Source organism: Erythrolamprus reginae, chromosome 5 (genome assembly GCF_031021105.1).
Source record: "Erythrolamprus reginae isolate rEryReg1 chromosome 5, rEryReg1.hap1, whole genome shotgun sequence".
NCBI lineage: Eukaryota > Metazoa > Chordata > Lepidosauria > Squamata > Dipsadidae > Erythrolamprus > Erythrolamprus reginae.
The window spans coordinates 64,279,298-64,505,661 of NC_091954.1; the positions used below are offsets into that span (position 1 = coordinate 64,279,298).

Genomic DNA, 226,364 nt, shown 5'->3' on the forward strand with positions numbered 1-226,364 from the left:
TCCTGTAATATGTTCTTACTTGGTCTCTTCTACGCATAATTCTGCATTTGTGTGGGTCCAAAACATCATCATCTGAATCAATGGAAGATAAGGGAGATTGACTGCCTGGGCTGTGTGCCAAGCCACCCTCTGCCGAGTCACTCCCACCTTCTTCTTCATCTGAGGAAACTAAACTCTGAACTGATTCTGTCGGCAATAACACAGGCCTGTGACATGTTGAAGTTTCCCCTGCATCCACCTCTACATTCCCTGGGGCAGGAGCTGGGCCAGAGCCAACCTCAACACTTAGTCTTAAAAGTTGAACAGAGAGAGAAGGGATGGAAAGTTCACATATTTAATATGAAAAGGTAATACTTTAGAAGAACTTCAATTGGGTCGCTGGTCACTCCAGCATTGCTTACTATTTATATGTTAAGGCAAAGTTGTGGTAAAAACCAGAATGAAGCATAAAAATAAATGAAATCCACAAACATATATCTAGAATTTCAATTGTAGAATTGTTTTAGAGCCATACTAAACCTCCCCTGTTGCTATTAAAGCTGTACGTAGAATTTCAAAATACAGTACTTTCTTCTAGGAAAACAAACGCACTCTAGGTTTACAAAATTTGGACTGCAATGATCAGATAGCTACCAAATGTCAGGAAAAATTCTGTCCACTGCCATTTAATGATCATCTAGGTATTTGTAGCACAGATCTGGTAGCCCTATCCAGTCAAGGGCTGCTGCTCATATAGGGTGGAATGCAGTGAGGACAGCAAAAATGGAGCTTACATATAGTAGATAATGTATATTTTTGAGTAGTTGTGTATAATATGTATGTACACGTATGGCATATATACATGTAGAATTAAATAGTATATTTTGGATGTTCAGCAATAGTAAATATCTTGTATCTCTTTGAGGTGAGGAGATGCCAGGCACCCTAACCCAACCCTTGATGTGAACATGACCATCAAGCCACACCTACAAAATAAGCCACACCCACAGTGTGGTAGTAAAAAATGTTGTGGCCCTTCACTGGCCATATCTAATGTTATACTTGATTACAAGATTCTGATGCAACCATTTCTAATTTTAAAAATGTATTTTAAAAAATAAAAGCAGCAAGAAATAACAGCTTCCAGCCATCTTTGTGATGATTGCAACTTTATCGAGGCAAACAGTTCCCATTCGACTGAAATATCTGTGATCATATGCCATCAACCAACAAGGGCATTTCACCAAGGCCATTGACTGCCAAGATCAGTCAGTTTGGCAAACATAACTACAGAAAGCATCATAATTGACTTGGGATAAAAATCCAGGTCATTATGCTTAAAACCATTTTATTTCAATGAAACTAGCTAAAAAAAATAGAAAAATAGATCTAATCTCTGAAGTAGAAAAGCTTATCTATTACTTTTTTTAGAAGCAACCCTATTTTTAATTATGTTTAGATCCTGGGTACCTGCAACATGGGTACCCAGCAATGGGGGTTTCTACCAGTTTGCCCTGGTTCTGGCAAACCGGTAGTGGCAGCGGGAGACTCCGCCCACCTGCCCGGACACCGTCACAGACAATATGCACATGCACAGAAGCGCCATGCTCTCACATTCACAGTTCTGAACCGGTAGCGAAGGTAAGTGAAACCTGTGCCTGGTACCCAGAAGCAGAAAATAATCACCATCATGATCTAAGATTGTTCAAATATCTTATCCAGACCTCCACGTTTACACGGCTTATTGAATTTTGGCAAGATTATAGTTTATGTAGCATAAGGATATCAGCGTACGTATCCGCTCAAAAATCTTGCTTTTTTCTTATGCCAAAAGCTACTTAAACAGGGTTTGCACTTCCCATAGCTAGTTGCTATTGAACACTTCAACAATGCCATGCTTGGGATAATTACTGAAAAGACTCTGTTCACTATAAATATATTGTTCAATTACTATACTAAATTTCCCCTCACCTCAGAAAAAGTGAACAGAAACACACCTTTCTTCTCATGACACATGATTGACTGCTTGAGAATTTGGGGTTGACTTTTTTTAATTGGCAAAATTCCCCAAGAAAAGGAGGGAGACCCTCCTGAATTCTCAGCAGCAAGTTGGAAGAAAGGAACAAAAAAATAAGAATTTTCTTTTTATTGTGTCTTTTTCCTTTCATACACCTAATGTCAAAATAACCCCAGCATGCTGACCAGACAGATGCTTCTTTGTTATATACCAGTTATGTTTGCAAGTTGTTAAAATAAATGTGATTGCTGATTGGATCAGGCGCAACCAATAAGAAGCCCGCAGGTGCAACCAATAGGAAGCCGAGGCGCGACCAATAAGAAGCCCACAGGCGCAACCAATAGGAAGCCTCAGCGCAAAGCCTGAAACATTGTCACCAATCCCCGGTGCTGGTAATAAAGTATAAAAGGTACGGCTTCGCCCGCTTTTCCTCTAAGACACTACCCACCTGCGAGCAGGTCACTTTTAATGTTCCTGATTACTAAATAAAGAGCTGTTAATCCTTTCCTCGACCTCCAGCCTCTGATTTAACAACACCCTGTCCTAAATCAAAATTAATTTCCTCACCAAAGAAGCAAGCTCTTTTTTATTTTCTATATTTTCAAATTATATTGCGGTCTGTTTCCTTATGACATGTGTATGTATGTGATGAATGTTGCATCTTACCCTATTTCTGCTACACATGGGCAAGAAGCAGCTCCAAAATGATGTCCTCAGTTTTAATTTTGTTTTCAGTTTGCCCACATATAGGAAAACTCTGTTAAAATAAATCGCTTTTAAAATTTTCCCTTTTGTACCTCTTTTTGGAGAAGTTCCTTCTTTACCTTTGTCTCACAGAAAATATGAATGTTTAGCACTACGCATTGTAAGTATTCCTTGGTTGCATGGTATACTATTAGCTTCAAATACTTTAACAGTTTATATTGAGCCATTGGCTCAGCATATCTTCCATGTGGGCAGCAGGTTTTACTACTGGATTTCCATAATACAGTGGTACCTCTACTTATGAACTTAATTTGTTCTACAACCAGGTTCTTAAGTAGAAAAGTTTGTAAGATGAAGACATTTTCCCCATAGGAATCAATGTAAAAGCAAATAATGCTTGCGATTGGGGAAACCACAGGGAGGGTGGAGGCCCTGTTTCCTCCCAGGAGATTCCTAGAGAGGCCCCACAGAGGCTTCCCCCTGCCTTTTCCAGCCCTGTTTCCTCCTAGGAGATTCCTAGAGAGGCCCCACAGAGGCTTATCCCTGCCTTTTCTGGCCCTGTTTCCTCCCATGAGATTCCCAGAAAGGCCCCACGGAGGCTTCTCCCCACCTTTTCCGGTTACAGAGGCTCGGGTTTGTAAGTGGAAAATTGTTCTTGAGAAGAGGCAAAAAAATCTTAAACACCCGGTTCTTATCTAGAAAAGTTCATAAGTAGAGGTGTTTGTAGGTAGAGGTACCACTGTATAAGGTCTTGGCAGAACTGACACTTAGGAGACTAATAAAGGGAATCAAAAGACAAGAATGTTCACACTAATAAACTTTCCCATTGTTTCTGATAAGACTCATTGATGCCAAAGTATTTAAACTTATATCTCAGTTACTTATGACAAAAGCGATAAGCAGATATGCAGCCCAGTGTTAATTTGGGATTAATTATAGTTCATTCAATGTGGCATGCTTTTTAGAATTCCTCTCAATATTTCAACAGGGCCTACTCTAACCGGAATTAACATGACATTTAGATTTAATTGGATTTGTATGCCGCCCCTCTCTGAGGATTCGGGGTGGTTCACAGCATATACAGAAAACAGTAATAAACAATCCAATTAATAATACATTAAAAAAACAATCCTTAAAATTCTGATTTTAAAAAACCTATCATTTACAATTCATTCGACAATCATACTAAAAAACATTCATTGGTCAGGAGGGAAGATCTAAAAACCCCAGGCCTGGTGGCAAAGATGAGTTTTTAAACTCTTTCGGAAGTCGAGGAGGGTGGGGGCAGTGCGAATCTCTGGGAGGGAGCTGATTCCAGAGGGCTGGGGCCCCCACAGAGAAGGCTCTTTCCTGGGGGAACTAAATATAGACCAGCATCAATGTTGAATCAAAATTTAAGACTAAATCAACATTTCTAAGATAAAGCTTTTGTGAGAATGGTCAAAATTCAAGAAAAACAACAGTCCTGTTGGATCACACTATCTATCCTGCCGTCTTTATTAGAGAAGTTTATCAGAAGACTCACCAGCAGGATTAAGAGGAATTAGTGTCTACCAACCCAGCAGCTTGAATTCAAATCATATCATTCTGAATTGGAAAATGCCCAGGAAAACTGGGCATTAAAACTACTTAATTATCAAGCATAAAGCTACTTAAACAAGTGGTCATTTCCATAACGTGTCAGGCAGTTCCAAAATTTAATTATGCACTGAGCAAAGAAGTATTTCCCTGAAATGTGTATATTTTTTTTGATAGAAATACATCAAAATGTCCTATTTAAGATGTTTAAAGGAAAAAAAATAAAACCAACCTCCCGGTTCCAGAGCTTTAAAAAAGCTAGAAGTATGAGATCAGGCCCCCAGTTAAAATCTGTAAGTCATACCTCCCAAACAAGCCCACAGTCAGCACTGTGGAATCCAGGCTGGGCAGAGATCAAAAAGTGGTAGGAGGTGGAAGGAATTAGAATGTCCAGGAAGAGGAGTGGACATAGCTGGTTGTCCAGCTGGATCCTATTAATTCAGTGCTATAGCACAGACATTGTACTGCTGTAGATAGGTGTTTTTTCTAGTTTTAATCACAGGGGGAAATCTACTACCTAGCATTAGAAACGATACTCAGCTGAGTAGGCCAAGCTCCTCATTCACAATAAGGCAGATTCCAAAGCTGCAGGTGAAACCTGGCTCAAATACAGTAACTGTGAGAAGGACTTTGGAGTCCTAGTGGAAGATTACTTGAATATGAGCCAGCAATGTGCGGCAGCAGCCCAAAAAGCTAATTCAATCCTTGGTTGTATAAACAGATGCAGAGAATCAAAATCAAATGAAGTGACCCTAAATTACATGGACACTAAATTATAAACTAACCCAAGCAACAATTTATAGAGAGAACCTCTATAAAATGTTTTATAGATGGCACCTCTCCCCAGCCCGCCTAACAAAAATGTTCCCTTCCATAGTACCAACATTCTGGAAATGTAAGCGAGATGTAGCATCCTATTACCACCTATAGTGGACATGCCTTTCTAGTTAAAAATTCAAAAATATATGGAGCAAATTATCCGAAAGCCGATTTCCTTTAAACCAGAACTCTTTCTTTTAGGCATAATTAGACACCAAATAGATAAAGAAGATAGATATTTAATAATAAATATATTAATAGCTGCAAGAATAGCTTTTGCTCAAAATTGGAAATTAGACTAAACCCGTACTACGTTACATTTTATTAGCAAGACTATGGAGAGTGCTGAATTGACAACAGGAACTGCAAGACAAAGAAGAAACACAATTTTTAGAAGCAACAATGGATGGAAACTAATCAGGGAGAAAAGCAACCTGGAAACTTCCTAACAGTGAGAGCAGTTAACCCGTGGAACTGCTTGCCATCAGAAGTTGTGGGTGCTCTATTAATGGATGTTTCTAAGAAGAGACTGGACAGTCACTTGTCTGAAATGTTATAACAATAGGGTCTCCTACTTGAGCAGGAGTTTGGACTAGAATACCTTCCAGCCAGGGGTGGGCAGCAAGCAGGACGGGGTTGAACGCAATTCCACTGGCGGAAATGAAGCTGTGTGCCCAGCTCCAGCTGACTATCCCCCCTCCCAACCTCCTCCTCCTCCTCGGAAACCAGCAGGGAGACCAACACCGGCAGGAGTTGCAGGGGACCCATTTCCTCCCCCCTCTTTTCTCAACAGCTGATTGGCACCCATTGACCTAGCTACCCGCCTGAGGCAGGGGGTGACCCATGAAGGAAAGCGTGGGAAACACGAAGCAAATTGTCACCCTAGGGCAGAGGTCTTCAAGCTTGGCAATTTTAAGACTTGTGGACTTCAACTCCCAGAATTCTCCAGCCAGCTATGCTTACTGGAGAATTCTGGGAGTTGAAGTCCACAAATCTTAAAATTGCCAAGTTTGAGGACCCCTGCCCTAGACAGTGACACTAGTGAGGTTGTAAGTCAAGGATTTAACAGTTCACTTGAAGGATGATGATCGTTCAAGCCACTCCTACCCAGTCACATGACCACCAAGCCACATCCACAAAATAAACCACACCCACAGTGTGGCAGTAAAAATTTGGCTGCCCATTCCTGCTTCCAGCTCTATTCTGATTGATTGACAAGCATTTAGGTCTATATCCGGGCCGTCTCCATACACAATCAATATCACTTCCTTAAGTTTGCTTTAAGAATTTGTGAACTTCATTTGAATACAGTGTCTCTCTGAGTAGTAGCCTGGCAGTCTTCTCTTCCCCACTTTGAGTGACATCTGAGAGACTCAGGAAGCGAGATGTTAACTAGCACTGCAGTGGCCAGTTGGCCCTAACCAGGTTTCAGCGTAGCTGTTTTCCAGGAGCATAGAAGATGAAAATTTAAAGCAGCATGTGTCTGTGCAAGTACTTCTTTGCTGCCTCTGTCTCTGCATTCAACCAGTCTAATTAATTCAGAGAGGCAGCTGCTCTATCTGGCCCGCCCAGCAGACAGCCCTGCTTGCTTAGACTTTGCTAATATAAAAGTCTAAGCCATGTCACTGGTAGCCCCGTTATTTTGTCTGAACCCAGAGAAGCCATTGCTATGTTAGGAGACAGGCCAAGATTACTTGCTGGATAAATCCAACCATCCATGACTCATCCTAATCTGGAAAAGGGGGTTAATTTGTTATTAGTCCTCTTGTCCAGTCTCTGGTGCAGAGTCAATAGGCTAGAACAGCTGCAAAAGTGACCCAATAGGGATTTTTAAAAAGATTAAGAAAAGATCACTATAATGATGATAATCAGCGTGACTGGCCCAAATACAATCGGTATATTTTTTATAGTTTATATAGTTTATAGTTTTTAACTATTAGATTTGTACTGATTTCTTATTGTTGTTGTGAGCCGAGTCTTCAGAGAGGGACAGCATACAAATCTAATAAATATTATTATTGTTGTTGTTGTTGTTGTTATTATTATTTTATTATTATATTATTATTATTATTATTATTATTATTATTATTATTATTATTATTATTATTATTATTATTTGTGGTTGGCTCTGGCCCAGCTCCTGCCCCAGGGAATGGGCAGGTGGATGCAGGGGAAACTTTAATATGTCACAGGCCTGTGTTATTGCCGACAGAATCAGTTCAGAGTTTAGTTTCCTCGGACGAAGAAGAAGGTGGGAGTGACTCGGCAGAGGAGGGCTTGGCACACAGCCCAGGCAGTCAATCTCCCTTATCTTCCTTTGATTTGGATGATGACGTTTTGGACTCATGCAAGTGCAGAATTATGCGTAGAAGAGACCAAGTAAGAACATATTACAGGAAATAAGGGAGGCCACCTGTGTTTGGGTGGGGCTCCAGTAATTAGGGCTACTGTTATAAATAGCAGCATGTGGGTTTGGCCAGTGTGGAAGAATATCTGATCGGAGTTCATCAGGAATCTTGTGTTTTTGGACTTTGTTGCTTTTTCACGCCTTTGAAACCAAAGCAGAGCAACGTGTGTGTGTGTGTGTCTCACTTCGTTGGAAGAAGAAGGGGTGTGAAGTTTCTTCACAGCTGCTAGCTAAGTACTTAATGACTGCTTAAGGGAAATTGTACAGACAACCCGGTTGTTTTGGGACGAGTGCTCTTTGCAATACAAAAAGAGTGCTTACTTATTTTGAATTTTGTGATAAAGAACATTGTTTTGAATTTTCAAACGTGTGTATGTCTAAAATTTGTACCCTTGAATTTTTGGGAGGCTCCTATCAGACAGCCTGGCAGAACAATTATTATTATTAATCATTCATGTGAGACTGATCAATTTGGTTAGAGGTATAATACAAACACCCCCTCTTTCTATATCATTTTCCTTAAGCTTGGTGCTTTCCAATGTAAACTGCCCATGGCCATATTCCTGGGAATTCTGAAATAGTTTTCATCTGGACGGCAGATTTTGGGGAAGGTTATATTCTGGGAAAGGTTATGTTCTGCTCTATGTGTTATATTCTGCTTTATGAATACATAATTCTGTTTGATGAAGTGGAGAGTGAAACCTGGAAGGTCATAGACTCTTAAAGCCTTTTTCAAATACTGACCTTAATGCACCGAGGACTCAACTGGAGAATGAGGCGTGCATGCTAACATTCCCCTCCAAATGTCCAGTTGAAGGCCTGCTAGGAAACTGAGCTTATTGCAGCTTGAATGTGACTATAGCTTTCTATATTAATTGGGATCTTGTTTTATTAGAGTACTGCACTTCACAGAGAGGGAATTAGGCCAGTCTTGAATGCCCCTTGAAATATCCAGCTAAATGTGAAAATGTTAGGCAGAATGAGGGCAAGACTGCCTGCTCTCTCTCCACTTCAAAAATGTATACAGTAGTCCCTCACCTATCGCTGGTGTTACGTTCCAGACCTGGCCGCGATAGGTGAAATCCGCGATGGGGAATTTATCGACTGATAATACTTATTTAAGTATTTATATTGTAATTGTTTGGTAAGTTTTCATTGTTTTAAGTGTTTATAAACCCTTCCCACACAGTATTTATTTTAGATACAGTATTTAAATACAGTATTTACAATTTTAGATATATATATATATTTTTTAAACCTGCCGATCGAGTTCGGCGGGCTGTTTAAATCTGCCGATCGACTTCCTCAGAAACCCGCAATGAAGTGAAGCCGCAGTAGGTGAAGCGCGGTATAGCGAGGGACTACTGTATATGTTCCACTTAGCTACTTGGTCAGTAGGAGATCACCTAAGAGAAAGAAAGTAGCATTCTTCATAGCACATGAAAAAGCCTTTAGAGGTTTTAGGCAACATCCATCAGAACTACAACTCTTGGAAAACCAGCGACCAGTTAGGTCCCACAGAGTTGGCCTTCTCTGGGTCCTGTCGACTAAACAATGTCATTTGGCAGGACCCAGGGGAAGAGCCTTCTCTGTGGCGGCCCCAATCCTATGGAACCAACTCCCCCCAGATATCAGAGTTGCCCCCACCCTCCTTGCCTTTCGTAAGTTCTTAAAAACTGACCTCTGTCGTCAGGCATGGGGGAATTGAAATATTCCCTTCCCCTAAGCTTATAAAATTTATGTATGGTGTGACTGTATGTATGACTGTTTTCTTAAATTGGGGTTTTTAGATTTTTTAAAATATTAGATTTGTTTACGTTGTCGTTTTACTGTTGTTAGCCACCCCGAGTCTGCAGAGAGGGGCGGCATACAAATCAAATGAATGAATGAATGGATGGATGGATGGATGAATGAATGAATAAATAAATAAATAAAAACAAATTTTATCATAAAGTGATAAGCCTATCAGATCTAAAGTAAACCACTGATTGAAGTCATATTTATTATTTCTCCATAGTAAGTGGAGCTAGCCTCCAAGGATGGGAAGACACCACTCTTAGCCAATCAGGACTGAGTCTGAAAACAGTATAAATAGCACTGTCATACCCAGTGATGGGCTACCAAAATTTTTACTACCACACTGCGGGCTTATGTATTTGGTTTCAACATCTTTCAGTGCAAATTGGGTGCTCTGGGGTGGAGCTCCAAATTTTGCTACCGATACTGCGTTCCTGACCGTTCCCGTAGGAGCCCATCACTGGTCGTACCTTAGTTCCCCCTCTTTTAACTCAGTACTGAGCCAAGGATGTATGCCTTTCCATCTGGAAGACTTCTATCACCTTTTACTAGCATCTCAATTGATAATTTGTCTCCCTTTGGGGAGGTCCTGAATCCCATAGTGGTGGAAACAAAAGGACAAAGGTAAAGTCCTTCCCTCGAGCAGTAAGAAATCCACCTTCCAAGCTGCCTTCTACTCTAGGAAAGCTTCCAAGGGGTTTGTCCAATCCCAGGGGAGGTTCCATTATCAGGGACAGTATGGTCCATGTCAGAGGACCATAGCTGACAGCCTTTTAGAGGCAACCAGTCCAGATGGCTCTTTCAAGGTGCCGTTGGTTGCCTCTTCCACTGGAACAAGTAAATCGTTGGCTGGTCCTCCCATAGTGGGGTCACCTTGCATTATTGGCCAGCTGATGAGAGGAAATCACCAACGATGCATGGGTTTGCGAGACCCTGTTATTTGGGCTCTCAGTCAAATTCATCTCCACCCCCCTGAGGTTCTTTCTTCATTGCTCCTTGTCATCAAATTCCAAAAAAAGGGGTCCTTATGAATGAGGCCATCCAGCACCTGCTGGACATTTGAGCCATCCAACAGGTGCTTGAGAACTTCTACTCTGGGGCAGGGCTTCTACTCCATTTTATTTGTACTGCCCAAATCCTCGGGTGGGTGGAGGGCTAATTAGTGAGACGGCTATAAATAGCAGCCTGTGGGTTTGGCCATTGTGGAAGATTATCTGATCCTTGTGTTTCGTGACTGCTTTACCGACTTTGACCTTTTGTGTGCTGATTTTTCCCAGCTTTGAAACTAAACCAGAGCAAAGTGTGTTTCACTTTGTGAAAGAAGAAGGACTGTGAATTGCCTCACAGCTGCAAGCTAAGTACCACAGAACTGATAAGGGACTTGTACAAATTACCAGTTTGTTTGGAGACGAGTGCTCTTTGCTATACCAAAAGAGGGCTTAGTTTATGTGAATTTTCATTATAAAGAACATTGTTTTGAATTTTCAAACGTGTGTGTGTGTGTGTGTCTGAAATTTGTACCTGTGAATTTTTGGGAGGAGTCTACCAGAGAGGCCAACAGAACAATGCACATCCTGCAATCAATTCTGGCAAGTGTTTGCAAGGGAGACCTGCTTACCTCCATTGATCTCTCGGAGGCTTGCTTTCATATTCCCATTTGGCCCATACTTGTGGTTTTGTTATGCAGGGGTGCATTATGAATACCGGGCACTTCCTCTCACCCTGTCCTTAGTGCACTCAACCACAAATGTATTTATTATTTATTATTTATTTATTTGTTTATTTATTTGTTTATTTATTCATTCATTCATTCATTCATTCATTCATTCATTTGTCCAATACACAATACATATGGAAGAGAATAGACATGAAGTAATATATATAAAGATAATATGTAAAAATAGAGAAGATATATGAAAGGAAGAAAATATATATGATATATGAGATAAAGGAAAGACAATTGGACAGGGGACGGAAGGCACACTAGTGCACTTATATATGCCCCTTACTGACCTCTTAGGAACCTGGAGAGGTCAATCGTGGATAGTCTAAGGGAGAAATGTTGGGGGTTAGGGGTTGACACTATTGAGTCCGGTAATGAGTTCCACGCTTCGACAACCGATTGTTAAAGTCATATTTTTTACAGTCAAGTTTGGAGCGGTTAATATTAAGTTTGAATCTGTTGCGTGCTCTTGTGTTGTTGCGGTTGAAGTTGAAGTAGTCATTGACTGGTAGGACGTTGCAGCATATGATCTTGTGGGCAATACTTAAATCGTGTTTTAGGCGCTGTAGTTCTAAGCTTTCTAGACCCAGGATTGTTAGTCTATTTTCGTAGGGTATTCTGTTTCGAGTGGAGGAGTGAAGGGCTCTTCTGGTGAAATATCTTTGGACGTTTTCAAGGGTGTTGATGTCCGAGATGTGGTGTGGGTTCCAGACAGATGAGCTGTATTCAAGGATGGGTCTGGCAAAAGTTTTGTAGGCTCTTGTGAGTAGTGTGAGATTGCCGGAGCAGAAGCTACATAGGATCAGGTTAACAACTCTAGAAGCCTTTTTGGCGATATTGTTGCAGTGGGCTTGTATAAGTTCCATTAGTTTAGTAATATACATTCTGGAAAACTGCAGCATATTTTATATCCCTCTTATAAAAGAATTTAGGTATGACCTTGAAGAAGGTATCAAAGAATTATTAAGATTGAATCTGTGAAAAGATGACAGACTGCAGGAAGCATGAGAAAGAAACTCAAAATAACTTTGCCTTGATTTTATTTAATATAAGATGACACAGAAGGAAACCTTGGCAGCTGTCAAGAGTTTGTTATATACTCTCAAAATAAATTAGCATTTCAAAAAAAAAAAATTCAGTGTATGTTTCTTGACCTGGCCTATCTCAAAGGACTGATATCAATCATAGAAGCCTAAGTTTCTAAAGCAACAATCATACCAATGGAATTCCACATTCAATCATAAAAGCCAAGTTACCTTTCTTGGTTACACATGTTCTGGAATTATCTCTTGGTTTTATTACACAGGCAGAACTCAGTGGAGAAAGAAGTCACATAGGCCTCAAGTGTCCTTCCTTCCTTCCTTCCTTCCTTCCTTCCTTCCTTCCTTCCTTCCTTCCTTCCTTCCCTTCCTTCCTTCCCTTCCTTCCTTCCTTCCTTCCTATTTTTGATGCCTTGGCTGTAGCCAACAAATTATCTGAAGGACCTTTGGTAGAAAGATAATGAAGCATTCCAATTTTCACAACATGTACCACTGGATAAATAGCATAACATGGAAACGGCTTTTGGGAAGTTGGGTGTGTGGGGAGAGATAAAAGCTGAATGCCATTTATTTAGGAATCTCAGCATGTGTTCATTTACCACTGTTGAGCTATGCAATATCAATGGTGACACCTTGCTTTGGGATTTGAAAGAAGAAAAAGTAGGTTTAAATGTATAAAATAAGTACATTCATATAACACTATAACTCAGGGTTCTCTCTAACTAATACATTACGCATATACTGTTTATGCAGCCTTTTTTTTAACTTCTTGGAAGACTACTTGGGGTATTTTTAAGTAATCAAAGAGAGCACATACCTACTGTATGTTACCATTAGGCAGTGAAGGGCTACCAACATTTTTACTACCACACTGTGGGCGTGGCTTATGCAGGACACTCTGCATTTTCTTTCAACATCTTTCAGTGCAAATTGGGCACTCTGGGATGAAGCTCCATTTTCACTACCCCCGTGTGTTCCCCACCCTCCATCCAGGCAGCCTTTAGGGGACAGAAACCTCATGCTGGTCAAGTTGAGTATTTTATTGTCAGATTTCATCAGCATACTGGGAGGATGTCTAAGAGCCCAATCATGGGAGGTGAGATAGCTTTCCATTACCGCATTAGATGTGTTGGACGTCACAGAGACTACTTCCTGGCCCGCCGAAACGGGGAGGAAGGAGTTTCCATGATGTCAAAGCCCCGCCCCCAGAATCCCATTGTGGGATTCCCTACCTACTTCCCCACCTACAAATAGTGTTGTAGTGCGCACAAATAGTGCGGCATCCTTTTCTGTAAAAATAAAAGGAAGCAAAAGGAGGTGGGGAATTCCCCACCTCCTTGTTTATTTTTACAGAAAAGGATGCCACAACGGCTTGCTGCTGCTCGGGTTCGGGTTCAGGTTCAGCAAACTCACCCCAACTTCATGGCAAAGTTTGGGTGAGTTCGCCGAACCCAAACTTCGTTGGGTTCGCCCAACACTATGTGTAAGCGCATGTCCCCTCGCTGGGTATCTATAAAGGCCTCCATTTCTATTGGATATATCTATAACTTACATCACAGCATCCCTGTTTTTAAGAATATTCTCCACTTGCACCTGTCTACTGTACAACCCTACCTTGGAACCATTTTTTGCTGCCAAAACCCCACGTCATGTTGCCCCACAGCCCATCAGTGAATCAGATTGAAGTTTTCCTCAACTTTAATAATTGGCGCTGAAGTAGCACATTCCCTTTTTCCTGACACTGTCTGAGGACAGCCTTAATGTGTATAAAGTTATTAAGCTTTGTCATTCATTTCCCTAGAGGAAAGTCAGGTGACTAAGACTGGGAACAGAGTCAATAGAGACAGGATAGGGATCAGCAGCGGAGGCAGCAAATTTAATGCTGGTAATGGTTCTGTCTTTTTGTTGCTGAATCAAGGATGAGTAGATCAGTTTGGGAAGGGAGGAAAAACCCTCTCAGACGGGCTCAGATGTTTCACCTTGCATTCCAATGTTTATCAAAAGGATTTAAAAAAAATAACTTTATGGAATTACTGTGGGTGAGTTTGGTGCCTATATAATTTGTGAAATAAATAAACAATCCCCCATTGCTCTTGGTAAATGTAAGCCAAAAACAGCTTGTCATTAGTACTGGAGGAAAAGACAAATTGCAGAAAGTTGGCTACAGAGCTGATGACTTCAGGTAATTTGTAGTCACACACTACTGGAGAAAGCAGCATATTCTCTCATCAGTTTCCTCCCTAAAAAAAAAAATGCTTTCCAAACTTGAAGTGACTTTATATCTAACCTCTATGTTAATTATGAAATGTTCACTGATTATTAAACCCTCCCCCACCCCCAAGTTTTCTTCATCAAATCCAGGGTCAATCAAGAGAGAGGGATCCAGGGGTGGAAGGACGATCCAAAAATAAAATGTATCAGTAAACAGAAATCACAATTTGATACTGATTGATAATGCTGTCAACGTATATTTAAAGTAGTCCAAAATCAATATATTCTGGAGTTCTTCCTCGACTCACAAATGAAGCTGGCATCTCAAAGACCCACTGTGGTGTATTCTAATCATAGTTTTAGTTCATAATTGCAACATGGAGTCTGATATAACAACAAAAAAACCCTCCTCTACTTTCTAACATCCAATCCAGGGCTAATCAGTTGCTTGCCAAGGTCATGGTGCAAATGAAGGAGAAGGGGAATAACAATAACAATTTTGTTAAACAAGAGAACCTGCACGCAAAAGGTCCTTATGGGTTTTAGACTAGTTTAAGCAGGAAACCAAAGATTGTGTCCACGCCAGACAGATGCTTACTACAAGTTCCAGGAAGTGTTACTAAGTAATCTGGCTAAGCTCTCACAAACATAATTTGTGTAGGCAGTTGCTAAGACAATCATGGAGTGCAGCACCGAGAATCAAATGAATTATTTTGCAAATTCAGATGTCCTGACCCTAAGAAGTGCCTCCCAGACGCCAAAAAGATAGTATACAGCCAGCTCTCAGACATTACAGGTGTTACTCCTGAACGATGTTTTCATTGCTAAAGAAAGAAAATTATTGGGGCAGATGACAGAAATCCTTCAAATCCTGAAATATTATTTGCCCTATAAAAGGCAGTCGTGCAAACACAGCACTTAACAAACTGAAACTTTCCAGAGCAGGTAGCCTCCATAACTTGATGAATAATGTTGGCCAAAGTTGGAGGATGTAAAAAGGCTGGGTAAGTGGATCAAACACATTAGGGAATTTGCCTTTCTCTCTTTTTCTCTTAGATTGGATTCATCCCTGGTCAGACCACACCTGGAGTACTGTGTTCAGTTCTGGTCACCACACTTCAAAAAAGACATTGAAACTCTGGAGAAGGTGCAGAAAAGAGCAACCAAAATGATCAGGGGTCTAGAAACCAAGACTTACGAAGAGAGACTGCGGGAACTGGGCATGGGTAGCCTAGAGAAAAGGAGGGCCAGAGCGGACCTGATAGCAGTCTACAGGTGTACGAGGGGTTGCCACAGAGAGGAGGGGATCACTTTATTCTCCAGGGCACCGGAGGGCTGGACGAGAAACAATGGCTGGAAGCTGACCAAGGAGAAATTCAACCTGGAAATAAGGAAGAACTTCCTGATGGTCAGAACAATCAACCAGTGGAACAACCTACCAGCGGACGTTGTGAACCCCAATACTCTGGACATTTTTAAGAGGAAATTGGACTGCCATTTGGCTGGGATGCTATAGGGTTCCTGCTTAGGCAGGGGGTTGGACTTGATGACCTTCATGGTCCCTTCCAACTCTAATAATAAATAGATAGATAGATAGATAGATAGATAGATAGATAGATAGATAGATAGACAGACAGACAGACAGACAGACAGACAGACAGACAGACAGACAAATAAATAAATAAATAAATAGTGGTTGGTTTGAACCATGGCAGGGTTCATATTTAAGAACTGATGATTAAGTCACAAACTTAATAAATTATTATAGTCATGTTTACACTTAGATGCTAACTTAAAATCAGATTATTGTTTAGTACAATACCTTCACTGAGCTCAAGCAGAATGTACAAGACATGGCTAAAAGTATGGCACTCCTCTATTTCTCACTCCAAATGTTTCCAGTTTGCTGTCGTGTAAATTGAAATTGACATAACTAAATGGCACCCACCAGACTTCATTTCATCATTCACAGAATAGACATTTTGCTAGATGTATGACTTCATACATATATTATGGTAAAGAATAAAACTGAGTCTGTGGAGAAGGGTGGCCTATAAATCAAAGTAACAAACAAACAAACAAACATTTGTTCTGATTATTGCAAAAGTTATCTGATTTTAAAAACTGCATATTTAACTGTAAAAATAAAGTTCTGCTGTCTTAAAGACTTGAATTGGAGGTTTTAAAAAATACATTCTCTACCTAAGAATGCCTCTACTTAAGAACTTTTCTGGATAAGAACCGGGTGTTCAAGATTTTTTTGCCTCTTCTTAAGAACCATTTTCTACTTATGAACCCGAGCCCGAAAAAAATTTCCAGGAAACTTGAGAGCGACACAAAGGCCTGGCCAGTTTCCTGCCATTTCCCCTTTAATCCCAGCCATCTCGGGCTTTTCTGGGCTGTCAGAGGTGCCTTTTGGTAGCGCTTAAGGAGGCTTTGGCAGTCCAGAGCGAATGAAGCATTTTCCTTTCTCTGGGCTCTTGGAGAGGGAATAAACCTCTTGCCGCGCCCAGAGAAAAGAAATACTCCCTTCACAGCCCAGAGCAAACGGAGAGTTTTCCTTTCTCTGGGCACCGCCTCAGAGTCCCTCTTTTTTTTTTAAGCCTTAAAGTTTTGGATTTTTTTAATTCCCCTCACCTCACTTTCTTCCTTTGGCAGCGACTGTCCTCCTCCTCCTCCTCTTCTTCCTCCTCCTCCCACCCAAATTCCAAGCTTTTATTTCTTTCCTAATGGGTTTGCACGCATTATTTGCTTTTACATTGATTCCTATGTGAAAAATTGCTTCTTCTTAAGAACCTTTCTACTTAAGAACCTGGTCACAGAACGAATTAAATTCTTAAGTAGAGGTACTACTGTACTGGGGAAATAAGATTGTAGGTGAAAAAACATCCAGAAAGGAGTAAAGTGTTGTTTTTTTTAAAGTTGCTGCAATTAAAACTACATGGACATGTCTGGGACATGTCTTTTTGTCCAAATGAAATTTTATCTTTGTGTACAAAACTGACAAGATATGATATGAAAAATTAAAAATGATAAGAAAGAATATCTGCCTCACTGTTAACTGCTTGGATTGCTATCAGTTTGTTGGACTGATGCCTTAAGTCGCAAGACTTTGCTGTTTTGCAAAAGCAAGCCTACAGTTGTGTTGCCAGCCCCTAGAAACTGCCTCAGGCCTTCTCCTGCCTCAGTGGATATTTAACATTCTGCTCAACCTCAAAGTGGTTGAAATATTAACCGTGTGCACAGGCCAGATGCAACTGCCTGGGGGTACCCAGAAGAGAACTTTTTGAAAAAACGACTGAACAAATCATTGCCCCATTCTTGCTGTTATCTTGCACCTCCCTATACGCCCCAGTCCAAATGTTCCAAATAACTTGTGCTTGTCAGGCAAAGCCTACTGTTTTATCAGATATAAATCCCTTCGTGTACACTACTAGTCTCCAACAGGATAGCACCTAAATTCTGCAGTGAAATACAGTAGTCCCTCACCTATCGCTGGTGTTACGTTCCAGACCCGGCCGCGATAGGTGAAATCCGCAATGGGGAATTTATCGACTGATAGTACTTATTTAAGTATTTATATTGTAATTGTTTGGTAAGTTTTCATTGTTTAAAGTGTTTATAAACCCTTCCCACACAGTATTTATTTTAGATACAGTATTTAAATACAGTATTTACAATTTTAGATTTTTTTTTTTTGAAAAACCTGCCGATTGAGTTCGGCGGGCTGTTTAAATCTGCCGATCGACTTCCTCAGAAACCCGCGATGAAGTGAAGCCGCAGTAGGTGAAGCGCGGTATAGCGAGGGACTACTGTACAGCTAGATCATAAAATGTGGCCGAACACTGAAATGGTTCGACATTCATTTGGTTTATTTTAAGAGTTAAAAAAAAGAAACAATGCAAGTATTTAGAGTTTTAGGAAAAAAACAAATGTGAAAGAAACAGCAAGCAAAAAGTTCCAATGTTTGCTATAGAGACACGTTCTATAGTCCCCATAAGCAAAAAATAAAAAATAAAATTGTAGACATCTGGAGTGTTGACTTCTCCTTGTTCAAAACTTCAGGTTTTCTACCTGACCATTTCTTTCATACTCAGGATTCAACAATTAGGGTTTTGAACTGTTGGTCTGTTAACCATAAAAAGCAGGGAAGGGAAGGATAAGAGGAAAGAAGAGGAAGTAGAAAGGACAGGGAGAGAGGGAGGGAGGAAGGAGGAAAAAGGGAGAGAGGGAGAAAGAAGGGAGAGGGGAGAGGGAGATAGGGACGGGAGTAGTATGAAACAGAAGGAAAACAGATGGGAAATAAAGTACAAAGGATGCAAATTTAGGATATTTGTTTATGGCATTTTGGACAGAAATGTGTAATTATGTATGTATTGATATGATGGTATATGCATGGATGTTGGTAATGACCTATAAAGCCCTACATGGCATCGGACCGGAATACCTCCGGGACCGTCTTCTGCCGCACGAATCCCAGCGGCTGATAAGGTCCCATAGAGTTGGCCTTCTCTGGGTCCTGTCGACTAAACAATGTTGTCTGGCGGGCCCCAGGGGAAGAGCCTTCTCTGTGGTGGCCCTGGCCCTCTGGAATCAACTCCCCCCAGAGATTAGAACTGCCCCCACCCTCATCTTTCATAAATTGCTTAAGATCCACCTATATCGCCAGGCATGGGAGAATTGAGACATCTCCCCCAGGCTTATATAGTTTTATATATGGTATGCTTGTGTTGCATGGTTTTTAAATGTTGGCTTTTTAATGTGTTTTCTTTTAAACATTAGATTTGTCACATTGTACATTGTTTTATTATTGTTGTGAGCCGCCCCGAGTCTGCGGAGAGGGGCGGCATACAAATTTAATAAATAATAATAATAATAATAACAACAACAACAACGAAAACAAACCTAGGCTACCAAACTGCTAGGAATTCACCAAAAATTTCACAACTGCTGTATATGGAAGACCTGAAGTTGTGCGGAAAATCAGAAACTGAGATACAGTCACTAACCAACACTGTGCGAATCTTCAGCAATAATAATAATAATAATAATAATAATAATAATTATTATTATTATTATTATTATTATTTATTGGATTTCTATGCCGCCCCTCTCCGCATACCATTTACCAGTGGCAAAGAACTGGTGGGATCATAAGCCCGAAAAAGTGGTCGAAAATGAGCAAGCAAAACTACTGTGGGACTTCCGACTTCAGACTGAACGAATTCTGAAGCATAACACACCAGACATTGTGATCGTGGAGAAAAAGAAAGTATGGATCATTGACATCGCAATCCCAGGAGACAGCAGAATTGAGGAGAAGCCGCTAGAGAAATTAGTGAAATACGAAGATCTAAAAATCGAGCTGCAACGACTCTGGCATAAGCCAGTGAAAGTGGTCCCAGTGGTACTTGGCACGCTGGGCGCAGTACCAAAGGATCTCAGCGGACATTTGAAAACCATCGGAATTGACAAAATCTCCATCTGTCAATTGCAAAAGGCCGCTTTACTGGGATCGGCAAAGATAATTCGCCGCTACATCACGCAGTCCTAGGTGCTTGGGAAGCGCCCGACTGGTGATGAAATACGAAATCCAGCATAGTGATCTCGTTTGCTGTGTTGTACTGACATAATAATAATAATAATAATAATAATAATAATAATAATAATAATAATAATAATAATAATAATAATTATTATTATTATTATTATTATTATTATTATTATTATTATTATTATTATTATGTAAAGATGGTGGGAAAATTAAAAAAATCTTTTAAAAAGTAAGTTTTCTTTACAGAGGTGGAAGGGTCAGGAAGAAAAAGAAGGGCAAAGTCCGCTGTTGGGAAAGGGCCAAAGCCTGACCTCCTGGCCATTAACAAAGAAGAAAATAGCAGCAGAAGAAAATCTGAGAGAATGACAGTGTGGATGGAATTTACGGACGAACCAGGATTACAGGAATTAAGCCACTGTTTTATATTAGTAATAATACTACCGAAATAGCAGTACTAATCATATACAGAGGATAGTATAATATAGCATAGAAATACAACTACGGTAATGGTATAGAACAGTGATGCCGAACCCATGGCATGGGTGCCATCAGTGGCATATGGAGCCATATCTGCTGGCACGTGAGCCATTGCCCTAGCTCAGCCCCAATGCGCATGTGTGTGCCGACCAGCTGGTGTTTGGCGCGCACAGAGGCTATGGGAGGGCATTTTTGGCTTTCAGAGAGCCTCCGGGGGAGGGTGTTTTTTAAAAATTATTATTATTATTATTATTATTATTATTATTTTATTTATTATTATTATTATTGTTGTTATTATTATTATTATTACTATTACTATTATTATTTATTAGATTTGTATGCCGCCCCTCTCCGCAGACATGGGGCCGCTCACAACAATAATAAAACAATGTACAAATAACAAATCTAATATTTTAAAAATATCTAAAAACCCATTATTTAAAAGAACATACAACACAAGCATACCATACATAAAACTATATAGGCCTGGGGGAGATGTCTCAATTCCACCATGCCTGACGGCAGAGGTGGTTTTAAGGAGTTTGCGAAAGGCAAGGAGGGTGGGGGCAATCCTAATCTCCGGGGGGGAGCTGGTTCCAGAGGGTCGAGGCTGCCACAGAGAAGGCTCTTCTCCTGGGTCCCGCCAGACAACATTGTTTAGTCGACGGGACCCAGAGAAGGCCAACTCTGTGGGACCTAACCGGTCGCTGGGATTCGTGTGGCAGAAGGCGGTCTCTGAGATATTCTGGTCCCTCCCCCTAGCTCCAGGGAAGCTTTTGGAGCTGAGGATGGCAAAACACGGGCCTACTGGGCCTATCAGAAGTTGGGGAACAGGCTATTTCTGGCCTCCAGAGGGTCTCTGCAGGGGGAGAAGTTGTTTTTGCCCTCCCCAGGCATTGAATTATCGTGCATGCATGATAGTGTGGGAAAAAAGGTTCACCATCACTGGTATAGAGCAGGGCTCTCCAACCTTGGGCACTTTAAGACTTGTGGACTTCAATTCCCAGAATTCCTCAGCCAGCTGCTGGCTGAAGAATTCTGGGAATTGAAGTCCACAAGTCTTAAAGTGCCCAAAGTTGGAGACCCCTGGTATAGAGCATGGAACATTAGTAGTAGAGCATAACATAGAAGCACAGAATAGTATTAACAGAAATATAGTGTAGCATATGATTTATAAAGGCACACACACACCACACTTTTGTATTTTGGATACTTTTTTCCAGAAAAAAACTGCTTCCCAAGCCTTATAAGGAGATATAAAAATCCTATTGTCTAGGGCTTGAGTCAAATTGGCTAGTTTTTTTTAAAAAAACATGGCAGGACCAGAAAAGTTTTATAACAAACTTTAAATGATTAATGAATGAATGTACTATTATAGTACATGTGTGATTCTGCTTTGTGAATAACTATTCATTCTTGTGTAAGTGATGTCCTGACTGAGACAAGTATTGTTGAAATCTGGGTTAATGTGCTTCAAGAGCCTGAAGCTGAGTCAGCTAACAACTAATCCTCAGTTTAAAATGTTACCAGGTTTGAAAGCATTCCCCTGTGTGAATAAACTGTAGGTAACAAATGCAGGAATGTAGCTTAGTTTGACTGGTTAATAAAGAAGTGACAGTGATGCCCCAAAACACCAGGGATGTGTTAAAACATTAATGGGTAGTCAGGGAGAAAATATAAAGATTACAATGATGGAGAAAAAGTGGCCAAAATGGATTATACAGTAAATGGGGAAAAAATAAGTGTCATAATAAACAAGAAAAATAAAGTTTCTTCTCAGGTAGAGTCATTCCTCACCAAAATGGCACTGCTATTTAGAAACTTTTGATGGTATTGAGACGTTTTTAAATTCTAGAAAACAATCAAGTTTGAATTTTGCTAAAATACCGGTAGTTTTAGGGAAAGCATAAGAAAAATTATTTAATCACAGAATTTATTCTCTGAACTATGGATCAATAGCAGAAAATGGCCTCATGATCCATCTAGTCTACCCTTGTACTATTTGCTGTATTTTATCTTAGGATGGATCTATGTTTATCCCAGGCATGTTTAAAATCAGTTACTGTGGATTTACTAACCACGCCTGCTGGAAGTTTGTTCCAAGCTTCTACTACTCTTTCAGTAAAATAACATTTTCTCACGTTGCTTCTGATCTTTCCCCCAACTAACCTCAGATTGAGCTCCCTTGTTCTTGTGTTCACTTTCCTATTAAAACACTTCTCTCCTGAACCTTATTTAATCCTTTCCCTTCTGTCCTCCAGACTATACAGATTAAGTTCATGAAGTCTTTCCTGATAAGTTTTATGCTTGAGACCTTCCACCATTTTTGTAGCCTGTCTTTGGACCCGTTCAATTTTATCAATATCTTTTTGTAGGTGAGGTCTCCAGAACTGAACACAGTATCACAATCTCCCTCTTCCTACTTGGGATCTGTTACCTTAGAAATCTTATGCTGATACTCTTTTAATGGGTGAGTCAGTAAAATAATTTATGTTAATGGGAAACATAATCAGTAATGTTATAACAATGTGTTTTCTTCAGCATCATGAAGCATTAGCTGCAAAAACAACTGGTTACAAGTTGAAAATAGGGGTAGACAGTCATGAAAATGGTCACTAGTTACATGTTTCCCAAATTTTGTGAAGAAATTGAAACAAATTGAATACTTTTCCCTCCTTCCCTACTTTGGTTAGCTTATGAGAAACTATGATACCATTGAAGAACATGATACATATTACTGTACAGTAGTCCCTCACCTATCGCTGGTGTTATGTTCCAGACCTGGCCGCCATAGGTGAAATCCGCGATGGGGAATTTATCGACTGATAGTACTTATTTAAGTATTTATATTGTAATTGTTTGGTAAGTTTTCATTGTTTTAAGTGTTTATAAACCCTTCCCACACAGTATTTATTTTAGATACAGTATTTAAATACAGTATTTACAATTTTAGATTTGAAAAACCTGCCGATCGAGTTCGGCGGGCTGTTTAAATCTGCCGATCGACTTCCTCAAAAACCCGCGATGAAGTGAAGCCGCAGTAGGTGAAGCGCGGTATAGCGAGGGACTACTGTACTTCCTTTAGTCTTCAGCAACCAGTATTTTCAGGCTGCAAAGTTATTTTTCTTGGTAGTTGCTGTTGCATATTTAAATAAGACAATGTCTATAGATCAAATTAATAATGGTAAAAATTTTGGACTGGAAAAATGAAGGAGACAAATATGGGCACATTTCCCAATATTACTGCAGCAAACAAGAATGAGGTCAGTAATTGCTGAACAGAGGGAAAATAAAAGGATATTTTTCAGTCTACCCTTGAAAACTGTGACTAGCTGAGAAACCACTTTATTGAAACACCAAACCAATTTCAGCTTAGTCTCACAGAATGGGAAGAATTAAGTATATGACAGAAGAGCTGCAATATGAAATTAAACCTCATGGAAGGTGTTTCTTGAATTTTGGATGTAAGCAAAGAATGAATACACTCTTCAATTGCAGGAAAAGGAAGTCTGGTAAGAAACATTTTTAACATATTACCAGTGTGAATTGGGATTTTCTGCACTCAGAAGCAAAAATTGGAAAAATAGGATGTAAACATTGCTGAGAAATTAGAGTGCTTGTGAAACAGCTGTGAAAATCTCATCAAGCCAAAATACCCCGCTAAGTTACAAAAGAAAAGTTAAATACTAGAAAGCTTGTTTGTTCAATTGTTTCAATATACAGTAATTCAAAATTGGAAATATAACAGTAACAAATATTCAAGCAGTTGAAGGCTGAAAATGATTTATTTGCTGTTCTGCCGGGCTCTATGGTATGAGTCTCCCGAAAATTCAAGGGTACAAATTTCAGACACACACACACACTTGAAAATTCAAAAACAATATTCTTTATCACAAGAATTCAAAAGAAACAAAGCACCCTTTTTGTATTGCAAAGAGCACTTGTCCCAAAACAACCTGGTAGTCTGTACAATCCCCTTAATCAGTCCTTAAGTACTTAGCTAGCACCTGTGAAGGAACATCACAGCCCTCCTTCTTCCACAAAGTGAAACACACGCACTTTGCTCTGCTTTGTCGTGAAAAATCAACAAACAAAGTTCGTAAACAACAAGGCACGGTCCTGAAGAACAACGATCAGATAATCTTCCACAATGGCCAAGCCAGCACTCTGCTATTTATATCAGCAGCTCTAATTACTGGAGCCCCACCCAAACACAGGTGGCCTCTCTTATCTCCTGTAATATTTCTTCAATTGGTCGCTTCGATGCATAATTCTGCGCATGCGTGGGTCTAACACTTCCTCATCCAAATCGACCAAAGATAATGGAGATTGGCTTCCTGGGCTGTGTGCCAAGCCCCCCTCTTCCAGTCACCCCCACCCTCTTCTTCGTCCAAGGAAACTGCACTACCTGACTCTGTCGGCAATAAAACAGGCCTATGACATGTTGATGATTCCCCTGCATCCACCTCCACATTCCTTGGGGCAGGAGCTAGGCCAGAGCCAACCACAATATTTGCAATATTTTATTGAAGTTTTAATTGCAATCAAGGTGTAATCTGAAAACAAACATTTTACCTAAACTTAACTTAACCTTATACATGCCATGTTATTTAATAATCCAACTCATCACTATAAGTGTATTCTTGGGGTATTTATTTATTTATTTTATTTATTTATTTATTAGATTTGTATGCCGCCCCTCTCCGTAGAGTCGGGGCGGCTCACAACAATAACAAGAACAATGCAAGAACAAATCTAATAATTTAAAAAATGCTAAAACCCCATTATTAAAAGCAAACATACACACAAACATACCATGTATAAACTGTATAGGCCTGGGGGAGATGTCTCAGTTCCCCCATGCCTGATGGCAGAGATGGGTCTTAAGAGCTTTATGAAAGGCAAGGAGGGTGGGGGCAGTTCTAATCTCTGGGGGGAGCTGGTTCCAAAGGGTCGGGACCACCACAGAGAAGGCTCTTCTCCTGGGTCCCGCCGAACGACATTGTTTAGTCGACGGGACCCGGAGAAGGCTAACTCTGTGGGACCTAACCAGTTGCTGGGATTTGTGCGGCAGAAGGTGGTATTCTGGTCCGATGCCATGAAGGGCTTTATAGGTCATAACCAACACTTTGAATTGTGACCGGAAACTGATCGGCAACCAATGCAGACTGCGGAGTGTTGGTGTAACATGGGCATACCTTGGGAAGCCCATGATTGCTCTCGCAGCTGCATTCTGCATGATCTGAAGTTTCCGAACACTTTTCAAAGGTAGCCCCATGTAGAGAGCATTACAGTAGTCAAACCTCGAGGTGATGAGGGCATGAGTGACTGTGAGCAGTGAGTCCTGGTCCAGATAGGGCCGCAACTGGTGCACCAGGCGAACTTGGGCAAACGCCCCCCTCGCCACAGCTGAAAGATGTTTCTCTAATGTGAGCTATGGATCGAGGAGGACGCCCAAGTTGCGGACCCTCTCTGATGGGGTGATTCCCCCCCCCAGGGTTATGGACGGACAGATGGAATTGTCCCTGGGAGGCAGGACCCACAGCCACTCCGTCTTATCCGGGTTGAGTTTGAGTCTGTTGACACCCATCCAGACCCCAACAGCCTCCAGGCACCGGCACATCACTTCCACTGCTTCATTGACTGGACATGGTAACAATAATAGTGTAAAATAGAACAAATATACCATAGATAAGGCTTGAGTTTAGGCAGCCATCAGCAAAAATATTTCTTTTAAAGGTTGAAAATCACTGATTTAAAGTATGAGTATTCTTAGTTTCTCAGAACTTTCTTAATTAGTTATAAGAACATACATACGTATGTGTGTGCACATCTGTTGATATGGTAGTAATGCAACGAAAGCGCCCAAAGTTATTGCAGAAAGAACAATCCCCCAGGGCTCTACCCAAATTCATTTCATCCCTGAAATGCACAGCACTATGAATTACAGAATCAAAATTTGCCACACACTATTTATTCTCTTTAAAAGTTTTGTGGAAAAACATTTAATTTCTAGAAATTGGATATATTGATAGTATAAACACTCCAGTGGTCTAGAAGATATGCCTCACTGGGTGGACAAGCTGTATTACTCCATTGCAGCAAGAATTCCCATTGAAAAGAGCAAGATAATAAAGTGACTTTTTGGAACAAGCCACAGGGCCTGTGCCATGAAGCACAATAAATCAAGAGCTCAATAGAACTTAGTCAGTGCTCCAAAGAATGGCTCAATATCATATAGGTCCTAGGTCATATACATGATCCAATGGAGTGGTGAAACTATGAACGATCAATTTCCGGTCACAATTCAAAGTGTTGGTTATGACTTATAAAGCCCTTCATGGCATCGGACCAGAATATCTCCGGGACCGCCTTCTGCCGCACGAATCCCAGCAACCAATTAGGTCCCACAGAGTTGGCCTTCTCCGGGTCCCGTCGACTAAACAATGTCGTTTGGCGGGTCCCAGGGGAAGAGCCTTCTCTGTGGCGGCCCCGACCCTCTGGAACCAGCTCCCCCCTGAGATTAGAACTCCGCCCACCCTCCTTGCCTTTCGTAAACTCCTTAAAACCCACCTGTGCCGTCAGGCATGGGGGAACTGAGATAGCTTCCCCAGGCCTATATTGTTTATGTATGGTATGTTGTGTGCATGTTTTTTTTTAAATTATGGGTTTTTAGTTTTAATTATTAGATTTGTATTGTACATTGTTTTTCTATTACTGTTGTGAGCCGCCCCGAGTCTATGGAGAGGGGCAGCATACAAATTTAATAAATGAATGAATGAATGAATGAAACATAACTGACCCCCCACCTCCCAAAATCCCAACTGCTGTATGTATTTTCTCACAAGTTTTCACTGTTGAAAGACTTGAATATCCAGGCTGAGAGCAGAACACCCAAACCAAATTAATGGCACTTAACGCAATCTAACTATCAAATTATATTTGTTCAAGATAGTATTTAAGTGGGAGTTATGCTTTCTCTAGAACACAGAGATAGGATGCGACCAAAAATCATTGAGCACTTCTACCCTCTACGAAGTCTCCCCATTTGAGTTACAGCTTTTTTGACAACATAGCAAAGTGCTATGTCAATATGATACATAGGATCGTGTGACCATTTTAACTAATCTAATCTAATCATCTTCAATAGCTAAGGAAAGTTGATATTGGAAATTAGAAAATAACTCTTACTTCCAGAATTTGGAAAGCATATGAGTTTTGGTTGGAACACATCTAGAGGTTACTAGGCGGAAGATAGCTGCTGTAGTAAGTCCTGCACCTGTGTTAATTATTTCCACATCATATTATAAAAATTAGCATACATCCACATTTACTCAAATGTTTTTCCTGGAGTAGCCTGTACAGTGCAGAACAGCAACAGATAAATTGCAACAGAGATTGTGGATAAGGAGTTAATTATTAGATTTGTATTGTACATTGTTTTTCTATTACTGTTGTGAGCCGCCCCGAGTCTACGGAGAGGGGCGGCATACAAATTAAATAAATAAATAAATAAATAAATAAATAAATAAATAAATAAATGAAACATAACTGACCCTGGTATATTTAAATAAATGAATGAATGAATGAATGAATGAATGAATGAATGAATGAAACATAACTCGCCCTGGTATATTGAAGGAGCGTCACAGTTCCTTAATAGTGCTATCCTAGTCTCCCTTAATTTTAAAAATTCAGCAAAAATATGTGATACATATATATACAGTATATATCCTACATTATCTGTTTACAACCTGCAGATAACAGTTGGAAAACGAAAATTAAGTATGAGTGAAAAATAAAATCTAATTTATCAGCTCTGCAATCAATAAATACACACCAAACACAATATGCAAACAGGTTTAATGTTCTTTGAATACACAGAAGGGACACAAAAGCTTTGTGATTCACAAAAATATTACAAAAAAGTAGTTCATACCAGCACTGTGATAATGTAAGAATATATATTACAAACTAATATAAAATATTTTAAAAACTGCTAGTTTAGGTGTTCATTGCTTTTTTTTTTTTGGTAGAAAAAGGGTATACTAAAATATTGAAATATTACTGCAGGAGAAATAAATTGTTTTCAGTCAGTTTCTGCAGTAACTCTAATATATTTGTAGAGAAATTCACACACACACAAATATGTGCTTCCCCCACACACGCACACACACAGATGAACTACAAAAAGGTTCATCCCAGCTGAGGTTTTTCAAAACAGCCTCAGCAGTCAGACCAAGCATCTGAATAAGTCTAAGGATTAATTTCTCCAAAAGTATATTTCAATTTGTTTAAAGCGTCCTAGAACTACAGTACAGCCATCTGAAATATAAAACTAACACCCCACAAGAGCTCCTCTCCCTTCAAAAAGAAAAAAAAGTTAGCAAGCCCTCTGGTGAATAGAGAACTCTAGTCCCTACCGAGATAAAACCATTCAAAAAGGAAAGATACTTCTTTTCCTTTGAAGTGTGGTACTACCTCAATTCAAACTTTTAACTCTCATGTGCTGTTTTCAGCTGCAGTAGAATTCAGAACTGCCACTATTCAATACCAACTTTATGTCCTTAAATTAGATTAAACTGTGCGTGTATTTGCATACATACACATATACACCATCGGTCTTTGCTACCGTGAAATACAGCTCCAGAAAAGCTACGTCATGGGCGTCATTGTTCATAAAGTACTGTTAATTTTTCGAACTTTTTCTTACATTTTAAAATTATTTAAATAGGTTTTTCTTTCTCTAAAATGTGAGGGCTTTTTCAACCTTGAAAGTAAAACTGGTAAGAAAGTTAGTTCAGCTTAACCTGGAATTAAAAGGTTCCAGAAAGAAATTTGCATACTCCTGCAACTTTTTATCAACCGGGGCCCACAAGTCATTTGAATTAATCGCGGTGCCCATATTATAATATATACTCTGAACACGGATCATAGAAGCACCTTTTTCTGTTCACTAAAGATATATATCGTAAGAGTCTAACAGAAGAAATCTGTAATTGTTCCTTGAAAAGGAAAATAAGGACTAGGGAGGATGCCACAACAATTAGCAGGCAACAAAGTCTTAAAACAATTTCTGAAAAGAAAATATAGTGGATGAGTTTAAACATGTGATTCCCTCGTCTTGTCTGGAACTCACCACCAGTATAATGTAACTTTCTAAATGAGGAGGATTTCTTTCAAAATATTTGCAACGTAGGAAACGGATTGGTTAAAAATAAGAAACATGTTTTGGGAAAAACAATAGAAAGCTTAAAAGCTCTTACGATGATTATAGGTAATTTGAAAAAGGAAAAAGAAATATTTATGAAACATAATACATAATACAGTGATACCTCGTCTTACAAACGCCTCATCATACAAACTTTTCGAGATACAAACCCAGGGTTTAAGATTTTTTTGCCTCTTCTTACAAACTATTTTCACCTTACAAACCCACCACCGCCGCTGGGATGCCCCGCCTCTGGACTTCCATTGCCAGTGAAGCACCCGTTTTTGCACTGCTGGGATTCCCTTGAGGCTCCCCTCCATGGGAAACCCCACCTCCGGATTTCCATGTTTTTGTGATGCTGCAGGGGAATCCCAGCAGGGGAATCCAGCAGTGCAAAAATGGGTGCTTCGCTGGCAACGCAAGTCCGGAGGTGGGATTTCCCAGCAAGGGGAGCCTCAGTGAAATCGCAGCATCAGAAAAACACAGAGGTCCGGAGATGGGGTTTCCCATGGAGGGGAGCCTAAGGGAAATCCCAGCAGTGCAAAAACGGGCGCTTGGGCTAGCAAAAGGGGTGAATTTTGGGCTTGCACGCATTAATCGTATTTTCATTGATTCCTATGGGAAACATTGTTTCGTCTTACAAACTTTTCACCTTAAGAACCAATTAAGTTTGTAAGACAAGGTATCACTGTATTAAGAAATAGGTCAGTCTGGGATCCTTATAAATTTACATTAGACAGTACTGATTTTGACATTCAAGATGTCTAGCAGAAAAGGACATTCAGGTTAAGTGGAAAATGAAATGCCACAGGGCTACCGAAGATGAAAGTTTTCTTTTCCTAAAAACTGCAACGATGGTACTTGTGGGAAAAAGTATTATTTTTGTCTCAAGCCATTACAATGTTTATGTAAAGAGAATAGTTCCCTGATCCCTTTCTTCCCTTGTGTTTAGATATCATATGAAAAAAGCGTTCATACAAAGCATGTTGTGATTCTGTCCCTACTACTGGAAGAAGAGAATGAAATAGAATGATAGTGCAATCCTTTTTCAACCTGCCATAGATTTTGCTTTCACTTCTAATTCTGCACTGATCATCAGACTGAAAGGCAAAATATCCTGCAGAGACTTCAAGGGTTTGTAATCTTACTTTTGCCCAACCACCATCTGACAAAAGGGAAACATAAAGTTCAAGATGTACACACTTATATAAAGAGATATTGTGAAGACTACAGACGTAGGATTTAATGTAATGGCCATGCAAATGTTTTATTTCTTTTGTCTTCTTCGGGGTGAGCCCAGCTTCTCTTTTTTAATAGCCCATTCTGCAATGAACAATGACTTTCTTCCCTTTTGCTCTTCTACAGTATTTCAAGTAGCGTATCCTCGATTTTAAATGTGTTTAAAATGTTATTTGTGATAGGACTGTATACCGGTATTTAAATGATCTGTTTTTAAATACAATCCAACTGTTTATATACTGCTCAAAAAAAATAAAGGGAACACTTGAACAACAGAATATAACTCCAAGTAAATTAAACTTCTGTGAAATCAAACTGTCCACTTAGGAAGCAACACTGATTGACAATCGATTTCATTTTGTTGTTAGCACATTCACATTTGTAGAGAACAAAGTATTCAATGAGAATATTTCATTCATTCAAATCTAGGATGTGTTATTTGAGTGTTCCCTTTATTTTTTGAGCAGTGTATTTTGAACCTTTTACTTTTTTGCATTACACTAGAAATCTTTAGTGCTTTTGTGGGATTCAGCTTCTGAGCAAAACAGGTGATAGGCCTGAACTTGCAACATGTGCAGTAACTTCAGAGCTCTATTGGACTCATAGCTTGTATGATAACTAACTTATACAGGATTTTTTTCATAGATAGTTAAATACCCTGGAATGGTCTGGTGGCTCGGTTAGCATTATCCTGGCATATGACTAGTGCAACAGCTGCACTAAAAGTTAATAATTGTTGTGGCAAGCCAGAAAGAGTGTTTACTGCTCCAGGTGCTGAAAGGATTAAGTAGCAGGTGCAAACCAACTGAAGAGCAGCCAAAGCTTCAATTTCCGGTAAAACACTTCAGGAACTAGCAAGCAAAGAACAAGAGTACAAAGCAAACTCTCCTTACCTTATGTTGAGAAAAAAAATAAAAAGCCAGCATAACTAGCCAGAGTGGGAGTATCTGCCCATGAAGAGATGGAGGAGAGACCAAACCCTGTTCTATTATGTCCCTTAGGGACATAGCACAGTCATAAATTGTTATTGATTAAACAAAAATACACAAAAGGACAATACCTTTGATTTGCCAAGCCAGTAACCTGTGGTTGCATTCAAGTAGATTAAAAAAAACCAACACTCTTTCTGGAAATCCAACGAGACAAGTCATTTAAACATATATTTTGGATCAGTTCTGCCCTCCAGAATGAATACTCATGCAGGACATAACACTGAAAACACTAGGATCTTGCAGTAAATCCTATGAGAGACACTATTTAACTCTAACTTGTACATCCTTCATGAGAAATTCACAACTGTTTTTAAATTCCAGTTTAGCTTTTCACAGTATACTGATTCTGCATCCTTTTTTTCAACTGTAAAGACAACAAACTGAGGGTTAACTAGAGAGAGAGAAATCAATGAGACAGTTGTGACTAACACTTCCCCGTTACAGTAATGAATATATTTCCAAATAAAGTATATACATAAACTAATTTAGTTGGAGGAAAGAATTCCCGAGAGCCGATGACAGAATGACAACAATCAAAACAATTATTTATCATCTGAACTATGTCTCAGTATTAGGTCCTGAGAAGTGAGGGGGATACTGTTGCTACCTATGAGATTCTCAAAGGCATCTGTGAAAAAACAACATTTGGAACATTTCTCTAGGTCAGCTGGTTCTTTAACCTATTTGGACCGGGAGTCACTGCTCACAGTCACTCATGCCCTCATCACCTCGAGGCTTGACTACTGTAACGCTCTCTACATGGGGCTACCTTTGAAAAGTGTTCGGAAACTTCAGATCGTGCAGAATGCAGCTGCGAGAGCAATCATGGGATTTCTCAAAAATGCCCATGTAACACCAACACTCCGCAGTCTGCATTGGTTGCCGATCAGTTTCCGGTCACAATTCAAAGTGTTGGTCATTACCTATAAAGCCCTTCATGGCACCGGACCAGGGTATCTACGAGACCGCCTTCTGCCGCATGAATCCCACCGACCGATTAGGTCCCACAGAGTGGGCCTTCTCCAGGTCCCGTCAACAAAACAATGTCGCTTGGCGGGGCCCAGGGGAAAAGCCTTCTCTGTGGCGGCCCCGACCCTCTAGAATCAACTCCCCCCAGAGATTAGAATTGCCCCCACCCTCCTTGCCTTTCGTAAGCTCCTTAAAACCCACCTCTGTCGTCAGGCATGGGGGAATTGAGACATTGTTTTCCCCTAAGCCTTTATAATTTATGCATGGTATGTTTGTTATATGGATGTTTAGTTTTATAATAAGGGTATTTTAGTTGTTTTTAGTATTGGATTTGCATGATGTTTTTTATTACTGTTGTTAGCCGCCCCGAGTCTACGGAGAGGGGCGGCATACAAATCCAATTAATAATAATAATAATAATAATAATAATAATAATAATAATAATAATTAAAATGGGTGCGCGCGCACACACACACACACACACACAATATTTATATGTAATAAATTAGATCTTGTAGGAAAGTTTCTCTCTAGCTTAGTCATTTCTCTAGCACAGTGTTTCCCAACCTTGGCAACTTGAAGATATCTGGATTTCAACTCCCAGAATTCCCCAGCCAGCATTTGCTGGCTGTGGAATTTTGGGAGTTGAAGTCCGACTATCTTCAAGTTGCCAAGGTTGGGAAACACTGCTCTAGCAAACCTGTTTTCTACCAGCAGGGATCACTTTTCTTTCCATATAAAAGCATTTCAATGGTGTTAGATCCAATTACAGCTTGAAGCATAAAAATTAAGGAATAGACTTCCCACTTCAGTTCCTTCAGAAACTAATTTGTGGGAAAAACTACGCAGCATTTCTGCCGCTCGGGCGATTTTTTTCTCCCCATGCCTAACTCCTCCCTGAAAGGATAGGGAATTGCTTCCAAATGCCAGAGCAAAGCATATCAACGAAACATTTCAACAAAATACCCATTTCACAGAAATAAAACTAGCCACATTCAGACAACAGACATAGGCAAAACCAAACCTACACAAAACAGGATTGCTGTCTAAACTCTACAAATTCTTTAAAAAAAAAAATAGGCCAATGAAGTGTACATCTAACAAAACAGCCAACAAAGCAACCACAACAAAAAAAATCAACCAAAGCTAATTCCATCAACCTTACACAGCCAAAATAACAATAATCACAAAATCCCCAGGACTATCCTTTTTGAGCATGGAAGTTATATGTATTTCCTGGGGTATAAAGAAATGGATGGGTCTCTCAGATAAATGAATTTTCTGGATTTTGCAGGGTGGTTGTTTTTTTAAAAAAACCCATTGTATTTACAGACCACATAATAGTTTTAATCAATATTTTGTCATAAAATGGTGGGAAACTATGCAAGCAATTTTCATCATTTTTAGTGCCAACGTTTGCAGTACAGCTGGATGAAGATCTGAGGGCTATCAAAACAAGATTTGGGCACCACACTTGGTCCAGGGGCTACAACTTGCTTAATCAGAGAGCAAATTATGGAGCAAATATTCCTACAAATAAACAAACAACCTTGTTCTCTAACGTTTGTTAAGAACAATATGGAATATCACCCGACTGATAGAAGAAATGGAGGGGAAATAAGAAATTGATTAGTCACAATCACTCTGCTGTCCCAGAAAATTGACTCTAGTTTGTTCAACAAATAATGGTCAATGATCTTGGCTACACAGTATATGTGAACATCACCCATGTGCATTTCCTACACCAGAGAATCTTATAGTTAGCTCTGGACATCTTTGCAAACTTCTATTATTAATTTAACATTGTTAATTTTATTTAAATATCTACTCAAAACAAATTATGAACTGGGCTCTCGAAAAGACTCACTTATGTTACAGATTCCAAAACCTTCTTGCTTTATGATCTCTAACATCAGAACAGGTTAGTACAGCACAGTATCCAAAGAGTCTACTGACAATTTCACAATACAGTAGTACCTCTAGATACGAGCTGCTCCACATGCGAGTATTCCAAGTTACGAGCCACGAGGGGAGCGAAATTTCTTTTCGACACCGAGCTCAAATTTGGGATACGAGCCAAGCGTCCACTAGGTGGCGCAAGAATCCTTGCTTCTGGATATCTCGGAGGGGAAAAAACAAAGTCTAAAGCCATTTGTTCCAGGTACGAGTTACGAGCTCCGTTCTGGAGCTCGACATACGAGCTCGACATACGGAGCTCGACATACGTTCTGGAGCTCGACATACGGAGCTCGACATACGTTCTGGAGCTCGACATACGAGCTCCGTTCTGGAACAAATTAAACTCGTATCTAGAGGTACTACTGTACATATTTAATGCATGTTTAATGTAAATTTTTCTCTCTTTTCCCAAAACGTTATCATGTAAAAAAGTTTTTCCTTTTTTTTTTTGTCCAATGTGATTCTAACCTAGCCTTTGAGTTGCAGATGAAGACCACTGAAAACTGTAGATTGTAAAATAGCAACCCCCAATCTTTGCAGCTTGCCAGTCGGGCTTGGGGAGACCCAGTGTGCGCAGACAGGTTTTGCGCAAGTGGCGGGCCGGCACGCAGCTTGACTTGTATGAGCAGCGGGCTGGTGTACATCTGGGGGAGTGCCCGCCATTCCGCTATTCACACAACTTATTGCGCATACACACACACACTCTGGCCAGCCACTCACATAGCACAATTCAGAGCAGGCCATGGCCCAGTGGTGGGTTGCAACCCGGGGATTGGGGATCCCTGTTGTAAAAAAAACCACTTATTTCAACATAGTTCAAAAACAATTTAGATTTCTATGTGAATTACAATTTCGGGAGAGGACGGATTCAATCAATACTCATCAGAGCAAAATTCAAGGCTTTCTATTACATTAATGAAAAGTGAGAACATAGTTTTAACAAAACGTAAATGTCTTAAAAGACATTTGTTGCTTTGTTCCAAAGCTGATATAATAGGCTCTTGGGCACCTCTAGGACCTGAAACAAAGAGAGTTGGTGGAAATTTTTCAGAAAGAGTGCAGCATCAGGAATTTTCATCAAAACAGAAGTGCTAACAGTGCTAATACAAATAAGACAAGCCATTAACTCATTTTATAGCTCAGTGAGTACAATGAGAAAAGCATATAAAATTAATCACTCATATTTCTTGCTTGGTCATCAGTAAAAGAAACGAGTGATTATTTAATATGCTTTATAATCCAATAATTTAGGGTTATCTTATCAATTAAAGTGTCTGAAAAGGGTTGGGGGGCTTATTGTCTCCAAACATTTTCAAAATAATATATAAAAATTTATAATTTAACATACATTTATTTAGAAATAAGTCCAACTGAATTACAGCTAGGTTTTTTTTCTAATTCTGTTAATATTCACAGGCTCAATTTGGAAGTTGTTGCTGATATTATCATTAAACTGTTTTTGGATGTCATCTTACTCATGAATTATCCATTCTTTATAGAAAAGCAAATGAAAAGCTCGTTTTATTTCAAGGCTCAAAATTTGGGTTCTAAAATGCAGCTACATTCAACTAATCTGAGCTAAAAAACCAAACCTACCCACCAACTTCACTGCAGCTGAACCACAGGAAGCCAAGATAATAAGAGTAATTTTTACTCATTTACTCTCAATACATTGGCGGATCCTACTTTCTTTTTGGAATTGTAACTTGCATTAATAAAGAAATAATTCTGCAAAGGAGAAGCCTGGCTAACAAAAGAAGTTTGGCATTATGGAGAAAATGTGCTTACAGGTGGGAAACGTGTACAGTAAATGCAGGTGAGGAATATAAACCCTGAACTAAGGAGGCAGCAGGCAGTTTTAGAGCCAGTTAAAATAGTGGAAGATGTGTTACAGCTGCTACTCATAATGGAATACTTCTTCCTCTGTCTAACTCTTGAACTCATCCATATGCAGAAACTCAGGGTTCAGCCATGATGAAAAAAAGAGAAAACCAGACAAGATCATTTCTGGCTGGACTGTTGTTGAGTAACCTCTCTTCTGCTGTAGTTATGCAGCAACATTGTCTGGACCAACTTTTCCTCTACTCAATGCTCCCATTAGTCCTTTGGCAATAAACAGTAAGCCACTGCTTGAGGGCGTCAGCTGTCTTTAATGGAGTAGGTTGTCAAATACAGCATCAGGTAAGATGGAGACTTTTAGTTTCTTTTCCGGCCAACTATATTCCTTTGGAAGCTTGAACTAAAAAAGAAAGAAATCAGTTAGTGTTTATATAAATTGCTAGCATTCAGGGTGAATACAATTACAATTTGAAGGCCTGGGAAGAAAAATTTGTAGGCAGTATTTATATGAACTGTGCGGAAATGGACAGATTATCTAAAGAATTAGAGGGAAAGGAAGATTCAGATTATTATAAAATATGGGCAAAATTTTACGACTGGTTAAAGGAAATAACAGCGAAGAATTAAATAAAAATTCAAGCAAAGCAACACGTCAAATAAAAGAATTAAAGAACCAATATTATGTGAAAGAAGCAAAATTCTCTGATCGAACACTCAAAAAAAAAAGGTGGGGAAACTTTCATTTCCCAAATGTTGTATGTATATGTTTTGTGTATGTCTTTTTTTTTCTGTTATATTTGGGGGGGGGAAATTTTTTTACAAAAAAAAAAAGAAAAAAAAGAAATTGCTAGCATTCAGGGTGAATACAATTACAATTTGAAGGCCTGGGAAGAAAAACAAAATTTGTAGACAGTATTTTTTAATTTCTCTGTAGAATTATATAAAAAAGTGATCTCTTCTGAAGTGATGCATAAAATAGTTATATGAAAGAAACTAGTGTCTATTGATGGCAACAGGCAGTAAATGAAGAAATAGATCATTAAGTGAAAAAGATGCTTCTTTCAATACAAAAAAAAATCTCAGTTTTTAGAAGACCATGAAAAGAACAAAATTAAGAATGGAAGAAAAAGAAGCTACTGATAATAACAGATGTGAATATTCAGAAACCAAAATTGCATAAGTAATATTTCATGTGAAAACATATATCTTTTTCAAATTTTCAAGACATTTTATATCATTATATAATATAGGAACAAGTGAAAACGTATTAGATTAACAAGCAAATAAGGATTTTTAAATCAGGGTTTATACAATCAATATCAACTTTATTTGATTAGTCAATCGACCATATCAAAGCGAGGAAATAAAACTGACTGGTTAAAATACAATAAAATTGGCTAAAATAGAGGGAATTTGAATAAATAATAGGTTAAAATGCAGTATAATATGCTAAAATTGAGTAGTAAAACATGAGAATATAACTCGTGCAAAGGATTATATTAAACATATCTAAGATACTGATATAAAATATTCTTGAGTTGATCTCCTTTGCATGCCACCCCAATATGTTCTATAAAACGTATTCTCATCTGAACAGCTCTGACTATAAATTTAGCGGTTCTAGAAACTACATATATATTTGTACCCTGAAGAAAATATGATAATTGTTTATTACAGTCCCAGTGTATGATTTTGTCAAGGGTTTATCCAGTATATGATCTATGATTTTTCACTTTGTTGTTTGTATGTACATTAACAGCTTATACACTGGAGACAAATTCCTTGTGTCCAATCACACTTGGCCAATAAAGAATTTACAACAAGATTTCACGATCCAGCAACTTTTTAACAGACATTATGCAGCTTTGGAAGATAAGGAACTCTTAGGAACTCAACAGTGAAAAGGCAGCGAGATGGCAAAGAAAACATTTGTTCAAGGAGACCATAGAAAAATATTCTCCCCCTTCAGTTCCAATATAGTAAGTGTATAGTACAAGACAGCTATGATGTATGTATGTGCTGTTTGGTTTTTAATTATGATAGGGTTTTTATTTATTTTTTCTTAATATTAGATTTGTGCCTATATATATTGTTTTATCGTTTGTTGTGAGCCGCCCCAAGTCTTCAGAGAGGGGCGGCATACAAATCTAATACATTATTATTAACATAGAAACATAGAAACATAGAAGTCTGACGGCAGAAAAAGACCTCATGGTCCATCTAGTCTGCCCTTATACTATTTTCTGTATTTTATCTTAGGATGGATATATGTTTATCCCAGGCATGTTTAAATTCAGTTACTGTGGATTTATCTACCACGTCTGCTGGAAGTTTGTTCCAAGGATCTACTACTCTTTCAGTAAAATAATATTTATTATTATTATTATTATTATTATTATTATTATTATTATTATTATGTCTTTACATTTATTCACTGTGTTTATAAAAAAATTGAGAGGGCTGTTGTATGATAATTGATAGTTCATAGAAAGATTGTTAATGTAGCGTCAAAAATTAAAAGAATTGTTATATGGAGAAAATACGGTAAATTAAAGCTCAATTAATCTAAAAGCATGTACAACAAAAACTATAAAAATGAAGCGCTTTTATCTGAGCAAAATACTGGATCTTTTAGGGGAAACAAGACGTCTCAATTTTAACACTTTAAAGTTTTTTAGAAACATAGAAACATAGAAGACAGACGGCAGAAAAAGACCTCAGAATCCATCTAGTCTGCCCTTATACTATTTTTTGTATTTTATCTTAGGATGGATCTATGTTTATCCCAGGCATGTTTAAATTCAGTGACTGTGGATTTACCAACCGTGTCTGCTGGAAGTTTGTTCCAAGGATGGAACACAGAATGTTCTTAATTTTTAATCATAGTGTATAAATATTGCTGCAATGAAACCTGTATTGAAGTAATGCATTTAAAGATTTCTAAATTACCATAAAAGTGGAAAAATGTCTCAGGGAAAGGAGAACACATGGCTAAAAAAACACATGGAGAAATCTCAGTTTAGTATAAAAGCAATTCCTCCCTACTGAAGGAACATCTTAATTCTTCATGTTCATTGAGCAAAGAATTCCTAACATTGATGCTGATCTATTCAATAACTTACATAAGTTACAAATAGAAGGAAAGAGATGCAGGTAATCCTCAACCACAATTGAGCCCCAAATTTCTGTTGTTAAGTGAGACATGCGAGTTTTGCCCCATTTTATGACCTTTCTTGCCATAGTTGTTCAGTGAATCACTGCAGCTGTTAAGTTAGTAACATGGTTAGGTGAATCTGACTTCCCCATTGAATTTGCGGCAAAAAAATTATCTCAGGACCCTGCTGTCATAAATATAGGTGGATTGCCAAGCATCTTAATTTTGATCACATGATCATGGGGATGTTGCAACAGTCATAAGCCACTTTTTTCAGTGCCATTTGTAACTTTGAACAGTCCATAAATGAACTGCTGCAAGTCAAAGAGTAATTGTGTAAATAATATCTCTTTGGGTATTAAGATTAAGTAAACCTACTTCTTCTGGAGAACTCAGGTCATCTAGGTCTTCCAGCATTCTTTCCACAAACTCTTCTGTAAGCAAAATCTGCAAAAGTGAGAAGCATAACTTTTATTATTTTATGCACCAAGTGACACTTAATTGCCTAACAACAAACTCTTCTGGTGCAGACTGCAGAGCACTGTTCCATGTTGCTCGTCCTGCAATTCACAAAGGCTTGGGAAATCAGTTCACTTCCTCCAGTGATTATTTGCTTCCTTCCTCCTGTATTATCTGCGATTATTATGGAATCCATCTATATCATATCAATATTTCCTGTGCCAAATAAAACGTCAATTCAAAAAGGGCAAGGCTCTAAGAATTGTAAAGAACCATGTTATATGAGAAGGCAGGCAATGCAATGGATTGTGTACCCATTTTTTAACACATAAATCCTAGCCAAATAATTGAACAGGTAGTAAGAGGAAGAGGGAAAGGGGGGGGGGAGAGTGAGAGGGGGAGGGAGGGAGAGAGAGGGGGAGAGATTGATTAAATAAATGCACATAGATGCAGAGGTACAGTAATACCAAACCTCATGTTTCTTGCTCACATTATTGCATTATTGCACTATGGCAACTTGAAGATGTCTGAATTTCAAATCTCAGAAATCTCCAGCTACCACATCTTTTATTGAAATATATACGAAGCAATAGCTAAATATACTTGTCTCAAAACTTTTTAGTTTCTGCACTGCTCTTGTAGTGGTGACACCACATTGCAAATAGACATTACATACATTTGATCATTTATTTATTTTATTTATTTATTTATTGGATTTGTATGCCACCCCTCTCCGCAGACTCGGGGCGGCTAACAACGATAAAAACAGCATGTAGCAATCCAATTAATAAAAGAACTAAAAACCCTTATAATAAAACCAAACATACCCACAAACATACCATGCATAACTTGTAATGGCCTAGGGGGAAGGAATATCTTAACTCCCGCATGCCTGGCGGCATAAATGAGTCTTGAGTAGTTTACGAAAGACAGGGAGGATGGGGGCAGTTCTAATCTCCGGGGGGAGTTGGTTCCAGAGGGCCGGGACCGCCCAGAGAAGGCTCTTCCCCTGGGGCCCGCCAAAAGACATTGTTTAGTCGACAGGACGCGGAGAAGGCCAACTCTGTGGGACCTTATTGGCCGCTGGGATTTGTGTGGCAGAAGACGATCCCGGAGGTAATCTGGTCCAATGCCATGTAGAGCTTTAAAGGTCATGACCAACACTTTGAATTGTGACCGGAAACTGATCGGCAGCAAATTAAAGGTGACATTTATAGCAAATCATATCACAAGTTGCTATTTCACATTTTCCAGGTTTTCTTTTTCAAACTCATCAGCATGTGGGGAGAATATTTATGGCCATTTAGCTACAGAATACCATGGGAAGAAAGCCAATTTATTTTTCCAATGTATAAAAAAAAAATCTCTGAAGTACAGTAATTATGAAAAAGAGGCCAAACTAAGTTTTCAAAACCTATCTATAACCATGACAGAATATCAAATAGCATTTGCTATGAAACTTTTGAAATGTAAAAACACAACTCAGGTAAATTGTGCAAATAGAGCCTACCACAATTACTCAACTGATGCCTCATGCATGGACGTAGTTCGGCCTTTATACGAAGATCTTGCAACACTCTCTAGCTTTTGCAAAGATGAAAAAAGTCCCCTAAAAAGTGTTCACATGGGGGTGCTTTCCTTGAGAAGTGGTAGGGAAAGCAAGTAGGATGCTTGGCTGCATAGCTACAGGTATAACAAGCAGGAAGAGGGAGATTATGATCCCGCTATATACAGTATAGTGCTGGTGAGACCACATTTGGAATACTGTGTTCAGTTCTGGAGATCTCACCTACAAAAAGATATTGACAAAATTGAACGGGTCCAAAGACGGGCTACAAGAATAGTGGAAGGTCTTAAGCATAAGATGTATCAGGAAAGACTTAATGAACTCAATTTGTATAGTCTGGAGCAGTGTTTCCCAACCTTTTTTGAGCCGCGGCACATTATTCATATTTTCAAAATCCTGGGGAACATTGAACGGGGGGTGGGGGGGGGGCGGCTAAAGAAAAGTTTGGACAAAAAAAAATCTCTCCCTCCCTTTCACTCTATTTCTCCCTCCCTCATTCTCTTCCTTCCCTTCTTTCTCTCTCTCCATCCCTCTTTCTTTCTTTCTTCCTCTTTTTTGCTCTCTCCCTCCTTCCCTCCCTCTCTGTCTTTCTCTCTCCCTTGCTCTCTCTCTGTCTCTCTTGCTATCTCTTTCTTGCTTTTTTCTCTCTTTCTTGCTCTCTCTCTCTCTTTCACTGCCTCTTGCTATATGTCTCTTTCTTTCTCTTTGCCTCTCTTGCTATCTCTCTTTCTTTCTCTCTCTGTCTCTCTTGCTATGTCTCTCGTCCCTGGCTGCTCGCTGCTGCCTTCGCCGAAAGCGCTTTTGTCCCGGGCTCTCAGCCAGGGGGCTGCAGGAGAGGCGGCGAAGGCGATCTCTCTCGTTCTCCGGAGGCTGGAGAAAGTGATTTTCAATGTCGGGGGCGCGGGCCGGCGTGCGCTCTCCCCATCCGCCTGCTGGCTTACTTTGAATGGGGCAGCGGCGAGCAGCCATGGGCGCGAGGGGCCTAGAGGCGCAGGGGGCGGCCACGGCTTCGCCCTTGGAAAAGGGTGTGCGGGGGGGTGTTTTGGGGTGCGCTGGCGCAGGCGTGCGCGGCCCGGCACCCTCCTGCTCCCACCGCCCTCCCTCCGGGCCCCAAAGGATATTGGTTGCCAGCCCCGCCAGGGAAGCTCCAGCTGGGCGGGGCGCTGCTGGTGCCTCCACCCTGGAGCTCTTGCCACCGCCATCCCCCAGCTACTACTTGGTGCCGTTGCTGATGGCGCCCTCCTCCTCTTGCTGCCGGTGCGAAGAATGAAGCTCTCCTTTTTTCCCGCCTTCCTTCTTTGGGGTAGGAGAGCGCCAGCAATAGCGGCATCGGAAAGTAGCCGCACCGGCAGTGCCCCGCCCAGCTGGAGCTGCCCTAGGAGTTTGGCGGCACACCTGACCATGTCTCGCGGCACACTAGTGTGCCGCGGCACACTGGTTGGGAAACGCTGGTCTGGAGGACAGAAGGAAAAGGGGGAACATGATCGAAACATTTAAATATGTCAAAGGGTTAAATAAGGTTCAGGAGGGAAGTGTTTTTAATAGGAAAGTGAACACAAGAACAAGGGGACACAATCTGAAGATAGTTGGGGGAAAGATCAAAAGCAACATGAGAAAATATTATTTTACTGAAAGAGTAGTAGATCCTTGGAACAAACGTCCAGCAGACGTGGTAGATAAATCCACAGTAACTGAATTTAAACATGCCTGGGATAAACATATATCCATCCTAAGATAAAATACAAAAAATAGTATAAGGGCAGACTAGATGGACCATGAGGTCTTTTTCTGCCGTCAGACTTCTATGTTTCTATGTTTCTATGTTGATTATCTCAGTTACCTGGGCTTAGGTATCTCTAGAACAGTGTTTTATGTATAACTCCATTCAAACAACATATTGAATATGGAAACACAAGACGGAACGATGTTTAGTATCCTTCTTTTCCCAACCTTTCTATGTTGAGGGAAAAAAGTTTCAAAACTGCATATTGGGCTTAATCCTATGGAGAAGCTTCTGTGTTATAAGGCTGTTTCAGAGATGTTTCTAGGTTTCCCAGAGCTAAATGCTCACATAAATTCCTTTCAGATTTTTCCCACCAAGGAGGGAAAAGACACAGAGACACCAGGATTTATGTTGCCAGTCAAATAGGCAAGAGAAGAACCTGTAAATCAAGGATTCTGAAAGTCTGGTTAAAAGCATGACCAATTGTATATTGAGAATGGGCTTCAGGGATGCCTGAAGCAGGGCATGAATTGCTATTTGTCCCCTTGCAACTGGAATCTGGAGAAATACTACCACTGTACTAAGAGGTTCAATTTAACTATGAGGGTTAATACTAATTGATAATTCTACCTTCCATAAATTTTTCAAAGCCAAGTAGATCTGGTTTGTAGTAGTTTTCCCTCGATTTTCGCGGGTTCGAACTTCGCAAATAGCCTATACCAAGGTTTCTCAAAAATTATATTAATTAAAAAAATACTTTGTGGTTTTTTTTCTATACCACGGTTTTTCCTGCCCCGATGACTTCATATGTCATCGCCAAACTAATAATTTTTGCAAATAAATAACAAAAAAATAATTATTGTTAATAAATAATTATGTTTATAAATATCAGGATCAGTAAGTGTCTTATTCAATGGTGAGTACCAGTAATAATGGTGAGTAAATGGTTGTTAAGGGAATGGGAAATGGTAATTTAGGGGTTTAAAATCTTAAGGGATGGCTTGTGATACTGTCCATAGCCAAAAATGGTGTATTTACTTCCGCATCTCTACTTCGCGGAAATTCGACTTTCGCGGGTGGTCTTGGAACGCATCCCCCGTGAAAATCGAGGGAACACTGTATACTTTTAAAATGTTTTTTCAATCTGCTGTCAAAAAGTTCACTTCTCTTTGTATTTTGATCTGTAACTTTTTCTTTTTTTCCTAAATGTAATAGTCCTAATATATTCTCCTTTATCAGGAAAACGTTACAATATTATGTCATTTTAGTTGTAATCTGTATTTTTCTCAACTCTCCAATGAGGTTGAAACCCAGCCCTGTGAGCATTGCTTGTATACTTTCCTAAGATATCCAATATACTTGGTATATGCCACACTCACACTATGATTTATCTCTTTCCATTGTGAAGATTATTTCTGTTTGCTGTTTTTTGTTCTTAATTGCTAATCCATAAGAAAATTTGACAGTTTATTTCCCAACTGCTTAATCATTCACTTTGCTGTTTTCGGTGATGGTTCTATCAAAAATGTTCTTTGTCTACAACATTTACTGAATATGTGCCCGTTATAAAACAACAGCAATTATTAGTCATGTGCCCTCTAACACAATAGTTCATAATAATAAAGGCGATACAAAGTGATATAACACCCACTATTAAACCTGTTGTGGTTAGTTCTGGCCCAACTCCTGCCCCAAGGACTGTGGATGTGGGGGAGACATCCACATGCCACAGGCCTGTTTTGCCTCCGGTGGAATCTGATGATGAAGGCTCCTCTGACCAAAAAGACATGAGTGACAGGGAGGAGAGTGTGGCAGACAGTTCAGAAGGAGATCAATTATCTAGCTCCTCCTTGGATTCAGAACAAGAGTTAATGATAAAGCCACGCATGTGGAAAGCGATGCATAGGCAACAACAACTGAGAGATTATTATCAAAGAAAATGAGGCCACCTGTGGTTGGGTGGGGCTGTGGTAATTAGTGAGGCTGCTATAAATAGCAGCCTGTGGTTTTGGCCATTGTGGAGGATTGTCTGATTGTTGTGTTTCGTGACTGCTTTACTGACTTTGACCTTTTGTGTGCTGATTTCCCCCCGCTTTGAAACTAAAGCAGAGCAAAGTGTGTTTCACTTTGTGAAAGAAGAAGGACTGTGAATTGCCTCACAGCTGCAAGCTAAGTATCACAGAACTGATAAGGGACTTGTACCAATTACCAGTTTGTTTGGAGACGAGTGCTCTTTGCTATACAAAAAGAGCGCTTAGTTTATTTGAATTTTCATTATAAAGAACATTGTTTTGAATTTTCAAACGTGTGTGTGTGTCTGAAATTTGTACCTGTGAATTTTCGGGAGGAGTCTACCAGAGAGCCCGACAGAACAAAACCTAAAATCAATCCATAATAATGTAATATAACATATTAATCTAGCTTACTAAGAAAATCTGATAAACAGACAAAACAATTAGATAATTAGACTTTATAAAGTAGAAGATTAGGAACATCCAGTTCCAAACATAGTTCCCTCTAAGCTGAGCAGTGAGCAATCGCTCACTTAAAAATCATAATCAACTCAGAGTTTTCCAAACCTGCCCAGAAGCCGAGAGGGAAAGAGTGAGAGGGAAGGAGAGAGAGAGGAAGAGAGGAAGAGAGATAAACAGATAGAAAAAAGAGAGGAAGGAAAAGAGAAAGAAAAAGAATGGGAGTAAGGAAGAGAGAAAGAAAATCAAAATCTAGTTTGAAACTAGCTCAACTATTTAAGTGGCATTTTGATATTGATAGAGTTGCCCGATTATGAGCTCACTGTTATAGACACACAGTACAGTACTGTATTTTATTTTGAAATTCTCTGAGGCAAAACAGGGTGGGTTTTTTATTTGTTTGTTTGTTTGTTTGTTTATTTATTTAATATTTCTGTGGCGCCCAGTCCCAAAGGGACTGCTGCTCAGACACTATACTTTTCCGCCCACCCCTCCAAAAAATTAGAGGGAACACTGGTTCCAAAAGCCCTCTGGAAGAGTAGAGTTTTCTGGCTTCAGAACACTTCTTTGTTTAAAAATGGGAGACAATCAGCAGTCTTTCCTGTGAGAACTTCCTTGATCTGGTTGACTCAAGCTGGAGCAGGCAATCCCATAGACCAGGGGTCCCCAAACTTGGCAACTTTAAGACTTGTGGACTTCAACTCCCAGAATTTTCCAGCCAGCTATGCTGGCTGGAGAATTCTGGGAGTTGAAGTCCACAAGTCTTAAAGTTGCCAAGTTTGAAGACCTCTGCCATAGACTGTATTTGATTTGAATTTGGAATCTCACAGGTAGCCGTGCAGGTCTTGCAACAAAGATGTAAAATGATCAAACAGACAAGTCCCTGAAAGCTTGTGTGGGGCTACATTTTGAATCACCTGCAGTTGCCAAGGGGTGTTTAGAGGCAGCTCTATGAGGAACAAACTGCAGAAGCTCAAGTGTTAAGTCACTGTAACCAGATCCCCCTTGTGCAGGAAAGGTCACAATTGGTGCATTGGCTGAAGGTGGATAAAATACTTATTTCACCCAGGGTGGCAATATGACTGGAGAGTTTTTAGCATATTGGGAGTAAAATACTTTGAATTTCCAGATGCTCTTTTCCAGTAGCTTCTTACAGATGCTAAACAGCAGAATATACATTATGGAAATATCAATCTCTGCTTATGTTTATAGCTTGTTAACAGTCCTCCCTGAAACCCAAATACTATTTTAAAAATTATGTGTTTCATATTGCTTGATCCAAATTTTGCTGTCAATCATTATATAAGAAGCAAGACTTGCCTTTTGATATCTATGATGTGCATTTATAGAATTTGTTATTGCTTTTAAAATCCAATGTTGGTCTTCCTGAGATAATGGGGCAAATTTTCTGAACCAGTTCACTATAACTGCAAAACATGAGAAATCAAGCTATCAAAAGCCTTTTAGCGTTTGAAGATGCACACGTACATTTTGAGATAATTTGCTTTACAATGCAGAACTATTACTTATAATTGAAATACAGTGATACCTTGTCTTACAAACTTAATTGGTTCCGGGATGAGGTTCTTAAGGTGAAAAGTTTGTAAGATGAAACAATGTTTCCCATAGGAATCAATGGAAAAGCGATTAATGCGTGTAAGCCCAAAATTCACCCCTTTTGCCAGCCGAAGTGCCCGTTTTTCTGCTGCTGGGATTCCCCTGAGGTTCCCCTCCATAGGAAACCCCACCTCTGGACTTCCGTGTTTTTGTGATGCTGCAGGGAAATCCCAGCAGGGGAATCCCAGCAGCGCAAAAACGAGCACTTCACTGGCAACGGAAGTCCGGAGGTGGGGTTTCCCAGTGAAGGGAGCATCAGTGAAATTGCAGCATCGCAAAAACACCAAAGTCCTTGAAACCCCACTTCCAGACTTCTGTATTTTTGCGATGCTGCGATTTCACTGAGGCTCCCCTCGCTGGGAAACCCCACCTCCGGACTTCCGTTGCCAGCGAAGTGCCCGTTTTTGCACAGCTGGGATTCCCCTGCAGCATCACAAAAACACGGAAGTCCAGAGGTGGTGTTTCCCATAGAGGGGAGCCTCAGGGGAATCCCAGCAGCGCAAAAACAGGTGCTTCGCTGGCAACGGGAGTCCGGAGGTGGTGCATCCCAGCGGCGGCGGTGGGTTTGTAAGGTGAAAATAGTTTGTAAGAAGAGGCAAAAAAATCTTAAACCCCAGGTTTGTATTTCGAAAAGTTTATATGACGAGGCGTTTGTAAGACGAGGTATCACTATACTTTCATTGATTGCCTATAAATATAGGCAGATCCTATATACAAATTCATACATATGGCTTATGCATCTTGCAATGCCTGATCCAGGATATTCCAGGAATAAGAAACTTTTGGTGGACCTCTTGCCCTTCTCCTAGATTATATCCAATTGCAGTCATATTGACTAAAATGGGGCAGAGGGGAAAAAGGGAGAGGATGGAAAATAAAATAGGTATTTTAATGTAACAACTTCGAATTGGAAAAGTCTGAGTTACGACATACATATATCAGTACTCCAGAAGCAACAGTTGCCAGTAAGCAACAGGATCCTTTCATCTAGATTTATGAATCAAGAGACATATGATTCAATTTTGGGTTGGTAGATTCAGGAAATCGCATCAGCAAGTTAACCAAGTCTGCCAAATGAATGAAGCACTTCATGGGAGTCAAGCATCCAAAATATTTTATAAAAGCAGATGACTGAGTTTAAGTTGTCACCCTGCATAATTCCTGCAGCAAAATGTATCATGTACAGCTACTGAGTATTACATGCCTTTGTGGAGTGTCTATTAATGTCTTTGGGGCTGAAAGGGACAACTCATAGAGTATGAGAACAAGAATTCACTCTGAGCATGTTTGGGTGAGGCAGGGAACTCATGGCTCATAAGACAGACAAATTCCTTGTGTGTGCAATCACACTTGGCTAATAAAGAATTCTATACAGAGTTGGATACTCATACCATAGAGTTGTGCATTTCTTTGGAAAAACTCTCTGTTCTTTGCAGACAGAAGTGATGGACTTTACAAACATTCAAAACGTTAACCATACCAGATCTGATTTTTTTTTTAAAAAACAGAGAAAAACACATCTTTGTATTGAATTCATATCTAGCTTTCAGCAAAAATATTAGGTGCTTGTTTTTAAACTCTTACAGAAATGCAAGTAAATCTATTCAACGAGTGTAGAAAGACTATCTGCTGTCCTTACAAAGGGTACTGCAACCAGAAATAGGGTCTTCCAACAGATGAATGGGATAAATTGTCAGTGATTTAAGAGGTTTCTTGGCCAACAGAAAATTAAACGTTGGTCACTTGATAATTTGGGAGCAGATTTTTGTTTTAAAAAAAGTCTTTTCAAAAAATTTATTAACTATGGGGTGGTAAAAATAATAGAAAAAACAGAAAACTCCATTAATGTACAGATTAGCCCTCATTTTACAACAGAGCAAGAGATGCCATGCGGATCAGGGAGATTGCATGGAGTGCAGTGTGGTTTGGGGAAAATGTGCAGGGTTGCATGACTGGTGGGAGCAAGAACATTCATTTGAGAGGTGTTGTGGTTAGCTCTGGGCCAGCTCCTGCCCCAAGGAATGTGCAGGTGGATGTCGGGGAAACATCCACATGTTGCAGGCCTGTTTTGCTCCTGATGGAATCTGCCGACGAAGCCTCCTCTGACCAAGGAAGTGTCAGTGACAGGGAAGAAGGGAGTTTGGCAGGAGGAGATCAATCATCTGTATCATCCCTGGATTCTGAACAAGAATTAATGACACATCCACGCATGCGTAGAGTGATGCATAGGAGACAACAACGGAAGGATTATTACAAGAGAAAATGAGGTCACCTGTGGCTGGGTGGGGCTGCTGTAATTAGTGCTACAGATAAAAGGGCAGCCTGGTGTTTTAGCCTCATGGCAGGTTATCTGATTCATTGTTTCATCAAGATCGTGGGTTTTGTGCTGTTCAAGATTGTGTGTGGACTCTCTGGACTTTAGAATTGGACTCAATTTCCCAGTTATTGGGTGAGCAATTGGATTGCATTTAACCTGTGCCTTGTGTATACCAGAAAATCCCTTTGACATTTAAAAAGGGAGCTGTTTCTGTTTTTCTGTTTATAAAAACTTTTGGGTTTTCCTTTTATCGTGTGGTGTGTGTCTTCCTGGACTAATTACCCTGTAATTACGGGCGGTTGAAACACGCCGGCAGAACAAGAGGAAAGGATTAAAAGAGAGTAAGCAGGGACACGATAGGGAATACACATTGAAAAGAAGAGTGCACCAACGGGGAGACTTGTGACCATCCCTGCCAGTTTCCTTCCTGACTTTCTGGGGAAGCTGGCAAGGAAAGTTGTCAATGGCAATCAAGCACCAAGGCTGCAATCACATGGCCATGGGATGCTGCTACAGCTAGGAACCCAGAGAACTACTCATAACCACCATTTGTTCAGCATCATCTCCACACTGAACAGTTCCTGAACAAATGGATATATAGTGTTCCCTCGATTTTCGCGGGTTTGAACTTCACGAAAAGTCTATATCACGGTTTTTCAAAAATATTAATTAAAAAATACTTTGCGGTTTCCCCCCCTATACCTTGGTTTTTCCTGCCCGATGACGTCATATGTCATCACCAAACTTTCGTCCACCTTTAATAAATATTTTTTAAAATAAACTTTAATAAATAAACATGGTGAGTAATGATCTAAATCAGAGGTCCCCAACCGCCGGTCCGCGGACCGGGACCGGGCTGTTGGGGTTTTCCAGCCGGTCCGCGGCGCCGCTGCCTATCTGCTGGATACGGGCGATGAGTGGGACAGAGCGGCGCGGAACGCGCCGCTCTGTCCCACTCATCGCCCATATCCAGCAGATAGGCTTTGAGTTTTTGGCTGGGGGGGGGACTTAGGAAGGTCCTACTTCTCCCCCCCCAGCCAAAAACTCAAAGCCTATCTGCTGGATACGGGCGATGAGTGGGACAGAGCGGCGCGGCTTCGGCACCGCTCGTCCCACTCATCGCCCGTATCCAGCAGATAGGCTTTGAGTTTTTGGCTGGGGGGGGGACTTAGGAAGGTCCTACTTCTCCCCCCCCCAGCCAAAAAACTCAAAGCCTATCTGCTGGATACGGGCGATGAGTGGGACAGAGCGGCGCGGCTTCGCCACCGCTCGTCCCACTCATCGCCCGTATCCAGCAGATAGGCTTTGAGTTTTTGGCTGGGGGGGGACTTAGGAAGGTCCTACTTCTCCCCCCCCCCCAGCCAAAACTCAAAGCCTATCTGCTGGATACGGGCGATGAGTGGGACAGAGCGGCGCGGCTTCGGCACCGCTCGTCCCACTCATCGCCCGTATCCAGCAGATAGGCTTTGAGTTTTTGGCTGGGGGGGGACTTAGGAAGGTCCTACTTCTCCCCCCCCAGCCAAAACTCAAAGCCTATCTGCTGGATACGGGCGATGAGTGGGACAGAGCGGCGCGGCTTCGGCACCGCTCGTCCCACTCATCGCCCGTATCCAGCAGATAGGCTTTGAGTTTTTGGCTGGGGGGGGGACTTAGGAAGGTCCTACTTCTCCCCCCCCCAGCCAAAAACTCAAAGCCTATCTGAGAAAGAGATAGCAAGAGAGGGAGAGAGGGGGGAGAGAGAGAGAAAGAAAGGGAGAGGGAGAAAGAGAGATGGAGAGAGGGGGGGAGAGAGAAAGAGAGGGAGAGGGAGAAAGAGAGAGGGAGAGAGGGGGGAGAAAGAGAGAGAGGGAGAGAGAAAGAGAGAGGGGGGAGAGATAGCAAGAGAGGGAGAGAGGGAAAGAGGGGGGAGAGAGGGGGGAGAGAAAGAGAGAGGGAGAGAGAGAGAGGAGATAAAGGAAGAGGAGAGATAGAAAGGAAGAGAAAGAGGGATAGAAAGAGAGTGAGAGATGCTCAGTGAGCCTTTCTTTGAAGTTGCCTTTCTTTCTTTCTTTCTTTCTTTCTTTCTCTCTTTCTTTTGCTCTCTTGCTCTCTTGCTCTTTCATTCTTTTCTCTCTCTCTTTCTTTCTTTCTTTCTTTCTCTTGCTTTCTCTCCTTCCTTCCCCCTTCCATTTCTTTCATTCCCCCTCTCTATTTTTATTTCTCTTTCATTCTCTTTCTTTCTTTCTTGCTTTCTTTCTTGCTCTTTTTCTTTCTCTCTTTTACCTTCCCTTCCTCTATTTCTTCTTTTCTTTCTCCTTCCTACCTTCTTCCCTCCCTTCCTCCCTTCAGTCCTTCCTCTCTTACTCTCCCCTTTCATAAGTTTCCTTGCTTCCTTCCTCTGTTCCTGTCCCTTCCCCCTTTCTTTCTTTCTTTCTTTCTTTCTTTCCTTCCTTTCCTCCCTCCATTTCTTGCTTTCCTTTTCCTTCCTCCCTTCTTTCCTCCCTCATTCCCTTCTTTCACTCCTTCCTATCTTACTCTCCCCTTTCACCCCTCCCCAAAGAAGGTAAATTTCATACATAATTGGTATGTCGCAAAATAAATTATTTTTAAATGGCGGGGAGGGGGGCCCCAGACACTTAGGCTGTATGGGGCCCCAAAGTTCCTGATGGCGGCCCTGGCTCCACCCCTCCATAACCCCACCCCCATATGACCAAAGCCCCCCCCCCCCCCCCCACCGGGCCATGGAAAACTGGTCTAGCTTAAAGCCGGTCCCTGGTGCAAAAAAGGTTGGGGACCTCTGATCTAAATGGTTGCTAAGGGAATGGGAAATTGCAATTTAGGGTTTAAAGTGTTAAGGGAAGGCTTGTGATATTGTTCATAGCCAAAAATAGTGTACAGTGGTACCTCAAGATACAAACCCCTCATCTTACGAACAACTCAAGATACGAACCCGGGGTTCAGAAAACATTTGCCTCTTCTTACGAACTTTTTTCATCTTACGAACGCCAAACCCGAACTTCCGGGTTCGGCGTTCGGGAGGCTGCTGGGAAGCCCCCCGGCTGTTTTAAAAGGTGACAGCCAGGCTGCGGGGCTTCCCAGCAGCCTCCGAACGCCAAACCCGGAAGTTCGGGTTTGGCGTTCGTAACACAAAAAAAGTTTGTAAGAAGAGGCAAATTTTTTCTGAACCGTTCGGAGGCTGCTGGGAAGCCGCGCGGCTGTTTTAAAAGGTGACAGCCGGGCTGGGGGGCTTCCCAGCAGCCTCCGAACGCCGAACGCAGAAGTTCAGGTTTGGCGTTCCGCTTCGGGAGGCTGCTGGGGAAGCCCCCCAGCCTGGCTGCCACCTTTTAAAACAGCCGCACGGCTTTCCAGCAGCCTCCCGAAGCGGAACGCCAAACCCGAACTTCCGCGTTCGGCGTTCGGAGGCTGCTGGGAAGCCCCCCAGCCCGGCTGTCACCTTTTAAAACAGCCGCGCGGCTTTCCAGCAGCCTCCCGAAGCGGAACGCCAAACCCGAACTTCCGCGTTCGGCGTTCGGAGGCTGCTGGGAAGCCCCCAGCCCGGCTGTCACCTTTTAAAACAGCCGCGCGGCTTCCCAGCAGCCTCCGAATGGTTCAGAAAAAATTTGTCTCTTCTTACGAACTTTTTTCGTGTTACGAACGCCAAACCTGAACTTCCGGGTTTGGCATTCGGAGTCTGCTGGGAAGCCCCCAGGCTGTTTTAAAAGGTGACAGCCGGGCGGCAGCGTTTTTTTTGCGGGGGGTTTTTTTGGTTGCACGGATTGACTTTACATTGTTTCCTATGGGAAACAATGTTACGTCTTATGAACCTTTCGTCTTACGAACCTCCCCCTGGAACCAATTAGGTTCGTAAGACGAGGTATGACTGTATTTACTTCCGGAAATTCAACTTTCGCGGACGGTCTCGGAACACATCCCCCGCGAAAATCGAGGGAACACTGTAGATCCAAGACTACCTGTATTCAAAAAACAATAGGATAGCTGTCAAAAGTCACTAAGAACAATCTCTAAGTTTTTAATAAAAGAAATATTGCTAGATTTGATATTGCAGAAATTTGGGCCTTTCCCTATCTGTTCAGCAATAGGCCGGACTAGCAGCAATATCTATTTCTGATCGTATCACTTGTCACTATCAGCTTCCAGTTAAAATACTTTTAAATTTATCATAAATATATCTCCCGTTTTGAACAATAAAAATCTGCACTAAAAGCTATGAGTGAAAGAACAGTCTTTGCTTTTAGATAGCATCCTAATCTAACACAGGAATTTATTGGAAACAAATTATGTTAACAGACACAGTAACAATCAAAGTGCTGACGTATCTGGAAAAAATTCCATGATTTTTTCCCCCATGCGTTTTTGAATGAAAAATATCATGAGGAAACCAATGGGGAAGCAGAGAATCTACCAATGTCACTCTTTGTCTGTTTGGTCAGGAAACACATCTCTTTCCTGCTGTCACTGAATAAACATTCCATTATTAATATCTGAGCAAAGCTTTGGTTCTCAACAATGGTGTATTTCAAAACAAAAGGATACATTAGTATAAATGTTTTAGAAGAAGATGTTTCTTTTTAAATGGCCAAGAAACCTGGAAAACTCTATTACTTTTTACTAATCTTTAAAGTACTTTTCCTCCTGAAGATATGGGGTTTTAATTGATCATAAGGATAGTTTCCTGACTAAGTAGGCAAAGTGATTATTTTTATCATATATTTTTAATTCAAAAACCTTTGACAAGTATTATTTTGCTTTGTATTTATTTCAACAACAAATACATTAAAATATTATTTTGCCTCTTTTGTTTAGGAAGGCCTTCAAAATTAAACACAGGCCCAAACTCTATAATCAGCCTAAATACTTCAATGAATACAAAGGTAGAATTAGCAACACTATTAGAGGACATAATGTAACGCAGCTATGTCACAAAATTGCCCTATACATTTCCTGATGTGTGATATGATACAAATTACCAGCAATTTGTTTTGTATATATGATATATATTTTGTGCTTATGAAAAAGATAATTCAAATATAAAATTGGAAATGATAAGTCTAGTATAAGGGCAGACTAGATGAATCATGAGGTCTTTTTCTGCCGTCAGTCTTCTATGTTTCTATGTAAGTCAGAAAACAATGGAGGACCTTTCAACTTGCCATTATAATCTGAATGAAAGACTGTTGAATAAAAATAATAAAAGCATTTTTAACTAATTTTAAAAGGTGAGTCCAATATATGCTACATGAGTTAAAAGTTGGCATACAAATTCTATTTTGCAATATAGTAAATGCAGCAGTCAAGTAACCATTATAGGTAGCGGTTGCTTAGCAACTACAATTGGGATTGGCAACTCAGTCATTAAATGATGTGGTCACTAAATAGAAAATCACTGATTACAATTACCTTATGAATTCATTTCAGCTTTTCTTGTTGCCCCCACCCATCCCTTCACCCTTTGGAATGCTCACTCTAGCGTTGGGATAATCAACAAGAAGGGAATTATTAATTAATTAATTAATTAATCAGATTTGTATGCCGCCCCTCTCCGCAGACTCGGGGCGGCTCACAGCAATAATGGTACAATGTAAACAAATCTAATATTTAAGTTTAAGTTAATTTAAAACCCCAATTAAAAACCAATCATACATACTAGCATACCATGCATAAATTTTATAAGCTTAGGGGGAGGGAAAGTATCAATTCCCCCATGCCTGACGACAGAGGTGGGTTTTAAGGAGCTTATGAAAGGCTAGGAGGGTGGGGGCAACTCTGATATCTGGGGGAAGTTGGTTGCAAAGGGTCGGGGCCGCCACAGAGAAGGCTCTTCCCCTGGGTCCCACCAAACGACATTGTTTAGTTGACGGGACCCGGAGAAGGCCAACTCTGTGGGAGCTAACTGGTTGCTGGGATTCGTGCGGCAGAAGGCGGTCCCGGAGATATTTTGGTCCGGTGCCATGAAGGGCTTTATAGGTCATAACCAACACTTTGAATTGTGACCGGAAACTGATCGGCAACCAATGCAGACTGCGGAGTGTTGGTGTGACATGGGCGTATTTAGGAAAGCCCATGATAGCTCTCGCAGCTGCATTCTGCACGATGTAAGTGAATTAATGTTTGCATTTACATTCATTTGAAAGAAAAGGATCAAAAGAGAGTAAGCAGGAACAGGAAGAGAAATACACATTGAAAAGAATACACTAATGCCTATATTTGCCTACTGTGCCTTTGTCTTCAAGCCCAGGCTGATTAGGAGAGCAACAAAAGTGAAAGTGATTAAAATCTTGTCAGTCCAAGGCAGCAGCAGCCAGCTAGCTAATTAACATGTTAATAGTTAACTTGAGAAAAGCAGTTTAGAAAAATATTGCTTGTTTAAGTAATCTCTCCACTCTATGGGGGGGGGGGGAACAATATCCCACCTTCATTATTTTTTACAAGTAAGTCAAGATGGTGAACATATCTCACAAATCTTTCCTCCTATTTTGCCCATAACAATAACCCTCTGAAGTGGGTTAGGCTGTAAGTGAGTGACTGGCCTAAAATCACCCAGTTGGCTTCCATAGCTAAGGTGGGACTAAAACTCATGGTTCCCTTGAAGGTCAAACATTAGCACCTTGGTAACAAAGTTATTTTTTTCAGCATAGTGGTAAATTTGAACAGTCGTTACATGACTATAATGAACAATCAATAAGTGAGGTCTACCTGTAATTATTGTTTGTCATATTGGGAAAATAATAAGGGGCAAAGGATAGTGAATAGTGAAACCTGGGCAGTATTAAGCCAGAGGAGAATCTAATGAAATGTGCAGAAATTATTGTTTATTTGTATATACTGTAAAGATGTAAGTGAATTATCAATAGCTGATTTCTTCTCAAGCACATATTAGTATAACTATACTGCTAAAAAAAAAAAAGGGAAAACTCAAATAACACATCCTAGATCTGAATGAATGAAATATTCTCGTTGAATACTTTGTTCTGTACAAAGTTGAATGTGCACAACAGCATGTGAAATTGATTGTCAATCAATGTTGCTTCCTAAGTGGACAGTTTGATTTCACAGACGTTTGATTTACTTGGAGTTATATTGTATTGTTTAAATGTTCCCTCGATTGTTTTGAGCAGTGTATATATGTTCTTTTTATGCATCTTATTTATTTATTTGTTTGTTTGTTTGTTTGTTTGTTTATTTATTTATTAGATTTGTATGCCGCCCCTCTCCGAAGACTCGGGGCAGCTAACAACAATAAAAAAGACAATGTAACAAATCTAATGTTAAAAAATAATCTAAAAAACCCAATTTAAGAGACCAATCATACAAACAAGCATACCATGTATAAATTCTATAAGCCTAGGGGGAAGGGAAAAAATTTCAGTTCCCCCATGTCTGACGACAGAGGTGGGTTTTAAGGAGCTTGCGAAAGGCAAGGAGGGTGGGGGCAACACTGATATCTGGGGGGAGCTGGTTCCTGAGGGTCGGGGCCGCCACAGAGAAGGTTCTTCTCCTGGGTCCCGCCAAATGACATTGTTTAGTCGACGGGACCCGGAGAAGGCCAACTCTGTGGGACCTAACCGGTCGCTGGGATTCGTGCGGCAGAAGGCGGTCCCGGAGATATTCTGGTCCGATGCCATGAAGGGCTTTATAGGTCATAACCAACACTTTGAATTGTGACCGGAAATTGATCGGCAATCAATGCAGATACTTTTAATACTTTTACAGAATACTGTATGTCTTTTTTACTGTCAGCAATTTCATTTGTTTCATTCATACATACAGTATATTGCCAAAAATAGACTTTAATACATGAATATCAATGCTAAAACTGCTAGTTTTCAAAAGTGCCACAGCTTCTGCTGCTTTCCATACAAAAATTTCAATCTAGATATTGCAGAGAACTGCATTGTCAGAACATACAGGAATGAGGACTGAAGATATTTATGTCATGCAATGGGCTACAAAAACTTAAGCTATCCACTGGTGAAGTATGTAAACCTATTTCTTAATTGCGAGTTTCCCTTCCTACTACTTTCCATGAATCACAAGAATCTACTGTGTGAAGTAGAGATTATTCTCCTTTGCACAACAAATCTTAATCATTAAGTTAATTGGGTAAAAAAAGCCAAGATGTTTATTTAGTGAACAAGAAAAATAAAAATGTAAAATTGTTATTTCTTAATTTAAAAATATAGGCTGTTTAGAATTATTAAAAGTAAAAAGACATTCTAGAATCAAGCCTTCTTCTTTTTAAAGCTTCTAACTTTATGGCACCTAGAAGAAAATAGGATGCTTTGCTTGACACTCAGGAAGTGATGTATATAAAGTCACAAATTCTGGGAAAGTCATTAACTCTGAAATGTTTACCTCCAGATCTCCTTACTGGAACAAGCCTAGTGCAAAATATGTTAAATCATTTCTAAACCTGAGTAAGCGGAGAGTAAAGGAGTATATAATGGAACTAGGAATGGAATGTATTTGTTCCCATTTTTCCATTTCTGTAAATGGTTTAAGTTACTTAAGAGATTTGAGGAGGTGACACAAAATCCCAATGTATCTCATTCATCATTATGAAGGACTAGTATTACCAGCAGAAACATAAAATTACAGGGCTGGAAGGTGACATTTAGACCTTCAAAAGTCCAACCCTACTCAGTGCAGAAATCCAAATTAAAGAGATGGTTTTCTAGTTTCTGTTTTAACATAACTGAATAAAGAGAAACTTACCACCCTGTGGATAACTGACATCACCAATTAATTGTTGTTACTATTATAATTTTTTTGAAAAAATCAAAATAGCTTCCTGTAAACCGAAATGATTATTCTAGATCAGTGATGGCAAACCTTTTTTTCCTCAAGTGCCAAAAGAGCATGCACATGTGCTATCGCGCACGCAGGAGTGCCCACATCCATAATTCAATGCTTGGGGAGGGCAAAAACAGCTCCCCCACGGAGGCCCTCTGGAGGCCGGAAATTTTTCCCAACTTCTGTTTCCCAACTTCTGGTGAACCCAGGAGGCTCATGTTTCGTCCTCCGCAGGCTCCAAAGGCTTTCCAAGAGGTGGGGGAGGTTAAAAATGCCTTCCCCCATCCCCGCCGGAGGCTCTCTGGAAACCAAAAAACTCTCCCAGAACCTCTGTGGGAGCCAAAAATCAGCTTGCTGGCACACACATGCACGTTGGAGCTGAGCTAGGGCAGCGGCTCGTGTGCCAGCAATTAAGGCTCCGCATGCCACCTGTGGTATCTGAGGCATCGGTTCGCCATCACTGTTCTAGATCCTACATTCTGAATGAAGGTGTGCAAATCTTGACTTTCTATCTGAATCTCTCCTCAATTGTCTTTTCTCAAGACTAACTATACTCATCTCTTAAAATCTATACTTCTTATCCTCTAATTATTTTTGCTGCCTTTTTTCTGAACTTGTTCCAATTTCTCTGAAATTTTCTTAAACTGTGATACTGTATAATGGACGCCATACGCAAAGTTGAAAAACTCCCCCCAGAGATTAGAACGGCCCCCACCCTCCTTGTCTTTCGCAAATTACTCAAGACCCACCTTTGTCGCCAGGCATGGGGGAGTTAGGATATTCCTTCCCCTAGGCCATTACAAGTTATGTATGGTATGTTTGTGTGTATGTTTGGTTTTTATAATAAGGGTTTTTAGTTGTTTTATTAAATTGGATTGTTACATGTTGTTTTTTATCATTGTTGTTAGCCGTTCCGAGTCTGCGGAGAGGGGCGGCATACAAATCCAATAATAATAATAATAATAATTTCTAATTCAGAATTAGAACACACAGGCTTTTTTGCAGTCGTCACACACACACAAACACACACACACACACACCTGCACATCAGTATTCTAATATAATTTTCACTTTTACCATTACTAAATCAAGTACTGTCATTTGATAATGTTTCCCAATGAAGGATCTGTATGGTTTACACTTTTTAATTGATTATAGTTGCGTTCCTGCCTCTTGAATCAGCTTGTTACCTGGCTAATATTCTCTGTTCTGGTAAACCCACTATTGTTCTGTTTTCTGAAGACAGAAGCCATCTTATTTGCACTTCTGGGCTTTTTTTCTTTTGAACAACACATACTAAGTTTTGTAATTAGAATTGTCAATGCCCCTTTATGGGGTTTCACTATTGATAAATAGAATTTCTCAAGGAATTTGTAAAATTCAGGCCTACTTTGTAACAGCCCATTTACCACTACTCAGCTGTGTATCAAATAACAGTTTGCTTAGAAACAGGACAAGGCCTATTTCTTCCAGGTAAACAAGACATGGTTAGTTATGAAAACTCTTTATTCCACTTCAGGATTACTTTCTTAACTTGATGACTTCTTTATTGGATCCATTTTGTTTTATGCGTGAGGAGGGAGTGTGTATCTGTGTCAGTATTGTTTCCTGAAACTCCCTGGACAAGTCCCTACAGTTCTCTTGACAAGATTATATTCTGCCGGGCTCTATGGCAAGAGTTTCCCGAAAATTCAAGGGTATAAATTTCAGACACACACACTTGAAAGTTCAAAAACAATGTTCTTTATCACAAAAATTCAAAAGAAACAAAGCACCCTTTTTGTATTGCAAAGAGCACTCGTCCCAAAACAACCTGGTAGTCTGTACAATCCCCTTAATCACTCCTTAAGTACTTAGCTAGCAGCTGTGAAGGAACATCACAGCCCTCCTTCTTCCACAAAGTGAAACACACACACTTTGCTCTGCTTTGGTTTCAAAGTCGTGAAAAATCAACAGAGTCCGGAAACAGCAAGGCGCAGTCCTGAAGAACAACGATCAGATAATCTTCCACAATGGCCAAACCAACACGCTGCTATTTATATCAGCAGCTCTAATTACTGGAGCCCCACCCAAATGCAAGTGGCCTTTCATTATCTCCTGTAATATTGCTTCAATTGGTCTCTTCTACGCATAATTCTGTGTGTGCATGGGTCTAACACTTCTTCATCCGAATTGACCGAAGATAATGGAGATTGGATTCCTGGGCTGTGTGCCAAGCCCCCCTCTTCCAAGTCATCCCCACCTTCCTCTTTGTCTAAGGAAACTGCACTACCTGACTCTGTCGGCAACAAAACAGGCCCATGACATGTTGATGTTTCCCCTGTATCCACCTCCACATTCCCTGGGGCAGGAGCTGGGCCAGAGTCAACCACAACACATTATAGAAGTGGTTTGCTGTTGCCTTCTTCCTAGGGTTTACAGAAAGTGTCTGGTCCAAAGTCCCCAAGATGGCTTTGTGTCTAAAGTGAGACTAGAGCTTATATTCTCCCAGTTGCTATCCTGGTAACTTAACTACTACACCAAACTGACTCTGGTTTGAAGTAGCTTAAAACTGCATGTCAGAAAAAAAAGTCAAATAGGCTTCTCTCCAAGTAACCTATTTTTTTAATGGGACATATTTTCAGCTTGCTTTTTTTTTTACTGAGGCAAAGATTCTTGGAATTGATTAGTAAAGCTTACTCAACCTGTTTTCCACTTCATTTAGGCATTTATCTAAATAATTTGTGTATTGCTTCATATTTAACCAATCTAAGCCATAAAACTTATCATATTATTTTTGCAAAAGTACAATTAAATGCTCAGGTACTATTAGGAAGACTTCAGAGTATACTTTCACAAAAATTCAGACCTTGAAATTACCCAGAAGTAGAGTGTATGGAGCATATATATTTGGTTTGTGGACTGTATTTGAAAGACACCATTATTTCCCTCTTATTGGTTTTTCAATGTGCAATTTAAACAATGAATATGTACATTTTCTTTCATACAATAATGCAGTGTTTTTCAACCAGTGTGCTGTGGCACACTAGTGTGCCGTGAGACATGGTCAGGTGTGCCGTGGGGAAATTAAACATGGGTCCTCAAACTATGGCCCTTGTGTTGGATACGGCCCGTGGAGGCCATTTATCCAGCCTGCCGCCAGCCGCCTCCATCCAAACATAAACATTCCCCTCACAATCCCTCCAGGTATCAGCGACAGGAAGAGTGGAGGCACAGGGAACGCTCACTGACCAATCACCTTCTAGGATTCATCCCGACCACTAGCGATGAACCAATAGCAGACTGCCTCTCATCCACACCCAGGAAGATCCCCACTTGGACTTCTGTGCACTTGTCATTGTTTGGCTGCTGCGAGTAGTTGAAGCTGCTACTCCTCCCCATGGTCCCGATTTCTAATCCTGGTCAGAACTGAAGGTAAATGTTGCCACCACTAGATGAAGCCTCAACCTCAGCTGGTCATGTCTATCCTGATGGTGTATATAGATATTTGACCTTTTTCTTTTTATAAGAGGCCCCTGCAGAGGGTGATATATAATCATCACAATGTTATCTATATTGTATATGCCTCCTGAAGGGTCATCTTCTTAAAGAGCTCAAATCTCTATATACACCATCAAAATAGACAGAACCAAGCCCCCTGCACCCAGATGATCATGGGATTTGAACCCACAACCTCAGGGAGAATGCTAGTATTTATCAGAATCCTGTGTTAGAGTGTCATTTTGTATCATTTTGGTTGGTGGTGTGCCCAGGATTTTCTAAATGTAAAAAATGTGCCGCATCTCAAAAAAGGTTGAAAAGCATTGCAAAAACTGTAGCCATTTTTTTCCTGTCATAATTAGACATAGGAAGAAACTATTTGATGAAAAAACTTATTTTTCATATATCAAAATGTATGCTGTTTTCATTGTTATTCTGTAAAATCACATTCATTACTGCTTTCATATATTGCCATACATTTACTATAGCAAAATTTGAAAATTGTCTTCCACAATGTTATTTGATACATTTCATAACCAAGCATGAGTTATTTAATGCTTTATTGTTAATTTTATAGGATTGGAAAATCCTGCCAATTTACCTTATTCTTTAAAAGATTCCAAAGCAAGGAACTTGATTACAATTTATGTTATCCACTAATATTAAATATCCCAATTTGTAGGGTTATTAAATATTATACTTTTGAATCACTTATCACTCACTATATTGCAAAATATTATCATAGTTCGGTTATAATGTATCATATTGCACTCCTACTTTTAGTTACAAGCTAGTTTATCATTTATTATCTCAGGTTTATATATTCATAAAAGACACTTCAGCCCACAAACTCAGCAATTAATCTTCCATTAGACTAATTAGCTTTCAAAAATGCAAAGGCAAATCATAACACAAAGGTAGGTGACAATAATATAATTATCTTGTTTCACATTATATTTAAGTATATTATAGTACAGGAATCTATACTTTTTAAATTCTAATTCCTTCATCTAACTGCCTACCGTATTTTTCAGAGTAAAACACGCACCCTTTTCCTCCCTAAAAAAGGCTGATAATTTGGGTGCGTCTTATACTCTGAATATAGCTGTTTTTTCGGTGCTAACTAGCTGCTAACAATCTTCCCAGCTCTTACCGTGCAGGTTCTTTCATTGTTACTCTTTATAAATAATGTTTTTCAAGCCTTAAGTCTTTGTAGGTTTTTTTCATTGGTCTAACTTGTTCCAAATGTTTCTTTCCAACCCTAACCAGGTGCTAATGATATTCCCAGCTCTTACCAGCTTGCAAGCTCTTTCATTGTTACTCTCTGTGAATAATGTTTCCCAAGCCCTAAATTTTTGCAGGTTTTTTTCAATGCTCTACTTGTTCCAAATGTTTCTTTCTAAGTGCTAATGATTTTCCCAGCTCTTACTGGCTTGCAAGCTCTTTCATTGTTATTCTCTCTGAATAATGTTTTTTTAAAGCCCTAACCAGGGAATAAAATAATGTGCTGAAGCTGACCAGACTAAGGATGCTAGCCAGATTAATATCTGGTAAGCAGATATTTTTCCCTATTTTCCTCCCCCAAAACTAAGGTGCGTCTTATACGGTATATCTGCTCAGAGTAGTGCAAACAATAGCATTTTTTCCGTTGATAGATTAAACAGCTTCTGATTAGACTAAACCTCTTGGAGACTTCAGTCAGCATAACTCATAACATCTTGACTAGAAACTCAAAAAGTTATAGTTCAATAGGTTGAAGAAGACATACAAATTATTTTATCAAGGTATCCCTATTCTTGAGAAGAACAGACTCCTCAATTATAAATCTGAAGTAACCTACACAACAGCATCTTTTTGAGATGTGAAAATTATTTAAATGATTGCCTCCTTATAAAAGAACCAATTACTCAATAGATATCACCAAACTCAACTTCTTTAAGGAGGATGACCGTCAGAAGGGAACTTGACTTGTTTAAAACTTGATTTGAAAATATTCATGGTAAAACAGAGTATAAATCTGAACAATTAAATACTTGCTCTTTACCCGACTTTTATTTATTAAAATTAATGAATGTAAGTCAGTTATGAATGACTCATCGATGCAGGATATGTATTGAATGCAAAAAGACCCTAATTCAATCTCAAGTAGCAATTAATGAGACAAACCTCTGCTTGAAACCCAAGTTACTATTACCAAGTCAGGAGAGATTATGCTGAGCTAAACAAATGAATTGTCTAACCTCCTGTAAGACAGTTTATATGAGCTATAGGAATAACAAACATTACAGATTTGAAATTGGGTGGCTTGCCTTGTCAGGCAATTGCTTTAATCCCTAAGACAGGGGTCTGCAACTTTGGCAATTTTAGAACCTGTGGATTTCAACTCAGAACAACTCTGGGAGTTGAAGTCCAAAAGTCTTAAAGTTGCCACGGTGGCAGATCCTTACTCTAAGCCACAAATTCTCCTCCCTATACCAGATTCTGTCGAATCACCTGGTATGTTCAAATATGGAAGGGAGCATACTGCTTCCTTTAGCCTTTCAACCCCACTCTAGGGACCATGCAGGCAGTAGCTTTCATGACAAGCTATTTAGACTTTATTTTTTACTGATAAGACGTAGCGCTAAATAGCTTGAAACAGATCTATACTCGTCTCTCTTTATCAGTAAAATGTAAAGTTTATATATATCATTTTTATATATCACTTTATACACACACACACATACAGAATTTCCTTTGTGGAGAGCATAGAATTGACTGTATTTCAAACCCTTGATTCATGCTAAAAGTTACCAAACAGTTTGGTGGATTTAGGAAGAACACTGGGGCAATGAATTGCTGAATTTTGCTCCAACCTAATTTAAGCTGCTTTGTATCACAAAGAATGAGTGGTATAACGAGTCTGCGGAGAAGGGCGGCATACAAATCCAATAAATAAATAAAATAAATAAATAAATAAGTATGGATTGTAACTTTCTTGAGTGAGACATGTGTTGGGTTCTTCCCCAATTATGATAATACAGATACAGTTTTCTTCAGTTCTAACTAAAGACCAGCATTGTCAAGAGGTGTACAATACCTATAAAGGTGGCTTTTCAAGAAAAGAGAACCCAGAGCCAACAATTTCAGATTATCCATTAACTATTATGAAAAATAGTCCCTAGTGCTACAGGTATTTGTACACCCTAAATGGCAATTCCTTATGCTAATTCCAATAAAGGTACAGAAAACATAACCGGAACACGGACCTACTGTAAATGTGTACTTGAAAATTCAGTTTCACAGAAAACAAACCGAAGACACTCTAGTCAAAAATATAAACAGGTCATATCTATGGTCAACGTTAACATATAAAATACTTATAGAAGGTTTGACTGTGACATCTAGAGGAGCTAAGAGTAAGGGCTTAAAGTAAAAAAAGTAAATTTAACTTTGGAAACCATATTAGATCAGAAATAGCTGCGCAATAAGGTTTCTTTATTTATTTTTTTAAAAAATATCATAGGTAGGAATTATATATTTAAACGCAGCTTTTGGAAGTTTAGCTAGAAAAGCTTAGGAATATATGAGCCTTGTGAGCCACACACACCATAATTTAATTACTTCAAATAATTTCTCACAAGACTGTTTGCTGAGTCTGCGACTTTATCTTGTGTTTTAGTTCTATTTCCTGTCTTGATTAGTTACCCTGGGAAATGCAAAAAGTCATAACAGAAGGAATTTACAAAAGATGAAGCAACACATTCAGTGCAACGGATTCCCAGAGTTAATCAAATATAAAACAAAGGATAGAAAGTGATACTAGTAGTTTAGTTTTCTAGAAAACTGTTTAAAAATTCTGCCTTTGTTTCTTCTAAGGGAAGAAAGAAGAATTCTCCATATCCTTAAAAGCAGGCCTCTTTGTGCTATCTTAAAGATGTTTTGCAAGGCTACTTGTCTTGACCTTATTTCTGAGTTTTTAATAGATTCAAATATTGTAGCCTTGCCTTTTCAATTGCTGCATACTGTTTGAAAACAACAGTGATTATAAAGGCAACTGCATTGCAGTGGTGGGAAAAAGAATTAGAGGATGCAGTTTGTAAAATGTTCTGGGATTTGAGAAGAGAAAATTGCTGTTTACATAAAGAGTATTAAAAACTGCCATTTCTTTTTGGCTTATAATTCCACATTCTAAACACTTTAAAAATGGTAAAGACTGCAAAAGCATTCTTGGCCTAAAGATAATACAGCAAAACCAAAAAAAAAAAAGATTATTAAAGACTTAAAGCTTTTGAAACAAAATGGGAGAAATTGGTTCTTATTCAGAAATACAAAATATAAAAATAAAATACCTGTAACCAGGGTCCATGTGCTGCATATGGATGCTCCTCTGTAGCAAAGGCCCCTTCGACTCCTGAAGATACAAAAGTGATTGCTGTATCTCCTGTAATACTTTTGTATGTAAAGTGCCGACCATGTAATAATCTGCCTCTGAAACAATAAACAACAAAAAAATAACTTTTCAAATCAATACAGTCTTCCCTGCGTGGCAACTCTGTCATGCCATGTACTCCTCAATACATGTAGTGATACCTCGTCTTACGCACTTAATTGGTTCCGGGACAAGGTTTGTAAGGTGAAAAGTTTGTAAGATGAAACAATGTTTCCCATAGGAATCAATGGAAAAGCGATTAATGCGTGCAAGCCCAAAACTCACCCCTTTTGCCAGCCGAAGCACCCGTTTTTGCGCTGCTAGGATTCCCCTGAGGCTCTCCTCCATGGAAAACCCCACCTCTGGACTTCCGTTGCCAGCAAAGCGCCCGTTTTTGTGCTGCTGGGATTCTCCTGCAGCATCGCAAAAACATGGAAGTCCGGAGGTGGTGTTTCCCATGGAGGGGAGCCTCAGGGGAATCCCAGCAGCGCAAAAACGGGCGCTTCGCTGGCAACAGAAGTCCGGAGGCAGGGCATCCCAGTGGCAGTGGCTTGGGTTTGTAAGATGAAAATAGTTTGGAAGAAGAGGCAAAAAAATCTTAAACCCCGGGTTTGTATCTCAAAAAGTTTGTATGACGAGGGGTTTGTAAGATGAGGTATCACTGTAATATTTTAAGCCCATAATTTTAAAATTCAAGATTAAAAAAAATGAAATAAGAGACAAGGAAAACAAACGACTATAATTTGACTATAGTAATTAAGGCTCTAGTGGATTGGGTAAAAAAAAGAAAATTCATCTAAGTTCCAATATACACAAACTACAAACTCAAATACTTGTATCATAGAACAAACCACTTTCACAGTACAATGACTGATGAAATGAAAGAGATGCAGTTAAATTCTATATTTCACCCACATTTCTCTCTTCCAGACACATTCCATCTAAATGTAATATATGCCTTTTCATAAACGAAAACAAATATATTTGAATAGCAAATTAAGACAATATATGTGTGCTGGAAGATTTCCTAAGGTTACCAGGAAAATTCTTTATTTTAGAATTCAAGTAAAAATATATAATAATCTAACTATGCAGCAAAATTGTATTGTGGCAAGATTATACAGCATAATATAATATGCTAGAATTAATCAGTTCAGACACTTGAGACTTGACATGTAAGAGTTAACCAAAACCTTGAAATGCAGATAGTCCTCACGTTATGATGGCAATAAGGAGCAGACTGTTGTTGCTAAGCAGTGCGGTCTAAAGTCAGATGCAGTTGCAGCCAGTTACCAATGACAATCCAGACAGTCCCGCTTGCTGTCTTAACTCCAAAATACACACTAGGAGGCCCCATGCAGGCCACACACAAGTTGGAGGAAGGGGGGGGGGGGACTGAGGAGCAAGTGCAGGGAGAGCACAGGAAGGAGGGTGTGGGTTGCAGAAAACAAAGCATCTTGTCCTTTCAAAGACTTTATACAGCCATTTCAAGATCTTCCCCTGTTGTCTGAATATGTGTGCTTTCAGGGAAGATACAGTATCTGTACCGGGATTACTATTGTAGTAAAGCAATAGCTCTCTTGAAAGATCTTGCCAAAGCTTTGAGATGAAGCACTTTCACATTTTGAACAACGGCATATTGCTATTTCATGCAGTGCCCTCTGAATGGCACTCCTGAACCCCAACAGGCATATAATATTACAGGGTTAAAAACTTTGTAATATTCAATTTATCTTGTAAAATCTGGTTGAAGAGATATAATAATAATAATAATAATAATAATAATAATAATAATAATAATAATAATAATAATAATAATAGATGCTGCAAAAAAGATCGCACAGACTGACTACAAGCATAGACATGATGCTGTGGCACAGATGATCCACTGGAACTTGTGCCGGAACTACCATTTACCAGTGGCAAAGAATTGATGGGATCATAAGCCCGAAAAAGTGGTCGAAAATGACCAAGCAAAACTACTGTGGGACTTCCGACTTCAGACTGACCGAATTCTGAAGCATAACACACCAGACATTGTGATCGTGGAGAAAAAGAAAGTAAGGATCATCGACATTGCAATCCCAGGAGACAGCAGAATTGAGGAGAAGCAGCTAGAGAAATTAGTGAAATACGAAGATCTAAAAATCGAGCTGCAATGACTCTGGCATAAGCCCGTGAAAGTGATCCCAGTGGTACTTGGCACGCTGGGTGCAGTACCAAAAGATCTCAGCAGACATTTGAAAACCATTGGAATTGACAAAATCTCCATCTGTCAACTGCAAAAGGCCGCTTTACTGGGATCGGCAAACATAATTCGCCGCTACATCACGCAGTCCTAGGTGGTTGGGAAGCGCCCGACTGGTGATGAAATATGAAATCCAGCATAGTGATCTCGTTTGCTGTGTTGTACTGACATAACAACAACAACAACAACAACAACAACAATAATAATAATAATTTATTAGATTTGTATGCCGTCCCTCTCCGAAGACTCATGCAATGTAGGGACAACAGAATGGTCCTTACAGCCCCTTGTACAAAAACTAACATTCTACTCACCTTAAACAAAGTGGAATTAATGCTCCCGATTCCTGGTTGAATTTTAGGTGCACACTCTCAAGCTGTCTTGTGCGAATCAGTTCATGAGGAATGATTGCTGCTGAGCTGTCACTTTCTAAACTGTCCTTACGACTCCTAAATCAAAGAAGGCATAAGATTTTATCCCAGGTTTTAAATGTATTTCTGGTCAACTCAAGGTGGAAAAGACATCTAATATTCCTGCCCCCTATTTTCACCACTACTACCATCCTGTGAGGTACATTGGGTAGAGAGAGAGAGAGAGAGAGAGTGATTCCACCCAAACTACACCCAATGTCGTTTGGCGGGACCCAGGGGAAGAGCCTTCTCTGTGGCGGCCCTGGCCCTCTGGAACCAACTCCCCCCAGAGATTAGAATTGCCCCCGACCTCCTCGCCTTTCGTAAGCTTCTTAAAACCCCCTTAGGCATTTACAATTTATGCATGGTATGTTTTGTATGTATGTTTGGTTTTATAATAAGGATTTTTAATTGTTTTACTATTGGATTGTCACGTGTTGTTTTATCGCTGTTGTTAGCCGCCCCGAATCCACGGAGAGGGGCGGCATACAAATCAAATCAAATCGAATCAAATAAAAAAATAAAAAAATAAATAAAGTCACAAACCCCCCCCCCCCCCCTTCATGTCTAAGGGAGGCCTAGAATTCACATTCTGCTACTTTCTAGTCCAGAGCCTAATACCAAACTGGCATTGTAAATCCTTAAGCAGAGAATTACTGCAGCAATATTTAGGTTTTAAAACACATTAAATATATTTTACAAAATATATGATATATGTGGCCTCTACATCAAATCTGTGTGTAACATCTGTGTGTAGATGCAGAGACGATATGCATCTCTAAATCTCTGTTGTAGAGTCCCCTTCGTAGAGGTTTTGCCAACTAGTTTTGTTTTATATAATAATTTTATTATCAATTATTATATGTGATTTCAGTTCCGCCATGGGTGGATTGGATCCTTGTACTACCTGACTGGGGAAAACAGCAAGAGAATATTTAGAGCTTGGTCTGGATCTGGGATATATTTAATACTTCACAGGCAACTTGCACTTTTGATATCTCTGAAACTTGTGCTAAGAATATCTCCGGGACCGCCTTCTGCCGCACGAATCCCAGCGACCAATTAGGTCCCACAGAGTTGGCCTTTTCCGGGTCACGTCGACTAAACAATGTTGTTTGGCGGGTCCCAGGGGAAGAGCCTTCTCTGTGGCGGCCCCGACCCTCTGGAACCAGCTCCCCCCTGAGATTAGAACTGCCCCCACCCTACTGGCCTTTCGTAAACTCCTTAAAACCCACCTCTGCCGTCAGGCATGGGGGAACTGAGATAACTTCCCCAGGCCTATATTGTTTATGTATGGTATGTTGTGTGCATGTTTTTTAAATTATGGGTTTTTAGTTTTAATTATTAGATTTGTATTGTACATTGTTTTTTCTATTACTGTTGTGAGCCGCCCCAAGTCTACGGAGAGGGGCGGCATACAAATTTAATAAATAAATAAAAAAACAAGTAAATGTTAAAAAACCTCTGTCTAATCCATTCTAACCAATAGAAGTAACAATTTATTTAAGTCAGACTTAGTTGGGAATTCTATATATTATTAGTAAAAAGGAGTCAGGACTTGAATTTTCCTAATGGTTAATATTATCCTATATAAAACAGAATAGAATAACAGAGATGGAGGCTACATTGAAGATTCTCTTGTCCAGGGGTAGGCAAAGTTGGCTCTTCTATGACATGTGGACTTCAACTCCCAGAATTCATGAGCTAGCTTGATTGGCTCAGGAATTCTGGGAGTTGAAGTCCACAAGTCGTAGAAGAGCCAATTCTGCCTACCCCTGTTCTAGTTCCAATGATTAATTGTTCTAACTATCAGGAAATTTCTCCTTAGTTCTAGGCTGCTTCTCTCCTTGATTAATTTCCACCCACTGCTTCTTGTCCTGCCCTCAGGTGCTTTGGAGAATAGCTTAACTCTTCTTTGTGGCAGCCCCGAGATATTGGAACATCTCATGTCACACCTAATCCTTCTTTTCATCAAACTAGACATACCCAATTCCAGCAACTGTTTTTTATACTGTATATTTTAGTCTCCAGTCCCTAGCAATCTGAATATGGTCAAGTGGTTTTATTTTTTTGATCATGGTAAATTATCTTGCTGAAAGCTGGTCTCTGCCGGACCAACAAATTCCACATTTAGAACAAATGTTGCCTAGAAATTAGGTTATGAACAAAAGCTTAGTATGTCTGAATCTATAAAATAATTTCAGGAGCCAGTATTAAATCACTGTTTTGTCACATATTTCATCAAGACATATTGCTATACTTATTTATATCCCAGTATTCTGAATTTTTGCTGAACAAACTATTGGCTTAAGTGGGGATGTTTATATTAGCAAACAAAGTAATCCTTCATTTATTAAAAATAAATGAATCTGGTATTAGACTTTTTGTTTCCAATTTAGTGTTTTGCTTGCACTTTACTCTGAATGTTATTCTGCCTAATTTCTTCACTTGATCACATTCTATTGAATTTTACCTCTTGATCAGATAACGGCCCTGATCCCTAAAATCCGTCTTTCATTAAAACCTGTTAAATGCAGTGGCTGACATCGGGAGATTTCTCTTTATAGGGGTTTTTTCCATTTTCCATTTTCTTTGTATCTGAAAAGAAGGCCTTCTCTTTGCCTTGCCAGCTCTTAAGAATGAAGGGTATTGGCAGGGCCACCCACATATAAGATTTTCAATAACCTACTCTAAGCTGAATAAAGAATCAAGTATTCATGCTTTCAGCTTGAATGAAAACCATGCATGGTCCTGGGGAAGAAGACAACCTAGATGAGTAGGTGATGGAATTTCTAACACTTTAGGGAAAATCAGGGGAAAGAAGTTATTACTACAGCTTTTTCCCTCTGCAAATGTAACTTTGAAAGCAGGAGCTTAATACAGGTTTTATATCTGGTGTTTTCAATTTTATTTCTACTTATTTGTGTTATTTTCCTTTTCGTGGTCATCATCTTACCTTCATATACTCTTAACACACATAAAATACTCTTCACCAGATCTATTTAACATATTTTTTCAGGTTGTCATTAACTAATACATTTTAAAAGCCGCCACATAAAATTCTCCACTTTACCAACACAAATAATTCATGGATTCTCATTTTATATCCAGAAAGAAATGAATAAAACCTGACAAGAGCCATGACTTCTGTATGAGGAACGAGAGGGTGCATTTAAATGAGAGCAATATGCCGGAAATGCTCCAACATGAGGCTGCACATCTAACATTTTATGGAACTGGAAGGGAATCTGAGATTAAAACTCATTCTGACTGACTGAAGGATTGTGGGAGGTGTAAATGTGAGCAGTAGTCAGATTAATTCTTTAGATGATTAAATTCTTTTGTAATCAATGTTTGAAGTCTCTTCATTTTAAATGAGTGTAATGCAGCTGTTACCAAGGTGACTTTTGCTGACTTTCAACTATTTCTTCCTTCAGTTTCTTTCTTACTAAGAGCCTGAATTGGTTTCTACATCTTGTGAATTAAGATGAACAACATCGGTGTTAGCCGCACTGCTGTTAGCTGCCGCTGAATTAAACTTCAGATTTGGATTTAGGTAGGAAACACAAAGTTAATAAACTGCTGGAAAAAAACATCTCTACTGTTCCTAAGAAAACCACAGAGGTCACAGTCACGTTAACAAATTTGCAACCATCTGTGGCCCTCCTGCAATATTAGAGACAGGTAATATACACGATGTCGTTTGAAGGCAGTCAATTGTATTGGCAGTTCTGTGTTAGCAAAAACTTCAGAAGAAAAGGATTTAGGGGTAGTGATTTCTGACAGTTTCAAAATGGGTGAGCAGTGCAGTCAGGCGGTAGGGAAAGCAAGTAGGATGCTTGGCTGCATAGCTAGAGGTATAACAAGCAGGAAGAGGGAGATTGTGATCCAGCTATATAGAGCGCTGGTGAGACCACATTTGGAATACTGTGTTCAGTTCTGGAGACCTCACCTACAAAAGATATTGACAAAATTGAACTGGTCCAAAGACGGGCTCCAAGAATGGTGGAAGGTCTTAAGCATAAAACGTATCAGGAAAGACTTAATGAACTCAATCTGTATAGTCTGGAGGACAGAAGGAAAAGGGGGGATATGATCAAAACATTTAAATATGTTAGAGGGTTAAATAAGGTTCAGGAGGGAAGTGTTTTTAATAGGAAAGTGAACACAAGAACAAGGGGACACAATCTGAAGTTAGTTGGGGGAAAGATCAAAAGCAACATGAGAAAATATTATTTTACTGAAAGAGTAGTAGATCCTTGGAACAAACTTCCAGCAGACGTGGTTGGTAACTGAATTTAAACATGCCTGGGATAAACATATATCATTTGTAAGATAAAATACAGGAAATAATATAAGGGCAGACTAGATGGACCATGAGGTCTTTTTCTGCCGTCAGACTTCTATGTTTCTATGTAATATAAAAACTCCAGGGGAAAATAACCCAACTGCTTTGCTACACAGTTTAACTCTCCTATACTTGTGAGATTCTGAGAATCTGAGAGACCAAAGTTTCAATAATTGCTTATAGTCCAAGTAAAGGAGAACCTAAGATTTTCCATGACAGGCATTGATGAACAGATTAAAGCTTGCTAATAAAATAATAAACTGGGGTAGTTATCTTTAAATACTGACTTTTTAAATGAGATCTATTGTCTGGGGTATATGATGCAGAGTCAGAGAAGTGGATGTGCATTTCAATACTTCTTTATACACTTTAACTAAGCAATCTGGACAAAAATAATATAATTTGTTTATTTTTTTAACAGAAGATCAATAACTAAAGTCAGAGATATGAAATTAAATAAGAGATAGGAAATGCTAAAGTTATACTACAGAGTACCCTACATTCTAAAATAGCATTACAGTGATCTCTCGAGTTTCGCGATCTCGATCTTCGCGAAACGCTATATCGCGATTTTTAAAAAAATATTAATTAAAAAAAAAACCACTTCCGGGTTTGGCTTCGGGAGTCAGCTGGGAAGCGGCGCGGCTGTCTTAAAAGGTCGCAGCCGGCCTGGGGGGCTTCCCAGCACCCCCACGAACCCCCAACCCGGGTTCGGGGGGGTGCTGGGAAGCCCCCCAGGCCGGCTGCGACCTTTTAAAACAGCCGCGCCGCTTCCCAGCTGAGTCCTGAAGCCAAACGCCAAAGGCGAACTTCCGCATTTGGCTTCAGGACTCAGCTGGGAAGCGGCGTGGCTGTTTTAAAAGGTCGCAGCCAGCCTGGGGGGCTTCCCAGCACCCCCCGAACCCCCAACCCGGGTTTGGGGGGGTGCTGGGAAGCCCCCCAGGCCGGCTGCGACCTTTTAAAACAGCCGCGCCGCTTCCCAGCTGAGTCCTGAAGCCAAACGCCAAAGGCGAACTTCTGCATTTGGCTTCAGGACTCAGCTGGGAAGCGGCGCGGCTGTTTTAAAAGGTCGCAGCCGGCCTGGGGGGCTTCCCAGCACCCCCCCGAACCCCCAACCTGGGTCTTCCCGGCCGCCCACGCAAAGGGGAAACCCCGGCTCCTCGCTGATGCCTGCCACTCGCCCGCCCGCCAGCAAGAGGGGGAAGACCCAGGGAAGGTTCCTTCGGCCGCCCAGCAGCTGATCTGCTCGGTAGCGCAGCAGCAGCGAGGAGCTGAATCGGGGTTTCCCCTTTGCGTGGGCGGCGGGGAACGCAAACTCCACCATCTACGCATGCGCGGCCATAGAAAAAAGGGCGCGCATGCGCAGATGGTGTTTTTACTTCCGCAACCCTACATCGCGAAAAATCGATTATCGCGAGGGGTCTTGGAACTGAACCCTCGCGATAATAGAGGGATCACTGTATACCCTATATATGCGAACCTATGGCATGAGTGCCACAGGTGCCATGCGGAGCCATATCGGAGGGCACGCAAGACTTTGCCATGTTTCAGCTCCAGAGCGCAGCGAAATGTCCCTGAAGCCCTGGAGGCAAAACAATCCCCCAAGAGACAAACCAGAAGTTCAGAAAAACCCACTTCCGGTTTGCTGTTGTGCTGTTTTTTGCACTCCAGAGGGTTCAGGGAAGCTTCCTGAAGCCCCAGAGTGAAAAAATGGGGCACAATGGGCAAACCAGAAATGTGTTTTCCCGAACTTCCGAGTTGCCCGTTTGGGCATTTTTTTCCCACCTACCAAGGCTTCAGAAAGGCCTGTGCCCATGTGTCTGCGCATGTGTGGGGGGGGGGAGGAAGAAGGGGCGGGGGCATTTGCACCCATGTTAGCACACTCACACACCCCCGTTTTGGCACGGGGACCAAAAAAGGTTTGCCGTCACTGCTTTATATCATATCATGAAAAGTTTTTTAAAAAAATTTTCTCCACTCGAAAAATATACATACAATAACATATACCTTCAATGTAATTTAAGAAACACATATCCATCGCCAATTAAAATACTCAATGTACATTAGTACTTAATTTCATATCCATTACTTTCGGTATATATCATTTATCTCATGCTACCTCCTTTTCTAATTTTGTCATATGGATTACACAGATTCTAGTTGAATTTAACACTATTGCTTACTTCCTCTATTAGCTGTTTTTCCTTCTCCAAGAAAAAAAACCTGAGCCATTGTGCTTCAATCTTTTCCTTATTTCCTTACTCATCATCATTATTATTTTTAATCCCTATTTTCTATGATTAGATGCCTTTTAAAACAAACAAGAAAAACAAGCAGAAAAAAATATCAAATCATATTAAATATTTTATGCATTATATCTAACTAACATCCTTTATCATACAGGGGAAAACGAAAATTATCTGAATTCCGAAAGCTTAATTACAATATCTTCTTTCATTCCTTAACCATTAAACTATATCTTCCCCTTTGTGTTACAAGTATATCATTTTAAATTTAATTCAACAAATCAAGTTCATGTCAAACTATTAGTTATATTTTCCAATTTTTAAATTTAATTATATCAATTTAACATCATCAAATATATCCACAAATAATAATCATTTAATGAATACATTTCAATACATATAGTCTGTCCATGTTAAAAGAATCTCATCCCTTTTATCTTTATTCTTCTCTATATTCCCTTCCCCCTACTCCTCCTCTTAATCAGCTAATCACATAGCAATCAACCATTTTTTCCAAATTCCCAGCCTTTTAGTATCATTCAAAATCTCAAATTCCCAAAGACTAACTCATTTCATCCAAGTTGTAACTCAAAATGAAAATATTGATTAATAAGGCAATATATTCATAAATATATTCCATTATAAAGAAAAGAAAAAAATAAACCATTATTCAAATAGTCCAGATGACAATCAAAAATTTTCTTTAAATTTCCATCTTTTAAATCTCAACTTCCCTTTCTTTTTCTTTCTTGTAACAATGCACTCCCATCTTCTTTTCCTCTTTCCTTTTTTTTTTGATATATAATTGCTCAAATATCCCATCAAATTTCCTTAATCCCTTTCCTCTGCTAACTTGCCTAGCCCAATACATGTAACGTCATCTTATTCTTTCCCCCCACTGTAAATCCCAGTGTAATAATCATAAAATTCAGTATAATCATAAAGCTCAAAGTAATCATTAGTCTGTCCATCTTCAAAGTCCTCTTCCCATGTAACTTTATCATTTTCCAACTCTTCTTCCACCTGCTCCTCCTCTTGTTTCGAGTCCTCTTTATTGTCTTGTTTTTTGTTCCTAGCAATTATATTTTCAAGATACTTGCTGCACCCAAGAGTTTTCTCAACATTGTTTCCAATTTTTTCTTCATGCTCCAAAAGAGATCTCTGTAAATCTGCAAAATAATTCTTAAAGAACGCTGTAAGATCCTCATGTTCTAATGCCATATTGCCAAAGCCACCGTTCGTCAGTTTATAATCTAAAGTAATTCTTTCCTTTCAACTTTTTCCCCTTTCAACTTTCAATTAAATAGAAGTTCATTCCAAGTTCACAGCTGGAACAGATAAGATGTCAATTTTATTTTATTATTTCAAAGTCCAAGGCCAGCAGCTGTATAAGCATCCACAAAAATCTTCCACTGTAATAATTCCTCCAACCAGAAGGTGGCACTCCTCACTAGTTCCACAATTCTATTTTCTCTTAATTAATATGTTGATGTTTAATTAATCAATGTTATTAGATCAAAAAATTCACTTCAAAGTTAATTCAAAGATCAAATATAAAAGTTATTAAATGTTGGGCTTTTACATCCTTCTTTAGTATTTTTCCACTGTAACATTCATTGCTTTGCCTTTATTTTTTTCCAATTCTTTTTGTTCCCATTTGAAATCAGCAAAATAAAATCCAAAACTTCAATTTGGCTAAGTAACTCATCAGTACAATATTTAGTCTTTTATGTCTCCAGCCCTTTTCTTTGTTCCTCTTTCCAGGTGTCTTCTGACCGTCAACAACAAATTGGTCTTTCCATTCGCAGCCGCCGTGGCTTGGATGGCTTTTGCGAGCCAATTTCAACTGCCATTGGTTGAGGGTCCTAAGTCAGTTCTCTGGGGGCTTGCCTACCTCTGACAGATTTCCAATAACATACCTCTTCTTCACCGCCCCTCCAAGGCATTCTGGATTCCCCTGCGGAGCATAGATAACTCCGTGTCGCCGCGGGGCTTGGCCACCCCCCCCCCCCCCCCGGCACGCTTTTTACTATATAATGTTCCAGCCAGCTTTTCTTCCAAGGAGAACAATCTAATTTTCCAAATTTCTGGTTGGCCTGTCGGGCTGTTTTCGCTCTCCCCAGGCTTCAGGTAGTTTCTAAATTTAAGTTTCTAAATTAAAAGCAGTATAAACTATTGCAAGTTCATATTTAAATAAAATATACTTGAAGTATAGTACCAACATTATATTATAATTATAATATATTATAAACATTATACTATATACAAAAATAGCCTTCCCTCCCATTATTATCGTAAGAAAAATGAGAAAAAACTCATTGTTTCTCAGTTCAAGATTCATCGATAAGACTAAACTTACGGTGCTCTGTCACTGTTCAATCCATTCTGCCTCTGAGTATTAATTGGTGGCAAAATCGGCTTGCTGTTAATTTCTAGTCCCCTTCGTAGAGTTTCTCGAATTTGTTCTGTGTCTGAAAATTCAGAAGATTTAAAATAGAGTTAAACGTAGATGAGGTGATGTTTCAAAGAATAATTGGAATACTAAAACAAAGACCATATACTTTCTTTTTTATCTGTATATTAAAAGCCATTGTTTCTTGCAGCAAACTGGCAACTATTATTTGTTTCCATTTAATATAAACAACACTGAAAAAACTTAAGCTTTGAATAATATTTCAAATTATGATTTTTGGAAAACGTTAGCCACAATGCACTGAATGAAACATTATAGAACAGTGATGGCAAACCTTTTTCCCCCTGAGTGCCGAAAGAGTGTGTGTGCACGCTATCGTGCCCACACCCATAATTCAATGCCTGGGAAGTGTGAAAACAGCTTCCCCTGCCCATGGAGGCCCTCTGGAGGCTCGAAATGGCCTGTTTCCCAACTTCTGGTGGGCCCAGTGGGCTCGTGTTTTTCCCTCCCCAGGCTCCAAAGGCTTCCCTGGAGCCAGGGGATGATAAAAACGCCCTTCCCCATCCCCCCGGAGGCTCTTTAGAAGCCAAAAACACTCTCACAGAATCTCTGTGCGAGCCAAAATTCAGCTGGCCAGCACACACATCCACATTGGACCTGAACTAGGGCAATGGCTCGCATGCCAGCAGATATGGCTCTGCGTGCCACCCGTGCCATAGGTTCGCCATCACTGTTATAGAATATAATAGCAACGTTGGTCCTCCAGCTTCACTCTTTTTCCTATCAATAGGAAAACGTTATTTAAAGTTAACACAAAGTCACAGACATTTGTACACAACTTTTTCAATGCTAAAACCTATGTTTGTAAAATATAGCACCCTTTAACTAGTTTCTAAATAGTTTAGAACCAGAATTGTCTTTCTGCAAATAAAAGACCTCTCCCATTAAAGAATGAAATTTCAGGAGATGCTGCAATGGAAGGAAAGGGAAGGAAAATTATGCAAATTTGCCCTGCATCAGTTACCTCAATTTTTGACTGATAGTGTGCACTCTCCTGAACATGATCTTACTTCATTTGTTATCAGCTAATACTTACAGGCATAGGCACACTGAATAGAAAATCCAGAGTTGACAAGGTGGCTTTGTGATCCTCGAATACAGCTCATCTGTTTGGAACCCATATCGCATCTCAGACATTAACACCCTTGAAAATGTTCAAAGATACTTCACAAGAAGAGCCCTTCATTCCTCCACTCGAAACAAAATACCCTACGAAACTAGACTTACAATCCTGGGTCTTGAAAGCTTAGAACTACGACGCCTTAAACATGATCTAAGTATTGCCCACATGATCATATGTTGCAATGTCCTGCCTGTCAAAGACTACTTCAGCTTCAACCACAACAACACAAGAGCACACAACAAATTCAAACTTGACTGTAAAAAATATGACTTTAGTAATCGGGTTGTTGAAGCGTGGAACTCATTACCAGACTCCTTAGTATCCTCCCCTAACCCCCAACATTTTACCCTTAGACTACCCACGGTTGACTTCTCCAGATTGCTAAGAGGTCAGTAAGGGGCATACATAAGCACACTAGAGTGCCTTCCATCCCCTGTCCTAGTCTCTCCTATATCTCGTATTTCTTCTCTACTATATCTTCTATAACCTTCATTGTGTATTATTGTGTATTGGACAAAATAAATAAATAAATAAATAAACAAAGATAGATAGATAGATAGATAGATAGATAGATAGATAGATAGATAGATAGATAGATAGATAGATAGATAGATAGATATAGCACCCTTTAACTAGTTTCTAAATAGTTTAGAACCAGAATTGTCTTTCTGCAAATAAAAGACCTCTCCCATTAAAGAATGAAATTTCAGGAGATGCTGCAATGGAAGGAAAGGGAAGGAAAATTATGCAAATTTGCCCTGCATCAGTTACCTCATTTTTTGACTGATAGTGTGCACTCTCCTGAACATGATCTTACTTCATTTGTTATCAGCGAATACTTACAGGCTTCCTAATGTTTAGTTCTATGACATTCTATCTGCATAGGCACACTGAATAGAAAATCCAGAGTTGACAAGGCGGCTTTGTGATCCCTGTCCTGCCTCATAAATTGCTAAAGAAAACTAGTTGCTATTCCTCTTCTCAGATGCTTGGCCCTCCTCTCAGCAAAAGGGTTCAAAATACAATTGGCCTGGAAAAAGTTTGTTTCCTTCACCTGGAGGGAAGCAACTGACTGTCAGCAAAAAGCTCCATTTTAGCTGCATAATAGTGTTCTGTCTGGGTTCCCCCAGACCTCAACACCAACTGGAAAAAACAGCCAGACACTCTGGTAAAAGCCAAAAGTAGTTTATAACTGGAAAAAATAAGCACAGAGGAAAACCTGTTCTTCCCAACAGACAGGATATAATACGGTACAGCAGGGTCCTGATGTCCAGACAATACAGCAAGCTTCTTGCTGGCACACCCCCCCAAGGTTTCAATAGTCAAAGGCACAAACCAGGATTCCAAGACGCCAAAGTTCACAGTCAGGTCCCACGACTCTCAAAGATAAAACTCCACAAGCCAGGAAGGGTGGGTCTGCCTTTTAGCCTTTCCCAAGAGCACCACACCCAAACCCAGCTGCTGCCACTTTAATGCTGAAAGTATTTAGCCAATTGACTCCGTCTCTGAGTAGCTCTTCGTTGTCGCAGATCAATTATGGCTTGTGCACTTTCCTCTAAGGAATCCAGGCTGCTTGCTGGGGAGAGCTCCCCCTGGTGGGACTCTGGCTGTCCTCCCTCTTCTTCAGCCTGGGATTCCTCCTCGTCTGTCTGCACCTCCTGTTCCTCAGCCTCTCCCTCTGAGCTGGAAACCGACAGAAGGTCAGCCGTTCCCGGAGGGGCCTCAGACGGAACCACAACAAATAGCAATAGCATTTAGACTTATATACCACTTCACAGTGCTTTACAGTCCTCTCTACGTGGTTTACAGAGAGTAAGCATATAAGTACTCAGTAAGAATCAGGAGAACAAATCATTATAGATAGAAACATATAAACATAGAAGACTGACGGCAGAAAAAGACCTCAAGGTCCATCTAGTCTGCCCTTATACTATTTCCTGTATTTTATCTTACAATGGATATATGTTTATCCCAGGCATGGTTAAATTCAGTTACTGTGGATTTACCAACCACGTCTGCTGGAAGTTTGTTCCAAGGATCTACTACTCTTTCAGTAAAATAATATTTTCTCATGTTGCTTTTGATTTCCCCCCCCAACTAAATTGTGTCCCCTTGTTCTTGTGTTCACTTTCCTATTAAAAACACTTCCCTCCTGAACCTTATTTAACCCTTGAACATATTTAAATGTTTCGATCATATCCCCCCTTTTCCTTCTGTCCTCCAGACTATACAGATTGAGTTCATTAAGTCTTTCCTGATACGTTTTATGCTTAAGACCTTCCACCATTCTTGTAGCCCGTCTTTGGACCCGTTCAATTTTGTCAATATCTTTTTGTAGGTGAGGTCTCCAGAACTGAACACAGTATTCCAAATGTGGTCTCACCAGCGCTCTATATAAGGGGATCACAATCTCCCTCTTCCTGCTTGTGATACCTCTAGCTATGCAGCCAAGCATCCTACTTGCTTTTCCTACCGCCCGACCACACTGCTCACCCATTTTGAGACTGTCAGAAATCACTACCCCTAAATCCTTCTCTTCTGAAGTTTTTGAAGTTTCTTCAGAGTAAATTGGGAGACAGATAATTTCAAACGGGGTACGGAAACTGATGTATATGCTCAGTGAAAATGATATATATTTCCATGAGAGAGAGAGAGAAGGGGAGGAGACTTGTCTGTGAACACATTTGCACAACCTTGCATCTGAAAAAAGACTTTATTTTCACAGTACTTACAAAGTTTCTTGAAGACCTAACTTGAAATGGAAATGGTTGCCTAGCTATAATTTACATATGCATGAAGGTCTGGGTATATTTGGAAAGTGCCTGCCTTCTATTTTCACCTAGCTTGGGAAATAAATACACTGCTCAAATAAATAAATAAATAAAGGGAACACTTAAACAACACAATATAACTCCAAGTAAATCAAACCTCTTTGAAATCAAACTGTCCACTTAAGAAGCAACATTGATTGACAATCAATTTCACATGCTGTTGTGCACATTATTCAACTTTGTACAGAACAAAGTATTCAATGAGAATGTTTCATTCATTCGGATCAGGGATGTGTTATTTGAGTGTTCCCTTTATTTTTTTTGAGCAGTATATTTTAACTTTTAGAAATTGACATCAAAAATTTGCTAGAATTCTTGGTATAGTAGCCCTGTTACTATGTAAGATGCCTAGGAACACACACACACACACACACACACACACACACACACATACCCTCACACTCAACACGCACACAAACACACTTCTGTGAGGTTGGTTGGGCCAAGAGAGACTGAGTACCCAAAGTCACCCAGCAGGCTTTCATGGTCGAGGTCAGACTTGAACTCACAGACCCTTGCTTTTTAGCCTGATGCCTTAACGATTGGACCAAATAAACCTTAAGGCTGGTGTGATCAAAGTTTAGCTTACCTTTTCCAGACAACCGTCGAGGATGTGTACCAATGCAGATACTTCTGCTGTCTTCATCGTCCTCTGGTGGCCGGCTAAGGTCATCCCAGGCACATTTTGCACTCACACCACTTAGATTTGAGCCATCTGTTTCAATCCCTTTATCAACTCGGTCCTGCTTAAAAGGATCCCAAACAAGCACGCATTTGAGAACATAGTTCTGTCACCACAGGATCTATTACATATTAATGCCCAGTGTATCAGAAATTAAGAGCTGCAGTACTCACTTTTCACTGCTCTAAAGACACAAAAACTTCAGGTCGTGCAGAATGCGGCCGCGAGAGCCATCGTGGGGCTTCCTAGATTCGCCCACGTTTCTGCAACACTCCGCGGCCTACACTGGCTGCCGATCGGTTTCCGGTCACAATTCAAAGTGTTGGTAATGACCTTTAAAGCCCTACATGGCATTGGGCCAGAATACATCCGGAACCGCCTTCTACCGCACGAATCCCAGCGGCTGATAAGGTCCCACAGAGTTGGCCTTCTCCGGGTCCCGTCGACCAAACAATATCGTTTGGCGGGCCCCAGGGGAAGAGCCTTCTCTGTGGCGGCCCCGGCCCTCTGGAATCAACTCCCCCCAGAGATTAGAACGGCCTCCACGCTCCTTGTCTTTCGCAAACTACTCAAGACCCACCTTTGTCGCCAGGCATGGGGGAGTTAAGATATTTCTTCCCCTAGGCCATTACAAGTTATGCATGGTATGTTTGTGTGTATGTTTGGTTTTTATAATTAGGGTTTTTAGTTGTTTTATTAAATTGGATTGTTATATGTTGTTTTTACCATTGTTGTTAGCCGCCCCGAGTCTGCGGAGAGGGGCGGCATACAAATCCAATAAATAAATAAATAAAAGTCAGCCAGAAATCAATGCCAATGAATACAATGGGCTTAAAACTCAGAACATACTGTAGCTCCGCCCAGTGTAATGTCATTTACGCTGCTTCATGGGACTTTTTTGCGAACCCTATCTGGAGGCATTGAACTTCTGTATTTGTGCATAACGAAGCCTGTGCTCGATCACCAATCGATGGCAGAATGTCTGAGTTGCCAGTAATTTGGTGTCTTGAGCCATAGCATATATTCAAAACTACAATTCATGAAAGCGTAGCATTGCATCAAAAATAAGATTTAATGAATTCCAATCATTAATTCTCCCAGCACGCTCCACTTCCAAAATCAACACCAGAAAGAGATATTTCTGCATCTCATTGACACAACCAATTCAATAGGTCAAGAAAACAACTGTGTCTCCAGTTCTAACATTCACCACCAGATGATGCTGTTAAACTAAATCTTGGCTTTTAAAATAAGAAGGAATAAACTGCAGCAGTCTGATATGAAAACAGAAGTAAAAAACGGATTCAATTTTCCTTTTCACGTGAAAACGAAAGACATGCACAACCTGATCTCCTTGAGAATATCACTGAAGAAACTGTCAGAAACTACATATCCATCAACTATGGTTATGACATTTGGCAATACCGAAGGAAGACTTCACTCTGAGTTTCTGACAGTTTCACATCTAATATTCCAATAATATCAATAATTGCAAAGATCAGTTTCAGCATGCTACTCTATTTCCAATTCAAGAGTGAAGAGTTACATATAGTTTTTTCAAGGCTTTTGAAATCCTTATAGGTCATAAACCATATTGGTTTCTACAAAACAAGGCAATGAACAGATGCATTTCCATTCATATCTCAAGCCCTCAACTTCCCCCAAGCAGACACGGTACCAGAATCTGCACATGGCCCTTTTTGTTGTTTTCGAGGGAGGGAGGAAGGAAGAGGGGAAGGAAAGAAGGCAGGCAGGAGGGAAAGAAGGAAGGAAGGAAATTAGGAAGGGAGGGAGGGGGGAGGGAGGGGGGAGGGGGGAGGGAGGGAGGGAGGGGGGGAGGGGGGAGGGAGGGAGGGAGGGAGGGAGGGAGGAAGGAAGGAAGGAAGGAAGGAAGGAAGGAAGGAAGGAAGGAAGGAAGGAAGGAAGGAAGGAAGGAAGGAAGGAAATTATGTCTGCAAATTAATTCAATAGCAACAGTAAAGCTAATCTGAACTGAACCACTTATTGATCATGGTTCCAAGGACTGGGAGCAAGAAGACTCACAAGTCAAAAATTGACAGCAAAGTAACAAAATAATTGACTTTTTTTTTTGGAGAACATTCAAATACACGGAGAGAATTGCTTTGGGTTACAAATGCAATTGTGTCCACTCATCATGAAATATCAATAAACTAAATAATTAAAATGCATACTTGCAGATGTGGATCTATTTCGAATATTGTTTCCCCACGTCGCATATCTGTGATTAACCATGGACCTCCTGCTCTATAGGTATACAAAAAAAAAGAACAATAGTTAGCCGCAACTACCCCCAGAATTTTAGGGTGTTTTGTGCATCTTTATTTACTATATCTTAAATTACAAAACGGCTTCTCCAATTCTCTTTGCAGGCTACCAAATTTGTACGAATGTACATATATTATTTAGGTTATCACAATCCTAAGGAAATATGATATCTAAAATATCTTCACAGATATTTATTTTCCCCAAAATAACCAATAGAAGACAGTGTTTTGTAGCTCAGGGTTGAATTTTGGGGTCCATGGTACTCTCTGAGTTTGATTATTTTCTTGTACACATTTAATTAGCGAACTAGGTAAGCTCATCAGTGCAAGAAGGGAGTGTGGATTGATTTCATTTTTTATATTAGGGGCTTCTTCTGCCTTGCGGTATTGGTGAGAATGATATTAGTGATTCCTTGATGAGGCTGCTGCTTACTGAAAGCTTGTTTGTTTGACCTGGTAATTTCCTGATTGAAGTATTTATTTTGTTGATTGTTGGTGAGGAGGTGTTTTGGTCTCCACCCCTTTTGGTTTTTTTATTGTCTCTTTTGAATGGTAAATATATATTATTTCTCTCTATGTGTCTGGTGGTGGCCGATTTGCTTTCATGCCATGCTTCCAGGAATTCTCTAGTACAGTGATACCTTGTCTTACGAACTTAATTGGTTCTAGGAGGAGGTTCGTAAGGTGAAAAGTTAGTAAGACGAAACAATGTTTTCCATAGGAAACAATGGAAAACTGATTAATGTGTGCAAGCCCCCTCCCCCCCAAAATCGCAAAAACGGTGCTTCGCTGGGTGCTGCCGCCCGGCTGTCACCTTCTGAAACAGCTGGGTGCTTCTCGGCGTTCTCCTGAACGCCGAACCCGGAAGTTCAGCAAAAGTTCGGGTTCGGCATTCAGGTTTGGGAGACCGCTGAGAAGCGCCGCCGCCCGGCTGTCACCTTTGCAGAAGAGCCGTGGAGCTGTCGGCCGGTTGGGAGGCTCAAACGGAGGTGGGGAATCCCAATAGATAATTACAGGGGTGGAGCTTTGACGTCACCAAGACGTCCTTCCTGGAGTCCACGTTTCAGCCGGCCAGGAAGGACGTCTCCGTGACGTCAAAGCTCCGCCCCTGGAATTCCCTATTGGGATTCCCCACCTCCGTTTGAGCCTCCCGACTGGCCGACAGCTCCACGGCTCTTCTGCGGAAACAGCCGGGCGGCGGGGCTTCTCAGCGGTCTCCCGAACCCAAACCTTTGCTGAACGTCCGGATTTGGCATTCGGGAGAACGCCGAGAAGCCCCCCGGCTGTTTCAGAAGGTGACAGACAGGCGGCAGCACTTCTCAGCGGCCTCCCGAACCCGAACCTTTGCCGAACTTCTGGGTTTGGCGTTTGCAGCGGCGGGTTCATAAGGCAAAAAGTTCGTAAGAAGAGGCAAAGAAATTCCGAACCCCAGGTTCGTATTTCGAAAAGTTCGTATGACGAGGGGTTCGTATGACGAGGTATTAGTGTATTTTTGGACTTGGCTTTGCCTAGGATGGTCAGTGCTCCAGCTGAAACTATCTGTCCATGTGTTGTGAAATAAAGGAATTTTCATCCTATCTTCTGACTGCTAGTCGGTGTTCATGGTCTTCTACCTGTTTGTCCTACATAGTAGCTGTTATAGTCCTTACGTTGTATAATACAGTGGAACCCCGACATAAGAGCTGCTCTACTTAAGAGCAACTCGAGATAAGAGCTGGGAGGGGAGAGATATTTTTGTTCTACTTACAAGCCCAAATTCGAGATACAAGCGCCAAGGAGCTGTCTCCTGAAGCCAAACGCTAACTTCCGCGTTCGGCTTCAGGAGACAGCTGCGAAGCGGCGCGCGTGTTTTAAAAGGTTGTAGCCGGCCTGGGGGGCTCGGGGGGGGGGGTGCTTGCAGCTTTCTTTCTTGCTCTTTTTCTTTCTCTCTTTTACCTTCCCTTCCTCTATTTCTTCTTTTCTTTCTCCTTCCCACCTTCTTCCCTCCCTCCCTCCTTTCACTCATTCCTCTCTTACTCTCCCCTTTCATAAGTTTCCTTGCTTCCTTCCTCTGTTCCTGTCCCTTCCCCCTTTCTTTCTTGCTTTCTTTCTTGCTTTCTTTCTTGCTCTTTTTCTTTCTCTCTTTTACCTTCCCTTCCTCTATTTCTTCTTTTCTTTCTCCTTCCCACCTTCTTCCCTCCCTCCCTCCCTTCACTCATTCCTCTCTTACTCTCCCCTTTCATAAGTTTCCTTGCTTCCTTCCTCTGTTCCTGTCCCTTCCCTCTTTCCTTCCTTCCTTCCCACCCTCCGTCCATTCATTCACCCATTCCTCTCTTGATCGCTTAAAGCTGGTCCCTGGTGCAAAAAGGGTTGGGGACCTCTGTCCTACAGGATTGGGTGGCAGAGAAGTTGAACATATGTAAATTTAAAAGTTTAAGAAAGTTTACAAGTTAAGTGAAAGAAACTTCATTATTCATTTATATGTACATGTACATTTCTTCATTAAAAACATGTCTTTCTGCATAATTTAGACTAACTTTGTGAGTTTTTTGAGGGCTGGAACCAATTAAAATTATTTACATTAATTCCTATGGGGAAAAGTCGTTCGAGATAAGAGCTGCTCGACTTAAGAGCCCAGGTCCGGAACAAATTAAACTCGTATATCGAGGTACCACTGTATAGATCAGTGTTTCCCAACCTTGGCCACTTGAAGATATCTGGACTTCAACTCCCAGAATTCCCCAGCCAGCGAATGCTGGCTGGGGAATTCTGGGAGTTGAAGTCCAAATATCTTCAAGTGGCCAAGGTTGGGAAACACTGATATAGATGACTCCTGCTTTTACTTCTCGGCCTGCTGGGACTTTTGGTTTACTTATGATGCTTTGGAGGGCTTTAGTTGGTTTGTGTACTATAGTGATGCCATAACTAACCAAATAAATTGCAGTTTCAAGTTGTACTGTGAAATTAGAAGGGAGGGGGAACCGCAACTATTTAAGTATACAGGGGTTTTAAAAAAAATATTTCAAGTGTAGCATTTGAAAGTGACTGAACTTATCTTAATCAGACATTATCTTTTAATTGCTTATATGACTTCCAAATCAGGTGGAAATGCTCTACTTACACAGGAACAGTCCGAAGCAATTCTAATATACCCTGCCCGTTCCACTGCTGTGCTGCATGAAGCTCTTCTGTACATACGCCAACAATCTAGAACAATAAAATAAAAATAATAACAAGATCTTTTTATACATAACAAGAACATATATTGGAGAAATTAACATGATGCAGCACAAATTTAAACGATGGGGGGGAATAAGGTGGGGGAGTCCTGTCTACTGTAGGAAGGGATCTAAAATCTGAGCAAAACTCTAGTGAATACGTTTTGGCTAAGATCAATTGTAGCCTTTTTGTAATCATAGGTTCTTAGGCACTGAGCATTGGGATAGAATATTGCTGAAGGGTGATGTTTTAGCCTAATTGGGTGCTGAATAAAACCTTATTCTTCCTCTATAGAAAGGGAGCAAGAGTCCAGACTGAGTAAGAAAGCTGCAGAATCCATGAGCACGTGGAAAATAATTAACTTGATATACAGCATGAAGATAACGTATAGCTAATTTCCATATAAGGAAATATATGCCTTACTCTCATTCCTTTGCTAATCACCAGTAAACACACAATCCAGGAAAAGGCAATGAATGGAGCTTCCATTAATTATCTATAGGGAAGCCACGAGGAGGTTGCCTTATACAGCGCATGACTGAATGGTAGTTGGGGGATGGCTTAATGTATGTGGCGTTCGCGGATTGGTTATTCTGTACCACATGTCAGGAAAAGTAAAATACAATCGAGGTCGTCTCATTGAGAAAATTTTCTCCGTTGCTTCATTTTGATGTGGCGATTATGGCATCCTGTGCCTTCCTAGAGGTCGGCCCACTGGGGAAGGACAGTTTCCCTTCATAGCCTTTCAGAACCACTAGCGCTTACTAGACTCCCCGTGAGTATTTGGAGCATTTCCCTCCCGTCAGAAAGCTCAGAGAGGCTCCAGAGGGGAGGGAAAGAGAAACATTCACCCCACCCCTAGAAGGCTGGCATTGGCTAACATTTTCATTATTTCTCCAGCATGCCAAAGGAAATCCAGTGTTTCCATGATCACGTTCCCTGATGGGATGGGGGGAAAGGCCTGAACTTCTCAGGTGTGGTGGGAGGCCTGGGCCATCTCCCTGCCATACTATACCCAGGGTTCCTTGGTGGTCTGCTTAATAACCACGATGGAAGAGCTGGGGGTTGCAGTTGCTGAGTAGTCACTTGGCATCTCGTTTAACAACTGCTTTGCTCAACTAGCCAACTTATTTATATTTATTTATTTATTTATTTATTTTATTGGATTTGTATGCCGCCCCTCTCCGGAGACTCAGGGCGACTAACAGCAATAATAAGACAGCGTACAATAATAATCCAATACTAAAAACGATTAAAAACCCATTAATATAAAAACCAAACATACATACAGACATACCATGCATAAAATTGTAAAGGCCTAGGGGGAAAGAGTATCTCAATTCCCCCATGCCTGGCAGCAGAGGTGGGTTTTAAGTAGCTTACGAAAGACAAGGAGGGTGGGGGCAATTCTAATTTCTTGGGGGAGTTGGTTCCAGAGGGCCGGGGCCGCCACAGAGAAGACTCTTCCCCTGGGTCCCACCAAGCGGCATTGTTTAGTTGACGGGACCCGGAGAAGACCCACTCTGTGGGACTTAACTGGTCGCTGGGCCCAGTTCCTGGCCCTATTGTCATTTATTTATTGTATTGTTTATTTATTGTATCATTTATATATTTATTTATTGTAGTGTAAAGGATCTTTAGATGTACAAAAGAAAGAAATTGAAGTCTAATGAAAATGAACTAAAGGGAGCTAAAAGACTACCACAATTGTCACGGGAAGTATTTAGTACTTAGGCTTGAATAAAATTACTTAACATGTTTTTTAATAGGAAACAATGTATGGTGTTTTTTTAATAGCTAAAAATATGAAATGACAGATAATTGTTTATATAAAAAGATAAAATACACTGCTCAAAAAAATAAAGGGAACACTTAAACAACACAATATACAGTGATCCCCCGCTCGTTGCGAGGGTTCCGTTCCAGGACCCCCCGCAACGAGCGGGTTTTCGCGAAGTAGCGCTGCGGAAGTAAAAACACCATCTGCGCATGTGCAGATGGTGTTTTTAACTTCCGCAGCGCTAGCGAGGAGCCGAAGATTGGGGGCGGCGCGGCTGTTTTAAAACGTCGCCGCCGACATGGGGGGCTCGCTAGCACCCCCCCGAACCCCCAACCCGGGTTTGGGGGGGTGCTAGCAAGCCCCCCATGTCGGCGGCGACGTTTTAAAACACCCGCGCGGCTTTCCAATGAGTCCCGAAGACAAACGCGGAAGTTTGACGTTTGTCTTCGGGACTCATTGGAAAGCTCCGATCGTTTTAAAGCAGGCGCGCCGTTCTTCGCTGACTCCTAAAGCGGGGAAGTTCACCAGGAGTCAGCGGAGAACGGCGCAACTGTTTTAAAACGATCGGAGCTTTCCAATGAGTCCCGAAGACAAACGTCAAACTTCCGCGTTTGTCTTCGGGACTCATTGGAAAGCCGCGCGGAGCCCCCCATGTCGGCGGGGACGTTTTAAAACACCCGCGCGGCTTTCCAATGAGTCCCGAAGACAAACGCGGAAGTTTGACGTTTGTCTTCAGGACTCATTGGAAAGCTCCGATCGTTTTAAAACAGTTGCGCCGTTCTCCGCTGACTCCTGGCGAACTTCCCGGGCGAAGGGCGAAGGGCGGGCGAGCGGGTGCTGGGGGGGGGCTTCGCCCTCCCGCCAGCAAGAGGGGGAAGACCCAGGGAAGCCTCCCAGCAGCTGATCTGCCGGGCGCCATCTACGAATGCGTGCCCATAGAAAAAAGGGCACGCATGCGCAGATGGTGTTTTGACTTCCGGGTTCAAAAATCGCAAATTACCCTGTTCGCAATTGTCGGGGACGCAATAACCGGGGGATCACTGTAACTCCAAATTAATCAAACTTTTGTGAAATCGAACTGTCCACTTAGGAAGCAACACTGATTGACAGTCAATTTCACATGCTGTTGTGCACATTCAACTTTGCATAGAACAAATTATTCAATTAGAATATTTCATTCATTCAGGTCTAGGATGTGTTATTTGAATGTTCCCTTTATTTCTTCCAGCAGTATATAATTTCTTATAGACAATTCTAAGAACACTGACCGCTAGAGAATACATACCTGGAGAAATGATATAAGTCCAAATGGTGTCTGAACTGGCTGCATTTGTGGATCTTCAGTCAGGAGCATATGTTGGATTCTAGACTCACTGTTGTCCAATGGACTATGCCATGATACATGGTCACCACTACAGAATGTATTTTCTGTTGAGGAAAATGAAGGCAAATTTCCTAAAAACCTGGAATAATCAATAAATGGCCAAAACAAGCATGACATCACCACGAAACACTACCCATTTATTTTCTATTGTTCTTATGTATTATTATGATTATGATTATTAATTAGATTTGTATGCCGCCCTTCTCCGAAAACTTGAGGCGGCTCACAGAATAAATATAGAAACAAAGCGTACAAAACAAATCTAATACATTAAAAAACTACAGCTAAAAACCCTATACAGTGGTACCTCTACTTATGAACTTAATTCGTTCCGTGACCAGGTTCGTAAGTAGAAAAGTTCGTAAGTAGAAGCAATTTTTCCCATAGAAATCAATGGAAAAGCGAGTGGACAAAGTGAAGGCTAATGGAGTAGAGATGGACTGCGAGGAGAAGCGAGGACTGGAGGTCCTATCGAAGGCTAACACCACCCCAAATCGCTCCCAACATCACCCCTCCAGATGCTTCCTTTGCCATCTGCTCGATCATGGACCAGACTCTGGACCAGACAGTCTACCAGATGGGACTGGATTCTCCCATTTTCCTTCATGAAAAAAGGGTGTATCAGGTAAGACCAACACTCCTTCTCCATAGAATTGACAGGAGAATCCAGGATGGGACATACCAAAGCTTCGCTGTCCTACAGGTGGGAACTGCTCTGGTCTGGAATTCCTGCATCCTCATACACTCTCCATAGGACATGTCTGCCAAAAGCCATCTCAGTTGATGCACAAGTGTCCAGTCTATAGTGCCGGATGAACAGTGAAGGAGATATCCACATCACCACTGACAAATTTCCTCCATAGAAGCCTGTGTTGCTCAGTCCGCCACCGTGACCGCACTCCTGGTGGAATGTGCAACCATAGAACCCCCCTGTTTGGATGAAAATCATGGTCCTTTCTCACCGATAAAGCCGCCAAGTCTGATATCTGTCTGGCTGAAGTGATGGCCACCAGGAAGGCCACCTTATACATAAGCAGACATAGGCAAGTCTCTCTTAAGGGCTCAAATGGTGCCAAAATAAGGGCCTGCAACACTTTGGGCGAATCTCAGGTGGGGTAGCGGTGCATCACTAGGGGCTTCAAATTGGAGGCACCCCGGAGGGAGGCTCGCATACTGGAGTGGTGAGCGATGGAGTTTAGGTCTACAAACCTCAAAACTGAGGCCAGGGCTGCTACCTGCCATTGTAAAGTGTTAGGTGACAGTCCTTTCTCCAGACCTTCCTGCAAAAATTCCAGTACATCTGCCACCAATAACAAGGTGGGGTCTAGATGGCCCTTAGCACATCAGCCGCAAAACATTTTCTAGGTTGCATTGTAAATGCGAGTGGCAGAAGGCTGTCTTGCTTTTTGGATCGTCCAAATGACCGTACTGGAGAACCTCTCACATTTCAGTAATCCCCGCTCAACCGCCAGATGGTCAGCTGGAGACACTGAGGCTTTGGATGAATGATGGGACACTGGCTGAGGAAGACTCTCCGGGGGAATCCTCCAGGGTCTGGAGATCAAAAGGCTGACCAGATTGGCAAACCACAGTCTTCTGGGCCAGTGGGAAGTTACCAACAAGTTCTCTGTCCTCTCTTGACAGCACCTTCCTAGAATCAGGAGGAAGGGGGGGAAGGCATGCAATAGATCCTTGGGTGATGGGCAGTGTAGTGCATCGACCCCTTCTGCCCCCCCAGTGCTGGAAACCTCATAAAGAATAGGGGAAGGTGAGCGCTCAATGGAGAGGTGAAAAGATCCAAAATCGGATGGCCGAACCATTCTGATAGCTCCACAAACAGACTGGGATGAAGGCACCACTCTGAATGGTTGACAGTAGCCCTGCTCAGCCAGTCTATCCAGACACTGGAAACACCGGCAATGTGCTCTGCTTCCTACATGAGGGACTTCGACCGAGCGCTTTTAAAAGTCTTCCAAACTGCTCCCTTCTCTCATTGCTTGAAGAACCAGGAATTTTTATCCAAAAATAAATTCACCTCAGCAGCTCTTGGAGTTTGAAAAACAGCATCCAAAAGAGCTGAGACCGAGTTGAAAACTGGGGACCGTTATCAGGGAGGCATGTCCTCAGATTTTCCACTCATAGAGCTATGAGACTATAGCAACCCTTCCTGGATTCTCCTGTCAACTCTATGGAGAATGTCCATAAGTCACATGTCCATCTGGACACCAATGATTAGAAGGCAAAAGTTACCACTCTTTTTTTTTAAACAAGTCTTCTATGAAGTGACTATTCTCTTTAAAATTCATTTTAGTCACAAGACAATTGTGTGTCCAATCACACTTGGCCAATAAAATTATATTCTATTCTACCGTGTTTCCCCGAAAATAAGACACTGTCTTATATTAATTTTTGCTCCAAAAGTTTTGCTACGTCTTATTTTCGGGGGTGGGTGGGTGCCTTATATTTCTCAAGTAAGACAAATTCACAGGCAGAAAAGCTGACACCCCCAAAGAAAGTGTACCGTACGGTATACTGATTACGGTACGGTACCTGTCAGTATGGCACCCACACACACAAACGACGGCACTTATATGGTACAACAGTATACTCCCGCTATTGCAGCTTCCGGCCACCAGAGGAACTACAGTCTACACATTGTAGTGAAGACTGTAATGGCGGTGAGACAGCAGCAGACTCTGTCTGCTGTAGTGGATGGTACAAAGCGATGGAAGGGGCCAGCAGGGGATGCCACATTGTTACGGTACCGCTATGAACAGCTTTGAATGGTACCGTATGTTTTTCCACCGTACCGTATGTAAACTTGACTACGCCTTATTTTCGGGGAGTGCCTAATATTAGCAAATTCTGCAAAACCTCTGACATGCCTTACTTTCAGGGTACGTCTTATTTTCGGGGAAACGGGGTATTTTAGCAAGCTGGTACAGAAGGATCTCTGATCGTCCTACTCATTCATCTGAATTGGATTCCATGATGTTTATACATAAAATGTTGATCCTGCCAACCCATGCCAGGAACCCTAAGTTCCAGGAAAATGTAGTGAAAAATTATTTTTATTTTGCAAAATTATGTGTCATTTTTCATTAAAAAAGAGTCAATGTGGCTTACAAAGTTACAACAAAAACAGTAAGGCGCCAGGCTAGAAACCGGAACACTAGGAGTTCAAACTCTGCCTTAGCCATGAAAACCATGAGTGACCTTGAGCCAGTCGCTCTCTGTCAGACCAACTCCCCTCACAGAGTTGTTGCAAAAATAGGAGAAGGAAGAAGTATTAGACACATTTGCTGCCTTGAGTTATTTATAAAAATAATAAAGGCAGCAGATAATAAACAAACAAATCAAACAATCAATCAATGCAACCTTGATAAATAAATTGTCCAGACCCTGGCAAAAACATCCCAATATAGGAATCCAAATATTTTGTTAAAAAATTTACACCTACTTTGTTTCTAGAAACTAATCAGAATAAAAATGCTTAACATATAGCAGTAAAGGTAAAATCCATATATTATAATCATTCATAGTTGGCTGTTAGCTTACAGTTGTATCTTAATGGCGGTATAAAAAGCTCAGATTTTAATACATCATTGCTTTCTGTTAAATTTTATCTGTTTGCACAAAAGGATGAATACAAACAAGTTTTAATACCATATGTTAAACATGCCTGGGATAAACATATATCCATCCTAAGATAAAATACAGAAAATAGTATAAGGGCAGACTAGATGGACCATGAGGTCTTTTTCTGCCGTCAGACTTCTATGTTTCTATGCATTTCCAACAATCTCCCTCTATTATCCTAATTGATCTACAGGGCATCTTTGGAACCATAGAGAATCTGATCATGGAAAAATCTGTTAATCCCATGGCTATAGGAAAATATAATTCTACAGACCAACAACTATGAGGGTTAAAGCATTTATTTGAGCTAGGCTATGGTCGCTGGAAGTAGCATAACTTTTAGTCTCCAAATCCACTTAGGAAATATCTTGCAGGAAGATCAAGAAAAAAATATTTTCATTGGAAACCATCACAACCTTAGAGGGAAACTTGGGTTTTTTGACCACCATGAAGCTACAGCAATTTGGCCAGAGGATTAGGTGATTAGTGTAACCTAAGCAAGAAATATTTCACATTTCAACAGACATGTATGGAAAATCAATTGATACATTTAGATTTCAAAAGCATGTAAAGACCTATAAAGAAAAGAGACATGGAGCTGCTCAACAATATTCAAAACCATTTTAAGAGTCTTTAGGATTCCAATTTTCAATGTCTTCCAATTCATAAGACTTCAATTATTATTTTATTACTTGGATTTGTATGCCGCCCCTCTCCGAAGACTCGGGGCGGCTCACAGCATGTAAAACAAATCATAGTAATCAGACAGATTTAAGATATTTAAATATTTTTTTAAAAAAACCAGATACTAACAGACACACACACAGACACACCATGCATAAGTTAAACGTGCCCGGGGGAGATGTTTCAGTTCCCCCATGCCTGACGGCAGAGGTGGGTTTTAAGGAGTTTACGGAAGGCAGGAAGAGTAGGGGCAGTTCTAATCTCCGGGGGGAGTTGGTTCCAGAGGGCCGGTGCCGCCACAGAGAAGGCTCTTCCCCTGGGGCCCGCCAACCGACATTGTTTAGTTGACGGGACCCGGAGTAGGCCCACTCTGTGGGACCTAATCGGTCGCTGGGATTCGTGCGGCAGGAGGCGGTCTCGGAGATATTCTGGTCCAATGCCATGAAGGGCTTTAAAGGTCATAACCAACACTTTGAATTGTGACCGGAAACTGATCGGCAGCCAATGCAGACTGCGGAGTGATGGTGAAACATGGGCATACCTAGGTAAGCCCATGACTGCTCTCGCAGCTGCATTTTGCACGATCTGAAGTTTCCGAACACTTTTCAAAGGTAGCCCCATGTAGAGAGCATTACAGTAGTCGAACCTCGAGGTGATGAGGGCATGAGTGACTGTGAGTAGTGAGTCCCGGTCCAAATAGGGCCGCAACTGGTGCACCAGGCGAACCTGGGCAAACGCCCCCCTCGCCACAGCTGAGAGATGTTGTTCTAATGTGAGCTGTGGATCGAGGAGGACGCCCAAGTTGCGGACCCTCTCTGAGGGGGTCAATAACTCCCCCCCCAGGGTAATGGACGGACAGATGGGATTGTCCTTGGGAGGCAAAACCCACAGCCACTCCGTCTTATCCGGGTTGAGCTTGAGTCTGTTGACACCCATCCAGGCCCCAACAGCGTCCAGGCACCGGCACATCACTTCCACCGCTTCGTTGACTGGGCATGGGGTGGAGATGTAAAGCTGGGTATCATCCGCATATTGATGATACCTCAATACTAAATACTTTAATTATATAAACCTCAAAACACTATTTTCCATAATGAAAGGAGTTACAAAGCAACTTATTCCCGAAGCTTGTGTTTTTGTCACAGTATTTTCTTGATTCTGTATTTTATTAGATTACTTCCTTCAGGAAATCCCAACCATTTCCAACTGGTTTTCAAATGCTAATTCAATATCTCTGCTGGAAGTCCAGCTTTTTGTATCTATTTGGATGAAGACTATTTAAGAAATGACTTTCTTCTACAGATGTAACATTCATACACTGCTCAATTAAATTGCAGCAACCAACTATATGAAAAATTATATGGATTCAATTTAAAAGCCTCAAAGTCTCCAATATCAAACTGGGTGGATAAAAATTGATTTAAAAAACAAACAAAAAGATCAGATTTTTAAAAAAAATTAATTGTTTTTTTATTTAAATCAAATGTATTTTAATAAAATGCTTTTGGAGTAAAAATCTACCTATAGTTTTCTATTTAACATACAATAATAATTTAGTTTATTCATAATGAAATGGAGCTTAGGTATGTAGCATAAGGCTGTGTATTCTGCAATATTCTCATTTTTTGTTCACTCATTCAATGAATCCAAGCTCTGCAAGGTAAATAGGAAACCTTCATTTTGTTTTATAATAATAATAATAATAATAATAATAATAATAATAATAATCAACAGACGATCCAAAGTGCACACTCTGTAAAGAAACAGATGAAACAATCGATCACATACTCAGCTGCTGCAAAAAGATTGCACAGACTGACTACAAGCATAGACACGATGCTGTGGCACAGATGATCCACTTGAACTTGTGCCAGAACTACCATTTACCAGTGGCAAAGAACTGGTGAGATCATAAGCCCGAAAAAGTGGTCGAAAATGAGCAAGCAAAACTACTGGGGGACTTCCGACTTCAGACTGACCGAATTCTGAAGCATAACACACCAGACATCCTGATTGTGGAGAAAAAGAAAGTATGGATCATCGACATCGCAATCCCAGGGGACAGCAGAATTGAGGAGAAGCCGCTAGAGAAATTAGTGAAATACGAAGATCTAAAAATCGAGCTGCAAGGTCTCTGCATAAGCCAGTGAAAGTGGTCCCAGTGGTACTTGGCACACTGGGTGCAGTGCCAAAGGATCTCAGCGGACATTTGAAAACCATCAGAATTGACAAAATCTCCATCTGTCAATTGCAAAAGGCCGCTTTACTGGGATCGGCAAACATAATTTGCCGCTACATCACGCAGTCCTAGGTGCTTGGGAAGCGCCTGACTGGTAATGAAATCGTTTGCTGTGTTGTATTGACATAATAATAATAATAATAATAATAATAATAATAATAATAATAATAATGATTCTATTCAAGGCACAATTCAAGGTATATCATTGCTAAACCATTATATGAAAAATATGGATGGATGCTATGATTTTTACTTTAAATCAATAAGTGGATAAGAACTAAGAATCTTTATCATTAGCTCTGTTAAAAGATAAAAGGGAAATATCATTTTTATAAAAGGTAAAAGGTACTGTACATATCATTTTTCTGTTGCCACCCACATAACAATTACGACATCTATTAACACCTTGATTTGGACCACCAGCATTTTTAATTTCTGAGATACCTAAATAAATTGAGGTTTATTGAAATTCAATGAGTATCACTAAATGTTATGAGACAACCACAATTAGGTCTTTATAAATATTTATTATTAATGAATCTCTTTGATATGCAAATTTCAAAGCCAGAGTATTATAAGGTATTGTAGATTCCGATTTGTTAAAATATTGGAAACTGATAGATGAAGGAAAAATTAAAATCCGACAATAAGGAGGAGCTTTTGCAAAAATAAAACTGGAATTATAGTGACAATTTCAATTGTCAGTTTAATGGCGAAGGTTTATAATCTTAGAGCATAACTTAGAAACATAGAAACAGAAGACTGACGGCAGAAAAAGACCTCATGATCCATCTAGTCTGCCCTTATACTATTTTTTGTATTTTATCTTACAATGGATATACAGTATGTTTATCCCAGGCATGGTTAAATTCAGTTACTGTGGTTTTACCAATCACGTCTGCTGGAGGTTTGTTCCAAGGATCTACTACTCTTTCAGTAAAATAATATTTTCTCATGTTGCTTTTGATCTTTCCCCCCAACTAACTTCAGATTGTGTCCCCTTGTTCTTATGTTCACTTTCCTATTAAAAACACTTCCCCCCTGAACCTTATTTAACCCTTTGACATATTTAAATGTTTCGATCATGTCCCCCCTTTTTCTTCTGTCCTCCAGACTATACAGATTGAGTTCATTAAGTCTTTCCTGATACGTTTTATACTTAAGACCCTCCACCATTCTTGTAGCCCGTCTTTGGACCCATTCAATTTTGTCAATATCTTTTTGTAGGTGAGGTTTCCAGAACTGAACACAGTATTCCAAATGTGGTCTCACCAGCGCTCTATATAGCGGGATCATAATCTCCCTCTTCCTGCTTGTTATACCTCTAGCTATGCAGCCAAGCATCCTACTTGCTTTTCCTACCGCCCGACCACCCTGCTCACCCATTTTGAGACTGTCAGAAATCACTACCCCTAAATCCTTCTCTTCTGAAGTTTTTGCTAACACAGAACTGCCAATACAATACTCAGATTGAGGATTCCTTTTCCCCAAGTGCATTATTTTACATTTGGAAACATTAAACTGCAGTTTACATTGCTTTGATTCTTGATTCTTAGCTGTCACTGGATCCACATTTTATAGCTGAGGTGAGGTGTGCTATAATTATAGTGATGCCAGAAATAATCTGCAGACTGAAAAACTGGATTCTGAATTAGTCACATTATTCTGTGGTGACATAAGCTTTTACGTTGGAAGTTTAAAGTCCTTATGACTTCCAATAAATGCTTACAAAAATCTCTTACCTATTAGAATGTTACCTATCTTTTACCGCGTTATATGAGAAAATGTTTACTAAAAGAAGCAAAACCCAAAATATGACATTCTAGAACATGGGTTTCAAACTTGCTGCGTCGTGTTGTATCCCGTGACATTTTTTCCCATTCATGGAGCTAGGTTGCTTTATTTTCTTTGTAATATATTTGTTATTCAGTTATTCAACTATACAATATTTTTGCAGCAGCAGTTTAAATGCTATTGTATTAAAGTCTACTTCCAACAAAGATGCCACAGAATCAAGTAATAATTGAAGCCATTTGAATGTGCTTCCAAAGAATTGCACCAATGGTGGCATTCTACTGGTTCGCACTGGTTTGGGTGAACGGAGGCTCTGTTCCCCCGCACAAACATCATCATGGACACTGCGCATATGTAGAAGCGCTACACGTGAGCAAAGCTGGTAACAAAGCAAACCGGTAGCGAAGGTAAGGGAGTAGCACTACTGAACTGCACTCCCAATACTTAAATGATCAAGAAGCAATGGGTGGAAACTAATCAAGGAGAGAAGCAACTTCGAACTAAGGAGAAATTTCCTGACAGTTAGAACTGGAAACAGCTTTACTCCAGAAGTTGTGAATGCTCCAACACTGGGAAGTTTTTAAGAAGATGTTGGATTACCATTTGTCCAAAGTGGTATAGGGTTTCCTGTCTAAGGAAAAGGTTAGACTAGAAGACCTCCAAGACCCCATTCAACTCTGTTCTTCTATTCCAATGATGGCAAATCTATGGTACAGGTGGCACGCAGAGCCATATCTGCTGGCACGTGAGCCTTTGCCAATCTCAGCTCCAACATACATGTGTGTGCCAGCCAGCTGATTTTTGGCTCGCAGAGAGGCTCTGGGAGGGCATTTTTGGCTTCCAGAGAGCCTCCAGGGGGATGGGGGAAGGTGTTTTTAACACACACACACCAGGCTCCAGGGAAGACTTTGGAGCCTGGGGAAGGCGAAACACGAGCCTGCTGGGTTCACCAGAAGTTGGGAAACACACCATTTTGGCCTCCAGAAAGCCTCCGGGGATGGGGGAAGCTGTTTTCGCCCTCCCCAGGCAAGGACTTATGGGTGTGGGCACTCGCTAATTCGTGATAGCGCACGCACACACTCTTTTGGCACCGGAGAGAAAAAAGGTTTGCCATCACTGTTCTATTCTAGTCTAAGATTACAATTCACTTGAATGCAAATTTTAAAGATTCACTCAATAACCCCTAAAAGGTAAATCTGAAGCATGAACCTCTTGTTCAGAAGTCAAAACAGTCATTATCCAATGAAATATTACTCAACATCTACTTGATACACAGGAAGAAAACACTGCTGAGGCTTGAGAGCACTGAATCAAGAAGACTACAGCCTTGTTTTTACTACACAATCTAAGAACAGTTAAAGCTTTTGAAGCAAAAGCCAATTTAAATAGTACAAAACATCCAGGTTTTTTTAATGTGAATGCCATAAAAAGCTCAGTAAAAGATAGTAATTGCCCATTAGATGACTATAGAGACTACAAAGTAATAGATACCCAAAGGGGATATAAAGGAAAAATACAAAATAAAAATAAATAAAAATATTTATCTGAATAAAGCAACGGTGATATGATAAGAATAAATGAGATTGCTTAGCAAACCAGGCTTCAGTAAAAGATATTTTCAGATGAAATATAACTAATTTCTAACCAATAATTAAGAAGAGGGGTGGGAACTGGTTTGTTTATTGGCTGTTGGGATTGAAGTTGGTATTATAGGAATCTCAAACTGTCAAAGCGGAGAAAAACAATTTGTAAACAAAAATTAGACAGCAGAGACGTTCTAAATTGAAAAACTACTACAGGTACAAAACTACTTAAAACTACTACAAAACTCAAAAAAACAGAGCAAAAAACCCAGGATTTTAATTGGCCTGTAAATTATTGATTGATTGATTGATTGATTGATTGATATTTATATGCCACGCAACTCCAGCAGGACTCTGGTTGGCTCACAGAGTAATAATCTGGATACCACTATTCAACTGAACACCAATACAGTGATCCCTCGATTTGCGCGTTCTCGATTAGCGCGAAATGCTGCAACGCGGTTTTTCAAAAAATATTAATTAAAAAATAATTAATAATAAAATAATCAAAATAATAATCAGTCTTCTATGTTTCTATGTTTCTTTAATTTAAAAGCTTGCGAGGATCATTTCCCGCACGCACGCGCACCATCCACCACCTACCCTCTCCTCACACGCACACACAGCACGTTTGTTTCGGACGTCCAACCTCCTCCACAATTCCCGTCTCGGGGTTGCACCTTCGGGGGCATCGGAGGCTGCCAACTGAGCACGACTTGCCAGAAGTTTCGTGACTAGAGCGCGTTTTGATAGGAAAAGACGGACGGGGTGGGAAAGGGCGGGAACGAGGACGGGCGACGGCGATTGTCTCATCTTCCCGAGCGAGAAGAAGAAGAAGAAGCGGTGCCAGTCCCGCCTTCCTGTTGAAGGGATAGGGCTGTCCGGAATTCCCTCCCTGTCACAGGAGAAAGCTTCAGTTTCCCCTTTGCCTTTACCCCATCTTCGGCTCCTCGCTGCTTCCATGCTGCGGAGCCGATCAGCTGTTGGGCGGCTGAAGGAACCTTCCCTTGGTCTTCCCCGCCGCCCACACGCAAACTCCACCATCTGCGCATGTGCGGCCATGAAAAAAAATGGCGCGCATGCGTAGATGGTGTTTTTACTTCCGCATCCAGTATAACGCGGAAATCGGTTAGCGCGGGAGGTCTTGGAACGTAACCCCCGCGCTAACCGAGGGATCACTGTATTCAAAATCCTATTCCTAGAACATGAACAGTTTCCAGAATTCTTCTTAGAATGTTACACCAACACTCCGCAGTCTGCATTGGTTGCCAATCAATTTCCGCTCACAATTCAAAGTGTTGGTTATGACCTATAAAGCCCTTCATGGCATCGGACCAGAATATCTCCGAGACCGCCTTCTGCTGCACGAATCCCAGCGACCGATTAGGTCCCACAGAGTCGGCCTTCTCCGGGTCCCGTCAACTAAACAATGTCGGTTGGCGGGCCCCATGGGGAAGAGCCTTCTCTGTGGCGGCCCCGACTCTCTGGAACCAGCTCCCCCCAGAGATTAGAACTGCCCCTATCCTCCTTGCCTTTCGTAAACTCCTCAAAACCCACCTTTGTCGTCAGGCATGGGGGAATTGAGATATCTCCCCCGGGCCTATATAATTTATGTATGGTATGTTTGTAAGTACAGTGGTACCTCGAGATACGAGTTTAATTCGTTCCGGACCTGGGCTCTTAAGTCGAGCAGCTCTTATCTCGAACGACTTTTCCCCATAGGAATTAATGTAAATAATTTTAATTGGTTCCAGCCCTCAAAAAACTCACAAAGTTAGTCTAAATTATGCAGAAAGACATGTTTTTAATGAAGAAATGTACATGTACATATAAATGAATAATGAAGTTTCTTTCACTTAACTTGTAAACTTTCTTAAACTTTTAAATTTACATATGTTCAACTTCTCTGCCACCCAATCCTGTAGGACAGAGGTCCCCAACCCTTTTTGCACCAGGGACCGGCTTTAAGCGATCAAGAGAGGAATGGGTGAATGAATGGACGGAGGGTGGGAAGGAAGGAAGGAAAGAGGGAAGGGACAGGAACAGAGGAAGGAAGCAAGGAAACTTATGAAAGGGGAGAGTAAGAGAGGAATGAGTGAAGGGAGGGAGGGAAGAAGGTGGGAAGGAGAAAGAAAAGAAGAAATAGAGGAAGGGAAGGTAAAAGAGAGAAAGAAAAAGAGCAAGAAAGAAAGAAAGAAAGAAAGAAAGAAAGAAAGAAAGAAAGAAAGAAAGAAAGGGGGAAGGGACAGGAACAGAGGAAGGAAGCAAGGAAACTTATGAAAGGGGAGAGTAAGAGAGGAATGAGTGAAGGGAGGGAGGGAGGGAAGAAGGTGGGAAGGAGAAAGAAAAGAAGAAATAGAGGAAGGGAAGGTAAAAGAGAGGAAAAAAAAGAGCAAGAAAGAAAGCTGCAAGCACCCCCCCGAGCCCCCCAGGCCGGCTGCAACCTTTTAAAACACGCGCGCCGCTTCGCAGCTGTCTCCTGAAGCCGAACGCGGAAGTTAGCGTTTGGCTTCAGGAGACAGCTCCTTGGCGCTTGTATCTCGAATTTGGGCTTGTAAGTAGAACAAAAATATCTCTCCCCTCCCAGCTCTTATCTCGAGTTGCTCTTAAGTAGAGCAGCTCTTATGTCGGGGTTCCACTGTATGTCTGCTTAAAAATGGGGTTTTCTTAACTACTTTAAATTTTAAATTTTAAATTATTAGATTTGTTATGAATTGTTTTATTATGTTGTGAGCCACCCCGAGTCTACGGAAAGGGGCGGCATACAAATCAAATCAAATCAAATCAAATCAAATCAAATCATCAAATAAATAAATAAATAAATAAAATAGTGTAAGTGATAGCCTCTTATTTGTTTTATCAAAATTACAAATATGAGTTTCATCATTCAGACAAATTACGCAAAATTCAAATTACTAAAATATCAATGAAAAAGGAGTCAGAGATAATTATTAGGGGAAAACCCCACTAGTGTTTAAAGTAAACAGTTAATTTATACCTGATTGGAAGACATATCTGGCTAAGCCTTGCATTAACTCTGCTGGCCAAGTGGGTGGTGCCGATTCCCCAGTTTCACGCTTAAGTCGAAATGTCAGCTCAAATCCAAAACCACTTGGCCCATCTGGTCCAGTAAACCTGAAGGAAATTAACCAGAAAGGTTTCATAAGAAAGATTCAGGAATATACGCTTCGAATTCCACTGCTCATGTATTTTACTTATTTCCTCTGTATCAATACAAATTCACAGTAGTTTACCAAAAAATCAAAAACAACATTGATAGTTAAAATATGCACAAAAGTCATAAATAAATTAAAAACTATTAATAACCAATGAAAGTTAGAACAATGCAAAACTAAATTATAACGATGGCAAAAATGAAACAAAAGATTAATTAAACATTATCTGTCAGTTTGGAATGGCTCCCAAAGTTCAATGGCATCCCATCAAGAAAACTACAGATTATAAAAGTGGATGAGTTTAGAGTAATTTATGCAGAACATTTTACTTTTTATCTACTGATAATTGATAATTCATTAGTTTCCATGCTGTTGGAAAATGGCTATTCATCCCATCAAAAAAACCCTTAGTTTTCCAAACTATCAATAGTTATTACAGCAGACAAAATTGCAATGACTACAAAATGTCTTCAGCAAAACAGCTTCTGTATTCTACAAAGATACCAAGTTCAAATAATTCCCTCAACACTGTCAGACTTTTTACTAAATCTGCACTTCTATTATACTAGTTTTTCTCATCATTCCTATCACCCTTTTCCTCCCATTTAGGACTGTATGACTGTAACTTGTTGCTTGTATCCTAAGATTTTTATTAATATTGATTGTTTCTTCATTGATTATTTGACCCCTATGACAATCATTAAGTGTTGTACCACAAGATTCTTGACAACTGTATCTTTTTCTTTTATGTACGCTGAGAGCATATGCACCAAGACAAATTCCTTGTGTGTCCGATCACACTTGGCCAATAAAAAAATTATGCAGTGTTCCCTGGATTTTCGCGGGTTCGAACTTCGGGAAAAATCTATACCACGGTTTTTCAAAAATATTAATTAAAAAATACTTCGTGAGTTTTTTCCCTATACCACAGTTTTTCCCACCCGATGATGTCATATGTCATCGCCAAACTTTCGTCTGATTTTAATAAATAATAAACTTTAATAAATAAACATGGTGAGTAATAATTTAAATGGTTGCTAAGGGAATGGAAAATTGCAATTTAGGGGTTTAAAGTGTTAAGGGAAGGTTTGTGATACTGTTCATAGCCAAAAATATTGTATTTACTTCCGCATCTCTACTTCGCATCCCCCGCAAAAAGCAAGAGAACACTGTATTCTATTCTATTCATTTTGTATCAAGATTTTAAATCATGAAATTGTTTAACGATGCATGTAGCTCTATCTGTTTATTCCAGATGAAGATCAAATTAGCAAAAAGATTAACTGATTCTTTGGATTTAGAAGGAAAGAAGGGCTATGGATTTGTAGCCCTTCTGGATCTTCTACAAGGCAGGCAAGAGATAGGTCTTATGAATTTTTAAACAATAGTAGTTAATCTTTATTATTGTACAATGACTACAAATGCCATTCATGTTCCTCTACCTTAAATTCAGGTTTCCTGGGTCATACATTTCTGAAAATTCGACAAATTCATGGCATCTGCCACTATAGCCAAATGGAATATTGCAAATAAGAGAACATTCTTTTTCTCAAGAATTGCATTGACGAGGAAAGGATTGTTAGAGGTTGAGTTGCAGTGTTCATCCCTATTATGCAGAAGTATAGTTGCAGTAGCCTGTACTGACTTAAATACAAATATTAGTGATGGGCGAACCCAACGGTGTTGGGGTTCGGCAAGTTGGGACGAACTTTACGCAAAATTCGGCCAAACCCGAACCGGGAATCCCTCCCACTAAGAGATTCTGGGGACGGAGCTTTGACGTCACCGGCAGGTTACTAAGGACACCAAGGTGATCACTTCCTGGATTCCATGGAATTCAGGAAATGATCACCTTGGCGTCCTTAGCAACCTGCCGGTGACGTCAAAGCTCCAAATGTCAAACACGACCCCGAACTTTGAAAAAAATTCGGGTTTCTTTTCGGCATACCGAACACTGCAAAATTCAGTACGGACCCGAATTGTGCGGGTTCAGTTCGCCCATCACTAACAAATATAGATTAAAAACAGACTTGGGGACAAAATTTGTTAATTCAGGGACTGCCTGTAGAAAGAAAACACAACTGTCTAACTATGCCAAAGTGGCTATTTTGGTGGGGGAGGGGGTTGATGATTAATTCAGTACTAGTAAACAGAAGAAGTCACACATAGCTGTCAAACCTCCCAGAAACAATTAAGGCTATGATAAAAGCAGAAGTGGATTTCCTAATTATCAATCCTCCAGCACTGCTGTGTTCACAGGATCTTGAGATAGCAAAAGATGCAAAAAAGTGTGGAATTCAAAGGAAGGAAATCAGGAAGAAACAAAGGGCCAATGTGTAATACTGAAAAAAAAAGATATATGAGAATCTGTCTATCTTTACTGTTTTTAATAATTTTAATCATTTCATCCTTAGCAACCTGCCAGTGACGTCAAAGCTCCGAACGCCGAACACGACCCTGAACTTTGCCCGAAGTTTGAAAAAATTTTGGGTTCGTGTTCGGCATACACTGAACACCGCAAAATTTGGTACGGATCCGAATTGTGCGGGTTCGGTTCGCCCATCACTAACAAATATAGATTAAAAACAGACTTGGGAACAAAATTTGTTAATTCAGGGACTGCCTGTAAAAAGAAAACACAACTGACTTTAACTCGGTGTGTTATATTGGGAAATTGTTTTACACAAGAAAGGAGATTATTTTCCAAAGGAGCAGATGCAGATATGCTACAGGCTGATTTTGCCCTGAGCTAAATTTAGTCACATTCCTCTTATTAAAAACAGTCCTTTAAAGTTCAACTACTGTGCTATAAATATAAACCAAGTATCTCTCCATGCTTTTAGAACAAACAACAAAAAGTGTTTTCAGTAATATCAGTGCATTTTAGATTTAGATCCAGGAATTGTGTATGAGTTTAAGTAGTTTGTGTCAGCTTCTTTGTAGGTGGGCTGTTTCTCAAATTAGCTACCTCAAACAATTGACTTTTAAAGCCAAGCATACTCCATCAGACTTAAGCAAAACAACAAAAACCGAAGGTGGTCATGGCTTCCAGGGCGGTCTACCACCAACAAAGAACAGGAGATGTGCTGAAATGCCTTGGTGGGGTGCCTAAAAGATTCAGATTTTCTAAGATATGTGGCCAAAGGTTTAAGATATACAAAACTACCCCAAAACAAATGGGTATGAATTGAAAACATTTACATTTCACTTTCTTCCTCCTTGAAACAGAAGTGCAGCAACTACGCATAGAGAAAATGAAATAAAAAGTTATGGATAATATATTCTGAATTGCAAAACAAAGAGTAAAATAGGCACAGCCAGCTAAAATGATTGTGTTACACTCTATGTTTAAAGTGTCAAGCCTGCTCCTGATACCAATTTTTATATTTTTAACAAGACCAATTATATAATGATAGATAGATAGGTAGATAGATAGATAGATAGATGGATGGATGGATGGATGGATGGATGGATGGATGGATGGATGGATGGATGGATAGATATTCAGACAGACAGACAGACAATAGATAGGTGATAGATGGAATATATGTATATGAATATACTAACTGAATATTAAAAAAATTAAAAGCAGAAACCATGTTGACAAATTGATCATAATGTTATTTTTCTTAAATACTTCTGAATACATTACTAGGAATTATTGCTCTTACCAAAGGTTAAATAACCATCAGCTTTAAAACATAGTATCACAGATTTGTTACAGGTATTCCTTGACTTACAACAGTTTGTTTAGTGACTGTTCAAAAGATACACAGCAAAAAGGTGATAAAATTTACTACAACTCATTTAACGACAGCATCATTTTGCTACTGAAGTTCCAATCCCAATTGTGATTGTAAGCTGAGTACTACCGTATTTTTCAGAATATAAGAAGCTCCAAAGTATAAGATGCACCTAGCTTTTGGGGAGGAAAACAAGGGGGGGGATCTGCCTCTACCTCCCAGCAAATTGCCTCCTTGCAGCAAACAGTCTATTTCAGTTTCAGCACAGCCTGATTAGCACAATCAGCTGATTGTTGGTTGGACAGGCTTCTCCACAATCAGCTGTTTCAGGTTGCGGGGATTGCCATAGCAGTCTTCGGAGAGGGGCGGCATACAAATCTAATAAATAATAATAATAATAATAATAATAATAATAATAATAATAATAATAATAATAATTATTATTATTATTATTATTATTATTATTATTATTATTATTATTATTATTATTATGTCAGTACAACACAGCAAACGAGATCACTATGCTGGATTTCGTATTTCATCACCAGTCGGGCCCTTCCCAAGCACCTAGGACTGCGTAATGTAGTGGCGAATTATGTTTGCCGATCCCAGTAAAGCGGCCTTTTGCAATTGACAGATGGAGATTTTGTCAATTCCAATGGTTTTCAAATGTCCGCTGAGATCCTTTGGTACTGCGCCCAGCGTGCCAAGTACCAGTGGGACCACTTTCACTGGCTTATACCAGAGTCGTTGCAGCTCGATTTTTAGATCTTCGTATTTCACTAATTTCTCTAGCTGCTTCTCCTCAATTCTGCTGTCTCCTGGGATTGCGATGTCGATGATCCATACTTTCTTTTTCTCCACGATCACAATGTCTGGTGTGTTATGCTTCAGAATTCAGTCAGTCTGAAGTCGGAAGTCCCCCAGTAGTTTTGCTTGCTCATTTTTGACCACTTTTTCGGGCTTATGATCCCACCAGTTCTTTGCCACTGGTAAACGGTAGTTCCGGCAAAAGTTCCAGTGGATCATCTGTGCCACAGCATCATGTCTATGCTTGTAGTCAGTCTGTGCGATCTTTTTGCAGCAGCTGAGTATGTGATCGATTGTTTCATCTGTTTCTTTACAGAGTCTGCACTTTGGATTGTCTGTTGATTTTTCAATTCTGGCTTTGACAGCATTTGTTCTAATGGCCTGTTCTTGTGCCACCAGTATTAGTCCTTCTGCCTCTTTTTTGAGTGTTCCACTTGTAAGCCATGACCAGGTCTTTTCCTTATCCACTTTGCCTTCAATTTTCTCCAAGAACTGGCCGTGCAATGCTTTGTTCCGCCAACCGTCCATATGGCATTGAGTTACAGTTTTTCTATACTGGTCCTTAGTTTGCTTCACCTTGAGAAGGTTCCTATTGTTGACCTCCAACAATGCTGACTCTTTGCTCCCCTTCACATAGTCAGCTAGTGCATGCTTCTCTTCTTCCACTGTCTGCTTCACTTGCAAAAGTCCTCTGCTGCCTATTTTCCTTGATAAATATAGCCTGTCAACGTCACTGCGGGGGTGTAGTGTATGATGGATCGTCATTAATTTTCTGGTTTTCCTGTCCAGGTTGTCCAGCTCTGCTTGAGTCCAGTTCACTATGCCAGCTATGTATCTATTATTATTATTATTATTATTATTATTATTATTATTATTTCCACCTTCCCACGCCCCATTTTTTGCCTTCGCATCCAGTTTTCAGCCTCCCCATGCTCTATTTTCAGCCTCTCCATGCTCCATTTTCAGTCTCTGTGTGCTCCATTTTCTGCCTGTTCTGGGTGCTGGGGATCAGAATGGGTGGGAATTGGGGTGCACGGAGGCCAAAAATGGGTGGCGCGAAGGTGGCAATAGGCAATGGCAATTTCTGCAGCCTGAAATAGCTGATGGTCGGGAGGACAATCAGCGGCTTGTGTTAATCAGGCTATGCTGAAGCTAAAACTGAAACAGGCTGTTTGCTGTTAGGAGGCAAATTGCTGTGAGGCAGAGGCCAAAGGGTGGGACATCAGAAACAATCACATGCACACAGCTGCATGTATAAAGTATAATTCCAGCAAGATAGCTCTGTCTGGGATGCATCACTTGCAACAAAAACAGAGCCAAATCTGTAATACCTTAGATTAACTACTTTATGGCTATTGGTGTCGGAGAGATACATCACACTTAATGTAATGTGTCACTGTATTGCAACAATGATTTATGGTTTAAGATTACCCATGAAGCAAATCACTGTGCCCATGACACAAATCACTGTTAAAATAAATTATGATTTAATAAATCATGCCAAACGTAATTTTATGTAGTATCATCTACATGTTAGTATGTTTTTCATGACCCAACAGTAATAGTGACAGTATATATAAAGCCCTTCATGGCATCGGACCAGAATATCTCCGGGACTGCTTTCTGCCGCATGAATCCAAGTGACCAGTTAGGTCCCACAGAGTTGGCCTTCTCTAGGTCCCGTCGACTAAACAATGCCATCTGGTGGGACCCAGGGGAAGAGCCTTCTCTGTGGCGGCCCCGACCCTCTGGAACCAGCTCCCCCCGGAGATTAGGATTGCCCCCACCCTCCTTGCCTTTCGTAAACTCCTTAAAACCCACCTCTGCCATCAGGCATGGGGGAATTGAAACATCTCCCCCAGGCCTATATAGTTTATGCATGGTATGTTTATGTGTATGTCTTGCTTTTTAAATAAGGGTTTTTTAGATATTTTTAAATATTAGATTTGTTGTACATTGTTTTTTTATTATTGCTGTGAGCTGCCCTGAGTCTACAGAGAGGGGCAGCATACAAATCTAATTAATAATAATAATAATAATAATACAGATTTGTATTTTATACAATAAAATACAGATAACATAAATGCAGCATTTCCATTTAAACATTACGAATTATAAATAAATGCTGCCTTGCTATCAATACTTTTTTCTGATCTAACACTTAAATGAAATATTACTACTGCTTTATAAAACCCTAGAAAGAACGGACATGATTATTGCAACCAATCTTGATCACCTTACTACAAAAATGATGTTGAGACTTCAGAAAAAAATCAGAAAAGAACAACTAAGATGATCAAAGGCTTGGACACTTAAACATATGAAGAAAGGCTGCAGGATTTGGGTTAGGCTAGTCCAGTGTTTTTTAAATTGTGGGGTGTGCCCCTCTGAGGGGTGTGTGGAGTGATGCCGGGAGGGGGGCACTGGGATCACCTGTGGGTACCGCCATCATTTTTTATTTTTCATTTTTACTGAAGAGCAGGGGCCGGCTATTGAAGCATCTCATTGAACTCGATTCAGCCAATCTGCCTCCAGGGAAACTCGCACTTTCCTACGAATAGACGGATACACAAGCAGTTGGAACCTGTTGAAACAGCCCCCAGACTCAAAGTTGCAGGGAGGGGGGAGAAGAAACATGTGCTTGTGTGTGTGTGTGTATGTGTGTGTGTTGGAGGGGAAGCATGCAAGGCAGGGGTTTCGTTGCCTCGTCCTCTACTTCCCAAGCTCCAAGAAGAAAATAAACAGCCTCACTCACTCATGCCCAGATGCACAGAGAAAGAGAGAGGAGGAGGGAGGGAGGGATGAATAAATGAAGGGGGGGGGGGGTCTTAACCAAATAAAAGAAAAAGTCACTAGGAAGAAGAGGCGATCCCAGTGGTGGTGAAACAAAAGACACAGATTCAGGAGGGCGTTTAGCTAGTAATTTAATTTAATTTAATTTAATTTAATTTAATTTAATTTAATTTAATTTAATTTAATTTAATTTAATTTAATTTAATTTAATTTAATTTAATTTAATTTAATTTAATTTAATTTAATTTAATTTAATTTAATTTAATTTAATTTAATTTAATTTAATTTAATTTAATTTAATTTAATTTAATTTAATTTAATTTAATTTAATTTAATTTAATTTAATTTAATTTAATTTAATTTAATTTAATTTAATTTAATTTAATTTAATTTAATTTTTTATTTATTTATTTAGTTAGTTAGTTAGTTAGTCCAAAACACAATGAGGGTTTTAGTGGGTTTATATCTATATACAGATAGTAAAATACATGATGAAGGTTATAGAGGAGATACTCATAGTAAAATATATCTAAGAAATAATAGAAAAGAAGATATACCCTGTTTCCCCGATAGTAAGACACCCCCGATTGTAAGACGTATTGGGGGTTTCAGGGGGGTCGGCTAATATAAGCCATACCCCGAAAGTAAGACATATGTCTTACTTTCGGGGAAACACGGGGGTATTGCCGCCTCCCTCTCATCTAGCTGCGCGCCGCCTCCTGCCCACGTCCGCACCGTCCCCCTCTCCATACGTCGCCGCGTCTGCCACCTCCCTCTGATCTTAATGAGCGCCGCCTCCTGCGCAGTTCTGCGCCGCCCCCCTCTCCATATGTCACCGCGCCGTCCCCCTCTCCATACGTCACCGCGCCATCCCCTGCACTTGTCACTGCCGCCTCCTGCTTAAAATACGGTAATGCACACAGTATTAATCATACATCAGTAAAACATACACACTGGCATACTGGGGTATCATCTGCTGTTTTGTGGTGAATACAATACTGTTCAGATTGTTAATAAATGTTAATTTTATGGTTAAAACAAAAAATTTGACAATTTTTTTTCAAATATAAGACATACCCCGAAAGTAAGACATAGTGGGGCTTTTGGGGATAAAAAGAAAGTAAGACACTGTCTTACTTTCGGGGAAACACGGTAGTAATAGAACATATCAATGAAAGAATAGAAGAAGAGATATAGGAATAGAAGAAAGGTATAGGAGAGGTAGGAGAGCAATAGGACAGGGGACGGAAGGCACTCTAGTGCACTTGTACTCACCCCTTACTGACCTCTTAGGAATCTGGATAGGTCAACCGTAGATAATCTAAGGGTAAAGTGTTGGGGGTTTGGGGATGACACTATGGAGTCCAGTAATGTGTTCCATGCTTCGACAACTCAGTTACTGAAGTCATATTTTTTACAGTCAAGTTTGGAGCAGTTAATATTAAGTTTAAATCTGTTATGTGCTCTTGTGTTGTTGTGGTTGAAGCTGAAGTAGTCGCCGAGAGGCAGGACGTTGCAGCATATGATCTTGTGGGCAATACTTAGATCTTGTTTAAGGCGTCTTAGTTCTAAACTAAGTTGCAGGGAGGGGGGAGAAGAAAGATGTGTGTGTGTGTGTGTGTGTGTGTGTGTGTGTGTGTGTTGGAGGGGAAGCAAGCAAGGCAGGGGTTTCCTTGCCTGGTCCTCTACTTCCCAAACTCCAAGAAGAAAATAAACAGCCTCACTCACTCATGCCCAGATGCACAGAGAAAGAGAGAGGAGGAGGGAGAGAGGGATGAATAAATGAAGGGGGGGGGGGTGTTCTTAACCGAATAAAAGAAAAAGTCACTAGGAAGAAGAGGCGATCCCAGTGGTGGTGAAACAAAAGACACAGATTCGGGAGGGCGTTTAGCTAATAAGCCTCTGGTTGCAACCCCTGGAACGAACAAGGCAACCAAGAAGGAAGGTGTGAATATTGCAGGGTTGGGGGGAAAAATGCAGCAGCTGGAACAAAAGGTAATTCTCAGTTTCTCGCCTATAAGCTGCTTTTTAAAAAAATTCTCTTATCTCTTCTTTTTGCTGGCACAACACCAGTGTTGAAATTATTTTTTAATTATTATTATTTCTTCAGGGGAAACACAGCTGATCAGCTCCTCAGCTGTGTTTCGGGATGAATCTTGCTATTTACAGTCCTGGCAGAGGGGGGGGGGCGTGAAATGTTGACTTCCTGGGGGGACGTAACAGAAAATATTTGAGAAGCACTGGGCTACTCTAAAGAAAAGAAGAATTAGGAGTGACAAGATAGCAGTATTCCACTACCTCAGGGGCTGCCACTAAGAAGAGGAAGTCAAATTATTCTCCAAAGCACTGGAAGGCAGAACAAGAAACAATGGTTGGGAAATAACCAAAGAGAGAAGCAACAGTGGGGACAATTAACCAATGGAACAGCCTTCCTCCAGAAATTGTGGATGCTCCATCACTGGGGGTTTAGGACATTTAGCCTCTATCATTCTGTAAGTCTCCTGAATGAGAAGGGGGGTCAGACTAGATGGCCACCGAGTTCCCTTCCATATCTATCATTCTGTAAGTCTCCTGAATGAGAAGGTAGGCCAGGTCAGGGGCCAAGAGCTAGGGGCCTTTGGGCGAGGGAGAGAAGGCAGCGGCCAATCAGCTGCTGCGGAGGAAAGACCTTCATCCAACTGGCAGAGGCAAAAAGTCCCATCCCCATTACTGGATGTTTTTAAGAAGAGTCTCTAGACTCTAGAGCAGTGATTGATTGATTGATTGATTGATTGATTGATTGATTGATTGATTAAATTTGTATGCCGCCCCTCTCCATAGACTCGGGGCGGCTCACAACAGTGATAGAAACAATGTACAATACAAATCTAACAATACGAAGTTAAAAACCCATAATTTAAAAAAACATGCACACAACACACCATACATAAATTATATAGGCCTGGGGAAGATATTTCAATTCCCCCATGCCTGACGGCAGAGGTGGGTTTTGAGAAGTTTACGAAAGGCAAGGAGGGTGGGGGCAATTCTGATCCCTGGGGGGAGTTGGTTTCAGAGGCCCGGGGCCGCCACAGAGAAGGCTCTTCCCCTGGGTCCCGCCAAATGACATTGTTTAGTCGACGGGATCCGGAGAAGGCCAACTCTGTGGGACCTAACCGGTCGCTGGGATTCGTGCGGCAGAAGGCGGTCCCGGAGATATTCTGGTCCGATGCCATGAAGGGCTTTATAGGTCATAACCAACACTTTGAATTGTGACCGGAAACTGATCGGCAACCAATGCAGACTGTGGACTGTTGGTGTAACATGGGCATATTTGGGAAAGCCTATGATTGCTCTCGCAGCTGCATTCTGCACGATCTGAAGTTTCCGAACACTTTTCATAGTGATGGCGAAGCTATAGCATGCGTGGCACAGGTGGCATGTGGAGCCATATCTGAGGTCATGCTAGGCATTACCAAATGTCAACTCCAGCACGCCAGCTGATTTTCAGCCTTCTTTTTGGCCATTTTTCACCATCCCCAGGGTTCAGGAAAGCCTCCTGAACCCTGGGGATGGCAAAAAATGGCCAACCGGAAATTTGGAAACTAACTTCCGCATGGCCGGTAGGGCTGTTTTCCAGTGTCCCCAGGCTTCAGGAGTCCAGAGGCTTCAATGAGGCCTGTGTACAAGCATGGGGGGTTGTGTGCATGCGTGAGGGGATGGTGAAAAATGGCCAAAATAAGGCTGGAGTGCTGGAGTTGTGCACACTCACAGAGAAGGGCATGAGTGTGGGCACGTGTGTGCGCTAGCTTATGCACACACATCCTTTTGGCACATGAGCCAAAAAAGGTTTGCCATCACTGTTCTAGAGTCTAGACCATCACTTATCTGAAATAATATAGGTTCTCCTGTTTGAGCAGGGGGCTGGACTGGATGACCTCCAAGATTCCTTCCAGCTCATTCATTTTAATTCTAATTCTAACTCTAACTTATAAACAAGAAAACATACAATCGACAATTACAATTAAACTTCATGTTGAATCCTAATTTCACACTAAAATTTCCTTCTAAAATATTTCATAACAATAATTTATTTATTTATTTATTTATCAGATTTGTATGCCGCCCCTCTCCGTATACTCGGGGCGGCTAACAACAATAATAAGACAATATAAACAAATCTAATATTTAAGTTAATTTAAAAACTCTAATTTAAGAAACCAATCATACAGACATACCATGCATAAATTTTATAAGCCTAGGGGGAAGGGAAAATATCAATTCCCCCATGCCTGACGACAGAGGTGGGTTTTAAGGAGCTTACGAAAGGCAAGGAGGGTGGGAGCAACTCTGATATCTGGGGGGAGTTGGTTCCAGAGAGTCGGGGCCGCCACAAAGAAGGCTCTTCCCCTGGGTCTCGCCAAATGACATTGTTTAGTCGACGGGACCCGGAGAAGGCCAACTCTGTGAGACCTAACTGGTCGCTGGGATTCGTGCAGCAGAAGGTGAACCTGGAGATATTCTGGTCCGATGCCATAGGTCACAACCAACCAAATAAATTACAGCAATTGTTAATACCGTAAAAATGATACTTTAAGCCCCAAACAGAACCCCTTTGAATTATATTGCACAGAACTATTTTTTTAAACCTGTGTTTGCACTCTATGCTAGTGCTTTCCAACCTTCTGATTTCATGGATTTTTGAGGAGTATTCTATTTATTATGTTTACAAATACTGCTTCCTGTACAACTGCATCTCAACTCAAAGCATCTTATAGTTCAATTATTAAACCAATACATACAGAATAAATATATATTCATTAAAAGTGTGATAAAAAGGAAAATAAATAAATAAATCAGAAACCATTCATCTAACATCCATGCAGGGAAAGTCTGGACAAAGAGATTTATCTCCAACAACCACTGGAAAGTTATAATAACAGGAAAGATGTGTAAATCAGCTTATGCCCAAGTCATTTTACATGTGAAAGTTACTTTGGGGTGGTTCATATACAAAGCAGGACATGAATGTTAGGGATGTTTTATTCACATATCTTTGATATATACAGTGATACCTCGTCTTACAAACCCCTCGTCATACAAACTTTTTGAGATACAATTGTGGTAGTCTTTTAGCTCCCTTTAGTTCATTTTAATTAGACTTCAATTTCTTTCTTTTGTACATCTAAAGGTCCTTTACATCAGTGTTTCCCAACCTTGGCAACTTGAAGATATTTGGACTTCAACTCCCAGAATTCCCCAGCCAGCAAATGCTGGCTGGGGAATTCTGGGAGTTGAAGTCCAGATATCTTCACGTTGCCAAGGTTGGGAAACACTGCTTTACACTACAATACATAAATATATAAACGATACAATACAATAAATAAACAATACAGTAGTTGGGTTTTTCCCCCCCAAATACAAACTAAAAGAATATTGTTCTGCATTACTCAGATTCTTGCAGCCCCAAAAAGCTTGTTATGAATTTCATTTTCTGCCATGGTCAAAACATCTGAAACTGTTAAAGAATTCATTTCTGCCAAAATATGGAAGTCAAAACATTTCAGATTTTCGTCTACTAAACTGGGGCCAATCCAAAAGGGATCAACAGAATTTCTTGGATGCAATATTTGAAATGGAAACAGGAACACATTACATTTCATAAACTCCCCAACAATACGGAGGATGGGAATTCATTCCAATAAAAATATTGCCCCAGAAAAGTCATGCCCATGTATTACTGAAAAATAGCACTCAGCTGTTTTTGGCCAACACACAAGGAGGTATCTGGATAGAACATCCTTATCTGCAATGAAGATGCTAAGCTAACTAAGCCACCCATGTTTGACAGTTTTCAGCCAAAACAAGGTAAGGTGTGAAAAATCAAGAGATCTATGGTCTTCTGCTGTGCTGCAAAGTAAACCATATCAGCCAAATGGCCATCTAGGTTCTTCTTGCATATACCTAGTGAAAGACAACTTGCCACTCCAGCTGTTTGGAGCCACCATGGAACTGTTCTTTTTTTCAGTACAGACCTTTCTATACCATAATTGGAATTTCCCTTGTTGTCATTTTAATCCAGTACTTTTTAATCCGCTGTAGAATGAGATATTACAGATACTGGACTTCTAAAGGACACCCTTTTAGGTATTTGAAGAGTGGTATCATGATTTCCTTCAATCTACCTTTCTCGGGGCTAAACTATCATACTCCAACAAGGCAGGCACGAATTTAGCTTACGTTTCCTAGAAATTTAGTGTTAGTAAAATAGTCCATATTATAATTTAGCGGCGGACATTACAATAATTGTCATTCTGTGAGCCAATAAGGCCAATTCCTCAATTGTGCTACAAATTATTTTAACATGGTACCTCCGACTCTCAATCTCCCCAGCAATACTACAAGTGCTGAAAAATTAAGCTGTGCCAGCAGTTATATCCTCTCTATAGTAAATATTTTCAGCTATGAAATTACCAGGTGCCACATAATTTTCTTTCTCACAGGTACACTCATAAAACTTTGCTGTTCTTGTTCATAACTTCTATTTTTTTTTAAGTAGAAACAGGAAAAAATGTAAAAACTAAAGGTCTACTGAGATTCTGGAAATAATTATTGCTTAACTGAATGCACAAAAATATTTATTTACTTGCATGTATGTTTCTTCTACTGAATTTCCAACAACTTTAGAAAACAACAGATACAAAGAAATTAAAGACTTACTCGTGCACTCTGTTGTCACCATACAAGTCACTTAGTCCAAAGCTTACATAATGCCAGTGCTCAGGAACATTTTGACTTGGACTTCCCAAATTCCTGTACATACTAACATAGTCCAAAGGATCCGGTCCACCTAACCTATTTTAAAAAGAGAAAAAGAAAAATTAGATTGTTTTAATCCAGATTTGGGAAATAGTTTCAAGTAAATGGATTTACCTCTACTCCACATTATTATGCCACTTCCTTTTAAAAACAGTTTATGCTTCTTTTTGAAGCTAAGTCAGAACTTTGCCTGACGTCATCATAACCACGTAGCTGTTGTCATAGATCTTAAAAGTTCTATATTGCTTGGCTTTCATATTTTTTTCTGTTTCAATACTGAACAAATTACAGGACTGCAGAGATGTTAGTGTATTGCAAATGACAAATGAACATAATTAAAATGAATATTTTTATCTGAGAGCATCATAATTTTTCATTAAAATTGTTAATAAAATATGTCAAATTTTGAGTCCCATGGGATTGGATGATATAGTAGTCTAATAAATTAAATTAATTTTTTCTCCATAATACTATACCATAAACACCCTACATTGATTCAAAAATATGTGTCTTTGTGGAATATTTATATACAGATGATTCAGGCATTAGCTAGATCACATATTATATCAGCTATAATGTATTTATAGTTTGCTGATAAGTCGTAATTAGTTGGTTGCATGCTAAGCCTAAGGAAAATAAAATTCAAATTAGAGCACAATTTAGAACACAGTGTAAGTGCAAAACAAGTTAATTGTTAAATTCAGTAAGACCTTTTTAAATTCAGAAACACCTGCTATTCTTATCTTTCTGCTATTAAGGTAAAATGATTTATTAAGATCATATCTTATTCATAAAACTAGCCAAGGAACTAGTTTTAATCATTGCAAACCAAAAAGAAAAAGACCCAAAATTTTAATCATTGCAAGCTAATAAGAAAAAAACTCAAATAGCATATTTTGTTTTTGTGAAACATATAATAGTAACCACCACCTTTATCAGAATTAGTGATGCATGTCATTTGTTACTCCAGATTGTTCAATAATTTTTCTTTTTCAAAATTAGAAAATAAAGTGTTAGTATTCTGTACAAAACAGTTGGGTTTGTAATATATAAACAAGCTAACAATGAATGTGTATTTGTATTGAAATTCTATAGCTTTAAGAGGTTGTATCGCAAATTGCCATAAGAGGGAGCTAGAAATCATGATTCCTCTCTGTTCTTTCTCCTGATTCACTGTGACTGATGTAGTAAGCTCTGTGACAGTTTGATCAATTTGTAAGCTGTAATGAATGTCTGATATGTAAGACAAAGACAGGCTTGTAATATTATTATTGTGTTGAGAGATATGGACTGTTTAATTTGCCTGTGCTATTTCTAAAGTAAACATCTGTCTTGTATGACTGAATAATTACTCATATCTGCTGGAATCCCACGTTTTCCTCTGTGCATGTCCTTAATAACCCAATCATTCTGCACACTCCTTAACAGATCTCAGTTCATTTCATAGATGAATGGCATAAAATTCCAAAAGATGGATATTTTATATTAAAAAAACTGCAAGAACAATTTCCATACTAGAGTTAATATAGCCTAGTTTTCAACAAGATGTCAGAAGAGAAATACAATAAACAATGAGATAATCACAGGACAAGCTCAGCGCCTAACCAATTTCCATTTTTGTATGGAAAAAAAACCTAAGAGCAAAGTTGATACAAACAGTTTACAGAAAGCCCTAGCATTTTTTCAGAAAAGATAAGGCTAAGGCTGAATATCAGAGGCTACTTAAACATTTTAAAAATTGCAATTGGATGGCAGAGGTTTTTTTTAAAAAAGACAGATAATGTCTCTCTCTTGGAAAAGGCTGCATTTCATAGATATGATCCTGCAATTTTCTTTCTTTCTTTTTTGATAAAGCAAAAGTAATTTACAATCAGACTCTAGTGTGCTCAGTTTCTGAATGCTAGCTTCTCCTAGCTGAGGCTGGTAGAAGTGAAACATTTTTCAGTCATGCCTAAATAAAGTTTTGAACAGTTGGACCACCAGATGTCAGTCTTACTATTTCTGCAGGTTTAGGATGGTGCTCTTCCCAAGCTACAGGTACCACTACCAACAGAGTAGCTAATTTAGGTACCGTAATTTTACATAAGCCAAAGGAAAGCAAAATATTTTTCTCGAGAAAAGAACAGAGTAATTTTAAATAGGCTTATGCCTGAGAAAAAGCTATTTCCCAACTCTTACCATAAAAAAGTTGCTTGCATTATATACCGTAGTTTCCATATCATTTTGTAGGAATCAAAATACATCACTTTGTGCCAATTTGCACAAAACTAGTCATACTACTGCATTCAATTCTATTATCAATATGAATATATATTCTTATTTACACAGAAATATAAGTTTAATTCATATTTTCTTTATTCCAACTCGGTTTCTTCCTTTTCTTCCCTTCCTTCTCAGACCAGCAGTATCCAGAGATCATTGCCTACTGCAGAACCAGCAAACCTTATTATTGCTCATACCTATATCAGGCAATGAAATTCTCCAAAATGAGGTTATGCATACTAGTATTTTAAGAATATTTTTTAGAGTGGACAAATAAGATCTTAACCATATACTGTTAATCTTAGCATTCTGGTAAGGCGTGAAAACATTGCTTTTTAAACAGACTTTTGAACTGACAAGGGCTAGGTAAATATTTTTAAGTGAAATGATGCAGGTTCAAAACGTTTTTCATTTATGGATGGGTTATGTTGTTATTGTTGACTGACTGGTAAAATATGTTGATTGGTTTGTACAATATCAAAAGTTGCATAAAGATAAATCTATATTTAAATGGAACTTAGACTAAATAATTTTCAGTTTTTGTTTATAGTAATTAAGAGTACATTACAAGAAACTAAATATTTGCTTAGAATGTTTTATAGAATCTTTTATACAATGTAAACTAATTTCAGATCTTGGAGGAAATAGGAAATAAAGAAAATTATCAAAATTACCTAATTCTGGATTCGGTTCCCATAATTTTTAATAATAATAATAATAATGTACTGCAATTATGTAGTGTTCAATTAGTTCATCTAATTACTAAATGAAACAAACAAAATGTTAAAAAGTTTTGTATGCAGTTACTTAAGAAGCACAACTAAATTACATTAAAATAACCAAAACATCTTTACAATCCCCAAGGCATGTCACAACCTTTGAGCACCCCTATGGTTTGGAAATTGAAAGTTGAAAACTTTGACACACCCTAAACCTAGCCAGACATGCTGTCCTAAGATCTTGTTGATGCCTATTTGAAAACTAATAGTTTTTCAAATATAATACACCTAGCTACTCAAATACTCTCCCTAAAGCATCCTTCGAGTGAAACAAAGTGTAAAATTAGAGGTTGAGGTTGATTCCAGACTCAAATTAAATAAGTACGGTATATAATTCACAGAGTTATCAATGTTAATCAGACAAAGGAACAAGAGGCAGCTACAATTGGGACAATCGCAGCACTTTGGCTCTGGAAATCAACAGACATAGAGGATTAAGCTGATACTACAGTACTAACTACTACTGTAATATAAAAATCGTAAATCTCCTTCAGTGATCAAGACAATTGTAAAAGGCAGATTACCTGGTCCTTTCTCTGATATGATCAAACCCAGACAGCCTTCTACTTATGATGGTAATTGAACCCGCAATTTTGGTCTTAAGCAAGGGTAAAATTCAAAAATGTTCCCTACTGGTTCTGTAGGTGTGGTGTAGTGGGCATGGTGTTGCTTGATGGGTGTAGCAGGGGAACGATACTGCAAAATCCCCATTCACTCCTGGGGGAAGGATATCGCAAAATCTCCATTCCCACTCTACTCTGGGGCCAACCAGAGGTGGTATTTGCTGACTCTCTGAACTACTCAAAATTTATGCTACTGGTTCTCCAGAACCTGTTGAATTTCATCCCTGTTCTTAAATCCTGAGAATTTCTAGGCTCATTCATCATGTGACTGTGCCCTATTTTGCAACCCTTTTTTTGTGACAGTCATTAAGCAAACAAATGTGGTGATCGTAAAGCAAACATTGTGGGCATATTGTTCTCAATGGGGATTTTTTTTTAAATCAGCAACTGGAGGTAAACACTGTACCAGTTTCTGGGGGGGGGGGGGAGGAGAGAGAAGGACAACATACACTGCAATCACATAACCAGGGCTGTAAATGTAGGCTAGTTGCTGAGCGCCCAAAATACAGTCATATGCCTACAGGGGAAAAGGGACATCAGAACTTTGAATTGGGATCTTAAGTAACTTTTTCAGGATCCACTGTGATTTGAACAGTCACAAAGCAACCAATCATAAGTAAAGGGTTACCTGTACAGAAATATTAATATTGTTATTTCCATGGTCCCAAACCCTTCATGAACTTGATATTTAATAGCCGCAATATTTGAATTCAAAACATTTACAAGTTCAAGCAAGCTCATCTAACTTTCTCAACTTCAGTTCCCCCCCCCGCCAACTATTTATTGATATCACTATTTCAATCCAGAAATGTGATTACAATAGTTCAATTCCTTTCTTCATCTATTTCTTCCACGACAGTTTTCTTAGGTGCAGAACACTGGTCATGTCTGTGAAGCACAACTAACCATAATTTGGCCTAAACCATCTATAGATGATTTAGGTGATTGGTACCAGACAATTTATGAAATCAATGACTGCCTTGGTTATATTGGGAATTGGTGAGCCAGGCAGCATTCCTACAGCTTTGCAATTGCAGGCAGTCTGCCACTTTGAGAGCACTTTTTTGGGAGAGGCAGTAACATTTTGAATATATATACATATACACATATATGTATATGCATATGGAGAATCCAGCGTATGATACCATGGTCTTTCGAGACTGAAAGATGCCAATGCATGCATATACATTTGTATATGTATATAGGTTATGTATATAGTGTGTGTGTGTGTGTGTGTGTGTGTGTGTGTGTATACTGCTCAAAAAATTAAAGGGAACACTCAAATAGCACATCCTAGATCTGAATGAATGAAATATTATCATTGAATATTTTGTTCTGTACAAAGTTGAATGTGCACAACAGCATGTGAAATTGATTGTCAATCAGTGTTGCTTCCTAAGTGGACCGTTTGATGTTTGATTTCATAGAAGTTTGGTTTACTTTGAGTTATATTGTGTTGTTTAAGTGTTCCCTTTATTTTTTTGAGCAGTGTATGTGTGTGTGTGTGTGTGTGTGTGTGTGTGTGTGTATGAAAGAGAGAGAGAGAGAGACGGTATGACTGAGAATGAAACCACTGCCAATGAAAGGAGATGCTTCATGTATGGACACAACTGCTGCATAACTACATCAGCAAAACAAATAATCCAATCTGAAAACATAGTTTTACGACATGAGAATTTATCCATTTGGGAAAGTGTACTCAATGCTGAAATGGAAGTAGTATGGAAGATAGTTAAAGACAAGTAAAAGAATCCATCCACTTACTCACTGTAGCAATAATATGCAAAAGCCAACTTATATTAATTAATTTTTAGGTTTCTCTTGGAATATAAAGGCCAGTGTCAAAGAACATGCATTCATTTATGAAAATTGCAGAACCTTATCAATATTGCCCTTACTGAAAATAAAGGGCTTCAGGTTTCCAATAGTTTGATATTTATTCAAAGTATGGCAAAAGTTAAGAACAATTCTTCTTTCAATCCATTTTGCATGCACGGGTGTAACAAAATTTAAACTGGTTATAAGCTCAAGCTGTTTCTCTGAACACTCCCCTGTTCTTCACCCACACAGACACGAATCAGGACATCAACCCATAAAATAATTACAATTTATAAACTGGTAAAATCACCATTCCAAATTCGGAGCCATTTTTAAAATCTGGGTTTCAACCACCCAGAATTTAGATTGGAGCACAAGGCCAGAATCCAGTGTCATTTTCAGCGTTCTGGACTGCAACTCCCAAAACTGTTGGCACGGCGTTTTGCCCATGATGCTCTCCTGAGGGATGCTCCAACCACTGTTCCTCGTCTCTCCCCCTCCCCTATAACAACCCTCTTTGATCCAAGTCTCCTGCTTGAGCAGGGGGTTGGACTAGATGACCTACAAGGTCCCTTGCAAGTGTGTGTAAGTAAGTAAGTAAGTTAGTTGGCATCCTTCAGTCTGGAAAGACCATAGTATGGACTCCCCAGAGCATAAAGCTTGGGTAGGTTAGTATGGAGGATAGACTGTAAGTAAGTAAGTAAGTAAGTAAGTAAGTAAGTAAGTAAGTAAGTAAGTAAGTAAGTAAGTAATAATACCACAAGCTGTCCCAAAAGTTAAAGTCCCTTTTACCACTCTTAGCCACTCCCAACTTTCCGACAGATCCTCCTTCACAACACATACACACGCGCGCACGCACACACATTGATCACCTTTCCAACCTCGGCGGAGCGCGTTCAGGGAGCCAGACCCGGTTCCTCGCCCTTTGTCGCCCACCGGTCCCCTCGCCCAGGCTCCAGCTCGTTCAGGAGCCGCCCCCCCCCCCCACTTCCGAGGCCTCTTTCCCCCAAAATGCCGCGATCGCTCCCCCCGAAGCCACCCACGGAGCGAGCCTTTCGGATCGGAACCGCAGGCTCCCTTCTCCTCCTCCCGCCCCCACTCACCAGTATTTGAGAATCGCCGTGACCTGCAGCGGGTTGGGCTGCTCCGGGTAGAGTCGCCGGCACTCGCCGTAGATCCCGTGGAGCCCCGGGGGGAAAAGCGAGGGAAACGGTCCCGTTCCGGGGCCGCCGGGAGCCTCCATGCGGGAACCCGTAAAGGACTGATGGAAAGCAACGTAGCTCGGAGCGGGTGGCGGGGGTGGGCGGCAATCCTGACCCCCGCAGGGAAACCAAGGGTCGCTCCGAAACTCCTCTCGCGACCCCAGCAGGGCCCAGCAGCAGCAGGGGGAAAGTACCCCCACCCTCCACTCACCCCGACTCCAGTCTTGATAGGCCACTGCCTTCGCCAATCACACCGGAGGGAAAGACAAGGCTGACATAATCCCACCTTCGCCTCCACCCGGTGTCCCACCCCCTTCTCCGCCGGCGCTTTTCTGACCTCTGGCGTCGCTTAGCTTGCATTGCTGACGCTTTCTTGCCCGGAGTGGGCAGAGGGAACGGTGTCGCGCGGCAAGCGAGCCGTCATTGAATTGCAAGTTTGCCCTGGGTCTATGGACCTTCTCGGTCCCGCAGGTCACGGACGGTTGTCCCAAAGGTGGGTTTTTTTTCCTAGAGGCAACTGGACTTTCTGTGAGGTGGGAGGGGAAGTCTTTAAGGAAAAAAAACACCCTTGGGATATAGCTTGCCATGTGCATATAGAATAGAATTCTTTATTGGCCAAGTGTGATTGGACACACAAGGAATTTGTCTTGGTACATATGCTCTCAGTGTACATAAAAGAAAATATAATATAATATTATCTATAATATATAACAAACATTTGTCAAGAATTATGTGGTACAACACTTAATGATTGTCATAGGGGTCAAATAAGCAACAAAGAAACAATATTAATAAAAATATAGGATATAAGCAACAAGTTACAGTCATACAGTCCTAAGTGGGAGGGAAAGGGTGATATGAATGAAAAAAAACTAGTAGAAATAGAAGTGCAGACTTAGTAAAAAGTTTGAGTGTGTTGATGGAATTATTTGTTTAGTAGTGATGGCATTGGGGAGGGGGATGTTCTTGTGTCTAGTTGTCTTGGTGTGCAGTGCTCACCCTGCTTCATCAAATCCCAGTTTAATAAGATTGTAATGTATCCATCCAGCCTTAGGGGAATATAGTAGATATGAAAATATAGTAGATATGGAAGTACAAGCCATGTGGAAGGCAAAACCCTCTAGTATTTTTATACCTAAATAAGGGTTTTAGCCCTGCCTTTTTTGGCAAGTTACAATTAAGACCTCATGAAACTGGGGGCTGAGTTATTATATCCAACCTCAGCAAGGTTTTCTGACGAAATTATTCACCAATCCAAATTTCAGCAAATAACATCTTATTGTATGTACCAAGTCAAATAAAAATAGAGCCAATTTGGTTTAGTGGTTAAGGCACCAAGCTAAAAAGTGAGAGACCGTAAGTTCTAATTCCACCTATGTCATAAAAATTAGCTTGGTGATCTTGGGCCAGTCATTCTATCTCAGCCCAACTCCTCTTATAGGTTTCTTGTGGGGAAAATAGGAGGTGGAAGGTATGTTAGATATGAGTTATTTGTAAAAATAATAAAAGTGGAATACAAATAAAAGAATCTAGTCTATATATATTGATAAAGTGTATAAAGTGTATGCATTTCTATTAATGTTATGAATGAATGTGGCAACTAAGAGGGGTTTTAGATGTTACATATGTTCACATCACTGGAGTGGACCATAAACGTTTCATACAACATATAATTCAGAGGTGGATTGCTCCTGGTTTGGACCGGTTTTTAGAACCGGTAGTGTTAGCAGTGGGATGCTACGTCCACCTGGGATGCTTTCTGCACATGCGCAGAAGATTTGCGCAAGTGCAAACTGGTAGCAAAATCATTTAGAACCCACCACTGGTATAATTCTTTCTGTGGACTGAAGAAAAATTGAATGTAGTACAGTGGTACCTCGAGATACGAGTTTAATTCGTTCCGGACCTGGGCTCTTAAGTCGAGCAGCTCTTATCTCGAACGACTTTTCCCCATAGGAATTAATGTAAATAATTTTAATTGGTTCCAGCCCTCAAAAAACTCACAAAGTTTTATAAATTATAAATTATGCAGAAAGACATGTTTTTAATGAAGAAATGTACATGTACATATAAATGAATAATGAAGTTTCTTTCACTTAACTTGTAAACTTTCTTAAACTTTTAAATTTACATATGTTCAACTTCTCTGCCACCCAATCCTGTAGGACAGAGGTCCCCAACCCTTTTTGCACCAGGGACCGGCTTTAAGCGATCAAGAGAGGAATGGGTGAATGAATGGACGGAGGGTGGGAAGGAAGGAAGGAAAGAGGGAAGGGACAGGAACAGAGGAAGGAAGCAAGGAAACTTATGAAAGGGGAGAGTAAGAGAGGAATGAGTGAAGGGAGGGAGGGAGGGAAGAAGGTGGGAAGGAGAAAGAGAAGAAGAAATAGAGGAAGGGAAAGTAAAAGAGAGAAAGAAAAAGAGCAAGAAAGAAAGAAAGAAAGGGGGAAGGGACAGGAACAGAGGAAGGAAGCAAGGAAACTTATGAAAGGGGAGAGTAAGAGAGGAATGAGTGAAGGGAGGGAGGGAGGGAAGAAGGTGGGAAGGAGAAAGAAAAGAAGAAATAGAGGAAGGGAAAGTAAAAGAGAGAAAGAAAAAGAGCAAGAAAGAAAGAAAGAAAGAAAGAAAGAAAGAAAGAAAGAAAGAAAGAAAGGGGGAAGGGACAGGAACAGAGGAAGGAAGCAAGGAAACTTATGAAAGGGGAGAGTAAGAGAGGAATGAGTGAAGGGAGGGAGGGAGGGAAGAAGGTGGGAAGGAGAAAGAAAAGAAGAAATAGAGGAAGGGAAGGTAAAAGAGAGAAAGAAAAAGAGCAAGAAAGAAAGCTGCAAGCACCCCCTCGAGCCCCCCAGGCCGGCTGCAACCTTTTAAAACACGCGCGCCGCTTCGCAGCTGTCTCCTGAAGCCGAACGCAGAAGTTAGCGTTTGGCTTCAGGAGACAGCTCCTTGGCGCTTGTATCTCGAATTTGGGCTTGTAAGTAGAACAAAAATATCTCTCCCCTCCCAGCTCTTATCTCGAATTGCTCTTAAGTAGAGCAGCTCTTATGTCGGGGTTCCACTGTATATCCAAAAGATATTAGTAGGTACATCTTCTGAATTTCTCTCCTGATAAGACCTATTTTTTTCTCTCCCCCTCAATGTATTACAGTGGCACCTTTACCTAAGAATGCCTCTACTTACGAACTTTTCTAGATAAGAACCGGGTTTTCAAGATTTTTTTGCCTCTGTAGGAATCTCCTGGGAGGAAACAGGGCCGGAAAAGGCGAGAAGCCTCTGTCTGGCCTCTCTAGGAATCTCCTGAGAGGAAACGGCTGGAAAAGGCGGGGAGAAGCCTCCATGTGGCCTCTCTAGGAATCTCCTGGGAGGAAACAGGGCTTCCACCCTCCCTGTGGTTTCCCCAATTGCATGCATTATTTGCTTTTACATTGATTCCTATGGGAAAAATTGCTTCTTCTTACAATCTTTTCTACTTAAGAACCTGGTCACGGACCGAATTAAGTTCATAAGTAGAGTTATCGCTGTACTTACATAATAAAAGAGGAAAAGCATCAGGAATCCCCCCCAAATAAAATATAATTATATTTGCTGTGGAATTTATATTAACTGGACTACTAGACACTTTAAAACATGCAACGTAGGTTAGGCTTATCATTGCTGGTCTCCAAATCTTTCATATTGTCACTAGATGGCTAAAGTTTTCTCTATTTCTTTATGACTAAATATTGCAACCCTAACAAATTGTATAGAGTATATCTGCACCAGCACATAAGCATTCAATATGTGTGTGAAAGAGGGTTTTTTTAAACCAGGGTGTATGCTGATATCAAAAATCTTTCTTCATTGATTATAAATACCTTTTATTCCTCTCCAGAACAACAATAGTTTTGCAGATCAGTACTCCACACCACGGTAACTTACTAGATCAAAGAAATAGAGTCATTCATTAATTCATTCACCCACTTATGAGGGGGAAGGGGGGAGCCTCTTTTCTGGCGTAAGCTCCAGATGCAATGGTTATTTCCATAGAAACTCGCTTTCCCGACAAGCTTTGCCTTTGTTCTGAGCATGCGCTTTGCCCCCTGAGCTGTCGCTTGCTTGGCAGCAGCCGAGGTGGGTGTTGCCGGCGGCGCATAAGCGCTCGCCATGGAGTCCTACGATGTGATCGCGAATCAGCCGGTGGTGATTGATAACGTGAGTCCGGACATCATTGTGTCTCTGCAATGGGAGAAGGTGGGAGGTGGGGGAGGGAGGGGTGCAATTGGCACGATGGGTTTTTTTGCTCCTCATAGCAACCAGCCAACGGATCTTTTAGCCGGTTGCTTTCCTGCTCCGTCCTCCTCGCCCGCCCGCCCCCACCCGCGCAGTCTCCGGCCGGTCCTCCGTCCCTCGCCATATCTTTCCTCCTCCTCGATGACTCAGGCCCACATTCCCGTTGGTCGATGCCTTTGCCATTCAATGGTAAGAACGGCGCAGCCCGCAGAACAACGGAGCAAGGTAAATTCACGCCCTGTGGAGCTCCTGGCCCTCTGATTGGTCGCCCTCTTCTAGCGTCATCGGTTTGCGTTTCGCGAGCGAGATCGCCCCGCCCTTTTCGGAGTTCGCGCGCGATTATAGGCGCGTTGGCTCCGCTATTCTTTCTTTTCTTACTTTTAAGGGGCGCCGTTTTGTTCTCGCCCCTAAGTTTGTCAAAGAGAATTGCCTGGGTTGGGTATACCGTTGAGCCCTCGGGAAATTGACCTCGCTCTCCTCCATTTTCCCTGAGGGTATTTTTTGCTACAGCGCTGCTCTTTCTGTAAAACGGAGTGCAGTGAAGTAACGTTTTTTTAAAAAAAATTCAGTCCAGGCTTTTTGTTTTTTATTTATTTTTTTTGTTTTGTCAAGTACGTATTGGTGGTATACAAAGATATAATACTATTTATATACATGATACTAGTAAAGGAAACATTAGAACAGGGGACGGAAGGCACTTATGCACGCCCTTTACTGACCTCTTAGGAATCGGGAAAGGTCAACAGTGGATAGTCTAGGCAGGGGTAGGCAAAGTTTACTTCTATGGCATGTGGACTTCAACTCCCAGAATTCCTGAGCTGACATGATTAGCTCAGGAATTCCGGAAGTTCAAGTCCATAAGTACTAAAGTTTTGGGGGTTGGGTGATGATACTACAGAGTCTGGTAGTGAGTTCCGTGCATCAACTACTTGGTTAGGTTCCTCTGTGACTGAACACAACAATAGCATGTTAAGAATCAGCCTGTCAGTTAATATGATAGTTAAATGTTGCATTTTTTCCCGAGCTTATGCAAAAGCCTGAGAAATGAATGGTCAATAAAGGAGAATATTAGTTGCTGGGCTAGGCTAGCACTGAGGATGTTACCTAGTTTGGGTAATGTAGGGTCACCTGTTGGAGCAGCGGGTTGGACTAGATGACCTGCAAGGTCCCTTCCAACTCTAATAGTAAAATAAATAAAATAAAATAAAAAATATCTGCAAGAAAACAACCAAGCTCAGAGCACCAAGGACCCCACAAATGAGGAGCCAGTTCAGTAAATACCAGCAGACAAGTGCTGCACTTGTGCAGGATCCAAAGAGGACCCAATATTTTTTTAACTGACACTGATGCATTATACTGTATCCTTGAAGATAGGATTTAGTTATTGGTAATTAGTATTCATCACAGTAAATCTTCAATTAAACTTCCATGTTAGATTAGATTAGATTAGATTTATTGGATTTATATGCCACCTCTCTCCGTAAACTCGGGGCAGCTCACAATAGTAAAAACAGTACATAGTAACAAATCCAATGCCCACCAATCCAATTACAATTTTAAGTTAAGAAATTCATAAAACAATCCCAATATATATAAAAAACAGGCACACAGTCAATCAATCAAATGTTATGTTCAATAATTTCTGGTACAATTCAAAAGAGTGATTTGTACCTATAAATCTCCATATGGTTAACAACCAAGTCATAGGAAAAGCTGCTGCCTCCTAGAAAAACATTTCGGTAGTTTTATTATATAATATGATTCAGGGATTCTGCTGCATGCTAGGGGGAACAGGGCTTTTTCTGTGATGAGATGGATTCCTTCCCTGTAAAAGTTTCTATCTTTCCTTATTTTGTTCTGCACCTAACACCAGTGTTCTGAATTGCCATTTTGTTAGCATCACAACCCCTCTATTGCAGGATACTTCAACAGTTTTAACACTAGGCAAAAACAGATGGGCCTTTTCTAGAGCCTGTTTTGATTGAAGTTGCATTGGCCCCACTTGAGGAAAGATTGCATGGGATCCCTTATTCACAGAGCCTTTGGCTTTGAAGTTCTAGGAAGGGAGAAACTCACCTATGTTCTCAAACAATGTGCTTTCCATAGTGCCCTAAAATGAGCTTTGATTGCACCAATCATTTCCAAATATGAGGGCCAGGCACATACATTTTATGTTTATTATTTTTAAGGAACACTAAACCTACACTTACACATAAGGAAACCAATTTTCTTTACCAAGTTCACACAATTGCACAGACATTGCTTACTGTCCCATTATTTTCCCCTTTTCTAACAATTAATTGTTGTGTTAAAGCATCGTTTTACTGTATTTTTAATTGTAAAAGCTGGTCAGAGACCTTAGAGATATTTGATTTTGTTGTGCCCAGGTGTTAGAACTGTACTTTAAAGACCTGTTTGCACAACAGGGTAAATAGCTTATTTATTATTATTCAAAATTTGCGGTAAATGAACATCATAGGCAATTTTTAAAAATCGAATCTTAGAAGGCAATTGCAATTTTTTAAATTATTGTTTAGAAAGGTACATGAACATGTGCATAAATTGACCAGGATTCAGATTTGACTCACCTGAGATTTTATTACTTTCAAAACTATGTTCACATAGAATGCTTATCCACAGTCAAAATAACCCAACACAATTTCAACCTTGAAAGTTATTTTTATACATTCCTAAAGACATATACAGAGGCAAATGGTTCAGTGTTCTGTAAGTTATTAGGGTGATGTGATTCAGTGCTGTTTACTGGATCTTTCCTGTTTTTTTGTACTTCTCAAGCAAAAGCCTCTTCTGTCTTACTATCTAGTTCTAAAAGCTTTTGTCCCACACAAAGAAATTCTTCTTGGGTGGTCTGAGGCTGCATAAGTGTGATAATGGGATATGCTCCATCTAGTGGTCACATAAAATCACTAACAGATCATACAGTTTTCATAATGGAATTTATTGGGTGAAGTTTTCATTGAAGGTTCTAAACAAGAAGGCTGGTGCTAAATTTGAATTGTTATTTTTTTTCATGTTTTGGTAGGCTTAGTTTTGGAGTCAAGATGCTCATGAATAACTATTTCACATAATGGTCTTTGTTTTTTATTCCAACAGGGTTCTGGCATGATTAAAGCTGGCTTTGCAGGTGATCAAATACCTAAGTACTGTTTTCCAAACTAGTAAGTATCCTTATAACTTTAACTGGTGTTCCATAATTACTTACTATGAACATTTTAGTATGGAGCAGACTGAAACTTTTAACATATGCTGGCTCATAACTTAATTTATGTAGTTGAACACACACAATGTTTTATGCATAGCTTCATTTAGGTCAGGGTTGATAAACTCACGACCTGCGGGCCAGATGCATCACACACTGGCCCCACCCCTACCTGGTTTAGCAAAGTCTCAATATGTCACATAATGCCTCTGTGAAAACATGAGTTTAACACTCCTGATTTAGGCTGTTAAAGGTCCTATAAGGATGAAGAATTCCTTAATACTGAGGGTTTGGGGGATTCAGATAATAGCTTCTGGTGGATTTGGAATTTTAAGGATATTTACAGTTTGCTGCTTGCAGCAAATTAGAATCCTTTAACTTATAAGAATCAAAACAAATTAGTTTCTTCATTAATCCTATGGTGGATTTTGAAGATATTTGACATTCTGTGGCATGAATCAGTGACTCTGATTTAAGCATTAATGTGGTGTATGCATTCTTCTTGTTCAATAATCATGGTTAAAATAAATCATCCTATTTACTCCGAGTCCATGGAGAGGGGCAGCATACAAGTCCAATCAATCAATCAATCAATCAAGTAATCAATCAATAAATAAATAAATATTAAACTCAACCACTCAGTTCAGGTTGCAGCACCTTAAGCGAACAAACAATTTTAGAATGGCCTTTACTGAGTGAATTTTTGAACTCATAAATCTATTTTTTCCTTTTGTGGTACTTATTTCAGTGTTGGCAGACCAAAGCATGTCCGAGTTATGGCTGGAGCTTTGGAAGGTGACATATTCATTGGCCCCAAAGCAGAGGTAAAATCACTATATTGATTTGACTGAATTTTTATTCTTTTTTTCAGGTCACCAGAAATTGAGAAACGGCCTATATTTTTTATCTAAACAGAGTCTGATATTTATCGTTCCTATAGTCCTTCTGATAAACAGATTGGGTTCTAGTCATGTGCTTAGGATTATATTAGAAGTATTCCTGAATGAATTCAAATAGATTATAGTAATAAAAAACTCAAATCTATACATAGTGAAACATATGTCATCCACACAGTTGCTGTTACGAATAAAGATTTGATGTATGATGAACACATTTATTCTGCTATATTACAAGTGTGATTTCCATTGTAAATTTAGTGGTTACTATATTTGAGCATCTTTTCTCAGCAATGTATGTTTATATGTCTGCTCTGTCTGATTGGGTGTCTTGACTCTTTAATTTTCTTAAGGAACATAGAGGCCTTCTTTCTATACGGTACCCAATGGAACATGGTATAGTGAAGGACTGGAATGATATGGAACGCATTTGGCAGTACGTGTATTCAAAAGATCAACTCCAGACATTTTCTGAAGAAGTGAGCTACCTTTCTTTCTCTAAACTCCAGAGTACCAAACAAGAGAAACACCTGTATCTGCTTTCAATCTCAATACCAACTCAATTAGCATTTTTGATTCTGTTCAATTCACTTCAAAAGAGATAGCAATTTTATTGGTTGAATCCACAGGGTAAGAACAAAACTGGAAAGATCAGAGACAGCTGTTTTAAGCCAACCAGGTACATTCCAATCTCATGGCTAGGAAAAATACAGCCAAGAGTTTATAAATTTAAGAGCGCAGGATAAAAAGTTTACAATTTAAATCTTGATCCTGGAACATACATTTTATAGCATGTTGATCTTCTTCCATATCTAGAAAATTATGTAGGAGTATAAATTTCAAAGAGTGAAGTTTCTGTTGTTAGCTTGTTCCTGAATATAGGAATGAGTTTCAGGAAGAACGGGGATTTATAGTCATGTCTGACCTGAAGTCTTATACCCATGGTGCCAAGCAGTTATGTGATTTGCTCCATTTTGACTTAATATGAAAATAGGTATTATGTAGGAATATGTAATAATTTGTTTTGGCTTAGCCTGAATTAGGTTATTGGCTAGATTTATACAGAGAATAAGCAGTAGTTTATTATGTCATGTTGCTCTCATTGCTCCACCAGCCCGGCTTTCCAAAAGGAAGAAAAAAAACAATCTGGCGACAAACCCCCAAAAGAGCATGCAGGACTACAAGGGCTCTCTTATTGTGGAAACAGTCACAGAGACAAGGAGCAAGAGAGAGAGAGTACACAGACATACACAGACACAGAAAAAGAAGGTGGGGAGAGAAAGAAAGAGAAAGAGACAGAGAAATGAGAGGGAGAGGAAAAAAAGACAGAGAAGAGAAAGATAAGAGAGAGGGAGGGAGGGAGAGAGACAAAGAGGGAGACATCTATTTCTGATAGAAAACACAGAGCCACAAAAACCTAGGTGGGAGTGAGTGACATCGAGTAGGCCACGCCCAACCAGGTTTTGTGGCTCCGACTATTTGTTTTCTGTGGGAAACAGGCCCATGTGGCTCTTTGAGTGTTTTAAGGTTGCCGATCCCCGGGTTAAGCCAAATTTCTTTGTTTCATTAGATTATTCCTAAAATAGAAGGGATATAAAATTTCCAATGTTTTGTCCAAATCTTCAGTTCTTTTTTGTAGCAGTTCATAACTATTCTCATATGGTTTCTTATGTAAGTATTGCTCTGGGCAAAACAAGATGCAATTACATTGAAATGCTTAATCTATAGAGATGTATGTATCTAGATCTGCATGGAAGGGCAACTTATAGTTTTGGAAATATTACTGAGCTACAGCTTTTAGCCTTCCTCACAAGTAATATTGACTGTAAACAGATACTACAAATTCCCCATCCATGATGAGTAGCTATTTATTATATGTAAGGCTACCATATCTGACAGGTGGCAGCAAAGAGTTACAAAAAATGCTAACTAAGTGCTGCCATCTAGTGGTCATCTTAAGTTTTGCAGTTCAAATATGATAGTCCTAGCTAGTGTAAGGATTACCTCACAATTCCCTTTTGGTGGGATTAACTTTCCAAATTTATAGGAAGAGACTTAAACTTAAAGCTTTGTGCTAGAAAACTGGGAAAGTCTCCATTGGCCATGGAATAATGGCTGAGTCCCTTATGTTCCTAATCACTAGCATCCTGTACTCTTGACGGAAGCACCACTGAATCCTCGTAAGAACCGTGAACGAGCAGCTGAGGTTTTCTTTGAGACTTTCAATGTGCCAGCTCTATTCATCTCTATGCAAGCTGTGCTTAGTCTGTAAGTATCTTACCTATAGCATTTTTAAAGCTCAACCTGGAAGAGAAACTAATTTTTGCAATGTATATGGAATGACCAAGGCGATTTTCTACATGCACACACATGTAGATCTTTGTTCATTGAGACTTATTTCTAACTAAATGTCCACCTTGATTTTTAAAAACGATTTTCCTCAAAGATTTCTTGACAATTAAATTAAGAGATTTATACAAATACAGAAGCAGCAGTAAAAATCCTGTTAGTATGGTATATGTGAAGAGTGGGTTTTTATTGCTTTTTCCTAATAATTCTGGAGAATTGACCCGATGCCAAAGTTTTTCATAGTGAATTTACAATTTTAATTTTCCTCTCTTTTAATTTGGTGATAATTGATGTATCATTATTGACAGTTATTATCACCAATTTTCTTTCATAAAGATTGCTGTTTAGTTAAATAGAATTATGCTGGGGGAATTGCTATCTTGGAAGTATTACAGATTATCCATCAAATACTGTTGATTTTTTTCCTTTCTGTAGTTATGCAACAGGACGAACTACAGGTGTGGTGTTGGACTCTGGGGATGGGGTCACCCATGCAGTACCTATTTATGAAGGTTTTGCAATGCCCCACTCCATTATGCGAATTGACATAGCTGGCCGTGATGTCTCTCGTTTTCTTCGCCTTTATCTCCGAAAGGAAGGCTATGACTTCCATACAACATCTGAATTTGAGATCGTCAAAACCATAAAAGAGGTGCATGGATGCCCTTTGTTTTTGATTCTGGGGTCTCTTCTGTTTTAAGGTACTGAGCAGAGGAGGGTGGATTGAGCAGTTACAGCTGATACATGTCATAGCATTTGCTTATTTCTATCCAGATTACAAGAAAAGATGGGGAAACAAGCCAGTTCTGTGGGGCAGAACTGCTCTCTTTTAGCTCTTGAGGGCCATCTTCCTTTAGTTCTATTTTAATTTCAATCCAATCAGTACATTCAGGGAAGTGATATGATTGTAGTCTTAATCCTTCTGTAATTGTGCACATTCATATAGTGGACACAAGATTGTAGTTTTTAAAATTATCCCACTTATCAGAAACCTTTGATGCTTAGAAAGCTATCACATCTAAAAAACAAAATATTCTTACCTTGGCTTCTTGCATGTATATCTTTTTTTTTGTTAAAAAAGATAAAACAGGGAAAGCTTTCACACATTTTTGTAAATACCACTTTCTAAAAAGGTTGTTTTCCATCACATGTTCCTTTCAAATTGCTAGCTGATGTCTGAGCCCAGATAACAATTTTAAAAACACGCAACATAGTAAATATACTAATCTTTAGGATCAAATTGCATTGTAATTTACATCAAATCAAGGAATTTATTTGCCATTGGTAGATCGATAGATTTATGGCTAATATGCAAGCTTTCACTGACTATTTAAAAACTGGGTCAGGGTTAGGGCTAGGGTTAGGTCAGGAATGTAGAATTTGATTACTAAACAAATAATAGGAACATCTTAGCAAGAAAACCAGAGTTGAACAAAGCTGTTAGCCAAGTCTTTTTCTCTAGTCATTTGAATAACTCACTTCTGACAATAGACCTAGTTTATATTGCAGGATTACTGCAATAATGTACATTCAGACTATGCCATTCTGATATATCATATCATTATATTTTAATGTTATATTCTGAGTGGCTTGTGTACCTTATTGTAATCATAAGATGTTCCAACTTCTTCAACTTGATGTCTGCCAGTTCTCGGTGACTATCTCCAGGTTTAGAAAAGTAGCTTAATAATAATAATAATAATAATAATTATTATTATTATTATTATTATTTATTAGATTTGTATGCCGCCCCTCTCTGAAGATTCAGGGCAGCTTAATTAATGAATAGTGGTTTGTGTCTTTACATAATCATTAAAGCATCCGCTAATATTTAAAGCTGGGCTACCATCTATTATGTGATCAGTTGGTAGGAGGTGATATAGTATTTTACTACAGAATTTCTCTGAGCCTAGTAAGGAAAATAAACTGTAAAAGCTGTTCTTTTTATGTCCTTCATATCATTGCTGAATGAGTCTATTTATATTGAAAATTCCATCTTATAGATTCATCTGTCTACTGGAGATCTTTGCTCCTTTGGAGTTTCCTTCATTTTTAATCATCAAATGGTTAAGAATTTTATTTATTTATTTATTTATTTTATTTTTATGCCACCCTTCTCCTAAGACTCAGGGTGGCTTACAATATGTTAGCAATAGCACTTTTTAACAGAGCCAGCATATTACCCTCACAATCCAGGTCCTCATTTGACCCACTTCGGAAGGATGGAAGGCTGAGTCAACCTTGAGCCAGTGATGAAATTTGAACCGCTGACCTACAGATCTACAGTCAGCTTCAGTGGCCTGCAATACAGCACTCTACCTGCTGCGCCACCCTGGCTCATGATATTGATATTGTTTTGATGGTGAGGCTCCTTCCATGTTAGAAGTGGGAATAAAAAAAATACCCAAAGGCAAAAAACTAATCAATGACAGTACATGTGGAGCATTTGAGTAAACATTGTTTTACCATGGGGTGCTTTTGGGAATATTGATGATTATTATCTTTGCTTGTCATTCTTCCACAGCGGGCTTGCTATTTGTCAATAAACCCTCAGAAGGATGAAACTTTAGAAACTGAAAAAGCTCAATATTACCTTCCTGATGGAAGCACCATTGAGGTTTGTTAAAACTTTGCATAAATTAAATATTTCTTAAAGAAATCATGGGAAAAGGCTCTGAAGTGATACAGTACCTTCAGGCTTTTAGTAGAATGTAAGTGATCTTGATGTAAGTTCATCCATCTTTTAATCATCTCTTTTTTTATTTTGAGTTGCCATTCCCACCTTTTCTCCTTTTTATCTCAGTGGATTTTATTTTGATTGATTGACTGATTGACTGATTGATTGATTGGATTTGTATGCCGCCCCTCTCTGGAGACTCGGATTGATACTACTGATAACTTTTGGTGTCAGTCATCTGACACAATCTTGGTAAGATTGTATTCTTTACAGTAAGAGCTTTTGTAGTTTAGTTTACTCAAATTTGTGTAGAATAAAATGTGAAATCTCTCAGTTTTCAAGTGTTTTGAATTTCAGTTCTCATCAGACCTAGTCAATATGTCAGTAAAAAAAGTTGACATGTTGTTGAAGTTGTACAAAACATTTGGACAGCATCAGACTGCCTACCTTTTACTGTAGAATCTTAAAATAGAGTACAGTAATTTATAAGCATATCAGTTTATCACCACAATACTGAAGAGGAGGAGGAAGTCCTTGTCTCTTCACTTCAAATTCTGTTTAAGGATCTTTTTAGATTAGACTAGTGCGTGGGAAGAAAGTCTTTGTATGAGCATAATAATATTTTTGTGCTTTTCAATCTAAGAAATAAGACTTCTTATATACGAACCAGAATCTTGACATTCTTGGTCTATTTGCAGATTGGTCCTGCCCGATTCAGGGCTCCTGAATTACTGTTCCGTCCAGATCTGATTGGAGAAGAATGTGAGGGATTGCATGAAGTTCTGGTTTTTGCAATTCAGAAATCTGATATGGACTTAAGGCGAACTCTCTTTTCCAACATCGTGCTCTCTGGAGGCTCTACACTCTTCAAAGGTTCCTTCTGATGCTTATTTGACTTTATAAATGTGGTGTTTGAACTTAACTTTAAACTTGTCCTCTCATCTTCTTTCAAGCTATTGAAAATAATATTAGCTCCTTGGGAGTAAATATTGGCAGCACTTCCTATAATTCTTTTCCAGGAAGTAGACAAACATTGTTTCCAGAAAAATCTTCTTCCAGCCCTCTTGGAAGAACTGGAAGTCAGCAGGCTAGATTCACATATCGTTTCTGGGGAAACAGCCATACCATTTCCTAATATGCCTCTTTTTTAATATTAACGAAATAGAGTTTTTGTGTGCTTAAATGATTTTTCCTATTTTATTATTTATCTTATCTGTGTAGTTCAGCGATCCCCAACCTTTCTGGCTCCATGGACCAGCAATAGCAATAGCGGAGGTGGCAGCAGCGGGGGTGAGAGGTTGTTTCGCATGTGCAACCTAGTTCCTACCCATGTGCAAATGAAGCTTCTAATGCTTGCACAGCCTGGTTGGGAAAGAGACCCAGATTGGTCCATGGCCCAGGAGTTGGGAACCCCTGGAGTAGTTTATGTATTAATACAGTATATTCCACGTGTTACTTTATTATAGAGGAGGAAGATGATGTCAATGTTGTTTCAGAGATTGTTCGGTTGATTCTAGATTTATTTTCAGGAAACCTCAATTACTTTATAATACTCTAGGTTGTTAACTCAAATTATTGCTTATATTTAATAGGTTTTGGTGATAGGCTTCTAAGTGAAGTAAAGAAACTGGCCCCTAAAGATGTCAAAATCAGGGTATGTAGAGCTTGTTTGGAGGTTGTAGCATGGGAGCACAACTAATGTTTATACTTCAGTACACTCCTATCTGGGATAGTTAATCTTTTCCACCAATTGCACAGCTTTGGGAGGGATGCACATGGAACTGTGAAGGAGGAAGGGGATACAAGCCAGATCAGCAGATTCAACCCTACCTGCTGCACCACTCCGGCTCTTATAGGGGTACTACTGTATATACAATGGGAGTTATAACTTCCATTGCCCTTCTTGGAGTTGTTTAGAGTGGTAAATTAATTTAGAAAGACATAAATTATCTTACTATTACTATGGTTGTATAATGCAGCTACCTGTGGTTAACCAATCTACGGTTTATGAATTTTCTAGATTTAGATGACCACCTTAATCATAAATTGACATCAGGGACTATGCTAATAAACATAGTAGGTTAAAATGTGATAAAGGTGGTTTAAGGTTTATTGTGTCAGGGAAGCACAACTCTAGACATCAAAGAGTCATTTGAAAAGATTGTCAACCATAATAATAAGTATCTTTCAAATTGGTTGGTTGGGACTATTAGAAAAAAATCTAATAGCCTATAATAGAAGAGCTTTGCAAGTTTGGTATATGGAGAATAAATGTCTTCCCCTAAATCTTCCTCATTTTTTTATTTTAATCCCTAGATATCTGCTCCTCAAGAGAGATTATATTCTACATGGATTGGGTATGTACAAAATCTCCTACAGCAGAAATTGTAATTTTACATGCCTTTACAGTACATGAATCTACACATTTTATTAAAATAGAAAGTGACTCATTTAAAGCTAAGAAGAATCTGAACTTGAATCTTGTACTGTATATGGTATACAACAAATTACTATGGTTAAATAATTGCTCTTTGGGGGAAGTTTAAAGCAAACTTTTTAATGTGTAATGATTAAGGTACTAGAAGATCCAGTTTCCAATCCTTGCTAAGTTGGTAGGTAGATAGGAAGAAAGAAAAAAGATGAAATATAGATATAGATAGATGGATTTAGATAATCAAATGCTGATTATTTTGTTTGCCATACTTTTGAAAATAAATCTAATTCCTAATAGTCATGCATCCTGTGCTTGTCCCTCTACAGAGGCTCCATCCTGGCTTCACTTGACACATTTAAGAAAATGTGGGTTTCCAAGAAAGAATATGAGGAAGACAGTTCCTGGGCAATCCACCGAAAAACCTTCTAACCCTGATAAGTTCAGGGATCTATTTAGATATTTGTTCTTATTCTTAACTCTCTTTTCTGAATCTCCAAGGAGTTATCTGTGTATGCATGAATGGATAGATGGGTGCCAGCATGCCCTGGACTTTCACAGAACCAAAGGGGAAAGTTGGGTTTTGACTTGATTTCCAACTGGTTGTGTGGGTTGAGACTTAATCCACTGGAAAAATCCATCCCCCCCCCTTTTTCCCTAGGTGACTCACAAACCTCTAAGGGGGGAAGGAAGGAAACCCTATTATGAAGAATTTTTGGGAAATATAAAAATTAATAATAAGATAGAAATAGAAAATGTCGACTAACATTGGATCAAATTCAGATCAGATAGGCTGACCAGGTGGAAATTCAGCACAGAAAATGATAGTTATTTCCAGTGTTCAGCAGATACTTTTTAGATACTTTAATTCAGACCTTTCCTTCCACCCCGCTTTTCCCCCCGACATATGCAGAAAAGAGAATAAGCACATTCTTAACTATTACAATTCCATTTACTGCTTTGTACATTCTTAGGCTGGTGTGTGTGAATCAGAATCACGATATGATAGTTGGAACAGTTAATTTTAGGAAGTAGTTTATAATGCATGAGATAGGTCAGAAAGAGCCTTCCTTTGTTCTTTTCTACACAGTTGGTTTTGGCAGCCTGTAATAAAACAGCTGTCATTTAACTAATGGAAGATGATTCCATAATATGTTTGATGGCCCATTCTATTCTTCCTCTGTCTGCCCTCTCTCTTTTTCTAAACATATAGGTTCTAAATGTTAATATTGATTCTTCCGGAAATGCAAAGACATTGTGCCTATGTCACAATTTCTGCTTAAAGGGTCTTCAGCCAAGCTTGGCGGGGAGCCATGCAATTGTTTTCCAGACTTGTTTTATTTATTGAAAAGTTTTGGTGGTTGCTGAACTATTATTGCTAAAATTAGTTCCACCATTTTCTGTGTCCTATTATATTGTATTTGCTCATAGTTTAATACTAGCACTAATGTTTTAACAAAATATTTGTTAAATATTATGGGGTCTGTATTATTTTTGGATTTGTTGCTTCAGTGAATGCACCACATGGGGAAAAATGAACTGTATTAGAATGTTTGAGTTTAATCGTAATCTCTAGAAAGTTGGCATTCTAAAATAATGTCAGCTCCTGATTTTACATGCTACAGAAATTGAAATCTGCTTTGAACTCATTTTTGTTTTTATTTTTTAATATATATTTTGATGCTTACATATTTTTTTTACTTTGCTGCTGAAAACCAAATATTTTTGCATTTTTGTCCATTTAAGTATTTGAAGATTAGGCATCAAGAAAAGAAGCCTTACATCTACCAATAGCCAAATATTGGAAGAGAAAACCTAGTCAAAAGTAAATATTAAGTAACTTGTACTATCCCAGAGAAGAAGAGTGTTTCCTATTAGTATATTATAAATGTAGTCCTGTTACGTTTTTGGTTGAAAGCCTGTTTTCCTTTTTAGGTAGTTAGCATCCTGAGAAAAATTACACAGGAATTAAGTAGGCAAAGTGGATATTTAGTGGCATTCTGCCTCTCTTTTAGTGATTATAAGAGGAAGATCCATACTGCCTGAATGGATGGAGGAAAATATATTCTCTTGCCAGCAGGCTGATCAGAAATGCATATAATACATATAGTCTTGTGCATTATTCAGCCATCCTTTAGTGTTAAAAATAGGGTAAGATCTAAGGATACAGTTCTCCCTGGGTACGTTCTGCTTAGTCCCCTTTTGGTGTAAACAGGTATATTTTCAGAAGAGTCTTTAATTATAATTGACTTATAAGGGAGGAAAACAAACATATCTGAACTCAGCAATTTTCCAAGTGTACATAAATAGTTGTGTAGTACAGGAATATGTAGAATCCTTTGTAGCCATTTCTTCTGTTTCAAAGAAAGGATTTTGTGGATAGAGCGATAATGTTCCTTTAATGAATAATATTCAAATTTCACCATTATGTCGTTATCTTCATTAATTAAAATCTATACAGTGAGAAGAATGCGTCTGAAAGAAACTGCCCATTTAATAATCCTCTAAAACTAAGAATAGCATAAGGCATTTTGTAGTTTCTCAGTTTATTGAGAATAATAGTTAAAATACTAAAAAATAAAATGACCGTACACTACATTTTGCAAGGTTCTTCTAAAATGCTGCTACAAATGATCTATGTGTTTCTTTATTTCCTGATATTATTTATGGTTTTCTTACCTTGGATGTATCCTAAGCATCTCAGGTGACATTGCTAGGAGATCATATCATCATTACAAAATAAGTCTCCCAATTCAGTCATTGTTTTAATTAAACTTTCCTGAACAAGTCATTTAGTTTGCTATTGGAACTGAATGGAACTTTCTGCTATGCTTGATTCAAATGTTCATTGCATGCTTAAGCAAGATCTTGAGAAGTTGCTCCGCTTTGATTTTATCTATTTGCTTTCAGAGCAGAGGCTGAAGCAAGTTTATTATTGTGTTGATCAAGGCTTGAGTTGTAGCTCTGTTTTTCTACACAAGTATACTTTTTCCTGTTGGCTCTAAATGTGTTCAGATATGATAGAAGTACTGAGATTAGACAACGTTTAGAAAACTAAAGAATTAAATGCAGGTTTAGAGGCAGTAGACTAGTTATAAAAATATTGAGTATTGTATTAGCTTTTCTTTTGACAAGATTTATGTACAGGGTAACCTGGTATTTCTCATGGAAGACCACAGGACTGGTTTTTCAGTACAGGAAAGGGAACTTAGTATTTCTCACCTTGCACTATGGTAATGTCACATTTTATTCTAGTTGTATAGCATTTGAAATGTGTGTCCAGTGCAGGCTATTAACTTTGGAGGCCTTGAGTCTTGTGTGAATTACTTGAAAAAAACAAAAACATAACATTTTAGTGTTAATGAAATTTGTACTGTAATTGCAGTAATGAAGGGGCAGTTGGAAATAATAAGGGCTACAGCTTGTACTGGTACAAAGGATAGCAAACCATTACTGTAATTTATTTTAGTTCATGTTTACGGCTGTATGTATGTGGAAGTAGCATTCCTATGTATAAACACTCCTTAATTACCCCCTTTCTTTTAATTCATGGCAATTTGTTTTGACATCAGAAGCAGTAAAATTGTATACTAAACAGACAAACCCACCACTGGTTTTATCAGTCTGCTGCTATACTTCACACAGATGTGCAAATCACTGTGGGGTATTGCCTATTGTACGTAAATAAAATTATTAACACGCATTGTAGTTATTTGCTTGATAAACTGTTTGATTCAATTAATATGAGTGATTTTATTTTCGTTTAAGTCTTAGACATAAAGCCTGCTTGGTTAACTTGGGAAATCACTTTCTCTCAACGCTATGAAGGAAGCAGTGGCAACCACTTCTGGGGGGGGGGGGGGGACTATTGCCAAGAAAATTGCAGAGAATTGGGCACAATTAAACAGAAGAAAAAAATATTGTTTGAGGAGTTGGTGTCCTCTTTGGAAGTAATTCTGTTTGGCCAGCACAGGTATCAGCAGCCCACAGCTCTGGAGCCACATGTGGCTCTTTCAGCCTTCTGCTGTAGTTCCCAACGCTGCTGCTGTTCCTGCCTCTATGATCTGCTCGCTTGTCTCGCAGCACCATGTGCAACACATGCATCACAATGGGGGAGCCAGGGTTCCCTCCTCTCCTAGAGCCCATTATAATTGGAAGCCAGAATGAGATTCTGCCCTACTTGCCCCTGGCAATAGGGACTGAGTCATTGGCTTGCTCTAGTCTCCTGGGTGTCAGTTGCTTTTCCTGCAGAAACTCCAGGCTGCCTGTATTGTGATGCTCTGCCTCTCCGCAGTTCAGTTGATCTTTGGCTCTCCGCTGACCAGGTACTCATTGCTGTGCTGCTCCTAGGCTGGTCTGCCTGCAGATGTAAGATTCTCACCACCCAGCACCAGTTCAGGGGTGCCCCCCGCCAAGGTATGGCAAATCCATGTGGGGTTTGACAGCGACACGGGGGAGGCCAGTGTCTCGGGGCAGAAAGATGGTCATACGTCTCCAGCACCAACAAAGGCCGGAAGTAGCCACCTGATACTTCCTGCTGTAGTCTGTTGCGAGGAGGAGAGAGAGAAGGGGAAAGGGAGAGAGAAAGAGAAAGGGAAAAAGAGGGAGAAGGGGGAAAGGAGAGGAGAGGTGAGAAAAGGGGGAAAAGGAAAAAGAAGAAAGAGACAGTAGGAGAGAGAAGGGGGGAAAGACAGGAGTGAAAAGGAGAGGAAATAAGGCGAAAGGAGAGAGACAGACAGACAGAAGAGAGATGGTGGGAGACAGAGAGAGTAGGCCGGATGTGGCAAGAGGTGGCTGGGATAGGAGGGATGAGGCAGGGCAAATTAACTGGTTCTCTGTCCTAATGACCGTCTGGGTAGGCTGGGGGTTATGTGACTGGGCAGGAATGGGTGATGTTGAGTTGGCCACGGTCACGCAGTCGAACCAGTTGGCTCCTGGTATTTTCTATGTGAAATGGGTCCAAATGGCTCTCTAAGTGTTTAAGGTTGCAGACTCCTAGTAGTTTGTGTGGCGTTCCTTAAGACAGCTAGGATTCTTACATACTAGACAAGCTTTCTTCAGTTTAAAACATTCCAGTGAGTTGGAGGAACACTTCCAGGTTATGCAGCTAGGCTGGCCTAATACAACTGTTATTACTGATATTTTAATGATATATTTGGGTTAGCGGCTTGACCCTAACAAGAGAGCGCTCACATTCCTAGTGTTAGTTTTCTGGCAAGTGTAAGAGTTAAATTGCAAAAAGGCTGTTGCTGCTTAACGCCAGGTCTGCTATAAATAAAGCTCACTCATGTAGGATCTACTCTTGGAGGAGGAGGCAGACCTGGCATGTGTGACTGAGACCTGGCTGGGCCCAGAGGGAAGAGTTCCTCTCTCGGAAATGTGCCCAGCCGGGTTTCAGGTGTGGCACCAGCTGTGACCCCAGGGAAGGGAGGGAGGAGTGGCAATTATAGCCAGAAAGACCATCAAACTGCATAGGCTCGCTGCTGCTGAGATTGCGGGTTGTGAGTTCCTTCTTATGAGGTTGGACCTAGGGGTATAGGTGGACTTGTTGCTCATGTACCTGCCTCCCAGCTGTGTGTCAACAGCCCTACCTGCGCTACTCGAGGAGGTAGCCGGGCTAGTGGTAGTCCCCCAGACTTATTGTCATGGGGGATTTTAATCTGCCGTTGCTCAGTGAATCATCTGGGTTGGCGCAGGAGTTCATGGCAACCATGGACCTGACCCAAGTAGTTCAGGGCCCAACCCATGAAAGGGGGCACACTCTCGACATGACATTCTTCTCAGGGCAGTTGAGTAGTGATCTGATATTAAGGGGCTTAGAGACGTTGCCTTTGTCATAGTCAGATCATTTTCTATTGCGGCTTGATTTTAAGGCTCCAATCCTTCCCCGCAGGGAGGTGGAACCAATTAGGAGGTTCCGCCCCAGATGCCTGATGGATCCAGGTTTTCAAAGGGTGTTTGGGGTTCTGCCGAATTCACTTGTACACAGTTCAGCAGTCTCTTGCTGCAGCCTGGAATACAGCTGTGACGGAGGCAGTGTTTCAGTTCCCCCATGCCTGGCAATGTAGGTGGGTCTTGAGTAATTTGCGAAAGGCAAGGAGGGTGGGGGTCGTTCTGATCTCGGGGGAGTTGATTCCAGAGGGGCGGGGCCGCCACAGAGAAGGCTCTTCCCCTGGGGCCCGCCAAACGACATTGTTTGGTCGACGGGACCCGGAGAAGGCCAACTCTGTGGGACCTTATCGGCTGCTGGGATTTGTGCGGTAGAAGGCAATTCCGGAGATATTCTGGTCCACTGCCATGTAGGGCCTTAAAGGTCATTACCAACACTTTGAATTGTGACCAGAAACTGATCGGCAGCCAGTGCAGGCCACAGAGTGTTGTAGAAACGTGGGCGAATCTGGGAAGCCCGATAGCTCTCGCGGCCACGTTCTGCACAATCTGGTTCATATTAGAAACATAGAAACATAGAAGACTGACGGCAGAAAAAGACCTCATGGTCCATCTAGTCTGCCCTTATACTATTTTTTGTATTTTATCTTACAATGGATATATGTTTATCCCAGGCATGTTTAAATTCAGTTACTGTGGATTTACCAACCACGTCTACTGGAAGTTTGTTCCAAGGATCATCTACTCTTTCAGTAAAATAATATTTTCTCATGTTGCCTTTGATCATTCCCCCAACTAACTTCAGATTGTGTCCCCTTGTTCTTGTGTTCACTTTCCTATTAAAAACACTTCCCTCCTGAACCTTATTTAACCCTTTAACATATTTAAATGTTTCGATCATGTCCCCCCTTTTCCTTCTGTCCTCCAGACTATACAGATTGAGTTCATGAAGTCTTTCCTGATACGTTTTATGCTTAAGACCTTCCACCATTCTTGTAGCCCGTCTTTGGACCTGTTCAATTTTGTCAATATCTTTTTGTAGGTGAGGACAATATATTGTCCTAACTCCAACACTAATATTTGTATATCCTTACAATATTTGTATATTAATATGATATGGTGAAGCCTAAGATGGGAAGAAAATATTTTCTTGGAAAAGTATCTCAACATTAACTACCACATAGCCAACAAATGAAACCATCATTGTCTCTCATGCACATGCATGCACACATACACCAAACAGATTTTTAAAAGGACGTTTAATGAAATTGAAATCTATGTAATTGATATACAAACCGAGAGCAATAAATTACACTGAAGCCATCCGACAATACAAAAGCTGTAAACATTTCATCATCCTGGTCTTTGAAGGCAAAATGGCAGTTGCAGCAGCTAAGACTACTATCTAAACCAGTGTTTCCCAACCTTGGCGACTTGAAGATATTTGGACTTCAACTCCCAGAATTCCCCAGCCAGCGAATGCTGGCTGGGGAATTCTGGGAATTGAAGTCCAAATATCTTCAAGTTGCCAAGGTTGGGAAACACTGGTCTAAACAAAGTGATACTTGGCACGCGCAAAGGGGGATATGATTTGGTCCTGACCGGAAATGTAGCCTAAAACATTTGGGGAAATCAAAGACATTTATGATACGTAGACAATTTTAGGCCATTTCATGTAATTAGTATTTCTGCATAAAAACGATTTCATGGCCAGTTCTGCTCAGCTAATGGCAGCTTTTTTAGCACAGGGGAGTCTCAGAAAAGCAGAATTGATGTCAATCATCCATAAACAAACCAATACTTGGCATTGGTTCAGGAGAAATGCACAGACTACTAGCCCTTATTCCGTCTTCGGCAGAACAGGAGAAATTTTCAGCGTAACTATTAGGATTAAACGTTGAAAATGCATATTTTCAACTTCTGACAGCTACATCTGCCTTTAGTACTCTACTTTTAAAAATAAATTTCTATCTTAAATTACGAGTGGGAATAAAGTACATTCATTCTCTTGAAAGGGATTGGCAATACATGACCAGTTCAATCCCAGAGAAGCTATTTTACAGAACCTAAGTGCTCTATTGCCCACTGTGAGAAATCATTAAGTTACAATTATTGTAACTGTGTTTGGCTAAATCAAGCTTGACCACCAATCCAATGCAAAAAAAAAAGAACAGAGATAATGAAATACTTTAAAAACCCTATCTATCACCTGTGGCAAAAGTACCTGTAAATAGGATATGGGGGTTGTGATACAAAGACCAGAAGGTTGTCAATTTACTCAACTCTATCCCTTGTTCATTAACATGACTATTTGTAATCTGATTGCTTAGCTCCCCAGCCTGGAAATGAATTAGTATCAATGTGAACAGCAAGTAATTGATAAAATATTTTTAAAAATATAAGGCGGTCGCTTTTTCTGGACAACCTTGGATACAGAAGATAACAAACTTTGAAACCCCTATGAAGTCTACAAGACGGACCTGGACCCTGGACAGCCTCACAAAAAAATTCAAGTTTTTTTTAAAGCTTCCATTTATTTTTCGTTAGCCAATGCTGATCTGAAGAAGATGTAACAAACTCCTGTTTACTCCCACTTTTTTCTTTTTTAAGTCATCGACTGTGGGAAGATGCTGCTGGTTGTTATCTTCACTTTCAATTAAATAGTCTTGATTTCCCGAGAGTGAGACTCTGTAAAAGCTTGACGTTGCGATTTCACTGTCTGAAGGCGTCTGCCGTGCAAGCTGAATTGTGACCAGGTGAGAAGCTGTAATAAAGCACAGGTCATGGGGACAAAGACGAGGAGGTAGAAGCAGCCCTGACGTAGTGTAGGTTTCCAGGATGCACTGGAAGCCAACCTTGGCTGGGCACTCACTATACTGCTCAAGGGATCCCGTTGAAAAATGTCATAACCTGGGTCAAAAAGAAAGATTAGATTGAGATGTTGGGTCAACAAGAAAGATGAGAATGATTTCAAAAATTGAGAAGGTCTAATCTGATTCTGTAATTTACTGAAAACATTTCTTTCCCTATTACAGTGTTCCCTCGCTTTTCGCGGGGGATGCGTTCTGAGACCTCCCACGAAAGTTGAATTTCTGCGAAGTAGAGATGCGGAAGTAAATACACTATTTTTGGTTATGAACAGTATCACAAGCCTTCCCTTAACACTTTAAACCCCTAAATTGCAATTTTCCATTCCGTTAGCAACCATTAAGATTATTACTCACCATGTTTATTTATTAACGTTTATTAAAAAAAAATATTTATTAAAGGCAGACGAAAGTTTGGCGATGGCATATGACGTCATCGGGTGGGAAAAACCGTGGTATAGGGGAAAAACCCGCGAAGTATTTTTTAATTAATATTTTTGAAAAACCGTGGTATAGACTTTTCGTGAAGTTCGAACCCGCAAAAATCGAGGGAATACTGTATGTATGTATGTATGTATGTATGTATGTATTTATTTATTTAATTTTTATGCCACCCTTCTCCTTAGACTCAGGATGGCTTACAACATGTTAGCAATAGCACTTTTTAACAGAGCCAGCATATTGCCCCCGCAATCCGGGTCCTCATTTTACCCACCTCGGAAGGATGGAAGGCTGAGTCAACCTTGAGCCGGTGATGAGATTTGAACCGCTGACCTACAGATCTACAGTCAGCTTCAGTGGCCTGCAGTACAGCACTCTACCTGCTGCGCCACCCCGGCTTTTATATTATATTATATTCATGTGCTTCCTCAACAGCCCTCCTGATGCATCCATTATCTGCTTTTGTAAAAATAATGAAGTCGGCCTTGAATAAATTCTCAATATTTATAACCAGGCCATTATTTGTATGGCCATTAACTTCTTTGTAAGACTACCTGAATCAGAGTAAAAGCTAACAATCGTTGTCCTGATCAAACAAACATGTGCCCTGCCCGTTTCCTCGGTTTTGAACCAAAACTTATTTCCTTCTCTCTCTCTTTTTTTTTTTAGCAAAATAGTAAAAACAAGTGCAGCAGTGGGGCAGGGGACTCTGTTCACTTTTATATTGCAATTGCAGTTCTCAGGTAGATCCTTCACTAGAAATACAAATATTGCATGAAATGATCTTAGCAAAACAAAAATGAAATTCTCTTAAACAAGAATCTTTAAAAGTTTAAAGTATTTCCCATCAAGCATATTTAGTGATAGAAAACTCCCATTCCAAGAGTGAAATGCTACCAGTTCAGGCCAGTCTGCCTGAACCAGTAGTAAAAATGCTACCAGTTCGCCCAAACTGGTATTAAAAATGCTTTTAAAAAGGAGGGGGGGATAGATCTGAGGATCAGTTGTGACAATCAGTTATGCTGCACAATTGTCGAAATCTTTTTTTAAACTGTTTTTAAGCATTTTTAAAATTTATTTATTTATTAGATTTGTATGTCGCCCCTCTCCACAGATTCAGTTTAGGCAAATAGGTAGTAAAAAAATGCTTTAAAATGTTTTTAAAAGGGTCCTACAATCACAGGCACAGCTGATTGTCACAGCTGATCGTCAGAACTTTTAACTTTTTAAAGCATTTTTTAATACCGGTTCAGGAGAAACAGCAGTAAAAAATACTTTAAAAAAAAAAGTTGCCTCCCCCACCAAGCCACCCACAGAACCGGTAGGCAAAAAACTTGAATTTCATTAGTACCCCATTCCCTTTGGGGTGCCTGTTGGGTATGAGATTTATTCATGAACAAACTATTCTAGCTTGTGCCTTTTAAATCACAAAGCTAACTGGTGTGGTATCTAGAAAAGCAAAACATGAACTACCCCATCACTAAGCGAAAGGATTTTTTTTTCTTCTTCCGTAGATTCACAATGCAGCAAAAAGGACAAGCTTAAGAGGAACCACTGTGCTATCTCTTTTCTAGACCTATTCTACACATTCCCCAAGAAAAAAAATAAGCTGACAATAAAATGCAAAACAACGAATATTGTCATCGCTATTGGTGTCTGCCCAATCAGAAAAGCAATCAGTTACCCTGCTCTTACTCCATTCAATTCCCCCACTGCCCTTTACTTACCAGTGTAAGCAGAAAGTAGCCAGGTGCCAACCAAAGGGGCAAAGGTTTGGCCTGGCTTGGTTACCAAGGCCACCATGCCAAATAAGAGGGCTGAGGCTGCCTGCTGCCTCCGATTTAGCACCAAGTCTTCGTCCACCAAGTCAGACACTACCAGGTTCAGCAATTTGCAAGTCCCTTCAGTAAACACACGGTTACTACGGAAAAAGAAAGGGAGCCACTTAACAGAAAGCATCAGGCTAAGAAAAATTCCAGTTCATTCTTGGCTGATTGGAAACAACTGAGAGTTAACTCGGTGCAAGAAACTCTCTGCTTGATTGCTTATCTGTATGCGTCTATAAATATACTATATGTGTTCATATGGATGCATGTAATGAATGTATCTGAAGACAAGCTGGTTCAGTTTTCTTTTCTTTTTTATTGGCATTCTCTCCTAGATTGACTACTGTAGCTATTCACGAAAAAATCCATTAAAAAAACACAAAAGAAGCATGTGGGAAATGTAACTTGCAACTACTTGCAACTCCCACAGCTCCCTCCAAAATTTATCATCATAAAGTACAGTGGTACCTCATGATACGAACCCCTCGTGATACGAACATTTCGAGATACGAACCCGGGGTTCAGAATTTTTTTGCCTCTTCTTACAAACTTTTTTTGCCTTACGAACCCACCGCAGATTGCAAAATGGCGCTTTGCTGGGCGCCGCCGCTTGGCTGTCACCTTTTGAAACAGCCGGGGGGCTTCTCGGCATTCTCCCGAACCCGAACCCAAACTTTTGCCGAACTTTTCTGGTTCTGGTTCGGGAGGCCGCCGAGAAGCGCCACTGGCCGCCGGTCACCTTCTGAAACAGCCGGGGGGCTTCTCAGCGTTCTCCCGAACGCCTAACCCGGAAGTTCGGCAAAAGTTCGGGTTCAGGTTCTGGAGGCCACCGAGAAGCGCCCGGCTGTTTCAGAAGGTTACAGCAGGGCGCTGCCACCTGGCAGAGCGCCATTTTTGCAATCGACCGGCGTTTTCGGCCAATCTGGAGGCTGAAACGGAGGTGGGGAATCCCAATAGGGAATTCCATGGGCGGAGCTTTGACGTCACGAAGACGTCCTTCCTGGTCGGCCGAAATGTGACCTCTGGAACCCGAACCCGAACTTTTGCCGAGTTCAGGAGAACACCGAGAAGCCCCCCGGCTGTTTCAAAAGGTGACAGGTGGGCGGTAGCGCTTCTTGGTGGCCTCCCGAACCCGAACCCGAAAAGTTCGGCAAAACTTCAGGTTCGGGTTCGGGAGAATGCCGAGAAGCCCCCGCTGTTTTAAAAGGTGACAGCCGGGGGGCGGCGACCAGCAGAGTGCCATTTTGCAATTTTTTCCCCCTTGCACACATTAATTGTTTTTAAATTGTTTCCTATGGGAAACATTGTTTCATCTTACGAACTTTTCGCCTTACAAACCTCCTTCCGGAACCAATTAAGTTTGTAAGACGAGGTATTACTGTACAAACCTTTATTTGTACTATTTTTAATATTTATTTGGAATTAAAACATGAAAACAAAACATTTGGAACATCATTACCACTGAGGTGAGATTGTTCCAAACCCTATTGTCCACTTGAAGTTGCTGAAAACCTGGTTTTGCTATTAGGCCTTGGGAAGTAGAAACCTGCATTGTGGTGGATGTGGAGTAAGCACACGGACACAGAAGTGGGATTTATGAGTCATTTTATTAATTTAACCTAGGACCTGCAGAGGTAAACAAAAGAGGGCGGAACAGCTGTTCCAAAACATTCCTGGGCAACTATAGGGCGAAAGCCCCCTGCTGAGCAAGGGAGGGTCCCCATAACCTTGAACTTGGACTTGAACTTAACCCTCCCTTGCTCCTTGCCACGCCCATGCGTGTGGGGAGGCTCACCCACCCAGGTTGTCATCTCTGGGGATGCGATGGGTAAGCCCCAAGGGCATCTTGCCTCCATAACTGGGCCTGCCCAGCCTTTCCGCCCCTTACCGCCTAATCCCTGTGACCAAAGGGATATGAGCACAAATTGACATTCCAAATTCTGGCTGAATTAACCTAACTCTGTTGAATTAGATGTTGGATACGTGCTAACCATCCCATTCGCAGCTACCAATGTGGAGTAGGTGAAATCAAATAATGTTACGGCTGCCAAAAATTCCTACTTGGCCCCCGGAGGTGACCACCAGTCACACTGCGGCTAAGGGAAGGACGGGCGGGTGGGTGCCTGCAAGCCAGGCCGGTGGCATCGCAAAAAGAAGGGCAAGCGGCGCACCGTCCCCTTTATATTGGGGGTCGCCATTCATCTTCTGGAAATGCATCATGCTCTGCAACGAGCGCAGGACATGCTGGTGAGGGGCCACGCATTTCACGTGCGCACCATCGTCCCCCACCCCATGAACCCCGGCTGCTGGCGTCCTTTGTGCTCCCGCCACCACCGTAAACGCCGCCAGCCTAAAGGCAGCCAATGGTTTCAAATGGCTCTATTGTGTGTAAAATTTTGACTGTACAGTAGTACCTCTAGATACGAGTTTAATTCGTTCCAGAAGGGAGCTTGTATGTCAAACAACTCGTATCTGGAACAAATGGCTTTAGACTTTGTTTTTCCCCTCCGAGATAACCAGAAGCAAGGATTCTTGCACCACCTAGTGGACGCTCGGCTCGTATCCCGAATTTGAGCTCGGGTCTGGAACAGAAATTTCTCTCCCGTCGTGGCTCATAACTTGGAATGCTCGCATGTGGAGCAGCTCGTATCTAGAGGTACTACTGTACTCCTCAGAGTTTTCTAATTCTATTGTTTAATTATCCTAATTGATTTTTGCTTTTGCTGTTTTAATAATGTGAACCATCCAGTTCCTGGACATATGTGAGAGGGGAGCTATATAAATTCAATCAATCAATAAAATAGAAGAAACTTGATCAACTTATCAAAGAAACTTGATAAGTTTCTTTCGGACATAAAAGATATTTCTTTTCAACCTTCTTTCCCACAATGAAAAACTTTACCATACCCTGTTCATGCATTCATATTTCCTGTGGCCATCAGAATCTGACTTTAATGAAAATAATAATAATAATAATAATAATAATAATAATAATAATAATAATAATAATAATAATAATGTGGTCTCTAGCCAAAAAACCCCAAACACCAATCCCTGCTTTAATATGCTTTTCAGCATGGCATCAACTTCATTCACCAACTCTGTTCAAATCATTAGCCACAATGGCACTTTTAAAAACTCATCATTCCTCAGCCGCTAGATTTGTAATATAAAAAAAGGAAATGAAAAACCCACTGAGCTTCAGAAATCTGATTCTCCACAAGTTCAGTCATCCCAAAAGAACATTAATATCTCAAGAGATATAAATAAATAACCATGCACCCAGAATTCAAATTTTAAAAAAATTAGCTTCACTTTCTATGACGTCAATCTACAATATTTTATCATAGAGGCCTAGTCCTTTGTGTTTACATAGCCTAATCCTCCAGTGCTGTAGCAATATAGCAATAAATACCTGGCTATGAAGAAACAGAGCAGGTAAATCCAATCTGGTCCAGCAAGGAGCATTATTACACTAAGCAATAGTTTCAGGAAGAAAAGCCATCGCACCACAGCATATACACCCCACCTCCGGCAGAGAGAGAGGAAGTAGAGGTTGTTGAGGTGGGGAGCCACGTAGGAAACACCTGTGATAAAGAATAAATAAAGGAGAGTCAGAGCTTAATCCCTATTTATATACAGAAGTTCCTGGGCAGAATCTTTCTAGACAAAGTGTAAGAAAAGAGACCTGCCTAAAATCCTGAAGTTAATACTAAACTAGACAGGTTTTTATTTTCTTGGTAATGACTTTATATTTACATACCTAGCAAGAAATGAAGAAATAAACATATACATTCTGAATAAGCCAACTAAAATTACTTTGGGGACTTTTGATTTGAACTCAAAGTATAAAATGGACCTGATTTCACTGCATTAAATATCATTTGTGGCAGAGCAAACTAGATATACAGTGATCTCTCGATTTTCGCGGGTTCAAACTTCGCGAAACGGCTATACCACGGTTTTTCAAAAAATATTAATTAAAAAATACTCCTCAGTTTTTTTCCTATACCACGGTTTTTCCCACCTGATGATGTAATACATCATCACCAAGAGTCACTTCTCTCTCTCTCTCTCTTTCCTGTCATTCTCTGCTTCAATCATTTTCTCATTTCTCTTTTTTCTCCCCTTTTTTCTATCATTTCTCTCTCTCTCTCTACCTTCCACTCTTGCTCTCTCTCTCTCTCTTTCTCACTCTCTCTCTCCTTTCTATCTCGCTCTGTCTGTTGCTCTCTCTCTGTGAGAACCCCTGCCCCGCCTCTCCTGCAGCCAAAAATGGTGTTTTTACTTCCGCATCTCTACTTCGCAGAAATTCAACTTTCAATCATTTTCTCATTTCTCTTTTTTTCTCTCCTTTTTTCTATCATTTCTCTCTCTCTCTACCTTCCACTCTCCCCCCCTCTTGCTCTCTCTCTCTCTCTTTCTCACTCTCTCTCTCTCTCCTTTCTATCTCGCTCTGTCTGTTGCTCTCTCTCTGTGAGAACCCCTGCCCCGCCTCTCCTGCAGCCAAAAATGGTGTTTTTACTTCTGCATCTGTACTTCGCAGAAATTCAACTTTCGCGGGCAGTCTGGGAACGCAACCCCCGCGAAAATCGAGGGATCACTGTATATCTGACAACCAATCATGTTCCTCCTTTTACAATAGCCACGTTACCCTAATCCCATGATGGTGAACCTTTGGCACGTGTCCCACAGGTGGCACGTGGAGCCATATTGGAGGGCATGCAAGATGTTGCCCTATGTCAGCTCCAGCGTGCATGCGCGTGCTGGTCAGCTGACTTCCAACCTTGGGGAAGACCGTTTCGCCATCCAGATGCTTCAGGGAAGCTTCCCTGAAGCCCTGGAGTGCAAAAAAACCGCCCAATGGCAAACCGGAAGTTCAATATAATGCACTTCCGGTTTGCCTGTTGTGCTGTTTTTCACACTGCGGGGCTTCAGGAAACTTCTTTGAACGCTCTGGAGTATAAAAAACAGCACAACAGGCAAACCGAAAGTGCATTTTCCAAACTTCCAGCTTCCCCGTTTGTTGTCATCTCAGGCTTCAGTGAGGGTTGTGCGCATGTGCAGGGACAGGAGGGGATTGTGCACATGTGCAGAAGCAGCAGGGGGTGCACATGTGTGGTGGGGAGGGAAGGGATGTGGGCATGTGCATGCATGCTAACACGCACACCGACCCTTTTGGCACGTGAACCAAAAAAGGTTCTCCATCACTGCCCTAATCAATAGATAGGGAGGGAGGGAGATGGGAGGGGAGGGAGGGAGGGAGGGGAGGGGAGGGAGGGGGGAGGGAGGGAGGGGGGAGGGAGGGAGGGAGGGAGGGAGGGAAGGAAGGAAGGAAGGAAGGAAGGAAGGAAGGAAGGAAGGAAGGAAGGAAGGAAGGAAGGAAGGAAGGAAGGAAGGAAGGAAGGAAGTCCAAATATCTTCAAGTTGCCAAGGTTGGGAAACACTGGTGTACATGGTTTAGATTACATGAATTCAAGTTTTATATAAACTAAAAAGCCTTCCACGGTGACATAAGTAAACATTAATTGATTCCTCCTAAGCAAAAGCCTTTGCATAGCACTGACTAGAACTTTTTCCATTTAAAATGGAATAAATATTTATGATAAGTAGTAAGGTTTGAGGTTTGATTTGGTTTACATTTTAGAAGGCCAAATTTCTACTAAATCGACCTCATTCTGCATGATTCTATATCCTGGATTCATTCTAGGTTAAAAAAAAAAACCCTGTACTAAATGAAAAATTTAAAAATATTATGAATCTAGATTTTTTAAATTAAATCTCTCACAACACACCCAATATGAATGATAGTTAGGGATTCTGGAAATATTAATCCAAAACCCCTGGAAGAAATAATTTTGTCTGATTCTTCAACATTGGTTTCCATATGAATCTGAACTATACTAATATGACAAAGTGATAGTAGGCACTTTAGTATCACTCATTTATGAAAGACAGAGAGTGAGAGAAAGGTTGGTAAGGAAGAAGAGATCACTAAACAACTTATTAGCTACAATAAGCATATCCAGTAAACTTGGAGAAAAAGAACCATGAGGATATGGAAAAATGGAATGAAATTCTGCCTGGTTGACTTCAACCCTATATTGAGGACCTGTATCCTGCACGAGTCAAAAAGAGGGCGGGGAAAATATTTACTGACCCCTCACATCCTGGACACAAATTGTTTCAACTCCTACCCTCAAAACGTCGCTACAGAGCACTGCACACCAAGACAACTAGACACAAGAACAGTTTTTTTCCGAACGCCATCACTCTACTAAACAAATAATTCCCTCAACACTGTCAGACTTTCTACTAAATCTGCACTTCTATTCTACTAGGTTTTCTCATCATTCCTATCACCCATTTCCTCCCATGTTGACTGTATGACTGTAACTTGTTGCTTATATCCTAAGATTTTTATTAATATTGCTTCTTCATTGCTTATTTGACCCCTATGGCAATCATTAAGTGTTGTACCACATGATTCTTGACAAATGTATATTTATTTTATGTATGCTGAGAGCATATGCACCAAGACAAATTCCTTGTGTGTCCAATCACACTTGGCCAATAAAAAATTCTATTCTATTCTAGTCTAATCTATTCTAGTCTAGTCTAGTCTTATCACTAGTCCTATTTGTTTTCATCGAATACACACATAAATAATATATGTAATGTTATCTTTAAAAGACTATACTGTTTGTCATACTTAATTTACCAGAACTAACTTACATAATTTGTATCCATACTATTGGATACCATATATCATATCTGTAAAGTTTTTTTCCCCCCCAAGAGAAAAAACTTAAAAAAGTAATTCCACAAAATGATTCAGCTGAGATAGGTCATGTATTTTCTACCTTTAAAGAGTAATAATATCCATTCTCCAGTCCAGTTCATACCTGTTTCATATCCCTAAATATGCCTAGGTAGCACAGTCACTATATATATATTGCAGTTGAATACATCTTCAGAACAATTTCAAGAAAGCAAGAATCTACTGCTGAGCAGTGCTTCCTACTATTCCCACCTTGGACTTACCTAGAAGAAATGATCCCATTGAAAGGGAGATGCGATCCGATAGCAAATGCTCCAGGAACAGAGGGAAAAAGTTGCTGTTAAAGTGGCAATGAAAAACCTATAAAACACATTAATAAGATCTATAAAAAGACAGTTAGAGAACAAATTAACACACTGTATCCTTAATGCAATATCTGCCCCACAAGGATAAATATTCAATATTCAGTGGGTCTGTATTAGATCAGAATCAAATCTGTTCCAAATCTTTGTGAGCTGCATTGGTACTGGTATTTATTTATTTATTCATTCATTCATTCATTCATTCATTCATTCATTCATTCATTCATTCATTCACATTCATTCAATTTTTATGCTGCACTTCTCCTTAGACTCAGGGCGGCTTACAACATGTTAGCAACATCACTTTTTAACAGAGCTAGGCTATTGCCCCCACAATCCTCATTTTACCCACCTCGGAAGGATGGAAGGCTGAGTCAACCTTGAGCCGGTGATTTGAACCGCTGAACTTCAGATCTACAGTCAACTTCAGTGGCCTGCAGTACAGAACTCTACCTGCTGCACCACCCCGGTATGTTTCAGGATGCAATTCAAAATGCTGAACGTCACTTTTACAGCCCTACATGGCTTAGGGCAGGGTTACCGGAGGGATTTCCTTTTTCTCCACTCATCCAACTCAATCTAGTACAGTGGTACCTCGACATAGGAGTTTAATTCATTCCAGACCCGAGCTCGTAAGTCGATCAACTCGCATCTCGAACGAATGCCTTTAGACTTTGTTTTTCGCGCCGAGATAACTGGAAGCAAGGAGATTTTTGCGCCACCTAGTGGAAGCTCAGCTCGTATCCTGAATTTGAGCTCGGGTATCGAACAGAAATTTCGCTTGCGTCGCGGCTCGTAACTTGGAATACTTGCATGTGGAGCAGCTCGTATCTAGAGGTACTACTGTAGATGCTGCAGATACTGCCAGGTATTAGAAGACAGGCTTTTTCTGCAATGATCCCCACTCTATGGGACATCCTCCCTTTGAAAAGTAAAATGTCCCCAACCCTATCAGCCTTTCATAAGAACCTAAAAACCTGGCAGGAATATGTGAATATTCTCACACAAGCCTGTCTTGAAAACAGGGGACAAAATTATTCTTAAAAATCTGTGCTTTATTAATTTGAAGAGGCAGCTAATGCTGACTTCATAATAACACTTGTACCACATTGTACATTACTCCGGCTGTACATTATTTTTGCTAATATGCAAATAAACCGCATAAACCAATTCCGCTGCCAGTTAATACTAGCACTATATCAACATCAGCAAATACTAAGAACATCTACTCATAACAGGAATGGCATGTTTGAAGACAGAATGGCCTCATAGCCTTTTCTCCTGTAATATGAAAATAAACCGATGAAGAATGCAGAAAAGGAACCTTTTGAAGATTAACTTCAAATTTCTTTCCAAAAGGAAGGCATTACTTTTCTCTTAATGAACAAAAAACACAAAAACATTTAGAGTTCTCAAGAATGTTCTTATCCCACTATTTAAATTATTTTTGTCTGAGAAACAGGAAACTGAAAAGTTTATCATAAATTTTCCCAGTAGCTGACCTGTTAAACACACAGTCAAGATGAAACTATTAATCAGATTCATCCTGAAATCTTTCAGATCAACACCACTTCCTAATTCCAACTTGCCCAATACATCAATTTCTAGATGTGTTGGAACTATAGTTCTTAGAAATCTTAGCCAACGTGCTCCTCAACCAAGCTGGCTGAGAATTCTGGTAACTTTAATATAGATCATTCATTCATTCATTCATTCATTCATTCATTCATTCATTTATTGGATTTGTATGCCGCCCTTCTCCGTAGATGCAGGGCGGCTAACAACAGTAATAAAAACAGCATATAACAATCCAATATTAAAACAGTTAAAAACCCTTATTATAAAACCAAACATACATACAGACATACCATGCATAAAATTGTAAAGGCCTAGGGGGAAAGAGTATCTCAGTTCCCCCATGCCTGGCGGCAGAGGTGGGTTATAAGAAGCTTACAAAAGGCAAGGAGGGTGGGGGCAATTCTAATCTCTGGGGGGAGTTGGTTCCAGAGGGCCGGGGCCGCCACAGAGAAGGCTCTTCCCTTGGGCCCACCAAGCGACATTGTTTAGTTGACGGGACCCGGAGAAGACCCACTGTGGGACCTAACTGGTCGCTGGGATTCGTGCAGCAGATATTAAATACAGAGGCAATTATCAGAGATTTATGAAATTATCTGGAAGATCACCAACACTGCTGGATAGGATCTCTATCAATGTACTAACTGGGCTTTTAGCAAGAAGACAGCACTGTTTTGTTACAAAAACTATGAAACCCATACCTGCATTAAATTCATGGAGACAAACCATAGAAAATTTTGATGTCTGGAAAGTTGTTTGAGGTACTCAGCCAATGTGATTCTTTTATCTTGATTTCTAGAAGGATTATCAACGTATAATCTGCAGAAACAAATTTCCATGTTTTAAAGATAGCCAAGTATTTTTTTAATTAATATTTTTGAAAAAACGTGCTATAGACTTTTCGCGAAGTTCAAACCCGCGAAAATCGAGGGAACACTGTACTGATATTTTGTTTCATTTTTCTATATCTCTCAATATTAAAGCTAGAAACTTCATGGGGAAGGACAGAGGCCATAAAGAAAAATAGACAATTATCACCAATTGTATTATATCAGAATGTGGGAGCCTAATGCCCTTCAGATATTTGAGCCCCACTTCCTTTTCGGCTATGCTGATTAGATCTGATGGGAATTAAAATTCCTAATTTTTGGATGACAGGTTTTATTATCTATAAAATTATATTATAAATTATACAGAGAGATGGCCTAGTGTGGTATTAAGGCACCAAAGGAGAAACTACCGGTAAGTGTCTGTAAGGCCTTGTTCTGCCTTAACCACTAAGCCAACTGGATGACTTTGGGCCAGTCACTCTCCCTTAGCCCTAGGATGGAGGTAATGGCAAAGAACTACTGAAAATGTTGCCAAGAAAACTATTAGGAATTGTCCAGATAGTCATTGGAAACAAAGAAAAAAGGAGAAGAGAAGGAGACCTGATTTTGAATAAAAGCAGATAGTGGACACACGTTAAAACATTTAAAACATTACAAAAAGTTTAAAAGAAAAGGCTAAATATTAGCCAAATGTTTTTGAGAAATCCAGTCAAATAACCTTAGTTAATTGTAAGCAGCCAGTTTTTAGAACTACATATTTTATTTGGCTAGCAGAAAAAGCTCTTAAGTATTAGAATGAATAGACTTGTTTTGCACAAACCTTTGACATATATGGATTAAATGCATCCAGTGTTCAGAGGGATTAAATACAAAATCCAGTTCTGAAACTATATTCCTGCATAGTTTAATAGATTTAATTGGCTTTTATATAAATGGGTTTTATTGGGGTTAGTTTTTTAGAGCTTATATTCAACTTCTTTTTTATTGCTGTATCTTTTTGTATTGTTGTTGTTGTTATTATTATTATTATTATTTATTAGATTTGTATGCCGCCCCTCTCCGAAGACTATGGGACAAATCTAATAATAAAAAATATATAAAAACCCCAACAATTAAAAACCATATAGCACATAAATACCAAACATGAAATATAAAAAGCCTGGGGGAGATGCTTTAGTTCCCCCATGCCTGGCGATACAGGTGGGTCTTGAGTAACTTGTGAAAGACAAGGAGGGTGGGGGCTGTTCTAATCTCTGGGGGGAGTTGGTTACAGAGGGCTGGGGCCATCACAGAGAAGGCTCTTCCCCTGGGGCCCGCCAAACAACATTGTTATGTTGTAAGCCGCCCTGAGACCTTTGGGATTGGGTGGCATAGAAGTCAAACAAACAAACAAATAAACAAACAAACAAATAAATTAAATTAAATTTTCCACTACAGTTGAAAAGCATGGATCTTTGGTTTTGCACCAACTGTGGATCTGGAAGCTCGGTCATGCACTGCTTTTTAAAAGAATCTGCCCTCTTTACAATTCCATCTCCTTAAAATTTGAAAAGTCTTTAATTATTTCTTTCACAAGGAAAAAAACAACACTTGGAAAAAGCAGTCCTGTTTACCCACAACATTTTGTATCCACTGGGCAAGTTATTTAAAATGAGAAAAGATACTAGACAACTAAACACACTCACTCTTTCAATGCTTCGTTTTCGTCCCATTTCACATGTCCATCTGTCTGAAGCCACTGCCTCAGTAGCCATGTGGCCAAGGTAAACCCAAGTGCTGAGCAAAAAGCCAAAGCCACACAGAACACCCTGAAGGAGAAGAAGTCCTCTTTGTTCCACACAGCATAGGACATAAAAACGGAGAGGGAGCCAACGGCACTGAAGAGTGAAGAGTAGAAGTTGAGGTCAGTCCTATCCTTTGCAGACACAGCGAGATCAGCAAGCAAAGCATTTTGGTTTAGATCCACCATAGTAAGGAAGCTGTCATATAGGCAGAGACAGATAAGGAATTGTAAGCCTGGGTTGGCCCAGGCAATCCAAAAAGCCAGAAACGACACAGCAAATAACGGACCATTGTGTCTTAGAGCTTTGAGTCTCTTTGAAACAACTTCTGGAGTGGAGATTGCTATTCCAGACCTAAAAAGAAGAAAAAATATAGTCTATGAAAACTGGTTGAGCTTCACTCCACTTCATTCATTCATTTTTAAATTAGACATCACCTTTTTTGGACAAATAGTAAACTAATTTGTCTCAAGGATGGATTCAAAGTTTCTTCCCTGATAAGAATAGGAACATTTTGATATCATCTAGGCCAGGGGTCCCCAAACTTTTTACACAGGGGGCCAGTTCACTGTCCCTCGGACTGTTGGAGGGCCGGACTATAAAAAAAACCTATGAACAAATTCCTATGCACACTGCACATACCTTATTTTAAAGTAAAAAACAAAATGGGAACTTACTATTTAGAGGGGGGGGGGAAGTCTGAAATTCATATATGTTTATGTTTTGTTTTTAATTTTCTTTTGTTAACATCTGATTGGCTATGCAAGGTTTTCTTGGCTTATAGAAAAATGTATAAAGAAAGAAGGAGCACTTTGGCATAATGATTAATAAGTTAGAAATATAATTGGTGTTGTACTTTTTTGAGGAAGGAATTTAATTAAAAGAAAATGAATAACTGGACGACAGAATTAGAAAAAAAAAACTTTTGCAACTTTTTTGATGATTGATATTAGTTACCAACAAAATACCACATTTTATTCATGGAAAATTAGATTTGCTCCTGTCACTAACCCGCGGACCGGATAAATGGCCTCAGCGGGCTGCATGTGGCCTGCGGGCCATAGTTTGGGGACCGGTGCCCTAGGCCTTTGAAAGGTCGGTCCAAGGAACACAGGACTGACCTTGGACCAACCTAAATAGATATAAGAGGGTAAGCTTGATTACTTCACAGCCAGGAAAACGTACAGGGAAACTGAAAACAAAAGATATGCATCTTAAGAGGGGAAAAAAATATTGGCAATACAGTAGCAAAGCAACCTACAACTATCTTTTTTTTCTGTGGAGCTTCCAATTGTAAGCTAGTTTCTGATTAAGGTGGCTGAATGTCTGCAAAATGCATTACTGTGAATAGTGTGAAATCTGACATGTTTAATGAAATATAATTGTAATCTATTACATTATTTTAAACATCTACTGTCAGCAAGCTACTCTCTGTCTTCCTATGCTGTTTAGACTTTGAAGCAGGACATAAATGAAACTCTGCTTACTGCTGGGTGCTAAGAAAAGCTCTGTCACTCAACCAACCAAACAGGGGATCGTTGAGGCTGTTCCAGATCAGGAAAACAGTCTAGGAAAAAACAAAAAGAATATGACTTCGATACTGAAATATTTCACCAAATCTATTATCTTACAAGTTAGCCATGCCTATATTGGGAAGAATAACCACAATAATTGAAATGCCTATATACATATCCTTTTAAGAAGTTACTTAAAGGTACACCAAGAGTGTCCACACAAGATGCAAAGCACTTTTACCCATTTTGAATCTGAATATTATTATTATTATGTCAGTACAACACAGCAAATGAGATCACTATGCTGGATTTCATATTTCATCACCAGTTGGGCGCTTCCCAAGCACCTAGGACTGTGTGATGTAGCGGTGAATTATGTTTGCCGATCCCAGTAAAGTGGCCTTTTGCAATTGACAGATGGAGATTTTGTCAATTCCAATGGTTTTCAAATGTCCGCTGAGATCCTTTGGTACTGCGCCCAGCGTGCCAAGTACCACTGGGACCACTTTCACTGGCTTATGCCAGAGTCGTTGCAGCTCGATTTTTAGATCTTCGTATTTCACTAATTTCTCTAGCTGCTTCTCCTCAATTCTGCTGTCTCCTGTCTATTATTATTATTATTATTATTATTATTATTATTAATTAGATTTGTATGCCGCCCCTCTCCGCAGACTCTGCATACCTCTAAGAATCTAATGCCAGATTCTTTCAGACAACTGTAATTACTGGAATTATTTATTACTGCAACTCATTTTAAACTTTACCCAGAATTCTAGAAAGCTACAGTTTATTTACATTTTACTGTCACTGAATCTTTACAACCAATGCAAATACTATAGCACACATATATTTGCCACATGTTTGTATTCATACTAGCTAATCAATAGTTCATACATCTTCTATGATAACTATGCCGTAATAAATTATAATTCATTTAATTTCTGAAATACCACATGCTATCACATGAAAGGAAGGGCTAATGCTGACTTTCAAAGTTAAAGAACTTACCTCCCCAATCCAAAAGGAAAGTTTATCAATTTTATATATAGAAACAAAGGTGTCCACATAGTAGAGAAGAAACACATTATGCAAAATTGAAATAAAGAGAGACAAGGATCCATAAACTACTCCAACTGGGAAGCTGAACAGGCAAGATAAAGGCTTCAAACCCATGTTGATTCATGTTCTGGATGTCACCTCCAGTTCCAAAATGACCTCTCTGTCCAGTACTTGCTGACTTGTTGGTGGGACAAAACCATCATTCACTCTGTTTGGGCAGACAAGAAGAAATTAGGCGATTTAGTGTATAGGTTTGATAATTCCCTATTCCTCTTTCAAAGAAAGAGACAAGTTAAATTGCAAAAAGGAAATCAATTTCCGCAAGTCTTGCTCTGGGCTTCAAAACCTACAAAACATGTAGGAAAGGAAATTTATAATATTTATTTATTTATTTATTACTTAGATTTGTATGCCGCCCCTCTCCAAAGACTCGGGGCGGCTCACAACACGTGGAAACAAATCATAAATAATCTGACAATTTAAAATATTAAAGATTTAAAAAAGACCCCATATACTAACAGACATCACACAAGCATACCATATATAAATTAAACATGCCCAGGGGAAGATGTTTCAGTTCCCCCATGCCTGACGGCAAAGGTGGGTTTTAAGGAGTTTACGGAAGGCAGGAAGAATAGGGGCAGTTCTAATCTCCGGGGGGAGTTGGTTCCAGAGGGCCGGTGCCGCCACAGAGAAGGCTCTTCCCCTGGGGCCCGCCAACCGACTGTTTAGTTGACGGGACCCGGAGAAGGCCCACTCTGTGGGACCTAATCGGTCGCTGGGATTCGTGCGGCAGGAGGCGGTCTCGGAGATAGGATTTATACATACAGTAGGATTTATACATACAATAAAAATAGGATTTATACATACAGTAAAAAAAGGAATAATGCATCACACGATAATAGGTTTCAGATCAAATTGACTGCTCACTAAGCTCTATTGTACATTGGATATTTGTATACATCAAATACAAATCAAGCCTACTTTTCTGCTGATATGTCTTCATAGTTCTTTACTAAGTATATAAAATCATTTAAAATTAATTTTAAATGAAAATAATGTAAAATTAAACAAACTAGAATGTCTTAGTACAATATCACAGATGCATAGTAGCGAGATTGGATGGGGATGATGGAAATCATATTTGAAAGACAACTAAAATGAAGTATTACTAATATTAAATAGAAAGGATGTGTTTAGAGAATATGAACATTCAAGGTTAGTTGGATCAAGGTTTACTCAATTTTCTGGACTGATATAGTACATGAATTATTAAATAACTGCACAGAATGAGTTCTTACAATATCCAAGACTGAAATGGAAAATTTCCAAGTCTTTCAATATGTTGTTCAATGCAGATACAAACATTTGAGATGTTTTTGTTTTTGTTTTTGCATTTTCACTGGGAGAAAACCAGAAACACACCAGGCTTATGTGCTGTTTACAGAATTACATGTTTCTTAATAAGCACAAGTTATTTACAAGACTCCTTTCAAAATAATATGGCAAATGTATAGATCAAATAGGATGAAATACTTAAACTAAAACACAAGAATTTAAGCAGTCCATTTGTACACATTGGTATATAACTGCCTTAAATTAAAGGCATTTGGAGATAATATATTTTTAAAAAGAAGCACAGTTTTTGCATTGAGATGGTGTTCTGTGAATTCAGTATAGGGTCAACCTTTTGCGATTCAATCTAAATAATTCTATTTTACCACAAAGTGAACAGAATTATTAATTTAAAAAATTCAAATAGGAATCTAATCCAGTATATTGGAAAGGGCAAAGAGAGGGGTAGGAAAATGTAAAATAGATTCTTAAATATATTTAAAATCGAGGTTTTCACATGCAAAATTGACCTCCAATTATAGTCAGCCACAAATAAACGTTACTGTACTATCTTACAAAGTCTAAATTAAACTGAAACAAGGAAACTGTTTCTTACTTTTCAGCAATATCATATGATCTATTTCCTCTTGCAAGAAACTAAATCTAGTTTCTTTTCTACATTTTACCAATTATAATCAGAAGCATTTTCAATCTAAATTTTTAGTCAAAATGTTGCCTATCTACATTATTAATTGGAAGAAAATCATAATATTAATACTAAAAAAATATTGGCGGGTAAAGTCAACTAGAAAAGCCCATTGTGATTCACTGACTTTGTACCTTGGACGTAAAAAAAAATACATGAGGGTTTGTTGGATAACATTAATGTTCAGTGTTTAATTGGCTCTATTTTAAGAGTAAATTGCTCAGAAGTTACCTATTTGTTTTGTCTACATAATTTTTTAAGGATAAAAAGAAAAACAATGGTAGGAAGATCCCCTTCCTCGGTCAGGTTTCTAAAAGTAGCTACAACTGATATTTGTGGGTAACTATGCCAGGAACCATTAGTTTGAGGCAGGAATAAATGATAAAAGAAAGCAGACATGGTAGGCAGCACTGGCACCAGGTGAAAGGCACTGCAAACTGCAAAGGCTGCTGCTACCTAAAATGGTCACCTAACATCAATAACGTCATCAAAAAAGCACAACGAAAAATGTTCTTTCTGCGCCAACTCAGGAAGCTCAAACTGCCCTAGGAGCTGCTGATACAGTTCTAGAGAGGAATCATTGCATCTCTATAACTGTCAAGTTTGGTTCTGCAACCCAACAAGACCGACACAGACTTCAGAGGATAATCAGAACTGCAGAAAAGAACAATTGCTGCCAACCTGCCTTCCATTGAGGACCTGTATACTGCACGATTCAAAAAGAGGGCCGTGAAAATATTTACTGCCTCCTTCGCATCCTGGACACAAACTGTTTCAACTCCTACCTTCAAAACGTTACTACAGAGCACTGCACACCAAGACAATTAGACACAAGAACAGTTTTTCCACGAACGCCATCACTCTGCAAAACAAATAATTCCCTCACCACTGTCAAACTATTTACTAAGTTTGCACTATTATTACTACTAGTTTTTTCACATCATTCCTATCACCCATCTTCCCCCACTTTTGACTGTATGACTATAACTTGCTGCTTATATCCTTAAGATTTTTATCAATATTGTTTCCTCATTGCTTATTTGACCCCTATGACAATCATTAAATGTTATACCTCATGATTCTTGACAAATGTATCTTTTCTTTTATGTACGCTGAGAGCATATGCACCAAGACAAATTCCTTGTGTGTCCAATCATACTTGTCCAATAAAGAATTTTATTCTATTCTATTCTATTTTACAACAACTTTAAAAAGTGGGGTGAAAAGTCCGTTTTGAGAAGGTGAGAATTTCATGCACAAGCAGGTAGCTGGATGCACATATCTGCCTTTCGGCCATGCTGCTGCTTTCCACAGAAGTATAACAGGAAAGTGACTGAGGCTACAAGGAACTGCCACATAGCACATCTCTGCCTATTTACAATCCAGTTTTATTCTTGTGTACAGGCTTCCGGTACCTAGACCAGGGTTTCACAACTTGGAAACTTTTAAACTGTGTAAGACTTCAATTATACATATATATATATATATATGCAAGCTGGGGAATTTTGGGAGTTAGAATCGACAGGTCTTCAAAGTTGCCCAGGTTAAGAAGCACCAATCGAGGTCTTTGCAAATGGGGAATTCAAGGAAGCATCCTTCAGCTCTGCCTGTCAATATGATCCATTAGGGAAGAAGCCGCCAAGCAACCTAAAGAAATACTGTACCTCAAAGGGCGAGTAGTTTAGTCCAGTGTTTCCCAACCTTGGCTACTTGAATATATTTGGACTTCAACTCCCAGAATTCCCCAGCCAGCGAATGCTGGCTAGGGAATTCTGGGACTTGAAGTCCAGATATCTTCAAGTGGCCAAGGTTGGGAAACACTGGTTTAGTTTAATGCAGGGCAAGAATCTGCAATCGACAGGAAATCACGAGCTAACCGACCACCGGGAAAAGAAACCCCTCCAAAGAGAGCGGCGATCCTTTAAAATTAGGATTCCGATCGAATGACTGAGAACGAACATTCTTTAAAAGACAGACAGACCGGGCAGGAGGTTTACAAGAGCTTTAAGGTATATTACAGTAAACGAAGCGGGGGGGGGGGGGCCGTCAAGGAAATCACGAAGAGTTTTGCCTACCCAGCCATCGCTAAACCGAACTCCGCCGGCATCTACAGCCCCGATTTTGCCTGTTCCGTTTCCACAATCGCGCAGCCGTACTTCACTACTCCGGGGCCGACCTCCGGAGTTTCCAGTGACGTTCACAGGGCGGCCATCTTTAACACTGAAAGCGGCGGAGCTTTAAACGCCATGTTTGGTGTGGGCAGTAATAATAATAAAAAGAAACGTTCGGCAGAATTAGTTCATTGTGAAGAAAATGGTTGTTGCGGGAGTGATCTTTTACCGCGATCCGTATGCTTTGCGTCCAAACTTCAGGATGTTTTCTTCGGGGTCCTAATTTCTTAAGTATAATGTAAATCCTGTTTATGTTACAATTCCAGATTGTTGTTGTCCTGTAAGAATTTCAAACGTATGTGGGGCATCATGGAGATGATATGCAGATCGGTGACGTCGGATAATAGTGTGCATGTTTTAAATATAAACCAGCAAGTTAGAAATGTTTGGTAGAGGCTGATGTAAGGTCTCCTGCTTGGGCAAGGGGTTGGAATAGAGGACCTGCAAAGTCCCTTCCAACGCTGTTAATCTGTTTCAGTATTTGCTCAGTTCATTTGGATTCCAATAGAGCAGCTACCAAAACAAGATCTATAATTTTAAAACATAAAGCAATGCATTTCCAGAATATCCAAGAAGCGAGTTAGATGTTTATTATGGGGGGAAAATTGAATAAGTCTTTATTCAAGGATTTTATTCATTCTGGGGATACTATTTACTCCCCTAAACTGCTCCCACCAATTAGGTTATCTCTTTCAACATAATTAACTTTTATTCATCATCATCATCATCATTATTATTATTATTTATTTATTAGATTTGTATGCCACCCCTCTCCGGAGACTTGGAGCGGCTCACAACAGCAAAGCACAGTGCAAATCCAATAATTAAAAAACAGTTAAAACCTTTAATATAAAAACAATCATACACCCCAAACAAACCATACATAAAACGGAATGGCCAGGGGGAATCAATTTCCCCATGACTGGCAGCAGAGGTGGGTTTTTAAGAGTTTGCGAAAGGCAAGGAGGGTGGGGGCAGTCCTGATCTCTGGGGGGAGCTGATTCCAGATGGTTGGGGCCACCACAGAGAAGGCTCTTCCCCTGGGTCCCGCCAGACAATATAGTTTTGTTGACGGGACCCAGAGAAGGCCAACTCTGTGGGACCTAATCGGTCGCTGGGATTCGTGCGGCAGAAGGCAGTCCAATAATGTGTTGAATTCTGTTATGTAATTTATAATGACTGTAGGACGTTATAGAATCAGATTTGTGGTGTTTTCAGCAGTGGTGAAATCCAATGTTTTTTACTATAGGTTCTGTGGGTGTGGCTTAGTGTGTGTGGCAAGGGAAGGATACTGCAGAATCTCCATTCCTGCCCCACTCAGGCGCCAGCCTATTTGCCGGTTCTCCAGACTACTCAAAAAGTCCACTACCGGTTCTCCCAATTACTCAAAATTTCTGATACCGGTTCTCCAGAACCTGCTAGAACCTGCTGGATTTCATCCCTGGTTTTCAGTACTGTGGTACCTCTACCTAAGAACACCTCTACTTAAGAACTTTTCTAGATAAGTGTTCAAGATTGTTTTGCCTCTTCTTAAAAATCATTTTCTACTTAAGAACCTGAGCCTGGAAATTTCCCAGGAAATTTGATAGTGGCATGAAGGCCTGGCCAGCTTCTTGCCATTCCCTCTTTAATCCTGGCCATCTCGGGCTTTTTGGGCTGCCAGAGGAGCCTTTTGGTGGTGCTTAAAGAGGCTTTGGAAGTCCAGAGCAGAGCGTTTTCCTTTCTCTGGGCGCTTGGAGTGGGAATAAACCACTTCATGTGGTGATTCTCTTGTGCTGTCTCCCATACACCCAGCGCGAGGTTGCCTCCCGGAGCATCTGGGCACGGAAAGGCAAAAGGGGGCGCTTTGCCCCGTCTGGATCAACTCGGCTTCAGCCAAACCGAGGAATCACCACAGTGAAGGAAAGGCGCCAGCTACAAAGCGAGTGAGCGAGAGGAGAGGGGAGCCCTTCAGCATGGGAAGGAAGAGGAAGCAGGTAGCAGCAGCAATAACCTTTCGGTAAAAGGAGCAGGAGGTTCCCCCCTCTCCCCCTCTCTCTGGCGCAATGTATGGGAGGCAGCCTCGCACCAGGTGTATGGGAGGCGCGTGCTCCTCGCTGCCTCAGAGTCCCTCTTTTTTTTAAGCCTTAGTTTTGGAATTTTTTTGATTCCCCTCCTCCTCCTCCCACCCAAATTCCGAGCTTTTATTTCTTTCCTAATGGGTTTGCACGCATTATCTGCTTTTACATTGATTCCTATGGGAAAAATTGCTTCTACTTACAAACTTTTCTACTTAAGAACCTTGTCACGGAACGAATTAAGTTCTTAAGTAGAGGTACCACTCTATATGGAATAAAATTCTATTTAAATCAATGGCACTACATAGTTCAAAATAGCCTAAAAAGAATTGAGGCGGATATCCTCAGAAGCCCATGTGTGTGTTTTGCTCAGCTGCTTCTGAGAAGGCCTGCATCATACATGAGTCAAGGAAAATAGTTAATTCACTTTGTTCTGTAAATATTGTTTTACAATATTTGTAATATCCGTTGCCAATGATGAGTCACAGATTCCACTTACTAAAGCACAGGAATATCATGACTGTTTTATAAGAATATTATATTGGGAAACATTTGTATCTATTAACATAGCTTAAATAGCAATATTGCACATAATAAAATAGAAAACCTGATTTGTCTCTTAGGACATTTCCTCCCTTTCCCATTTGGTCTGATTTCTGAACTAATTTCTGATGTTATGTTATAATCCATTACATTTGATAGCTAATTTAAAACTTTGAAAAGAGATAACTTACAATGATCTATTAAATGTTGAGATTTATTTCCACATCATGTAAAAGTTCATGAATAAAAACTATCCTAGAATTGATATTACTATTACTAGCCTATACCCCAAAAGAAATGAATTACCACTGACATGTGTTTTAAACTTTGTGCACAACTATTATTTGGTAAATAGACTGAAATAGAATAGAATTCTTTATTGGACAAGTGTGATTGGACACACACAAGGAATTTGTCTTTGGTGCATATGCTCTCAGCGTACATAAAAGAAAAGATACATTTGTCAAGAATCATGAGGTACAACACTTAGTGATTGTCATAGGGGTCAAATAAGCAATGAGGAAACAATAGATATTAATAAAAATCTTAAGGATACAAACAACCAGTTACAGTCAAAAGTGGGAGGAGATAATAGTAATAGCAATACAGTCTTAGTAAATAATTTGACAGTGATGAGATAATTATTTGATTAGCAGAGTGATGGCATTCAGAAAAAAATGTTCTTGTGTCCAGTTGTTAGTGTACAGTGCTCTAAAACGTTGTTTTGAGGATAGGAGTTGAAACAATTTATGTCCAAGATGCGAGGAGCCAGCAAATATTTTTATGGCCCTCTTTTGGACTCATGCAATATACAGGTCCTCAGTGTAAGGCAGGTTAGCAGTAATTGTTTTTTCTGCAGTTCTGATTGACTAAATGAGTGACAAAATTGTAGTGTATTCAATAAAACAGGTAAATCATACAATCTTCAGGTTACATCCTACTCCAATTAGCTCTTTGTATTTATTTACAATATTTGTCTACTGCTATTATTGTGTGACTACCAAAAAAAATAATCAATATTTCAGTTCTAGTAAGGACATAATGTCTAGTTGCTCACCCATCAATCCATGGGTTCAAAAACCCATTGAAATAAACAGTCTTTGTGGTTCTTCAGAAGAAAAGGTGACATGGGACAACATTTATCTTCAGAGGGAATATATTCCAAAAACATAGGGGCCACTACAATTAAGGCCTAATACCTAGTCAGTACCACCTGCATGTAGGTTCAGGTCTCTCAAAAAGTCATCTTTAGATGGATGGAGCAGATGAGCAGAATTGTTCTTTGCAGAGAAGTTCTGGATATCTCCTGGGGGCACAGCGGGATGTGAATACTGTGTCTATCGTGTCATTCCAACTCTATGACCGTGACTTGTTTATCTTTTTTTCTTATTCACAACATTTTATATCACTCCATTATAACAAATCAATCCAGCAGACAAAAACAATTACATAATAGACATTTAAACAGCAAAAGGAATGAAACAAAATTAGGGCCATGGATAATTGAGTTGAGCTGAAATTTAGTAGTACTGTAGTTTCAAATGTTGCTAATCAGAAATGAGGCACATGATACAAATAATCTTAAACCGCAAACTATAATTAGAGTTATGTGGGCTCTTTATAATAAGGCCCACCCACACAGCTCAATTAACCTATAATAATAATAATATAGCCCATGATGTTAACCTGTTCTGTGGGTTTACACTTTACTGCAATGTTTTCCAACCATGGCCACTTCCAGGGTAATGGACTTAAATTGCCATATTTTTATTAATGGCCATGCTGGCATTAGAATTCTGGGAGCTGAATTCCCAGAAATGCCCAAGGCTGGGAACACACTGCTTGACAGCTAACATCAAAGAGCATAACACATCTTCTCCTACATTTATTTTTTCAAATTTTCCCTTGTGGAAAAAATGCCATTTCCTACTTTTAGCATCATTAATTTTGAAAGTTTTTCTTTAAAAAAAAAATATACTTTATTAATTTATACAAAAAGGAATAAAACAGGGGGAGGTGGGATGGGAGTACAGTACAGAAAAGAAAAGTGGGAGGGGAGTGGGGTAAACAGTATTGTTATATCACAGCTTATATACTGTATATTATTGTATATACATTTCAGGTATTTGTCCATTTATAAATATTTCGTATTCAGAGTTCTTATTTAAATATCTTATAGCTGCAATATTTAATAATCCAACAGTAATGTGGGAAAAGAAAGGGTAGAAAGGGAGAAAAGGGAGAGAAAAAAAGAGAGAAGAGAGAAAGAAGAGAGAGATAGTAAGATGAGAAGTAGTACCTGCAAGCAAGCGTTTGAATTGTGACGACTTAGATGGAAAGTTTTTCAAACAAGTGTAAAGTTGGAAGGAAATTGATTCCTAATTTTAAATAATACACTATCTGTGCCTAATGACAGAATTTGTATTAGATTTGTATTAGAATTTTCTTTGCCTAACAAAGAATGAATGATGGCTAGTTAATTGCCCCAGGTGTTGTCTGGGGTTGATAAAAGGAGCCAATGAGGAGGAAAGAGCTGAAAGTAATAAGTGTAGGGGAAGAGAGAGTTGCAAGTAAAGACTGGTTAGTGTATGATTGTTTGATACCATTTTTTAGTTTTTAGGTAGAAGAATAGGGTGGGATTCAAAGTCCTAAAAGGTAATCAATATTTAGTAGTGATGCATTTTTAAAGTTGTGAAATATAATAATTTGGTAATTTTATTAAATATTTACGCATGCTTTCTGTAATATGTTATTTTTATAATAGTAGGGCAGTTCTAATTCTTGACTAATAGTTATAGAGGCAGTAGTTGGGAGATGCTATTTGATTGTTGTTGAGTGTACTGTATTACTGAATTTAAAATGCCAGTGAGGCTTTCTAGTCTGTTACCTAAAGGTTAGACCATCTTCCTCCAGCTGAATGGTCTCCAGATATGATAGACTGTAATTCTCACAATCTCTAACTAGCATAACTTGCAACAATGGGGGAGATAGAAATTTTAATCCATTGTCTAATTAGCTTTGTTTCTCTAACATTTTTGTTGGGGTTTTTGTTGTTATTTTTGTTATTGCTGAAAACAGCACAATGTTCAATTCTTGTTGAAGTGTACCAGGTATGGATACTAATAGGGTATATCTTACGTCTCTGTGATTACTAAGATTATAAGATTATTTATGAAATAGTAGATATGCCTGACCTATTGTGGACTTGCAGTTTGCTGGCCAAAGGCTATGCTGTGAGAACTTGACCAATGTGGTTATGGTTTATGGTTCAGTGTAATGTAAAAATTATCACAATTATGTTAACTACATAACAGTATATTATCTAAAGGCTAGCAGATTGTGCTGCTGTCTGAGTCCAAAGAATATATTTTATAACAAGCTAGCCAACTAATATTTTAACCTAAAATCTGCAAATATGTCCTGAGCAGCTAGTTTATGAATCTGTAAAATATGAGAAGATAGAAGATTGGATTAATTGATAAACCATGGTCCAACGGAATATGGACAAACATGCTAGGAGAACAGTTTAAAGCACTAGGGTAGAAGCAAGGAGACAAAGTTCTAGTCTTGCCTTAGGCACAAAACCAGTTGTGTAACCTTGGGCCAGTCAAATACACTAGTGCAAAAGAAGGCAATAGCAAAGCATTTCTGAAAATCTTGCCAAGAACTCAGGGACTAGTCTAGGCAGTTGCTAGGAGTCAAGAGTGGCCAAAACAAAGCATGCTGTTTGACTTAGATGTGAATTTTGTGCAATGCAATAAGCTAAAATGCGGCACAATGTGTTTTATTAATCTAGCCCAGGTTAACTGAATAAACCCTGATTCAGTTAATCATGGATAAATTTAATACGGATATTTAATTTAATAGATTTTTAAGCAGCCCAACTCCTTGAGGACTCTATACCCAGTGTTCATTTCATCAAACCAGGATGAACAAAACAAAAAAACGTGGTTGATTTGTCCTTAAATTTTATGCTGGATAGCAAATCTTATAACATTGTTTTACTGCATCCTGTTTTGCCATGCTTTTAAAGAAAAAAAAGATAAATAAGTTATAAACAAATAGTTATGCTGAATCATCTATAAGCCCATCTAGTCCAGCTTTCAATATTGTTTACCAACCAAATGGATATACTTTGGAAGGTCAGAAGCCTGGACAAAGAAGTGATAGCCTTTTTTCACTTTTGCTACTCAAGATTCCTTAGATAGTAAATCATCATCGGTATTAGTAGTTACTAAAACTTTGATCCTGCATGAAGTTTTCCTGAGAAAATTTACATCTCTTGCTTCTCTCTCCCTGTATTTTTCTTGATTTTTACATTTTTGTTTCTATAACAATTGGAGTTTTTTTACATATTTAAAAATAGTAATTCAGTTTAATACATCTAGATCTGCATATAGATCTAGGCTGTAAAAACAAGAACAGCCACCACCAGTTAATTTTGTATGTTTGCTATCACAAGCTGCTTATTTGGATTTATGCAAACCAGAGTTGGAAGCTATGAGATTTTTTTTAAAGCAGCATCTTTGGTAGTCCCACTAACACAGAGGTCTTCAACTTGGCAACTTTGAGACTTAAGCATAGCTGGCTGGAGAATTCTGGGAGTTGAAGTCCACAAGTTTTAAAGTTGCCAAGTTTGAAGACCCCTGCTTAAATAGGCCCAAGTGTATTAGCTCCCAAACCTATAATGTCATGTATGGGAGAACATTAAACTTAAACATTGTACAATAATAGGGAAAAGCACAAATTGATAAAGTAATCCTTGATGCTCTCTGGGCTTGATTGTTTTCCTGCAGATACTGTATTTCAGTGATTTTCAACCTTTTGTGAGCCGCGGCACATTTTTTACATTTTCAAAACCATGGGGCACATTGAGGGGGGGGCGCTAAAAAAAGTTTGGACAAAAAAATTCTCTCTTCCTTTCGCTCTATTTCTCCCTCCCTCTTTCTCTCCCTTCCTCTTTTTTTCTCTCTCTCCATCCCTTTCTTTCTCTCTTCCTTCTTTTCTCTTTTTTGCTCTATTTCTCTCTCCCTCCCTCTATGTCTTTCTCTCTCCCACCTTCCCTCCATCTCTTTCTCTTTCTCTCTCTTGCTTTCTTTCTTGCTCTCTCTTGCTTTCTTTCTCTCTTATTCTCTTTCTCTCTCTCTTGCTTTCTTTCTCTGTCTTTCTTTCTCTCTTGTTTTCTTTCTTTCTCTCTCTCTTGCTTGCTTTCTCTCTCGCTCTCTCTTTCTTTCTTTCTTTCTCTCTCTCTTGTTTTCTTTCTCTCTCTGAGCTTCGCAGCACACCTGACCATGTCTCGCGGCACACTGGTTGAAAAACACTGCTGTATTTCATTACCCAACTAATTAACTAACATCAGTGCTTGAAGCACAAGGGTTATTTTTTTGTACTTCAAACTTTGTAGCCCTGTTTACAGGCTTGATTACCAAAGACCTATAACTTTTTTCCTGATAAACTCCCTTAACCTTGTTAATGGGATTTATTCAGCTTTGTAACTTTATCTTTAAAATTAAAGTCAGGATGGTAGCCATGATGATGCAATTGAAGTTTCACCTGAAGAAACTTTAATCAAATCTGTTGAATCCTATCATGACTTTTGAAATTGTATTTAATGTATTGTACATTATTACTAAAATATTAAAGAACCCGTTTAGTTGGGTTATGCTTGGTACCTTTTAGTTTCCCCTGAGGGACTCACTCTGTGTGAGTGTGTGTGTGTGTTTGTGTAGTTTTATTTTCAACCAGATAAAAGTGGCTTGTTTATTGGATGATTAGTTTTGCAAACTTATTAATATAATAAAATGCATACGTAGTCTAATTCCAAAATAAAATAAGTAGGAGGAAATAGTGATAGAATACATATGTGGTAATACATAGAGTCAGTAATCGGATAAACAAAGCTGGTGTGTTACTTTAAAAAGGCAAGGAGGTTCAGAACATATACAATACGTAGGGAAAGCAAGTAGGATGCTTGGCTGCATAGCTAGAGGTATAACAAGCAGGAAGAGGGAGATTATGATCCCGCTATATAGAATGCTGGTGAGACCACATTTGGAATACTGTGTTCAGTTCTGGAGACCTCACCTACAAAAAGATATTGACAAAATTGAACGGGTCCAAAGACGGGCTACAAGAATGGTGGAAGGTCTTAAGCATAAAACGTATCAGGAAAGACTTAATGAACTCAATCTGTATAGTCTGGAGGACAGAAGGAAAAGGGGGGACATGATCGAAACATTTAAATATATTAAAGGGTTCAATAAGGTCCAGGAGGGAAGTGTTTTTAATAGGAAAGTGAACACAAGAACAAGGGGACACAATTTGAAGTTAGTTGGGGGAAAGATCAAAAGCAACATGAGAAAATATTATTTTACTGAAAGAGTAGTAGATCCTTGGAACAAACTTCCAGCAGACGTGGTAGATAAATCTACAGTTACTGAATTTAAACATGCCTGGGATAAACATAGATCCATCCTAAGATAAAATACAGAAAATAGTATAAGGGCAGACTAGATGGACCATGAGGTCTTTTTCTGCCGTCAGACTTCTATGTTTCTAATACTGTAATCTCAATAAGAAACGATTGAGATCATATCTGCAAGAATGTTCTCCTGCTTTCCAGAGTTTATTGGTTGCTATGCATTCCTTTGTCCTATTCTCCAGACAACAAAACCTGAAAGAGAGGGAGGGACGGAGGGAGGGAGAGATTGTGTAAAGATCTTACACTAAGGTATGGTACTCATCTCCATTTCCTAGCCGAAGGAGCAAGCATTGTCTGAAGACACTTCTATGGTCATGTGGCCAGCATGACTATTAAGCGAGGTGCATGGAACATTATTACTTTCCTACCAAACTGGAATTCTATTTAACTTCTTGCATGCTTTCAAACTGCTAGGTCGGCAGGAGCTGTGGCAGTGATAATTGATTTCCGTACATATTCTTGCGTATTGCTTGGACGGGGACTTACTTGCCGCTGTGGCACTACTATGGTTGGTAATGTTACTTTCATTTTTAATGCAGGATTTAGGGGGCATTTGATTCTATTTTTTTAATTCCTTTAAACAGAGCTAGACTCTATGTGTATCTCTATGTGTGTGTCCCATTCTAGATTGTGAAATCTTGTATTCAAGACAAAGGTTATGGGGTTGGGTATAAAATGCAAAGCAAAGATTGGTGTGAAGATTAAAATCTTAAAACAGACTGTGAAACACATAACTGTAGCTTGATTCTAATAGTGGAGCTTGTGAAATTGGGGGGGGGGGAGTATTGATCAGCCGCAGAGAGGAAAACGTAGATTTTTCCTTTTAGGAAAGTCTATTTCCGATATTAAATTAGCAATGGAAGTTGATGTTTATCTCTTTGATGTTGCAGAAAGTGAAATGAAAAGAGAAAGAAAAGGAAAATGTTGTATTTTTCCTTATGTTTTAGCTAGTCAACCACATTGATTTTTAAAATACATTATTTTGGCTGCTTTTTAGCTCTGGGTGGCGATTTGTATTTCTATTAGGAAAGAGTTACCATCACTGTTTATTTCAAATGCAGTTCCTGAGAATATGCTTGAGAATTGACCGAACCAACTCTGTGTTACTGAAGTGAGGTCAGGAAGAGCTTTCGGTAAATTGATTTTCATTGTTTTAGGAGATGCATAGATAATTTGCCATTTCCTGGTATATTAAAATATGCAATACAGTGTCATAGTCAAAGCATAACATTTATTGCAAAGTATGAACATTACTTTATTATTGTTTATAATATTACTATTATTACTTGTGGTTGGCTCTGGCCCAGCTCCTGCCCCAGGGAATGTGGAGGTGGAGGCAGGGGAAACGTCAACATGTCCTAGACCTGTTTTGTTGCCGGCAGAGTCAGGGAGTGCAGTTTCCTCGGACCAAGAAGAAGGTGGGGGTGACTTGGAAGAGGGGGGCTTGGCACACAGCCCAGGAAGCCAATCACCATTATCTTCGGTCGATTCAGATGACAGTGTTAGACCCACACAGGCGCAGACTTATACATCGAAGAGACCAACTGAGGACATATTACAGGAGATAAGAGAGGCCACCTGTGTTTGGGTGGGGTTCCAGTAATTAGAGCTGCTGCTATAAATAGCAGCCTGCTAGTTTGGCCGTTGTGGAAGATTATCTGATTGCAGTTCTTCAGGATCGTGCCTCGCTGTTTCTGAACTTTGTTTGTGGATTTTTCACGCCTTTGACACCAAAGCAGAGTAAAGTGTGTGTGTGTTTCACTTAGTGGGAAGAAGGAGGGCTGTGACGTTTCTTCACAGCTACTAGCTAAGTACTTAAGGACTGATTAAGGGACTTGTACAGCCTACAAGGTTGTTTTGGGGAAGAGTGCTCTTTGCAATACAAAAAGGGTGCTTTGTTTCTTTTGAATTTTGTGATAAAGGACATTGTTTTCAACTTTCAAACTTGTGTGTGTCTGAAATTTGTACCCGTGAATTTTCGGGAGGCTTCTACCAGAGAGCCCGGCAGAACAATTACCATTAATTGATTTTTAATATAAGCAACGGCTGAAGGTTGGGAGAGACCGAGGCACAATGGGACCATAGTGCAATGTTGAGGACTTTAATTTTGCCCTCACTATTGTGCTGGTTGGATTCAGGCTCCCTCCTGCCTGTTTCTTATAAGAGAAAACACATTTCACTGGTTCTGTCAAAAGCCTTGTTTTCCTTGGAAATGACAGATTTAGTTTGTTGCTGGTATCCTCTCTGTTTAGTCTCTCTGGATGCTTGCTAGTTCCTTGTCTGTTTTTTAATCAGAATGCTATATTGATGCTCCTTTCGGTTTTATTTTGGCATCCAGGAAATCTATAGCAATTCTTGGAAATAAACACAGTGATTGTGCCTGGCTTTTCCCCCCTCTTCAGCCTACTTTCCATTTAGGCATGTAAATGGGAAAGCATAATATGGGAAGTCCCCTGGCACAGAAATCAAGTATTTATTTATTTGTTTGTTTGTTTGTTTGTTTGTTTGTTTGTTTGTTTATTTATTTATTTATTTATTTATTTATTTATTTATTTATCAGATTTGTATGACGCCCCTCTCCGTAGACTCGGGGCGGCTAACAGCAGCAATAATACAATGTAAACAAATCTAATATTTAAGTTAATTTAAAACCCCAATTTAAAAACCAATCATACATACTAACATACCATGCATAAATTTTATAAGCCTAGGGTGAGGGAAAGTCTCAATTCCCCCATGCCTGACGACAGAGGTGGGTTTTAAGAAGCTTACGAAAGGAGGGTGGGGGCAACTCTGATATCTGGGGGGAGTTGGTTCCAAAGGGTCGGGGCTGCCACAGAGAAGGCTCTTCCCCTGGGTCCCGCCAAACGACATTGTTTAATTGACGGGACCAGGAGAAGGCCAACTCTGTGGGACCTAACTGGTCGCTGGGATTCGTGTGGCAGAAGGCGGTCCCGGAGGTATTCTGGTCCGGTGCCATGAAGGGCTTTATAGGTCATAACCAACACTTTGAATTGTGACCGGAAACTGATCGGCAACCAATGCAGACTGCAGAGTGTTGGTGTGACATGGGCGTATTTAGGAAAGCCCATGATAGCTCTCGCAGCTGCATTCTGCACGATCTGAAGTTTCCAAACACTTTTCAAAGGTAGCCCCATGTAGAGAGCATTACAGTAGTCGAGCCTCGAGGTGATGAGGGCATGAGTGACTGTGAGCAATGAGTCCCGGTCCAGGTAGGGCCGCAACTGGTGCACCAGGCAAACCTGGGCAAACGCCCCCCTCGCCACAGCTGAAAGATAGTTCTCTAATGTGAGCTGTGAATCGAGGAGGACGCCCAAGTTGCGGACCCTCTCTGAGGGGGTCAATAATTCCACCCCCCCAGAGTTATGGACAGACAGATGGAATTGTCCTTGGGAGGCAGAACCCACAGCCAATCCGTCTTATCCGGGTTGAGTTTGAGTCTGTTGATTGTTAAATACTCTGTGAGGTGCTTCTGCAAGGCTCCCCATTTGATGTGAACCCAGCAATTGTGTGTTCTAAATCACAACTACTTATGAAAACATATCCAAGTATAATTTATTTGGGAAACTAAAATTAATCTGTGGCTTAATGTGCAATAATCGGTGGCTTAATGTGCAATAAGAACACCACTTATATGTACACATACAAAATTGTGATTCAGACAAAGTTGAAATTCTCTTCTACCCTGAATCATGGCTTCAAAAACAAGTAAAAAGGATCCAAGTACATTTTAAAATGTAGCCTCAGGCCTATGTTTTCCAATACATACAGTAAAACTGAATACTGCTTTACATTGTTTACATCACTCCCCGTTTCCTGGTGAAGCAGGTGAATGAAAAGCTTTCTCCTTTTTGTTTATTAGAACCCCATAGTAGGTACACAGAACTTGTCTCAACAAGCTTCAAAGCTATTGAAGTGCGGTAATTGTTTACAGCACTAATTGTGAAATCGTTATTTGTAGGGAAAAAAGTCCCTTTAGGCATATTATAAATGTTGCCCCTGAACAAATTTCATTTTAGAAAATGTGTATACTTTACATGCAATTTCTCAAAATATTTAGAGTGGATAAGTAGATATGAACTATTTATGTTTTCAAGAAGTTCAGCATCTCTTACTTTGTCCTTACAGTGTGGAAGAAAAAAACAACCCTAAGTGAAATGCTTCATGAAAAAGTGACATTTGGTTAAGAAGAAGCTGTGTGGACCATCTACAAGTATGGCTCTGTACTACCCTGGCATGTTTCAGAATTATCCTTATGGATTCCTGCCCCAGGTTCCAATGCACAACACTTACAATCCTCTTGCTATCATGGATTATAACATGGACTATGGTTACAATGACAGTTTATCCAACCAAATGATGTACCATCCCATCTATGGTTCAAATCCTTTTTTTCACCCTTATCCTTTCTGGCCCTTTCCCCAGGTGACTTCTGTTCCTCCGTACCAGCCTTACAGTAACTATCATCCTCCTATGCCAGTCCGGAGACCAAGATTGGATCTGTGGCCTGAAGGGTTTGTTCTGAGAGGAGAGCTCCATTGGGGTAGACTTGCACGGGTTGTGGGGCCTAGGAGGGACTTGCCAGACTTCGTGAAAGATGATCTAAGAAGAGTCTACGGCACGTATCCAAAGACAGATGTTTCCATAATGTATCAGAATGGTGAATTTATTGTCAAAGGAAACCCCAGTGTAGGAGAACAAGAATACAAGATAGAGAAGACAATCATAAGGAGGGAACCCACCCCAACTACCAGTGAAGAGGAGGACAGCAGCGAAGAGCGGCACAGGAAGAAGAAAAAGAAAGCAAAGAAATGATGTAGCTGGATTAAACTTCACCCACTGAAAAAGCAGTCCTCTCTTGTGCTATAAGAACCAGCGGTGTCTATAATGAAAACTGGATATAAGCACAACACTGGTGGTAGTGAAAAATAATAACCGACTAACATTTGTAAAGTTGTCAATTGCTTCCTTTGCAGCCAATAATCACAGAGGTTTGTGGGGGGCGGAGGGGGGTGTTCACTAATATTTTATGTATAATTGATTTTGTGTTCTTGCTTGTTATGGCCACATTTGAAACGATTCTTGCATTGAAAGGCCATGCCACAATCAGAATTGCTGCTACCCTGACTTTAAATTCTTGCCAAGGATTATTTCTATCACAGATATATGTAATAGGAAGGAAAGGAGGCACTAATTACTAAACCAAATACCCATAAGATATTCACTATGGATCTACTTAGAAATTAAACCTGAAATGACAGTACAAGAGAATAGTGTATTTCATCGCCATCTATTTTTTCACTTGTAATTTCAGATACACGGAAAGGTAACATTAGGGCAGGATTATCATTTCAGGTCAGCAAGGATTCACCTTGCTTAATCTCTTAAAATAGCCTTTTGAATATCTTCTGTGCCATTGATTATTCCTTGGAATCTCAATGTTTTATTCACAAAATTATGATTGACTATTAGACTGAAACCTAATTTGTACACAAGCTATTTGAGCAATTTTAAATAAAAATAAGTATGTTCTAGTGTAATTATTCTTGCTTTGTTTGTGGAAATTTCTTTATAATGGTAAGATATATATATATATATTTAATAAATTGTTATTTCATTTCAGGCTATTTTCTCCTGACATTGAGGCAAAAATGAAATCATTTTGATTTTCTCTTTATTATTATTTTTGATCTTGGAATTGGAAACATATTTAGTCTATTGTGTCCAAAGTTAAATTGACTAATTGCTGGCTATCTGCCACTTGATAATATTTAGTATAGGGTTCCATTCTCAAACTGTTCTCCCATTAAGCAGTATTCCCAGAGTTAAACATTCTGGAACTGAGAGGTACCACATAAACTGGCCATGGTGCTGGATGAAGTGATACCTAGTTTTCAGTATAAAGACCCATGTCTATGAGGTTTCACAGCCCATAAGACCTTGGTATACTAATAACAAAAGATTTAAGTGCCAAAGTCCACTGCAACAATATAGCCAAGAAGACTTCAAGAGTTGTAAACTTAATCCTACGTAGCTTCTGCTCTGGCAATCTCACACTACTTACCAGAGCTTACAAAACTTTTGCCAGACCCATCCTCGAATACAGGTCATCTGTTTGGAACCCATATCGCATCTCAAACATTAACACCCTTGAAAATGTCCAAAGATACTTCACCAGAAGAGCCCTTCACTCCTCCACTCGAAATAGAATACCCTATGAGACTAGACTTTCAATCCTGGGCCTAGAAAGCCTAGAACTAAGACGCCTTAAACAAGATCTAAGTATTGCCCACAAGATCATATGCGGCAATGTCCTGCCTGTCGGCGACTACTTCAGCTTCAACCACAACAACACAAGAGCACACAACGGATTTAAACTTAATATTAACCGCTCCAAACTTGACTAAAAAATATGACTTCAGTAACCGAGTTGTCGAAGCGTGGAACTCATTACCGGACTCCATAGTGTCATCCCCAAACCCCCAACACTTTACCCTTAGATTATCTACGGTTGACCTATCCAGATTCCTAAGAGGTCAGTAAGGGGCGAGTACAAGTGCACTAGAGTGCCTTCCGTCCCCTGTCTATTGCTCTCCTATATCTTCTATACCTTTCTTCTATTCCTATATCTCTTCTTCTATTCTTTCATTGATATGTTCTATTACTTTATCTTCTTTTCTATTATTACTTAGATATATTTTACTACGAGTATCTCCTCTATAACCTTCATCATGTATTTTATTATGTGTATATAGATATATACCCACTAAAACCCTCATTGTGTATTGGACAAAATAAATAAATAAATAAAATCTATATTAGACCCTGAATAGAGTTGAAACATCTGTGCATTGAATCCATTTTTAAATGTTAAAAATATTGTATTGTACTTGGAAACTTAAGTCTGAATGCATAGGAGGCATCGAAAGATAGATAACAAGCAGGAACTAATGAAGTACTGTTTTTGATGGAAGTCCTCCATTATGAATGGCCATAATGGCTGTTGATACTATAAACAGTGACATAAAAGTTTAAAAAATGATATAAAAATGTTGGTTTTGTGATAGTTATGGCAGCATTCTTCATCCTCTGGAAAACGTGATGGTTCAAGGTTTAAGAACTGTAAAATAGAGAACAGTATAAGCAGTTATATTTATGTATATAATACTAAAACCCTTGTGCCTGTTTGATTGTTTGCAACCTTCAGTTGAATGACACCATGCATCACAGGGCAACAATTTCTCAACAGGTATACTGTACCTCAATTATGTACCTTATGTACAAGTAGGTACCTTATGTACAAGTAGGTACCTTATGTACAAGTGTATACAATACTGTACATCCTAAAGATGAAACTCAAATACTTTGGCCACCAATGAGAAGGATGGACTCATTGGAGAACAGTCTAATTCTGGGAAAGATTAAGGGAAAAAGAAGAAGGGGACAACAGAGAATGAGGTGGCTGGATAGATTCACTGAAGCAGTAGACATGAGCTTAAATGGACTCCAGAGGATGGTAAAGAACAGAATGGAAGAACATTGTCCATGGGGTTGCAATGGGTCAAGCATGACTTTGCAACTAACAATAAAAATATTGTACTTCAAACGGGTTAACTTAAAGAATGCATGCACAATCCAGAACCCATTATTTCTGGGTTTGGAAAAGTTGTGTCTGCTTTAGAGCTGCTACACTGCCAGTCATCCATGGTCATGTGATTGTAATTTATTTTATTTTATTTTATTTTATTTTGTCCAATACACAATAATACACAATGAAGGTTATAGAGAAGATAGTAGAGAAGAAATACGAGATATAGGAGAGACTATAGGACAGGGGACGGAAGGCACTCTAGTGCGCTTATGTACGCCCCTTACTGACCTCTTAGGAATCTGGAAGGGCAACCGTGGATAGTCTAAGGGCAAAATGTTGGGGGTTAGGAGAGGATACTATGGAGTCCGGTAATGAGTTCCACGCTTCAACCACCCGATTTGCTAAAGTCATATTTTTTACAGTCAAGTTTGGAGCGGTTAATGTTAAGCTTGAATCTGATTCACTTGAATTTCACTTGAATTTCTGGTGCTCCCTGTCAGCCTACCACAAGTCAGTGGGGAAAGTTGCAAGTCCAAGATCAGGAGGCAGGTAAACAAGAGTCTTTTTAAGAGGTCTGGTGAAGTTTGTGAGGGGGGAGTACAAAGTGGCTTGGTGCACAGAAATGCATGAGATACTTCAGAAGTCAGGGAGGTTGAAGTGGGTAAGGTTTAGGTTAGAAACATAGAAACATAGAAGACTGACGACAGAAAAAGACCTCATGGTCCATCTAGTCTGCCCTTATACTGTTTCCTGTGTTTTATCTTAGGATGGATATATGTTTATCCCAGGCATGGTTAAATTCAGTTACTGTGGATTTACCAACCACATCTGCTGGAAGTTTGTTCCAAGGATCTACTACTCTTTCAGTGAAATAATATTTCCTCACGTTGCTTTTGATCTTTCCCCCAACTAACTTCAGACTGTGTCCCCTTGTTCTTGTGTTCACTTTCCTATTAAAAACACTTCCCTCCTGAACCTTATTTAACCCTTTAACATATTTAAATGTTTCGATCATATCCCCCCTTTTCCTTCTGTCCTCCAGACTATACAGATTGAGTTCATTAAGTCTTTCCTGATACATTTTATGCTTAAGACCTTCCACCATTCTTATAGCCCGTCTTTGGACCCGTTCAATTTTGTCAATATCTTTTTGTAGGTGAGGTCTCCAGAACTGAACACAGTATTCCAAATGTGGTCTTACCAGCACTCTATATAGCGGGATCATAATCTCCCTCTTCCTGCTTGTTATACCTCTAGCTATGAAGCCAAGCATCCTACTTGCTTTAGGGAAGGTGTATGAGGATGTGGGTGACATGAAGCAAGAGTTGAGGAGGATGCATGGGCATGTAGAAATGTTAAATAAGGAAAAAACTCTGAAATGATGTTTCCACGGCCAATGGACTTGTTTAATTATTTCTACTGTCAAAATGAAACGGAAGTTGTCTGCTATTATTAATTTCGGATCAAACACATCATCAGATAACAGAGTCTGTCTTTTGACATTCCAAACCCAAGCCTAAACTCTCAGCAATAGACCAAAATGGCTACCTTAGCATCAATAGAGATAAGCATATAATATACTGCTCCAAAAAAAAAATAAAGGGAACATTTAAACAATACAATATAACTCCAACTTCTGTGAAATCAAACTGTCCACTTCGGAAGCAACACTGATTGACAATCAATTCCATTTTGTTGTCAGCACATTCAAGTTTGTACAGAGCAAAGTATTCGATGACCCTTATCTGTCACCAATTTGCCTTCATTATTAGTAGTCTGCAGAGAGGGGCGGCATACAAATCTAAATAATAAATAAAGTTCGGTTTCTTGTAATAGCTAGCATGGATTAAACTTGTACTCATTCGCACAACCATAGTTCCTGATTTCTTGCTCTGTCTTGCCGACATGCTCAGAGTGTGTGTTCACATTTAAATTGGATGCTTTCCATTGCACCAGATCAACCTTTCTACTTGGATTATTGCCTTGATACCGGTAGCACTTTGGTGAGTCATGCCTTCATGCCAAAAAGTGACATTTTGCAATATCATAAACTTTATAAAGATTGGCTTGGGTTGTGTGAATAGCTGCTTAAAATAGAATTGCTTTAACTTTTTTAAGAATAACAAAGGATCCCTAAGTTGAATGATGAATGGCAAATATTTGACTGAATGAGTTTGTAAATCTGTTCTTGGCAGAAGTTCTTTGATGAAACCCTGAAGCATTTGTGATCGGACGCTCCGGAGTTTATTAGCTGCCTAGCTGTAGAACTGAATCCACGGGGCGTTTCATTTCTTCTAAAGCCTATGGAATTCAGTTCTCAGAGCTAAGCCAGCAATGTAGGCACCTTTGCAGATTTCATCTGTCGGAAAAAGCAACATGGATTCATTATTAAAGATGCCAATGCTGTAAATATCTCAATTTAATGGACCTTAGTTTAGTAGATATTGGATATAACAGACACATTTTGTATAATACATTTTTCACATTCATAAAATCCCATTCACCATCTTAACTATGTGTCGAATATATAACCATGGTCACACAAAACTAATTCAGATTTAATGAACATTTGGTTTAAAGGACACTTGCAACCTCCTCTCCTTCTCCCCATTTGTTAAAACTAGAGTTAAGTGAATTTTTAATACAGTCAGGTGGGAGGGGCAAGTACTTGCAAATATTTCAACATCTCAGTATAATTAGATATGTTTATTCTTTGGCAGAATTTTAGAATTTCCTTTTCTATTCTCTGCCTTAACACATCTTAAGAACATCTTCCTGTTTAGTGAACCAGCCAGGTTGGAACATGAACCCTACAGTCCAATTCAGCCTACCTAACTGATAGGTGGGACAGACTCTGAATTCATTCACATATTGTATTAAGCCAAGAAGTTAATATTAACCGCTCCAGACTGTAAAAAATATGACTTCAGTAACCGAGTTGTCGAAGCGTGGAACTCATTACCGGACTCCATAGTGTCATCCCCAAACCCCCAACACTTTACCCTTAGATTATCTATGGTTGACCTATCCAGATTCCTAAGAGGTCAGTAAGGGGCGAGTACAAGTGCACTAGAGTGCCTTCCGTCCCCTGTCCTATTGCTCTCCTATATCTCCTATACCTTTCTTCTATTCCTATATCTCTTCTTCTATTCTTTCATTGATATGTTCTATTACTATATCTTCTCTTCTATTCTTTCATAGATATATTTTACTATGAGTATCTCCTCTATAACCTTCATCATGTATTTTACTATGTGTATATATGTGTAACTCTCATTGTGTATTGGACAAAATAAGTAAGTAAGTAGTAAGTAAGTAAGTAAGTAAGTAAGTAAGTAAGTAAGTAAGTAAGTAAGTAAGTAAGTAAGTAAGTAAGTAAGCAAGCAAGCAAGCAAGCAAGCAAGCAAGCAAGCAAGCAAGCAAGCAAGCAAGCCAGGGTCAAGATACATGGGACAGGAACAGAAAGTTAACTTTGACTACTTCATATAAAGAAAATCTCTACAAAATGTTTTATAGGTGGCACCTTCCCCCAACAAGGCCAGAATGAATCAGAATATATCTGGAACATGTTGGAAATGTAAAAGGATTCTTGGGACATATTATCGTATGTGGTGGGAGTGCCACAAAGCAAGGGATTACTGGGGGGAAATAAGGTATAATGGTCTTCCAACCATTCTTCCATAATGGTTGGAAGAAATCTTAGAGATTAAATTTAATTTGAAACCTGAATTATTCTTGCTAGGAATAACCAATACGAAAAACAAATACAAAATACCCCAAAGTATACTTAATGTTGCATATCTTAACCACGGCAAGAATAGCATATGCTCAGAAATGGAAAAGTAAATATGTCCTTACAGAAGAAGAAATTCTATTTAAAATGGATAAAGTGACATTAGAGTTGAAGGACAAATTGGACACAGGTTATTTTGAAACCTGGAATAAATTATATAACTGGATGGAAAAAAGGAGAACCAAGATCAGATGTTAGCGAGTATGATGGGGAGGTTCAAAACTAATTCAAATTTAGATAAATATTGGGAAAATTAATAGGAGAAAAAAGGAATGATTAATGTATATAGACAAACTGGATAGTCTGTCATGTACTATTTTTAAAAATCTGTTTGCATTGTGTTGTATTGTTGTGTATATGTCATGTTTTTAATTGCATTATAAATAAAAAACTTTTTAATTAAAAAAGAAGTAAGCCAAGGTGATTTTTTTTGTGCTTTGGAATTCTTTCTCTCTGAAAATGTACATGGGAGGGTGAATGTATGTATGTGTATGTGTATACATATATAACCTATCCACTTATGTATGTCCTAGTTCTTCCAGAAGCCCATATGGTGATATAGTATTCACAGTGTAAATGGACCAGTGTTGTTGGTTTTGACAGGTGAATTTAATCTTCAAACGATTATGTAAGCTATTCTTCTATCCCTATGAACTGAGACAGTGATAGGTGATATCTGCAGTAGCTTTCCCTAAACCTAATGCCTTTCAACTCCTCTCCAATATGCATGTTGGTAAATTTTATAAATAGCAGTATCACTACAACTGACAGATTACAGATTGGGAAAACATGAGTTAGATACTTGAAAAGGCTTATTGCTTTGTGCACTTATATTATTCCTCCTGTGTAACAAATATATTTCTTCTTCCTCTTCATCATCATCATCATCATTTTTATTATTATTATTATTATTATTATTATTATTATTATTATTATCCCCCACATCTTATGGTTTGAAGCGATTTAGAGGCTTGTATATCTTGGGTGATGTGTCCCAATATTATAGGTACTGTAAATATTCAATTAAGTTGTTCCAAGTTTCTTAGCCTTAAAATCTCTAAGTATCATATTATCAAATCGTTTTAGGGATTTTTTGCTTCATGTGTGTCTGTTTCAAATTAAGATCAATATAACTACTTTTCAAAACTGTCTTAGCAGAGCTGACAAATGAGTATATGACTAAATCTTTGAAAGAGAGGCAAAGATACAATTCTGGAATATTAGTCTTTCTTTTTAGTGAACACAATCTAATCCTAATGCAGCTAGTTTTAGTTTGTATTATTTACTGTTGATGCTGCTATTCCTACAATCCTTGCCATTGGCTAAACCAGTTGGGAGTTATAGTGCAAATTAGCTAGAACAAAACCACATCGCCAAACTCTGGTTCAATTTGTTAGTCCTGAAAAGCAAAAAAAATGTCCCCTTTTTCTCTTCACTTGTTTTTAATATCTGATAAATATCAGAATTAAGTGGCTCTTGATGTTCAAAGTTACAGCATAAGAGTTACCTTAGTTGGGCTGAAAGCTCCAGAAAATCACTAGATCAGTGTTTTTCAACCAGTGTGCCGTGGCACACTAGTGTGCCGCGAAACATGGTCAGGTGTGCCGCGAAGAAGGAAGCTCAGGTTCCGGTCTTGCAACATTTTGCTGAGAGAGAGAGCGTGAGGGTGAGAAAGAGAGAGAGAAAGAAAGCAAGAGAGAGAGAAAGAGAAAGCAAGAAAGAGAGAGAAAGAGAGAGAGAAACAGAGAGAAAGCAAGAGTGTGAGAGAGAGAAAGCAAGAGAGAGAGAAAGAAAGAAAGCAAGAGAGAGAGAAAAGGAGAGGAGGGGAGAGAGAAATGAGCAAAAAGGGGAGGAAAAAACAGAAATGTGAAAATGATTGAGACAGAGAATGAGAGGAAAGAGAGAGAAACAAAAGACAGAGAAGTGACTCTTGATTTAAAGCACATGATAAAAAGCACCCAAAGAATAAGAGAGAAAAACCCCCCAGCCCTCACCTGTTTTTGGAAATGGTTCAAGAGTGTGTATACACGCACAAGGGTGGGGAGGAGATGGATGGAAAAAGAGAGGAGAGTGTCTTAGGGTGTCATTTTGGTTGGTGGTGTGTCCCAGGATTTTAAAATGTAAAAAATGTGCCGCGGCTCAAAAAAGGTTGAAAATCACTGCACTAGATGACCGTTTCTGCTGCCCTCTAGTGATATCTGGATTTTCATGTTCCCATTTATGGTAGCAGTAAGCAATAATCCATATAACTATGTTATATAATTCAAGAAAGGTGAGATAGCACTTCCATTTTGTACATATATCTCATACAAACTGTGTATATGCGTACACTTAAAGAGGAGGAAAGGAAATTACTTACCCAGAACCTCACAAAGTTCATTCAGTTTCTTCAGTAATAATGGCCAATCATAATTACCAAGTACTGTATCAGACCTTGAATAGGGTTAAGTAATTTGATATAGCAGTTGTTTTGTGAATGTGTATTTAAGCCAAATGCAGCTGCTGTGATTCATGGAATTTTTCTCGCAGACTGTAGTTACCAGAAATTAGTTACATCTACATTATCCTTAAATTATCCTTCTGCAAACTACTTAAACTTAATTTCATATATCATTCTACATCCAAATATTTCCAGATCCAGGATGTTTTGTTCCCTCTAAAAGTAACATTTTCCCTTCCTGAATCTTATACACGATCCAGTCTTGTCTTTCCTTTGGCATCTCAGAGAACAATAACTTCCCTGATGTGCAAATATACTCTCCACACTCTTTTTAAAAAAGAGAACACATAACAGTTCTAGCAAACAGAAACTATCTTTTTAACTGTTGCCACAAATCATATTTTTGGTTAACCAGAAGAAAGAACTGTATTAATTATTTAATTAATTATAAAAATTAAGTTTAAATAGTTTGCAGAATTAAACATATTGCTCTGGTTTGATGATTGCTATCCTGTACTCAGTAACATGCTGAAATTAGTCTGTCTATCCACCCACAAAAAACCCTGACCAGATCAAAGATTTTATTTTTTTTCATTTATTTGTCCAATACACAATGAGGGTTTTAGTGGGTATATATATATGTACACCCACATAGTAAAACACCTGATGAAGGTTATAGAGGAGATACTCATAGTAAAATATATCTAAGAAAGAATAGAAAAGAAGATATAGTAATAGAACATATCAATGAAAGAATAGAAGAAGAGATATAGGAATAGAAGAAAGGTATAGGAGATATAGGAGATTATGGTACTGCAGAACTCTTTCCTGCATTCTTTCTATCTATCTATCTATCTATCTATCTATCTATCTATCTATCTATCTATCTATCTATCTATTTATTTTTTCCAATACACAATGAGGGTTTTAGTGGGTATATATCTATATACACATAGTAAAATACATGATGAAGGTTATAGAGGAGATACTCATAGTAAAATATATCTAAGAAATAATAGAAAAGAAGGTATAGTAATAGAACATATCAATGAAAGAATAGAAGAGATATAGGAATAGAAGAAAGGTATAGATACCTTTCTTCTAGTTCCCAAGATACCTCTTGTTCCAGAGCTGGATCACAATATCCAAAGGCAGATAAAGTTAGGAACACAGTACTAACCTTCTGTGTGGTCACTCCAGCTGTTTCTTCTCAGACTGTTCAAGCGACCTAGCTGGAGGCACTTAAATATGACAAGCTACTTACTCACTTCTCTTCCTGGATTGCTGAGGCATGCAGATGGTCTGAGCAACTTCCACTGCCACCCCCCCCCCCTTCCAACCTTTCAGCTTCCAGGCTTTTCTGAGAAATGAGGAAAGTGTAGGAGGGCAAGCCAAGCATCCCACAGAAGAATCTCTGCCAGCATCTTGTTCTCAAGAAAATCTCTGGACTTGTCATTGTAACTGCCTGTTCCAAGAAAAGGAAAGCACGCTTGAAACAGAAAGGTGAGTGGGAGGGCAAGGAAGGAGACCCAGTGCTTCAGCAGGCGGTGGCATTGGGGCGTCCAGTCCTTGACCGGAACAGACAAATCAAGAGAAAGCTGGTGTTTTGTGCTATCTTGGCGAAATGGTTTCTCCTCCTCCCCCTTTTCCAGAATTTAGCAGCCAAGATAAAAATGCTATGGCTGTTAGCATTCCTGCTTTTGCCAAATACATTCAATAACCATTGAATACACTCCTTGGGCCTTTGGATCTTGTTTAGACTGGTTGATAGCCAAATAGGGGGAAATGAGCACAGCACCCAAGCACAGTGCTAGCCATTGTTTCATATTGCAAATGGCATGTATGAATTTGCCCTGGGTTCATAGCCAGCTAGTGATTATACTCAATCCAAATGCTCTGGGTTTTGTGTTTTAAAGGTTGCCTAGATTAATAGCTTCATCAAGCTTGGCATTATCATTTTGACGCCCTGATGCAGAGCGGTGGGGCTGTTTTCTTGTGTTCTCCACTCTACAAGGCAAAATCTCTTTCCATATTCCAGGGTATGTATGTATGTATGTATGTATGTATGTATGTATGTATGTATGTATGTATGTATTCTTATTCTTATTTATTAGATTAGTATGCCGCCCCTCTCCGTAGACTCAGGGTGGCTCATAACAATGATAAAAACAATACATGGTAACAAATCTAATAATTTAAAATCTAAAATAACAGTTTTTACATTAAAAAGTCTAAAAAGAAAACCCCAATACGTATATGAAATACATACACACAGTCATATCATGCATAAAACTACATAGGCAAGGGGGATATGTCTCAGTTCCCCCAAGCCTGACGACAGAGGTGGGTTTTGAGGAGTTTACGAAAGGCAAGGAGGGTGGGGGCAATCCTAATCTCTGGGGGGAGTTGATTCCAGAGGGTCGGAGCCACCACAGAGAAGGCTCTTCCCCTCGGTCCCGCCAGAGTACATTGTTTAGTCGACAGGACCCGGAGAAGACCAACTCTGTGGGACCTAACCGGCTGCTGGGATTTGTGCGGAATGTATGTATGTATGTATGTATGTATGTATGTATGTATGTATTTATTTATTTTGACTTCTCTGCCGCCCAATTCCAACAATATAAAAGATACAACACAATAAAAAAGAAGTCAAATATAAAAATCTAAAATCTAAAAACCCATAACTCAGTCAATCCAGGCAACACATATGCATACCATTCAATGTAGTTTGGTCATAACAGATGTTAGTTTCATGGTCCCTAGGCCTGCCGGCAAAACCAGGTCTTCATAGCCTTTTGGAAGGCCAGTAGGGTGGGAGCAGTATGAACATTGGGGGGGGAAGTTGGTTCTATAGAGCTGGAGCAGCCACAGAGAAGGCCCTCCACCGCAGGCCCACCAACCTGCATTGCTTAGTTGACAGAATATGGAGGAGGCCAATCTCCCTGTGTGATCTTATTGGTCTCTGAGAGGTATGCGGCAGGAGACAGTCCCGTAGATAGGGTAGTATTGTAAGAAACTAAAATGGTTACTCACTGTACAATTAAGTGAAACCTATAGGTCTGGGCTTCTAAGAAGGGTCCAGCAAAGAACATTTTGTTGAAAGTTCCCTCATATCTGGAATCATTTTTCAAAGCAAGCCCACAATATGCTCCTCAAATACAGGTCCACTTCACATATTGGTGTCTTTAAAACATGGTCATTACAAGCTGATATTTACACATCACAAGCCCACAATGTGCTATCGTTCTCATAGCAATATGTGAAGCATTCAGAATGAATTTCAGTCGCTGCCACATAACCTTTCCGGCCATATGAACCCTGTATTTAGAGGTGTCAGCTTTCCCATCATATTATTCTAACTGTATATACAAGTCTGCTTATTCTAAAATGAATAAACAGATTTGTTAATATGTAATGTGCCACAATTCGTTAATTCCTCGATCCACAGCTGACATTGGAAGGTCATTTTTTGGTTGTGGCGAGGAGGGCGTTTGCCCAGGTTCGCCTGGTGCACCAGTTGCGGCCCTACTTGGACAGGGAGTCATTGCTCACAGTCGCTCATGCCCTCATCCTCTCTAGGTTTGATTACTGCAACGCTCTCTACATGGGGCTACCTTTGAAGAGTGTTCGGAAACTTCAGATCGTGCAGAATGCGGCCGCGAGAGCTATCGTGGGGCTTCCCAGATTCGCCCACGTTTCTACAACACTCCATGGCCTGCATTGGCTGCCGATCAGTTTCCGGTCACAATTCAAAGTGTTGGTAACGACCTTTAAAGCCCTACATGGCATTGGACCAGAATACCTCCGGAACCACCTTCTACCGCACGAATCCCAGCGGCCAATAAGGTCCCACAGAGTTGGTCTTCTCCGGGTCCCGTCGACCAAGCAATGTTGTTTGGCAGGCCCCAGGGGAAGAGCCTTCTCTGTGGCGGCCCCAGCCCTCTGGAACCAACTCCCCCTGGAGATTAGAACGGCCCCCACCCTCCTTGTCTTTCGCAGGTTACTCAAGACCCACCTGCATCGCCAGGCATGGGGGAACTAAGACATCTCCCCCAGGCTTTTTATATTTCATGTTTGGTATGTCTGTGATGTATGGTTTTTAATTGTTGGGGTTTTTATATATTTTTTATTATTAGATTTGTCCCATTGTTACACTGTTTCTTATTACTGTTGTGAGCCGCCCCGAGTCTTCGGAGAGGGGCGGCATACAAATCTAATAAATAATAATAATAATAAACACCTAGATTTACATATTTCTTCGCTGCCATAAATAACACATTAAAAACAGAAACCATCTTCAGATCCGTAAAGTTATCTCCTTGTCAATGGCCTGGTTCATACAATGTGTTATTTTGTGTAATGATAATTTCTTGATCAGCCATCACTGTTTAGGATCATATAACCAAACCCAATTCAGTCATCCATGACTTGAGGTTTTGCTTATCTTGCTATATAAAATCAATTGTCTCATACTACCATCTGGGCTTCCAAAGAAGACAGCGGTAACCTTTCTAAGAAGTATGGTATCTTATGTTTATCAGAGAAGGAAAAACAGAAAATTACTGGAATCAGATTTAAAGGAAGTAGACAAGCAGCAGAATCCAATCTGAGATAAAGATATCAATAATAATTCCTTTTGCGGCAGAGGAAACTTAGTTATTTATTTAGAAATTTTGAAATCATTCAACTCCCCCACAGAAAAACTTTGGGCAGTATATAAATAAAACACTTTTATGGTAGAAAGAATATGGTTTTTAGGAATTCTGCACTGCTTTGCTTATTTAAATATGGTCTGTCATAGGTTTTCCTTCCCTGTTTCCTATTATTATGCATAATTACTATTATGATTGTGAAATTTGGTATTAAGACAGAATTGCAAGTTAGAGCTAAGCGAGTCATATTTTAAAAAGGAATGCTAATACATTTTAAATACAATAAAGATTGTAATTGTTCTGTTAAAATGTATGCTCTCATTGGAGTTTTAATTTCCCTCTCACCACATGAAATACTTAAACAACACTAATTAATTTGCTTTTGCTTATTTGAAAATTTGATTGTTTGTTGTCATTTACATGTTTTCAGAACCAAGATAACCTAACATAAAACCAATAGTATTTGGTCTTATGAAACGTTTGAAGAAATGAAAAGTATCAAAAGTAACCCAGAGTTTTTAGCTCTCTAGGTTTTTATAGTCTACCCAAACCTGAGATAGAGTAGCTGAGTTCATTGGTTGCAAACAAAAATCCTGTATTGAATTGTAGTATAACATTTTAGAGATTGTTTGTAATTCATGACATGCATGAAGTTTTATCTTGATTTTGCATTAATATACCAAGTGATAGTTGGTGGAGTAAATAAGATAATATATAATAGTGGCCATTCACAAAATATTATTTTGTGAACCACCTCGAGGTTCGACTACTGTAATGCTCTCTACATGGGGCTACCTTTGAAAAGTGTTCGGAAACTTCAGATCGTGCAGAATGCAGCTGCGAGAGCAGTCATGGGCTTACCCAGGTATGCCCATGTTTCACCATCACTCCGCAGTCTGCATTGGCTGCCGATCAGTTTCCGGTCACAATTCAAAGTGTTGGTTATGACCTTTAAAGCCCTTCATGGCACTGGACCAGAATATCTCCGAGACCGCCTTCTGCCGCACGAATCCCAGCGACCGATTCGGTCCCACAGAGTGGGCCTCCTCCGGGTCCCGTCAACTAAACAATGCCGGTTGGCGGGCCCCAGGGGGAGAGCCTTCTCTGTGGCGGCACCGGCCCTCTGGAACCAACTCCCCCCGGAGATCAGAACTGCCCCTACTCTTCCTGCCTTCCGTAAACTCCTCAAAACCCACCTTTGCCGTCAGGCATGGGGAAACTAAATATCTCCCCCTGGGCACGTTGAAGTTATATATGGTATGCCTGTATGTGTGTATGTTAGTATTGGGGATTCTCTTAAACTTGTAATATTTTAATTAATTGGATTGTATTGGATTGTTTTTCACTTGTTGTGAGCCGCCCCGAGTCTTCGGAGAGGGGCGGCATACAAATCCAAATAATAAATAAATAAATAAATAAATTATTGTGTGTTTCAGAGCTCATTAATGTTCTGTCTGGGTCACTCCGGAAGCTATGACCAACCCAAAAAGATAAGCCAGACACACCGGTAAAATTCAAATACAGTTTTATAATGTTCAAGAGAAACGAAGCTAACAGAAAATGTCCTTACAAAGCAGGAAAACACTGGAACTCCAAATATATACACGAAGGCAATTGTCCATGCATCAATATAGGATTCTTGCTGCCAAGACGAGGCTGTAGATAACAGACATACACCTCCCATGGTTCTTCAAGACTGCTGGGTCATGAGCCAGGAACAGAAACGCCGAGAAAACAATGCAGGTTACAGCAACTCCAAACTGATAACACTCCACATGGCTTCAAGAGCTTGCCTGCCTTATAAACCCTTCCCTGCTAATGAGGACCACTCCCAAGCCCTGGTGTTCCTTATTCAATGCTGATAATATTTCTTCAATTGATCCTTCCTTTGATCTAAACGTCTCTGTCGCATGTTAATGACAGCTTGTGCTTCGTCACCTAATGACTCCAAAGACTCCAAGCTACTGGCTGGGGAGAGTCCCTCCCCGGGGCTCCCATGCTGTTCTTCCTCGTCACATTCCTCACTGTACTCTCCCCCATCCGACTGCTCAGCCCCCTCCTCTTCGCTGTCAGCCTCCTCCGGGCATGGAGCCAGCAGAGACGCAGCTGGTCTTTGATCTGCCTCAGGCTGAACCACAACACTTAATACACTGGTTAGGTTTGCAAATTTTTCTAAGTAGAGTAAGTAAACTAATTAGTACATTATGGCACACTTTAAAGCATGAATTCACTTAGGTCTATCCTGAAGTAATTTGACTAATAAGTATAAACTTAGTCTATATTTTATTTTTAAACCACATAATATTAACATTTTTAAACCACATAATATTGACATCAGTATTGATCTAATTCTAAGGGACTTATAGTTACTAAAATAATTTGCTTTTAGTGCAAAAACATTTTTCTGTCCTCTCCCAGAGAGGAAGATGATCAAAAAATAAAGCTTTATTTCAAGAATACTTTTGCATAACAATTTCAAGTGTGTACTTTTGCACAATAATTTTCTTATGTTGGAATAAAGGGGAAGAACAGGGGTTTTCCAGCATTCACTCTAATATTACAATTTCCTTCACAGATTTTCTCTGAAAAACAGTAGTATATTATTATACTTTTGTATTGTTTTTAAATTTATGAAAAAATACATATTTTTTTTAAAAAAAAATTTAACCCACACAATTATTAAAATCATTTCTCAAATCAAGATAATTTCTGATATTCTGAAAAGGTATAAATTTATGTATTTATTTATTAGGGTTTTTTGTATGCCGTCCAACTCCTGAAGGACTCTGGGCGGCTTCCAAGGAATAAAAAACAATACATAAAAACAGTATAAAAACAATGTACAAATAACATTATAAAAACAGTACAAAAACAGTATAAAACATTAATAAATCCAGCCAACATACATGTTCTCAGTTGCAATTCTAGAAATCTAGGATTCCATTTACTCAACAAGTCCAGGTCTCCCAGGGGAGCCAGGTCTTGACAGCTTTACAGAAGGCCGGTATGGTGGAAAGAGTGCGAATCTCTGGAGATAGTTGGCTCCAAAGTCCCCACAGAGAAGGCCCTTCCCCGTAGGCTTGCCAGCTGGCATTGTTTGGCTGACGGGATCTGGAGAAGGCCAACTCATAGAAACATAGAAGACTGACAGCAGAAAAAGACCTCATGATCCATCTAGTCTGCCCTTATACTATTTCTTGTATTCTATCTTAGGATGGATATATGTTCATCCCAGGCATGTTTAAATTCAGTTACTGTGGATTTACCAACCACGTCTGCTGGAAGTTTGTTCCAAGGATCTACTACTCTTTCAGTAAAATAATATTTTCTCATGTTGCTTTTGATCTTTCCCCCAACTTCAGATTGTGTCCCCTTGTTCTTGTGTTCACTTTCCTATTAAAAACACTTCCCTCCTGAACCTTCTTTGACATATTTAAATGTTTCGATCATGTCCCCCCTTTTCCTTCTGTCCTCCAGACTATACAGATTGAGTTCATTAAGTCTTTTCTCATACGTTTTATGCTTAAGACCTTCCACCATTCTTGTAGCCCGTCTTTGGACCCGTTCAATTTTGTCAATATCTTTTTGTAGGTGAGGTCTCCAGAACTGAACACAGTATTCCAAATGTGGTCTCACCAGTGCTCTATATAGCGGGATTCTGCCAGCCTAGATGTGGACATTGGTGTACAAACACACACACGTATATACACACACACATACACCCATGTGTATATATGTATATTATACACACACACAGAGAAACCAGTAAAGTTTTGCTGTGCTTAAATTCATTGAGTCTCTGTGTATTCTAAAGAATTGCTTTGTGCCTTTTGATTGAAAGTGATTTCAGTGTGGCTGTTCTCCAGGTCTGAGAGTATGAGCGAATGACCGTAAGCTGACCTGGGAGTACATATGTAACACATGCCTTCCTAAAATGTAAAATTACTAGGATTTTTTCTGTACATAATGGGTGGGCTGTTTATGGCTAGAGAAGCAGACCTAAATGTATTTTGATATTCAGTCTTACAGACTTTATAGATAAAAATAAATTTGAACTGTACTCAGAAGCTCATTAAATCAGTGCAGGATCTTGAACACAGGATAAGATGCTCTTGATGTTTGTTTGCACATAACTGGGTCATCATTGTACCAATGGTAACTTCCAGGTACTCTTCAAAGGCAGCTCCATGGTCTGTATTTGTGATGAAGAGGGCATGAATTAGTTACAGTTATAAAGTCAGCGAACGGCTGCAAAAAATTTTACTACCAGACTGTGGGTATGGCTTATTTTGTGGGTGTGGCTTGCTGGCCATGTGACTGGGGGATAGCTTAAAGGTCATGTGACTGGCTTAAAGGTGGCCAACTTGACATCACTCTCATCAAGGGTTTGGGTTAGGGTTAGCGTGCCTGGCCTCTCCTCGCCTCAAAGAGATACAATTTCCCTATCTATTTAATATTACTGAATATTCAAAATATACTATTTAATTCTATGAAAATATGCCATATGTGTACATACATATTACACACAGGCACACAAAAATATACACTATCTACTATATAAACTGTATGTGTATGTGAACACACACACATGAATACACAGCTCTTCTAAAATTACACATTCAACCTCATTTACTGCGATAGGAAAAACATACCCAGAGCCTAGAAGGGGGAAAAAAAGGAAAAAAAATTCTACCAGTTCTGCGTACCTGAACAAACTTTTACTACCAATTCTGCATACTAACGTACCTGTCGGAGACCATTATTGTATAAAGTCCTCACATACCAACTAGTTACTGCCAAAGATGGAGAGGGAGGATAAACCTGATCTTGCCTTTCTTCCACCTACCGATCCAGCAGTACCTGTGAGTCCAGGAGGACCTCCAAATAATAGATTTGTTCTCTTTTGAAAAGTAGCATAAAATATAGATGAAGTAGACCCAGAGACAGGGTTTGGAGCAATCGGTACTTTTATTCAGCTCAGAGAATAAGTGACAGCTCAGCAAGGTAAAGTGACAATTCAGCGAGTACCGACTGACTCTGGCTGGAGAAACCGCTCCTTTTATATATTTGCGGTTCCCGCCAAAGCCAGAGCCGGCCGCGTCTGAGCCAATCAGGAGCGACTTCCTGCTTGGGCTCAGACAGCGCTGAAAGAGGAACAAACTATTTACAGAGTTACAAGGTAGCCATTACAGGATACAACACCCCTCCCCTCATAGTTGGACACATCCATCAAGAAAGCCATGTGACAAAGTCGTCCAATCGGTGGGGCCTCTGAGGAGCTCGCGCTGACCTGCGCAGTTCAATTTCTCCTTCGCCACCGACTGTGGAGGATGGCTTGCCGCTGTTCTCCCGGTGTTGCGGACTTGGCCTGGCGGGCCCAACGAAGGCTTCGGAGGACGAGGATGGTTCGGCGTCGCTGGATGGTTCCCCCTGGCCCGATAAGTCTCTTTGCGTGTCTCTTATTTCGGGCAACGTACTAAAGTCTGTTGAAGGGGGAGAGTCCATGTCAGCGGTTTGTGGCAATTGATTTTCTGTTCGCTTCCGAATGTGGTCTATGTGTCGTTTCCACAAACGACCATCCTCTAGTTTAACAACATAGGTCTTAGGTGCATTTTGCTTAACAATAATTCCCTTCATCCAGTTTACATTTCCATCAAAACTTTTTACATATACATTTTGTCCCAAATACATTTCTCTTTCAGGTTTTGTACACATTTGGTTATTATTAACACAGAACCTTGGGTTTAACCTGTCTAGTGGTGACCTCAACTTCCTTCCCATCAATAACTCTGCAGGGCTTACATGTGTGTGCGAGTTAGGGGTAATGTGTTGGGTGAGTAAGAATTGGTCCAAGTTCTGTTGCACATCCCCAGGGCCTGATCTGCGCAATGCCTCCTTTGCCACCCGTACGTAACGTTCTGCCAATCCGTTAGCCCAGGGCGAATAAGGCGAGATGAGGGCATGCCTGACCCCTAGGCCATCTAGGAACAATTCGAATTGCCTGGCTGTTAGCTGTGGCCCATTGTCAGACACTAATAGATCAGGGCAACCATGGGATGCAAACAGTCTGCTCAATACCTTGATAGTGGCACTTGTGGTTATGTTGTTCATTGCTATTATTTCCAACCATTTGGAGAAAGCATCAACCACTATTAGGAAGTACTGAGACCCCACTGGGCCAGCAAAATCAATGTGGATCCTAGACCAAGGGCCAGCAGGCTGTTCCCACTCAGCCGGAGTTGTTTTGGGGGGACTGGGCCTAGACTCTTGGCACGGGTCACACTTTGAAACCCAACTTTCAATATCAGCATCAAGCCCTGGCCACCATAAATGCCCCCTTGCTAGGCTCTTCATCCTGACAATCCCAGGATGGCCCACGTGTAACATTTTGAGTACCTTTTCCCTTAGGCGTTTGGGGATGATCACTCTATCCCCCCACAGCAAACAACCTTTTACATATGATAATTCAAGCCTTTTGTTCTTAAAATCACACAATTCAGGTTTAACAATATCATTTTGCCATCCCTTTAGAACACAGTTCACCACTTGTTTAAGGATTTGGTCTTGCTGCGTGTGTGCAGCTACCTCTTTTGCTGTGGTTAGTGGGTTTTCCTCGAGTTCTATCATTAGCACATCTGTGGCAGGAACAGGGTCTTCTACCAAGTCTGCTATGGGGCATCTGCTGAGGCCGTCTGCATGATTGATTTCCTTCCCCCCCTTGTGGGTGAGCTCATACTGATACCCTGAGAGGAAAAGAGCCCATCTGATTAGTCTTGGAGACATGAAAGGTGGAGTGGGCTTGTTGGGGGCTAGCAGGCCTAGTAAGGGTTTGTGGTCAGTGACTAGCTCAAAGCTTCTTCCAAAAATGTAATTGTGAAACTTCTTTACCCCTGCCACTAATGCTAGAGCCTCCTTGTCTAACTGGCTATAATTCCTTTCTGTGCTGGTCATGGTTCTAGAAAAAAATGCTATTGGGGCCTCTGTCTTATTAGGTAGAACGTGAGCTAGGACTCCTCCTATGCCGTACGGCGAAGCGTCGCACGTGAGCCTAATGGGTAGTGAAGCACTATATTGGACTACTACACTTTTAGAGGTTAATAAATTTTTTATTTGAGAAAAAGCTTCACGTTCAGTTTTCCCCCATGTCCAGCGGGCTTCCTTCTGGAGTAAACGATGGAGAGGCTCTGCTACTGTTGCCTTCTGCTTTAAAAAAACGGAATAAAAATTAAGGAGGCCCAAAAATGCCTGCAACTCATTCTTATCTCGTGGCTCTGGGGCTTCTCTAATTGCTCTCAGCTTCTCTGTTGTGTGGTGGATACCTTCCTTATCTATTTTATATCCTAGGAATTCTATACTGTTGGTTCCCCAGACACATTTATCAGGCTTGATTCTTAAACCTTTGTCCTGTAACCTCTTAAGTACTTCCCTTATTCTTTTGTTTACTTGTTCCTGGTTTTCCCCTGCAATTAAGATGTCATCAAAGTATGGAATGGCCCCATTTACCCCTGACAATAGGCGTTCCATAATGCTCTGGAATATTCCTGGGGCTATGCTTACCCCAAACTGTAACCTCGTGCATTTGAAAGCCCCCCTGTGCGTTACAATTGTTTGAGCGTTTGCTGTTTGTTCATCGACCGGAAGTTGCTGGTAAGCCTGCGCCAGGTCGATCTTTGCGAACCTTTTCCCCTCCCCCAGGGAGTGTAGCAGTTGTTGCACAACCGGGATGGGGTAGGGGTGGTGTTGGAGTGCCTTGTTTAGGGTCGATTTGTAATCAGCGCAAACTCTTAACGAGCCATCTGGCTTCAGAGGGGTAACTATGGGAGTTTCCCATGGCCCCTGCTCCACAGGGACCAAAATACCTTGGCTAATGAGTTTGTCCAGCTGTATGTCTAGTTTGGGGAGGAGCGGCAGGGGGACCCTGCGAGGTTTTAGTCTGATCGGTGGGACCTTGGGGTCAATAGAGAAAGATATAGGGGGCCCCTTATACAATCCCAGTGTGGGGCTGAACACTTCAGGGAACTCTTTCACAAAGTTAGGCATATCATAACAGTTTACATTACACACACCCGAAATCTCGATTCCCAGTGGTTCCATCCATGCTAAACCCAGAAGAGAGTGCTTGGCCCCTGTTACAATAAGCATGGGAAGGGTACATTTAACATTCTTGAATGCGATAGGTACATTTGCTGTTCCCAAGACCGAGATTACTCCCCCCTGAAAGTCTCTAATCACCAAAGAGGTTTGATTTAGGTCAGCCTTAGATACATTAGGCATATACAGTTTAAATTTTTCCCAGGGCATGATGGTATATCTAGAGCCCGTATCCAGCTCCATTGAGCAAGGTTGGTTATTGAGTAACAGTGATATAACAATTTTAGCCCCCTTTTTGGTTGCCGTGTTATTCACGGAAAATTGAGAGTTACCTCTATAGTAGTCGCGGTTAGCGGTTGAGTAGTTCCTTTGACCCGCGTTGCGGAATGGTCTCCTTTCTCGCGCTTGGGGGGTCTGGTTTTGAGGTCGCTGGTATTGCGGTGTGGCAAATGTGTCCTCTGGCGCTGTTGCTCTGCATGCGATGGCGATGTGGCCTCTCCGGTTGCAACGGCGGCATGTAGCGTCTCGGAAGGGGCATCGATGGCGCTGGTGATTTCCCCGGCAGCCCGCGCAGGGGGCTGGGTGAGTAGCTCTCAGGTGTCTCGGCTGGTCTTGCACCAGGAGGCAGTTGTCTCCGCTGGAACTTTGTTGGCTGGGGTTGTCTGTTTCCACGGCACTGGGAGACGCGGAGTCGATTTTTGCAATGAGTTCTCGCCTTCCGTGCTCTTTCAATTCTCTCGCCGCCGCGTCGGCTGCTTCTGCGGTTTGCGCCAGTTTAATTACGGTTTGTAGAGTCGGCTCTTCTTCGATGAGGAGTTTATTTCTCACCGTGTTGCTTTTCATGCCGAAAACCAGGGCGTCGGTGAGGCGAGCTTCCGGGTCTTTAAACTTGCATTGAGCAAGTACCGTTCGCAGCCGCGTTGTAAACTGGCTGATCGACTCGGTTTCCCTCTGAACCATCATGTGGAATTGATGCCGAAAAACCATGGCTGGTTTGGTCGGCTTGAAGTGGCTCGCCAGTTTTTGTTGTAGGACGTCCCACGCTGTGGCTCTTGCTTGTTCTGGTTCGGTGAGAGTTTGGGCTAGTCTGCGGATTTCTGCGCCGCAGTAGTTAAGGAAAATAGCCCGTCTGCGATCGGCTTCGGCGTCCTGCATTCCCGCCGCCTCGAGGAAGATCTCGAAGGTGGCCATGTACTCGTCCCATGTCGATTTCTCGGGATCGAAGAGTTCCGGAGCCTGGCCGATCTGGATTTTGTCCATGTTGCACGCGAAGTTTCTTCCGTCCGTTCGTCGCCAGTGAAGTAGACCCAGAGACAGGGTTTGGAGCAATCGGTACTTTTATTCAGCTCAGAGAATAAGTGACAGCTCAGCAAGGTAAAGTGACAATTCAGCGAGTACCGACTGACTCTGGCTGGAGAAACCGCTCCTTTTATATATTTGCGGTTCCCGCCAAAGCCAGAGCCGGCCGCGTCTGAGCCAATCAGGAGCGACTTCCTGCTTGGGCTCAGACAGCGCTGAAAGAGGAACAAACTATTTACAGAGTTACAAGGTAGCCATTACAGGATACAACAATAGAAACATAGAAACATAGAAGTCTGACGGCAGAAAAAGACCTCCTGGTCCATCTAGTCTGCCCTTATACTATTTTCTGTATTTTATCTTAGGATTGATATATGTTTATCCCAGGCATGTTTAAATTCAGTTACTGTGGATTTATCTACAATGTCTGCTGGAAGTTTGTTCCAAGGATCTACTACTCTTTCAGTAAAATAATATTTTCTCATGTTGCTTTTGATCTTTCCCCCAACTAACTTCAGATTGTGTCCCCTTGTTCTTGTGTTCACTTTCCTTTTAAAAACACTTCCCTCCTGGACCTTGTTTAACCCTTTAACATATTTAAATGTTTTTCCTTCTGTCCTCCACACTATACAGATTGTGTTCATTAAGTCTTTCCTGATACGTTTTATGCTTAAGACCTTCCACCATTCTTGTAGCCCGTCTTTGGACCCGTTCAATTTTGTCAATATCTTTTTGTAGGTGAGGTCTCCAGAACTGAACACAGTATTCCAAATGTGGTCTCACCAGCATTCTATATAGCGGGATCATAATGTCCCTCTTCCTGCTTGTTATACCTCTAGCTATGCAGCCAAGCATCCTACTTGCTTTCCCTACCGCCTGACTGCACTGTTCACCCATTTTGAGACTGTCAGAAATCACTACCCCTAAATCCTTTTCTTTTGAAGTATTTGCTAACACAGAACTGCCAATACAATACTCAGATTGAGGATTCCTTTTCCCCAAGTGCATTATTTTACATTTGGAAACATTAAACTGCAGTTTCCATTGAATCAGAGAAAGAAAGAAAAAATGATGAGGTCATGGTGAACTTGTCCCGTCAGACTCATTTCTACTTTCAATTCTCTCTGAGCATCTTTTTCTTCCATTGAAGGGAATCATGCCATTTCTCCCCATTTTTTTTTCCAGACTATTTTTTCCATCTAGGACAGTAAAATACTATAAAAATACTACTGTATTCATTTCTTCCTCTCCCAGACTGCAATCTCCAGCAGCTGCTTTTCATTATTGAGGGTAGAAGGAAGGAAGCATTGGAAAATAGTTACATTTTGGGGAAGGTGGTCTTTGGTTCCCAGACCAAAATCCTTAGGTTCTGATTCCTAAGGAGGCCCCTCAGCAGAAAAAAAGCAAAGCGATTTTAAAAGAAAAAAAATATCATACTCAGCTATTTAAAACATCATTATCCTCAGAAGGCTGAATAACATATTGCAGGTAATTGTAATTACAATAATTACAAACAACATTCTGAAAATTATTGTGTTAATGGGAAAAGCGACAAAAGCAAAGATTTACAGGGAATGTTGTACAGTACATGGAGTGTGACAATCTGGCATTTTGCTGTCTAATTACTTCTTTCCTCAATAAAAGTTTAACATTATTGGATTACAGCATGTCATTGGATATACTGTAGATAGCTCTTTTATGAAATCATTTTAGTTCATTTCCCCCCCCCAAATACAATCCGGCCTTTATATGAAAATAAGATGATTGCAACATAAAAGACCCTTCACACAGAGGAAGAGGAAATGATTGATCTTGTTAGGATTATAAAGTTGGAACCTTTACAAGCAGCAGCAAGACTCAACGTGAAATTTGACAGTGTAATACTGTCAAGACCGTTTGCTATTTAATATTACTGCATGCACTCTTTTCACTCTTAACTGATTTTCTGAACAGAAGATCCCCCCCTCCCATCTCTCTTTCCTGCCCACATCTCCGTTCCTTCTTATTTTAACAGATGATTAAGAATTCTTAAGAAGTGAAAAGATGGCTCATAACTTTGAGACATTTTGGAGAACCTTTATAAATGAATTATCTTGTAGTGGAACCAGACTTATTTGCTGCCAAAAGGGCAACTCCCCCAACCCAACCCCGACCTTCTTCCTTTCTGGTCTGAGTTACAGTCAAGCTCTATATCTCAATTGAAGTAGACCCAGAGACAGGGTTTTGAGCAATCGGTACTTTTATTCAGCTCAGAGAACAAGTGACAGCTCAGCAAGGTAAAGTGACAGTTCAGCGAGTACCGACTGGCTCTGCAGGGAGAAACCGCTTCTTTTATACTTTTGCGGTTCCCGCCAAAGCGAGAGCCGGCCGCGTCTGAGCCAATCAGGAGCGACTTCCTGCTTGGGCTCAGACAGCGCTGGAAAAGAGGAACAAACTATTTACAGCGTTACAAGGTAGCCATTCCAGGATACAACACCCCTCCCCTCATAGTTGGACTCATCCATCAAGAAAGCCACGTGACGAAGTCGTCCAATCGGTGAGGCCTTCGAGGCTCTCGCGCTGACCTGCGCAGTCCATTTTCTCCTTCGCCACTGACTGTGGAGGATGGCTCGCCGCTGCTCTCCCGGTGCGGCGGACTTGGCCTGGCGGGCCCAACGAAGGCCTCGGAGGACGAGGATGGCTCGGCGTCGCTGGATGGTTCCCCCTGGCCCGATAAGTCTCTTTGCGTGTTTCTTAGTTCGGGCAATGTACAAAAGTCTGTTGAAGGGGGAGAGTCCGAGTCAGCGGGTTGTTGCAATTGGTTTTCAGTTCGTTTCCGAATGTGGTCTATGTGTCGTTTCCACAAACGACCATCCTCCAGTTTAACAATATAAGTCTTGGGTGCGTTTTGCTTAACAATAATTCCCTTCATCCAGTTTACATTTCCATCAAAGCATTTTACATATACATTTTGACCCAAATACATTTCTCTTTCTGGTTTCATGCACATTTGGTTATTATTCACACAGAACCTTGGGTTTAACCTGTCTAATGGTGACCTCAACTTTCTCCCCATCAATAACTCTGCAGGGCTTACATGTGTGTGCGAGTTAGGGGTAATGTGCTGGGTTAATAAGAATTGGTCCAAGTTCTGTTGCACATCTCCAGGGCCTGACCTGTGCAATGCCTCCTTTGCCACCCTTACGTAACGTTCTGCCAACCCGTTAGCCCAGGGCGAGTAAGGCGAGATGAGGGCATGTCTGACCCCTAGGCCATCTAGGAATAATTCGAATTGCCTGGCTGTTAGTTGTGGTCCATTGTCAGACACTAATAGATCAGGGCAACCATGGGATGCAAACAGTCTGCTCAATACCTTGATAGTGGCACTTGTGGTTATGTTGTTCATTGCTATTATTTCCAACCATTTGGAGAAAGCATCAACCACTATTAGGAAGTACTGAGACCCCACTGGGCCAGCAAAATCAATGTGGATCCTAGACCAAGGGCCAGCAGGCTGTTCCCACTCAGCCGGAGTTGTTTTGGGGGGACTGGGCCTAGACTCTTGGCACGGGTCACACTTTGAAACCCAACTTTCAATATCAGCATCAAGCCCTGGCCACCATAAATGCCCCCTTGCTAGGCTCTTCATCCTGACAATCCCAGGATGGCCCACGTGTAACATTTTGAGTACCTTTTCCCTTAGGCGTTTGGGGATGATCACTCTATCCCCCCACAGCAAACAACCTTTTACATATGATAATTCAAGCCTTTTGTTCTTAAAATCACACAATTCAGGTTTAACAATATCATTTTGCCATCCCTTTAGAACACAGTTCACCACTTGTTTAAGGATTTGGTCTTGCTGCGTGTGTGCAGCTACCTCTTTTGCTGTGGTTAGTGGGTTTTCCTCGAGTTCTATCATTAGCACATCTGTGGCAGGAACAGGGTCTTCTACCAAGTCTGCTATGGGGCATCTGCTGAGGCCGTCTGCATGATTGATTTCCTTCCCCCCCTTGTGGGTGAGCTCATACTGATACCCTGAGAGGAAAAGGGCCCATCTGATTAGTCTTGGAGACATAAAAGGTGGAGTGGGCTTGTTGGGGGCTAGCAGGCCTAGTAGGGGTTTGTGGTCAGTGACTAGCTCAAAGCTTCTCCCAAAAATGTAATTGTGAAACTTCTTTACCCCTGCCACTAATGCTAGAGCCTCCTTGTCTAACTGGCTATAATTCCTCTCTGTGCTGGTCATGGTTCTTGAAAAGAATGCTATTGGGGCCTCTGTCTTATTTGGTAGAACGTGAGCTAAGATTCCTCCTATGCCGTACGGCGAAGCGTCGCACGTGAGCCTAATGGGTAGTGAAGCACTATATTGGACTACTACACTTTTAGAAGTTATTAAATTTTTTATTTGAGAAAAAGCTTCACGTTCAGTTTTCCCCCATGTCCAGCGGGCTTCCTTCTGGAGTAAACGATGGAGAGGCTCTGCTACTGTTGCCTTCTGCTTTAAAAAAACGGAATAAAAATTAAGGAGGCCCAAAAATGCCTGCAACTCATTCTTATCTTGTGGCTCTGGGGCTTCTCTAATTGCTCTCAGCTTCTCTGTTGTGGGGTGGATACCTTCCTTATCTATTTTATACCCAAGGAATTCAACACTGTCAGTTCCCCAGACACATTTATCAGGCTTGATTCGTAACCCTTTGTCCTGTAGCCTCTTAAGTACTTCCCTTATTCTTTTGTTCACTTGTCCCTGGTTTTCCCCTGCAATTAAGATGTCATCAAAATATGGAATTGCCCCATTTACCCCTGACAATAGGCGTTCCATGATGCTCTGGAATATTCCTGGGGCTATGCTTACCCCAAACTGTAACCTCGTGCATTTGAAAGCCCCCCTGTGTGTTACAATCGTTTGGGCGTTTGCTGTTTGTTCATCGACCGGAAGCTGCTGGTAAGCCTGGGCCAGGTCGATCTTTGCGAACCTTTTTCCCTCCCCCAGGGAGTGTAAGAGTTGTTGCACGACCGGGATGGGGTAGGGGTGGTGTTGGAGTGCCTTATTCAAGGTTGATTTGTAATCAGCGCAAACTCTTAAAGAGCCATCTGGCTTCAATGGTGTCACTATGGGAGTTTCCCATGGCCCCTGTTCCACAGGGACCAAAATACCTTGACTAATGAGTTTGTCCAGCTGCATGTCCAGCTTGGGGAGAAGCGGAAGGGGAACCCTGCGAGGTTTCAGTCTGACCGGTGGGACCTTGGGGTCGATAGAGAAAGATATAGGGGGTCCCTTATACAATCCCAAGGTGGGGCTGAACACTTCAGGGAACTCTTTCACAAAGTTAGGCATATTATCACAGTTTACATTACACACACCCGAAATTTCGATCCCCAACGGTTCCATCCACGCTAGACCCAGCAGGGAGTGTTTGGCCCCCGTCACAATAAGCATGGGAAGGGTACATTTCACATTCTTAAAGGCAATAGGTACATTTGCTGTTCCCAGGACCGAGATTACCCCCCCTTGGAAGTCTCTGATCACCAATGAGGTTTGAGTTAAGTCAGCCTTAGACACATTAGGCATGTATAGTTTAAATTTTTCCCAGGGCATGATGGTATATCTCGAGCCCGTATCCAGCTCCATTGAGCAAGGCTGGTTATTTAGTAACAATGAGATAACAATTTTAGCCCCCTTTTTGGTTGCCGTGTTATTCACGGAAAATTTAGAGTTACCTCTATTGTAGTCGCGGTTAGCGCTTGAGTAGTTCCTTTGACCCGAGCTGCGGAACGGTCTCCTTTCTCGCGATTGGGGGGGTTGGTTTTGAGGTCGCTGGTATTGTTGTGTGGCAAACGTTTCTTCTGGTGCCGTTGCTCTGCATGCGATGGCGATGTGGCCTCTCCGGTTGCAACGGTGGCAAGTAGCGTCTCGGAAGGGGCATCGATGGCGCTGGTGATTTCCCCGGCAGCCCGCGCAGGGGGCTGGGTGAGTAGCTCTAGGATGTCTCGGCTGGTCTTGCAGGAGGAGGCAGTTGTCCCCGTTTCTAGTCGGCTGGCTGAGGTCGTCTGTTCCCTCGGCGCTGGGAGACTCGGCGTTGATTTTGGCAATGATTTCTCGCCTTCCGTGCTCCTTTAATTCTCTTGCCGCTGCGTCGGCTGCTTCCGCGGTTTGTGCTAATTTAATTACGGTTTGTAGCGTCGGCTCTTCTTCGGTGAGGAGTTTGTTTCTCACCGAGTTGCTCTTCATGCCGAAAACCAAGGCGTCGGTAAGGCGAGCTTCCGGGTCTTGAAACTTGCATTGAGCAAGTACCGTTCGAAGCCGCGTTGTGAATTGGCTGATTGACTCGGTTTCTCTCTGAGCCATCATGTGAAATTGATGCCGGTAAACCATGGCTGGTCTGGTTGGTTTAAAATGGCTCGCTAGTTTCTGTTGAAGGACGTCCCACGCTGTGGCTCTTGCTTGTTCTGGCTCGGTGAGAGTTTGGGCAAGTCTACGGATCTCTGCGCCGCAGTAGTTGAGAAAAATAGCCCGTCTGCGATCGGCTCTGGCGTCCTGCATTCCCGCCGCCTCGAGGAATATCTCGAAGGTGGCCATGTACTCGTCCCATGTCATTTTCTCGGAATCGAAGAGTTCTGGAGCCTGGCCGATCTGGATTTTGTCCATGTTGCACGCGAAGTTCTTCCGTTCGTTCGTCGCCAGTGAAGTAGACCCAGAGACAGGGTTTTGAGCAATCGGTACTTTTATTCAGCTCAGAGAACAAGTGACAGCTCAGCAAGGTAAAGTGACAGTTCAGCGAGTACCGACTGGCTCTGCAGGGAGAAACCGCTTCTTTTATACTTTTGCGGTTCCCGCCAAAGCGAGAGCCGGCCGCGTCTGAGCCAATCAGGAGCGACTTCCTGCTTGGGCTCAGACAGCGCTGGAAAAGAGGAACAAACTATTTACAGCGTTACAAGGTAGCCATTCCAGGATACAACATCAATCAAATTGGGCTGAATCCTAATTTCCGTACTCTGCGGGAAACCTCCGAATTTCTGCTGGTTCTTTGCCTTGCTACTGTCTACCCCACCACCGTTTTCATTGATGCCTGCCATTTCTTCCTGCTTTCTAGCATTGCCAAATGATTCTAACCAAGTTGGACTTCATTACTTTATAATGTATTTTGACTTTTGTAATGTGCTTAATCTGTGATTTGGCTTTTGTAAACCACTCAAAAAGAATTAGAACTGCTCCAATGCTGTCATGAAAGTTTGAGGTTGGTCAGCTAATTTAGAATGCTGTACTTAAGGTCATACACATATATTAAATCCTAATGCAATTTGCTTAATTTGGACTGTAGGGTGTAATTTACCACAGTACATGAATATGATCCCTGACAGTATTATTGATTTGTATTAGTTGTGGGAGCTTTCTCACAGCTACATTAACATGGTTGAAGTAACAGAAAAAAATATGATGGAATAATTTGTACTGCCTCAATGGCCAAGCTCAGTTCTGCCTCAATAACAAGGCTTGTGAACTGTGCTGTCTTACATCTTTAAAATGAAAAAAATTAAGAACAGTAGTTGGTAGATTCTGTTGACTGTGTGTTTTCCATGTTGCAATTTCATTAGTTGTCAAGAAAAAAGCAACCCTCCAATATTTTTATTTATTAGATTTGTATGCTGCCCCTCTCCGCAGACTTAACATGTGTGGCTAAGATAGGTTGGGTAAATATGGGCAGAGACATAATCCAATTTTCAAGTTGCCTAAATGACAGGTAACAAGAAGAAATCTGTTTATATACTGCACGGCTAGTGCTTTTCTGGAAGAACACATATAATAATAATAATAATAATAATAATTATTATTATTATTATTATTTATTAGATTTGTATGCCTCCCCTCTCCGAAGACTTGGAGTAAGTGCTATAAGAATATGGCAATACCAGTAATATGAAGTCATAGCGAGCAGCATCCAGAAACAGTTCATGATATATATAAAATGTTGTTACAGTAAGCAATATTCACTTGCTAAGTCTTATTCATCTTCAATAAATATTAAAGAAATTCCTGGAAGAATCTTATTTTCTGTGGTGAGATAGTCAAGAAGACTCTAATATTTTTCTCACAGCTCTTCATATTCATATTCATTTGATTCTTCAACATCCTATTCACCAATTCATAAAATACCACTGGAACTGAAGGGCTACATGTTGTCTAGCCAGAAAATAAGGAACAAAAAAGGTAAGGCAGGGAATATATACTGTGATACTTCAAACATTTATCACCACCAGCACCATCAATTCTAGTCCCATCCTAGACATGAAAGCAGCTGGGCGGCTTTGGGCCAGTCACGCTCATTCTTTCACCCTTAGGAAGAAGACAATGGCAAACCACTTCTGAAATCTTAACATTTCAAGCACTTGTCCAGACTGCTGTCAGGAATCAATACTGCTTTGAAAGTACAAAAAACACAGAGAAAGAGAAATTCGAAGGCTTTATGGACTCAAGAGTTCTCTGAAGGATTTGTATTTCATGAAGGTTTTTTAAAAATACAATGTTAGAATGTCAATTAGAGCTTGACTTTACAATTACTGATCAGTGCAAGTTAGGCATGTTGCATTTTTTTTCTAAAAAAGAAATAGTTTATTATTGTGTTCAGCATTTCAGAGCACAACTAAAATTATTTATTAATAGAAGCATATTTATACAGTACGTACCCACTACTATCAGTTTAAACTACTGTACTACTTTCCTAGCATTAGAAGTGATATTATTGCTTTCCAGGCATTCTTATCAGTACACAGCTTAATACCACTCTCTAGTGGTTAAGCCAAGAGAAACAAAATGTATTACAGTACTTTTAAACAAAGTAAAACCACAAGTGACTTTCTCATGTTAACTAATGTTTTCTAGGCAAACTGACAAAATAAAATTAGAGTTCATATATCTTGTAGGAATAGAATAGAATAGAATAGAATTTTATTGGCCAAGTGTGATTGGACACACAAGGAATTTGTCTTGGTGCATATGCTGTCAGCGTCCATAAAATAAAATACAGTATACATTTGTCAAGAATCATGTGGTACAACACTTAATGATTGTCATAGGGGTCAAATAAGCAATGAATAAGCAATATTAATAAAAATCTTAGGATATAAGCAACAAGTTTTTAACAAAAGCTTATTTTTCCTTTACAAAAGCTGTGTATAAAGCTTTTTTTGCACGCACTAACAATATATAAACAGCCTTAGAGAGCAAACAAACAAGGTAGTTTCACACATGCACAGATATACTATTAATAATAGTTTGTAGAACAAGCAATTGTATCTTTAATATGTAATGCTAATCAATAAATCCATAATAAAAATGTTGCTGCTAAGAAGGATCCCCTTAAAAACAAAATTGCATTCTGCCACATTTAACAGTTTTACAGCTGTTTCAAAACAAAAGTTCAAAACAGATATATTTAACATTTTAGTTTTATTTTAAATCCCCCACTGAAAATTAGACATTCAGTGCCAAACTAATGATTAGAGTGACATATAATGGTAAGTGAAAACCAAATAATCAGCTCCCTCCAGAGATTCGCACTGCCCCCACCCTCCTTGCCTTCCGTAAGCGTCTTAAGACTCACCTATGTCGCCAAGCTTGGGGCATTAGGTCTCAGCCCCCTGGCGAATGAAATGAGATACATGTTGTATGGTTGAATTTGTATGATTGTTTTTAAATATTGGATTTTTAGATTATAATTTTAAAATTAATTATATTTGCCTTTTGTGTTGTATTGTTATATTATATTTGGATAGCGAGTCACTGCTCAGTCGTTCATGCCCTCATCACCCCGAGGTTCGATTACTGCAACACTCTCGACATGGGGCTACCTCTGAAAAGTGTTCAGAAACTTCAGATAGTGCAGAACGCGGCCGCGAGAGCCATCGTGGGGCTTCCTAGATTCGCCAACGTTTCTGCAACACTCCGTGGCCTGCATTGGCTGCCAATCAGTTTCCGGTCACAATTCAAAGTGTTGGTTATGACCTTTAAAGCACTGCATGGTATTGGACCAGAGTACCTCCGGAACCGCCTGCTACCGCACGAATCCCAGCGACTGATAAGGTCCCACGGTCTTCTCCGGGTCCCGTCGACCAAACAATATCATTTGGTGGGCCCCAGGGGTAGAGCCTTCTCTGTGGCAGCCCTGGCCCTCTGGAATCAACTCCCCCCAGAGATTAGAACTGCCCCCACACTCCTTGTCTTTCGTAAATTACTCAAGACCCATCGATACCGCCAGGCATGGGGGAGTTGAGACACCTTTTCCCCAGGCTTTAAAAAAAAAATATTTATGTTTGGGTTTGTATATGTTGTTTGCTTTTTAAAATATGATAGGGTTTTATGTGCTTTTTAATATTAGATTTGTTTTCGCTGGAATATTGTTTTTATTATTGTTGTGAGCCGCCCTGAGTCTTTGGAGAGGGGTGGCATACAAATCTAATAAATTGAATTGAATTGAATAGAATATGCTGTGAGCAGACCCGAGTCCTTGGAGAAGGGTGGCATACTGAAGTAGACCCAGAGGCAGGGTTTTGAGCAATCGGTACTTTTATCCAGCTCAGAGAACAAGTGACAGCTCAGCAAGGCAAAGTGACAATTCAGCGAGTACCGACTGACTCTGCCTGGAGAAACCGCTCCTTTTATACATTTGCGGTTCCCGCCAAAGCTAGAGCCGGCCGCGTCTGAGCCAATCAGGAGCGACTTCCTGCTTGGGCTCAGACAGCGCTGGAAAGAGGAACAAACTATTTACAGAGTTACAAGGTAGCCATTTCAGGATACAACACCCCTCCCCTCATAGTTGGACACATCCATCAAGAAAGCCATGTGACAAAGTCGTCCAATCGGTGGGGCCTCCGAGGAGCTCGCGCTGACCTGCGCAGTTCAATTTCTCCTTCGCCACTGACTGTGGAGGATGGCTCGCCGCTGTTCTCCCGGCGCGGCGGACTGGGCCTGGCGGGCCCAACGAAGGCTTCGGAGGACGAGGATGGCTCGGCGTCGCTGGATGGTTCCCCCTGGCCCGATAAGTCTCTTTGCGTGTTTCTTAGCTCGGGCAATGTACTAAAGTCTGTTGAAGGGGGAGAGTCCATGTCAGCGGTTTGTGGCAATTGATTTTCTGCTCGCTTCCGAATGTGGTCTATGTGTCGTTTCCACAAACGACCATCCTCTAGTTTTACAATATAAGTCTTAGGTGCATTTTGCTTAACAACAATCCCTTTCATCCAGTTTACATTTCCATCAAAGCTTTTTACATATACATTTTGTCCCAAATACATTTCTCTTTCAGGTTTTACACACATTTGGTTATTATTAACACAGAACCTTGGGTTTAACCTGTCTAGTGGTGACCTCAACTTTCTTCCCATCAATAACTCTGCAGGGCTTACATGTGTGTGTGAGTTAGGGGTAATGTGCTGGGTTAGTAAGAATTGGTCCAAGTTTTGTTGCACATCCCCAGGGCCTGACCTGCGCAATGCCTCCTTTGCCACCCGAACGTAACGTTCTGCCAATCCGTTAGCCCAGGGCGAATAAGGCGAGATGAGGGCATGCCTGACCCCTAGGCCATCTAAGAACAATTCGAATTGCCTGGCCGTTAGCTGTGGCCCATTGTCAGACACTAAGATATCTGGGCAACCATGGGATGCAAACAGTCTACTCAATACCTTGATGGTGGCACTTGTGGTTATGTTGTTCATTGCTATTATTTCCACCCATTTGGAGAAGGCATCAACCACTATTAAAAAATACTGGGAACCCACTGGGCCAGCAAAATCAATGTGGATTCTAGACCAAGGGCCAGCAGGCTGTTCCCACTCAGCCGGAGTTGTTTTGGGGGGACTAGGCCGTGACTCTTGGCACGGGTCACACTTTGAAACCCAATTTTCAATATCAGCATCCAGCCCTGGCCACCATAGATGCCCCCTTGCCAGGCTCTTCATCCTGACAATCCCAGGATGACCCACATGTAACATTTTGAGTACCTTTTCCCTTAGGCTTTTAGGGATGATCACTCTATCTCCCCACAACAGACAACCCTTAACATATGATAACTCAAACCTTTTGTTTTTAAAATCACACAATTCAGGTTTCACAACATCATTTTGCCATCCCTTTAGAACACAGTTCACCACTTGTTTAAGGATTTGATCTTGCTGCGTGTGTGCAGCTACCTCTTTGGCCGTGGTTAGTGGGTTATCCTCGAGTTCTATCATTAACACATCTGTGGAAGGAACAGGGTCTTCCACTAAGTCTGCTATGGGGCACCTGCTGAGGCCGTCTGCGTGATTGATTTCCTTTCCCCCCTTGTGGGTGAGCTCATACTGGTACCCTGAGAGGAAAAGAGCCCATCTGATTAGTCTTGGAGACATAAAAGGTGGAGTGGGCTTGTTGGGGGCTAGTAGACCTAGTAGGGGCTTGTGGTCAGTGACTAGTTCAAAACTTCTTCCAAAAATATAATTGTGGAACTTCTTTACCCCTGCCACTAATGCTAGGGCCTCCTTGTCTAACTGGCTATAATTCCTCTCTGTGCTGGTCATGGTTCTTGAGAAAAATGCTATTGGGGCCTCTGTCTTATTAGGTAGAACGTGAGCTAGGACTCCTCCTATGCCGTACGGCGAAGCGTCGCACGTGAGCCTAATGGGTAGTGAAGCACTATATTGGACTACTACACTTTTAGAAGTTAATAAATCCTTTATTTGAGAGAAAGCTTCACGTTCAGTTTTCCCCCATGTCCAGCGGGCTTCCTTCTGGAGTAAACGATGGAGAGGCTCTGCTACTGTTGCCTTCTGCTTTAAAAAAACGGAATAAAAATTAAGGAGGCCCAAAAATGCCTGTAGCTCATTCTTATCTCGTGGTTCTGGGGCTTCTCTAATTGCTTTCAGCTTTTCTGTTGTGGGGTGGATGCCTTCTTTATCTATTTTATAACCAAGGAATTCTATACTGTTGGTTCCCCAGACACATTTATCAGGCTTGATTCTTAACCCTTTGTCCTGTAACCTCTTAAGTACTTCCCTTATTCTTTTGTTTACTTGTTCCTGGTTTTCCCCTGCAATTAAGATGTCATCAAAGTATGGAATGGCCCCATTTACCCCTGACAATAGGCGTTCCATAATGCTCTGGAATATTCCTGGGGCTATGCTTACCCCAAACTGTAACCTCGTGCATTTGAAAGCCCCCCTGTGCGTTACAATTGTTTGAGCGTTTGCTGTTTGTTCATCGACCGGAAGTTGCTGGTAAGCTTGCGCCAGGTCGATCTTTGCGAACCTTTTCCCCTCCCCCAGGGAGTGTAGAAGTTGTTGCACAACCGGGATGGGGTAGGGGTGGTGTTGGAGTGCCCTATTCAGGGTCGATTTGTAATCAGCGCAAACTCTTAAAGAACCATCTGGCTTCAGAGGTGTAACTATGGGAGTTTCCCATGGCCCCTGTTCCACAGGGACCAAAATACCTTGGCTAATGAGTTTATCCAGCTGTATGTCTAGTTTGGGGAGAAGCGGAAGGGGGACCCTGCGAGGTTTTAGTCTGATCGGTGGGACCTTGGGGTCAATAGAGAACGATATAGGGGGCCCCTTATACAATCCCAAGGTGGGGCTGAACACTTCAGGGAACTCTTTCACAAAGTTAGGCATATTATCACAGTTCACATTACACACACCCGAAATCTCGATCCCCAACGGTTCCATCCACGCTAACCCCAGAAGCGAGTGCTTGGCCCCCGTTACAATAAGCATGGGAAGGGTACATTTAACATTCTTGAATGCAATAGGTACATTGGCTGTTCCCAGGACCGAGATTACCCCCCCTTGGAAGTCTCTGATCACCAAAGAGGTTTGATTTAGGTCAGCCTTAGACACATTAGGCATATACAGTTTAAATTTTTCCCAGGGCATGATGGTATATCTAGAGCCCGTATCCAGCTCCATTGAGCAAGGCTGGTTATTTAGTAACAATGAGATAACAATTTTAGCCCCCTTTTTGGTTGCCGTGTTATTCACGGAAAATTGAGAGTTACCTCTATAGTAGTCGCGGTTAGCGGCTGAGTAGTTCCTTTGACCCGAGTTGCGGAACGGTCTCCTTTCTCGCGATTGGGGGGTCTGGTTTTGTGGTCGCTGGTATTGCGGCGTGGCGAAAGTTTCTTCCGGTGCTGTTGCTCTGCAAGCGATGGCGATGTGGCCTCTCCGGTTGCAGCGGCGGCATGTAGAGTCTCGGAAAGGGCATCGATGGCGCTGGTGATTTCCCCGGCAGCCCGCGCAGGGGGCTGGGTGAGTAGCTCTAATGTGTCTCGGCTGGTCTTGCACCAGGAGGCAGTTGTCCCCGCTGAGAGTTGGTTGGCTGAGGTCGTCTGTTCCCACGGCGCTGGGAGACGCGGAGTCGATTTTGGCAATGAGTTCTCGCCTTCCGTGCTCTTTCAATTCTCTCGCCGCTGCGTCGGCTGCTTCTGCGGTTTGCGCTAGTTTAATCACGGTTTGTAGAGTCGGCTCTTCTTCGGTGAGGAGTTTATTTCTCACTGTAGCGCTTCTCATGCCGAAAACCAGGGCGTCGGTGAGGCGAGCTTCCGGGTCTTTAAACTTGCATTGAGCAAGTACCGTTCGAAGCCGCGTTGTAAACTGGTTGATTGACTCGGTTTCCTTCTGAGCCATCATGGAAAATTGATGCCGAAAAACCATGGCCGGTTTGGTCGGTTTGAAATGGCTCGCTAGCTTTTCCTGTAGGACGTCCCACGCTATGGTTCTTGCTTGCTGTGGTTCGGTGAGAGTCTGGGCAAGTCCACGGATTTCTGGGCCGCAGTAATTAAGGAAAATAGCCCATCTGCGATCGGCTTCGGCGTCCTCTATTCCCGCCGCCTCGAGGAAGATCTCGAAGGTGGCCATATACTCGTCCCAGGTTGTCTTCTCGGGATCGAAGAGTTCCGGAGCCTGGCCGATCTGGACTTTGTTCATATTGCACGCGATGTTTCTTCCGTCCGTTCGTCGCCAGTGAAGTAGACCCAGAGGCAGGGTTTTGAGCAATCGGTACTTTTATTCAGCTCAGAGAACAAGTGACAGCTCAGCAAGGCAAAGTGACAATTCAGCGAGTACCGACTGACTCTGCCTGGAGAAACCGCTCCTTTTATACATTTGCGGTTCCCGCCAAAGCTAGAGCCGGCCGCGTCTGAGCCAATCAGGAGCGACTTCCTGCTTGGGCTCAGACAGCGCTGGAAAGAGGAACAAACTATTTACAGAGTTACAAGGTAGCCATTTCAGGATACAACACATACAAATCTAACAAACAAACAAACAATGGTGTAATAGAACCTAGTCATGGTGTATGAATCTAGTTGTAGACTTTTTTTCTTTAAACTATAGCACTGCAATTTTCCAGCACCAACAAACTAACAGGGTTGTCAAACTCGCAGCCCACGGGCTGGATGCATCACATGCTGGCCACACTCATTTAGCAAAGGGGGGGGGGAAGTCACGATACATCATGTGATGGCACTGTAATGATGTGAGTTTGACACACCTATTCTAATAGATCAATGCAGATCTTTCAATGAGATCTTTCTAATTGAAATCAAGAAGTAACCACAGTCACTTGATGGCTCAGCATGGCTATTACAGGGATTTTCCCATGTGTTTTAGGGCATGTGCATGATTGCAAAGAATAATGCCAGGGGCATGCATAAGTGCACCATTGTGCCTACCGTCCCTATCCTAATGTTCCCATTTATTTGTATCCATTTCATATATTCATAAACATGTTTATACTGTACTTATATCTGTTATGTTATACATGCAGGAAGGAAGGAAGGAAGGAAGGAAGGAAGGAAGGAAGGAAGGAAGGAAGGAAGGAAGGAAGGAAGGAATGTTACATGCTGGTCCTGTCCCTAAATATATGTTACTCAGATTTTTTTCCCCTCAGAAATGGTACTACTGTATACTGTACTTTAAAAATCATCTAGGGCAGAAATATTCAAAATATCTCTCACACTGTGGTCAGGATTATATTCTGGTAAGTAGGATCTACTTTAACAAAAATTTTAATAGCATGCAGTAACATTTTGCAGATTCCAAAAACAAATCTGAAGAATGGTTTCCAGAGTAAACCAATGCCAACAATTAGATGACTATCCAAAATTGAAACCACCGAGCTCATTGTGATTTTACATGAACTTTTCTTTTATCATATTTTTCACTTTATGATTACTGCTGCACAGAAATACACAGAAAACCACACAAACGAATACTAATGACATAATACATTTCCAACATTTCTTGGTTATAGTTCTGTTAAATGAGTGTTCATGTCTGCTATGTTATATTAATTCTCATTTTTAATTTTGGTTCCTTTTTATTATGTTTTAACTATTAGCCATTTAGTCATGTATAAGATAGGTGGCCATATAAAAACACACAAATGTCATTTGCTAATATCCGTTGGATGTACGTGTATTTTTTTAAATCAATATATGATCAATTTTGTAAATTATGATCAGATTGGACTCTTAGTGGCAGTGAAATACTAACAAAAAATTATATTACAACTGTAATTCAATGTGGGCCTGTAATATGCAGTAGTTTGATCTTTAGTCTATGGATTTAAAGTAACAGGAGCAGAATTTGTTGGTGGAGATTTTAAAATTTTGTGCACATTTTTGCTTCTATAAATGAGTGAGGGCTAATCCTATTATGTTCGGAGGATGAAGTTTTCTTTCTTTATTTTTGGTAGATAAACTGCCCTAGCCTTTTGTCTTGTAGATAGGTTGGCACCAAAATATCTGCTGTGGAGGGGGGGGCAGGGAGTTGAGGCACTGAGTTTATGGCTTTAGAAACATGTTTCTCCTTTAAGGAAAATATAATATTCTGCCTTTTAAATATTTCCTAGAATATTTCATTTTTTTAGAAGAGGGGTGGGTGCTAACTTTTTACACTGGCAAATAGCCTTTTAAAGCAGGGGAGGACAACCTTTTTAGATCTACTTGAGTACAAGAAGTATGTACTCAAGTTACGCCATTACGATGGTGAAATCATGATTGGCCCAGTAAAATGCTGAATTTGTTTTTCCCCAGAGCAATGTAACCAAGTAACCCACAGGGAAGGAAACTGCAACCTGTTCATTTTGTACAGCACAAAGAGGTGTGCTCTTGGGGACTTCATCACAAGTTGAGACCCTCCGGTACAGAGTTAGCATAACTTTTGGAAAACGAAGTTTAAAAATGTAATATTTGCAGGGCCATCCCTACAAATTAGCAAGCAACGTATTCATGCTCCTCTAGAGGTCCTTCTGTCCCTGTCTGATAAAGCTTCTAATTTAGTATGTATATTTTCTAGGTAATTTATCTGTCACAAGAGTTTAGTGCATTCTAAGTAACCTGTTTACAATAACAAGAAGATCAAGTCTTGTTTTATTATTAGCCTCCTTCAGGATGGCTCAAGTTCTTTGATAAAGCTATCACAAAGCCTTCAGGAAATTTTAGGGCCAGGATGTGAGGCCCCAAAATGAGACGTTCTAAAGAGAAAATTTCTCAGCAAAATGGGGTTTCTGAGGGTAAAACTAGGTATATTAGTCCTATGACATCTCTAAAGTGGGTATAGCTACACTGTAGGCCGTTTTATGTGTTTTGAGTATTAAACTGGTAAAATACCCATAGAATTCTTTATTTGCCAAGTGTGATTGGACACACAAGGAATTTGTCTTTGGTGCATATGCTCTCAGTGTACATAAGAGAAAAAGATACATTTGTCAAAAATCATGAGGTATTAAGATGGGAGGGAAGGTACACTGGGCTTTGTAATACTGTTGCACTGGTTAATTAACATGGGTTTTCTTGTATTTTAAATTTGCTTTTCCATTGTATTGTTGATAATTTCCCATAAGCCTTAAGCTTCAAGAAAAAGCCTCCCTTTCAGAAATCAGGATTGTGGCAGGAAAGCATTTTTTTGCATTTTAAAGTTTGTGTATTTTCTTTTATGTACACTGAGAGCATAGGCACCAAAGACAAAATCCTTGTGTGTCCAATCACACTTGGCCAATAATTTCCTATTATCCATTTCCTCCCACTTATGACTGTAACTTGTTGCTTGTATCCTTAAGATTTTTATTAATATTGTTTCCTAATTGCTTATTTGACCCCTATGACAATGATTAAGTGTTGTACCTCATGATTCTTGACAAATAAATGATTCTACGTAGCTTCTGCTCTGGCAATCTCACACTACTGACCAGAGCCTACAAAACCTATGCCAGGCCCATCCTCGAATATAGCTCATCTGTCTGGAACCCTCACCACATCTCAGACATCAACACTCTCGAAAACGTCCAAAGATATTTCACCAGAAGAGCCCTCCACTCCTCCACCCGAAACAGAATACCATACGAAAACAGACTAACCATCCTGGATCTCGAAAGCTTAGAACTGCGGCGCCTAAAACACGATTTAAGTATTGCCCACAAAATCATTTGCTGTAATGTCCTTCCGGCCAACGACTACTTCAGCTTCAACCGCAACAACACAAGAGCATGCAACAGCTTCAAAATCAATGTTAATCGCTCCAAACTTGACTGTAAAAAATATGACTTTAACAATCGAGTCATCGAAGCGTGGAACTCATTACCGGACTCAATAGTGTCAACCCCCAACCCCCAACATTTCTCCCTCAGACTCTCCACGATTGACCTCTCCAGGTTCCTAAGAGGCCAGTAAGGGGCGTACATAAGTGCACTGATGTGCCTTTCGTCCCCTGTCCAATTGTCTTTCCTTTCCCTTTTATCATATATATTCTTTCCTTCCCACCCACTTCTCTTCCTCTTTACTTCCTATCTTTACTTCCTATCTTTTATATATCACTTAATGTCTATTCTCTTTCATATGTATTGTATATTGGACAAAGAATAAATAAATAAATAAATATATATATGTATGTACACTGAGAGCATAGGCACCAAAGACAAATTCCTTGTGTGTCCAATCACACTTGTTTATTTATTTTATTTCTTTAT

The 226,364-nt window shown here is 40.2% G+C and overlaps 3 protein-coding genes and 1 long non-coding RNA gene across 11 annotated transcripts; 2 read left to right on the forward strand and 2 right to left on the reverse strand.

Annotated features, from left to right (window-relative positions):
• Positions 1-35,109: 35,109 nt before the first annotated feature.
• Positions 35,110-125,779, reverse strand: SUFU (SUFU negative regulator of hedgehog signaling). Of its 3 annotated transcripts, none has more exons than XM_070752836.1 (12): positions 125,358-125,779; positions 118,674-118,808; positions 104,451-104,587; positions 91,415-91,557; positions 88,252-88,337; positions 85,059-85,131; positions 82,774-82,927; positions 78,117-78,228; positions 69,068-69,202; positions 66,426-66,564; positions 40,049-40,117; positions 35,110-36,916 (listed from the first exon to the last, which is right to left on the reverse strand). In XM_070752836.1, exons 1-12 carry the CDS (start codon positions 125,495-125,497, stop codon positions 36,827-36,829), a joined length of 1,413 nt encoding a protein of 470 aa, XP_070608937.1. In that variant the 5' UTR covers positions 125,498-125,779; the 3' UTR covers positions 35,110-36,826. The 3 variants fall into 3 exon arrangements, with proteins under 3 accessions (XP_070608937.1, XP_070608936.1, XP_070608939.1); XM_070752835.1 differs by having other exon boundaries at positions 82,774-82,930; positions 125,358-125,764; XM_070752838.1 differs by lacking the exon at positions 125,358-125,779 and adding an exon at positions 125,127-125,341 and having other exon boundaries at positions 82,774-82,930.
• A 125-nt stretch (positions 125,780-125,904) lies between these two features.
• On the forward strand, positions 125,905-145,037 carry ACTR1A (actin related protein 1A). 3 transcript variants are annotated; one of them, XM_070752840.1, is made up of 11 exons: positions 125,905-125,949; positions 132,837-132,901; positions 133,691-133,766; positions 134,192-134,317; positions 135,982-136,106; positions 136,623-136,839; positions 138,712-138,804; positions 139,563-139,737; positions 140,457-140,518; positions 141,181-141,221; positions 141,625-145,037. In XM_070752840.1, exons 2-11 carry the CDS (start codon positions 132,846-132,848, stop codon positions 141,725-141,727), a joined length of 1,074 nt encoding a protein of 357 aa, XP_070608941.1. In that variant the 5' UTR covers positions 125,905-125,949; positions 132,837-132,845; the 3' UTR covers positions 141,728-145,037. The 3 variants fall into 3 exon arrangements, with proteins under 3 accessions (XP_070608941.1, XP_070608940.1, XP_070608942.1); XM_070752839.1 differs by lacking the exon at positions 125,905-125,949 and adding an exon at positions 129,538-129,644; XM_070752841.1 differs by lacking the exons at positions 125,905-125,949; positions 133,691-133,766 and having other exon boundaries at positions 132,832-132,901.
• A 3,391-nt stretch (positions 145,038-148,428) lies between these two features.
• MFSD13A (major facilitator superfamily domain containing 13A) lies at positions 148,429-170,428 on the reverse strand. 2 transcript variants are annotated; one of them, XR_011559197.1, is made up of 10 exons: positions 170,337-170,418; positions 166,170-166,428; positions 165,135-165,214; positions 163,552-164,001; positions 161,738-161,855; positions 159,363-159,459; positions 155,734-155,905; positions 152,220-152,413; positions 148,730-150,094; positions 148,429-148,585 (listed from the first exon to the last, which is right to left on the reverse strand). XR_011559197.1 is itself a non-coding variant. In XM_070752842.1 (9 exons), the coding sequence occupies exons 2-9, from the start codon at positions 166,332-166,334 to the stop codon at positions 149,841-149,843; spliced, it is 1,530 nt and encodes a 509-aa protein (XP_070608943.1). In that variant the 5' UTR covers positions 166,335-166,428; positions 170,337-170,428; the 3' UTR covers positions 148,429-149,840. The 2 variants fall into 2 exon arrangements, 1 of the variants encoding a protein (XP_070608943.1); XM_070752842.1 differs by having other exon boundaries at positions 148,429-150,094; positions 170,337-170,428.
• Positions 170,429-170,483: 55 nt separating this feature from the next.
• Positions 170,484-185,074, forward strand: LOC139167836 (uncharacterized). Of its 3 annotated transcripts, none has more exons than XR_011559200.1 (3): positions 170,484-170,670; positions 179,928-180,021; positions 183,663-185,074. It is a non-coding gene; the product is annotated as an uncharacterized lncRNA (long non-coding RNA). The 3 variants fall into 3 exon arrangements; XR_011559199.1 differs by lacking the exon at positions 170,484-170,670 and adding an exon at positions 175,553-175,687; XR_011559198.1 differs by lacking the exon at positions 170,484-170,670 and adding an exon at positions 179,714-179,824.
• Positions 185,075-226,364: the final 41,290 nt, after the last annotated feature.

Excerpts from the sequence above, each read along its gene's own strand:
- SUFU (XM_070752835.1), bottom strand. The coding sequence starts at position 125,497 with ATGGAGGCTCCCGGCGGCCCCGGAACGGGACCGTTTCCCTCGCTTTTC. Across the intron at positions 66,565-69,067 it reads TTAATTCCACTTTGTTTAAG|AGGCAGATTATTACATGGTC; the intron begins GTGAGTAGAATG and ends TTATTGTTTCAG. Across the intron at positions 40,118-66,425 it reads CACATGGACCCTGGTTACAG|ATTTTGCTTACAGAAGAGTT; the intron begins GTATTTTATTTT and ends TCACTTTTGCAG.
- ACTR1A (XM_070752839.1), top strand. The coding sequence starts at position 129,597 with ATGGAGTCCTACGATGTGATCGCGAATCAGCCGGTGGTGATTGATAAC. Across the intron at positions 136,107-136,622 it reads ATGCAAGCTGTGCTTAGTCT|TTATGCAACAGGACGAACTA; the intron begins GTAAGTATCTTA and ends TCCTTTCTGTAG. Across the intron at positions 138,805-139,562 it reads CTGATGGAAGCACCATTGAG|ATTGGTCCTGCCCGATTCAG; the intron begins GTTTGTTAAAAC and ends GTCTATTTGCAG.
- MFSD13A (XM_070752842.1), bottom strand. The coding sequence starts at position 166,334 with ATGGGTTTGAAGCCTTTATCTTGCCTGTTCAGCTTCCCAGTTGGAGTA. Across the intron at positions 165,215-166,169 it reads TTTCCTTTTGGATTGGGGAG|ACTGTTTTCCTGATCTGGAA; the intron begins GTAAGTTCTTTA and ends GTTTTTTCCTAG. Across the intron at positions 164,002-165,134 it reads GCTTTTCTTAGCACCCAGCA|GTCTGGAATAGCAATCTCCA; the intron begins GTAAGCAGAGTT and ends TCTTCTTTTTAG.